This window comes from Pongo pygmaeus, chromosome 18 (genome assembly GCF_028885625.2).
Source record: "Pongo pygmaeus isolate AG05252 chromosome 18, NHGRI_mPonPyg2-v2.0_pri, whole genome shotgun sequence".
NCBI lineage: Eukaryota > Metazoa > Chordata > Mammalia > Primates > Hominidae > Pongo > Pongo pygmaeus.
In genome coordinates this window covers 69648265-69860642 of record NC_072391.2, presented here as the reverse complement: position 1 = coordinate 69860642, position 212378 = coordinate 69648265, and the positions used below count along the sequence as shown (strand labels likewise).

Genomic DNA, 212378 nt, shown 5'->3' with positions numbered 1-212378 from the left:
GATTTGGATTATGTCTGAAATATAAAGTCTCAGAAAAAGAGCTTCAGGCTCAGAAATGCCTAGCAAGTAATGAGGAAAATTTTGAAGTAAAAACCAAAAAAAAAAAAAAAAAAAAAAACCTAGCAAAGTAATCAAAGAAGTTATCTTTATGCTGAAGGAATAAAAAGTGAAGAAAATTAGTGCCTACAGCTCTTTAGTTTTTATTTATTTGACCTCTTCAGATTTATGTATACAAATTTTGTGAGGTTTTCTTTTTTATTGAGAAAAGATCTTGCTCTGTCACCAAGGCTGGAGTGCAGTGATGCAATCATGGCTCACTCAACCTTGACCCCTTGGGTTCAAGATCCTCCCACCTCGGACTCCAGAATAGCTGGGACCACAGGCACACACCATCATGCCCAGCTAATTTATTTTTATATTTTGTAGAAACGAAGTTTCCCCATGTTGCTGAGGCTGGTCTCAAACTCCTGGGCTCAAATGATTCTCTTGCCTCGGCATCCTAAAATGCTGAGATTATAGGTGTGAGCCCCCCTACCCACCCAAAGTTTTAATACTATTTTCTTTCTTTTTCTTTTTTTTTTTTTTTTTTGAGACAGAGTTTCACTCTTGTTGCCCAGGCTGGAGTACAATGATGCGATCTCGGCTCAATGCAACCTCCGCCTCCTGGATTCAAATGATTCTCCTGCCTCAGCCTCCCAAGTAGCTAGGATTACAGGTATGTGCCACCATGCCAGGCTAATTTTGTATTTTTAGTAGAGATGGGTTTCACCATGTTGACCAGGCTGGTCTTGAACTCCTGACCTCAGGTGATCCGCCCGCCTCCGCCTCCCAAAGTGCTGGGATTACAGGCGTGAGCCACTGCACCTGGACTTAATACTATTTTCAACATAAAAGTAAATTGTTTTCCATATTATATGAATTGAATATATCTAATCTAAAACGAGTCTAAATCACTGTACATTAAAGACTTTCAAATTTGTCCAGCTCATAAAAATGTTCTCTGCAGTCTGTACTGTTTTATTGTTAAGAGGTTGATGAGAGACTATAGCCTTGTTTTCTTATGATTTAAGCATAAAAATACATTGCATATCAGCTAAATGATTGCAAATATCCCTCCATCCTTAAAAACATTGCAAAGATCAGACCGGGTACAGTGCCTCATGCCTGTAATCCCAGCACTTCAGGAGGCTGAGGCAGGCGGATCACGATGTCAGGAGTTCAAGATCAGCCTGGCCAATATGGGGAAACCGTGTCTCTACTAAAAATACAAAAATTAGCTGGGCGTGCTGGCGCATGCCTGTAGTCTCAGCTACTCAGGAGGCTGAGGCAGGAGAATTTGTTGAACCCAGAAGGCAGAGGTTGCAGTGAGCAGAGATCGCGTCACTGCACTCTAGCCTGGGTGACAGAGTGAGACTCCATCTCAAAAAAAAAAAAAAAAAAAAAAGAAGAAAAAGAAATGTATTTTTGGCTGGGTACAGTGGCTCACACTTGTAATTTGTAATCCCAGCACTTTGAGAGGCTAAGGAGGGAGGATCACTTGAGCTCAGGAGTTCAGAGACCAGCCTGGGAAACATAATGAGACCTTATCTCTACAAAAAATTTTTTAAATTAGCTGGGCGTGGTAGTGTGCACCTGTGGTCCAAGTTACTCAGGAGACTGAGATGAGAGGATTGCTTGAGTCTGAAAGGCAGAGGTTACAGCAAGCCAAGAACACGCAACTGAACCCCAGCCTTGGGCAATAGAGTGAGACCCTGTCTCAAAAAAAAAAAAAAAAAAAGTGGCTGGGCGCAGTGGCTCATGCCTGTAATCCCAGAACTTTGGGAGGCTGAGGCGGACAGATCACTTGAGGTCAGGAGTTCAAGACCAGCCTGACCAATATGGTGAAACCCCATCTCTACAAAAAATACGAAAATCAGCTGGGCATGGTGGAGTGCACCTGTAATCCCAGCTACTTGGGTGGCTGAGGTGGGAGGATCACTTGAACCTGGGAGGCAGAGGTTGTAGTGAGCCGAGATCACACCACTGCACTCCAGCCTAGGCGACAGAGCAGGACTCGATCTCAAAACAACAACAACAACAACGAAAAACGTATTTTGGCACTACCCAAGTGTCCTTCCAGATTTTGTTTTCCTATCCATACTGATCTTTTAGGAGGAAGGACAGAGCAACAAAGGGCTGGAGATGACATGTAAGGGTCCTGGTGAAGATATTGTTGATACCCCCCAAGTTGATCACCAGTTCCTACTACAGTACCACCTCCTCTGCCACGGCCATCTTTCTTGACATCATCAGTAAATCCAATACTGACTAGGTCTGCTGGGGACTTCAGCCTTACAAGAGAGTAAGAATTCCACCAGGTTCTCAATCTTTTTTTTTTTTTTTAGACAGAGTTTTGCTCTTGTTGCCCAGGCTGGAATGCAATGGCGTGATCTTGGCTCACCACAACCTCTGCCTCCCGAGTTAAAGCAATTCTCCTGCCTCAGCCTCCCAAGTAGCTGGGATTACAGGCATGCACCACCACGCCTGGCTAATTTTGTATTTTTCGTAGAGATGGGGTTTCTCCATGTTGGTTAGGCTGGTCTCGAACTCCCGACCTCAGGTGATCCACCCGCCTCGGCCTCCCAAAGTGCTGGGATTACAGGTGTGAGCCACCGCGCCTGGCCAGGTTCTCAATCTTTTACACATTGGTTTATTACACGCTTACTACATGCCAAACATTCCTGGAATCCCTGGGGAAGAAATGGTGAGCAAAGAGACATGGTTCCTGCCCTCATGAAGCTTATAGTCTAGTCAATGAGAGTTAAAAGCAAACTTTGGGCCTTCCAGTCCACAGGCTTCTTCCTTCTCTCTCTTTCCATGCCTATGTTTTGAGTACCTATGAGGTTAGACACTAGCACACAAACAGTTAAGAGCTAACTGTAAATATGCATAGATAGGTCTACAAGAAAGTTTATTAAACTTTAGCAGTGGTAAACTCCAGATTTATTCATTCCTTTGACAAAATGAACAGACAGGAACAGGGCTGGGGATGCAACTGTGACAAAAGTCCCTGCCCTCATGGAGCTGACATTCTAGTGGGGGAGACAAATAATAAACACGATCACTAAGTGAACTATGAAGGATGTGAGCTAGAGGTAAGTGCTACAGAGGAAAAAAAAATAGCAGAGAAGAAGGAGGAGGCTGACATTTTAGAGAAGATAGCCAGGAAGGGCCTCACAGAGAAGAGAACATTTAGACTTCCAGGAAGTAAGGGAGGAACCAGGCAGATATCTAGAGAGCACAGAATACCGGAAGGAGATACAAAGGCCCTGACGTTGGAATGTTCTTGGGCATTTGAAGAAGCATAAAGTGGCCAGCGTGGCTAAGGCAGAGTAAGCAAGGAGGAAGGTTGGGAGGAATGAAGTCAGAGCAATGGGGAGGGAAGGCATGGGTTGTGGGAAAGACTTTGCCTATTATTCTAAGTGAAATGTGGCCAAGTGTGGTGGCTCACGTCTGTAATGCCAGCACTTTGGGAGGTGGAGGTGGGTGGATCACTTGAGGTCAGGAGTTCAAGACCAGCCTGGCCAACATGGTGAAACCCCATCTCTACCAAAAATATAAAAAATTAGCTGGGTGTGGTGGCAGTCGCCTGTAATCCCAGCTACTCAGGAGGCTGAGGCAGGAGAATTGCTTGAACCCAGGAGGCAGAGGTTGCAGTGAGCTGAAATTGAGCCACTGCACTCCAGCGTGGGCGACAGAGCGAGACTCTATCTCAAAGAAAAAAAAAAAAATAAAAAGGCACTGGAGGCCAGGTGCAGTGGCTCATGCCTGTAACCCCAGCACTTTGGGAAGCCGAGACAGGTGGATCACTTGAGGTCAGGAGTTGAAGACCGCCTGGCCAACATGGTGAAACCCTGTCTTTACTAAAAATAAAAAAATCAGCTGGGCGTGGTGGCGTATGCCTGTAATCCCTGCTATTTGGGAGGCTGAGGCACGAGAATCACTTGAACCCAGGAGGCAAAGGTTGCAGTGAGCCAAGATTGCACCACTGCAATCCAGCCTGGATGGGTAGGGGTTGAGAGAAAGGGAAGAGTCAAGGAAGATATCAGTATTTTTGTCGTAGCATAGAATTACCATTAACTGTAGAATAGGTAGATATTTTGGAAGGGGTGAGAGCACTTTGGGACGTGTTAAGTTGGAGGTGTCTATGAAACACTCAAGTGAAGATGTCAAGAAGGCAGGAGGATATATGAACCTGGAGCTCATATAAACTGAGAAGCCTTAGGTAATGCTATACATGTGGAAGCCCCCACCATAAAGAAGGTATTGAAAAACATGTGGTTGGATGAAGTCAGCTCAAGAGTTGGGAAGAGGTCCAAAGACTAAGCCCTTGAGCACATCTCTAGTGGCATTTCATATGTCTTTTACTGCTTTAAAGTCCCTTTCTGTATGGTTTAAATGTATACAATGTGTCATTTTTCAAAAAGCTATATAATTCTTTGGAAGAGAACAAGAGTAAAAGAATCCCTAACAGGAAACCATCATCAGCAAAGATAAATGTGGCCCATTCTCTGGAATCCAACATGATACATCCAGCAATCTGAAAGCAGAGCAGTGGGAACACAGGAGATGGAACAGACTTTTTGCTTCATGCCTGCACTAAGCAGAAGTTTGACCCCCAAGTATGAAGCCATCCTTTATAAAGAAGTCACCAGAGACAGTTTAATCAATTACTAAAACAAGTAGCTCCCCACATGAAATGATGTGAAATGCATTAGGGGAAAATCTGTCTTGTCCTAAGACAGTTCATGACCATCTTCTGGAAGCTTAATTCACCCCCCATGATAATGATTACAATGAAAAAAAGCAAAAGCAAAATTTGATTACATTTGTTATGTTCCAGGCATTGCATTTAAGTTCCTTATGTGTATTAGCTAATTGAGTCATCTCAACAAACTTATGAGTTAGGAAATACTATTATCCCTAGCCCAGAAAACTGAGTTGTTGACACTTGACCTGAGGTCTCACAGTTAATATATGGTGGAGCAAGGATTTGAACATGGATCGTTTCACTCCTGAACCCATACTCTTCTTTCTTTTTTCTTTTTCTTTTTTTTTTAGAAGGAGTTTTGCTCTTGTTGCCCAGGCTGGAGTGCAATGGCGTGATCTCAGCTCACCATAACCTCTGCCTCCTGGGTTCAAGTGATTCTCCTGCCTCAGCCTCCCAAGTAGCTGGAATTACAGGCATGCGCCACCATGCCCAGCTAATTTTTTTTTTTTTTTTTTTTTTTGTATTTTTAGTAGAGGACGGGGGAGAAAAGAATTAAAAATGTTTCACACACTTCTGGATGTAACACTTTTAGGTACCTTCATTTTTTTGTTTTCTACTCTATTGTAGAAACCTAACCACTTATAAGGGTCTGTTAGGAATAGTATGTGGGCAGAGAAAAAGTACAAATTTTACCTGCTTTACAATTCTTCCAGAGCTACTCTAGAAGCCACATCACTAAGTAGAAAAAAATCTTTCAGTGCACAATAAAAACCTCAGCTTTAAGTCAATTTTCCCATCTTAAAAGTACTTACCATGGGCCGGACATGGTGGCTCACGCCTGTAATCCCAGCACTTTGGGAGGCCAAGGAGGGCGGATCACAAGGTCAGGGGATCAAGACCATCCTGGCCAATATGGTGAAACCTCATCTCTACTAAAAATACAAATATTAGCTGGGCATGGTGGTGCATGCCTGTAATCCCAGCTACTCAGGAGGCTGAGGCAGGAAAATCGCTTGAACCCAGGAGGTGGAGGTTGCAGTGAGCCGAGATCATGCCATTGCACTCCAGCCTGGGGGACAAGAGCAAAACTCCGTCTCAAAAAAAAAAAAAAAAAAAAAGTGTAAGGATAGAAAAAAAATCACATGGTAAGGTTGCAAAGAGCAAAGATCTATGGGTAGCATGAATCTTCTTTTTGTTTTTTTTTTCTTTTTTTTGAGACAGGGTCTCGCTGTCACCCAGGCTGAAGTTCAGTGGCAGGATCTCGGCTTTCTGCAACCTCTGCCTCCCAGGCTTAAGGTATCCTCCCACCTCAGCCTCCTGAGTAGCTGAGACTACAGGCACGTGCCACCACAGCTGGCTAATATTTTAAAAATTATTTTTTGGTAGAGACAGGGTTTAGGTTTCACTGTGTTGCCCAGGCTGGCCTCTAACTCCTGGGCTCAAGCGATCCACCTGCCTGGCCTCCCAAAATGCTAGGGTTACAGGTGTCAGCCACCGTGCTCAGCCAAGAATGAATCTTCTATTTGTGAAATTGTGAAGAAGGAAAAAGAAATTCATGCTAGTTTGCCTGTCGCAGCTCAAACAAACTGCAAAACTTTTGGTCGTAGAGTGTGATAAATGCTTAGTTAGGATGGAAAAAGCCTTAATTTTGGGGGTGGGAAACATGTACAGAAACTTACTCAGGTTTGGTATTATCTGCAGTTTCAGGCATCCAATAGGGGTTTTGGTAGTGTTCCCCATGGATAAGCAGGGACTACTGTATAATTTTTTTAGATGATGTATAATTTAGCAACAAAAAGTGGCCTTGCTTGTGACTGTATAAGACAGCCCTATTCCGGAGTTAGAGAACTTCAAACCGAGCAGAATATGAGGAAGAAAGTGAACATAAGAAAAGGCCGGGTGTGGTGGCTCACGCCTGTAATCCCAGCACTTTGGGAGGCCGAGGTGGGTGGATCACCTAAGGCCAAGATTTCAAGATCAGTCTGGCCAACATGGCGAGAACCTGTTTCTACTAAAAATACAGCAGTGAGCTGAGATCGCACCACTGCACTCCAGCCTGGGCTACAGAGCAAGACTCTGTCTCAAAAAAAAATCCAAACTTTGAATCGATAGTTCGATTTTGTGATAAGTATTTGAATTATGTCAAGGGTGACAGTAAACATATTCAAGAACCAGTAAAACATGGCACTAACCGATCAGAATGGACACCCTGAATGACAAAAAATGTCCACCAGCCTGAAGCAACTGCTGTGGCCAGAACTCTGTGTTCCATTGAATGTCAGTTTTGAATTATGTAAATGTGGTCATGATGTCAGATGTTCAAAAGTTGAAACTTCTAAATTTCATTAGCTTCCTTTATATTACTAAGCCAGTTACATTTAGTAAAATGTGTACTTCACTTTTTTCTTTTTTTTTTTTTTTTTCCTGAGACGGAATCTCGCTCTGTCCTCCAGGCTGGAGTGCAGTGGTATGATCTCAGCTCACTGCAACCTCCACCTTCCAGGTTCAAGCAATTCTCCTGCCTCAGCCTCCTGAGTAGCTAGGATTACAGGCATGCGCCACCACGCCTGGCTAATTTTTGTAGTTTTAGTGGAGACGGGGTTTCACCATGTTGGCCAGGATGGTCTCTATCTCTTGACCTCGTGATCCACCCACCTCAGCCTCCCAAAGTTCTGGGATTACAGGCGTGAGCCACCGCACCCGGCCAATGTGTATTTTCTTAAAAAAGAAATCAGCTCAGTTTTCTTGGCTGTAGCTTTTTTTTTTTTTTTTTTTGAGACAGAGTCTCACTCTGTCGCCCAGGCTGGAGTGCAATGGCGCAATCTCAGCTCATTGCAACCTGCACCTCCCGGGTTCAAACAATTCTCCTGCCTCAGCCTCCTGAGTAGCTGGGATTACAGGCGCCTGCCACCACGTTCAGCTAATTTTTTGTATTTTTATTTTATTTATTTATTTATTTGTTTGTTTGTTTTTGAGATGGAGTCTCGCTCTGTTGCCCAGGCTGGAGTGCAGTGGCACGATCTCCACTCACTGCAAGCTCTGCCTCCCAGGTTCATGCCATTCTCCTGCCTCAGCCTTCCGAGTAGCTGAGACTACAGGCGCCCACCACCATGCCTGGCTAATTTTTTTGTGGTTTTAGTAGAGACGGGGTTTCACCATGTTCGCCAGGATGGTCTCAATCTCCTGACCTCATGATCTGCCTGCCTCGGCCTCCCAAAGTGCTGGAATTACAGGCATGAGCCACTGAGCCCGGCCCAATTTTTTGTATTTTTAATAGAGATGGGGTTTCATCATGTTGGCCAGGCTGGTCTTGAACTCCTGAGCTCAAGTGATCCTCCCACCTCAGTCTCCTAAAGTGCTGGCATTACAGGCGTGAGCCACCATGCCTGGTGGCATTAGCTTTTTTATAAAGTTCAATTCCCTAGTTTGAGACCTTTATCCAAGTTGCTTTGCCTCCAATGCAAAACTTATTTCTATACATCTTTCCGTCTGCACCAAATTATGTGTTCTAAGTTGCTCAGCTTTTCTCAGACTTCTTCATTTAGAAAAAGTATGTGTCACTGGGGTGGTAGTTCACACTTGCAATCCCAGCACTTTGGGAGGCTAAGGCAGGTGGGTCACTTGAGGTCAGGAGTTTGAGACCAGCATAGCCAACATGGTAAAACCCCGTCTCTACTAAAAATACAAAAAAATTTGCCAGGCGTGGTAGTGAGTGCCTGTAATCCCAGCTACTCTGGAGGCTGAGGCAGGAGAATCACTTGAACCCAGGAGGCAGAGGCTGCAGTGAGATGAGATCGTGCCATTGCACTCCAGCCTGGGCAACAGAGTGAGACTCTGTCTCCAGAAAAAAAAAAAAAAAAAGAAGAAGAAAAAGAAAAAGAAAAAAGAAAAGAAAAAATAAGTAAATAAGTGTCTCCAGAAATGGTACTACTTGAGAGCTGACAATTCCAATCTCATTGATTATATTCTTGGCTGTATTTGGCACACAGCTGATTAGATACCTGCAGCAAATCATCACCAAGAAAGAAAGAAAGGCAAGATTCATCAAGTTATGATGAATTCGTTTTAGACGAAGAACAACTGGGGCCAGGTGTGGTGGCTCACACCTATAATCCCAGAAGTTTGGGAGGCTGAGGTGGGTGGATCACTTGAGCCCAGGAGTTCAAGACCAGCCTGGGCAACATGGCAAAACCCCATCTCTACAAAAAATACAAAAAATTAGCCGTGTGGTGGTGTATACCTGTAGTCCCAGCTACTTTGGAGGCTGAGGTGGGAGGATCGCTTGAACCCAGGAGGTGGAAGTTGCAGTGACTCGAGATCATGCCACTGCACTCCAGCCTGGGCAACAGAGCAAGGCTTGTCAAAAAAACAAACAAACAAACAAAAATCTTTAATTCTAAACAAACTCACTTTTTAAGTTTTGTTTTGTTTTTAGTTAAAGCTTATTTAGTTTTTATACCATTGCCATAATAAAGTATTTATGTTTCACTTTTTAAAAGACTAATAAAAGGAAATATTTTTTGGTTATCCCTTAAGAGAAAAAAGGATTCCCCAAATAATCCTACAATTCCAAACAAGTAACACTAGGAATACCCTCATATACAATTACAGCACAGACACACCAGGCACGGTGGCTCACCCCTGCAATCCCAACTCTTTGGGAGGCCAAGGTGGGCAGATCGCTTGAGCTCAGGAGTTTGAGACAGCCTGGGCAACATGGAAAAACCCCGTCTCTACAAAAAATACAAAATTTGGCAGGGTTTGTTGGTGTGCACCTGTGGTTCTAGCTACTTGGGAGGCTGAGGTGGGAGGATCACTTGAGCCTGGGAGGCGGAGGCTGCAGTGAGCCGAACTGCACTCCAGCCTGGGTGACAGAGTGAGACTCTGCCTAAAAACAAACAAAAAACAATTATGGTGCGGAGAGTTAGAACTGGTCAAACTCAGTTCAACTCAGGCAACTCTACATGCAATTGACGACTGCCCAGATTAGTATAGATATTGATTCAGCCAGACAAGAATCTAGTTCCCTAAGGAAAGCACAATATTATGAAATTCAGGGCCTTGTTTCCCTCTTTTCCTTGCTTCAAGAGTAGTCCATGGACAATGCTCACAATATAATGTTAAATCAGTTTTAAAAACTAAAATTGAAACATAAACCTATATATTAATATACCTGTGTCTACACACTTGTGTATGTTACATATAGTTACATACATAGGGACTGAAAGGAGAGACGCTACAATTCTTATGTCTAGATCTGGAGATAAATGTGATTGCTTTGCCCTGGGAGATGGTAACCCTGCTGAACACATCTGTTGGCAGGGGACAAAGTATGTGATGGAGGTGCTGAAAGATCTCATATGCCCAATTTGTTACAGTCTGTTTGATGATCCTTGAATTTTGGCTTACTTGCACAACTTCTGGAAAAAAAAATGCTTAGAAGACATGTGATGATTAATACTGAGAATCAACTTGATTGAAGGATACAAAGTATTGATCCTGGGTGTGTCTGTGAGGGTGTTGCCAAAAGAGATTAACATCTGAGTCAGTGGGCTGGGGAAGGCAGACCCACCCTTGATCTGGTGGGCACAGTTTAATTAGCTGCCAGCGAATACAAAGCAGGCAGAAAAACGTGAAAAGGAGAGACGGGCCTAGCATGCCAGCCTACATCTTTCTCCCGAGCTGGATGCTTCCCGCCCTCAAACATCAGACTCCAAGTTCTTCAGTTTTGGGACTCGGACTGGCTCTCCTTGCTCCTCAGCTTGCAGACAGCCTATTGTGGGACCTTGTGATCATGTAAGTTAATACTTAATAAACTCCCATATATAAAAAACTATTAGTTCTGCCCCTCTAAGAGAACTCTAATACAAGGTAGCTTAAAGGAGAACGTGTAGAATTCACTGTGGAGACTATCTCCATTCAGTCAAGTGCCCTGGGGTGCTGTAAGGAAACTTTAGCAACTGCAGTCAACAGCCTGCAGGTTAATTACTCCCTGAAGGGTTTGAGGAAAACATAACAAGATCAAGATCTCTTCTAAAATGCCAGTGTTCAAAGGACATCTGGAGTACCTCTCAGCATTCTCCGGCTGACTGATACACAGCTACTCTGTGGAATCCGTGTTACTGGTGTTGACCACACCAAGCATTGTCTTCTGTTGTATTGAAGAAGTTCATGCTCAAAAAAGAAATGGCTATGCCTTTGAATCCCTCTTCTAGAGTTTTGAGAACTGGCGTTGGGGAGATGTTCTTTCTCGCTTGAATACCACGGAGACTAGCAAGTTACTGATTAAAATATTTAAGTAAAGTATTAAAGAATTGAAATAAAGCCCGGGTGCAGTGGCTCACACCTGTAATCCCAGCACTTTGGGAGGTCGAGGCGAGTGGGTCACTTGAGGTCAGGAGTTCAAGACCAGCCTGGCCAACATGGTGAAACCTCGTCTCCACTAAGAATACAAAAATTAGGCTGGGCGCAGTGGCTCACACCTGTAATCCCAGCACTTTGGGAGGCTGAGGTGGGTGGATCACAAGGTCAGGAGATTGAGACCATCCTGGCGAACACCGTGAAGCCCTGTCTCTACTAAAAATACAAAAAGAAAATTAGCCAGGTGCGGTGGTGGGCACCTGTAGTCCCAGCTACTCAGGAGGCTGAGGTGGGAGAATGACGTGAACCCAGGAGGCAAAGCTTGCAGTGAGCCGAGATGGTGCCACTGCACTCCAGCCTGGGCAACAGAGTGAGACTCCGTCTCAAAAAAAAAAAAAAAAAAAAATTAACCAGGCACGGTGGCATGCACCTGTAGTACCAGCTACTTGGGAGGCTGAGGCAGGAGGATCACCTGAAACCAGGAGGCGAAGGCTGCAGTGAGCCGAGATTGTGCCACTGCACTCCAGCCTGGGCGACAGAATGAGACTCTGTCAAAAAAAAAAAAAAAAAATTAAATCAAGTGAATTGGATCCAAAAAATAAAAAATTAAACTTTTTTTTTTTTTTTGAGATGGAGTTTTCCTCTTGTTGCCCAGTCTGGAATGCAATGGCACAGTCTCAGCTCACTGCAACCTCCACCTCCTAGGTTCAAGTGATTCTCCTGCCTCAGCCTCCCCTGACCTCAGATGACCCACTCACCTCCGCCTCCCAAAGTGCTGGAATTACAGGCATGAGCCACTGTACCCAGCCTCAAAAAATGAAACTTAAAGTTAGGCAAACCACTGATCCAGAGATCAACAAACTCAACACCGTCTTGCAGGAGCAATGAATGGCCTTAACATTGCTGAAGCTATCAAAGTCGTGTCAGAACCCGTAATGTGCTGCAACAGATGCAGGGATTCTGGGAGGTAATCAAGAAAACTCCTTTACCTCCCTCTAATTTGCCCACAAGTTCCCTAATGAAAAACTTTGATACCAGTCAGTGGGAGGACATAAAACTAGTAGTTGTGCATACATGTTCTTTGCCTCAACACATTGGCAAATTCATTAACAAGATTCCCTGGAGCTTTTTTTTTTTCTTCTTTTTTGAGACGGAGTCTTACTCTGTCGCCCAGGCTGGAGTGCAGTGGTGCAATCTCGGCTGCAGTACAACCTCCGCCTCCCAGGTTCAAGTGATTCTCCTGCCTCACCCTCCCGAATAGCTGAGATTACAGGCGTGTGCCACTGTGCCTGGCCTGTTTATTTTTTGAGCCTCACTCTCAAAATTTTGAGACTCTGCCTCCTGGGTTCAAGCATTTCTCCTGCCTTAGGCTCCCGAGTAGCTGCATCTACAGGTGTGTGCCACCACGCCCAGCTAGTTTTTGTATTTTTAGTAGAGATAGGGTTTTGCCATGTTGGCCAGGCTGGTCTTGAGCTCCTGGCCTCAAGCAATCTGCCTGTCTCGGCCTCCAAGAAAGTGCTGGGATTACAGGCGTGAACCACCATGTCCGGCTGTCTACAAATAATTTTAAAATTAGCCTGGCATGGTGGTACATACCTGTGGTCCCAGCTACTCATCAGACTGAGGAAGGAGGATCGTCTAAGCCCAGGAGGTCGAGGCTGCTGTGATCATGCCACTGCACTCCAGCCTGCACAACAAACCGAAACTCTGTCTCGAAAAAAAAAAGAAAAGAAAAAAATTATATTAAGAAGAAAATAAAAAAGAAAAACATGTTTGTGTATATATATACAGTTCCATTTGATCCCAGCAACACCTGTGTGTTTGTATTATTTGCATTTTATAGCTGAGAGAATTGAGGCTCTGGTGGATTAAATGGCTTGCCCATGGTCACATGATTAGGAGTAATTGGTTGAATTGGAACTTGAGGCCAAACTTTCCGGCTGCAAATTCCTATGATTTTTTTTTTTTTAACCACATTATGCCACAGAATGAACAAGTAGAATCATGTTGGAAGGGTAACAAATGTAACCTCTCCCAGGCCAATCCACTGAGACAAATAAAGTCGTTCTACTTTGTAGGCCTGGTGCGGTGTCTCACGCCTGTAATCCCAGCACTTTGGGAGGCTGAAGCGGGTGGATAACGAGGTCAGGAGATCGAGACCATCCTGGCTAACACGGTGAAACCCCATCTCCACTAAAAATACAAAAAATTAGCCGGTTGTGGTGGCGGCTGCCTGTAGTTCCAGCTACTTGGGAGGCTGAGGCAGGAGAATGGCGTGAACCCAGGAGGTGGAGCTTGCAGTGAGCCAGGATTGCGCCACTGCACTCCAGCCTGGGCGACAGAGCAAGACTCCATCTCAAAAAAAAAAAAACAAAAAAACAAAAAAACTTTGTGTTATCAGTTGATGACTGAGTCCTGAGGAAATGGTCTTTTCACAAGCCGGGAAAACCTGTGAGCCTCCAAATTACATATGCTGTCTGTCCACCATACCCTAACAAGTGATGTTTACCATCTAATCATGAATAGACAGAGTTACTCTGTTACTGCAAAACATGCTGACATGAGACTACATTTGGATCTGAGATAAACACAAGGCCCAGTGCTTGAAAGGGGGCATGACTAAGTCCAAAGTAGGAAAATGTTCTTTGCACTAGACAGCTCAGGGAAAAGAAATCATGGTAATACCAGACTTGTTTCAGATCAATGCTGAGCCACCGTTACACCAATACCAATATCAGCACACATTTATTGTGTGCCCAGGTAATAGAACTGTGTTACAAACAGAACTCTGGAGAAATAGAAGGTCAAGATTATTATCTCCTTTCAAAAAAACAGTAAACTTCAGTAAGACAGGGCTAATTTGTTTTATATCAAATCACTCAGGTGCTTCGTTTAAATTTCTTCATTTGTAAAAAGAGGGTAATATTTATCTGGATAATATGTGTCCCCAGATTGTCAGGATAAAATAAAAGAACATGTGGACATACAGTTTAAAATATATATGTATAGTTTTTTTTGAGAGAGTCTCACTCTGTCGTCCAGGCTGCAGTGGTGCAATCTTGCCTCCCGGATTCAAGTGATTCTCCTGCCTCAGCCTCCAGAGTAGCTGGGATTACGGGCATGCGCTACAACGCCTGACTAATTGTTTTTTTCCTATTTTTAGTAGAAACAGGATTTTGCCATGTTGGCCTGGCTGGTCTTGAACTCCTGACCTTAAATGATCTGCCTGCCTCAGCCTCCCAAAGTGCTGGGATTACAGGTGTGAGCCACCGCGCCCGGCCTACAGTTTAAAATTTACAAGGGCTGTTTATACCATCAATGTCATCCTCATTGTTCATGGTCGTAATAATGGATACCAATGGGTTTGCATAAATTTCATGTGTTTTGGATACTTTCCTTAGGTCTTTATTGTCTAAATAATGCACAAACATCTTCAAGACCTGGCTAAAGAAGCCCAAAAATCAATTTGAAAGTCTGAGCAACGGCTACCTTCCTACTAATAGATTATGATAAATCAACAGGGCTGTTAACTGTAGACTCAGGGAACTGCAGTTAATTAACATGCAATATTTATTTCACCTGAACCTTTCTCATAATCAGAGATCATCAGTTTTTTAGTTTATTGAGGGGTTAATGACTCATGTGACCCATAGGAATGAGGAAAGAGCAAAAGGCAACAGAAAACAAGCTGAACTTAAGAAAAATAACACTCAGCACTACCCCTGCTCATGGGTGTACTCTGACTTGAGCTGTCACCTGATGGAAGGAATAGCACTGTGTGTGCATGTTTGAAGAAAGGTAAAGGAGCCAGGCGCGGTGGCTCACGCCTGTAATCCCAGCACTTTGGGAGGCTGATGCTGGCGGATCACGAGGTCAGGAGATCGAGACCATCCTGGCTAACACAGTGAAATCCCGTCTCTACTAAAAATACAAAAAATTAGCCGGCTGTGGTGGCGGGCGCCTGTAGTCCCAGCTACTTGGGAGGCTGAGGCAGGAGAATGGAGTGAACCGGGGAGGTGGAACTTGCAGTGAGCCGAGATTGCGCCACTGCACTCCAACTTGGGCGACAGAGTGAGACTCCATCTCAAAAAAAAAAAAGAAAGAAAAAAGGTAAAGGAGCCCTTCCAGAGAAATTTGCCCAGAGCGCTCAAACTTAATAGCTATTGCACAATTTAAAAGACTGACTAGATAAAAGTTCTCTGCCTTTGTGGAGAGAAGTCCAGTAATCTGGACATCTGGACATTGTTTTTTTTTGAGACGGAGTCTCACTCTGTCAACCGGGCTGGAGTGCAGCGGTGAGATCTTGGCTCACTGCAACCTCCGCCTCCTGGGTTCAAGAGAGTCTCTTGCCTCAGCCTCCTGAGTAGCTGGGATTACCAGTGCGCACCACCACACCCGGCCAATTTTTGTATTTTTAGTAGGCATGGGGATTTGCCATATTGGTCAGGCTGGTCTTGAACTCCTGACCTCGTGATCCGCCGGCCTTGGCCTCCGAAAGTGCTAGGATTACAGGCGTGAGTCACCGTGTCGATCCTGGGCATTGTTTTACATTTAAACCTTCAGAAACTTTTTTAAATTTAAACTTTTTATTTTGAGATAATGGTAGATTCACATGTAATTCACACGTTGTAAGAATCAATACAGAGAAATCTGGAGTACCATATCCCCTACCTTTCCCCAAAGGTGTAGTTGAATATCACAACCAGGATCTCGATATTGATAGTCAAGATACAGAACAGACTTTGCAAACTTTTTTTTTTTTTTGAGATGGAGTCCCACGTTGTCACCCAGGCTGGAGTGCACTGGTGCAATCTCGGCTCACTGCAACCTCCACCTCCCAGGTTCAAGCAGTTCTCCTGCCTCAGCCTCCAGAGTAGCTGGGATTACAGGCTCTCGCCACCACGCCTGTCTAATTTTTTTTATTTTTTATTTTTTTGAGACGGAGTTTCACTCTTGTCGCCCAGGCTGGAGTGCAATGGCACGATGTCAGCGCACTGCAACCTCCGCCTCCTGGGTTCAAGCAATTCTCCTGCCTCAGCCACCCGAGTAGCTGAGATTACAGGCGCCCACCACCGCACCCAGCTAATTTTTGTATTTTTAGTAGAGATGGAGTTTCACCATGTTGGCCAGGCTGGTCTCAAACTCCTAACCTCAGGCGATGCCACCCACCTCAGCCTCCCAAAGCGCTCGGATTTCAGGCATGAGCCCCCGCGCCTGGCCAATTTTTGTATTTTTAGTTGAGACAGGGTTTCACCATGTTGGCCAGGCTGGTCTTGAACTCCTGGCCTCGAGTGATCCACCCGCCTCAGCCTTCCAAAGTGCTGGGATTACAGGCATGAGTCAACGTGCCCTTCCAGTCTTTGGAAACATTTAAAATGAGTTAATCACTATCATAATTATTACCACATTCTCACAAGTCAGAAACATTCCTTTAAATTCCAAAATTGCTAAGTGAGGTCTTAGGCGATGTATCGCCTTGAGGACTGTGCAGTGATCTGAGAGGCAGCTTGCCATGCTGCCTAGAATATTTACTCACATTTTTCCCAGGAGTTATAGGCGATTTATAACTAGTTGCAAATTAACTACAAAGTTAACTTTGCAGGTGGAGCTGAACATTTCATCACAGGACACAACAGCTCACAAGTTACCTTGCTGAGCAAGCTTCCCAGAGAAAGTTATTAGTATTACGAATGGCTCCAGTTTTTCCACACTCAATTTATTCATTCAACAAGCCTCCTGTAAGGAACTTCTGGCCACTCAGCAATGGCCTGAATGTACTTGCTTCTCTGTGGACCAGTTCCCCAGATATGACTCTTACAGTGCAAATAAGGGTTAGCTTTCCTTTAGTTTATTCCAATGGTCATTCTTTCTACTGTAACCTTTAAGAGTTCTGCAGGAAGTTTTTGACAAAAACTGGCAAGTGTCTGAGGAAATATACAAGAGATGGAGATCCCCCTCCCCAAAGGAAATAGTAGTCACTTACAGAGAAATTGTAAGACCTCCTTCTAAATAAAATATTAATGAATTTTCAAGGGAAATCCCTTTTGGAATCTGGCAAGGTCACATAACATTAAAAGCAGGTGGAAATGAGGACACAGAATTGTTCAGAGAAGTAGCTAAAACAGAAGCTTGAGAATTGCCTATCTCTACATTTGGATATCTAGAAAAGCTTTTGAAAAGTAACCTAAGGCCAGGCACAGTGGCTCATCCCTGTAATCCCAGCTCTTTTGGAGGCTGAGGCGGGGATCACCTGAGGTCAGGAGTTCTAGACCAGCCTGACTAACATGGCGAAACCCTGCCTCTATTAAAAATACAAAATTTAGCTGGGCATGGTGTCAGGCACCTGTAATCCCAGCTACTCGGGAGGCTGAGGCAGGAGAGTCAATTGAACCTGGGAGGTGGAGGTTGCAGTGAGCCAAGATTGGGCCACTGCACTCCAGCCTGGGAGACAGAGTAAGACTCCATCTCAAATAAAAAAGAAAAAAAATGTAATCTAGTACTAGGCACCGATACATTTCTAGAGTATCAGTATAATTTCTTTTCTTTTTTTTTTTTTGAGATGGAGTCTCGCTCTTTTGCCCAGGCTGGAGTGCAGTGGCGCGGTCTCGGCTCACTGCAACCTCCATCTCCTGAGTTCAAGCGATTCTCCTGCCTCAGCCTCCCGAGTAGCTAGGACTACAGGCGTGTACCACCACGTCCAGCTAATTTTTTGTATTTTTAGTAGAGATGGGGTTTCACCGTGTTAGCCAGGATGGTCTCGATGGTCTCGATCTCCTGACCTCGTGATCCATCTGCCTCAGCTAGAGTGCAGTGGTGCAATCTCAGCTCACTGCAACCTGTGCCTCCTGGGTTCAAGCCATTCTCCTGCCTCAGCCTCCCGAGTAGCCGGGATTCAGGCACCTGACACAATGCCTGGCTCATTTTTGTATTTTTAGTAGAGAGAGGGTTTCACCCTGTTGGCCAGGCTGGTCTCGAACTCCTGACCTCAAGTGATCTGCCTGCCTTGGCCTCACGAAGTGCTGGGATTACAGGCATGAGCCACCGCGCCTGGCTGGTTTGTTGTTGTTTCTGCCATTGGCATCCAAAGATAAAGTTCCTTTCCTAAAATGACACCTTGACATGCTCAAGTATACAAACAGGAAGACATGACAGTATGAAAGACACCACCTACTCCTCTTGTTATGACACGCATGGTTTCCCAAGTTACCAGTGCTTCTCTCTGGTTTGATCTGCATTGTCAAAAAGAGTTGGGGTAGTTTCCTGAGTTTCCTCTCCCTGTATTACAGGACAAGAAATATCACCAGTGAGAACTAGGTAACACAGAGAGCTAGTTTGCAACTCCTGACTGCTCAGGGAGAAAAATAACCAGCATTAACAGGGTTTTATTTTTGCTTTCCTTCCAACAGAGCAGCTCAAGCGCTCCCATCACAAAAATTCAATCTATACACAACAATGGAATTCAATAGGAATCCAGGGAAAGGGAAGAAGTGGACAAAACAGATTGAAGTTTAACTTTTCATTTTCCAAATACCCCAAATACCTAAAACACATCAAAAACAAAAAAAATTTACTTTATCAGTTTTTGTTTGTTTTTGTTTTTGAGACAGAGTCTCACTCTGTTGCCCAGGCTGGAGTGCAGTGCCGTGATCTTGGCTCACTGCAACCTTTGCCCCCTGGGTTCAAGTGATTATCCTACCTCAGCCTCTCAAGTAGCTGGGATTATAGGCACGGGCCACCATGCCCAACTAATTTTTGTATTTTTAGTAGAGATAGGGTTTCACCAAGCTGGCCAGGCTAGTCTTGAACTCCTGACCTCAGGTGATTCACCTGCTTTGGCCTCCCAAAATGCTGGGATTACAGGCGTGAGCCACCACACCCGGCCTGGTTTACTGAATATAAATAGCTTAAATAGGGGTGTTATCCAGATTCCAGAAAAATAATACAGATATTTTTTGGACAGATATAATTTGGACAAATTAGGTAACTTTTGGTTATTTTTGTGCCATAAATCTAAAAACTTTATTAGTTTACTTATCACTAATATGCCTGTCAAACTGTTGCTATGGAGCTTTCTACCATCCAGATATACAACCAAAGAAAAAAGGATTACTCAGAGTAGTAAAGAGTTCGGGAATGGGATATAGCGGACATATGAACCACCCTTTTGGGACTGCAGTGCCAAACCTGGAAATCACCTGTGTTTCACCAATCAGAACATCCTGTTTTTATTTTTTAATGGACATGCTTTTGTATCATGTACGTCATTATGTTAATGGTTGGTAGCCATAAAACTTTTTTTTGCTTACATCTACCTGTGTCTACTCTTTCAAATTTGTACAGAAAACCCAGCTCTGAGTGTATATCTTGATCTGGGAGAAACTAGCTATCCTTGAATATGCTTGGATAGTCCAAGGGTTCCTATCTTGACTATTTTAATGCCAGTTTAGTGAGCTAAGAAATGAACTAGAAACCAGAATGCCAGTTAGTGCTAAAACGGACACACTGAGTGACCACAGGACTTCCTTCTTGGCCAAACTGAGAGAGAAGGAGACTGTCATGAACAATATTAATATTAATGAAGCAAAACACTCAGATGATTTAGATGACAGCAGTAACTTCACTATGTTTTTTCCCATTTGTGCTGTGTGTATGTGTGCGTGTGTGTGTGTGGTGCTTGATAATTTTTTATGGCCCTATGTGTCCATCCAGGTGAGAAAATATAATTGGGGTCTAAGGCTTCCCTAGAAAGAATCTTAGAGATCATACATTGTATCTGTATCTCAACTTACTTTTTTTATTTCTAAGATAATATTCTCCTATTCAAACAATAATATAAGTTGTTTCTTTGCCTTTTGACCACCACCCAATTCCACTTTCCTTCCCAAAAATAACCAATGTTAATTAGTTATGTATTCTACTTCTTTTCTGTACAGATACACAGAAATACATACAACCGAGGCTGGGTGTGGTTGGCTCATGCCTGAAATTTCAGAACTTTGGGAGGCTGAGGAGGGAAGATCACTTGAGCACAGGAGTCTAAGACCAGCCTGGGCAACATAGCAAGACCTTGTCTCTGCAAGAAATTTTTAAAAATTAGCTGAGCATGGTGGTGCATGCCTATCATCACACCTACGCCGGAGGCTGAGGTGGGAGGACTGCTTGAGCACAGGAATTTGAGGCTGCAGTGAGCTAAGATGGCACCACTGCACTCTAACCTGGGCGACAGGGCTAAAAAAAAAAAAAAATTATGTGTACACACACACACACATACACGCAACACACATACACGCAACTGCAATGACATATCTTTTTTTTTTTTCTTTTCTTTTTGAGACGGAGTCTCACTCTATTGCCCAGGCTGGAGTGCAGTGGCACGATCTCGGCTAACTGCAAGCTCTGCCTCCCGGGTTCATGCCATTCTCCTGCCTCAGCCTCCCAAGTAGCTGGGACCACAGGCGCCCGCCACCGTGCCCGGCTAATTTTCTGTATTTTTAGTAGAGACGGGGTTTCACCGTGTCAGCCAGGATGGTCTGCGATCTCCTGACCTCATGATCCGCTGGCCTCGGCCTCCCAAAGTGCTGGGATTGCAGGCGTGAGCCACCGCGCCCGGCCCAATTGCTATTTATTGAACAGAGTTTGCAGAAACTGAAAGTCTCCATTTCGGTGGCCAAAACCGCAATTACTTTTGCACCAACCTAATACTTTAAAACAAACAACAACAACAAAAACACAGTTGTTATTCAAACATAAATTCAACTGGCGCTCACTTTTGTTTTCACTTAAGTTAATCAGATGTTCATGTTACTATGAAGTTGACTAGTTAATTTGTAATGAATAACTAGTTAATTTGTAATGAATAATATTTCACTGAGTAGTCAAGCCCTCTTTCCACTAAACCAAGCTGCTTCTCACTGTACTAAACCCCAGGCTCTCTCTAAACTTTCAGGTGTTCCACTCCTTGTCACCTTCCCCTAGATCCTGAGTGGGGTTCACTCTCTTAGCTCCCTCGGGGGCCACTTCTCAACACTTAAAGAGCTCCTATTGACCTGGCACGGTGGCTCACTCCTGTAATCCCAGCACTTTGGCAGGCCGAGGCGGGCGGATCACCTGAGGTCGGGAGTTCGAGACCAGCCTGACCAACATGGAGAAACCCTGTTTCTACTAAAAATACAAAAAATTAGCCAGGCGTGGTGACGCATGCCTGTAATCCCAGCTACTCGGGAGGCTGAGATAGGAGAATTGCTTGAACCCGGGAGGCGGAGGTTGGGTGAGCCGAGATCGCGCCACTGCACTCTAGCCTGGGCAACAAGAGCGAAACTCTATCTCCAAAAAAAAAAAAAAAAAAAGAAAAGAAAAAAAGACTTCCTATCTCCACCTGGGTCCCCAAGAGGTAAGACGCATCTCCTTTTCTCCTGAGCCTAGGTCACCTCGGAGTTCCCCGAAGTTCCCCAGAAGAGGCTGCACAAGTCAGGACAAGAAGTCCAGGAAATGGGGGGTCGCTGATGACCACGCCCCGGGGCTCTGTTTGGGAACCCCCAAAATTTACTGAGGTGGAAAGATTGCGGGGTCATTGTGGGGTCAGGCTGAGGGGGCCGGGCCCAGCCCTATTCACATGACCCGGTCCCAGGGAGAGGAGTTTGTTCACCCACCAGAGGGAACGCCCGACGCGAAGGGAGTGTGGCACCCTCCCTTCCCGGGGAGTCCTGGGCGTTGCTCTCCCACCCCGCCGTGACGCAATCTCTCCGCGCCGGGGGGGCGGGACGCGCTTGACGCCATCTCCGGGCGCCCGGTTGGGGGGGCGCTGGGTGTGGGGCGGCTCCGGGGCCGGGGATGGCGGCGGCCGCAGTTGCGGCGGCTCCGGGACGAGCGGGTGGATCCTGGGAAGCGCTTTGAAATGGGCTGGTGAGTGTCTCTGGAAGTGGTGGCCTCCGGGGCCAGGCAGGCCTGGCGTCGGTGCTCCGGAGGAAGTGGCCCTCAGGAGCCCGTTGCTCCGCCGGGCCGGGGCCCATGAACCGCGGACAGACGGAGGGGAGAGGCCGCACCTAGACCCCCTCGCGCTTCTCTCTGGCCTGGCCTGGATGGCGGCCTCAGGCCCCGGCGCCCCGGAGGCTGTGTGCCTGCGAGCCAAGGTGTCCGAGTCTGCGGGGCGGGAAGGGCCCCCAAACAAGGAAGCGTCGCCTGCAGGGCCTCGTCCCTGCCCCCTTGGTGAAGGGTGGACCCCCTACTCTCTAAACGCAGAATTCCCAATTTCGAGCCCTACCCTTGTTGGATCAAGGATTGCGGGACCACTGGGAGCCATAACCATAGTCTCTGACAAGCTTCTCCCTTTCTGTCGGGCGCACCTCTCGCCCGCAGAGAATTTGGGTCTCCAGCTGGGTTCAGCCCCTTGATTCCGACCCAAGCGTGATGAGGAGCTCGGTTCCGGGCTCTGCTAGCAGCGTTGGCAACTCTCCTGAACAGCCTGTTAGCTCGGTTGGGGTCACAAGCTGCGTTTTCCCTTTGAGATCCTCAGTGAGGTTCTCGAGGGGCGGAGGTTTCGGATTCTTAAGTGTGTTTTGCGTTGTGGGAACCTGGCGCACAGGCTTGGCTCTTTGTTGTCCTTTCTGCAGACCTTTTGCCTTTTTCGGTCCTTTTACTAGCCTGTGTTTGCTAACCTCTGGGTGACCTGGAGGCAGGTTTTCTTTAAAGTTTTCGTTACAGAAAGCAAGGATCATTTTGGGATTGAAGTGTGACCCCAGTTTCTGTTGGGAATGAAGAAGAAAGCAAACTGCTTTTCAGTTACTAAAGCTGCTGGTGGAGAAAAGAGGCATCATTTATGCCACTGTGTAATAATATGTGTTTGTGGAATTAGGAATTTGTCTTCCCACTGTGTTTTCCTATCCTTCCACCTTTTGTGTACACCTGCACCTTGCCAATCTTAAGAGAGAAATGTTGCATTCGGTTTGGGTTGAGGCTTAGAGTGTTCTATAGGACTTGGACAGGATAGTCAGTTTCTCAGAGCACTCACTCATCTGTACTACCTTCTCTGTTTTCAGAGGTTAAGGCTCCATTCTTTCTCGCTTTGCGTTTCTGGCAAGTGTAGATTCACATAGTGATGGTTTAGTGGTAGTTTTGTTTCACCAGTGTTAGCCAGCTGAGGACCAAAGCAATATTTTCAGTTTCTTTCGTACTTGATTCAGCACTTGGTATAAAGTTGTCACTCAGAAAATTTTACATACATATACACACACATACGCTCATTTTTTTTTTAACCCTGAAAATCTCTTAATAAGTCTTCTCCTTGAGTGACCCCCCCCGACCTCTTTTTCTGCCCCAGAAACATAAATAATTGTTCTTTTTCATCTAGTGCTGCTTTTTTTCATTTAAATAACTCCACATTTATGTTTTCATAGGCCCAGAATAAAGGGGAAATTCATAGAGTTGATTTTTCCTGCTTCCCATTGTTCGTATGGGAACAGTGTTAAAGCTTCCATTTTTATTTGTGCATTTATCTGAAATTTGGATTGGAGCAAATTTAACCTTTGGGGAACAGGCACAGGTAGATGTTAGGGAAATGATGTTGAGGAAAAGCGATGAAATTTGATACATGGAAATTTTTTTTCAGGGATGTCTTCTTACAAGTTGGAGCATTAGAGATGTTTTTCTCTCTGTTCAACTGCCGGGGCACTCTGGGTAAATGTACTGTTTACCTGTGGAGAAGACGACGAGGCAAGGACGTGTATACTCTAATGCTTTGGAATTACCTTTCATGGTGACCCTGGGGAGAATTAGAGGTCAGTTAGCCGCTTACTCCATTCCTGTTTCTATCTTCTAGGCTCCCGAGCCAGCCGGGAGGACACTTACTACAGCTACTCAGAAGCACCACTGGAAACTCAGGTAATACCGGCACTTTGAATTCCTTGTTTCAGGAAAATATCTGGGATGTCACAGTGGAAAAACAGAACAGAATATAATATAGAAAGCTCTTTTCAGATCCAAAGAACTGGAACCTGGTTGGAAGAAATAGGCAGCAAAGTTCATGTGCGCTGAAGTGTTCAGACCAAAAAGTTGCTTTATAACAATGGACAAAAGCATTTGTGAAAGGTGACAATAAGAGAAAAGGGGAAAAGAACTTTCTTATGAATCATACAGATACGGGGAAAAAAACAGGCATGTTTAGAGAAATGGAACCAAATTTCATGGAGTGGTGCCTGGAGCAGACCTACAGTGGAGAAGGAGCTATTGGTAAAAGAAAGCACAACGAAAAACGAAAGGGAATGAATAGAGAAGGCAAATTGAAGGCGATCATTGAGAAGAAAAGAAGCCTTTTGAGACTAGGGAACTGGAAGTGTACGAAGGTCAGAAGAATTTAGAATTTTGTTGTTCTTTGGTGAAGAGGAGAAACAAGTTGACAGCAAACTAGTTTAATCACTTTAACTATATAGAGGCTGAGTTAAAATGTATTATTTCATGGGTCAAAGATGTTAATTTTCATAACCTGGTTAGGGAGCAAAGTCTAAAAAAAAGAAAAACACACAAGCAGACCTGAGGGTTTTGGCACCTAGGTCCTTGAGGTACTGATGAGATGAGGCAAAGGACAAAGAGAGTTTTTAGCCAGGCTTGGGATAGTAGTAGATGAGATCATAACCCAAATTAGGCTACAGAAAGGAAGCAAGGATGAGGTCATATGTTCAGGAAAGAAGGTGGCACATTCATGTTTGGTACCAAAAGGAGAAACTTAAGAAAAAGAGCCAGCAGGAGGCTGGGCACTGTGGCTCACGCCCGTAATCCCAGCATTTTGGGAGGCTGAGGTGGGCGGATCACCCAAGAGCAGGAGTTCGAGACTAGCCTGGCCAACATGGTGAAACCCCATCTCTACTAAAAATACAAAGTTAGCCAGGTGTGGTGGTGCATGCCTGTAGTCCCAGCTACTTGGGAGGCTGAGGCAGGAGAATTGCTTGAACCCGGGAGGCGGAGATTGCAGTGAGCTGAGATTGCACCATTGTACTCTGGCCTGGGCAACAAGAGCAAAACTCCATGTGTTAAAAAAAAAAAAAAAAAAAAAAAAAGCAAAAGAGCCAGCAGGAAAGACCATGTGTTCAAAGCCCCCTTTGGGAAGAAGGCAGAAAAGAGACAAGGTGCTTATGAGACACATGACTAACTGTGAAGCTGTTGGTCTCTCTGGGCTTGTGGAGCCCACAGGTTATTTGTACATTGGTGAATGCTTGTCCCTGTAGCTCTTTGTGCCTTGTGATTTCCCCTACTGTTTCTCTCATGTCCCAGGCTGGATGAGTTGGGGGTAGCCTCCTTGTCTGCCTCTTTCTCTTTCCTCCTTATTTTCTAACAGTCCCCTTTGTTACATCTTCCTCCATGGCACAGTTCTATTTCCTTTGTCTTGGCTCATCCTTAGGTTACTTTTCTTTGCCTCTGATTTGTTCCCTAATAGATGGTGGGCGCCCCAGCCAGAAGCAGAGAGGGGTGCAGGGAAGCTACAGAGAAGCCCCTTCTGATGCCCCAGGGAGCAAGCCGACTCCTTCCAGGCTCCAGGAACACCACAAAGCAATATGAAACCTGTTCATGAAAGGAGTCAGGAATGCCTTCCACCAAAGAAACGAGACCTCCCCGTGACCAGCGAGGATATGGGGAGAACTACCAGCTGCTCCACTAACCACACACCCTCCAGTGATGCTTCTGAATGGTCCCGAGGGGTTGTGGTGGCTGGGCAGAGCCAGGCAGGAGCCAGAGTCAGCCTGGGGGGTGATGGAGCTGAGGCCATCACCGGTCTGACAGTGGACCAGTATGGCATGCTGTATAAGGTGGCTGTGCCGCCTGCCACCTTTTCACCAACTGGCCTCCCATCTGTGGTGAATATGAGTCCCTTGCCCCCAACGTTTAATGTAGCGTCTTCACTAATTCAACATCCAGGCATCCACTATCCTCCAATCCACTATGCTCAGCTCCCATCCACCTCGCTGCAGTTCATTGGGTCTCCTTATAGCCTTCCCTATGCTGTGCCACCTAATTTCCTGCCGAGTCCCCTCCTATCTCCTTCTGCCAACCTTGCCACCTCTCACCTTCCACACTTTGTGCCATATGCCTCACTTCTGGCTGAAGGAGCCACTCCTCCCCCACAAGCTCCCTCCCCGGCCCACTCATTTAACAAAGCTCCCTCTGCCACCTCCCCACCTGGGCAATTGCCACATCATTCAAGTACTCAGCCGCTGGACCTTGCTCCAGGTCGGATGCCCATTTATTATCAGATGTCCAGGCTACCTGCTGGGTATACTTTGCATGAAACCCCTCCAGCAGGTGCCAGCCCAGTTCTTACCCCTCAGGAGAGCCAGTCTGCTCTGGAAGCAGCTGCTGCAAATGGAGGACAGAGACCACGAGAGCGAAATTTAGTAAGACGGGAAAGTGAAGCCCTTGACTCCCCCAACAGCAAGGGTGAAGGCCAGGGACTGGTGCCAGTGGTAGAATGTGTGGTGGATGGACAGTTGTTTTCAGGTTCTCAGACTCCACGGGTGGAGGTAGCGGCACCAGCACACCGGGGGACCCCGGACACTGACCTTGAGGTCCAGCGGGTGGTTGGCGCTTTAGCTTCTCAGGACTATCGTGTGGTGGCAGCTCAGAGGAAGGAGGAACCCAGCCCCCTCAACCTATCCCATCATACCCCCGACCATCAGGGTGAGGGGCGAGGGTCAGCCAGGAACCCTGCAGAGCTGGCAGAGAAAAGTCAGGCCCGTGGGTTCTACCCTCAGTCCCATCAGGAACCAGTAAAACATAGACCTTTACCCAAAGCAATGGTTGTAGCCAATGGCAACCTGGTGCCCACTGGAACTGAATCAGGCCTGCTGCCTGTCGGCTCGGAGATCCTGGTAGCATCAAGTCTGGACGTGCAGGCCAGAGCCACCTTCCCAGACAAGGAGCCAACGCCGCCCCCCATTACCTCCTCCCACTTGCCTTCCCATTTCATGAAAGGCGCCATCATCCAGCTGGCTACGGGAGAGCTGAAGCGGGTGGAGGACCTCCAGACCCAGGATTTTGTGCGCAGTGCCGAAGTGAGCGGGGGGCTGAAGATTGACTCCAGCACAGTCGTGGACATTCAGGAGAGCCAGTGGCCTGGATTTGTCATGCTGCATTTTGTGGTTGGTGAGCAGCAGAGCAAAGTGAGCATCGAAGTGCCCCCCGAGCACCCCTTCTTTGTATATGGCCAGGGTTGGTCCTCTTGCAGCCCTGGGCGGACGACACAACTCTTCTCTCTGCCCTGCCATCGGCTACAGGTGGGAGATGTCTGCATCTCTATCAGTTTACAGAGCTTGAACAGTAACTCAGTTTCTCAGGCCAGCTGTGCTCCCCCAGGCCAGCTGGGTCCCCCCCGAGAAAGGCCTGAGAGGACGGTCTTGGGACCCAGAGAGCTATGTGACAGTGAGGGGAAGAGCCAGCCGGCAGGAGAGGGCTCCCGTGTGGTAGAGCCTTCCCAGCCTGAGTCCGGTGCTCAGGCCTGCTGGCCAGCCCCAAGCTTCCAAAGATACAGCATGCAAGGGGAGGAGGCACGGGCTGCGCTGCTCCGTCCCTCTTTCATTCCACAGGAGGTAAAGCTGTCCATTGAAGGGCGTTCCAATGCGGGAAAATGAACCTCTTCCCCAGACCAGGACTGGGGCTTTACCCCAGAGCCTCGCCTCGCCGCCGTGAGCAGGCAGAGGATTTGCACACGCCGAGCAGGGAATGGCTTTCTTGGCAGTGAGATTTGGGGGAAAGGGGAGGCATGAAGTCAGCCTCCCAAGGCAGGATCTGTTGCTCATTACCCCATGGCGTCCTTTCAGGACAACCCCAGAGGGTGTTGTGATGGGGAGCAGCAGGCCTGGGGCAAGGAAGGAAGGGGGTGCACACAGGAGAAGAAACATTCCAAAATCAGGGCCTCCCTGTTCTTTCCTCCCCATCCCTAGCTCCTGCAAGAGAAAGTCCAGGCTTTGGGAGCAGATGGCAGAGGGAGGGAGTAAAGAAAGAGCCAAAAATGATGATCCACAGCTTATAGTAGCAGTTAAACTGTCAGAAGTTTTTTTTCTTTTTTGTGGTGGAAGGGCAGGAGGCCCCAAGGTTGGAAATAAGAGGGTTCCCACCCAGAACCCTTCTTGTGAGAGATGCGCACTTTAAAGGGTGATTTTGTTCCAGATATCTATGGCTGGGTGTGTGGGGGAGGAGCACTCTCATCTGCAGGACTCTGCTTGATGCTCTGCTTCATAGCCCTTCCCCATCTCTCCTCACCATTCCGCCTACAAGGCTTCTAGCAGCACGGGGGCCCGCAGGGAGAGCCCCTTCAGGGTTCAGAGTGAAGTACTACCTTGTCAGGGACTCAGTCAGGGGACTTTGGGAGAAAGACTTGATAGCCAGGCTGACTGGGTTCTAGGCAGGCCCTCTGGAAAGGTAGCTCACCTAGCAAAGCTCCTCCAACTCAGCATGCCAGACCCACTTTGAAATCTCACAGAATCTTGCTGGTAATGGTGACTTTAGAAAGAACTAGTAGACCCTTTTTCCCAGGCACCGACCCCCCATCTTTGTCTGTGTTGTGCCTAAGTGCCTGCGCCACTCCCATCCTCCTGCTCCCCGACCTCTGCATGGTGTCGTGACCTGGGCCTCATTTGTAGCTGCACTGCCTTTCCTTGTCTGCAAAGTTGGTTTTGTCCACTCTGACCAAGACCTCTAGTTTTTGGTGGGTAGGGGTCTCTCTGGTTTCCCCTTCAGCTATAATCTCTATTTTTAAAATCTCAAAATCATGTCCCCTCCACTTCCACTGCCAAACAGCTTGGTGAAGAAACAAGAAGGGAACTATGCCCTGGGCCAGGGCGAATGCGTGGCTGGGCAGTGCCCATCATGGCATTTTCACACGTCCCATATGCCCCTCCCGTCTTATTCCACTGGCTCTCCCAGCATTCTGGTGCCTCCAAGCCATCCCCTCCCACCACCAGCTCTAAGATTCTAGGATAGTCTTGATAACATTTCAGTACCTGAATAGATGTCATTTTGTGGCGGTATATTCCTCTGCAAAAAGTATTTTCAATCTTAGTTGCATTTGCACCCACCCCCACCCCCAAACAATGTCTTAATCCCACATTTTCTTCACAACTTTTAGCATCAGCTCAGACCGTGGGGTTCCATTGGGTATTGGGAATTAGGCTCCCCCACTAGCTTTCAGGTGGGTGAGTTTTTTTGTTTGTTTTTTGGGGGTCTTTAGACTCTTGAAGGCAACTCAGGGTATTGTCCACGCAGCTCTCTGGTTAGACTTCTCCCAGGCTATGATCCTGGCATGTCCTTTATAAGGTATACTTGGATTGGCCGAGACCTGGCCTGGCATCAGGAGTCCAAACCTCTGAGGTCTGATCTCTGCTCTGTCAAGGACTTTCGGCAAGTCTCGTGACCTCTGGCTCTTTCACTTCCTCCCCACCTGCCAAATGGGGATAAATAATCTTACCTACCTCCTGGGGGGAGGGGAAGTTCTGAGAATGGAGTCATTCTTAGTGTTCAGGTGCTAAAGGTTGTTCTCCTGGGGGAACAGAGTGACTGAAACTGGCTTGTTTGCTACAAGCCCTACACTCCACTCTTTCATTCCTTGAAAGCAGTTGCCTGGTCAGTCAGCTTTTGGGGGTCCATCAAAGGAAGCTGCTGACCTGACCGCGAGTGCTTCAGTATCTGGTTTGTGTCAGAACCAGACACCAACTTTGTACTGCATTTGGGATCATATCTTTCCCCTTCTCTGTCCCCCATTCTCTGAATGCTGCTTTCTCTGGCTTGTTTCCTACAGTGGGGGCCTGTGGGGTTGAGTCTTGAGGAATCCCCTCAAATGAGAAGGCCTTGGGAGAAGGCCTCATCTCTGGCTGTTTCATGAGCAACTCATTCCTAGAGTTCATTGTTTGCACGGGTTTCTCACAAGCGTCCTTCCTCATAGGAAGGCTCATCAACTGAATTTAGTGACTTGTACACAGTAGATGCTCAAGCAGTGTCTGCAAGGACACAAGCTGAGCTTTCTCCTTATGGGGTAAACCTATGTCTAACCAGATACAGACCAATTAGTTTAGATCAAATCACCCTCCACTTGGGCTACTTGTGACTTTCCAGCCTGGTAACTTCCACTGAATTCTGGAAAGAGAAATTCTTGCGGACCCTGGCAAGTTGGACCCTGACCTTTCTGTTGCTGTCTCTTGCTGGTGAAGCAATACCAGCAGTTCCTGTAATATCACAATATCGTTCCATGCATATATAACATATTAATAGTTGATTTTGCTGAGCTGCAAAGGTATCTTTCATAAAATATGGTCCCCAGGAAAAGAAGCTCTGTGCTCTAAATCTCGGTCAGAGCTGTGGCCTCCCCCTTGCCTTTAACCTCTAGTTTAGTCTTTTCCTCCAGGCATGAAAAATATGACTAACCTGTGGTGTGTCCATTCTTCCTTATAAGAATTTCCTGAGTTTGCAGGAGACATGAGAGCAGTTTTTAGAGAGTATTTTAGTGGGAAGTTACCAACTTTTTAGGAATGAGCAGTTGACAAGGGCCAGAGCCTGTCCCTTGTCCAGCAGTAGGACGTTTCCAGCTGTTAGGAATAGAAAGGAGGACTGCTGACTGTCTGGCGCTGTATAAAAATGTGTATACCGTTTTGGGAATAGAGGAACCCAGTCATGGATGGATAATAAGCCAAGTCTTGAATCATTCCTATCAAGATTAGTGTACATGAGGAAGAGGTGGCATGGGGGAAAGGGACTCTGGGAGTTCAGAGCTGAGTACTTACTTGTACCTGAGGGGAGGGCCCCCAGCCGATCTGGGCTGATCCTTCTATATTCTTGGTCCCAGTTGGTCATAACACCAAGGGCTTTGCCCTGCGCTGCTTTGCCACTGCTGCTGTCCGCTCACTGTCCTGCCTGCTGCCCTCTACAGCTCCCTGTCCTTCCATGTCTTTGGCCATGTAGATAAGTCTAGGCATCCGGTTCATTCTTACCTGTGTTAGGCCATGTTATTTTATAGCAAAGTCATGTTCAATAGGGTTGGTATGAAATGCTGCTGGTGGGCTGGTAAATCCAAAGGGATAAGGCTTCAGTGCTGTTGGGAGCCCTTTGGCTCCAAATGTCTGACTATCTTGAGGGAGAAACAAGCAGGTTTCTACTAGTGGTGTCTTCTGTTGTTTTAACTTCTTTCCTTTGTGGTATCTTGTATCTTGTTTTAAAAACTAGATGAAGGGAACCACATTAGGGCCCATGCCAGCATCCCAGTGAAGTTCGTCCAGCTCCAGTTAGGTGGATTCTGGGGTTTGGAGAGGGTTTAAAGTTTGGCTAAAATAGCACCTCAAGTGGGGTTTAGTTTTATTTTTACCTGTGGGCATCATGGGCGATTTAGGGGGAAGCACAGGATGGTGATGTGGTTTAAACCTGCAGCAAGCAGGCATATTGAAGAGTTGAGTGATCACACTGGAGATGAAGGGTTGGACATGGATTGACTGGGAAAAGGCCTGGGTCCATTGGAGTAAAGATAACCTAGTTGACTGAATTGGCCATGGGAAGTTAGGTCACAGTCTTATAAACAAAGTAAATAGGACAGAGACTAAGTTTTAGGGAGACATCTTGGCCTCCTAGGCTAAGTTTACTAAACCACACTGAAGCTATAGTACCTTCCAGATGGGCAAAAGTGTACACTACAGTTGAGGAGCTGAACCTTATTAGGTTGGATGTTGATCAGGAACCTGTTTGCCCTTTGCTGGGAAGCCTTCACCCTCCAGCTTTCCTGGGGTAGGGAAGGTCTCCCACATTATGCAATAATAAAATAAGCATCTGGGTCTTTGCAGCTGTCAGTTGCTCTTTCAACTCTAGGATCCATCTTTGGACCAGAATCCTGGTCTGTGCCTCGGATGACACTGGCCCCAGAGATGCTAGAGTCGACTGCACTCTCTCCTTAGCTGCAGACTATGCACAGTGCCTGGGGTGGAAGGAGGAGAGGTGTTGCGGTTTGCCCTGCTGCCTCCCCAGCAGGAACAATAGTCATAAATGCACTTTTCACACTAAAGGTTTCTTTATTAGTTCTCCAGTTAAACCTAGATCCCTCCCTGGTAGATTGCGAACTCAAAGTTTTGTGATCCCAAAGCCATCCCACTGCAAATGCCCGGCAGTGAAGATGGCCTCAAATTGGGTTCCTGCCTGCAGTGTGTGTGGCAGCAGCCCATGTGCCTTTACCTATTGTCAAACTTGCAAGCATTTATTTGTCTTTGTGACTGTCATGGGGACTGAGGTTCTTCAGAGAGAGAGCGTGAGCTGATGACACAGTGGTTTTACACCCACCCCCTGGACAGGGAGTTTGCACGTAGTTGTGAGCTGTGAGTGGTTAGTGCATTGCTGGTATTGCTGAAGGCAGGGTTGATCCCTCACTTGACTGATACTTGCATTCAAGAGAATCTAGATTGTGTTGGGGGAGGGACTGACTGTACTCATGGCTAACTTAAAGTATTAAAATAAGGCTGTCCCCTACAACCTTCTTAGTCACACAGGATCCCTGTAGCCAAAACAGTATATGATCCAGCTGCAGAGCAGACTGCTCTCAGCTTGCACAGCACCTTAGGCGAGGGAGGAATATATGGATAGGGAATGGGGTGGAGAAAGGATGGGAATGTTGTCATCCAGGTGGCTTTAGGGTCCTAAGGAGTGGAGAAGGATGGCACTGGGGAGGTCTGGATGGATCTGTGTAGGAGTTCCCTGTAGATAAATTACTGATCCCCCATCTACTATCCCCAGTATGTAATGGCTGAATTAATATGTAATCAACTGCATTGTATCTAAAGCCTTAGAACTAGTCAGGTGCTCCCTCCACCCAATACCATTTCTTACCCTCTAATCCTACCTGATCTTTAACAAAGCATTAATAATTCTAAGGATAATCTCTATTTTGTTGTGCTTTTTTGTAACTGTTTTAAATAAATCAATTTGTACTGTATATTTGTACTTTTGTGAGATCCTTTTTGCTGTTTTACCATTTTAAGTCTCTGTACTTGGCTACACAGATTGTATTTTTATTGTTAATGCTCTTCTTATGGATACCTGCATTTAACTTGTGGACTATGTAAACACAATATCTATCAATATCTATATATCTATATATCTATCTATATAAACTACTAGCTTTTCCTTTTGGTGTTTGCGCCTTCTTCCTATCCCAGCCTTAGATGGTGGCCATGGGGTGGGGGATAGAAACCTTTGTGGGAGCAGTTGTAATGGAACACAAATGGTGCCTATATTTGTGCTGTGAGCTCAAGGGAGATGGCATGAGCTTGTCCTCAAGCATGGTCTTTCCTCTCTGTTGGTGTGGATTTCAGAGACCTGGAAGTCTACCTGAAGACTTAGATTCTAGTGAAATCACAAGGATCTGTAGGTGCCTTCGCTGCTGGCCTTCTCCCCAATTCTTTACTCAGGAATACTGCCAGAAATCGCTGGAATAAGTCAGCCCCAATCATAACTACTGCCTAAAACTTAGGAAGCTTGCCACTAGTAATGGCATTTATGGAACACTTATTATGGGCTACAAAATATCCTAAGTGCTTTGTATGTACAGACAAGCATTTGTTGCTAGTTATTATTTCCATTTTGTGGATGGGGAAGCCAAGACATAGAGGTTAAGTAACCTCCCCAAAGTCACACAGCTAGTAAGTGGCAGGGCACTTCTGAACCCAGAGATGCAACTCCTGAGTTTGTATGAATTCAGAGTTTCTTGTGAAGATTGAGATCATCTATGTAAAGTGCTCAGAATCATCTGTGGCACATAGTGAGGACTCAGTCATTTTAAAGCATCCCAACATCCCAAGTAGGACTCCAGTATGGAGCTCTGAGAGAAAGGCATTTGGGTCAATTAAGTAGTTTTTTTTTTTTTTTTTTTTTTTGGAGTCTCACTGTGTTGACAGGCTGGAGTGCAGTGGCACAATCTCAGCTCACTGCAACTTCCACCTCCCGGGTTCAAGTGATTCTCGTCCTCGGCCTCCCGAGTAGCTGGGATTGATTACAAGCACGCCAACTAAGTATTTTCTTTTAAATGTATTTTTCAAAACAAGTATTTTAGCCTGCTTGGTGAAAGTATCTTAGTTTGTTAGCTGGGCGTGGTGGTGCACACCTATAGTCCCAGCTACTTGGGAGGCTGAGGCAGGGGGATCACTTGAGTCCAGGAGTTAGAGGTTATGGTGAGCTATGATCTTGTCACTGTACTCCAGCCTAGGTGACAGAGTGATATCCTTTCTCAAAAAAACAAACCCCAGGCAGGGTGCAGTAGCTCACGCCTGTAATCCCAGCACTTTGGGAGGCCAAGGCAGAGGATCACCTGAGGTCAGGAGTTCAAGACCAGCCTGGCCAACATGGCGAAACCCTGTCTCTACTAAAAATACAAAAAGTAGCTGGGTGTGGTGGCACGTGTCTGTAATCCCAGCTACTCGGGAGGCTGAGGCAGGAGAATCACTTGAACTCGGGAGGCAGGGGTTGCAGTGAGCCAAGATCACGTCATTACACTCCAGCCTGGGCAACAGAGCGAGACTCCGTCTCAAAAAACAAACAAAAAACAAAAAAAACCCTAGTTTGGTGGGGGTCAATTGACACTGTTAAACAGCCGTGGACCTATGGAGGTCAGAGAGGAATCCAAGTTTCCCTGTTAAGATATTGGAAGAGGTCCACATTCCTGGCATAGTTATTTTTCTGGCTACAATTTAACTAGGGCACTTCCTTCTGGACCTCAAGATCTATAATTATCTAAACTGAACACAACCTTTGGTGCAGGCTAGGAAGGTTCTGTGCCTGTTCTGTACCATCACATACACTTTTTAGAAATGACCTCAGCTCTTGTCTCCTCCATGGTCTGGCAGTCATACAACCTGCCAGAGTAATCGTTTTGCCCTAGCCTTAACCACTATTGACCTGAGCTCTCTTACCACCTTAATTCTGGATTTTCTTCAGTGAGCTTATTTTCCTACCTTGCCTCTGGTGAACAAATAAAACACAAATAAAATGCAAACATGAGTTTCTTGGTGCTGTGGACCTTAATATTGCAGCTATTTCTATGAGCCTATTCCTAGATGCAGCTGACTACTGTCTAGAATTGTAAATGTTCGACAATATTGCTGGGAAAAGTTGCACACCTAGTTGAAGGTATTGCATAGTCTTTAGAAAACACCAGTTATGAGGAGAGACTTCGTCTGAGTTTGGAAAAGGTAAGCTAGGTTTAAATAGCCCTTGGGACCACAGGTATCTTCATTATGGTTGTGGGAATCATCATCACAGTCAACATCGGTTCTTTCTTCGGTGTCATGCTAATTCCTCGGCAACTTGTAAAGGCCCAAATAAGGACCTCTGCTTGGACAGCCTAAGCTGAGGAGCACCCTCCCTAAGAAAAGGGCAAGCCACCAGAAGCCACTGTCTGAAAATTTCCACCCAGGTTTCTCCTAGATCACTTCATTTGCTAGAATGACATTGAGAGAAAAGCAAGAAAGGGGCAGTAAAGATAAAATTAATTTATTTGACTTCACAACTTCATGGGCCACACAGGGGCCCCACAGTCCTAGAAGCACGGCCTGTGGCAGTGGGCTGGGGAGGCCAGTTCTCTGGACTGCCTGCTCCCTTGTCCAGAGCTGCCTTGAGCCAGGTCCCTCCTGACCCCATCATCCTGCTCCCATATGCAAGGGCTGCTCAGGTCCACCTGCAATAAACCCAGGCCTGCCCTCTGGCAGCAAGGACAAGGCCTCGTGGGTGGCAGCAGCACTGGTCCTCGTGGCTGTGGGTGTGGGTGGGTGGGTAGGTAGGTGGGGAGGAGGGCAGGCAGGAGGGTGTGGTTCAGTGCAGAGAGCTGCTGTTCTGCTCTTCAAAGGCCATCTTGCCCAGAAGCTGGCTGTCCAACTCTACCCCACTTACAGGCAGCTGGAAGAAGTTCATTTCAGCTGCTAAGGCTGCCATGGCAGAAGGGTCCTGGCCAAACTGAGCTCGCAACATCATGTCCATTTTCTCCAGCCTCCTCTTGAGCCGCTTGGCCTCTCGCTCTCGGATGAGCCGGGCCTGCCGCTTTTCCGGGGTTTCATTGGCCCGCTTCAGCCTCATGGCCTCCCGATCCCGCTGTAGCCGGCGTGCCCGCTGCTCGTCTGTCTCCTGCATGCGCTGCAAGCGCTTGGCTTCACGGTCCCTCATGCGCCTCACCTCCCGCTCCTCGGGGGTCTCATTGTCCCGCCGGCTCTTCTTGGCCGTGCGCTCTCGTTCCAGCCGCTGCAGCCGTACTTCCAAAGGCTCATTCTGTCGACGTAGGGCCCACTTGCGTACACTGGGAGTCTGGGCTTCCAGCAGTTTACGGTAGGCAGCACAGTTGTTGCACACAAGCAGAATTCCAGCAGGGTACACTGGAGGACTAAAGGCAATGTCCTTCCCCTCAGCACTGGAGGGGCCCTCATTGTGGACTGCGGGTAGGGATTCCATATTGAGTACTTCAGGAAGTTTCTCACTGGAAAGCAAACATTTTGGATGGTTAGTGTTTCCTTCTAGCAAGAGTCGAGACTCCAGCCCTGCCTTATTCTTTTCCTATGAGGCGGGTGGCTCCACGCTCACCCACAAGGGGTCAGTTTGAATGCTTGGTGGACCTCTTCTACTGCTCTGTCCCTTCTCTTCGCGCGAGAGTTGTCTACCAACTTTTTTTTTTTTTTTTTTTTTTTTTTGAGACAGAGTCTTGCTCTGTCGCCCAGGCTGGAGTGCAATGGCGCAATCTCGGCTCACTGCAACTTCCGCCTCCTAGGTTCAAGCCATTCTCCTGCCTCAGCCTCCTGAGTAGCTGGGATTACAGGCGCAAGCCATCACGCCCAGCTAATTTTTGTATTTTTAGTAGAGATGGGGTTTCACCACACTGGTCAGGCTGGTCTCAAACTCCTGACCTTGTGATCCACCCGCCTCGGCCTCCCAAAGTGCTGGGATTACAGGCGTGAGCCACTGCGCCCGGCCGGGTGTCTACCAACTCTAAAAGCCCATCTGGAGCTAATGACTGAGGCACCTGCCACAGCAATGCACCAGAAATCAGACAAACCCTTGGCGTTTTCACTCAAGCCAGAATAATGGTTTTGATAAGAGCTTTGCATGGGCAGTCCTGCTGTGGGAATGGAGGCTCCTGGAGGTGGAGACCTCCTTCAGGCAAGGTGCAGACCACCAACTCACCTCCTTCCCTCGCACTGCCTGCATGCAAAGGCAGACTCTGCACTGTACACTAGACAAACGGGACAAGGACACAACGTTCCAGTCTTCCTAGGACACGGTGGAGACTGCATCCTCATGCCAGGGTCCTCTCTACCCTATAACTTCTTTCTCCATGCTTTATCATGAGTGTTCTTGGAATTGCCTACATCTCTTTCTAGTTGAAGATGTTCTGATGGGAAAAGAAATGGGAATTCATTTTCCTTTGGGGCTATGTGATGGAATAGGCATATTTCCTAGCCTTCTTACTTGTACTTCCAAGGAGCATGCATCAGCTGCCTTTGCATTACCTATTTCTAGCCTTTGCTTTGACTTCAGAAAGCAGAACTCACACCCAGTAATTTGCTCCCAGCACAACAGGGATAAGTGCCCAGCTGACCTGTTAAAAGTGGCATGGCTGGTGAACCGGGCTCCACACACAGCACAGTTAGATCGCTGGTCCTCCGAGTGGATTAAGAGGTGGCGACCCAATGACCCCGGGGAGCTAAGGGCCCGGCCACAGACAGGACACATGTAGCTCTTGGCGCTCACCACTGCTGCAGTGTGCTGTAAAACAGAGCCTTGATCTGTCAGTCTTGCGCTACCTCCAGGACAATCTGCACCCATTTAGAAATGACTTTTGGGAAATGTCCCCTTTCTTTAGTCTCAGAATAAGCAACTTGCAAGTATTCTGTTTAGCCCCTAGAAAAGTCAGTCTCTTACATTAGAGGCCCTGGCCATTTAGACCACTGCTTAGATTTCATTAGCTTGAGCTCTGCCTACGTTCTGGAACATGCGGCTGACTTAAGGAACAGTGGGGGCCAGGCACAGTGGCTCATGCCTGTAATCCCAACACTTTGGGAGGCCGAGGCAGGTGGATCACGAGGTCAGGAGTTCAAGACCAGCCTGGCCAATATGGTGAAACCCCCTCTCTACTAAAAATACAAAAATTAGCCCAGTGTGGGGGCAGGCGCCTGTAGTCCCAGCTACTCGGGAGGCTGAGGCAGGAGAATCACTTGAACCTGAGAAGTGGAGTTCACAGTGAGCCAAGATCACACCACTGCACTCCAGCCTGGGTGATAGAGCAAAATTCTGTCTCAAAAACAAAACAAAACAAACAAACAAACAACAACAGTGCAACAGTGGGGCGCCGGAGCCCTCTTCAGAGCCTAAGAGGAATTCATGTCTCGGATAATTTCTCTCTGTCCCCCTGGCTCACACTGTGCAGGTACAAATACGTGTTAAGGGAACAGCAAAGGCCAAATCTAGAAGCTGGCCTGGAATACTGGTGTGCAATAGGTATTTATATCTTGCTTTCTCAATCTTTTCAAGATAGTCTTCTGAAGAAATACTTGTCCTCGTGAACCAACTATCTTTATGGTACAGCCCAGGCTGCCAGGTGTGCTGATGCCTTGTCAACACCAACCGGGAAGTACAGGTGCCCTGTGATTGGATCATGGTAAAAAGAACACAAAAGTCTGGTATTCGGATCCCCTGGTTCATGCTAATTTTTAACACACCATTTGTGTTAACTAATTTTTTTTTTTAAGACACGTCTCGTTTTGTCACCCAGGCTGGAGTGCAGTGGCATAATCTCAGCTCACTGCAGCCTCTGCCTCCCAGGTTCAAGCCATTCTCCTGCCTCAGCTTCCCGAGTAGCTGGGATTATAGGCACGTGCCACCACACCTGGCTAATTTTTTTGTATTTTATTAGAGACAGGGTTTCACCATGTTGGCCAGGCTGGTCTTGAACTACTGACCTCAAGGGATCCGCCCACCTTGGCCTCCCAAGGTGCTGGGATTACAGGCGTGAGCCACTGCGCCTGGCCCATGTTAACTAATTTTCTTTTCTTTAACACAAAGCCCTCATTATTAGTATACATTAGTTTCTATTTCACTATTTAAAATATGCATTAAATAATTTAGAAAAAAAATCACTTAATTTTCACAGTGTGTCTGCCCAGAAACCCAGAACGTGTTTATCTAATATATCTCATTTATTTTCTAAAATGTTGGAAGCTTGGAGCAGAATCTTTTTTTTTTTTTTTTTTTAAATACAGTCTCACTCTGTCACCCTAGCTGAAGCATGATCACTGCAGCCTCAACCTCCTAGGCTCAAGCTATCCTCCCACCTCAGTCTTCCAAGTAACTGGTACTACAGGTGCACGCCACCATGCCCAACTAATTTTTAAAAAAATTTTTGTAGAGCTGGGGTCTTGCTATGTTGCCTAGGCTGGTCTTAAACTCCTGAGGTTAAGCAATCCTCCCCACTTCAGCCTCTCAAAGTGCTGGAATTCTGGGTGTGAGCCACCATGCCTGGCTTTGGGCTGAATTTTTTTTTTTTTTTTCTTTGTGAGACAGAGTCTAACTCTGTCACCCAGGCTGGAGTGTAATTGTGTGATCTTGGCTCACTGCGACCTCTGCCTACTGGGTTCAAGCAATTCTCCTGCCACAGCACCCCGAGTAACTGGGACTACAGGTGCATGCCATCACACCTGGCTAATTTTTGTATTTTTGGTAGAGACAGGGTTTCGCCATGTTGGCCAGGATGGTCTCGAACTCCTGACTTCAAGTGATCCACCCGCCTTGGCTTCCCAAAGTGCTGGGATTACAGGCGTGAGCCACTGCGCCCAGCCTCCCTACGACGAATCTTAATAGAAGCGACAACCCAAGACTCCTTCAGGAGCCAGAGAGAGACAAAGGCCAAACCAGGATCTGGGCTACAGACAAGCTGCCCACACTTGTGTTCCAGAGCACACAGCTCCCCGATCCATACCTGGTACACATGAGCGATCAACTGCTCCCGGCTCCCGCAGTCTAGCTGGCAGAGGGGACACTGGCAGAGTTCAAGCAAAGGGTCAGAATTCAAATTCCCTGTGACCTGTGATTCAACAAATAGGCAACTCATTAGGACTCTACTCATCCCTTCCCTGCCCCAGGTTTTTAAACAGGGTATCCTGTTAAAAGGAACCCAGACTGATGGCACATGTTATTCTTAGCTTCCCTGTGTGGGCTGAAGGAAAAAGTCATAGTTGAAAGGGAATTATGGCTTTCAGCCATGAGGACACAGGATTGCCTCAGAGAGAGCCAATCGATTTTTTTCCCTGAAGATACTCTGCAGACAGGGGTAGCGTTTTTCCTGTCATGTTCCTTTCAGGAATCCTCAGGAAACAAGTTAGTGAGAAGCTGGCACTCCAGGTGACACCTTGACTTAGATTTGCAAGCACATTCAAGAGTTCACCTTGGGAAGTCAGCTTTCTCCTTCACCAAAGTTTCTCTCCTGTCCGGGAAGACGCGGGGAGCTGTAGGAAAGAGCTGTGCACGGGCGCAGTGATTCGTGGATGGAAAAGGAAAGCTGAGTGTGGCGAGAACTGAGAGTCTGAGGTGTGGGTTCTGGTGCCATGAAGGAAGAGGCCTCCTGTGCAGGCCCAGGAGACCATCAGAGGCAAGACTGTGCCACAGGGGTGAGCAGCATCAGGGCAGGCAGACGGGTAGGGCATTGCTGGACCTGGACCCAGGGGCCATTGTCACTTGCCTCGTGCTCTACCACTTCGTTCCCACCAACAGGCTGTTCTGTATTTTCTAACTCTTTCTCCACTTTGACCACCCCTCCATCTTCCTCTGATGTGTGGGAAGAGACTTCATCTTGTGTGGTCTCCTCTTCATCACCCTCACTGTCACCTGGAACACACAAACTGGTCACTTGTTCTGATTTTTGCATGAATACATCCTGAGCTGCTCTCCACCCTAGAGTTGGCAGTTATAATAGAAAACATTTTCAGATCTTCCATAATATAGTTTATATAGTTTTGTTGGGTACATATTATGTCAAGTGGAAACCAGCTATAGCTGTCATTTGTTATGCCATATACACGTAAAGGGAAGATATGAGGCAAAACTGCATTGGAAATGGTTATCGTGCCCTCTACATGATTATAAAAATAATCTTTCTGACTCATGGTTTTCAAATACCTCACACTTCAAATCACACCTCCCCAAGCACCTTACACTGAGCTCATTCCCACTGTACACCACCTGACTTACCAACACTTTCCACTGATTTCGCCATGAGCCCCCTGCACAACTTCTCCACGGTGTCACTATACTATTCTACTCTGAACCCAACTAATCTCTTCTTTCCCAGCAAACCCCAAGGCACACTTACAGAAACATCAAGTTTTTCTTCCCTCTTACCAGCAAAGGAAGCAACAGTAAATTAGTTTGAAACGATGTCACTTTATAGGGAAAGGGCTGCTCATTACAGTGGAAAAATTAGCACAGCAACCAACCTCAGGCACTTTGCAGTGGTATCCGACTCACTTGGTTCTTACTCTACTATTGTAACATGGCATTCTAAACTAAGTCCATTGTTTCGGTTGATTATTTGGATTATCTGATGGGTAACTGAATGCATTAAGTGGAAGGAACGGGCCATTCTTTAGGATGAAATGTAATTTCTTGTGACTAACACAGGAATTGAGTTTGTTTTAGTTTTAGGGGTAGGATGTGGCTATGGGGAGGTCTGCCTGTGGCTGGGGAGTCTGCAAGGTTTATGTGAGCTGATTTTTCTTCTCTATTACTTATAAAATAGAAAATGAAAACAGATCAGAAAAACAAATAACAAACGTAGTTCTTTCTGAAAGGGAAAAAATAAAGTGCTAGTACCTTGAAGATCACAAGAGGTAGCCAAGCCTAGGGAAGCTGTCACACTCCAGCCCTATCTTAACCCCACCTGGATCCTGGATTTCTGGGCCTGATGTGAGCAAGAGAGAAATATAGGGCAGAGTCTCACCAGGCTGTCCGCAAGAAACTCAGATTTCCTAGCTAACAGCGTGCCTGTCTTCTCTACTACCCTTGCATAATATCTAAATCCACCAGTATGTGAGCAACATATTTCCCTTCTTCCTGGGCAAAACTAGTTATACTCCCTTTCTTCTTGAGAAGGTCTAACCAAATCATCTGCTAGTAGTTACATGTGTCCTTACTAGATAGATACTCCAGGAAATTGGTGGACTGGATTTGGGGACTGGAAAGAGCTATGGTTTGTGTGTCTTATTCCCTAGCCCAAAGCGCCTTTCATTTGAATCCAACTCAATAATGAAGGATTGGCACAGATTACATCATACCACGTTTTCTCCCCAGCTTATTTGAAATACTTGTAAACTTTATAATATAAAGTGATATATCAAACTTATTTTTGTAATTTTGCAATAATCCAAATATATCTCACTGCTAGAAAAATTTTTTAAAAATGTGTACTGTCTAGAGGGATAGTACATCCTTCAGAATGGAAACCTATTAGACTTTTGCAGATATTGTAATTCCCACCTGCTACTCAAGAAAGTGGTGGCTTCCATAGGTTTTCCAGACATGTTTGGGTTCATTTTTCTGTGCCCGAGCAATTAATTGCTAAATTATTTTATGTTGTTGATGTTGCTTAATTATTAGCTTCAGTGGAAACAAGTTCCTAGAAGGTTGCAGAGTCCTCTCTCCATTTTCACCCAACCCAGACTCAGATGTGGTGAAAAACTGGAAAAGTCATTCTGAATTCATACTAATAATAACCAATATCAAATGGATGAGGTGGGGAAAGTGCTGAAATCTTCCTAGGAAAACACATCTCAAGACGTGTTTGTTCAGACAGGTCACAGGACAGACAGACAATCCATGAGGCTCAACTTGTAACAGCTACTGTCTTAACCACAGGGATCTTCTTAGGGAATTGGTATGGGAAGACCTTGACGTTAGCATTTTATACACTGCATAACCTCATTACTAAGCAAATCTTCTTGTTTAACATTAAAACTGGGCCTTCAAGCAAGGTTTAATTAATGCCACCCTTATATTTTATTGATTACAAATACATAGGTCCTAGGAGACAGGGATTTTTTTTCCTTTCATTTGACCTAACCCAGGGACTGCTTGAGCACTATTTATTCCTATATCCTTGCCTATCACAACCAACAAACCTATCTGTATGTGGCACTGTGCCAAACACTGTAGTCCGTAAGTTAAAAATATATATATCGGCCAGGCGCAGTGGCTCACGCCTGTAATCCCAGCACTTTGGGAGGCCGAGGCGAGTGGATCACCTGAGGTCGGGAGTTCGATACCAGCCTGACCAACATGGAGAAACCCCATCTCTACTAAAAATACAAAATTAGCTGGGCTTGGTGGTGCATGCCTGTAATCCCAGCTACTCAGGAGGCTGAGGCAGGAGAATCGCTTGAACCTGGGAGGTGGAGGTTGCAGTGAGCTGAGATCACGCCATTGCACTCCAGCCTGGGCAACACGAGCGAAACTCTGTCTCAAAAAAAAAAAAAAAAAAAAAATTATATATATATAAATAAAATGCCAAACCTGTCCTCTTTTTTGGATAAACATATGCCCACACACCTTAGACCACCTTTGGGGACACTGAGGATCCACATATCTCCTTTTTCATGTCTTTCTCCCAACCCCCATGCACAATCCCCAGAGCACACACACTCTGATAATTCTTCTCCCATTGCCCTGAGTCATTACCAGAAGGTGCAGAACTCACTGCTACTGGAGTCCTGATCTCTTAGTTGTTGGATAGCTTGTCGCTGACTGCCAAGGTCTCCAGGAAAATCAGTTTTCATCATCGCCTGGCGGGCTTGCTCCTCTAGCCCAGCAAATACTTGATCCCCTGGTGGTCACAAGGAAAAATAGTCAGGCCACCAGCTGGGCAGCATATCCCCAGGCAAGCTGGTTGGAAGGTCAGACCATTCAAAGGTAGGAGACAGGCAGGTACCCTGTGGTGGAGTAATTCATCTCCAAGTCAGCTTGCTGCCTCCAACAGCTTCTGGGTGCAGCTGCTCTTCCTGGGCAGTAAGCCAGATGCTCTAGAAAGCATCACTTGCTCCTCTTAAATCCTCCTAGTCTTGACTCCTTTCAAAAGGTGATCAATGTAACTGCAGACTCTCACAAATGTAACTGCAGATGCTCAAATCCATTTACAACCTTCCATCAGGATTGGGAAGATAGAGGCAAGAAGGGGCAAAGTGATGGGATGAAGACAGGGCAACAAATCCGGGCCAAGTCTCTGTACCTTAATGTACTAGCATTATGGTCTTGACTCAGTGTCTTATCTCTGACTATAAACAAGTGCTTCAAATCATCCTTCTAAGTAACAATCTCTCTAACCCCATCTTTCATCCACTCTTCTTCCAAAACGTACTCTGGAAGTTCTTCCTTGACTTTCTTTCTAATGTTTATCATAATTAGCCATGAGAAAATTAACAACTGGTTGAATAGTGGACTAGAAGAAGAATAGATATGAACTCACTTCTGCAGATGAACAAACTTCCTGAAACACACTGCTAATTTACAACAAATAATATTCATGTAGTCTTCTTGGTCCAGTTTATTTTTATTTTTATTTTTTTTGAGACAGAGTCTCACTCTGTCACCCAGGCTGGAGTACAGTGCCGGCACCCGCCTCCATGCCCAGCTAATTTTTTTGTATTTTTTAGTACAGACGGGGTTTCACCATGTTAGCCAGGATGGTCTCAATCTCCTGACCTCATGATCCGCCCGCCTCGGCCTCCCAAAGTGCTGGGATTACAGGCGTGAGCCACTGTGCCCAGCCGGTCCAGTTTTTTTTTAAGTGTAGTATCCCAAATCCCCAGACCTATCCTTGATTTTGCATTTACTTCTCATGAACTCTGCTTGGGATCCATGAGGCTACTGAAGAGTTAGTATAAGTGCCCTTTTATTTCCAGGAGACCAGGCATAAGGAGAAAAGAGAGTTGGGTTTCTTGAGGTTTCTATTATCTCAGTCAGAGTAGAAACTACAGTCCCCATTCACCAGCCAGCAAGAGGGAATAATAAAAAGCCCTAGTGAAATGTCTGACAATAGCCAGGTCCTTTCTTTCTGAAGATATAAAGGAAAGTACACAGGCATACAGGCTCAGGTTCTGAGATAGGATACAATGATGTGGGAGGAACTAAATGGTGAGCTGACCTGCACTCCTAGACCTTGAGCAGTGAAAGACTTGATGTGGAGTAGGCTTCATGTGATCCCCTTAGTCATTCATTCAGCAAACATTCATTGGGCATCTATTATATGCCAGCTACCGAACACTAATACTAGTTTGACACTTGCAAGCTCCAGGCTCTATGGTAAGTGTTTTGTAGTTATCACCTCACCTTAATTCTCTGCAAAACTCTCGGTGGTAGGTATTACTGTCTATATTTACTTAGGAGAAAACTAAGGTTAACGGTGGAACCAAGTATTCAAACCCAGATCTAACTCTAATGTCCTTTTTCTTTTTGAGATAGGGTCTCATTCTCTCCCCCAGGCTAGAGTGCAGTGGTGTGATCATGGCTTACTCCAGTCTCAACCTCGCAGTCTGAAGCAATCCTCCCACCTCAGCTTCCAGAGTAGCTGGGACTACAGGTGTGCACCATCATGCCTGGCAATATTTTTATTTTTTGTATAGACAGGGTCTCACTGTGTTGTCCAGGCTGATCTGCAACTCCTGCTCTCAACGGATCCCCCTACCTCAACCTCCTAAAGTGTTGGAATTACAGGTGTGAGTCACTGCGCCCAGCCTAATGTCTATATTCCTTAACCGCCTTCTAATAAAGATGTAATTAGAAGGTTAGAAGCTTCCTCAGATGGTTTTGCTGAAAACAAACTCTTATCTCTGTGTGAGAATGGCTCTGATCCTAGTGTTAGTGTTTCCTTCATACCATGAGAAACGGATACATACAACTCAAATAGCGAAATTATGTTATCAGGGCCAGTATATGATCAAAGGAAAAAATGATGGTTCTGATACCACATCATGAGTTATCATGCTTGGATTACAGTAACTAACATTATGGCTATTATGACTCATACTGTGATTGGGAATGGAGGTGGTTCATGTTAAAGTGTACTCTTAGCTACATATCCCTCAAGGAAAGGAAAAATAAGCTGTTTTAAGTCCATCTTCACAATATCCAAGATGACACATTGGATATAAATTACTGGGTAGAGAAAGCAAAAAAAATGAATTCGATGGGGGAGTACTTCCTTGTCCCTTTGCAGAAGTGAAATACTTAATTTCTCCGTGTTGGTTACACTCCAACAAGACCAGGGCCAATTGGTACTTTCCTTTTTTTTTTTATATGAGACAGAGTCTCAGGCTGGAGTGCAGTGGCGTGATCTTGGCTCACTGCAGCCTCTGCCTCCTGTGTTCAAGCGATTCTCCTGCCTTAGCCTCCTGAGTAGCAGGGATTACAAGTGCCCACTACCACGCCTGGCTAATTTTTGTATTTTTAGTAGAGATGGGGTTTCACCATGTTGGCCAGGCTGGTCTTGAACTCCTGACCTCAAGTGATACTCCCGCCTCAGCCTCCCAAAGTGCTGGGACTACAAGCATGAGCCACTATGCCTGGCCAAGGGCCAACTGGAATAGTTACTGAATTCTTTGGGGTAGGTGCATGTTTTCAGACCTAGGAGCTATGGGCAGACATAGCACTAAGGAACAAGTTACGTACTAACATATAATTATCCAGGGGAAGACCTTTCTCATCAGTGACACTTCTGGTCTCCAAAGAAACTCAGACAGAAACCAGCTAGATTTAGAACATACTAAGAATAAACATTCTATCCTCTTTCTTGGATTCACCATTGGATTAGTAAAAAGACATCTAAAAGGATATGTACCTTTCAAGATGAGTCAGTAATTCAGTTTCATCTCCAACTTGAGCTCAAAAGTTATTTTTTTCTATTGATGTTGTCTAAATATTGAGGCTTTCATGGAACAGCGAGGAGTCTGTTCAATACAACTTGCCTATCTAGGACTCTTAGGCAATCTCACCTGGTGTAACCGGGAGAAGTTAATTCTGTCATTCCTTTTTGGCAATTTGGAAAGAAGAGCTAGTGTTCTTATATTTTAGTCTATTCCTGACTTGGGAAAAAGAATAAAGGTGAACTTTATTCCTCAGGACTATTCCTATTTTAAACATCACCATAAAGCAAAATATATCAAAACCATAAAAAAGAAGCAATTTTAGCAGACCTCATAAGAAAAGATATGTGAATTATCTTCCAGTAGTTACTATTTACCTAATCTCCAAATAAAATTGTCCAGAATTATCCCTTCATAAGAAGGCAGTGAGACTTGCTAAAAGCATGTCATGTTAACTGCCGTATAATGTCTAATGTGATCTATGGAGATACTAGTGATTAAGAAGTGTTACAGAACTGCCTATTTTTATAATGTTAGAATTATTATTCCCTTCTGTCTTGAGACCTTTGGAGTAGGTTTAAAAAAATCCTCTGGTCCCTAGATATTAATGTAGGGCAGCCATCTTATTTAATATGCGTATTTATTTGTCTATTAATAGCTAAGAGTCAACTACACTCTCACAATAAAAACCAAGGTGTTCTCTCTCCTTTTTTTTTTTTGGATACAAAATCAAGAAAATACTGTTGTCTGAAATTTGGTTAAGGTTTTTTTTTTTTTTGAAACAGAGTTTTTCACTCTGTCACCCAGGCTGGAGTGCAATGGCGCAATCTCGGCTCACTGCAACCTCCGCCTCCTGAGTTCAAGCGATTCTCCTGCCTCAGCTTCCCAAGTAGTTGGGATTACAGGCAAGCACCACCACGCCCGGCTAATTTTGTATTTTTAGTAGAGATGGGGTTTCTCCATGTTGGTCAGGCTGGTCTCGAACTCCCAACCTCAGGTGATCCACCCACCTTGGCCTCCCAAAGTGGTCGGATTACAAGAGTGAGCCACTGCGCCCGGCCTGGTTAAGGTTTTTCAGACCAGATGAGAACAAGGCCATGTAAGCAAGTTTGGAGAACAGATGAGAGGAATGAGATGAAAGTTATTAGAAAGGTAAAGATTTTACAGTTCTCTCTTGGGTCCTTGGTGCAGTTAAACAAACATAATTTCAACCTTCTACAATTAAGTAAAGCAGCTGGAACATTCTTTAAGAGAGCAGATAGGCCGGGCACGGTGGCTCACGCCTGTAATCCCAGTACTTTGGGAGGCCAAGGTGGGTAGATCACGAGGTCAGGAGATCGAGATCATCCTGGCTAACACTGTGAAACTCCGTCTCTACTAAAAATACAAAAAAATTAGCCGGTGTGGTGGCGGGCGCCTGTAGTCCCAGCTACTCTGGAGGCTGAGGCAGGAGAATGGAGTGAACTCGGGAGGCGGAGCTTGCAGTGAGCCGAGATCACGCCACTGCACTCCAGCCTGGGCGACAGAGCGAGACTCCGTCTCAAAAAAAAAAAAAAAAAAAGAGAGAGCAGCTATCCAGTTCAGGAAAAATGAGCTAGTACTGGGAGTGAGGAGCTTAGGATTCCATTTCTAGCTGACAGTCTTTGTAATCCACGGTGCTATCGCAGGTGGGGAACATAGCCATTTACTTCATGAGGATGCTAACAGAATGAATCAAAACAAAGCAAGTTGTGCTTTTTATAAGAGAAAGGACTTCAAAGGCTTTTATTCCTCCTCTTTGTAAAGCTTTTAGTTGAAGTTGAAAGTTTTAAGTCACTCATGTGTTTTACAATCTAAAAGCAAAAGTCTCTCAAGTAAAAGAGGTTTTCATTTGCTTAGTGGTTTGGTTAGTTCAAACACACTAAATGAAAGTGTACAACGGACTGTATTTTCAACCTTTCTATGAATAGTTGACAGAAATGTGTACTCAGGGCTGGGTGAGGTGGCTCATGCCTGTAATCCCAGCACTTTGGGAGGCTGAGGCGGGCAGATCACTTGAGATCAGGAGTTTGAGACCACCCTGGCCAACATGGCGTAACCCTGTGTCCACTAAAAATACAAAAATTAGCCGGGCATGGTGACGAACGCAAGTAATCCCTGCTACTTGGGAGGCTGAGGCAGGAGAATTGCTTGAACCTGGGAGGCGGAGGTTGCAGTGAGCCGAGATCACGTCACTGCACTCTAGCCTGGGCGACTGAGCAGGATGCCGTCTCAAAAAAAAAAAAACTGTACTCAGAAGGGGTAAAATGGGGAAGGAGGTAGGGAGGAGGTCTAACACAGATTTCAGCCCATCAGCAGTTTTTCCATAACTAATAACAATTTTGGGCTTTTATTCCAAAAGCTCTGTAACAAGTCTATTAATGAAGTGAAGTGGGCAAAATACAAGAGTCTATCTAGATATTTCTGAGGAAAGGATCATGCCAGTGATTTAGACATAAAAAGAGTCCTGATAAAAACCCAGCGAGTGCCAAAGCAGTTGCCCACTGGCTTCTAATGTGGATCCATCAAATGTTGCTGGGTTATAGCAGTGGGATTCTTTTTTTAAAATATATATATATTTTTTGAGATAGGGTTTTGCTCTGTCACCCAGGCTGCAGTGCAGTGGTGCAATCATAGCTCTTTGCAGCCTTGGACTCCCAGGCTCAAACAATCCTCCCACCTCAACCTCCTAAAGTACTGGGATTACAGGCATGAGCACTGTGCCTGGCTAATTTTTAAATTTTTTATAGAAATCAGGTCCCGCTATGTTGCCCAGGCTGGTCTCGAACTCCTGGCCTCAAGCAATTCTCCTGTCTCACCTGTCTCAGACTCCCAAAGTGCTGAGATTACAGGTGTGAGCGACCATGCCCGGCTGGAATTCTTTTTTTTTTTTTTTTTTTTTTTTGAGATGGAGTTTTGCTCTTGTTGCCCAGGCTGGAGTGCAATGGCGTGACCTTGGCTCACTGCAACCTCCACCTCCCAGGTCAGAGCGATTCTCCTGCCTTAGCCTTCCGAGTAGCTAGGATTACAGGCACCCGCCACCATGCCCAGCTAATTTTTGTATTTTTTTAGTAGAGGCAGGGTTTCACCATGTTGGCCAGGCTGGTCTTGAACTCCTGACCTCAGGTGATCCACCCGCCTCGGCCTCCCAAAGTGCTGGGATTACAGGCATGAGCCACTGAGCCCGACCCAGGAAATCTTAATATATCCCTTTATGTGGCCTATTAGTTTCATGCCACACAATCTTCGTCTTCCCAGAAAGCAGATCTAATGAAGCTCAGCCATTACTCTGCTCAAGTGTCAATTAACTTTTATATTTAAGCAAAGCTTAATGCCGACTTTCCTGCCCCCCAGACCTTGAGTCCATTTCATTTACTTTATTTTGTGTATTTATTTTTTTTGAGACCAAGTCTTGCTCTGTCATCCAGGCTGGAGTCCAGTGGCGTGATCTCGGCTCACTGCAACCTTTGCCTCCTGGGTTCAAGCAATCCTGCCTCAGCCCCCCAAGTAGCTAGGATTACAGGCGTGTGTCACCATGCCCACCTATTTTTTTGGATTTTAGTGGAGACAGGGTTTGCCATGTTGGCCAGGCTGGTCTTGAATTCCTGACCTCAAGTGAGCTGCCTGCCTCGGCCTCCGAAAGTGCTGACGTGACAGGTATGAGCCACCACGCTAGGCCCCATTTCATTTACTTTTAATAGACAAGCAGCATTAAATTAAATATATTTACTTGGTTCTATTTCACCGCAAGGTGACAGGAGACTCACATGGTCAGAAAATAAAATTACCTATTTCTACTTACCACTATTGTCATGCGCAATGAAAAGATGATCTTTTGAAAAGGGTAGGGTCAGCTTCAGTTCCCAAATAACAAATAAATAGAAGGTCCTCTGAAACTAGCAAATCTCAGGGTCTTTTCTTCTTTAGTCAAGCTTAGTGTATCACCTGAGAAGCCTTCATGGCTCCCTGACCAAATGCGTCACTGAAAACAGCCCCTCCCTGGGGGTCTGCTCTTTAGTTGTAGCTGAACATCTGTGCTCACAGCCCCGCAGTAAAGGCCCTTGTAATGGCCACCTCTGAAGAGCCTGCAAAGTCCCACCTACTCCACCTCAAAACAATGTTCTTTCGCTTGACTCTGTAACTTCATTTCTGCAACTGTGGATGTGTGATATTCTCCCCACCTCCATGGCCTGTTTTTCCATCTGTTTTTCTTTTTTTCCTTTTTTTTGAGATGGAGTCTTACTCCGTCGCCCAGGCTGGAGTGCAGTGGTGTGATCTTGGCTCACTGCAACCTCCGCTTCTCAGGCTCAAGTGATTCTCCTGCGTCAGTCTCTCGAGTAGCTGGGATTATAGGCGTGCGCCACCATGCCCAGCTAATTGTTTTCTTTTTTGGTTTTTTGAGACAGGGTCTTGCTCTGTCACCCAGGCTGGAGCGCAGTGGTGCGATCTCGGCTCACTGCAAGCTCCGCCTCCCAGGTTCACACCATTCTCCTGCCTCAGCCTCCTGAGTAGCTGGGACTACAGGCACCCACCACCGCGCCCGGCTAATTTTTTGTTTGTTTGTTTTGTATTTTTGTAGAGACGGGGTTACACCGTGTTAGCCAGGATGGTCTCGATCTCCTGACCTTGTGATCCGCCGACCTTGGCCTCCCGAAGTGCTGGGATTACAGGAGTGAGCCACCGTGCCCAGCGCTAATTTATATATTTTTAGTAGAGACAGGGTTTCACCATGTTGTCCAGGGTGGTCTCAAACTCCTGACCTCATGTGATCCGCCCACCTTGGCCTCCCAAAGTGCTGGGATTACAAGCGTGAGCTATCACGCCTGGCCTCCATCTATTTTTCAACTCCATTACTAGCTCATCTTGGCTTTGACTATGGTGCAGGGAGATGGAGCTTATGGATATATGCTACATGGGCATAGACACTGGCCACACAAGCCTGAAGTGGCTCCCCTGGCCTTACTACAATCACGCCATCACCCCACCAGCTACTTTCCTCAAATCTAACCAGGCTCTTGGACAGATGGCTTTTGTAGGTGAACACCCAACTCCTATACTTGCCTTGTTTGTGAACCTATCATTTCTACTAAGAGTACCTTTTCAGATGCCTTCTTGGGGTCACACTTGTGTCTTTTTATTTATTTATTTATTTTTTTGAGATGGGGTCTTGCTCTGTTGCCCAGGCTAGAGTGCAGTGGCACTATCTCGGCTCACTGCAACCTCCGCCTCCCGAGTTAAAGTGATTCTCCTGCCTCAGCCTCCCGAGTAGCTGGGATTACAGGCACCCGCCACTGCACTCGGCTAATTTTTGTATTTTTAGTAGAGATGGGGTTTCAACATCTTGGCCAGGCTGGTCTCAAACTCCTGACCTCATGATCCACCTGCCTCGGCCTCCCAAAGTGCTGGGATTACAGGCGTGCACCACCTGTGCCTGGCCACTTGTGTCTTTTATCAACCAGAGAGGAGAAACAATCCTAAACCCCTGTGATGGATGGCCTATGCTAAAATACTTCATTTTTTTCTTTCTCTTTTTCTTTTTTTGTTTTTGGAGACAGGATCTCACTCCGACGCCCAGGCTGGAGTGCAGTGGCATGATCTCAGCTTTCTCAGCTCACTGCAGCCTTGACCTTTTGGGTTCAAGCGATCCTCCCACCTCTGTCTCCCAAGTAGCTGGCGCTACAGGTGTGTGCCACCTCGCCCAGCTAATTTTTGTATTTTTGGTACAGATGGAGTTTTGCCTTGTTGCCCAGGCTACACTCGAACTCCTGGCCTCATGTTATCCTGCACTGGCCTCCCAAAGTGTTGGGATTACAGGCATGAGCCACCGAGCTCGGCTAAAGATACTTCATTTTATCTTCCTTGACAATCCTCACATGCAAGCCCGCTGCATTTTGCTGTTTTAGCAGCAATTTCTAAATCTTCCCTAAACCACTCATCTGTGTATCAAGTAGCCTTTGCACATCCCCATTCCAGAATATACTCCTAGAAGCATCCAACTCGTTCCGTTTTACTCTTTTCCAGGACTTAAATAGAAGAAAGAATTGCATATGGAGGTTTGCTATTGTAATCTCATTAATGTATAAAATTTCAAAACCCTCGTAATTCCTCTGTTTATACTATTTTGTCTTCTACTCTTGAAGTAACCCAGTAAGATTCAGATAAAGTGCATAGTGCCTGGGATATAGTTTTTTGGTTTTTTGTTTGTTTGTTTGAGACGGGGTCTCACTCTGTCACCCAGACTGGAGTGCAGTGGCATAATCTTGGCTCACTGCAGCCTCAACCTCCCAGGCTCCCGCCATCCTCCCACCTCAGCCTCCTGAGTAGCTGGGACTATAGATGTATGCCCCCAGGCCTAGTTTTTTTGTATTTTTTTGTAAAAACACGGTTTTGCCATGTTGCTCAGGCTGGTCTTGAACTCTTGGGCTCATGCAATCCTCCTGCCTTGGCCTCCCAAAGTGTAGGGATTACAGTGGTGAGCCACCGCGCCCAGCCTATATAGTATGTTTTTAAGAAATTTTAGTTATCTTGTCAACTACTTGACTAATCTGTCCTCTCCAATGTAGGGTTTTAGCCAGCTGCAGTGGCTCATGCCTATAATCCCAGCACTTTGGGAGGCTGAGGTGGGTAGGTGACTTGAGCTCAGGAGTTCAAGACCAGCCTGGGCAACATGGTGAAACCCTGTCTCTACAAAAAATACAAATATTTAGCCGGGTGTGGTGGCATGCACCTGTAGTCCCAGCTACTCGGGAGGCTGAGGTGGGAGGATCACTTGAGCTCAGGAGGTCGAGGTTGCAGTGAGCTGAGATCACGCCACTGCACTCCAGCCTGGGCAACAGAGCAACACCCCATCTCAAAAAAAAATTATACAAAATATATATATATATATAATATATATATTTTTTGTATACATAACAATATATATTATGTATATATATTTTATATATATACACACACATATATATAGGTTTTTGTTTTTTACAAACTTTTCATCTGTTATACCTCTGAATTCTCTTCAAATGTTGCTGCACTTCACTCAATCAGTTCATAATAATAGGGAACTATTTGTCTTTTTTTTTTTTTTTTTTTTTTGATGGAGTCTATGTTTGCCCAGGCTGGAGTCAGTGACACGATCTCGGCTCACTGCAACCACCACCTCCCAGGTTCAAGTGATTCTCCTGCCTCAGCCTCCCGAGTAGAGTAGCTGGGATTATAGGCACCTGCCACCACGCCTGGTTAATTTTTTTTGTATTTTTAGTGGAGATGGGTTTTTTGCCACGTTGGCCAGACTGGTCTCCAACTCCTTACCCCAGGTAATACGGCCCACCTCGGCCTCCCAAAGTGCTGGGATTACAGGCGCGAGCCACCATGCCTGGCCACTATTTGTCTTTTTAAGGAACATTTGGGTGGGAATGATTATATCCTAGATAATAGGAAAATGGCTAATTATCTCAAATCTGCGTAGATATTAATGTCAATTTAAGAAGGCACTTTTTGAACACCTTCTATGAGCAGTGCTAGAAGTAGAGAGGATATATAAGGAAATACATATGGCACATAGTCTCTGCCTTCTAGAAGTTTACTATGCAATTACTGAAATAAAATATGCAACAGGTGCGGTGGCTCATGCCTGTAATCCCAGCACTTTAGGAGCCCGAGGTGGCCAGATCACCTGAGGTCAGGAGTTCAAGGCCAGCCTGGCCAACATGGTGAAACCCTGTCTGTACTAAAAATACAAAAAAATTAGCTGGGCATGGTGGCGAGCACCTTAATCCCAGCTACTCGGCAGGCTGCGGCAGGAGAATTGCTTGAACCCGGGAGGCGGATGTTGCAGAGATCACACTGCTACACTCCAGCCTGGGTGACAGAGTGAGACTGTCTCAAAAAAAAAAAACAGCAAAGGAAAACATGCATGTGACACTGTTGAAAACAACACAAGGTAATAGTGTATACCTGGCCTTCTGGTTTCTAGCCTCTCCCTCTTGTGATCCGTCCCACAAATTGTTTCATAGTACCAAAATGCTGTATTCTAAATGTCACTCCCCTCTCCCTGCTTAAGAACCTTCAGTAGTTCCCTACGGACTGTAGAATGAACTTTGAACTTGGCCTGGCATTCAGGCTTCCACAGTGTAGAGTTAAGCATCTCTGACCTCACATCTTCTGACTTTTGAACAAATGAAACCTCTGCTTCATATAAGGTCTCCTTGTCCTCTGAACATGTGGATTCCCGCTTCTGTCTTTGCTCACTTCATTTTCCCTACCTGATGTTCCCTCTCCCTGCCTCTTGCTTTTTAATTTTTTTTTTCAAATCCATTATCTACCCTCTAAGGCCCAGCTCAGGCGCATGGTTTAGAGGCTTTTCCATTAAGCATTCCCCTTGCTACTTCTGTCCACTGAGCTCTCTTAACTTCCTTCCTCCGAACTTCTCTAGTATATATAATCTGCAGCATCTGTTTAGCACTTAGCATATACTACCATTCATATTTATATATCTGAGGTTACAATACGGTCTTATAGATCTTATATTGTTTTACAGCCCTGACATCTAGCATAAGGATCTGCACAGAGTAGGTATCCTATAACTGTTTGTTAATGTGATATTAAAGATATATCAAGTGTACATACCCCTAAGATAGGTTTCCAACACCTCCCTCAGCAACCAGACACACTTTAAATCCATCATTTCCAACATCTTTAACCCTTTTTCTTTCTTTTTTTCTTTTTTCCTCTTCTGCTCAGCAAAGTGTGTTTTACATTTAAACTTTTCTTCTTCACAAATCAGTGTGAGCCTCTCCCCTAAATTCAGGTTACTCTTCCATTCCACCCCTCAGCATTCCCAGGTTCCAGAAGACAAAGCCCGATACTCACAGTGAACTTTATTTGGATTTGTCTGTTTCCGACGGGACATGTTTCCCTGATGCAACAGCTCTGGTCTTTCCCAGTTTCACGACTGGATATGTTACTACTTCCTTGCAAGATGCTAAGCTGCAATAACAAAGGTTATTGTTAGCACATGTCATTTTCCCCAGCAGTTATACCAAATTTAAAGATAAAATGTCTTTAAAAAACAGCTCCTGAGCATATAAAACTCACCAGTTATAAATAATTGAACTAATGAAAGAAAGAAAGAAAGAAATCTCTAGCCTAACGTCAAGGTCCCAGAAAGTTTAAGAGGGGACTCCCTCAGAGGATTTAGAGAATTATACTCTAAATCCATCTTTGGAATCCAGAATACTGTTAAGTGATCATGATCAAGGTCACAGGATAAAAGAGGAAGTAAAACTCAGGCAACCAGGGTTAGAAGTACTGTGGGCTCAAGGGGATAACCCCCATGAATTGCAAAAGGAAGCAAAAGGAAGCCAAAGAGGGTGGCAGCTCACATGTCACATGCCCACTGGAAGTCAAGCCCTGCAGTCTACACCAGCGGATTTCTCAGGATGTTATCTTGCCTAGAGGTAGCAAAGGCATCACATCCCTGCGAGACAGAAAATGTCTCAAATAGGCATCTGTAAATGAGAACAGCATGGGAAATAAAGCCTCTATCTGGTGATACAGGCGCAATGCTCTACTGCACTGTGAATGACATGGCACTAAGCAAATCAAACTTCTAATGTTGAAGATGGGCTCCCACCAGAAGAGACAGATGCCATCCACATTGATGAGTACTAATTCAACACCCCAGTGTGGAGTACCACCTGGCCCTCCTCACACATTCCAGAGAGGTGGTCAAAGTTAATAACTTTAGAGGCTCTTCTCAATCTAGCCTCTGGATAGCAAAGAGACCAGTGGGAGGAATAAAGAGAAAAGTTCCCCAAACGAAAAATGCTGCCAAGACATGCATCTGCTCCCCACCCCATATAGGAGGGGATATATATGTAAGCCTGAAGGTTCCTGATTACAGAAAGAGTGCCCCAGCCTTAAGCACTGTTAGAGAATCTGAGATGGATTAGTATCAATAGCTGTGTCATTTTCTTAGAAAGATAGAGTGAATAAAGACATAGAATAAAAAGGGATTGTCTTTCCTACCAAAGACAGGAATATGGATCTGGTCACACTCTAAGTTTTCTTTCAGTTCCTACCTTCTTGAGTTATACTCACATTGAATAAGCAAATATAAAATCATAGTTTATTGCCTTAAGAGGAGTTATGGGAGACTACTGCTAGCTATACTTTGTACTCCAGTTAATGAAGACTCACCTCCTGTTGTGTCAACTAACTCCTCTATGTAGCTAGAAGGACCTCAAACCTATAATCAGATCCTGCCTCCCCTTACCAAAAGAAGAAAGAAACCGCAAATGGCAAAGACAGGCCTCCACAGGAAGTGGCAAAGGAAGCAGCTTTCAGGCAGTCTTCTAGCATATCTGCATATCAAACACAGTTCTTTTTCAGACCTTTAATTAAAAACAAAACAAAACAAAACTCTAAATGTATACAATAAAAATCAATTTTAACTATTTAGAGGGCAATATACTGAGTGCTGATAGTGTATGTTCTCTAAGTTTTGTGTATGTCATTTTTTTCTCATCAAGTAGTTGTTTTATTCACGGAAGCAGTGAATGAATATCACACTTTGGATTTCCTATATGTGTGTGGAATCACCAAGTGGAAAGGTAATGAAATGCAGGCTTTATTAATATTTTAAAAAATATGGCCAGGCACCGTGGCTCACGCCTGTAATCCTAACACTTTGGGAGGCCAAGGTATGCAGATCACTTGAGGCCAGGAGTTTGAGACCAGCCTGGCCAATATGGTGAAACCTCTACTAAAAATACAAAAATTAGCTGGGCATGGTAGTGCACACCTGTAAATCCCAGTTACTCGGGAAGCTGAGGCATGAGAATCGCTTGAACCTGGGGAGAGGAGGTTGCAGTGAGCTGGGATAGAGGCACTACACTCCAGCTTGGGCGACAGAGTGAGACTCCATCTCAAAAAAAGATAAATAACTGCCAGGGGCGGTGGCTCTCGCCTGTAATCCCAGCACTTTGGGTGGCCGAGGCGGGTGGATCACCTGAGGTTGGGAGTTTGAGAACAGTCTGGCCAACATGGTGAAACTCCGTCTCTACTAAAAATACAAAAACTAGCTGGGCGTGGTGACACATGTCTGTAATCTCAGCTACTCAGGAGGTTGAGGCAGGAGAATTGCTTGAACCCGGGAGGGGGAGGTTGCAGGAAGCCAAGAACGCACCACTGCACTCCAGCCTGGGCGACAGAACGAGACTCTGTCTCAAAAAAAAAAAAGATAAATAAAAAATTTTAAAAATAAAATATACTTCTCTAATGTGATAATCTATTGAGGCTAAATATATATATACTCTATTATAGAAGAAAAAAACAGAATCTTGACTAATTTTTATATTTTCTCCCTTCAAGATCAGAAATTGAAACTGTAAGATAAAGGTAATAAAGTCCCTTCTGAAGGAAGGCCAAATAATTTGAACCAGGCAACATTTCAATATTAAAGCTCCAAGTCAAAAGACAGAGATGAGTATCTGCGTATTTAAATCAGCAGTGCCCGCTGCATCTTATAATCCTCCTAGTGGCCAAATGGGGAACTGACCAGATGGTACCCAATGGGACTTCACACCTGAGTGATCAAGAGAAAAATAAACAATTACTGTCCCCTCCCACACAACGAAACGAAAATAATAACAAAAACAGGCCTGTGGGGTCATGGGCTGTTGAAAATCAATAAGTAAATAAATAAATGGCGCTGAAAGGACACTCTTGACCACAAAGCAAGATCTCAGAGGCCAGATGACTGTTTTATAGCCAGTTAAAGCTAATAAAACCCAGAGACATACAGCCCTAAAGGTCACTCATTTTGTTTTACTTTTAACACTGCCTCAATTTCCAAGCCAAAATCTGAAACCAAACCAAAAATGTAAATAGATAGCTGCCTGAATATGGGCTGGGAAGATAGGTAAACGGTGAGATTCAGGTCTGAAGGGATTCCATTTTAAAAGGAAAGCAGTTCTGTCCGTCTTCAGAGCAAGGTTAAGAGTCCTTGGGAAGGTGCAACTTCTCCCCTGAACACTGTCTCTGCTCTCCCACAGGTATTAGGTTGCAGCGTCTAGGGCACACCACAGACTTCAGCAAGAAAAAAACGGGTGAAATCTCAGCTTGATGAAAAGAGAGTGCGTTCCCACCTCCAGCTCTGGTGCAGTTCCCACGGAGCAAAGCAAACTCGACTGAATCCAAGTGATCTGTATCTGCCAAAAAGGAGAGGACAAGAAAGCTGGTCACTTAGCCGCCTGGCTGTTCACCTGACCCCTGGGGTTGGGTCTGGGGCGTGTGTCTAATCAGCCCAGATGTCCCTCTGCTTCTTCAAGCACGAGCCCAGGTAAATTCCTAGGAATTACCAGACAAGAGCCTGACAAGAGCCGGAGGTCTTCCGAGGCGGCTCAGACAAACCCTTAGACAACACAATCTCCGAAATCTAAATTTAGAAGCTTTTCTGCTAGACCCAGACGCGGGGACTGATACCCCCCGGTCTGCACGCCCACGCCCATCCTCCCCTCCCCCAGCTCCACCCAAGGCTGTCAGACGCCGGGGCCGTCCCCGCCGGGGCCCGAGGAGGCGGGGTGCCCGCGGCCCGCGCAAAAACCCCCGGGCCCCGCACCCCGCGCCCCGCGCCCGAGAGCGCCGAGGGGCAGCAGGAGGAGCGGCCGGGGAGGAATTGGGGTTGGAAGCGGGGAGGGGGAGCCCGGGCTGCCCCCCCAGGGCCGGAGCTGGCCCCTGGCCCTCTCCCCAGAGCAGACAAAAGGACCGACAGCCGGCGGCCGCGAGGGGGCGAGGAGCCCGCATTCCCAGCCCGGACAGGGAGGGACGGCTCGAGGGTCTTTTTACCCGGCGCCTCCGCGCTGCGCTGCGCTCTGGGTCCCTGGGCCCCGCCTCCGGACAGACGGACCGCCGGACAATGGACCCGGGACCGCAGCCCAAGCCAGCCGGGCCGGGGCGCTCCGGGACTGGGCCCCGGCGAGCGGAAGGGGCTCCGGGCCGAGCCGGTGGCGGGGAGCCGAGGGGCGGCGCTGCAGACGGACAAAGCCAACAGCAGACAGACAGACGGAGGGGGAAAAAGATGGCGACGCGGACGGCGGGAGCGCGCGGCTCGCGCACCCGCAGCTAGTGAGGCGCGTGCACGAGCCTCCCTCTCCCCCTCCCCCGCGCCGGCCAAGTCCCTCTCCCCGCGGCCCGGCGCGCGCCCTGCGCTGTGGGCGGGGCCTGAGGAGAGGGGCTCCGGAGAGGAGGGGCTCCGGGGAGCGCCCAATCCCGGGCGCCCGAGAGGGGCTCGCCCGCGTTCCAGGGCTCCGGGACCCCCCCCCGCCTCGCTCATTCCCAGGTCTTTCTCTGGCTGTCTCAGCCGCTCAGCTCCCCCAGACCTTCCTGGACGTGTAAACGCCACCCTACCCAGCCCCGATCCTGGTTTCTTACCCCACCATCGAGTTCAGCCACAAAACCCACATCCCCCAACCACAGCTCCGCCGCAGGCACCCCCTCTCCTTAGCCCTACCTTAGCCCGGATCCCCACCACCGTCACAAACCCTCTTCGCCTCATTCCCCCACGCTTCGCGGTGGCTTCGGCTCCCGAGGCTTTGAATGTGACCACGGGCCTTGGTGGGAGGGGCCAAGTTCAGCTGTCAGAACCTCAGAGCTGGGAAATCTTGAGATTTCTTTTGAGCATTTAATTTTCTGACATGATTCTCAACTGATAAAATAACATTGGCTGCAGACCCAGGGGCAGGGAAACTTGTGGCACTGTTGTCACGTGAGGGATTTTGGGTGCAATGGAGAGCCGTTGGATCCTTTTTTTTGAGACAGAGTCTCGCTGTGTCACCCAGGCTGCAGTGCAATGGCGCGATCTTGGCTCTCTGCAACCTCCGCCTCCCAGGTTCAAGCGATTCTTCTGCTTCAGCCTCCCAAGTAGCTGGGACTACAGGCGTGCACCACTATGCCCAGCTAATTTTTGTATTTTTAGTAGGCGGGGTTTCACCATGTTGGCCAGGCTGGTCCTGAACTCCTGACCTCAGGTATCCGCCCGCCTCGGCCTCTCAAAGTGCTGGGATTACAGGCGTAAGCCACTGTGCCCGGCCTGGTTGGACGCACTTCTAGTCAAACACCTCCTCCTGTCCACGTCCTTCTCTCTCCTAGTTCCTGTTGCCTTCTTTTCTTCCTCTCTTCTAGAATGCCTGAGCCTGCCCTGACATCGCTTACCTGGAGAAGTAGGGAATGCAGAGGAAAGAAGATGAGATCTGGTATTAGAAGATCCGGCTTTGAGCCCTAGCTCTGCCACCCACCAGCCTGTTGACTTTGGGCAAGTCACTTCCCTGTTCTGAGCCTCTGTTTCCTAAGATGTCAAATGGATAATGATGCAATAATTCCTGGCCTTTATTCTCAGAGGGTTGTTGTGCCAGTTAAGTAAAACAAATGGCTAAAAGCGTCATGCAAATGTTTTTCGTGATTACTGGTCGCACAAAGGCAGGGCTAACGAGGATGCTGACATTTGCTGATAAAGTGACAAGTCCTGGTATTTGCATAGAACATTCTTGCAAATTGTCTTTTCCCCAAATCTTTTATGAGATGATCTCATTGTCTGCGTCTTGTGTTCAATGTAATAGAATGACTACACTGAAGGATCTTGGTCCTTCACAATTCCGTGATAAATAGCTCATTCATCATTCACTGATTTATTTATTGTGATTGGGCTACTTAGATAGCAATTATTATTGTTTAACTTCAGTCAAGGAAACATTTTAATTTCATTTAAAAACTTGGTTTCCAAGTAGACAGAAAATGGAATATTATCATCCAACCAGCAAGTTTTTGTACTATTTTGTGTAAGAATACAACCTAGAATACACATTGGCTTTTATATTTAACAGTAATTCTTGATCAGTTTGGACTGAGGGATACAAGTATGGCTTTATTATGTCACTTTAAAGCTGACTTAGTTGACATTTTCAACAGAAAAGTAGCAAACAGGTAAAGTTTGCCTCCAGTGAAATTTCTTGGATGCATTATTATTATGTAATGTTGGGCAGCTTGTTCCATCTCCTTGACTTCCAAATAAAATGAGATCATAATAATGCTATTCTTATAATTTTCCTGTGCTCTAAAAATTTCTCAGAGGTGTTGTGACTCAGGGTTACAACCAAATAATGAAAAAATTATTAAATAAATAATTAGTTTAAGTTAGGCATGGTGGCTGGCACCTATAGTCCCAGTTACTCAGGAGGCTGAGATGGTATGATGACTTGAGCCCAAGTGTTTGAGGCCAGCTTGGGCCACATAGTGAAACCCTTGTCTCTTTAAAACAGAAGAATTAATTTATTTTTCCTCTGCTTTCACCTAAACTTGTTCTACATCTAGAAGACCTTTTAATTAGCCATATATATTTTTTTAGCTTCACTTTTTTCTGCTTTCCCAATCTACTCACAGTTATGTCATCATTTTGCCACTTCAACTATTTAACTTTCCACTTGAAATATCTTCCTAATCCATTTTATATTTGTTGGCTTCTTCAATGACCTTGTTAGGGCTCTATATTCCAACAATAAAGGTAGGAGGATTTTAAGAACCTCATGTTAAATTTTTTTAAATTAAGGTATAATTCACATACCATGAAACTCATGCTTTTTTTTTTTTTCTTTTTTTTTTGAGATGGAGTTTCGCTCTTGTTGCCCAGGCTGGAGTGCAATGGCACAATCTCGGCTTACCGCAGCCTCCGCCTCCCAGGTTCAAGCGATTCTCCTGCTTCAGCCTCCCGAGTAGCTGGGATTACAGGCATGTACCACCAAGCCTGGCTAATTTTGTATTTTTAGTAGAGACGGGGTTTCTTCATTTGGTCAGGCTGGTCTCAAACTCCCGACCTCAGGTAATCCGCCCGCCTCGGCCTCCCAAAGTGCTGGGATTATAGGTGTGAGCCACCACGCCAGGCCGAAACTCATGCTTTTAAAGTGTACAATTCAGTGGGTTTTGGTACATTCACAAGGTTGACAACATCACTACTATCTAATTCCAGAATATTTTCATCACCCCAAAAAGAAATCCCATACCTAGTAGCAGTAACTCCCCATTCTTCCTTCCCCCAGCTCCTGGCACCCACAAATCTACTTTCTATCTATATGGATTTGCCTATTCTGGACATTTCATATAAATGTGATTGATTATACAATATGGGACCTCTCGTGTCTGGCTTTTGTCACTTAATCTGGCTTTTGTCACTTAATAGGTTTTCAAGGTTCATTCATGTTATAGCATATATCAGTACTTAATTCCTTTTTATGGCTGAATTATATTCTGTTGTATGGATATGCCACATTTTATTTATCCATTTATTAGTGGAATGATATTTGGCTTGGGCCTAGTTTTTGGCTATTATGAATAATGCTACTATGAACATTTGTGTACAGTTTTTGTATAAACATTATGTCTTTACATTATGTATGGACATGAGTACATACATATATCTAAGAGTGGAATTGCTTGATCAAATGGTAACTCTATGTTCAACTTTTTTTTTTTTTTTGAGACAGAGTCTTGCTCTGTCGCCCAGGCTGGAGTGCAGTGGCGTGATCTCGGCTCACTGCAAGCTCCACCTCCTGGGTTCATGCCATTCTCCTGCCTCAGCCTCCCAAGCAGCTGCGACTACAGGCGCCCGCCATCACGCATGGCTAATTTTTTTTTGTATTTTTAGTAGAGACGAGGTTTCACTGTGTTAGCCAGGATGGTCTCGATCTCCTGACCTCGTGATCCGCCCGCCTCGGCCTCCCAAAGTGCTGGGATTACAGGCGTGAGCCACCGCGCCCAGCCCCCTGTGTTCAACTTTTTGAGGAAGTGCTAAACTGTTTTCCTAAGTGGCTGCACCATTTTATATTCCTACCAGCAACATATGGTGTTTCCAATTTCTCCACAACCTGGTCAACATTTGTTATTGTTTGTCTTTGACATTAATGGCCACCCTAGTGGATATAAAGTCATATCTCATTGTGATTTTAATTTGCATTTCTCTAATGACTAAGGATGTTGAATATCTTTTCATGTGCTTATTATTGACCATTTGGAGAATATCTATTCCAATCCTTTGCCTATTTTTAAATTGGGTTGTCTTTTTTTTTTTTTTTGGAGTCAGGGTCTCACTCTGGTGCCCAGGCTGGAGTGCAGCACAGTAGTGTGATCACAGCTCACTGCAGCCTTGACCTCCCTGAGCTTAGGTGATCCTCCCACCTCAGCCTCCCAAGTAGCTGGGACTACAGGCATGCCCTTACAGGCACATGCCACCACACCCGACTATTTTTCGTATTTTTTGTAGAGACGGGGTTTCACCATGTTGCTCAGGCTGGTCTGGAACGCCTGCGCTCAAGCAATCTCCCTGCCTCAGCCTCCCAAAGTGCTGGGATTACAGGCATGAGGCACTGCGCCTGGCCTAAAATTTATTTTTATTTATTTAGTATCCCTGTCGCGGCACATAGTGTCCTTTGAAGCACAAAGTTTTTGATTTATATGAAGTCTAATTTATTTTTTCCTTCATTGCTTGTGGTTTGGATGCCATGTCTACGAACATATCACCGTCTAGTCATGAAAATTTACACCTATGTTTTCTCTTAGGAGTTTTATATTTTAGCTCCTACATTTAGGTCTTTGATCCATTTTGAGTTAGTTTTTGCATAGAGCGTGAGGCCGGGGTGGGGGGCAATTTTATTCTTTTGCATGTGGTTATCCAGTTTTCTTAGCACCATTTGTTGTAAAGACTGTTCTTTCCCCCTTTGAATTGTCTTGGTATCCTTGTTGAGAATCAATTGGTTATAAATGTATGGGTTTATTTCTGGACTCTCAGTTCTATTCCATTGACCTATATGCCTATCCTTATGCCACTATCATACAGTCTTGATAAAAATCTGACATTTTAAAGGATAATGTTTAAACTTTTGTGTTTATATTTAGAATCTAGAGTTACAAGTTTTCATGCCTTTGAGTTCATTTAAGGAAAAAGTAAGTTTTCTAGATGATTACAATGATGATAAATGTAAAAACAACCTGATTTGAAAACTTTGTTGATGTTATATATGAACCGAAATCACAGTAATAACTGTGATTTAATGCATTTTATTTTCACGTATTGATAAACTCCATATACACAAATTGAAAGTACAACAGGGATGGAAATTATTATGGAAACATGGATATACAGGAAGTATATAATCAGGCCAAGCGAGGTGGCTCATGCCTTTGGGAGGCTGAGGTGAGAGAATCACTTGAGGCCAGGAGTTTGAGACCAGTCTGGGCAACATAGTGAGACCCTGTCTCTACAAAAATGTTTTTTAAAAATTAGCCAGGCATGGTGGCATGTACCTGTAGTCTAAGCTACTGAGGCGGATGAGATGGGAACCCAGGAGTTTGAGGCTGCAGGGAGCTGTGATCGTACCCTTGCACTTCAGCCTGATGACAGAGTGAAACCATGTCTTAAAATAAAAAGTAAATAAATGAAAATATATGATGTTGAGTGTCAAAGTCTGGGTTCAAGATCTGATCCTGGCATTTATAGCTGTTGACCTTAGATTGGTCACTTCATAGCTTTAAGCTTCACTTTTCTCCTATAAAAACTGATAATGGCCGGGTGCGGTGGCTCACACTTGTTGTAATCCCAGCACTTTGGGAGGCTGAGGTGCATGGATCACTTGAGATCAGGAGTTCAAGACCAGCCTGGCCAACATGGTGAAACCCTTTCTCTACTAAAAATACAAAAATTAGCCGGATGTGGTGGCGCATGCCTGTAAATCCCAGCTACCAGGAAGGCTAAGGCAGGAAAGTCACTTGAACCTGGGAGGTGGAGGTTGCAGTGATCTGAGATCGTGCCATTGCACTCCAGCCTAGGAGACAGAGTGAGACTCTGTCTCAAAAAACAAAACAAAACAACAACAACAAAAAAAGAAAAACAAAAGAAAACCCGAAAAAACCTGACCTGATAATGCCAGACTGGGCAGCATGGCAAAAGCCCATCTCTACAAAAGAAATACAAGAAATTACCCAGGTATGGTGGCATGGCATGCACCTATAGTCCCAGCTACTCAGGAGGCTGATGTGGGAGGATCATCTGGGCCCGAGATCGTGGCTGCAGTGAGCCATGATTGCACCACTGCACTTCAGCCTGCACAACAGAGTGAGACCCTGTCTCAGGCAAAACCAAACAAAAACAAAAACAAAAAAATGATTTTTGACCTGCAGCTGCTTCACAGAAATGTCAGCCTGAAATTGAGATAATGTGTTTATAGGTACTTTGTAAACTGTAAAATGCCACAAAGATAAGTTAATATTTGTATAGAGCCCTAATTAGTGATATTAATAAGTTCTCTGAAGAGTTGTTTCATAGGTTAACAAGTGATCTTGATTTTTTTTCCTAGGCTTTAGGAAGATATCCAGAGCAGTTCCTATATCCTTGTATATTCTTTTTTTTATTGTTTTTTCTTTTTCTTATTTCATTGTATATTCTTTAGTCTAAATGTTAATAGTTAAAACAAAGGAAATAACTCTATGCCCATCATCTTTCCCTTCTTTCTCTTACACAATATGTAGTACTTTTATGCAGAAGTCAGCAAACTTTTCTTTTTTTTTTTCAGACAGGATCTCACTCTGTCTTCCAGCCTGGAGTGCAGTGGCACGATCTCAACTCACTGCAGCCTCCTCTGCCTCCCGGGTTCAAGCGATTCTCCTGCCTCAGCCTCCTGAGTAGCTGGGATTACAGTGCATCACCACACCTGGCTAATTTTTGTATTTTTAATAGAGACAGATTTTCACAATGTTGACCAGGCTGGTCTCGAACTCCTGACCTCAAGTGATCCCCCTGCCTTGCCCTCCCAAAGTGCTGGGATTACAGGTGAGCAAACTTTTTCTGTAAAGGACCACATAGTAAATATTTTGGGATTTGTGGGTAACATAAAGTCACTGTCACACATTCATGCTCCTCCCCTTCCTGCTTTTTTTTTTTTTTTTTTTGAGAGGGAGTCTTACTCTGTCACCCAGGCTGGAGTGCAGTGGCGCAACCTCGGCTCACTGCAAGCTCCGCCTCCCAGGTTCACGCCATTCTCCTGCCTCAGCCTCCTGAGTAGCTGGGAATACAGGCGCCAGCACCATGCCCGGCTAATTTTTTTTTGTATTTTTTAGTGGAGAGGGGGTTTCACCGTGTTAGCCAGGATGGTCTCAATCTCCTGACCTCGTGATCCGCCCGCCTTGGCCTCCCAAAGTGCTGGGATTACAGGCGTGAGCCACCGCGCCCAGCCCCTTCCTGCTTTTTAACCTTTTAACAATATAAAAATCATTCTTAGCTGGAGAGGCTGTACACGAAACAGGTTGGCTGATTAGGGCTTGCAGGCCTGTTATAGATTCTTATTTTATTGGGCTCAAACACTGTATCTGGTTTTAGTTACAGCTACTAGTTACAGTCATTTACCCAAAAAAAGTACCTGGTTAGTTACCAAAGAAATGTTATGTGTTAACATTTGTCCCAACAGCAAAACTGGACTTTCAAGGGAAACAGTGTTTATTTTTCAGTATGTTTAGCTTCTGAATGAAACTTGTCTGTTCAGGCAGGGACAGAGATAATGTTGTGTTTTTTAATTCCCTCAGAGATACTGTTTCGAATAATTGGCTTGTTGGGGTACAATTCACAGTTGATATATTACAGGATCTAAATAGACAGGTTTTGTTAAAGCCCAGGACACAGGTGATGATTGCTAAATCTTTACAACTCCCGAGTAGAAAGCAATTTTTCTAAACGAATAAATGAATCATGTCGGCTGGGCACGGTGGCTCATGCCTGTAATCCTAGTACCCTGGGAGGCTGAAGCTGGCAGATCACTTGAGGTCAGGAGTTCGAAACCAGCCTGGCCAACATGGTGAAACCTCATCACTACTAAAAATACAAAAAGTCAGCCGAGCGCGGTGGCTCACGCCTTTAATCCCAGCACTTTAGGAGTCTGAGGCGGGTGGATCACAAGGTCAGGGGTTTGAGACTAGCCTGACCAACACGGTGAAACATCTTTACTAAAAATAGCCAGGCATGGTGGTGCAGGCCTGTAGCAGGTACTCAGGAGGCTGAGGCAGCAGAATCGCTTGAACCCGGGAGGCGGAGGTTGCAGTGAGCCGAGATTGAGCCACTGCACTCCACCCTGGGCAACTGAGCGAGACTCCGTCTCAAAAAAAAAAAAAAAAAATTAGCTGGACGTGGTGGTGGATGCCTGTAATCCCGGCTACTTGGTACTTGGAAGGCTGAGACAGGAGAATCGCTTGAACCCGGGAGGTGGAGGTTGCAGTGAGCTGAGATAGCGCCATTGCACTCCAGCCTGGGCAACAAGAGTGATTACAGGTGTGAGCCACCGTGCCCGGCCAAATTTTTTTTTTTTTTTGAGAGGGAGTCTTGCTCTGTCGCCCAGGCTGGAATGCAGGGGCGTTATCTCGGCTCAGTGCAACCTCCGCCTCCCCAGTTCAAGTGATTCTCTTGCCTCTGCCTCCGAATTAGCTGGGATTATAGGCACGAGCCACAAATCCGCTTTTTTTTTTTTTTTTTTTTTTTGAGAGGGAGTCTTGCTCTGTCACCCAGGCTGGAGCGCAATGGCATGATCTCGGCTCACTGCAACCTCCGCCTCCCGGGTTCAAGCGATTCTCTTGCCTCTGCCTCCGAATTAGCTGGGATTACAGGCACGAGCCACAAAGCCTTTTTTTTTTTTTTTTTTTTTTTGAGAGGGAGTCTTGCTCTGTCACCCAGGCTGGAGTGCAATGGCATGATCTCGGCTCACTGCAACCTCCGCCTCCCGGGTTCAAGCGATTCTTCTGCCTCAGCCTCCAAGTAGCTGGGATTACAGGCGCCCGCCACCATGCCCTGCTAATTTTTTATATTTTTAGTAGAGACGGGGTTTCACCATGTTGGCCTGGTCGGTTTCGAACTCCTAACCTCAAGTGATCCACTCACCTCGGCCTCTCAAAGTGCTGGGATTACAGGCATGAGCCACCCTGCCTGGCCTTTTTTTTTTTGGGATAGAGTCTGGCTCTGTCACCCAGGTTGGAGTGCGGTGGCGCGATCTCGGCTCACTGCAATCTCTACCTCCTGGCGCCATTCTCCTGCCTCAGCCTCCCGAGTAGCTGGGACTACAGGCGCCCGCCACAACCCCCGGCTAATTTTTTTTTTTTTGTACTGTTGGTAGAGACGGGGTTTCACTGTGTTAGCCAGGGTGGTCTCGATCTCCTGACCTTGTGATCCCCGCCTCAGCCTCCCAAAGTGCTGGGATTACAGGCGTGAGCCACCGCGCCCGGTCAATTTTTTGTATTTTTAGTAGAGATGGGGTTTCACCACGTGGCCAGGCTGCTCTCCAACTCCTGACCTCAGGTGATCCACCTGCCTCAGCCTCCCAAAGTGCTAAGATTACAGGTGTAAGCCACCACGCTTGGCCCACTTTTTTTTTTGGGGGGGGGGACAGGGTCTCACTCTGCTGCCCAGGCTGGAGTGCAGTGGCACAGTCTCAGATCACTGCAACCTCTGCCTCCCAGGTTCAAGCGATTCTCCTGCCTCGGCCTCCCAAGTAGCTGGAATTACAGGTGTGTTGCCACCACATCCGGCTAATTTTTTTATTTTTAGTAGAGACGGTTTCACCATGTTGGCCAGGCTGGTCTAGAACTTCGCACCTCAGGTGAGCCACCCGCCTCGGCCTCCCAAAGTGCTGAGATTACAGGCATAAGCCACCATGCCCAGCCAAAAAAATCCGCACTTTTTTTTTTTTTAGATGGAGTCTTGCTCTATTGCCCAGGCTAGATTGCAATGGCGAGATCTCGGCTCACTGCAACCTCTGCCTCCTGGGTTCAAGCGATTCTCCTGCCTCAGCCTCCGGAGTAGCTGGGATTACAGGTATGTGTCAACACGCCTGGCTAATTTTTTTTCTTTTTTTTTTAGTAGAGACGAGATTTCATAATGTTGGCCAGGCTGGTCTTGAACTCCTGACCTCAGGTGATCCACCTGCCTCAGCCTCCCCAAGTGCTGGGATTACAGGCATGTGCCACCGCGCCTGGCATGGAACCTGGTTTTAGCTTGAAATGTTGCAAACGTTTATAAAGATACAGTATTTCTAAATTCACATCAACATCTTATGATAACGGCTAGCTCCTACTTGTCACATGACTGCCCCGGTACAAGCGTCAGATGCAGCCTCTACAGCAGGGAGCAGATGACTGCCTTCTGGAGGCCCCTTTTTTTTTCCCTTTTTTTTTTTTGAGATGGAGTTTCGCTCTTGTTGCCCAGGCTGAAGGGCAATCGCATGATCTCGGCTCACTGTAACTCGGGTTCAAGCGATTCTCCTTCCTCAGCCTACGGAGTAGCTGGTATTACAGGCATGCGCCACCATGCGTAATTTTATATCTTTAGTAGAGACAAGGTTCCTCCATGTTGGCCAGGCTGGTCTCGAACTCCCGACCTCAGGTGATACACCTGCCTCGGCCTCCCAAAATGTTGAGATTACAGGCGTGAGCCACCGCACCCGGCCCTTTTTCTTTTTTTCTGTAGCCCAGGCTGGAGTGCTGTGACGTGATCACGGTTTACTGCAGCAGCGACCTTCCGGGTTCAAGCGATCTTCCTGCCTCAGCCTCCCGAGTAGCTGAGACCACAAGTGCTCACTGCCGCTCCCCTAATTTTTAACTTTTTTTTTTTTTTGTAGCGATGCGGTCTCACTGTGGTGCCCAGGCTGGTGTGCAACTCCTGGCCTCAAGCGATCCTCCCGCCCCGCCTCTCAAAGTGCTGGGAAGGCCCCTTCCAAGCTTAAGCAGAGATAATGGTTTTCAAGTTAAAAACAAAGGTAACCAAGTTAAATGTTTTCTCTGAATACCGAGATAAATTAGGGAAATCGCCAGAGAATGTGTTGCTGAGGAACCACTACTGAATTACACCACACAGACCGGAGCGACGCTGGTCGAAAGGGCAACTGGACGGCTTAAAAAAGCGGGGCGGGGGAACGCGTAGAGCACGTAGAGGGACATGGAGGCGCTGGGTGAAGAGTCAGGGATACGGAGGCTTCGAAACCTGCTCGGCCGCTCCACCCAGGGGGAAAGTCCAGCGAAGGGCGGCAGCAAATCTCAGGGAGCAACTCCCGGCGTCAGAGAGGCGGTACTGGGAGCCGGTTGTGGAAGAATCCGGAACGAAGGCACTGGGCGCGGTGAGGCCGGCGCGGTGAGGCCGTGGGCGCAGAGTCCGAGAATCAACAGCTGTGGCTGGCCTCACCGCGCCCAGAGCGAAATTAAGGGCGCGCCCCCAGCAGCTGACTCAGCCGGCGCTGCGCTTCTCCCATCGTCTCCCGTGCCTCCGCCGCGGGAAGTAGTCCCCGGCCGCGCCGACTCCAAAGGAAACCGAGGGAGGATGCCCCGAGTCAGCGCGTGGGTCCCGGCAGCGGCGATCGCGCAGCCAATCCCTGGAAAGGGGGGCGTGGCTATGTCGCCCCGTGGATCCCTCCGCCCGTGCTTGCTGTGCTGAGGCCGAGGGAGCCGCCATTTTGGATGGTGAACCCTGAAGTCGGTGTCTGCTGTGTTCACGGCAGGATTCGGTTAGGTGAGTGTGGCATCCTCGGCGTCAGAGGTCTCTGTCTTCCTCTTCCTTCTGCGCTCCTGATTTGGCGGTTTCTAGCTAGCGCTAGAGCCCGGGATTCAAACGACTTCGGAGGGGGCAGCTGAGGAGAAAGGGAAGGATAGTGGAAGTGAGGATCAGACCGGAGGTCAGGCCCTCGAGGGCCCGCGGCGCAGGAGGCCGCCCAGGCCTGGGTGGGGGGCGTGGCAGGGCCGCGAGCGGCTCGGAGGCCGCTGGTCCTGGATACTCGAAGCCGCTTAACTTTCTCCTAGTCCTCCTGCCCCGAGGTGTGTCTTCCCTGGGGCGGAAACGCCGCGGCCTCGGCGAGGGCTCCTCGGCGACACCCCTACCCCGTCTTTTCTGGCCCGGAGAGACTTCGGGAAGGTCGGAGCCTCCAGTGCCGCGAGAGGCGGATGCCCCCGAGTCCGGGCCGTTTCCACTGGGCGGGGTGGCCTCCTGGGCTTGTTTCTGGGCTAGGGGAACGGACTTGGGTCCACTTTGGCCTGAGAAAATTACAATTTCTTTCGCTGAAGCGAGGAGCGGCCTCTGCCCGCTTTCTCGGATCCCTGCGTGTGTAGTGAGAGGTCTTGGAAGGATCCTTGCGCCTCTCCTCTTTGTTTTTCTCGATGCTCCTCTTCCGGGGTAATGGAGGTGAGCTCTTGGAACTCGACAGCATAAACTTTGAGGATGGTCGGGACCCAGGAGCTGTAGGTTAATTACAAAAGACACTGTCTGTCGTAGTAAACTTAAAGTCTGGTCTTAAACAGATCTTTACGGGAAACTTGAATTTTAAAATTATGTGTAATATTTTAACTTTTTATTATGGAAAATTTCAAGCAGACAGGAGTATAATGAATTCTCTCATCCATCTTCAAACACGATCAACTCATGTCTAATCTTGTTTTATCTATACCCCTCCTACGTCTGTATTTTTCTAATTTAATAATAGTTGAAATATATATGTATATATTTCCCTCTGCTTTCCCAGTAGAAGCCTTTTGGCTTTTGTACCTACAAGCCAATAGTTTGTGGGAAATTTGCTTCCTCAGAACTTTTGGGTTAGGGGGACTTGGTAATAGTCATTAGAAGATAAAACTGGCCAGATGTGGTGGCTCACCCCTGTAATCCCAGCACTTGGGGAGGGCTAGGTGGGATGATGACTTGAGCTTAGGAGTTGGAGAACAGCGTGGGCAACATAGCAAAACCCCGTTCTCTGCAAAAATAAAAACATAGCCAGGCGTGGAGGCCTGCATCTATAGTCCGGGAGGCTGAGGTAGAAGGATTGCTTGAGCCTGGGAGGTGGAGGCTACAGTGAGTCGGTAATCGTGCCACTGCATTCCAGTCTGGAGGACAGAGTGAGACCCTGTCTAAACAAAAAAAAAAAAAAAAAAAAGAAAACACTTCCTTTTTTTTTGTATTTGTTTTTGTTTTGCAGACGGGGGTCTCACTCTGTTTCCCAGGCTGGAGTGCTGTAGTGCACGCTGCCTGCAGCCTCGACCTTCAGGACTCAAGTGATCCTCCCGCCTCAGCCTCGGGAGTAGTAGCTGACACTACAGGCCCACGCCTGGCCTTTTTTTTTTTTTTTGGTCGGGGTCGGGAGGGGAGAGTTTCTTAATGTTGCCCAGACTGGTCTTGAACTCGTGGGCTCAAGTGATCCTCCCAAAATGCTGGGAGTAGAAGTATTTTGAATCCCCAGTGTTAGTGTTACATTTTAAAGTCATCCAGTTTCGTATATCTTATTTTAAAAATAGTATTATTATTTTGTCCAAATACTTTTTCATTCTCCCTCTTTGTTCTTAACGTCTCTGGTTTCTAAATTATCAGGAGCTCCAGAATCTCCATCTCTAGTTTGTTTGATTTAAGCTCTGGTTCTTGTAAGATAATCAGAATAAAATCCCAGGGTTTTACAATAAAACTAGAAAAAAGAAAGAGTAGTATAATTAGTCATTCCAAATACAGGAAAAGTAATATGCCTATGAATACTTATTTCAGCATTACTTATATGGTACAGATGGTCAAAAGTTTGGAGAATTGGTAAAAAAAAAAAATTCTTACTGAGTGGAGGCCAGGCACGGTGGCTCACGCCTGTAATCCCAGCACTTTGGGAGGCCGAGGCGGGTGGATCGCCTGAGGTCAGGAGTTTGAGACCAGCCAGGACAACGTGGTGAAACCCTGTCTCTACTAAAAATACAAAAATTAGCCTGGAGTGTTGGTGTGGCCTGTAGTCCCAGCTACTCCAAAGGCCGAGGTAGGAGAATTGCTTGCTCGACCCGAGAGGCGGAGGTTGCAGTGAAGTGAGATGGTGCCACTGCACTCTAGCCTGGGCGACAGAGTGAGAATCCGTCTCAAAAAAAAAAAAGAAAGAAAAAAATTATTACTGAGTGGAATATTAGCGTTTACTACAAGGTTTTAGACTGTAACAAGATACGATGAGAAGGATTCTATATTGCTCAGTCCATGAGTATAGCTTTGTAAAACTATGCCTTAAGAAACACTCTTGACCAGGCACCGTGGCTCACGCCTGTAATCCCAGCACTTTGGGAGGCTGAGGCAGGGAGATCACTTGAGATAAAGAGTTCGAGACCAGCCTGGCCAACATGGTAAAACCCCTTCTCTACTAAAAATACAAAAAAATTAGCCAGGTGTGGTGGTGGGCACCTGTAATCCCACCTACTTGGGAGGCCAAGGCAGGGGAATCATTTGAACCTGGGAGGTGGAGATTACAATGTGCCAAGATGGCGCCACCGCACTCCTGCCTGGGTGACAGAGATACTCTCTCTCTCTCAAAAAAAAAAAAAACAACACTCTTGGTGCAGGGCACTGTGGCTCATGCCTGTAATCCCAACATTTTGAGAGGCTGAGGTGAACGGATCATGTGAGGTTAGGAGTTCAAGACCAGCCTGGCCAACATGGTGAAACCCCCTCTCTACTATAAATACAAAAATTAGTTGGGCATGGTGGTGGGCACCTGTAATACTTGGGAGGCTGAGGCAGGAGAATTGCTTGAACCCAGGAGGTGGAGGTTGCAGTGAGCCAAAATCCAGCTTGGGCCACAGAGTGAGACTCTTGTCTTTAAAAAAAAAAAAAAAAGGAATAGGCCGGGAGTGGTGGCTCACGCTTGTAATCCCAGCACTTTGGGAGGCTGAGGTGGGCAGATCACGAGATCAGGCGTTCGAGACCAGCCTGGTCAACATGGCGAAACCTCATCGCTACTAAAAATACAAAAATTAGCAGGGTGCCTGTTCTCCCAGCTACTCGGGAGGCTGAGTCAGGAGAATCACTTGAACCTGGGAGGCGGAGATTGCAGTGAGCCGAGATGGCACCACTGCACTCCAGCCTGGGCAGCAGAGCAAGCCTCTGTCTCAAAAAAAAAAAAAAAAAAAAGGAAACACTCTTGGTAAAAGACCCAGTGAATTTTCCGTAATGTTTTTATCTCAATTTTATTGAGAACAAGATGAAGATACTTTGGTAATGCCTGTGCATTTCAGTATTTATAGCTCCTTCAAGAAAATTTTGATGGTCTCTGAATTCTGAAGCCTTATTTTCTTGTAAATAACAAACACATGATGCTGTTGATCTTACAGTCTTTTTTTTTTAATTAAATTTTCAGTCTTAATTAGTTTGGCCAGTGAAGATTTGATTATAGTGTGAAAATACACAGTAAACTTTGTGCCACTTGTACATGTAATGCTTCTAAAGGAATTGGACCACCAGGTGTGGCGGCTCATGCCTGTAATCCCAGCACTTTGGGAGGTTGAGGCAGGAGGATTGCTGAGCCCAAGAGTTGGGAGACCAGCCTGGTCAACATAGCAAGGCTCCATCTCTACTAATAAAAATTTTTAAAAAGATAAAGGAATTGGGCTGTATTATCTCGGAAATGTGTCCTAGCACCTCATTGTGTCTGTTTCTACTCTAACGTCACATCTTCGTAACTGCAATACAGTGGTCATACCTAAATTTGTTCGAATTACTTCTTTTATAAGAACAACAACAAAAAAAACTCAGGCTGGGAGCGGTGGCTCATACCTGTAATCCCAGCACTCTGGGAGGCCGAGGCGCGTGGATCACCTGAGGTCAGGAGTTTGAGACCAGCCTGGCCAGCATGGTGAAACCCTGTCTCTACTAAAAATAGAAAAAGTTAGCTGGGTGAACAGCCGGGCGCGGTGGCTCACACCTGTAATCCCAGCACTTTGGGAGGCCGAGGCAGGTGGATCACAAGGTCAGGAGATCGAGACCATCCTGGCTAACACGGTGAAACCCTGTCTCTACTAAAAATATAAAAAATTAGCCGGGCATGGTGGTGGGTGCCTGTAGTCCCAGCTGCTCAGGAGGCTGAGGCAGGAGAATGGCGTGAAGCCAGGAGGCAGAGGTTGCAGTGAGCCGAGATCGTACCACTGCACTCTAGCCTGGGTGACAGAACGAGACTGTGTCTCAAAGAAAAAAAAAATTAGCTGGGTGTGGTGGCAGACACCTGTAATCCTAGCTACTTGGGAGGTTGAGGCAGGAGAATCGCTTGGACCTGGGAGGCGGAGGTTGCAGTAGGCTGAAATCGCACCATTGCACTCCAGCCTGGGCAACCAGAGGGAAACTCAGTCTCAAAAAAAAAAAAAAAAAAAAAGATCAGAATAAATAAAATAATACATTTCAAAACCAAAAGCTTTTGTACGTATTGGAATGTCTGTAGCCAGTCTTGACCCTGCTCTCTCCCCTCCTCACTTCGTACTTTTAGAGCTACAAACACTGAAGTTACTCCCTTAGGAAGTCTTTTTTTTTTTTTTTGGCTACTTTTAGCTACTACTACTTTGAATAGAGCTTTCAGGATCATTACCTCTGGGCAGCTTCACTATTTTGGGCAGCAGTTCTGATTCTTTTCCTCGCCCAAATATCCTAAGAGGAAGGACTCAGTCCACGGTTTTACTTTGCTTATTCAGGATGGAGAGGCTATCTAGCTCCCGAAGTCTCAGCGAGCTGAGTGATAAAAGAGGAACTAGATGGGTTTGCTATGCCAGTGTTAAGAATTAGAGTAAAGTGAAGGATTGGGCTGCTGATCCATGTGTGACACTAATAAAAATAATGGTGTTACACTAATAAAGATAAGTATATTTATGTATATAAACAATACCGAGAACTAGGATTGTGGTCACTAGTTCATAACCATTTTTTAGAGTTTATGTTATAATTGCTTACTTGTCTTATAGTTGTTTTTATGTCCGCTATACCCATTTGATTGTGAGCCCCTTGAAGGCTAGGGAAGCTCTCATTTGGATGTCTGTTGTAGACAGTGGCTTAGCACAGTGCTTAATAGAATAGCACTCAATAAATACTTGGTGAGTGAGTGAATGACAGTAAAGATGTTGAAGCACAGAGTGATTTTAGAGTAACCTCTGAATCACAAAAAGAATTTTAGATTACTTACTGGACAGTGTTAGTATGTGATGTGTATATAATCACATATGTATAAAAATTTGTTTATTTGTTAATGTATATATGAATAGTAAATGTTGACTAGAATATTTTATTAACTTTTAGGTTATTATCTCCAAAATTAATGTTCCTAATCAAACAAGATAACAAAGTTTATGTTATGTTTAGCTTTGGAAACAGGTTCAAATTCTGAGATAGTAATTAAGTCAGTCTTTTGTTTTTTTTTCTTTTTTTTGGAGACGGAGTCTTGCTCTGTCGCCCAAGCTGGAGTGCAGTGGCACGATCTTGGCTCACTGCAAGCTCCACCTACCAGGTTCACGCCATTCTCCTGCCTCAGCCTGCCGAGTAGCTGGGACTACAGGCGCCATCACCACGCCCAGCTAATTTTTTGTATTTTCAGTAGAGACAGGGTTTCACTGCGTTAGCCAGAATGGTCTCGATCTCCTGACCTCATGATCTGCCCGCCTCGGCCTCCCAAAGTGCTGGGATTACAGGTGTGAGCCACTGCGCCCTGCCTAGTCTTTTGCTTTAAATTCGTTTTTAGTCTGATTTATTTAATGTACTGGTAATCATTTAGGATATATCCTTTAGTTACTACTTTTGTGGTTTACTGTCATTGTCTTTAATGATTAGTTTCTTCGTAAAATGGGGATCTGTTGAATAGGAGTTGAAAAATCCTCAGTACTTAACAAAATAGTTTAGCAAATTGCTTTTCTTTCCTTAATTCTAAAACAAAACTAGATTATATAAATTTGAAGAATTTTTTTAAAAGCATGTGGTTTTTAATTAAATTTTCTACTAATTAACATAATACATGAGCGACAGCTTTGTATAAAACACTGTGCTAGGCGGTGTGTGGGTGACATACTGTGCTAGGCAGTATGTAAGAAACAGTTGTCTTGCAGTGAGATTGAAACAGATTAATCAGAATTGTTAAACCGGGGGAAAAAGTTACAAAGCATGCCTTAAACATCTTATTTTAACATAAAACACACAAAAAAGGCTAGCTAATCTTTAGATGAAGAGCTAAGACTTTTTAAAATATGGGTCCATTGACTGGAATTTATTTAACAAATGTTTACATGGTGCTTACTGTGTACATATAACACAATGTGCTAATTTCTTCACAAATTTTCACTTAATTCTCATACCAGCCCAAGAGGTGTGAAGGTTCATGTAATATTGGTACTGATTTTCCTTAGATGTTTGATAGAATTTGCCAGAGAAGCCACCTGGGCCTGGATTTTCTTTGGGAATGGTTCTTAATTTTAGATTTAATTGTTTTTTTTTTTTTTTGAGACAAAGTCTGGCTGTGTCACCCAGGCTGGAATGCAGTGGTGTGATCTCGGCTCACTGCAACCTCCACCTCCTGGGTTCAAGTGATTTTCCTGCCTCAGCCTCCCAAGTAGCTGGGATTACAGATGCCTGCCACCACGCCTGGCTAATTTTTGTATTTTTAGTAGAGATGGGGTTTCACCACGTTGGCCAACCTGGTTTCGAACTCCTGACCTCAAGTAATCTGCCCGCCTCGGCTTCCCAAAGTGCTGGGATTATAGGCGTAAGCCACTGTGCCTGGCCTAGATTCAATTTTTGTAATAGATCTAGTGCAGTTATATTTTCTATTTCTTTGTGTCAAATTTAGTAAATTTGAGTTTCTGAGGGATTTGTTTATTTCATTTAATTGTTGAATTTATAGATATATGTTGGTTATAATATCACCTTTAAAAGTCTTTAGAATCTGTAGTGATATTCACCCTTTCATCGCTGATAGTGATAATTTATATGTTTATATGTTCTTTTTCTTTGTGAGTTTGTTATATAGGTATGTCAGTTTTTAAAAAATCGTTTTGAAGAAGCAGCATTTAGTTTCCTTGATTTTTTTTTTTTTCTATTTTTTCTTCTATTTCATTGATTTTTGCTTTCTTTTTGTTGTTTTTGCTTACTTTGGTTTGATTTTGCTCTTTTTCTGGTTCCTTAACGTGGAAGCTTAGATTAGTAATTTGAGACCTTTTTTCTGGAAAGACAGAGTCTTGCTCTGTTGTCCAGCCTAGAGTGCAGTGGCATGATCATAGCTCACTGCCTCCTCAAACTCTTGTGCTCACTGCCTCAGCCTTGCAAGTAGCTGGGACTCCAGGTGTGTGCCACCATGCCCTGCTAATGTTTTAATTTTTTTTGTAGAGAATGGGGTCTTGCTACGTTGTCCAAGCTGGTCTCAAACTCCTGGCCTCAAGTGATCCTCTCCCCTTGGCCTCCCAAAGTGCTGGAATTACAGGTGTGAACCACTGAGCCTGGCCTCTTTTTTTCTAATTAAAATCTTAATGATATAAATTTTTCTCTAAGCACTGCCTTAGCTACATCCCACAAATTTGTTACATATATATATATATATTTTTTTAGTATAAACCTTTAAAATTTTTTTTCACTTGAAGCTTTCTCTTTGACTTCCAAGCAGTTCATCTAGAAGTATATTGTTGAATTCCCAAATGTTAAGAGATTTTCTGTTGATTTCTAGTTTAATTCCATTACAGTTAAAGAACATTCTTGGTATGACTTCAATTCTATTTAATTTGGGTTTTGTTTTCTTCTTTTTAAAAAATTTAATAGAGACGAGGTCTTACTGTGTTACTCAGGCTGGTCCCTTGGCCTCAAACGATCCTTCTACCTCAGCCTCTCAAGTAGCTGAGGTTATAGGTGAGAGCTACCATGCCTGGTCCTATTTAATTTGTTAAGTTTGGTTTTAGAACCCCAGCTATGTCCTACATTCATGAATGTTCTAGTACACTGCTGTGTTGGGTGTAATGTTCTATAAATGTCAATGAGATGCCGTCAGTTGGTGATGGTGTTCAGTTCTCTGTCCTTGTTTGTGTTCTGTCTGCTAGGTTGATCAATTACGGTGGGGGAGGTATGTTGAAGCCTCTAACTATAATTAGATTTGTTTATTTCTCCTTTCCTCTGTGTTAGTTTTTGCTTTGTGTTTTTGAAGCTCTGTTGTTGGGTGCATTCACAATTAGGATTGTTGTATCTTCCTGGTGACTTCACCCTTTTATGCTTATGTAATGTCCTCCTGTATTCCTGGTTTTCCTTTCTCCGAAGTCTACTTTGTCTGATTTTAATGTAACCCCTCCAACGTTCTGTTTGTTTGGTGGTGGTGGTGGTGGTGGTTTTGAGACGGAGTTTCGCTGTTATTGCCCAGGCTGAGTGCAGTGGTGTGATCTCGGCTCACTGCAATCTCCGCCTCCCAGGTTCAAGCAGTTCTCCTGCCTCAGCCTCCCAAGTAGCTGGGATTACAGGCTTATGCCACCACGCCTGGCTAATTTTTTATTTTTAGTAGAGATGGGGTTTCGTCATGTTGACCAGGCTGATCTCGAACTCCTGACCTAAGTGATCCACCTGCCTCGGCCTGCCAAAGTTTTGGGATTACATGCATGAGCCACTGTGCCCGGCCTGTTGTTGTTTTGAGACAGGATCTTGCTCTGTTGCCCAGTCTGGAGTGCACTTGCACAAACATGGCTGTCTGCAGCCTTGACCTCCTGGGCTTAAGCAATTCTCCCACCTCAGTCCCCCCAAGTAGCTGGGACTACAGGCACATGCTACCATGTCCAGCTAATTTTTATTTTTAATTGTAGAGATGGGATCTTGCTCTTAGGCAGGTCTTGAACTCCTGAGCTCCAGTGATCCTCCCACATCAGCCTCCCAAAGTGCTGGGCTTATGGCATGAGCCACCATACCTGGCCTCCAACTTTCTTTTGATTAGTGTTTGCATATATACCTTTCCCATACTTTACTTTTAAACTACCTACATTATTATATTTGAAGTGAGTTTGTTGTTGACAGTATATAGTGGATCGTTTTTTGGTTCATTCTCACAATATCTGTCTTTTAATTGTGTTTATACCATTTTCATTTAATTATGTAATTTTTGAATGTTTGAGTTTAGGTCTACATTTTATTATTTGTTTTCTGTTCTCTCATTTTTGTTTCTGTTTCCTGCTTTTTGGGCTATTTGAACATATTTTTAAATTCCATTAAAATTTTTTTTTTGCATAGTGTTTTTGTTTATTTGTTTTTTGAGATGGAGTCTCACTGTGTCACCCAGGCTGGAGTGTAGTGGCATGGTCTCAGCTCACTGCAGCCTCCGCCTCCCGGGTTCAAGCGATTCTCCCGCCTCAGCCTCCCAAGTAGCTGGGACTGCAGGTGCGTGCCATCACACCGGGCTAATTTTTTATTTTTAGTAGAGATGGGGTTTTACTATGTTGGCCAGCCTGGTCTCGAACTCCTGACCTTGCGATCCACCCGCCTCGCCCTCCCAAAGTGCTGCGATTATGGGCATGAGCCACCATGCCCGGCCGTATAGTATTTTTTAGTGGTTGCTCTAGGGATTACAATGGATTAACTTAACTTTTCTTTTCTTTTTTTTTTTTTTTTTTTTTTTTTTTGAGACAGTTTCACTCTCGTTGCCCAGGCTGGAGTGCAATGGCACCATGTCAGCTTACCTCCGTCTGCTGGGTTCAAGTGATTCTCCTGCCTCAGCCTCCCTAGTAGCTGGGATTACAGGCGCCCACCACCATGCCCAGCTAATTTTTTGTATTTTTAGTAGAGACGGGGTTTCACCATGTTGGCCAGGCTGGTCTTGAACTCCTGACCTCAGGCGATCCACCTGCCTTGGCCTTACAGGCGTGAGCCACCGCACCCAGCCGAACTTGTTTTCATAGGCTACTTCCAGTCAATGTTTTTCCACTTCTCATGGAGTATGAAAACCTTACTATTCTATAGATGATCTCTTTACCCTTCTTCCCTTTATCCCATAATGTTTTGGTTATCTTATGTATCACATTTACCTACATTGAAAGCTCTATCAGACAGTACTGGTTTTGTTTTTAATTGTCAAACATATTTTAAGAGACTTGCAGAGCCATCTATAACAGATATTCGCCATTTCTGTAACTCTTGCTTTATAATGTTCTGGGTTTCCTTCTGGTTAACACTTCCGTTCTGCATTAAAAACTTCTTGAGCAATTTTTTTTTTTTTTTTTTGGAAATGGAGTCTCACTCTGTCACCCAGGCTGGAGTGCAGTGGTGCCATCTCTGCCTCCCGGGTTCAAGCGATTCTCCTGCCTCAGCCTCCCGAGTAGCTGAGACTACAGGCGAGCGCCACTGCGCCCAGCTGATTTTTTGTGTTTTTAGTAGAGACGGGGTTTCACTGTGTTAGCCAGGATGGTCTTAATCTCCTGACCTCGTGATCCGCCCACCTCAGCCCCCCAAAGTGCTGGGATTAGAGGTGCGAGCCACTGCGCCCAGCCTTTTTGTTTTGTTTTGTTTTGTTTTTTGAGACACAGTTTTGCGCTTGTTGCCCAGGCTGGAGTGCAGTGGCGGGATCTCGGCTCACTGCAGCCTCTACCTCCTGGGTTCAAGCGGTTCTCCTGCCTCAGCCTCCTGAGTAGCTAGGATTACAGGCACCCGCCACCACGCCCAGCTAATTTTTTGTATTTTTTTTTCGTAGGGACGGGGTTTCACCATGTTGGCCAGGCTGGTCTCAAACTCCTGACCCCAGGTGATCCACCTGACATGGCCTCCCAAAGTGCTGAGATTACCAGGTGTGAGCCACCAGACCTGGCCCGCAATTCTTTTAGATCAGGTCTACTGGTGACAAATTCTCTTACTAGTTTTCCCTCATCTGAGAATGACTTTATTTTTGAGGGATATTTTCCCTGGATATATAATTTTAAGTTGACAGTTCTTTTTTTTCAGCACTTTAAAAACGTTTTTTCGCTTCCTTTTGGTCTCCCTGGTTTCTGAAGTGAAATCTACAGTCATTTAATAGGTCCGTTGTAGGTAATGCATCGTTTTTCCCTGACTGCTTTCAATATTTTAAAAAATTTGTCGGCTGGGTGCGATGGCTCATGCCTGTAGTCCCAGCTACTCGGGAGGTTGAGGCAGGAGAATCGCTTGAACCTGGAAGGCAGAAGTTGCAGTGAGCCGAGATCGTGCCACTACACTCCAGCCTGGGTAACAGAGCGAGACTCCGTCTCAAAAAAAAAATTGTCTTTGGGTTTTAGCAGTTTGATTATGAATCTGGACATGTATTTCTTTGGATTTTGTCTGATTCAAGTTTGCTAAGCTTTTGGAGTCTGTAGAGTTAATGTATTTTGCTAAATTTGGGAAGTTTTCAGGCAGTATTTTTTCTTTTTTTTTTTTTAAATCAAGATCTGAGAAAGGCAATATTTTAAATAACGTTTTTAAAGAATAAAAATATTCTTTCTCCTATCCTTACGGGATTTTTTTTTTTTTTTTTTGAGACAGTCTCTTTCTCTCTGTTGCCCATGCTGGAGTGCAGTGGTGCGATCTCTGCTCACTGCAATCTCCGCCTCCTGGGTTCACGCCATTCTCCTGCCTCAGCCTCCCGAGTAGCTGGGACTACAGGCGCCCGCCCACCACGCCTGGCTAATTGTTTGCATTTTTAGTAGAGACGGGGTTTCACCTTGTTGGCCAGGGTGGTCTCGATCTCCTGACCTCGTGATCTGCCCACCTCGGCCTCCCAAAGTGCTGGGATTACAGGTGTGAGCCACCGCGTCCGGCCCTCTTATTGGATTTAGTGACCCAACTGTCATTAAGACCCCTTGCTTTTGTCCTACAGATCTGTAAGGCTTTGTTCACTTTTTTCAATTTTTTTCTCTCTTTTTTTTCAGATTAGATACTTTCTATTGACTTACCTACAAGTGTCCTGGCTCTTTTCTCTGTCATTTCCCATTCTGGTGTTTAGTCCATACAGTTTCTTTCTTTGGTTTGTATTTTTTTATTCTAAGATTTTTTGTTTTTATTTTTATTTTGAGACAGGATCTTACCATATTGCTCAGGCTAGTCAATTAAACTAGACTCAAGCAGTCCTCCTGCCTCAGCCCCCTGAGAAGCAAGGATTAATTCTAAGATTTGTTTCCTCTTTATGTCTTTACTTTTTTTTTTTTTTTTTTTGAGACGGAGTCTCGCTCTGTTGCCCAGCTGGAGTGCAGTGGCGTGATCTCAGCCACTGCAACCTCTGCCTCTCGGGTTCAAGCAATTCTCTGCCTCAGCCTCCTGAGAAGCTGGGACTACAGGCACGTGCCACCACACCAAGCTAATTTTTGTATTTTGAGTAGAGATGGGGTTTCACCACGTTAGCCAGGCTGGTCTTGAACTCGTGACCTCACGATCCACCCGCCTCGGCCTCCCAAAGTGCTGGGATTACAGGTGTGAGCCACTGCGCCCGGCCTGTCTTTACTTTTTAATCTTTCCATTCAAGAGAAATTTCTATTACTTGTTGCAGCTTTTTTTTTTTTTTTTGGAGACAGTCTTGCTCTGTCACCCAGGCTGGAGTGCAATGGCACGATCTCGGCTCACTGCAACCTCCGCCTCCCCAATTCAAGCGATTCTCCTGCCTCAGTCCCTTGAGTAGCTGGGACTACAGGCGTGTGCCACCATGCCCGGATAATTTTTGTATTTTTCGTAGAGGAGGGGTTTCACCATGTTGCCCAGGCTGGTCTCGAACACCACCCGCCTTGGCCTCCCACAGTGTTGGGATTACAGGCGTGAGCCACTGCACCCAGCCAGCATTTTTATAGTAGCTGCTTTAAAGTCTTTGTCAGTTAATTCCAACGTTGGTGTTGTCTCAGGTTGATGTGTGAGTTGAGATTTTCCCAGTGAGTATCACCCACTCTCTGTCTATACCAGGGGTCCCCTTTCTAGTTCCTCAAGCCAGGACTAGAGAGCTCTTGATGCTCTTTCTGTCTGCTGATGCTCATTTCCGGGTTTCAGCCTGCTGTGCATCCAGGCCGGGGAACATCAGAGGGAAAAATGATAAACTCGCTGCCAGTTTATTGGTACTTCAAATTGTGGTCTTCTTTGTCCATCTGCTGTTATTTTTCATAGTTCTCAGATAGCTGCTACATGCATTCTGTTCAGGTTTTACAGCTTCATTCAGTGAAAGAGACACTGAACCTAGAACCCTGTTCCTTACATCTTTAGTTTCTATTTTTAAGGACTACCCATGTTGCTTTAAGTACAGCTGTTTAATTAATTTTGTCTGCTGCATAGTATTCTGTCATGTTTTTGTCAAATTTTATTTGTTCTTTTTTTTTTGTATACGGGGTCTCACTCTGTCACCCAGGCTGGAGTGCAGTGTCATGAACATAGCTCTCTGTTGCCTCCTTGACTTGATCTCCTGGGCGCAAGTGAGCCTCCCACCTCACCCTTGCAAGTAGCTAGGACTAAAGGCGTGCACCCCCACACCCAGCTAATTTCTAAATATTCTGTAGAGGGGGTCTCGCCATGTTGCCCACACTGGTCTTGAGCTCCGGCCTCAAGCGATCCTCCTGCCCGGACCTCCCAAACTGCTGGGATTATAGGCATGGACCACCGTACTTGGCCTCATTTGTCCTCTTGAAATGGACACTTAGCATTCTTCTACTTCCTTACTACCACAAAATGCATACATGTGTCTTCATGGTGCTGTGTACAAATTTCTGTGGTGGTGTGTGTCCAGGAATGGAATTGCTGTGTCTTAAGGTATGTGGATACCTTTCATTAAAGCATACTTTTCATTACATACTGCCAAATTAGTGTCTAAAATGGTCATATCAATTTATACATTTATATTGGCCAATATTTGAAAGCCTACTTCTAATTTTTGCCAGTCTGGCAGGTATAATCTTATCTTTGTTAACATGTTCACTTCTAGGATTATACAAAATAGTAAATGAAAACTTGAGAATAACTCCTTAGGTTATCCTTCTTTTAGAAATGTCACTGTTTACTTGACAAGTTTGGTGTATCCGTGTTTAAGCTGGAGTAGTTGTCTACTAAGGGCAAGATCTTTGTAGGACCCATGATAGAGGCATACTCAGGAATATTTTTTGTACCTTTTTAAACCTAATTACCTTATTAATCATGAGTATATTGAGTAATTTAACAGCAAGTTGGATAATGTTCCTTAGGTTAATGTCTTCTAATTTCAGTCACTGCTGATAAATTGTGTGGGAGTTGATTTGTTATCTTGGTTACATAATAAAAGGTCTTGATGTACAGCAGTCCTCCCTTATCCATGTTTTCATTGTCTGGGGTTTCAGCTACTTTGGTCAAGTGTGGTCTAAAATTGCAGGAATAAACAGTTCATACATTTTAAATTGTGTGTCATTCCAAGTAGTTTGATGAAATCTCGTGCTATCTTGTTCATCCCACCTGGGATGTGAATTACCCCTTTGTCCAGCATATCCACGCTGTGTATGCTACCTGCCCATTAGTCACTTAGCCTTCTTGGATATCAGATTGAAAAACATGGTACTGGCCAGGCGTGGAGGCTCAAGCCTGTAATCCCAGCACTTTGGGAGGTCGAGGCAGGCGGATCACAAGGTCAGGAGATCAAGACCATCCTGGCTAACACGGTGAAACCCCGTCTCTACTAAAAATACAAAAAATTAGCTGGGTGTGGTGGCGGGTGCCTGTAGTCCCAGCTACTGGGGAGGCTGAGGCAGGAGAATGGCGTGAACCCGGGAGGCGGAGCTTGCAGTGGGCCGAGATTGCGCTGCTGCACTCCAGCCTGGGGGACACAGCAAGACTCTGTCTCAAAAAAAAAAAAAAAAAAAAAAAATTGGTACTATGTATAGGATTCGGTATGATCTGCAATTTCAGGCATCCACTGGGGTCTTGGAACGTAACTGTTGGATAAGGGGGTACTACTCTACTTCATAATGACAAGGGTGATTACATATTAATAGAAATATTCTTACTCAAATATATGTGAATACATTTTTGTAAATATTCATCAATTTGGAGTATATAAGAGAAAATACTGAGGCTCCCCTTCAGCTCTGCTTTCCAGAGTTAACACCATTAAAATGTTAATACCTGTTTTTATAGGCCCCTTCTCCATGCGTTTATGTATGTGTATAAAGTAGTAGTATAATGTGTATGCTACTTTTCAGCTTGATTTAAAAACAAACAAAAAAAACATTGGGAGGCTGAGGTTGGTGGATCACTTGAGGTCAGGAGTTCAAGACCAGCATGTCCAACATGGTGAAACCCCATCTCTACTAAAAATACAAAAAATTAGCTAGGTGTGGTGGCGGGTGCCTATAATCGCAATTACTTGGGAGGCTGAGGCAGGAGAATAGCTTGAACCCAGGAGGCAGAGGTTGCAGTGAGCCGTGATTGCGCCACTGCACTCCAGCCTGGGCGAGAGTGAGACTCTTATCAAAAACAAACAATAAAAGTAACACATTTTGGAGCTCCTCCCTTTCATTTGTTCGGCAGTTATTATCTGAGTGCTTGCTTTGTGCTAAAATGTTTTAGAATGCTACGTTACCTTTTTTTAAAAAAAAAACTATTGCTATACAAATATCAGCCAGGTGTGGTGGTTCACGCCTGTAATCCCAGACACTCCAGAGGCTGAGGCAAGAGAATTGCTTGAACTTGGGAGGCAGGGTTGCAGTGAGCTAAGATCACAGCACCGCACTCCAGCCTGGGCGACAAAGTGAAGACTGTCTCAAAAACAAACAAACAAAACACCAAAAAAAAAAAAACAACAAAACTACTGCCATGTATCCCATAAAATAGATGTGTCTTAATTTAATCAGTTTCTAATTGTTGGAATTTAGATGATTTTTTATCATTGTATGTTCCCCTCTGTATACATGGGAATGTGAACTGTTCTTCAGGATAGACATTTAAACTTCGAATTTTTTTTTTTTTTTTTTTTTTTTTTTGAGACAGGGTCTTGCTCTGTTGCCCAGGCTGGAGTGCGGTGGCACAGTCATGGCTCACCTTAGCCTCGACTTCCCACACTCCAGTGATCCTCCCACTCCTGCCTCCCGAGTAGCTGGAACTACAGGCTCGCACCACCATGCCTTGGCGAATTTTTGTAGTTTTGGTACAGTTGGACTTTCACCATGTTGCCCAGGCTGGTCTCACTCCTGAGCTCAAGTCTCTGCCTCCCAAAGTGTTGGGATTACAGGTGTGAGCCACTACTCCCGGCCAAACTTGGAAGTTTGAAAGAGTGATCTTGAGAGGTGGTGCCAATTTACATTTCCAGTAGGAGTTTGAGAATGCACCAGTTTTCTCACTCATCATCATGATCAAGTTTAGAATAATCTCCATTGCAGATTTCCCCCCAAATATTGCTTACCTTTTAATTTTTTTATAGTTTAAGTAATTTTTCCATACAAAATAATTTTATGTCTCTTCTTAAAAAGGCCTGTTCTGTCTCCATTATAAATTTTTTTTTTTTTTGAGACGGAATCTTGCTCTGTCGCCCAGGCTGGAGTGCAGTGGTGCGGTCTCAGCTTACTGCAAGCTCCGCCTCCTGGGTTCACGCCATTCTCCTGCCTCAGCTTCCCGAGTAGCTGGGACTACAGGCGCCCACCACCACGCCCAGCTAATTTTTTGTATTTTTAGTAGAGACAGGGTTTCACCGTGTTAGCCAGGATGGTCTCGATCTCCTGACTTCGTGATCTGCCCACCTCGGCCTCCCAAAGTACTGGGATTACAGGCGTGAGCCACTGCACCCGGCCTAAATTATTCTTTTATGTTTATCCTATGTTAATAGTTTTATTTTAGCTTTTGAGAATTAAAAATTTAACTGTGGTGAAGAACACATGGCAACATGACAGAATTTACCAACTTACCCGTTTTTAAGTGTAGAGTTAAGTAGTGTGTACTCACATCGTTGTGCAACAGATCTCCATAAACTTTTCATCTTTCAAAACTGAAACTCTGTACTCATTAAACAATTCCCTATTTCCCCCACTCCCGGACCCTGGTAACCACCATTCTACTTTCTGTTCCTCTGAATTGTAGATACCTCACAAAAGTAGAATCTTACAGTATTTGTTTTTCATGACTGGCTTATTTCACTTACCATGATGTCCTCAAAGTTCATCCATGTTGTAGCATGTGATGGGTAGGATTTCCTTTCTAAGGCTGATTAGTACTCTGTTGTATGTGTAGACCACATTTTGTTTATCCGTGCATCCCTCAGTGGCCATTTGGGTTGCCTCCACCTCTTGGCCATTGTGAATAATGCTGCTGGGAACATAGGTACGCAAATAGCTCTTTAAAGTTCTGCTTTCAGTTCTTTTGGATATATACCAGAAGTGGGATTTCTAGATTATGTGGTAGTTCCATTTTTAATTTTAATTTTTTGAGGAACTGCCATACTGTCTTTCCATAATGGTTATACCATTTTGCAATCCCACCAACAGTGCACAAGGGTTCCATTTTCTCCACAGCCTCATCAGTACTTGAAATTTTCTTTTTTTTTTTTTTTTGATAGTAGCCATCCTAATGGGTGTGAGGTGGTATCTCATTGTGATTTCATTTTGCCTTTCTCTAGAGATTAATGATATTGGCACTTTTGATATGCTTGTTGACCATTTGTATATAATTTTTGGAGAAATATCTTCAAGTGTTTTGCCCAGTTTTTAATCACATTGTTGTTATTGAGTTATAGGAGTCATTTACATGCAATTAGCTCTTGGTTTTATACTGTGGTGTGATCTCGGCTCACCACAGCCTCTGCTTCTGGGACTCCAGCAATCCTCCCGGCTCAGCCTCCCGAGTAGCTGGGACCACAGGTGCATGCCACCACGCCCGGCTAATTTTTGTATTTTTTGTAAAGATGGGGTTTCTCCATGTTGCCTAGGCTGGTCTTGAACTCATGGGCTCAAGCAATCTTCCCACGTTGGCCTCCCAGAGCGCTGGGATTACAGACATGAGCCACCACACTCACACCCTACTATTTAGCTTTTTATTTTTGGATACGGAGTTTCACTCTTGTTGCCCAGGCTGGAGTGCAATGGTGTGATCTCAGCTCACTGCAAACTCCGCCTCCTGGGTTAAAGCAATTCTCCTGCCTCAGCCTCCCGAATAGCTGGGATTACAGGCACGCGCCACCACGCCTGGCTAATTTTGTATTTTTAGTAGAGATGGGGTTTCTCCGTGTTGGTCAGGCTGATCTCGAAGTCCTGACCTCAGGTGATCTGCCCACCTAGGCCTCCCAAAGTGCTGGGATAACAGGCGTGAGCCACTGTGCCCGGCCGGTTTTTGTTGTTTGTTTGTTGTTTTTCCAGTAGAATACAGGTTCTTTTGAGGACAGGGGTTGTACCGTTTTTTGGTTTTTGTTTTTTTGTTTTTTTTTTTGAGACAGTCTTGCTCCTTCCCCAGGCTGGAGTGCACGATCTTGGCTCACTGCAACCTCCACCTCCTGGGTTCAAGCGATTCTCCTGTCTCAGCCTCCCGAGTAGCTGGGACTACAGGTGTGCGTCACCACGCCCAGCTAATTTTTTTTGTATTTTTAGTAGAGATGGGGTTTCACCATGTTGGCCAGGATGGTCTCCATCTCCTGACTTCATGATCTGCCCACCTCGGCCTCCCAAAGTGCTAGGATTACAGATGTGAGCCACTGCACCCAGCCAGGACTGTACCTTAATTTATGCTTTTTATCTCCATCAAGCCAGTGTCTCACATACGTGTAATCAGTAAATACTTATTGCATGGATTGAACATAATTTAATTACTGGATTCCAGATACTTGATGACATAAAAGCCCCATTTTAACCTGGGACTTAGGTTAATTCTTAAATGTAGGGTAAAGGCTTTTGGGGGCAATTTTACAAAAGGAAAACACATCTGATGTTTTTTATTAGTGGTTAATTCACTAGTAGACAAGTACTATTCCTACTGCTCTTTCTTTCTTGGGTGCTCTTTTGATTTGTCTGTTCTTCAGTTACTTTGTTTGACCTATCTTTTGTTTGGGTATTACATGTTTTTAAGTTTGAGTCCAGAATTTAAATTTAGAGAAATAGAAATTGTGCTGTTTTGAAATAGAATGCACAGTGGTCAGTGCACAGTGGTATACCCTAAAGTCTTGCGGGTAGAGGAGGGGTGGTTTTGTTGACTGTAATTGCTATTCAGTGAAATTCCTGGTAAAGAGCCTTCTGTTGTAGAATTTTGTAGAGCAGTTTTTTTCTTGGACTTTTCACCCCTTTGTGTAACTCTGTACGTGAGTAGATGTCAATGATATTTCTGTACTCTTGGGTACTAGCTTTTCCCCAAAAACTGAGACTTGTTGGCAGGATTTGGGGAGTTAAGATGAAATAGTTTCAATTATGGGTCTAAATTTGATCATCTTTCCCCATTGCCATCCCTGTTGAGATTTTTTTGGGAGAAGCAGGGAGCCCTTCTGCTTTAATCTTTTTATCACACCACCCCCATGCCAATATCTAGGTATTAATTTCATCTGTCACCAAATTCTTTCAGCTGTGCCTTTAAAGTAGATTTCAAATCCAGTTGCTGACACTGCTAACCACCCTAATCTGAGCTATTACCATCTCTTGTCTGGATGATAATAGCCTTCCCATTGGTCTTCCTGCTTCCGGTATTATCCTTCCCCAGTCAGTTTTCTTTACAACAGCCAAAACAATCTGTAAAAAATGTGAATTAGATCATGTCATTTTCCTGTATTAGAAAAACACTCTGTTTTTGTTTCACATGATTCACCCCTAAGAGGTGTTAGTTCCTGAACTAATGTTGACTTGAAAATAGTCATTGTGTTTCTTCTGTTTCTAGGAGGAACAGCACAGCATGCTGGGCTCTGGATTTAAAGCTGAGCGCTTAAGAGTGAATTTGAGATTAGTCATAAATCGCCTTAAACTATTGGAGAAAAAGAAAAGTGAGTAGTGTACTTTTTTTCCCCAAAAATAAATCACTGGATACTAGCACCCCAGTAATGGGTCTTTCAGGCCAGTACTATGAAGTCTTAGGAATCATATCTTTTTTTTTGTTGTTTTTGTTGAGACAGGGTCTCATTCTGTCGCCCAGGATGGAGTGCAGTGCTGTGATCTCTGCTCACTGCAACCTCCACCTCCTGGGTTCAAGCAATTCTTGTGCCTCAGTCTCCCGAGTAGCTGGGATTAACAGGTGTGTGCCACCACACCTGGCTAATTTTCTTTTTTTTTTTTTTTTTTTTTTTTTTTTTTTTTATTTCTGAAGTATTTATTGATCATTCTTGGGTGTTTCTCGGAGAGGGGGATATGGCAGGGTCATAGGATAATAGTGGAGAGAAGGTCAGGAGATAAACACATGAACAAAGGTCTCTGGTTTTCCTAGGCAGAGGACCCTGCGGCCTTCTGCAGTGTTTGTGCCCCTGAGTACTTGAGATTAGGGAGTGGTGATGACTCTTAAAGAGCATGCTGCCTTCAAGCATCTGTTTAACAAAGCACATCTTGCACCACCCTTAATCCATTTAACCCTGAGTTGACACAGCACATGTTTCAGAGAGCAGGGGGCTGGGGGAAAGGCCATAGATCAACAGCATCCCAAGGCAGAAGAATTTCTCCTAGTCAGAACAAAATGGAGTCTCCTATGCCCACCCCTTTCTACACAGACACAGCAACAATCTGATCTCTCCTTCCTTTCCCCACACTTCCTCCCCTTCTCTTCAACAAAACCGCCATCGTCCTCATGGCCCACTCCCGATGGTCGCTGTCTCTTCGGAGCTGTTGGGTACACCTCCCAGACAGGGCAGCCGGGCAGAGGCGCTCCTCACCTCCCAGACAGGGCGGCTGGGCAGAGGCGCCCCTCGCTTCCCAGACGGGGCCGCCCGGGCAGAGGCGCTCCTCAGTTCCTCCCAGACCGGGTGGCAGCCGGGCAGAGGCGCTCCTCACCTCCCAGACGGGGCGGCCGGGCAGAGGCGCTCCTCACTTCCCCGACGGGGCGGCCGAGCAGAGGCGCTCCTCACTTCCCAGAGGGGGCGGCCGAGCAGAGGCGCTCCTCACTTCCCAGAGGGGGCGGCCGGGCAGAGGCGCTCCTCACTTCCCAGACGGGGCGGCCGGGCAGAGACGCTCCTCACTTCCTCCCAGATGGGGTGGCGGCCAGGCAGAGGCGCTCCTCACCTCCCAGACAGGGCGGCCGGGCAGAGGCGCTCCTCACTTCCCAGACTGGGCGGCCGGGCAGAGGCGCTCCTCACCTCCTAGACGGGGCGACCAGGCAGAGGCGCTCCTCACTTCCCAGACGGTGTGGCGGCCGGGCAGAGGTGCTCCTCCCTTCCCAGATGGGGCAGCCAGGCAGAGGCGCTCCTCACTTCCCAGACGGTGTGGCGGCCGGGCAGAGGTGCTCCTCCCTTCCCAGATGGGGCAGCCAGGCAGAGGCGCTCCTCACTTCCCAGACGGTGTGGCGGCCGGGCAGAGGTGCTCCTCCCTTCCCAGATGGGGCACACCTGGCTAATTTTCATGTTTTTAGTAGAGACGGGATTTCACCACGTTGGCCAGGCTGGTCTTGCACTCATGACCTCAAACTCATCCGCCTGCCTTGGCCTCCCAAAGTGCTAGGATTACAGGCGTGAGCTACCATGCCCGCCCTGGGATCATATCTTTTAAGCTTTGGATGCATTTCTGCCCTTTGTGACTTTTAGACTGAGTACCTTTTTTGCAGAGAAAGGGACATACTCTGTTGTTGTGGCATTAGGTCACCTGACTCGAGTTGGAAATGTCAAGCCACATGAGCTATGTTTTCTCACCTAGACAGAGTAGCATATTCTACAGTAGAGGGGATGGGATTAGATTTGCTAAAGGAGAGGAGCTAGGATATAGTAGAAACACCCAGTTCTTCCTGTTGTGGGGAGATTGGCCTGTAGGCCAGATGCAAGTGCTCTATGGCCGTGAGATTGGAGTGGGATTTGTGTCTTAGCGGAACTGGCCCAGAAAGCAAGGAAGGAGATTGCTGACTATCTGGCTGCTGGGAAAGATGAACGAGCTCGGATCCGTGTGGAGCACATTATCCGGGAAGACTACCTTGTGGAGGCCATGGAGATCCTGGAGCTGTACTGTGACCTGCTGCTGGCTCGGTTTGGCCTTATCCAGTCTATGAAGTAAGATATTTTGATTCAGAGACCTAAATCACTTCTGGAATTTGAGAAAGGAGTAATATGATCTCTTTCTGCATTAAGGGACTGTTTCACTTGCCCAAGGATCTGCTTCCCAACAGGTGCTGAAAGTCCTGTTAAAAAGGAAATACAGAATCTGAAACTGAGAAGCCTAAGTTTGAATCTTGGCTCGACCATTTTCTGACTTCATGGCTTTGGGCTTGTTCCGTAGTTTTGAGTTCCTCCAAAAGTAAAATAAGATCATGAAAATGGCTAGAAGCCTAGAGTTATTGTGAGAATCTAGTGAGATTCACAGAATAGCTTCGGAGGCTATAAAGTGTATGAAACAAAAGCTAGGATTTTGTTGGTTTGTTTTAAAGAATGTTATATTAATTTTTTTCCTTGATTAGGGAACTAGATTCTGGTCTGGCTGAATCTGTGTCTACATTGATCTGGGCTGCTCCTCGACTCCAGTCAGAAGTGGCTGAGTTGAAAATAGTGAGTACAAGTAGTTTCAGTGATGTCTGTAGCTTTTCATATTGTTAGAAATGTTGGTTAATATGTTACTTCTGCTGATTTGACCAGATATTTTGTACCATTCTTATGTTGCTTTTGAAATAGGTTTTATAAATTTGTTTCTCCTTTTCAGCCTTATATCCTAGAATAGAACAGCATTTTGCAAACTTGAGCAGTTTTTTTAAGGAGCAAAGTTTTGTGTATCTCCAGTTTTGTCTTAATGTTATTTAACTCTATGCAAATAGAAAAGTTCTTATACAACTGTAAACCAGTAAAGTTAAAATAACATTAAGGTGACAGATGTTTTTGCTTTTATTAATTCCACAAATATTTATTAAATTAATTGTATGAGCTATGTAAGTGCTGGGGGTAACAGTGGTGAACAAAATATGGCACCAGCCATACTCCTGTAGCTGAGAGTCCAGCAGAAGAGACAGACATTAACTAGAAAATTGCACATCACAACGTGGATATGGTACTGACTCCTAGGATACAAATTCAGTTGTGTTGTTTTCTATTTTCTACATCTTTGCCTTTCTGTTTTATTTCCTAGGAGACTGTCTCATTCTTCTCTCTCAACCCATCTACTGAGATTTCCTTGTTTTCTAGGTTTTTTCAAGAGCTCTTTTTAATTCTCTGAATATTTTTTATGGTTTGTTTCATGGTTACAATGTTTTCTAAGTCTCTGAGGATATTAATTATAGTTTATTTTTAAACTTCTGTCATGTTTGTTTCTCTCAAGTTCATTTTTCCTATTTCTTAGTTTTATAGTAGAGGCTTTTCCAAAGATTTAGTGGTCCTTGGCTGTCGGTTTACATTTAAGAGTGAGGCACTAAAAAGGAGATTGGAACCTCGTGTGCGTGGGTGGGTTTTTACTGCCAGATGCCTGCATTGCTGAGTGATCTGGCTAAGCTCTTATTTGGAGGAATTCCAGACTGTGAGGAACTAGTCATCTTTCCTTGGGTTGGTCGTTTTCTCCAGAATCCTCCTATCTTCTGTCGAGTGTATAAGCTGGCTGCCAGCATTTCTGAGAGCCCAGTGGAGAAGGAAGCCAAAAATGTATTTGATATATAGAAGACTTACACTTAATTCTTCTGTTGTAAGTATCACTGTTGTCTCCTGTGTGTAGACTCGAGTCCCTTTAGTTTACTCCCCCCAGAGTAAACCTCCGATAGTCCAATAGGGTACCAGGGATAGTAATTGAGTTTTGTGGGCAGAGAAGAGGGACAGTAGAGGCAACTGATTCTTATGTAGACTTTTTTTTCTTTTTTGAGATGGAGTCTTGCACTGTCGCCTGGGCTGGAGTGCAGTGGTACAATTTTGGCTCACTGCAACCTCTGCCTCCTGGGTTCAAGCGATTCTTCTGCCTCATCATCCTGAGTAGCTGGAATTACAGGCGCCCGCCACCACGCCCAGCTAATTTTTTGTATTTTTAGTAGAGACGGGGTTTCATCATGTTGACCAGGCAGGCTGGTCTTGAACTCCTGACCTTGTGATCCACCCACCTCGGCCTCCCAGAGTGTTGGGATTACAGGCGTGAGCCACCACGTTCAGCCGTTTTTGGTCTCTTCTATACTCTTTTAAAATTAATTTTGGAAAAGGCTTAAATATGTTACAAAACTCAAAAGCCATAAACAGAGTGATAAATTAATGTGAATAAAAAAATCTCTGTGTAGTATAAACCAGCCAAAACAAAAACCATAAAAGACAAATGCCATTTATATCATAGGTGTCAGTTACCCCTGAAAGTCTTCATAATGAACAGTGAGAACTCTCCTACTGGGCTTCTGGAATGTTGGGACCACTCTGGTCCAATGCTACTATCGTTTCCTGTCTGGAAAAGAGAGTAGCTTCTTGAATATTCTTCCTATTCCTACTTTGGCTTCTTTAATCTATTCACCATGCCATCAGAACCACCTGAGGGTTTTGTCCAAAATACAGCTCTGATCCTGTCACGACCTCTTGCTTTAAAGCCCATTAGTAGCTTTCTGTTGCTCTTGTGATAGAAACAAAACTCCCTGATACGGCCTACATGGTCCTGCATTGTCTGGCTCCCACCTGCCTTTTTCATTTCCCACCACGCTCCTTGGCCTCTGCACTAGAGTGAGCTCACTGGCTGATAGCAGGCTTGAGAACTGACCATGTTTGTTTCTACCAGAGGCCTTTGCACTGCTGTTTTCTTTTCCTGGAATGCGCTTCCTTCCCTATTTAGTTAACTCCTAGTCATCCTTTAATTTATTATTTGAGACAGGGTCTTGATCTGTCACCCAGGCTGGAGTGCAGTGCACGATCTTGCCTCACTGCAGCCTCGGCTTCCTGGGCTCAACTGATCATCCTCCCACCTCAGCCCCCTGAGTAGCTGAGACAAGAGGTGCGTGCCACCATGCCCAGCTAATTTTTGTATCTTTTAAAAATAGAGACTAGGGTTTTGTTATGTTGCCCAGGCTGGTCTTGAACACCTGAACTCAAGTGATCAGCCTGCCTCAGCCTCACAAAGTGTTGGGATTACAGGCATGAGCCACGATGCCTGGCCTTAGTCATCCTTTAAATCTCAGCAAAGCATCACTTCCTTCAGGAAGCCTTACTTGACTCTTCTGATCAGATTTGATTCTGCTGTTAGAAGCTGGTGATAGCATGGTGCACCTTCCCTTGGTATCACTTATTGTAGCTTCAGTTGTACCTTTATCTGTGTGATTATTTTGTTAGAAATGCTTGTTCCCCAGTGCCACAAAGAAATAGCACTCCAATATAAATTTATTTCAGCAAGGCAATTTTTTACCTTCTGCAGAAAGAGTGCTCCTCGCAGATGGAACAATGGCGAAAGCACACTGAACAAAGGGGGTAAAAATATTTATATCCTACACATCTGGACCCTACTGCTGTGTCCTGATTCCATTGGCTGGAACTGGACCTCACAGACTGGGCTACACCCGTTTGGCTAAAGGTTTTAAAACTTTTTAAAATAGATGTATGCAAGGGAGAACAAAGGAAAAGAGGAAGTTGCTTATGAGAAGACTTAGAAAAGCCACTAACATTCCCAAATAAGGAAGGGGCATAGGCTGCGAGCTGGGACATGCCTGTGAGCACGTCTAGCACAGATATCTTGGTTAAAGTACAAGGACATAGAATGTATTTCTTGTATTTAACAGCTACATAGGATACAGCTTAACAAAGAGTTATTAGCACAAAGCAAGGAGGCTTGAAGGAAGTTAGTCTTTTAAAAGAAACTTATTTCTAACACTTATGATTTATTCTTTAACAAGGGAAATTTTGAAGAGGAAACTTTACAATTTGATTAATGTAAGACTCTATAAGAGTAGGAACAGTATCTGTTTTGTTCATTTTATTTGTATCGTATAATACTCATGATAGTGTTTGGCACTTGAGTGCTGCTCATTGGATGGATGGATGGATGGATGGATGAACAAATAGTGGATTAATGTGTACCCCTTAATGTTTTGCAGACTCCAGTCCAGTGTTTTGGAAATCTTGTAATAGACGCGTGTTTGCTGTTGCCAGCAAGAAGCTTAAAGCAGTCTGTTGAAGTGGTCTCTATTTTTATTTGCTGTCCTTTTTCTTTTTAGGTTGCTGATCAGCTGTGTGCCAAGTATAGCAAGGAATATGGCAAGCTATGTAGGACCAACCAGATTGGAACTGTGAATGACAGGGTAATGAACATACTTGGTAAACATGAAGGCAGTGTGTGGGAGCAGTTCATTGTACTGCCTGTGGCAATTCTAGTGGGTACCACTGTATGGCTCAGTATGGGGTTTCATCTTTCATAGTGGGGCGAGGAGGACAGCTGTGTGGCTGGCAGTGTGGTCCAATCCTTACACCTGTCCAGTTCCTCTGGTTACTGTCATTCCTGACTCCACTTCCCCACTTTGTATGCCTCGTGTCATTTGTGAAGGTTGGAAGTGAGGTGGGGAGAAGGGTGGATGAATTGAACTGTGGAAGGCAGCAGTATCGTCTTTTGCCAGCATCTGGGTCATGTGTAATGAGAATGTGAGAGACTTGGGTCCTCTGATGTGTCTTGTGACTCTTGAAAAAAATCATTTAACTGCTCTGAACCTTTTTTTCCCTCAATATTACCTGTAAAATGAGAGGAGCTAACTTCACATAGTGAGGTGAGGATTAGGCTGGTTGGTATAGATCCATCTTAGCCCTGGGTCTTTTTACTTACAGCTAATGCACAAGCTGAGTGTGGAAGCCCCACCCAAAATCCTGGTGGAGAGATACCTGATTGAAATTGCGAAGAATTACAATGTACCCTATGAACCTGACTCTGTGGTCATGGTAAGTTTATCCCAGAATACAAAGAAAAATGAGATGTAGGTATGACCTTCTTTGGAAAAAACAACAAAAAAAACATATTCTTTGCACTAACTTAAATTTGTGTGAGTTTAAGCCTTTGTCCAGTTAGTACCTTTTTGACAATAAATGTGCCTGCATATCTCACAAGGTACTTAAGGAATTAGATGAATGACAACACTTTGAGAAGGTCGAAACCTTGATACAAATGTAAAATGGCAGTATTATTGCTACTTTTTGGTGAACTTCAGTAATTGAGAAACCTCCTGTTGATAGCAAGAAATGCCCCAAGACCCAAACAGTTCCTGAAACATTTATTGGGTACCCACCATGTGTCTGATAGTGCACAGAAAGCTGAGGATACAGGGATAAAAAATCATCCACCAGTTGGCCAGGTGCGGTGGCTCATGCCTGTAATCCCAGCACTTTGGGAGGCCAAGGCGGGCGGATCACGAGGTCTGGAGATCGAGACAATCCTGGCTAACACAGTGAAACCCCATCTCTACTAAAAATACAAAAAATTAGCCGGGTGTGGTGGTGGGCACCTGTAATCCCAGCTACTCGGGAGGCTGAGGCAGGAGAATGGTGTGAACCCAGGAGGTGGAAGAGCTTGCAGTGAGCCAAGATTGCGCCACTGCACTCCAGCCTGGGCGACAGTGAGACTCCGTCTCAAAAAAAAAAAATCATCCACCAGTTAAGGTCAGTGGGGTGTGGTGGATGCTTTGGTGTGTACTGCTCAGACATCCCTATTACCCACAGTTGGAAACACCATCAGGTCCATTCCAGCTACAGAAGTCATTGGGGAATTGGCTGAGGCCTTTGTTGTGACAGTGTTGCAGCCCAACTTCTCCTTCCACCTAACTCTACCTTTTTTCCCCCCCCACAGGTGTTGATCTCAGAAGCACTCCAGTAAACTTGCTTTATGCTAATCTCCATCTCAGACTCCGCTTTCTGGGGAACCTGGCCTTGGACATGGGTTAATGACCTGGGTTTCTCTTTTTTTCTCAGGCAGAAGCTCCTCCTGGGGTAGAGACAGATCTTATTGATGTTGGATTCACAGATGATGTGAAGAAAGGAGGCCCTGGAAGAGGAGGGGGTGGTGGCTTCACAGCACCAGTTGGTGGACCTGAGGGAACGGTGCCAATGCCCATGCCCATGCCTATGCCATCTGCAAATACGCCTTTCTCATATCCACTGCCAAAGGGACCAGTAAGTATACATAAATGTGGATGTAAGCTTTAGAAAATGTTATAGATGACAAGTTGGCTCTGTGAACACACTCAGGAATCATAGGTTGTCAGGAGCCGTTAGCAGTAAGAACATTTGGTATTAGCTGGCAGTCATCTTGTGGGGAAAAAAATCATTGGATTCAGAGAAGGTCTTTTAGTTCAGCTGTAGGAAAATCTGTAGAGTTGGTGCTAGAAAAACACTTTTCATATAGGTTTACTGAATATCTTTGGGATCTGTTACAGTCATACTAGTAGCTTTTTCCACAAATGAATAAACCACCAATTATTACCAGGCAGAAAAACCTTTGTAGATAAGATGGTCATTGCTAGTAAGAAAGTCTCATTAGAGTTTTCCCTTGTAAACACTGAAGCACTTGATTAAATTAAAGAATAGCCTTTGGCTATAGATCTTTAAAAATCTGGAATCCTGACCACATGTGGTCCTTTTGGGCATTTTTAAGGATCTTGAATATTTATATGTATTTAGTATGAGAATATAAATGTATTTCTTTCTCCCTTTCCATACCCAAACCTTCGAGATTGCAAACTGGAGGCAGTGTCTCTGATGTTGCCTTTCTCCTCTTACAGTCAGATTTCAATGGACTGCCAATGGGGACTTATCAGGCCTTTCCCATTATTCATCCACCTCAGATACCAGCAACTCCCCCATCGTATGAATCTGTAAGTGCCTGAGCCTCTTTTATAAGCAACAGGAGAGTGAATGCCATGAAGAGCGAGCAAAATAATGACCACAGGGAAGGCAGAGTTTTGATCAACTCCTAGTACCGTCATCATTTTTGCTTTGGGATTCTTGTGTTGCTTTATAACACTACCCTGGAAATGGGGAGTGGGTGGTGATGGCAGTATCATTGGTGGCAATGCTTTGTCTGCAATTAAGCCAGGAATCAGGAAGGAACTGCAGATTTCTTAGAAAGTTGTAGTGCTCTATGAGGGCACTTAACCAGTTGTTTTGACTGACTAGGCAGATAATCACACTGAGCTGATACAGTTGTGGTGCTAAAGTATCATAATTATTAAAATATTAGTCCTATATGTTCTCAACACATGTAAAGGAAGAGTGACCAGATGGATCTTAATCAGAAATGTCCAGTTACATGTCGGCCGATAGCATCGATTTCACATTTTAGTATTCTAGTTAAAACTTGCTAATGAATAGCTAATATGATAATACCTCGAACTGTAGGTGGTTCAGGTTGTTTTTGACCAGCCTTGTTTCTTCAGTTACCGTAGGCCTTTTGAGACCTGTCTCCATCTAGTATTTTACTGAGAAACAAATTGGTGTGGCATTTGCTATGTAAATTACTCATCTAGGAAGATCTTCCTGTTCCTGAGCTTGTTTTCTGTTCTTTCCTTTGGTTCCCATATGTAGCTGATGTGTTCTACCTTGGGCCTGAGTTTTTCTTATGCTTTGGTTTTGCATGCGTCACATAACCCACAGCTGTTGGTAGGAACGAGGTCGAAAATCTTCATCAGTATTTGAGGACTTGGTTCCTACAGATATATTCAAGAATGCTTTCCCTTTGCCCAAAGGTGAAAGTATCATTAAAATTGTCTTAGTATGGTAAGGATTTTTTTTCTCTGCTTGGCAGTTAAGAGTTCAACATGGGTCTGGGCGTGGTGGCTCACGCCTGTAATCCCAGCACTTTGGGAGGCTTAGGCAGGCGTTCGAGACCAGCCTGGGCAACATGGCGAAACCCTGTCTCTACCCAAAATACAAAAATTGGCCAGGCATAGTGCTTCATGCCTGTGGTCCCAGCTATGCAGGAGGCTGAGGCGGGGCAATGGCTGGAGCCCAGGAAGTGGAGGCTGTGGTGAGCCGTGATTGTATCACTGCATTCCAGCCTGGGTGACAGAAGGAGACCCTGTCTCAATTAAAATCAAAGGAGTTCAACATAGTATCTACCTGATTGGAAAAAATGCAGGGGCAGTTTCTTTGGAACAGGCTCTGTTGCATTTGGTGAGCACCTTAGCTTTTGGAAACACAGGGGGCTAACACCAGTACTTTCTCCAGTGACGCTATTGCTGTCTCCTCTGGTAACAATCTTTGTGTTTCAGGTAGATGACATTAATGCTGATAAGAATATCTCTTCTGCACAGATTGTTGGTGAGTAGTATCAATCAGAAACCTTCAGAGCTCAGTGCTGAACCCTCTGCTGTTTTCTCATTATTGTTCCTCCCTTAGAGACTGTTTCCATGTCCATGGAATTTTATCTACATGCCCTGTTCTCTTCCCAAATGCTAAAATAGAACTCAGGATATCCTGCTTCCAAAGATAAAAGATTTTCCCTAGCCCAAAAGAAGCTTCCAGGTTCCCTCTTTGTCAGTGGTGTCACTATTCTTTTTCATCCTTCTGGTTTTTTCAGTCATGCTTGACTTCTTTATATTGTTGCTGCTTCAACTTCCATTGTGCCTCAAAATACCAAATTTTAAGTTGGGGCCTTAAAGAGATGTTGAGGAGAAAGTAAGTACAAATCCTAAGTGATAGCTCAGTGATTTTTTTTTTTTTTGAGATGGAGTCTTGCTCTGTTGTCCAGGCTGGAGTGCAGTGGTGTGATCTTGGCTCACTGCAAGCTCCGCCTCCCGGGTTCACGCCATTCTCCTGCCTCAGCCTCCTGAGTAGCTGGGACTACAGGCACCTGCCACCATGCCTGGCTAATTTTTTTGTTTTTTTAGTAGAGACGGGGTTTCACTGTGTTAGCCAGGATGGTCTCGATCCCCTGACCTTGTGACCTGCCCGCCTTGACCTCCCAAAGTGCTTGGATTACAGGCGTGAGCCACCGTGCCCAGCCGATTTTTTTTTTTGAGACAGAGTCTTGCTCTGTTGCCCAGGCTGGAGTGCGGTGGCACAGTCTTGGCTCACTGCAACCTCCGCCTCCCGGGTTCAAGCTATTCTCCTGCCTCAGCCTCCTGAGTAGCTGGGATTATAGGCACACACCACCACACCCAGCTAATTTGTGTATTTTTAGTAGAGACAGGGTTTCACCATGTTGGTCAGACTGATCTTGAACTCCTGACCTCGTGATCCGCCCGCCTCAGCCTCCCAAAGTGCTGAGATTACAGGCATGAGCCACCGTGCCCGGCCAGCTCAGTGAATTTTACAAAGCAAACATGTTCATGTAGCTATCCACTCAATTAAAAAAGTACTGGCCAGGTGTGGTGATTCACCTTTGTAATCCAAGCACTTTGAGAAGCTGAGGCAGGAGGATCACTTGAGGCCAGGAGTTTGAGACCAGCCTGGGCAAGATCCTTGTTTCCACAAAAAATTAAAAAAAACCCATCTGGGCTTGGTGGTGTGGACCTGTGGTCACAGCTACTCAAGAGGCGTTCTTAGCCCAGGAGTTCAAGGTTACAGTGAGCTATCATTGTACTCCAGCCTGGGGGACAAAAGTGAGACCCTGTCTTAAAAAACAAAAATTAAGATACTACCTACCAGCAAAAACCAGAGGGAAGAATACTTTTAAAATTAGAGGCCGGGTGCGGTGGCTTATGCCTGTAATCCCAGCACCTTGGGAGGCCGAGGTGTGTGGATCACCTGAGGTCAGGTGTTCAAGACCAGGCTGGTCAACATGGTGAAACCCTGTCTCTACTAAAAATACACAAATTAGCTGGGCGTGGTGGCAGGCGCCTGTAATCCCAGCTACTCGGGAAGCTGAGGCAGAAGAATCTCTTGAACCCGGGAGGTGGAAGTTGCAGTGAACCGAGATTATGCCACTGCGCTCCAGCTTGGGCGACAGAGTGAGACTCTGTCTAAAAAGAATATAAATAATATTAGACAGTTGTCTTATGGAGATAAAATTTACATTTAAAAAAAAACTCAAGTTTTTTTTTTCAGGCAGAGTCTTGCTCTGTCACCCAGGCTGAAATGCAGTGGCGTGATCTCGGCTCATTGCAAGCTCCGCCTCCCAGGTTCACGCCATTCTCCTGCCTCAACCTCCCAAGTAGCTGGGACTACAGGCGTCTCCTACCATGCCTAATTTTTTTTTGTATTTTTAGTAGAGACGGGGTTTCACCGTGTTAGCCAGGATTGTTTTGATTTCCTGACCTTGTGATCCGCCCACCTCGGCCTCCCAAAGTGCTGGGATTACAGGTGTGAGCCACCACGCCCGGCAAACCCATACATTTTAAGTGTATACACACACAATTCCACTCTCTGATCAAGGTATACAACGTTACTCTTACCTCAAAGTTCCCTTATTGCCAGTCAACTCTGCCTTTTCCTCCAGAGTCGGAGCACTATTTTGATTTTTTTGTAATTTAGTTTTCCTGAATCTAGAAACACAGTAGGTGTGTGTGTGTGGGGGGCGTGATCTTAATATAAAATACTAGATGGAAGACTAGAAATACAGATGAGACTATTATAACAAATAACTTGGACATTATATTCCTTTAAAAAAACTTTGCCCCCAATCCCTAAAGAATGTTGGTTCTTAAGGAAGCAATGTTTGTTCTATCAGAATCCTATTATCACTCCTTGGACTTAGTTGGTAAAGGAGCAGATCTTATGGAAAGGGAACAGTCGATTGCTCTGTGGATGTGGCCCCACGTATCCCACTTTGATTTCCCTTAAATTTTTTCTTACCACAGGAAAGTAAAACACATAGGATTCAACCCTAATTAGAAAATATAGATGTTAACTGTCATTCAAGTGTTTATTAGCCTCCAGAATTAACATATTTTTAGCCAGGTGCGGTGGCTCACACCTGTAATCCAGCACTTTGGGAGGCTGAGGTGTGTGGATCACTTGAGATCAGGAGTTCAAGACCAGCCTGGCCAACCTGGTGAAACCCTGTCTCTACTAAAAATACAAAAATTAGCCAGGTGTGGTGGTGTGCGCCTGTAATCCCAGCTACTCAGGAGTCTGAGGCAGGAGAATTGCTTGAACCCAGGAGGCAGAGGTGCAGTGAGCCAAGATCATGCCACTGCACTCCAGCCTGAGTGACAGAGCGAGACTCAGTCTCAAAAAAAAAAAAAAGTTCGTGAACTAAGGTTTTCTCCTGTATTTTGATCATTTTATTTTTACTGCCAAAGGGGATCTGAATCATTTCTCTGATGTTTGTAACGTTGTGCTCCTTGCCCTAATTAGGTCCTGGACCCAAGCCAGAAGCCTCTGCAAAGCTTCCTTCCAGACCTGCGGATAACTATGACAACTTTGTCCTACCAGAGTTGCCATCTGTGCCAGACACACTACCAACTGCATCTGCTGGTGCCAGCACCTCAGCATCTGAAGACATTGACTTTGATGATCTTTCCCGGAGATTTGAAGAGCTGAAAAAGAAAACATAGGTCTCTTAAACCAGGCAACTTTCATGTTCTGGGAGTTGAGACTGAGCAATTTCTCCTTGTAACAAAGAATCTCCATGAAATTCTGTTTCATCTGTTAACCGTCACTCAGCACAACACTCCTCCTCTGGGCTCTCTTCCTGCTCCTCCAGATTCTGCTGCTTTCTAGTTCTCTGTTGATCCTAACAACTGGAGACTGAGGCCGGAGCATCTGGCTCCTGGCAGCTGTGCTTGTCCGTTTCCTGTCAGTGATCCCAGGTTTCCTCCTGGCCTGTCCCATGGTCCCTCCACAGGAGTGTGGGAGGATGGGGAAGCACTGTGGGGAGACCACCAAAGATGGCTGGACAGTGGGAGAAAGCACGTCGTGAAGCATCCCAGCCTCGTGTTGAGGTTCCAGACTTAGAAACAAACACCTCTGTACAGGGGGATTGTGGTGAGTGAGAATCAAGGCCACGGTGTGTGTTTTCTCACTCGAGAGAAAATGACTCAGGACACCATTGTAACAGTTCCTGGAAGCTGGGCCTTCTCATTGGCATATACAGTACTCCTCGCTGCAGGGCACTGTCCCACCAGGATCCAGTTGCAAAGTTTGTCTCGACAGTTGAAGGCCTCGCTTAGTTGTACTGGATTCTCAGGGAGCCCTCTGTGGCCTTTTGCTTTGAGTGCTGTTTCCCTTGTACCAGGGGGCGGCACCGTGGAAATTCTGTTTTCCCTGTAGCATATTGTGTTGGATTGCATTACTGGCAGAGAAAGGACAAGTTGCCATTCAAGTCTAGGGTGGGCTTCCAGCTGCCTTAATAGAAGTACTCAAGTCTTTTGGGTAGTGAGCTGGAAAGCCTACAGGAAAAGAGGGGTACCTGTTTTCATTTGAAAACTTTGATTCATGGAACCTTTAAAACTAATCTCAGATAAATTTTTCGTGCCCATGCGGCTGTTCACTGCTTTCCTGGATGGATGGGACTCTTATATCGTAACTTCTGTTACTCCTTTGCCCCATAGCTGAGGTCATCCTTCCCCACAGGGGTGGCTTTGGGATTGGATGATACAGCTTTTGCTTCTGTGTAGTATACCTGTACATACTTGTTTCAGGCAGCCTTTCTTTAATGTTTTCAGTTGGTTTGTATTCTGTAGCTGAGTAGCTGCTAATAAAGTTAAAGATCCTGTGTCCTGCTTTCTCTACTGTTTGGTCAGATGATGAAGTATAAATCTGGATTTTAGTGGAGAATATTTTAACCAAGTGATCCATGTAAACCAGCCCTTACCTTCAGGATTCCTGGAGCAGTGCAGAGCTCATTTTGATCTCTGTATTTAGATAGCCCAGATAACATCTGTGAATTTGCTTGGTCGTCCTCAGTGGCAGGGGTCTGCATCTGCCATGTCTCATCCTTGGATGTTTATTTTTAGTAAGTTGCAGTGAGCTCACTTCTGACTCCTTCATTTCCCGCAGCCATCCTGGGCCATGGGTGGTGAGTGTTCTGTTACTTGCTGCTTTGGCAGCAGAGGTAGTTTGTCTCGTAGTATTCTTGCATTGTTAATCCTGTCTTGACAGTGCCAAGATCCATAAGAACTTAGGAATCAAAATCCCCTTGGTCCCAACTTACAGAATTAAAAACAAAGTATATTATAATTTTAAAGCTATGCCATGCAAAGATAAGTAGTAATATGCCAAGAAATGCTAAGAAATACTAAGCCAAGTAGGAGATAACAGGATTAAGGTAGTTCATCTAAAGCTTCAGTGTCACTGCTCATTGCTGTTGCAGCTGCTTGCTCAGATGAGGTTTTTTGGGGCCGACTGATTCCTAAGAAATTTGAGAGCTTCTGTAGCAGCATATCTATCAGTGCAGCTTCTTTCTGAGTATTGAAGACAAAAAGAGAAAAGTGAGAAAATTGAAATTACTGCTAATACTGGAGTAAAAAAAGTACCAAAGATTTTTTAAAAATTAGTAAATGTAAAGATAACTATTTCTTTAATAATTTGCAGTCAGGCATTGGAGTGTTTCCACTAACTAATGGTTGAGAGCCAACTATTAATAGGACAGTGGCTATAGAATATTATGTAGTCTTATAAATTGGGTTTCCTAGGAAGATAGCTGGCAGAGCTTTTGAAACTAATAAAGGGAATATGATACTGTGCATTATAAATTATGTCAGCCCGTAATCTTAGGGGCAGTTACAGTGGAGCTTTCCCAGTGATATAACAGCATGCTAGTTTATCTTTTAGTTACCTACCTTAAGCGACTTTCTTTCTTTTCCAAAGGCCGTGAGAATGGCCGAAACGAAAAGATTAATTACCACAAGTACCATCAAGATGACACTGGTGAGGATCAGAAAGGTGCCCAGGACTGGGTCTAAAGCGAAAACCTGGGAAAACAATAAGAACACTTGGAGTGACTGACAATTTAGTTTATACTTTACAAACATAAGCTATATGCTAACATTTGGGATCTTATCAGAAGAAAAGCTTATCTGAAGGAAACAGAGAGACAAAAGATATTAAGAAGGAAAATACTTTTAAATGGACAGAAGAGCAGGAATGACTGATTTTAAGGAGGTTAAGATAATTGTGACTGCAGGGCTTTCACAAGAAAACAGGTGAGTTGCAGTGGAATTGGAAATGATTCAAATGTCACATGAGTTTTGGCAAAAAATACATCTAATCATGGAAGCTAAAAGGGGGGTAAGCAAACATTGAAAGAATAAATGCATACCAGAAATGAGAATGCAAACTGTCTCTGCCATATCAAGAAACTACAACCCTAAACACAGGAGCATTCCCATAAAAGTTAACGTGTTGACCACAGAAAACTGGCTTTTTAGTATTTTTTTTTCCATTGTCATTTTTAAAGGTATAAGCATTGAGTTCTGCCATTCTTTACTTTTCTGCATAAATAAAAAGTTCTGGGCTTATTGGAATGGTTCCCATAACAAAAATTGTTTAAAATTTAGATGTTCTTTTTCAACAAATGGTATTTATTTTCCCTTGGTATTGGCCCATTCATTGTTGCCACTAGGGCACTGTTTAAAAATATCCCAACCGAGGGGATGATTACAATCAATGCCACCCTGATGGAAATCTCCTATATGGCAAAATATTTTCAAGCACCAAACTGTTACCTACTTAAAAATGCTTATTATAACAATTTCAGGTCAACCAGATAATGTGGGCAATCTCTGAGTTTGTGATACAAGAGTTATTTCCAATAAGTTTATTTTTATGTACAATTTTACTATTTATTTTTTGTTTACTCTGTTTTTTAATGTTTTTTACTTTTTTATGTTTATGTTTACTGTATTTTTATGTACAATTACATCCAAAGCAGAAAAGTTCCTTTTTTATCCCCAAAAGGAGGTGTCGGCAAAAGTTTGTTATTCTGATTGCTTCCTTCACAGCTTTAGGATACAAAGTGCTCCAGTGGCAAAGGCTCATCCCCTAGTTATTGGAGCTAGGACCACAACAGAACACAGCCTAGTCAGCCAAAATAGCAGTTACAGTTGTCCCTCAGTATTTGAGAGAGATTGGCTCCAGGGCCCCCACAGGTACCAAAATCTGAGGATGCTTAAGTCCCTTATTTTTATTTTTTTAGTTGCAAGCTTCCCTAAAGGTTAAAGTGTCTTCTCCCCCACTTTTTTTTTTTTTTTTTTTTTTGTGGGGGATGATCTTGCTCTCACCCAGGCTGGAGTGCAGTGGCATGATCTTGGCTCACTGCAACCTCCACCTCCCAGGTTCAAGCGATTCTCCTGAGTCAGCCTCCTGAGTGGCTGGGATTACAGGTTCCCACCACCATGCCTGGCTAATTTTTGTATTTTAGTAGAGACAGGATTTCACCATGTTGGCCAGACTGGTCTTGAACTCCTGACCTCAAGTGATCAGCCCCACCTTGGCCTCCCAGAGTGCTAGGATTACAGGCGTGAGCCACTGTGCCCGGCTCAGAAAGTCCCTTTTTAAAAATGGCAGAGTATTTGCATAAAGCCTATATACATCTTTCTTACGCTTGAAATAATCTTTAGATTACCTCTAGTACTTTATAGTGTAACTGCTACGTAAAATAGTTGTTATACCGGTTTGTGGTTTTTTTGTGGGAGACAGTCTCGCTCAGAGGACAGTGGCATGATCATAGCTCATTGCATCCTCACTCCTGAGCTCAAGCAATCTTTCACTTTGGCCTCCTAAGTAACTGGAACTACAGATACATGCTACCATGCCTGACTCTTCTACTGTATTTTAAGATGTGTGTTATTTTTTATTGTTACCTTTCAAATATTTTCATTCTGGGATTGGTTGAATCTGTGGAAGCGGACCCTGCAGATACAACATTAGAAACTGAACCTACCTATTTTAATTAGTAACTTTGGAATTCTAGATCATCAGAATGATCAACCGTGATCAAAATCTTGCCAGTTTCACTGCTTAAATGGCAGGTTTTTCCTTGCTTGATCATATCTACCCTTTACATACTAGGGTTTGGAGTCCAGTGCCTCATTTGGGTTTCCTACTTTATATGTTGAGGAGGAAGGCAGGGATTTCTGTTGGTAGTTCCTGGGAGGAAATAATAGGCTCTCTGAAGTGAGTATTTATTAACTGAACAGAAATAACGCAGTTTCTCTTAGAACTGTACCTTCCTAATTCTTTGTCACTTCCATTATGTCACCTTTTTTTTTTTTTTGAGACACAGTCTCACTCTCTTGCCCAGGCTGGAGTGCAGTGGCACAATCTCAGCTCACTGCAACCTCCGCCTCCCAGGTTAAGGCGATTCTCCTGCATCAGCTTCCTGAGCAGCTGGGATTACAGGTGTGCACCACCACGCCTGGCTAATTTTTGTATTTTTATTAGACACGGGGTTTCACCATGTTGGCCAGGCTGGTCTCGAACTCCTGACCTCAAAAGTGATCTGCTGGCCTCGGCTTCCCAAAGTGTTGGGATTACAGGCGTGAGCCACCGCACCTGGCTTTTCTTTTTTTTTTTTTTTTTTTTTTTTTTTTTAAATAGACATAGGGTCTGGAGTGCAGTGGCATGATCATGGCTCACTGCAGCCTCCAACTCCTGGGGTCACAAGATTCTCTCCTCAGCCTCCTGAGTGGCTAGGACTACAGATGCATGCCACCACCTGGCTAATTTTTATTTTTTATTTTTAGTAGAGACAAAGTCTCACTATGTTGCCCAGGCTGGTCTCAAATTCTTGGCCTCAAGCAGTCCTCCCCTTCTTGGCCTTTCATGGGTTGAACCAACTTACCCTACCCTGTTAATGCACTTTCAAGGGGCCATTGAGAAGCAGAGAATCTTGTTAATCTGGCCAAGCACAAGAGCACAAGCTTCGGCCCAGTGTCCTTTGCCAATAAGATGAAGGACACAAGAAGTGAGGAAGGAGGGACTGAGTGCGTAGGAAAGGGCAGATTTCTGAAAGCAACAGCCATGTAAATGCTGTATGCACAGGCAGTACCATAAAGCAGAAGAGCAAAGGACTGAAATTTTCCCCCTTTTCCAGTGTGCAGTGTACAGTAGGGGGCTGTTTTCATAAGGACCCCCCCTAATTTTCCTTGTTCAATATATTAAATAGAATTCTGTGAGGAAACAAATTATTATTTTTACCTCCTCTTGGTGAGAAATTCCCATTAGGAGACCAACAACAGTCACTGCTGAGCTGAAAAATGTCCGGTAGTCAGAGATGCTGCATCCAAACAGCAGGTTAAACTGAACAGAAGGAGAAAGGCCAGTTAGTGCAAGCCGAGCGCACATCTTTTGTCCTGAGGTGCTTGGCGATGTGGCCAACATAGAAGCAATGGAACGGAAAGAAATTCCTTGTGGCCAAATTATGCCCAAAGAATACATAAAGTTCCTTTGTAATAACATAGTGTTTTCATAGAAATTTATTTGACATTTATATTACCTTGTGAGCTAGGTTTTATCCCCATTTTAGAGACAAATGTGTGGGTTTAAATCATACCAGTTAAGTATGGAACTAGAACTAAACCCGGCTTTCCTACTCTACCACCTCGGGTTTCTGTGTTGTGACCATTTCTATGGGAAGCAATGCGATTCCAAGACCACAGCACACGGAGGAGAGACAGCAACGTGGGGGCTTACGGCAATGGCATAGCCTGTCAGCAGGATTAGGATGATCAGCAGAAAGCCCACCACCTCGTCCCAGGCTCGGCTCAATGTGCTGCTGATGACCCGCAGCCTGGGGCTATGATGCAGCAGGTTCCATAACTGAACAGTTGCCAGGAGAACCAGGAAGCCCACAAGGTGAGTCGCAGCAGAGTTCACTTTTACTGCCTCATAGAAGTTGATGAACCTGCACCAAGGAAAGCTGACAGTTACTGAGCAAGAAGTACGCGCCTATGCTGCAGTTTCCCCAGTGCCCCTGCTGCTGATCGTGGCAGCCCTGATTCCTGTGAGGTCAAATGCTTGTTGATGTGAGAACTGCTTTCTAGTGTGGCCTCCTGTGAGTTGTGGATATGGGAGTAACAGAAGGCCACATATTATTCAAGTGGTCTACCTGCTGCAGATTGCACTGGAACCTGTGCCGAAGAAGCCTTAAAATGTGACCTCTAGCTGATTTCTTTATTCCAAATTCATCCTGGGAAGCAAAACCAGCCTCCTGCACTGCTCTGAGCCAAATCTCTCCTCTCAAAAGGAGATTAACTCAGCCCAGAGAGAGAGGAGTCATGCTGCTGGTCTGTTTTCTGTGGCACACTAATCCTGTGTTCTCCGGCAGTACAGAGAATAATAGGTGCAATAATTATTGCAATAATTATTGCACCTATAATAATTATAATAATAGGTGCAATAATAGGTGCAATAAAGCTTAGAACAAAATGATGGATGGTAGACTAGAGGTGAGGAGTGTTGCTTAGCAATTAGGTTTTGTTTTGTGAGAGATACATTCATAATTTTAGGTTGCAGCAACCAGGTTACTTGGAAGGAGCCCCACAGACACTAGCAAGTAGTGCTCTGCACAGATCGCTGTCCCTGCATAAACTGCTCTCCATAAGGCCTAATTGAAACAATGCCTCAGGAAAAGTTACACAGATCACTGCCCAGGCTGTTGGCCACTGATGCAAAGGTTAGCAAAGCACCACTTGGCAACACTTGGCATGGGAAACAGATAGATGTTCCTCTCCATGGGAAAAACCAAAGAAGGTGCCCAAAGAGGCACCAAACATCTCTTAGTATGGATGAGTGAATGGATGAACATCCCTATCCAGAAAGCAGCTCCCTTTGCATTTAAAGGATGGACTATGTGTTGTAGTTTTATTTAAAGGATTATTTGTCATGCGTTAGGCTTTATGCCTTCGCCAGAGGGCAAAATAATGACCAATTCCAGGCCCTTCTGAAATTTAAATGCATTATCCTTAAGCACATACCTAAGCACTAAGGAAGGCAGAAGAGCTCTTCAATGTGACTAGCAGTTAAATGGCTTCTAGTTCACTGTCTTCTCTGCTGTGGACATGAGTCCCAAGTTCTCTTTTAACTCTAATGTTATGCAAATACAGATCTGGTAGGGCAGTGAAGGAAGGGGAGTTTGAAAGAATACTTGTGTATAACCAGGAAACTAGACATGAGGTAGGAATATGCTGTGTCCCTCAGGCTTCCTCTCACCTGTCCTGGTCATCGCGGTATCGTGCCATGTTTTTCTTATGTAGAGAAATACTCTTCATGTCAAGCCCCAGGAGGATGAAGCTAATGAGGATTATACTTGTGTCCAGAATGTTTCTTTTCCCAGTGAAGAACCTCCACTTCTGCTGTTTCAGCCGACAACCCTAAACATAGCACAGTCACTGTTGCTTGTCTGAGAGATTAGCTAGGTCTCTCCCTGCTCAAGTGTGATGAATGCAGCTGATGTCTATGGGCAAAGCACACTGCCAGGCATTATCAGATCTCACTTGGACAAATGGGTTATGGTCTTAGTTCAGCTCTGTAGTCTTCAGAAATGCTGCTTACACAAAAGTTATCTTCAAATACAACTTCCATTGGATACATTTATTCTTTTTCTTGGAGATCATAAACTGTCACTTAAAAATAAATAATACAAAAGTTTCTTTCTTTGAGACAGGGTCATGCTCCGTTGCCCAGGCTGGAGTGCAGTGGTGCGATCATAGCTCACTGCAGCCTCAACCGCCCAGGCTCAGGCTCAAGCAGTCCTCCTACCTCAGCCTCCCAAGTAGCAGGGACCATGAGCACATGCCACCATGCCCAGCTAAGTTTTGTATTTTTTGTAGAGACAGGGTTTTGACGTTTTGCCCAGGCTAGTCTCGAACTCCTGGCTTCAAGTGATCTGCCCACCTCAGCCTCCCAAGGTGCTGGGATTACAGGCGTCAGCCACCATGCCCAGCAAAAGTTTCTAAATTAGTTATCAAGCCTGAGAATGAAAAAAAAAAAATACTGTGTTTGGCTTAAGATATAAATATATTTTCTTCTGAGTGTAATCATCTGTATTTTTTTTTCTTTTTCTTTTTTTTTTTTTTTTTGAGAGAGTTTCACTCTTGTCACCCAGGCTGGAGTGCAGTGGTGCCATCTCAGCTCACTGCAACCTCTGCCTCCCGGGTTCAAGCAATTCTCCTGCCCCAGTCTCCCGAGTAGCTGGGACTATAGGAGCCCGCCACCATACCCAGCTGATTTTTGTATTTTTAGTAGAGACAGGGTTTCGCCATGTTGGCCAGGCTGGTCTTGAACTCCTGACCTCAGGTGATGCACCCACCTCAGCCTCCCAAAGGGTTGGGATTACAGGCATGAGCCACTGTGCCTGGCCAATCACTTTTTTTTTTTTTTTTGGAGATGGAGTTTCGCTCTTGTTGCCCAGGCTGAAGTGCAATGGTGCGATCTCAGCTCACTGCAACCTCCGCCTCCCAGGTTCAAGCGATTCTCCTGCCTCAGCTTCCCGAGTAGCCGGGACTACAGGCATATGCTACCACGCCTGGCTAAATTTGTATTTTTAGTAGAGACGGCATTTCTCCATGTTGGCCAGGCTCGTCTTGAACTCCCGACCTCAGGTAATCCACCTACCTCGGCCTCCTAAAGTGCTGGAACTACAGGCATGAGCCAATCATTTGTATTTTTGAGTGCTTGCTCTTTGTTCATCATACTTGCTTGGTATTACTTCATATAGGGCTAATAAAACTACAAAAGTACTATTTCTATAGACTTAATTATTTAGCTCCTGAAAAATTGAAAGAGCCAATCTATTTGGTGGAAAACCAGTCAGCCTTTAACTGAATTCAGGTTTCTGAAACGGACCAAAATTATAGCCATAATTCTAGTAACATCATTGTAGAGCTTCACAAATAAAATGTGGCAACCTTTATTTCTCACATCTAACACCATCATCATCATCATCATTTTTGAGACAGGGTCTTGCTCTGTCGCCCAGGATCTTGCTCTGAAGTGCAGTGGCATGATCTTAGCTCACTGCAACCTCTGCCTCCCAGGCTCAAGCAATTCTCCCATCTCAGCCTCCCAAGTAGCTGGGACCACAGGTGCATGCCAACACACCTGGGTAATTTTTGTAGTCTGGTAAAGATGAGGTTTTGCCATGTTGCCCAGGCTGACATCTAACATTATTGACTCACCTGTATGAAGGCATAGTAACAGACCAGTAGATAATAGATGACTTGTGAGATGATAGACCAGACAAAGCCCTTCTTTGACATCTGAAGGGAAGTGAAGCTTTCCAGTCTCACAGAGGTGAAGAAAGCACCTGAGAATAACAAAGAACACCTGGAGTCAAGAGGCTAAAACTTTTGCCCTCCTCTCGTTAAACTTTGAATAACCCCAACTCTTCCTGTATCATCAAATGTTTGAGTCTCAGTGCTCCACTTAGTATTTCCTTTAGAGCTGTCATGAACATTAAAGGAGATCATGTATGCAAAGCTATTGGAGAAATACTGGTTTTACAAAAGTCAGTAGTGGGAAAGGATATGCTGTTGACCCTACCTTGAAGGGAGGTGTCAGTGACTTAACAGTTATTATAGATGTTACCCTATCCATGTCAGAATGGCTGCAGAGAGAAGTCTAAAGCACTGATACACCATGAGTACTAATGGTATCCCATGGATACTCAGTCATTTACATAAGGATGGACTAAAGGTCTTCAGCCTCCACCTGGAAGGACATTGAAAATGTTGATGTTTACAAAATCATGAAAGGTCTTGTGAATACAAACCTTTCAAAAAGCTTCAAAATATTAGTGATGGCAGCAGCACCCTGTCTGGAGTGGCTGCTGCCGTGACATCGGCTGCAGTGGGGGAGGCATAGCCAGGGCTTTGGGCTCTGTTGAGCTGTGGGAGCCAGTAACAGGTGGGAGCCCTGCCCCCTTCTGAGTTGGAGGGTTGGGAGCCCCACCCTCCTGGGCGCAGCTGCAGCTGCCCAGCCACAGCTGCAGACCCGGGCATCCCTGCACTCTCGGGGGCTCAGGAAATCCCCCTGCCCCTGCAGGTACAGAAGTGCCTGCTCCCGCTGCATGGCCTCTCCCCACTCCCAGCACCTGCTCTGATTTTGGAGCAAAGTTTTGGCCAAGCCTGGGCTCCATCATGACCCAGCTGGGTGTGTGTGCGCTTGGGGCAGTGCTGACAAACAGCCCCTACTGCCTCGGCCCTCTCCAAACTTTGGACACGGACAAGCATGGGAGGCAGGGAGGGTGAGGGGGCGCTGAGGGTGGCTTGGCATGGGTCCACAGGTGCCCCTTGGCATAAACAGCCTGGGCACCATGGGTGACATGGATGGTGGCAGGAGGCAGACAGGCTCCTGGGCAGAAAAGCCCCACCTTTAAGCCAGGGATGGTCTGAAGCCTGGGAGCTGGGCTGCCAGTTCTGGAACCTGCCAGTTTCACTAACTCAAGTGAGAACTTATGGCACTTTTTCTGGGCCCACCCATGGCTGCCCATGGACCAATCAGCACACACTTACTCCCCCCTCTGAAGCCCATAAAAACACCAGACTCAGCCAGACTTGGGCAGATGGCAGGATGACCTGCCTGCAGATAGGAGCTACCCACTCCAGGTCTCTCTGCTGAGGGCTACACAAACAATGGGACAACCTGCCTGCAGATAGGAGCTACCAACTCCAGGTCTCCTGAAAACTGTCTTGTCACTCAATGAAGCTCCTCTCCACCTCTCTCACCCTCCAGTTGTTGGTGTACCTCATTCTTCCTGGATGCAGGACAAGAACTCGGGACCCGCCGAGTGGTGGGACTAAAAGAGCTGTAACACCAACAGGGCTGAAACACACCCCCTTGCTTGCCACACTGCAAGCAATGAGAAGGACAGAATAGCTGTGGCCCTTTGGGGGAGCCCAGACCTACAGGCTCCCTGAGCCAGGGCTGTGACACCCTCTTTGGGGCTCTGTGCTTCCTGGCATCTCCAAGATTCTAGGCACCATGGCATTCCTCTCAGACGCAGTTACCCACAGCGGAAACCACATGCAGTACATCTGGTTCAGCTTCAGCCTTTCAGGGAGCTGGAACCTGTGCCAGCACATAGAGCTGCCCACCTCACTGCAGCAGCCAGCACGCCTGGCTGTGTGCAGTGGCTGGACCCCGTGCTTGCTCATCCATACATCCCTCACTGCTCCATACCTGGCTCTCTCTTGGCAGGTGTGGGATGAAGGCCAGTAGCAGGAGCTGAGTGCAGGCTACCAGGCCAAGTGGGCAGAACGAGCCCAGCGGGTGCAAGTAATACTCAGGCAGAAGGTGCTGCCGGCCACAGAGGTTTCTGGCTGGCAAAGCAACACACTAAGGATGCTGTGACATTAGAACTAAGATGTACGTACCCCTTGTAGGTAAAAAAGGCATTTAAGAACAAAAGGAATTTCTATTGCACCTAGCTAACTCTCAAGACTGGAACTTTTCCCATGTTTATTTTAATCCCTGTCTATATTTTGTTAGTAACTAAAAACCCCGTGAAGACCCTCAGGAAGCCTTTATGCTTCATTAGAAACAAGCATAAGAGAAGTGGTCTACTCTGCAGGTCTGAGAGGAGAAGAATTCCTGATTAGGAGAAAGATGTGATGGAAAATGGAAGGATACTTGTGAGCCAATTCTGGGAGAAAGAAGAAAGAGAAGAAGTTGGATTAGGACAGACGTCCCGTGAAAGGTGGGGGAACTGAATGGACCAGTTTAATTCCAATCCCTTACAAAATGCCACTATAATGAAAGTGAAAGGATAAAGTAAAAACTTCAATAGATGAAGAAAAGGAGGGCAGATGAGAGCAACAAACTGCTGGAAGCTGAAAAGTAGAGGAATCACATTGACTTAGCAAGTTCAAGAAAGCTGAAATCTAAGGCAGCTGTACAGGAAACCCGGAAGCAAGCTAATTCTAACCAAGAAACCTTGGAAAGCCTCAGAAATTGCAGGCATCAGGTACTTCTGAAGGTAGAAGTTCAGGTGGAACTGAAAATAGCATCAGTTGAAAGTCAATATATGTATAAACAACTAGATTCCAAATTTCCTCCCTCACCATTCACAGCCAGGTATTTGCTACCCATCTTGCCTTTTACCACCCCACGACTAAAGGTTTCCTAGTGATGCTGAATGAGAGAATCTGGACTTGGGGGCACCAGCTACATCTGAGAGCGATGGTTTACTGGAAAAGGGGATTAAGGGAAAGTTTACATGCTGCATGGTGAGACACTTCCCAGATCCCTTCCCTCAACTTGCTCTGATAAGTATAATAGGCTCATATCCTCAAGGTAGGAGTTTGGAGGGTCTCTAAAAACTGACTGCCCAAAAAGAGAGACTTAGATACCAGTTGTAAGCTCTATGCATGGGCACAGAGCTTTTTGTTTGTTTGTTTGTTTTTGGGACGGAGTCTTACTCTGTCCCCCAGGCTGGAGTGCAGTAGCATGATCTCAGCTCATTGCAACCTCCTGGGTTCAAGCAATTCTCCTGTCTCAGCCTCCTGAGTAGCTGGGATTACAGGCATGTGCCACCATGCCTGGCTGATTTTTGTATTTTTAGTAGATATGGGGTTTTGCCATGTTAGCCAGGCTAGTCTCAAACTCCTGACTTCAGGTGATCTGCCTGCCTCGGCCTCCCGAAGTGCTGGGATTACAGGTGTGAGCCACCGTGCCCAGCCAGGCACAGAGCTTATAATTAGCATTCATGTGCTTTTTATTGCTTTTTTTTTGATACAGGGTCTGGCTCTCACCCAGGCTGGAGTGCACTGGTATGATCTCAGCTCACTACAACCTCTGACTCCCAGGATCAAACCATTCTGCCACCTCAGCCTCCCAAGTAGCTGAGACAACAGGTACACACCACCATGCCAGGCTAATTTTTGTATTTTTGGTAGAGACGAGGTTTCACCACGTTGCCCAGGCTGGTCTCGAACTCCTGGGCTCAAGTGATCTTCCTGCCTTGGTCTCCCAAAGTGCTGGGATTATAGGCTTGAGCCACCACGCCCAGCCTGCCTTTCTTTAAAAGAACAGCCAAGCACTTGAACCTCTAACATTGAAAACTGTAGATCAAAACAAACAACAAATCAAAAAACTAGAGACAGTAAAGGATCAGAAGGAAAAAATCCCACCATAATATCCTCAGAGTTAAGAGGATATTGCATCCATAAAAGAACAATGAGAGACTATTAAAAAAACATTTTGGAAATTAAATATTATAGAAAGAAAAAATAATTTAGAAGATAAAAATTAAATACTGCAGATATTAGATGAAAAAGATGGAAAACAGAAGCAAAAATATAAGAAAATCAGAACTCCAGGAGTTACAATGTCAAAATGCTAGAAAATCAGAAAAAGTGAACAGAGAAAATGGAGAAGAAATTAACAAAAAAAAAATGCACGAAAATTTCTCAGAACTTAAGGACACGTTTCCAGATAATAGAACATTTTATGACATTCTTTTTTTTTTTTTTTTTTTTGAGATGGAGTCTTGCTCTGTCACCCAGGCTGGAGAGCAGTGGCACCATCCCAGCTCACTGCAACCTCCACCTCCTGGGTTCAAGTGATTCTTCTGCTTCAGCCTCCTGAGTAGCTGGGACTACAGGCACCCGCTACCGTGCCAGGCTAATTTTTTTGTATTTTTAGTAGAGATGGGATGTCACCATATTGGCCAGGCTGGTCTCGAACTCCTAGACCTTGTGATCCGCCTGCTTCGGCCTCTCAAAGTGCTGGGATTACAGGCATGAGCCACCGTGCCTGACCTCTATGACATTCTTTCATAACCCAGAGGGCAAAGAAAAAAACCCAAAAATTTTGGGGTTGGGGACTGGGAATCAGAATGCCAGCATAATACTTTTTAACACTAACATGAAAAGCTAGAAAGCAATGGAGCTAACTTTTCAAAATTCTGGCTGGGCACAGTGGCTCATACCTGTAATGCCAGCACTTTGGGAGGCCAAGGTGGGCAGATCACCTGAGGTCAGGAGTTCAAGACCAGCCTGGCCAACATGGCAAAACCCCATAAAATATGTAAATACATAAATTGTAAAAATAAAAAAATTAGCCAGGCGTGGTGGCGGGCACCTGTAATCCCAGTTACTTGGGAGGCTCAGGCAGGGAGAATTGCCTGAACCCAGGAAGCAGAGGGTACAGTGAGCCAAGATGGTGCCACTGCACTCCAGCCTGGGCGACACAGCGAGACTCCATCTCAAAACAAACAAACAAACGAACCAAAATCCTGCAAGAAAAAAATTATATACAGATAAATTAGAATCTAATGTGATGGGAGAATAAAAACACTTTTGGAGATGTAAGTCTCCAACAAATTTACCTCTCTTGTACTCTTCCAGGAAGTTACTGGAGCATGTGCTCTAGCAAAATGAGCAAGTAAGCCAAGAAAGGAAGACATGGAATCCAGAAGAAAGGGGATCCAGTAGAGGAGAGAGGTAAAGATAATCCCAGGGGATGGTGAAAGGAGTGTCCTGGATGACAGCTGTACAGCAGCCTAGAGAATAATCAATCCAGACTGTACCCAAGATGGAGGGCTCCAGGGAAGGTGTTTCCAAGAAGATAAAATGATAGTTTACATGATACTCTAAGAGAATGAGAGGTTTCTACTTTTAGGAAGAATTTGGAGATTAATCAATGACAGATACATAGAAAACCAAGCAGATTTTTTAAAAAGTAATATTCTAGAGAAAACAAAAGGATGTATAAGAAAGGAAATCTAATTATAATATACTAATGTCTCATCTTTGAAAAACAACGGAAATGCTCAATATTAAACTAAATAAATTTTATTACTATATTGGGAGAATGAGGAAAGATAAAAGACGTGTATGTGTTTGAGATACATGTGGGTGTAAGAAAGCTACCTCCAGCTGGGTGAGGTGGCTCACGCCTGTAATCCCAGCATTTTGGGAAGCTGAGGCAGTTGGATCACCTGAGGCCAGGAGTTCAAGACCAACCTGGCCAACATGGTGAAACCCCATCTCTACTGAAAATACAAAAATTAGCTGGGTGTGGTGGTGGGCGCCTGTAATCCCAGCTACTAGGGAAGCTGAGGCAGGAGAATGGCTTGAGCCCCAGAGGCAGAGGTTGCAGTGAGCTGAGATCGTGCCACTGCACTCCAGCCTGGGAGACTGAGTGACACTCTGCCTCAAAAAAAAAAAAAAAAAAAAGCTAAATTTTCATCCTAACAGAAATAGATAACACCTAAAACTGAAAATTTGTGAAATAGACGATAACCATATTATTTATTTATTTATTTTTTTTTGAGACAGAGTTTATCTCTTGTTGCCCAGGCTGGAGTGCAATGGCGTGATCTCAGCTCACTGCAACCTCTGCCTCCCGGCTTCAAGTGATTCTCCTGCCTCAGCCTCCCAAGTAGCTGGGATTATAGGCACCTGCCACTACTCCCGGCTAATTTTTTTGTATTTTTAGTAGAGATGGGGTTTCGCCATGTTGGCCAGGCTGGTCTTGAGCTCCTGATCTCAGGTGATCCACCCACCTTGGCCTCCTAAAGTGCTGAGATTGCAGGCATAAGCCACTGTGTCTGGCCCATGTTAATAATTTTTAAATTCTGAAAGATCTAGTTTAAAAAAATGGAAAGTAGCCTCTGGGGAGTAGGAATGAGGTAGGGATGAACTGAGGACTCCTGTTTTTCCCTTGAACTATTTGACTTTTAGAGTTATGTTTAAATATAATAACTTTAATTAAAATAATATATTTAAATTAATGGTATAAGACAGAGAAAGAAACTGGGCCTTCTTTTGAACTACCCAGGTGTCTTAGTCCATTTTGTGTTGCTATAAAGGAGTATCCAAGGCTTGGGTAATTTATAAAGAAAAAAGGTTTCTTTGGCTCACAATTCTGATGGCTGGGAAATTCAAAATTGGGCATGTGCATCTAGTGAGGGCCTCAGGCTGCTGCCACTCATGGCAAAGGTGAAGGGAAGACAGCCTGTGCAGAGATCGCATGGAACAAGAGGAAGCAAGAGAGGGGTGGGGGAGATTCCAGGCTCTTTTTAAACAACCAGCTTTCTTGGGAACTAATAGAATGAGAACTCACTTACTCCTAAGGGAGGGCATCAATCTATCCATGAAGGATCTGCCTCCTAGGACCCAAACACCTCCCATCAGGCTCCACTTCCAATGCTGGGGATTGAATTTCAACATGAGGTTTAGAGGGGACAAACATCCAACCCATAGTACAACATCACAGAGAGAGGAGAGAAGAGGCCTTCATACCCACATCGCTGGACTCCAACATCAGGATCACAACACAGAAGAGGTTCACATTAGCATTGAAGACCACAAATTCCACAAAGAGGCCTTTTGTGCGTTGGTCTAGCCAATGCCTCTGTTCAAGATGCTGTAGAACTCTGGGTAAACAGAGGACAGGGTCAGCCCATTTTCTTTAATACTGCAAAGGAGGAAAATATCCCGATGTTTCCAATATCACTCTCATATACTAGGTAAGATGCTACATTTCCCAATCTACTTTTCCTATGAAATATTTTATGATTACTAATGCCCAAACTTTCACTGGCATTAAATTTAGTAGACCATAAAAATGAAAGTTTTTACAATAGTATTCACAACAAGGTTAAATATTCAGGAAAATATACTTGGCATTTCAGGTCTGAAGTAGAATTTCATATACTATGACAACTATTTCTATTTCAAGTATTAAATGCTACTCTTTACTAACAGCTGTTCAGTTTTGGGAGGCAGGAGGAGTAGAAATGTCATTATTTAGTTGGCATTGTGGTTTGTGAATAATGAATTCCTTGCATTTAAATGAAGAGATAATTATTTTTATTTAGGCTTTTTCTCATGTAATGACAAAGACTCTCAGAATACTAAACCACTCTCTAAGTCTCAGGAAATTTAATTTTGGCATTGGACTTTTGGGTTCCTGTATTTTGGCTCATGAACGGCAATGTTTCCTTTATATGTGAAGATTACAGTTTGTCCAAGCTATGGTTACTTGAATTAAACTTCAGCTAAGATTAAAAATGATAGGTATTTTTCCAGCTACAAAATGAATTTTGGCAAATTGCCAAACCAAAACATACCTGTAATTTGAAGCTGAGCAAGGAATTTTTAAACTAAAGGGTATATTTCCTTAGAAGTCTAAAATAAAAGTGTCCATAAGAGTTACAGACAGTATAGCAGCTGTCAAAACTACTCAAATGGGTCTGAAATTCCTATTTGTCCTGTGACTGTCCAAAAGCAAATATTTTGGTCCTCTTGTTCAGGGCCCAGGCTTACTCACCGGGTTGCAGTACTGGAGTTTCTTCCAAGTTTCACAGCGTATCCTCCTCCTGAGTAAGTGGCAAATTCCCCTTGAATAGGATAGCCACCCAGGGTCTCCTGATTCTGATAATGCCAAATGCTATCTGATTTGGTGATGTTTGTATCAAGGGGGCCCCAATTAACCCCATAGTTCTCTGTATCCTCCTGATGTTGGTGAGATGGCTTCACTTGCTCCTGGGGAGACACTCCAGCTGGGAAGAGTCTGGTATCAGGAATGCGAATCTGACGAAGCAGAACATTGCCCAAAAGAAAAGAGTTCCCATCGGCAATAAATCCTAATGAGAAAGTAAAAGAAACAGTTTTGTTTATATATTTTTAAAATCTTTCTTTCCAGCACATCCAGAATGCAGAAAAAAGAAACGATGTAAAAAGTGCCACATTAGGTTAGTAATGAGAAAAAATGCATACTTTCACCATTAGGTTTGAAAACATTTTTGGAGGTTCTAGATAATGCTATTAGGTAAGAAAAAGAAATAAGGCTGGATATGGTACCTCACACCTGTAATCCCAGCACTTTAGGAGGCAAGGCAGGAGGATGGCTTGAGGCCAGGAGTTCAAGACCAGCCTGGGCAACACAGGGGTACCCGGTTTTTATATAAAAAAAAGTTTAAGTAATAATAAAAATGAGACCTATAAAAATAAAAAAGTGAAATTATCACAATTTGTAAATGATATGTCTAATCTAGATGAATTAAGAGAATTGACTGGTGGCCGGGTGCAGTGGCTCACGCCTGTAATCCCAGCACTTTGGGAGGCCAAGGCAGGTGGATCACGAGGTCAGGAGATCAAGACCATCCTGGCTAACACGGTGAAACCCCGTCTCTACTAAAAATACAAAATACTAGCTGGACATGGCAGCGGGCGCCTGTGGTCCCAGCTACTGGGGAGGCTGAGGCAGGAGAATGGCATGAACCTGGGAGGCAGAGCTTGCAGTGAGCCAAGATTCTTATAAGTAGATTTTCTTCCACCTCTGCCACCCCTGAGACACCAAGAGTAACCCCTCTGCTTCTTCCTCAGCCTACTCAATGTGAAGATGATGAGGATGAAGACCTTTATGATGATCCACTTCCACTTAATGAACAGCAGATTATCTTATGATTTTCTTGATATTATCTAGCTTATTTTAAGAATACAATATATAATACATGTAACATATAAAATATGTGTTAATCAACTGTTATCAGTAAGGCTTCTAGTCAATAGTAGGCTATTAGTAGTTAAGTTTTTGAGGAGTCAAAAGTTATACATGAATTTTCAGCTGTATCAGGGGCCAGCACCCCAAGCCCTGTATTGTTCAAGGGTCAATTGTATTTATAAAAAGAATTCAGCAAGGTGGCTGGATACTAAATAAACATAAAGAAATCAACAGTGTTCATATGGCCACATAATGTTTACTTAGATGGTATACAGAATTAAAACATTTATTTATTTTGAGACAGACTCTCACTTTGTTGCCCAGGCTGGTGTGCAGTGGTGCAATCTTTGCTCACTGTAACCTCTGCCTCCCAGGTTCAAGCAATTCTCCTGCCTCAGGCTCCTGAGCAGCAGGAACTACAGGTGCCCATCACCACAGCCAGCTAATTTTTTTGATTTTTTAGTAGAGACAAGGTTTCACCATGTTGGCCAGGCTAGTCTTGAACTTCTGACCTCAGGTGATATGCCTGCCTTGGCCTCCCAAAGTGCTGGGATTACAGGCATGAGGTATCATACCTGTCCTAAAACATCTTATTTATAATAGTAACACAAAAGGTAAAATAAATCTAACAGATGTGCAAAAACTCTATGGGGAACAATTCTGAATCTTACCGAGAGCTACAGATGAAGATGAAAACAAACAGAAAAGTATACCATGCTCTCAGGGACGAAGAGAATGTAATAAAAATCTTAATTCCCTAAATTAATCTTTATAGGTTCTTAGTCTGTATCTCTATAAAGATCTAGATCTATAACTATATACATTCTTAATATATAAAAAACTCCTACAAATCAAAACGGGTAAGCAAAACCACACAGCCTGATGAAAAATAGCCAAAGAATATGGGCGGACGCGTATTCATTCATTCTTTTAATCAGTACGTATTGAGTGCTCAAAGGCACCAGGTCCCACCAGGTACCCAGAATATAGCAGTGGAAGTAAGAGAGCCCAGGCCACAGAGAGCCCATATTTGAGGAGCAAGACAGACAGCCAATAACCAAATAATATTCAGGTAATGATAAGGGCTATGAAGAAAAATTAAGCAGAGTAAAGGGATCAATAGTGATTTGGAGAGGGAGCAATGCTGTTCCCTTAGGATCATTAGAGCTTTCTTTGGGAAGATGGCATAGGAGAGGCCCTAACGCAGTCAGACATCAGCCACCAGGAGAACAGCAAGTTCCAAGGCCCTGAGTGAGAGCATGCTTGACATATTTAAGGAAAGCACAGAAGCTTGAGTCGCTGAAGTCGCGTAAACGAGGGTCAGGGGAGTAAGAGATGAAGTAACAGAAGCAACCAGGGGCCAAACCGGGCAGGCCCTTGTAAGCTTTGGAAAGGACTTGGGACTTTTAAGTTTGATGGGAATCCACAGGGCGGTTTTCAACAGTGAAGCAACACAGATTTATGTCTTAAAAATAGAATATGGGGAGGATTGAATGAAAAAAGGCAAAAGCATACAGGCAAGTTTTGCCCCTATGAGAAGGGAAAAAGGGTATCTTAGTTTCAACTTGCATTTCTCTAGGTGCAGTTGCAAAGTCTTTCATATATTTCAGGGACACTTGAATTGTTTGAAAACACCAATTTTCACCAGGCTGTCTTTTGGGAATGTGGGCAGGTGCTCTCATATATTGCTTCTTGTTTTTGTTTTTTGAGATGGAGTTTTGCTCTGTCTCCCAGGCTGGAGTGCAGTGGCACGATCTTGACTCACTGCAACCTCCGCCTCCCAGGTTCAAGCAATTCTCCTGCCTCAACCTCCTGAGTAGCTAGAACTACAGGCATGCATCACCAGGCCAAGTTTTTTTTTTTTTTTTTTTTTTTTTTTAGCAGAGATGGAGTTTCACTATGTTGACCAGGCTGGTCTCGAACTCCTGACCTCAAGTGATCTGCCTACCTTGGCCTCCCAAAGTGCTGGGATTACAGATGTGACCCACCACACCCAGTCATATATTGCTAATAGGAGTGTTTATTGGTACACCAGGACAATTTGGCAATATCTTTCTAAATTAAAAATGTATATATACTTTGACCTAGCAAGTCTTCTCCAAGGTATTTATCTTTCGATATATTTGCACCTTTGTGGAATTAAGTACATACAAGGATATTAATGATAGTCTTGCTAACAAGACTGGAAATGATCTAAATACCTATCAGTAGGGAGCTGAGTATATAAATTATGGTACGTCCATGCAATGGGATACTATACAGTAAGTGAATAAAACATAATAGGAGCAGCTTCATATATGCTGATAGAACAAGCCCCAGATAAACTGTTCAGGGAAAAAAGCAAAATGCATGATTTTTTTTTTTTTTTTTTTTTTTCTGAGACGGAGTCTCACTCTGTTGCCCTGGCTGGAGCGTAGTGTGGTGCGATCTCGGCTCACTGCAAACTCCACCTTTCTGGTTCAAGTGAGTTTCCTGCCTCAGCCTCCCAAGTAGTTGGGATTAAAGGTGCCCGCCACCACGGATGGCTAATTTTTGTATTTTTAGTAGAGACGGGGTTTCACCATGTTGGCCAGGCTGGTCTCAAACTCCTGACCTCATGATTCGCCTGCCTCCATCTCCCAAAGTGCTGGGACTACAGGCAGGAGCCACTGCACCTGGCCATTACCTTTGAAAGAATATATAATAAATTGGGAATGTAGCTGCCTCTTGAGAGAAGAGAAGGGGGACTAGGCACAAGGAAGAGTTGCACAATATACCCTTTTGATGTACATTTGGATTTTCTTTTTTTTTTTTTGATGCAGGGTCACTCTGTCGCCCAGGCTGGAGTGCAGTGATGCGATCTTGGCTCACAGCAACCTCTGCCTCCCAGGCTCAAGCAATTCTCCCACCACAGCCTCCCAAGTAGCTGGGACCACAGGTGTGTGTTACCATGCCCAGCTAATCTGTGTATTTTTTGTAGAGATGGGGTTGCACCACATTGCCTAGGCTGGTCTTGAACCCCTGGGCTCAAGTGATCCTCCTGCCTTGGCCTCCCAAAGTGCTGTGATTATAGGCATTAGCCACCGTGCCTGGCTGGATTTTCTTCATATTCATGTTTTACTGATTTGCAAAATTATTTTTAAAATTTTTATATTTTTAAGAAATAGATACGAAGCCTATGTTGTCTAGGCTAGTCTTGATCCTGGGCTCAAGCAATCTACTCACCTCAGCCTCCCAAAGTACTGGGATTACAGGCATGAGCCACTGTGCCCAGCCAAGACACTACATACTTCAGCAGCCAAACAGTGCAAGAGAGACCATGCCTGCTGTGATGGTGCAGACCTCAGCCAGATATCCAGTCACTATTTTTGTTTTTGAGATGGGGTCTTGGCTCTGCTCAGACTAGAGTGTAATGGTGAAATCATGGCTCACTGCAGCCTTGAACTCCTGGGCTCAAATGATCCTCCTGCCTCAGGCTCCCAAGCAGCTGGTACTATAGTCATGTACAACCATGCCTGGCTAGTTTTTTATATTTTGTAGAGATGGGATCTTGCCGTGTTGCTCAGGCTGGTCTTGAACTACTGGCTTCAAATGATCCACCTGCTGCTACAGCCTCCCAAAGTGCTAGCATCACAGGCGTAAGCCACTGTGACTGGCCAAGTCACTTTGATTTAGTACTTTGTTCAGGACAAGTTACAGTTACAGATTGCAAGTAGAATGTTCCCTGGGCCAGGCACGGTGGCTCACGCCCATAATTCTAGCACTTTGGGAGGCCAAGGCAGGTGGATCACCTGAGGTCAGGAGTTCGAGACCAGCCTGGCCAACATGGCAAAACCCCGTCTCTACTAAAAATACAAAAATCAGCTGGGTGTGGTGGCGGGCGCCTATAATTCCAGCTACTCAGGAGGCTGAGGGAGGAGAATTGCTTGAACCTGGGGGTGGAGGTTGCAGTGAGACGAGATCGTGCCACTTCGCTCTAACCTGGGCGAAAGAGCGAAACTCCGTCTCGGGAAAAAAAAAAAAAAAAAAAAAAAGAATGTGCCCTGAACCCAGAACTGTCACCACCTAAAACTGAACTAAGGACACCAGACTGGACAACATAGTGAGACCCTGTTTCTAAAAAAAATAATAATAACTGGGCATAGTGGCGCACGCCTGTAGTCCCAGCTACTCAGGACGCTGAGGTGGGAGAACTGCTTGAGCCCAGAAGTTCAAGGCTGCAGTGAGATGAGATTATGTCACCGCATTCTAGCCTGAGTGGGAGACTGAGACCCTGACTCTAAAAGTAAAATTTTAAAAAATTGAACTTGTCGTGGGGTGGGGGGAGGGGGGAGGGATAGCATTAGGAGATACACCTAACGTAAATGACGAGTTAATGGGTGCAGCACACCAACATGGCACATGTATACATATGTAACAAACCTGCACATTGTGCACATGTAACCTAGAACTTAAATAAAAAAAAATTGAACTAAATAGATTCAACATGCAATAAATAGGAGTTGTCATCTATAAAAACTCACCCAAACACACACTAACCACACCTTTAAGAAAAGACTGTAAATGTTTGCTGAGATAAAAATGTATTTTAGATTCTTTTTCAGGAACCTAGGAGATGATCCAAATCTCATCAGGAAGCCACCAATCCTGAGATAAATGAATGTAACAATTTCCAGAATGCAGCTTACTTAACAAGATGTAAAGTTAAATAATGACGGTGTTGGTAACTGGTGGAAAAATATTGAACACAAAATGTTCCTGGCGGGTGCGGTGGCTCACACCTGTAATCCCAGCACTTTGGGAGGCTGAGGCAGGTGGATCACTTCAGGTCAGGAGTTTGACACCAGCCTGACCAACACGGTGAAACCCCATCTGTACTAAAGGTGGCTGAGACAGGAGAATCACTGGAACCCGGGAGGCAGAGGTTGCAGTGAGCCAAGATCGTGCCACTGCACTCCAGCCTGGGCGACGAGAGCAAAATTCCGTCTCAAAAAAAAAAAAAAAAAGCCAGGTGTGGTGGTGCATACCTATAATCCCAGCTACTAGAGAGGCTGAGGCAGGAGAATTGCTTCAACCTGGGAGGTGGAGGTTGCAGTGAGCCTAGGTTGCACCACTGCACTCCAGGCTGCGTGACAGAGTGAGACTGTCTCAAAATAAAATAAAATAACATAAAAAAGATGCATTCCTTAAGAAAGTCATTCTTTAGCATTTCTTCATCACTGTCCACAGCAAACCATACTAACTCGTCTGCATGGTGGCGTTCCTTGAAGACACAAACCACATCGTGTCCATCTTTTCATTGTTAGCTCCTAGGACAGTTCCGAGCATATTATAGAAGTTCAATGCATGTTTGTGGGGCTGAACTGGATACCCATGCAAGCAAAGTCACACAGACACACTCATAGACCTGGGAAAGACGGCTCAGGCCAAAATAACATTTTGTGTGGAGATCCTTCAATGAAACCACATTCCTGGTTTTGCACTTATTGAACAGCCTTCTTTGCTACCTGTGGTTGAGTCCCAGGGGTCACTTCCAGTTACTTCTCATGATGTAACTGAATCCATTCTCATTCTTGCTTGTCAGACTTTTGTGAAGCCCATCAGTGGGAATCAGCGCCATGGGCCTGGGTGAACAGATGTAACTGAACCTCCTTAGATGAAGGCCAGGGAACAGGCTCTTGGGATGCCCACAGGTATGGCCGTATCAGAAAACGCCAGCTGACCTTCCTCCACTTTCTCATAGGTCTTGGTATGGGGTATTTGGAAAATTAATTGTACCCCACATTTGCAATGACTGGGCTCCAGGACTGCATTCTTACCTCTGTAATCCCCATACAGGCTAGGAAGGAGGATGTGATTGGCCCAGGGGTAGAAATCCTGAAGAAGTTTGATTTCTGAGAATTGGTGTGAAAAGGTCTTCCAGATAGCTTGGTGGAGGTAAAATCGATTGGAGTTCTTTGCAGAGTAGATTGCAGTCATCAACAGGGTAAGGAAGAGGATTTGTACTAGTTTAGAAGAGGAAAAAAAATGCCATAGTTGAGTGGTTAACTTAGAAATCCTCTATGTCTTTTTCATTTTTCCTAAGTCTATAGACTTATGCAGGTCAAAACCAGTCAAAAACTGGCAGTTTCATATAGTTCAATCTAATAATTATAAATACACACATACACATTTCCTTCCCAAAATCATTCTGCCACTAATCATACATTTTACTTAAAACAAGATACAATGGCTGTGGCTGGGCACAGTGGCTCACACCTGTAATCCTAGCACTTTGGGAAGCTGAGACGGGCAGATCACCTGAGGTCAGGAGTTCGAGACCAGCCTGACCAACATAGTGAAACCCCCCATCTACTAGAAATACAAAAATTAGCTGGGCGTGGTGGTGTGTGCCTGTAATCCCGGCTAACCAGGAGGCCGAGGTAGGAGAATCGCTAGAACCCAGGAGGCACGGGATGCAGTGAGCTGACATTGCACCACTGCACTCTAGCCTGGGCAACAAAGTGAGACTCCATCTCAAAAAACAAAACAAAACAAAACAAAACATAAAATCCCGCACAAGAAATATGGTGTTTAGCTGTAAGGACTAAGCGTGCACTCTATCTCACTCATGTGATTGTGTTTACAAGAAGTGAAGTCATGATAAAAACAGAATTTGTCTTCTTTGGACTAGGGAATCCAATAATGAACTAGATGTGTTGAAGCCAGTCAACTGGCACCTACAGAAGAGCTGTCTGCCAAAGCATTTTCATTTTCCCTCCATAGATCAAGTGTTATTACATTTTGCAGGTGGAGAAAGTGACTTACTCAAGCACACAATAAAACCTCTAGACTCCAAGGTCAGGGGTCTGTCCAGTTAACATCCCACCTGCTTTACTGGAATCCTAAACCTCACAAGGTGAAGATTTTAAAAGACAGCTTTTTAACTCTTCTTTATTTTCCATTTTATTCTCTCTCTTCCTTTCCCTTCTGGAAAAGGTGTTGTGTTATCAGTATGTTGCCATTTCCTTTCCATACCCAAAATATCTCCAGTCAGCTTGAAGAGTTTCTTCTTTTTCAAGGTTCTTTCTGGGCGCTTAGTTGGACTATTCATAGCTGGGGCTACATAGACGGGGTTGTTCTTATCTCTTGAACCTGGTACTGACGAAGAACATTTTGCTGTCAAAAATTCAAATATAGACCAAAGAAATGTTATATTTCATTGAGCAGTCACTCACCATTCATTGAGCATCTACTGTGAGCACCTCCTTTTAAATGTTAAACAAGGAATAAAACTACCTATGCAGTGCTTCTTAAACTCTCGAAAGGACCTGTTTTTTAAAACATTCCCGTCAATTAGAGACTGATACTTTTGTACAATACAGTAAAAATGAGTTACTAGGCTGAACACAGTGGGAGGCCAAGGCAGCAGGATTGCTTGATGCCAGGAGTTGACCAGCCTGGTCAACATAGTGAGACGTTGTCTCTACAAAAAAATAAAAAATTAGCCAGGCATAGTGGCACATGCCTGTGGTCCTGGCTACTAGGGAGACTGAGGTGAGAGGACTGATTAAGCCGAGGAGTTTGATGTTGCAGTGAGACTAGCAGATCATTTGAGCTCAGGAGTTTGAGACCAGCCTGGGCAACGTAGCAAGACCATGTCTTTTTTTTTTTTTTTTTTTTTTTTTTTGAGACAGAGTCTCCTTTTGTTGCCCAGGCTGGAGTGCAATGCATGATCTTGGCTCACTGCAGTCTCCACCTCCAAGATTCAAGCGATTCTCCTGCCTCAGCCTCCTGAGTAGCTGGGATTACAGGCACATGCCACCATACCTGGCTAATTTTTGTGTTTTCAGTAGAGACGGGGTTTTGCCATATTGCCCAGGCTGATCTCGAACTCCTACCTCAGGCAATCAACCCGAGACCCTGTCTCTTAAAAAAAAAATTAAAACATATATTAAAAAAAGAAAAAAATAAAGCAGAAGTATGTAAAATACAAGCCCTGCTTTTGAAAATTAGATTTAGTAGATATAAAGTTAATCTGCCAAATTGTTAAAGTTTTTAAATGCTTAGTCTTGATTCCTGTACTTAGACTAGAAACAAACAGTTCTAGTCAGTGGACCACACTTTGGGAGCACTGTTCTATAGTGGTATTTCTCAAATTTTAATGATAGGACTCATCTGAGAATTTTATTAAAATATGGATTAAAATATGGATTCTGGAGTGAGGCCTAAGATTCTGCATTTCTTAACTATATATGTATATATACATACATACGCATATATATACGTATATATACATGTATATATATACGTGTATATATATGTATATATGGGGAGGGGGAGGGGAAGAGGGGGAGGGGGGAGGGGGGAGAAGGTGGGAGGGGGGGAGAAGGGGGGAGAGGGAGAGGGGGAGGGGGAGGGGGGGAGAAGGGGGGAGAGGGAGAGGGGAGGGGGAGGGGGGAGGGGGGGAGAAGGGGAGAAAAGGAGAGGGGGAGAAGGGGAGAAAAGGAGAGGGGGAGAGGGGGAGAGGAGGAGAGGGGGAGAGGGGGAGAGGGGGAGGGGAGAGGGGGAGAGGGGGAGGGGGGAGAGGGAGAGGGGGAGAGGGAGAGGGGGAGAGGGGGAGGGGGGAGAGGGGGAGAGGGGGAGGGGGGAGAGGGGGAGGGGAGAGGGGGAGGGGGGAGAGGAGGAGGGGGGAGAGGAGGAGGGGGGGAGGAGAGAGGGGGAGAGGGGAGAGGGGGAGAGGGGGAGAGGAGGGAGAGGGGGAGAGGAGGGAGGAGGAGGGGGAGAGGGGAGAGGAGGAGAGGGGGAGAGGGGGGAGGAGGAGGGGAGAGGGGGAGAGGAGGGGGGAGAGGGGGGAGAGGGGAGGGGAGAGGGGGGAGAGGAGGGGAGAGGGGGAGAGGGGGAGGAGGGAGAGGGGGAGAGGAGGGGGGAGAGGAGGGAGAGGGAGAGGGGGAGAGGAGAGGAGGGAGAGGAGGGAGAGGAGGGGGAGAGGAGGGAGAGGGGGAGAGGAGGGAGGAGGGGGGAGAGGGGGAGAGGAGGGGAGGGGGAGAGGGGGAGAGGAGGGGAGGGGGGGAGAGGGGGAGAGGAGGGGAGAGACGGGAGGGGGAGAGAGGAGAGAGAGAGGGAGGGGGAGAGGAGAGAGAGGAGGGAGAGGGGAGAGGAGGAGAGAGAGGGGAGGGGGGAGAGAGGAGAGAGAGGGAGAGGGGGGAGAAGAGGAGAGAGAGGGGAGGGGGGAGAGAGAGGGGAGACGGGGAGAGAGAGAGGAGGGAGAGGAGGGAGAGGGGAGAGAGAGAGGGGGGAGAGGGGAGAGGAGGGAGAGGAGGGGAGGGGGAGAGGGGGAGAGGAGGGGAGGGGGGAGAGGAGGGAGAGGAGGGAGAGGGGGGAGAGGGGAGAGAGGAGGGAGAGAGGGGGAGAGGGGAGGGAGAGGAGAGAGGAGAGGAGAGGAGAGAGGAGGAGACGGGAGAGAGGAGGAGAGAGGAGAGGGAGAGGGGAGAGAGGAGGAAGGGAGAGGGGAGGGAGAGGGGAGAGAGAGAGAGGGAGAGAGAGAGAGAGAGGGTGGGAGAGAGAGAGAGAGGGAGGGGGAGAGAGAGAGAGAGGGTGGGGGAGAGAGAGAGAGAGAGGGTGGGTGAGAGAGAGAGAGAGGGAGGGGAGAGAGAGAGAGAGGGGGGGAGAGAGAGAGAGAGAGAGGGGGGGGAGAGAGAGAGAGAGAGGGGGGAGTGAGAGAGAGAGGGAGAGGGGGAGGAGAGAGGGAGGGAGAGAGAGAGGAGGGGAGGGAGAGGGAGAGAGAGAGGGAGGGAGAGGGGGAGAGAGAGAGGGAGGGAGAGGGGGAGAGAGAGAGGAGAGGGAGGAGAGGAGAGAGAGAGGGAGGGAGAGGGGAGAGAGAGAGGGAGGGAGAGGGGAGAGAGAGAGGGAGGGAGGGGGGAGAGAGAGAGAGAGGGGGAGGGAGAGAGAGAGAGGGAGGGGAGGGGGAGAGAGAGAGAGGGAGAGGGAGGGAGGGGGGGAGAGAGAGAGGGAGGAGAGGGGGGAGAGAGAGAGGGAGGGAGGGGGAGAGAGAGAGAGGGAGGGGGAGAGAGAGAGGGAGGGAGAGGGGGAGAGAGAGAGGGAGGAGAGGGGGAGAGAGAGAGGGAGGGAGGGGGGAGAGAGAGAGGGAGGGAGGGGGGAGAGAGGGAGGGAGGAGGGGGGAGAGAGAGAGGGAGGGAGGGGGGAGAGAGAGAGGGAGGAGGGAGAGAGGGCAGGGGGGAGAGAGAGAGGGAGAGGGGAGAGAGAGAGGGGAGGGGAGAGGCAGAGAGAGGGAGGGAGAGGGGGAGAGAGAGAGGGAGGGAGAGGGGAGAGAGAGAGGGATAGAGGGGTTGTAGGAGTAGAGAGGGGGGGAGTGAGGAGGGAGGGAAGGAGAGGTAAGCCTGACAGGGGAAAGAGAGGGGAGGGGGTCAGAGACAGGGGGAGGGGGGGGGGAATGGAGGAGAGGGTTTCAGTGGAAGGTTGGTCTTGGAGGAGAGTGAGGGAGGGGCCTCCCAAAGTGCTAGGTTACAGGCATGGCCATGCGCCCAGCCACTATGGATTTTCTTGAGATGGATCCTTAGATGTGAAACCTCTATAGCAAAAGGATGCAGAAGTTGCAGGTTGTCACTACATATTGCCAGATTTTCCTTAACGAGCACGGCTGTTCATTTCCTTGGCATTACTGTGTACTATTATTTTTCTTTGCCATTATTAAAACAAAAATGCAATATTATCGTTTTATTGGACTAGTGAAGCTGAATTTCCTACATGTGTTTTGGCCACTGCAATTACACGTTTTGCTTTAAAAAAATTATATCTTAACTTACATATATTAAAAAAAAAAAAAAAGTCACTTTTTGGTGCATAATTCCATGAGTGTTGATTAATACTTAGAGTTATATATCCACCACTATAGTCAAGATACCAAGTAGTTTCATCACCCCCAAAATTCCCTCAGGCTGTCCCTTTGTATTTATATTTATGTTCCGTATCTAAAAGATACAGAACAGTCCGTATCTTTTAGAAATATAAAGTCTGAAGTACATGAAATGGATAAAATGATATGAAGTCTGATATTGTTCCCCCAAAATAATAGATGAAACAAATTGGCCATGAGCTGGTTATTGTTGAAGCTGGTTGGTAGGACTTTAGAATGCATTATACTAGTCTCTACACTTTTGTGTGGGTTTGACATTTTTCTTAATTAAAAACATTTTAAGTTTTTTGTTATTTTTTTCAAAGTGGTTTGGGTTGTTGATTTGTTACTGTCCTCTTCACTCCTCAATCCTTTTCTGCCATACTTCTTATTTTTTCTGTCATGAATTACACTTATCCCTAACAAATGTCAGTTAAATGTCAGTTTGCCTTTTTTTTAGTTTTGAGACAGGGTCTCGCTCTGTCACCTAGGCTGGAGTGCAGTGGCACAACCACGGCTTACTGCAGCCTCGACCTCCTGGGCCAAGCAATCCTCCCACCTTAGACTCCCAAGTAGCTGGAACTATAGGAGCACACCACCATGCCTGGCTAATTTTTTCTAATTTTTGTAGACATGGAGTTTCATCATGTTGCCCAGGCTGGTCTCGAACACCTGGACTCAAGCAATCTGACTGCCTTGGCCTCCCAAAGTGCTGGGATTACATGCGTGAGCCACTACACCCAGCCTGGTTTGCCTATTTGTTTTTTGTTGTTTATGTTACATTGTCAAAACCACTAGGCACCTTGGATTGACACCCAGGGACCTCAGTTTCCCTAACTTCTGCAACTCCAATGGTTCTTCCCATCCCTCACATACCTTTACTGGCTGGCTGATGAAGACATTTTGAAGCACTGATAAAATAATTGAAATCATCCAGCTGGTGGCTTGGTCTTTGCTCAATTCCAAGCTATAAAGGGCTGTAAAAAAGGCTGAAGCCAGGCTAGTGAGACCTAACAGGAGCCAGCAGACTGAAGTCAACCATTTGGACAGGCCATTAGACATGGGCTTTTTTCCTTCTTCTGAGCTCAGGATGGCAAAACTGGTGACTTCCCTGAAGCACAAAAGTTGAAGGAATAATCTTGTACGCATCAGCTGAGAGAGAGGATGAGGAAGATTACAGGGGATAAAGAAGGCTTGGTGTGGTGCATTACCTGGATGGCTCTTGCTCCGTGGGAAGAATATGTGTTTCCAAGAGTTCCTGGAGTTTTTGAAGTTGGCTGGCTGCATCTAGGAAGTCACAGGACTGGTGACCCTGGGTGAGACCCAGCGTGCCTAAGTGAGGTTTCAGCCTCTGCAGAACTCTACGCAGGTAACAGCAGAAATGATGGTGGTTTTCAGGAACAACTGAAAATATATTTCAAGTTGACACTTTCACAAGTGGATTTCAATAAGAAGCAATTAGTGGTAGAGATTAACAATTCATTAATTGATGATGAGGCTATATTTTCCCACTACTAGCAGAGATTGGACCGTACCCCACACTTGCAGTACTACCATCTTCTCTGAGGATGCTGGTGAATTTGTAACAATTGTAAAATTCTAAGATTTGATCTAAAGACTTTTAAAACCTTATTGAGTTCTTCACTAGAATGGCAGTACATGTGACCTATACTAGTAAGTGCCCAGGAGACACAAACCGTATTTGAGAATCCATAAATTCCATAATCTCACCATCTCATAAAAGAAAAAGGATGACAAGTTTCAACAGCCTTCGACAAAGCAGAAAGGATATGTGGGTCTAATACAGAAAACATTTTTATTTATTTATTTATGTTTTTTGAGATGGAGTCTTGCTCTGTCATCCAGGCTGAGTGTAGTGGCACGATCTTGGCTCACTGCAACCTCCGCCTCCCGGGTTCAAGTGATCCTCCTGCCTCAGCCTCTCTAGTAGCTAAGATTACAGGCACCTGCCACCATGCCCAGCTAATTTTTTTTTTTTTGTATTTTTAGTAAAGACAGGGTCTCGTCACATTGGCCAGGCTGGTTTTGAACTTCTGACCTCAGGTGATCTGCACGTCTTGGCCTCCCAAAATGCTGGGATTACAGGTGTGAGCCACCCTGCCCGACCTGTGTTTTTTTCTTTTTCTTTTTTTTTCAAGACAGAGTCTGACTATGTTGCCCAAGCTGGAGTGTAGTGGCGTGATCTCAGCTCACTGCAACCTCTGCCTCCTGAGTTCAAGCAATTTTCCTGCCTCAGCCTCCCCAGTAGCTGGGATTACAGGCGCCCGCCACCACGCCCGGCTAATTTTTGTATTTTTAGTAGAGACAGGGTTTCGCCATGTTGGCTAGGCTGGCCCTGATCTCCTGACCTCAGGTAATCCACCCACCTCGGCCTCTCAAAGTGCCGGGATTACAGGCATGAGCCGCCACGTCTGGCTTGTGTTTTTTTCCTTAATCCTGTACTTTGTATCACCAGATAGAGATAGATTGTCTAGAAGTCATCAAGGGGAACAAAGCTATCAACTCTGTATTAGAAGCTTAAGGAAATTAAAACAACCAGATGGTTGTATCAGGCCATCGGTTATGAATGAGTAAGAAAGTAAGAGACATGCAAGGGAGTGGGAGGCAAACAGAAGATTCATTACTGAAATCTACTGAAGTTTACCACGTGCCCAGTGGCGCTCTCCCTGCTGATGACAGCCTTGACCCTCCAAGTGAGACGATATGAGGTTGGATAAAAGTTTCACCAGCTTAGTAATGTCACGAGAACTCCATGGCGGCTGCTCACACTTGGAGAGTAGGTATGTATTTCTCCTGAGTAGGAATCTCACAGTTTCCTTTAATTCCTGAATGTAGGACCAGATGAAAAAAATCAGCCTGTTTTTCATTAACCCAGGATTTGTACCAATTACAGGTGGTAAGGCCGTTCCCTTTAGTCAGAAGGGGATATGCTTAGCACAAAGAACCTCAATTTTTCATGCTCCTCTAATTTTTCAGAAAGCAGTCACCTCACAGCTCAAGGTAGCTTCAATACCAGTTTTATGAGACAATACAGAATGAAAAAAGAGACAATTTGATCAAACATCAAAGACTAAAGCAAGGCCAGAGTGGTGCCTAAACACTCCCATTTAGTTCTCAGAATACTTATTCAAGAGTAAAAGCTAAGTGTGTGGTTGATCACGGCTCAGGGGACAGGAATTGGGAAAAATATATTACAGGTAACAGGACTGTGACAGCCTCCCATGAGATTCTTCCCACTGCTCTCTTCCACTGAGTGGGGAAGGGGTGCATGTAATTTTTTTTTTTTTTTTGAGATGGAGTCTTGCTCTGTCTCTGTCAACCAGGCTGGAGTGCAGTGGCACGATCTTGGCTCACTGCAACCTCCGCCTCCCGGGTTCAAGCCATTCTCCTGGCTCAGACTCCTGAGTAGCTGGGACTACAGATGCATGCCACCACGCCCAGATATTTTTTTTTTGTCTTTTTAGTAGAGATGGGATTTCACCATGTTAGCCAGGATGGTCTCAATCTCCTGACCTCGTGATCCGCCCGCCTCAGCCTCCCAAAGTGCTGGGATTACAGGCGTGAGCCACTGTGTCCAGCCGGGAGCATGTAATTTATCTGTAAACTTTGATACTGGCTGGGTACAGTGGCTCGCGCCTGTAATCCCAGCACTTTGGGAGGCCAAGGTGGGAGGACGGCTTGAGCCCAAGGGTTTGAGACCAGCCTGGACAACATGGTGAAACCCTGTCTCTACAAAAATTAGCCAGACATGATGTCACATGCCTGTAGTCCCAGCTACTTGGGAGGCTGAGGTGGGAGGATCGCTTGAGCCCAGGAGTTTGAGGCTGCCACAGTGAGCCGAGGTTGCACCACTACACTCCAGTCTGTGCAACAGAGCCAGACCCTATCTCAAAACAAACAAGCAAGCAATAAAATAAAATAAAATAAAATTGGATACCAATCTTACCTCAACTACCATTGTGGCAGAGAGAGGCTCAACAGAAGCATCGGAGAGGCAGGAGGCCTGGATGGGAGGAAAGAGGGGCAGAGTCTCCTGTGGCTCAATCAACGGGAAGAGCCGCCCTATGACAAGATTGATTGGGAAGAGGATGACAGCAGTGTGGATGCTGATCAGCAGTTCAGACCAGGCCACAGCAAATGGACCCACTGAAAGAAAAGCATGACATCAACTTTTATCTTCAACAATTAAAATAATTGCAAAGTCATTCCTCTCCTAGGTTTAACTATTTACTGAGGAAGTTAACTACGTTTATCTAGGGATAAAATTATCATGGCAGTAAAGACCATGTTGTGTTCCTAATACTGCTTCATTTGTTAATAAATGAGAACACTGAGAAACTTTGTTAGAGTATTCTAACGTTAGGGCAGTGGAAGAAAAATGAAGGCACAATGTATTAGTCTGTTTTCACACTGCTATAAAGAACTACCTGAGACTGGGTAATTTATAAAGAAAAGAGATTTAATTGACTCACAGTTCTGCATGGCTGGGGAGGCCTCAGGAAACTCACTATCATGGCAGAAGGTGAAGAGGAAGCAAGAAACTTTACATGGCATTACAAAGCATTACAAAGCACTACAAAGCACCTTTCCTGGCATTACACTTTACATGCCTTACAAAGCAAGGCATCTTACATGGTGGCAGAAGAGTGACGGGGGAACTACCACACACGTTTTTTATCCCCGAGATGGAATTTTGCTCTGTCACCCAGGCTGGAGTGCAGTGGCGCAATCTCGGCTCACTGCAACCTCCGCCTCCTGGGTTCAAGCAATTCAACCATCAGATCTAATGAGAACTCACTCACTATCATGGGAAAAGCATGGGAGAAACTGCCCCCATGATCCAGTCACCTCCCAGCAAGTCCCTCCCCCAACACAGGGGGATTACAGTTGGACGTGAGATTTGGGTGGGGACACAGAGCCAAACCATATCACACAACATGATTCTGTTTCTTTCTAATCCTGAAAGTAAGGATAGTGGAGTTTAGTAAAAGTGTTGCATAGTAGGCTGGGCATGGTGACTCATGCCTGTAATCCTAGCACTTCAGGAGGCTGAGGCAGGAGGATCACTTGAGGCCAGGAGTTCTAGACCAGCCTGGGTAACAGAGCAAGACCCTGTCTCAAAAAAAAAAAAAAAAAAGATTGCTTACTACAAACAACACACATCAGGGCTCATCCATACTTTGCTCATCTCTCTTGGCAGTGGTGCTGTTTCTCTTCCAGAACATAACATTGATGACCATGTTGCAGAGTAGCAGTGTCATGCAGCAAGACAGCCGTTGGACCCTTGTAAACTGGTTCCAGGGATGCCGAGTTGCAACTGAAAGCCACAGATAATCCTGGGTGAACTTTTCTACAATCATGGAGGAAAACAGATGTCTGAAAAGAGAAATCACAAGAGGAAATACATGAGATTTTATTCTGAAAGTGCACCAGTTTAAGATGTGATTTGCCCAGCAACAAGCGACATAGCAACTCCCAAGCCTCTATTCAAAACCTCTGTGAATAAGCTTTCAGATATTGTAATTCCTTTTTATTTTAAATGCTTTTACCATCACACAAATGTGTCCATGTAAGATTCTTTTGTTATTTTAGGATAAAAGGTTGTTGAGGATAATTTATATGCTATGCAAGTTTAAAATTAAAAATGGTTTTAGCTTTATAAGAGTTTTGATGAATCTTTTACTCTTCAAAAGTTTACATTAAACTTCTGCTCAAAATAGTTTGGTAAATTCATACTCTGAGCACTTTCTCTACTCCAAATATGGAGGAACTATAAATAATATATAAAAAGAAAGAACCAAAAAGACTTTGCTGGGCTTAAACACAAAATAAACCTTTTCTGAGGAAGAGAAGCAGAATGAGAAAACAAGGTGGTGAAAGTCAGGTAGAAGCTATAGGATGACTGAGCTCCAGATCTGGAGGAAGGTAGTACAAAAGTGGGAGTTTGACTTTTGTACAGTAACTGAAACTAAAAAGGATTCATTGGGTGCGGGAAAGGGAGGGACAAAGCCAATTCCACTGCTAGAAGCCAGGGTTGAGCCTGGAGCTCATGAAAGGATACTTGAGAACAAAAAAACCTCTGTAGGGCTACACATTTATAGTAAGGAGGTGAGAAAAAAGGGACAGCTTCATGACCGGGAACTGAGTCAAGCTATCCAAGCCTCATGACAAGATCTGCAATACTCCTAGTTTCATTAATTTCATTGAAAAATAGGCGCTCCAAGGTCCCATATAATAAGGCCCAGTTCTAGACTAGAGATGTGAAGGGTTGGAATGAAAACAGTAGCAAAACCAGTCAGGGGTGGTGTTTGTGGTGGAAGGGGTGGGAGGGATGGTATGTGTGTGTGTGTGGAGGTGCAGTGGGAGGGAGAGGAGTGAGAGGGAGAGAAAAAATAATAATCCAGCCCAAAATAAATTAATTTAATGGGACCCAGGAGGCAGAGGTTGCAGTGAGCTGAGATCGCACCACTGCACTCCAGCCTGGGCTACACAGAAACACTCCATCTAAAAAACAAACAGAAAAAGTGGTGTATATAAACACACACACATAACAGAATATCATTTAGTTTAGTTTTTTGAGACAGGGTCTTGCTGTGTCACCCAGGTTGGAGTGGAGTGCAGTGGTGAGATCTCAGCTCACTGCAACCTCCCTCCCCCTGGCTCAAGTGATCCTCCCACCTCAGCCTCCCGAGTAGCTGGGACTACAGGTGCACACCACTACACCTAATAGGGGTTAGCTGTAACCCCACCCAAATCTCATCTTGAATTGTAGTTTCCATAATCCTCTCCTCTGTCATGGGAGGAACCAGGTGGAGATAACTGAATCATGGGATCGGTTTCCCCCATCCTGTTCTTGTGATAGTGAGCGAGTTCTCACAAGACCTGATGGTTTTATAAGGTGCTCCCCACTTCACTGGGCACTCATTCTCCTTGCTGCTGCCACGTGAAGAAGGATGTGTTTGCTTCCCCTTCTGCCATGATTGTAAGTTTCCTGAGGCCTCCCAAGCCATGCTTAACTGTGAGTCAATTAAACGTCTTTCCTTTACAAATTACTCAGTCTTAGGTATGTCTCCACAGCAGCATGAGAATGGACTAAATATAACACCTGGCTAATTTTTGTATTTTTTGTAGACATGGAGTTTTGCCATGTTGCCCAGGCTGGTCTCGAACTCCTGAGCTCAAGTGACCCACTTGTCTCAGCTCCCCAAAGCGATGGGATTCCAGGTGTGAGCCACTGCACCTGGCCCATCATTTAGCTTTAAAAAGGAATTTTTTTTTTTTTTTTTTTTTTTTGAGATGGCGCTTCCCTCTTGTCACCTAGGCTGGAGTGCAATGGCGTGATCTTGGCTCACTGCAACCTTCACCTCCCAAGTTCAAGCAATCCTCCTGTGTCAGCCTCCCAAGTAGCTGGGATTACAGGCACCCAAAACCATGCCTGGCTAATTTTTGTATTTTTAGTAGAGATAGGGTTTCACCATGTCGGCCAAACTGGTCTTGAACTCCTGACCTCTGGTGATCCACCCGCCCTGGCCTCCCAAAGTGCTGAGATTACAGGTGTGAGCCACTGCACCCGGCCCAAAAAGGAAGGAAATTCTTGCACATGCTACAACATGAGTGAACCTTGAGGACATTGTGATAAATGAAATAAGCCAGTCACCAAGAGACAAATACTGTATGGTTCTGCTTACATGAGGAATGTGAAGTAATGAAATTTATAGAAATAGAAAGAATAGTTGCCAAGGGTTGGAAGGGGGAGGAAACAGGAAGTTGTTCAATGGGTGTAGAGTTTCAGTTTTGCAAAGTGAAAAAGTTCTGGAGCTATGTTGCACAACAATGAGAATGTATGTAGTACTACTGAACTGAACACCTAAAAATGGTTAAGATGGTAAATGTTATGTGTTTTTACCGTAATTTTAAAAGTTGTAAAAATAGTGTAAACATATACATAAATAAATATATAGCTTGCAACTTTTCTGCCTTAAAAAATATCTACATGCAGCAGTGATTAAGAATCTATGTGATGGACACACAATGCATGAAGATGTAATTTGTATGACAACAATAGCACAAAGGAGTGGGAAAGGAATTGAGCTATAGGAGTGAAGTATTTGTATACTATTGAAATTAAGTTGATAATAATCCAGCTAGGTTGTCATAAATTAGAATTTTAATTATAATCCCCAGGGGAGGCATAAACAAAATAATTTAAAAATATATAGTAAAAGATATGACAAAAGAATATGGTAGACTAGAAAATATCCATTTAACACAGAGAAGGCAGTGATGTCCTCTGGGAGATTCTATGCCAGTAGGTGTGGGTAACCGTTGAACCCCATTTGTGATGGTGATTTAAAAAAAAGGCAGTGATAAAGAAATAGAGAAACAAAAAAGATACAATACATATAGAAAACAAATAGCAAAATGGCAGATATAAACCTCACCTTATTAGTAATTGTATCAAATGTAAATAGGTTAAACTTACAAATTAAAAGATAGAGATTGGCAGAATGGACCAAAAAAATGCCTAATCCAACTGTATTGTGTCTACAAGAGACATAATTTAGATATGAAGACACAAATGAATTGAAATTAAAAGGATGGGCCAGTAGTGGTAGCTCACGCCTGTAATCCCAGCACTTTGGGAGGCCAAAGTGGGAGGATCATTTGAGGTCAGGAGTTCGAGACCAGCCTGGCCAACATGGTGAAACCCCATCTCTAAAAAAAAAATTAGCCAGGCATGGTGGCACGTGCCTGTAGTTCTAGCTATTCGGGAGGCTAAGGCAGGAGAATTGCTTGAACCCAGGAGGTTGCAGTGAGCCAAGATCACGCCATTGGACTAAAAAGATGGAAAAAGGTATTCCATGTAAACAGCAGTCAAAAAAGGGCTGGAGTGGCTATACTAATATAAGACAAAATATACTTCAAGACAAAAATGATTACTAGAGACAAAGGACCTTTTATTAAAGGGTCAATCTATTAAGAAGATAAATTCATCTGTGCTGTCTTCTTACAAGCCAAATGGAAGTGTTGCTAGCCAGCCATATAGCTGTCGCAGTGTTTCTGCTTAGGAACTGCTCCACAGGCAGAAGACAATGTATTAAAATCTTCAAAGTGTTAAGGGAAAAATAAAAAATTTCTATCCAGTTAAATAGCTAACTATGAGTCAAGAGTAAAGATGGACACACACACACTTCTCATTAGAACTATTAAAAGAGCTACTTCAACAAGAAGAAAAAAGCCCAAAGTAATGATAAGAAATATAGAAAACTGGCTGGGCATGGTAGTTCACGCCTGTAATCCCAGCATTTTGGGAGGCCCAGGTGAGCGGATCACCCTGAGGTCAGGAGTTTGAGACCAGCCTGGCCAACATGGTGAAACCCCATCTCTACTAAAAATACAAAAATTAGCCAGGTGTGGTGGTGGGCGCTTGTAATCCCAGCTACTCAGGAGGCTTAGGCAGGAGAATCACTTGAATCCAGGAGGCAGAGGTTGCAGTAAGCCGAGATCACGTCATTGCACTCCAGCCTAGGCGACAGAGCAAGACTCTATCTCCCCCCAACCCCCCCCAAAAAAAAAGCCGGGCACGGTGGCTCACACCTGTAATCTTAGCACTTTGGGAGGGTGAGGTGGGTGGACTGCTTGAGTGCAGGAGTTTGAGACCAGCCTGGGCAAGAGAGTGAAACCCCATCTCTACTAAAATACAAAAAATTAGCCAGGCGTGGCAGCGTATGCCTGTAATCTCAGCTACTCCGTAGGCTGAGAAAGGAGAATTGCTTGAACCCGGGAGGCAGAGGTTGTAGTAAGCCGAGATTGCATCACTGCACTCCAGCCTGGGTGACAGAGCAAGACTTCCGTCTCAATAAAAAAAAAAAAAAAGCCACGAAAAGAATACAGAAAACTAGGCTGGGCGCGGTGGCCCTCACCTGTAATCTCAGCACTTTGGGAGGCCAAGGTGGGCAGATCACCTGAGGTCAGGAGTTTGAGACCAGCCTGACCAACATGGAGAAACCCCGTCTCTACTAAAAATACAAAATTAGCCAGGCATGGTGGAGCATGTCTGTAATCCCAGCTGCTCGGGAGGCTGAGGCAGGAGAATCACATGAACCTGGGAGGCGGAGGTTGTGGTGAGCCGAGATCGTGCCATTGTACTCCGGCCTGGGCAACAAGAGCAAAACTCCGTCTCAAAAACCAACCAACTAAACAAACAAAAAACAAAGAATATAGAAAACGAGAATAAACAGAGAAATTGATAATATATTATTAATATATTTAACTGTGAAATATGAAAGGAAAAACCTTTTTTGTGCATCTAAAAACAAAATGGTAAAACCATAACACTAGAGAGTAATTTAAAACATGGGAATTGGGAGAGAGGTTACTCAAGAATGGTTAAAGCATTGCTAATTCTTTCTCATGTTCAGGCAGAAGAAACATTCTTAGAAAATTAATATGGAGAAAAGTGTGTTAAAAATTAAAAGTAACCAATAAAAAGAATTAGAAGAGGAAGAGGAGGAACAGAAGCAGGAAGTGGAAAAAGAAGCGGAGAAAGAGGAAAAAATATAGTTTCTAAACCAGCAAAGATTAAAAATACAAGCAGTGGTCAGGCCTGGTGGCTCACACCTGTAATCCTAGCACTTTGGGAGACCAAGACATACAGATCACTTGAGCCCAGGAGTTCAAGACTAGCCTGGGCAAAATGGTGAGACCCTATTTCTACAAAAATAGTTTTAAAATTAGCCAGGCATGGTGGCACACACCTGTAGTCCCAGCTACTCAGGAAGCTGAGGTGGGAGGATCACCTAAGACCGGTGAGGTTGAGGCTACAGTGAGCTGTGATCATGCCACAGCACTCCAGCTTGGGTGACAGAGCAAGACCCCTTCTCAAAAAACAACCAACCAACCAAGAGGCAGAGAACCCTAAAAAAAAAACACACACACACACAGAAAAATCCTGTCAATTTGACAATGTGGAAAGTAGATAAAGAGAATGGTTTATAACAAATAATGCAAAATAATACGGTAAAGTAAATCCAAATGGATTGGTAATCATAATTAATGTAAACATATTAAACTCATGTATTAAAAGATAGAGATTATTAGATCTGGTTTTTTAAACATCCAGTTATATGTTGCTTGCAAAACATAACTCTAAGCAAAACCATAAAAAGGGCTGAAAGTAAAAAGATAAGAACAAACAATAGAAATAATATCAGTATGTCAACTTTCTTTAGTTAATATAAAATGGAATTTAAGATACAAAGTGTCAACAGGATCAAAGGGAGACCTACATAATAAAAAAAAATGTATCCAGAAGAAATAACAAACATGCACTTAAATGCTCCTAGTAAACATCCAATAGACATATAAAATATGTCTATATGGTAAAAACTTACATAACTGAAGGAGAATTAAATTCACAGTTACTCCTCTATTGGAAACACAGAGATTAAACAGATAAAAAATCACATTTCAGCAACAAAAATGAGTATGTTTGAATAAATATACCTATATATGTTTTAAAAATACTAGAACTTTGGATGCAATTGTGTATTCCTGTAACCCTAGCTACTCGGGAAGCTGAGGTGGGAGGACTGCTTGAACTTAGGTGTTTGGGACCAGCTTGGGCAACACAGTGAGACCCTATCTCAAAAATCAAAACAAAACAAACCTAGAACTGTATCAGGTCTAGGGAGGGGAAATAGTATTCACTACTCCTTAAGTTTTGGTAAAGGAGAGAAAATTTCTACCAGTTTATTCCTATACACAAGCAACACACAATTTAAAATATATATTTTTGGTTTGTTTTTTAGAGACAGGATCTCATTCTGGTTTTTTTTCCCCCCACTTCTTGCTTGCTGAGAGTCCATGATTTTTAGTTTCAAGACTTATTTGTTTTCTTTGTTTTGTTTTGAGATGGAGTCTTCACTCCTTCGCACAGGCTGGAGTGCAGTGGCATGATCTCAGCTCACTGCAGCCTCGGCCTCCCGGGTTCAACCTCCCTGCCTTAGCCTCCCCAGTAGCTGGGACTACAGGCATGCACCACTGCGCATGGCTAATTTTTGTATTTTTGGTAGAGAAGAGGTTTCACCATGTTGGCCAGGCTGGTCTCGAACTCCTGACCTCAGGTGATCTGCCCACCTCAGCCTCCCAAAGTGTTGAGATTACAGGAGCGAGACACCGTATCTTGGCCCTTCCCCTTGAATCTGATTTTCAAAGTTAGGACATAAAAGGCTAAAGCCCCTACTTAGTTCTGTTGAACTGCCCATTCTGGAGGGAGACAGCCACCCCTATGAAAAATGCCACTCTCCTGAGGTTGCCACGCAGAAGCCATACATAGGTGCTTTGTTGACAGCCACAGATGAGCTCTCAGTTGACAGCCAGCGCCCCCTGCTGATTTTATGAGCGAATCATTTTTGGAAATCTAACACAGAGGAGCTTACAAATGAGTAAAAGACCCAGCCAGGATGAAAGACCCCAAGGGAAAACTCCCCAGCCATGGCCTCACTGAATTTCTGACCCACAAAACCAGGAGAAAAGTAACATGGTTGTTTTAATCCACTCTCAGTTTTGGGAGTAATTTCTTATGCAGCAATTGTAATTGGAGCAGATCTTAATAGAGAAATACACATTTCTTGCTGTTCTGGACATCTAGGGAGGAGAAACAAGAAATACACATTTCTTGTTTGTTCTGGGAGTCAAGTCCCAGAAGAAACAGTCCCATGTTTTTTGCCTTTAGGCATTTTAATGTAAGGACGTGGTGTCTGGTTGGTTGGTTTTGTTGTTGTTGTTTTGAAACAGGGTCTCTCTCTGTCGCTGAGGCTGGAGCGCAGTGGCTCTATCTCGGCTCACTGCAACTTCCGCTTCCTGGGTTCAAGTCACTCTTCTGACTCAGCTTCCCAAGTAGCTGGGACTACAGTCTCATGCTACCACGTCTGGCTAATTTTTGTACTTTTGGTAGAGATGGGGTTTTGCTATGTTGGCCAGGCTGGTCTCAAACTCCTGGCCTCAAGTGATTTGCCCAGCTTGGCCTCCCAAAGTGCTGGGATTACAGGCATGAGCCACCATGCCCGGCTGGGACATGGTGTTTGGGCCTCTTGCAATCATCTTGTTCCCTTGAGGAAAAAGCTGAGAGCCCTAATATTGAACCAGAAAGCTGAAGTTAAGAAGAAGGTCAGATAGCAGAGGTATATTCTCATCTTTAGCATTCAGGAGACATAGTAAGATACACGGATACCTAGAAAGATACAGAAGTCGATATGTACATTATACCGTCCTCCTGGTCTGTGACTTCACCAGTACCACGTGGCTTTAATTATTTTGGTTTACTAGCATCTTTCCATTTTTTGAGATGGAGTTTCGCTCCGTTGCCCAGGCTGGAGTGCAGTGGCAATCTTGGCTCACTGCAACCTCTGCCTCCCAGGTTCAAGCAGTTCTCCTGCCTCAGCCTCCCGAGTAGCTGGGATTGCAGGTGTGCACCACCACGCCTGGCTAATTTTTGTATTTTTAATAGGTCTTGCCATGTTGGCTAGGCTGGTCTTGAACTCCTGACCTCAAGTGATCTGCATGCCTCACCCTCCCTGCAGGGATGGCAAGCGTGAGTCACGGTGGCTGGCCAGTTTACTAGTGTCTTTGAAAGTCAGTTGAAGGCCCTCTCATACTTTCCTTTATTTTTATATTTTGTTCTCATAAATATTTGCATCATAGAATTAGTGGTATCCTTTTTATACTCCATCGATCTGAGTGATTGTTTTATTCCTAGTTATCTTAGTAAATTTATAAATGATTCTCTAGGTAAACAGTTTCAGAAAATAAGAGCAATATTTATAATTTTTATACTGCAAATCTTTTTGTCTTCCTTCTGATTTTTAAGGTAATGGTTACACCATTTACAACCACAACAGTAATGCTTATGTATGTTTGAAATAATACATTAATGTTAATTTGCATTAAAAACAATTCAACAGTGAACAATTCAATTAATAGTGAACATCAATATTCACTGTTAATAGTAATTTTCCAACAGTACCTAAAGGAAAAGAGCTCTCTCTTTGAAACTGGGATGAAGACCCTGTCAAGCTCACAGTCTCCGAGGTCCACAGCCAGCCAGCAATTGCACAGGAAATGCCACTTCCTCTTAACTGCCATGTCACAGACAATTACCTGGCTGACATACCTATAGTAAAATGAAGATAATCACGTTAGGGAGGTGGGCTCGAATCAGTTGTTTGTAGTAAGATGTAATCTCAGACCATTGGTAAGCTGTCCAAGTAAATGAACTGTTTCATTGCAAGGCAAGAACTAAGGAAAGGAAGGAAAGTTGAGGCCAGACATGGTGGCATATACCTATAATCCCAGCACTTTGTGAGGCTGAGGCAGGCGCATTGCTTGAGCTCAGGCATTTGAGCACGGCTTGGGCAACATGGCAAAATCCCAACTCCACAAAATATATAAAAATTAGCTGGGTGTGGTGGTGTGCACCTGTAGTCCTGAGCTACTTGGGAGGCTGAGGTGGAAGGATTGTTTGAGCCCAGGAGGTCAAGCCTGCAGTGAGTTGAAATTGCACCACTGCATTCTAGCTTGGGTGACAGAATGAGACTCTGTCTCAAAAAAACAAAAAGAAATGAGAGTAGATCTTTCCCTTCCCAACTTCTAAGGGAGTTCATGTACCAGACACCAGACTGCAAACCTTTCTCACCTATGAATAGATCGGTATGTATCTATACTTTTTATAACCTTTCTCTGTCCCATATGTGACAGTGGCTTGCCACCTTTTCAAATATCCCGTCTGCCTTTCATCATCAGGGGGCATAAATGGGGTGTAGTCTTTAATGTTTACATTAATGACTTCTCACTCTACTTAGTCTCATCTCCGTTTCATAGGCCTCATCTCCACTTCACAGAGCCATAGGCCCTGAGAGTTCATCGTTTTCCCAACCAGTGTTTTATCACTAATGTCTGTGCTAACTTCAGCCGTTCACACCCCTGTCCTCTGGGACACCTGATTATTCAACCTATTTGATTTCACCTCACAACTAATCGGCAAACCTCCTCCTTTACTGTAATGATGCTATTTTCCCCAAGGGTCTGTGTTTGTCACACAGGTCAAATTTCTCTGGTCAAAATCTTTTTTTTTTTTTTTTGAGACGGAGTCTCACTCTCTCACACAGGCTGGAGTGCAGTGGCGCGATCTCGGCTCACTGCAACCTCCACCTCCTGGGTTCAAGCGATTCTCCTGCCTCAGCCTCCAAAGTAGCTGGGACTACAGGCAGGAGCCACCACACCCGGCTAGTTTTTGTATTTTTAGTAGAGATGGGGTTTCACTGTGTTATAGCCAGGATGGTCTCGATTTCCTGATCTCATGATCCACCCGCCCTGGCCTCCCAAAGTGCTGGGATTACAGGCATGAGCCACCACGCCTGGCCAGTTCAATGTATTTTGACAAACGTTTATACAGCAGCACCATCAAAATATCACCCCCAAAAGCTCCCTATCCCTCCTTCCAGTCACCTCCTGCCCCCTCACTCCTGGCCCTAGGAGAACAATGATCTGCTGTCCTCTGTCTTTATGGAATAGTTAGCCTTTTATGGAATTTCATATGTGTGGAATCATATGCTAAATATATATAAATATATATTTATATTTATATATATTTATATATATATATTATTTTTTTGAGACAGGGTCTCGCTCTGTTGCCCAGGCTGGAGTGCAGCGGTGCAATCTTGGCTCACTGCAACCTTCACCTCTTGGGCTCAAGTGATTCTCCCGCCTCAGCCCCCCAAGTAGCTGGGAGTACAGACATGAGCCATTAGGCCCAGCTAATTTTTATATTTTTTTTGTAGAGACAGAATTTCATCATGTTGCCCAGGCTGGTCTCAAACTCCTGACCTCAAGTGATCTAACCACCTTGGCCTCCCAAAGTGCTGAGATTAGAGGTGTGAGCCACCGTGTCTGGCCTATACATCCTTTATGTATATCTTCTTTCACTAAGCATAATTTAAAAAAATTCATCCATGTTGTCATATGTAACAATTGTTTCCTTTTCATTGAGTAGTATTGCATTGAATGAATATACTAACATTTGTTTATTCATTCGATAGACATCTGTGATGTTTTCTGTTTTGGGCTATTAATAAAGCTGCTATGAATATATGTGTACAGGTCTCGCAGTGGACACGTTTTTGTTTATCTTGGGTAAATACCTATGAGTGTGATTTCTGGGTCACGTGGTCAGTGTATGTTTAACTTCACAAGAAACTGGCAAGCTGTTCTCTGAAGTGGCCATACCATTTTACACTCTCACTAGGGGTGTGTGAGTGTTTCAGTTGCTCCCCATCCTCCCCTAAACTTGGTTTTGTGACAATTTTTTTTTCTTTGGAGATGGTCTCACTCTGTTGCCAGGCTGGAGTGCAGTGGCACCATCTCTGCTCACCGCAATCTCTGCCTCCCAGGTTCAAGCAATTCTCCTGCTTCAGCCTCCTGAGTAGCTGGGATTACAGGCATTTGCCACCACGCCCAGCTAATTTTTGTATTTTTAGTAGAGACAGGGTTTCACCATTTTGGCCAGGCTGGTCTCGAACTCCTGACCTCAAGTGATCCGCCGCCTCTGCCTCCCAAAGTGCTGGGATTACAGGTGTGAGCCACCGTTTCTGGCCTTTTGTGAGAATTTTTAATTTAAGCCATTCTGATGGACGGCTAGTGCTGTCATTTTCATTTACTGATGACTAACCACGTTGAACTTCTTTTCAAGTGCTTACTATACATTATTCACCTTTTTAAATAAAACTGGAAGGATGGTTTACAAGCTGATTTGTGCATACTGGAATAGAATGAAAGCAGCAAGGAAGTTATTAGGCTCCACCAGCCCAGTGGCTGGTACATCTAGCCTAAGGGGAAAAACATATTTTGCTAACAAGTTTAGGCAGACTGCATGCTCTTTGTGGGTGGGCAACATGTGGCAACAGATTGACTGCCTGAGCCTTAAGACTTCCACTTCATTTTTCTCTTTTTTCTCCAAGGAATCAGTAATCTTCATTCTTAATTAATTGTATCATCTACTTTCTCTAGCACCTCTCCTAATTCTGGATGCTGCTGAAGGAAGATACTGAATCATTCGAACCTAACACGTTAGGTTCAAGGACTTTATCATCGTCTAGTTATTTCTCTAACTCTTCAGGCACATCTCATACAGTAATTCTTTCTCCTTCCTTAAGATCTTGACTTTTTTTTTTTCCTTCCCCCCAAGACAGGGTCTTGCTGTTGCCCAGGCTGGTGTGCAGTGGTGCAGAAATGCTCACTGCAGCTTCAACCTCCGAGGCTCAAGTTATCCTCCCACTTCAGTCTCCTTAGTAGCTGGGATTATAGTTGCACACAACGATGCCTGGCGATTTTTTCTGAATTTTTTTTGTAGAGGTGGGGTCTTCCTATGTTGCTCAGGCTGTTCTCAAACTCCTGGCTCAAGTGATCTTCCTGCCTTGGCCTCCCAAAGTATTGGGATTATAGGCGTGAGCTGCTGCGCCCTGCCCTTAAGCTCTTAAATTTGACCCAAAGTTTGACTGTTAGTGGATAGTTGTTTACTAAAGTTAGTCTTTAAGGATATTTTTTCATATTTAGAAATACTTTTAATTTGTGGCACTTTCAGGCAATGTTTCATTGGTGTTATTTGCTGTTCACAATCATGACAATGAAAATGAAATTAGAGAAAACAAAGCATCTATTATTCTACTATCCAAAAAAAAATCACATTGTTAATCTCTCACACTTCTTTCCAGGGCTTATTCTTTGTAGACAGCTTTAAAATTGAAATCTAATAGTCATTTGTTACTATTTGGCTCAAAGCTTTACTGTGATTTATGGTGGTGATCTGCTTTCTTCTCTCTTGGATCCACAAAGCAGCAGCAACAGCCAACAGGATGTAAGTACTCACCAGGAGGGACTGACACCAGAATTGTCATGCCAGAGCCGAAGGCTGTGCAGGTCCCCTAGAGAGGACCAAGTGGTGAGAAGGAAGACATCCAGGCCCCCTCGTTCAAAGACTGCCTTCTGGGGGTCACAGAGGTGATGGGGCTCACTCCGTCCCTCTGATCCATAGAGGGTGATAACAACCTACAATGAGACAGGGAAAGATAAAATATAAGGAATTTTAACACAATTCTTTGGGTTTATCCTTAAGGAGAAAGACGAAGACATAGAAAACTATTTAAACGAAGTCTTTCAGATCTTAGACAAGCATAGATAATTCTTCATATATGCAGTATATATATATTTTTTCTGACATGAAGTCTAGCTCTGTCACCCAGGCTGGAGTGCAGTGGTGTGATCTTGGCTCACTGCAACCTCTGCCTCCCAAGTTGAAGCAATTTTCGTGCCTCAACCTCCTGAGCAGCTGTGATTACAGGTATGGGCCATCACGCTCAGCTAATTTCTGCATTTTTAGTAGAGAAGGGGTTTCACCTTGTTGGCCAGGCTGGTCTCAAACTCCTGACCTTAGGTGACCTCCCCACCTTGGCCTCCCAAAGTGTTGGGATTACAGGTGTGAGCCCCCATGTGTGGCCCACATGTACAGTTTAGAACTAGAAAATACCAATCTCTGATCTCTTTTAAAGTGCTATTGGTTGCCAGGATATCACCAACTCAGAGTGTGTCTCATATGGCAGAAGACACAAGGCAATGTGAAGAACATTTATTTCATTAACCTTAGCTGTTGTAGCAGCCCTTCTTCGATATCCGGTGTAGACCTGAATAAGGTAGTGAAATTGAGCGCTGGGGTCATTATCAGCCAGGACAGTGACCTTCACCTGCAAGAAAAGCAGAACCATGCAACTTACTAGGCCTCCCCTTGGTATAGCTCCTGCCTCCTCCAGCTGAGGAGCAGGAGGATGCACTCTGGCAGGTGTGGCAGCCCTGCAGAAAGCAGACAGACACATGAGCAGACCTAAGCCACTAAAGTGGGGATGAGGCCTGAACCTCCAGGGCCTGTGCCTCTCAAGTGAAATAGTCATAGAATCACCCGATCAGGTCTTGGGCCTCTAAATCCTTCCACCTCCCTCCCACTTAGGTACAGTCACCAGATAACAGAGAATACCCAGCTAAATTTGCATTTCAGATAAACTATGAATAATTTGGGGCACGCTTACACTAACAATGCACTATTTATTTAAAATGCAAATTTAACTAGGTAGCCTGTATTTTTGCTTACTAATGCTGACAACCCTACACCCAGGGCAACAAGAAATGAACACTTGGCGTATTCTAGAATTTCCAAGTGTAAGAAAACATACGAAGAACACACACATGGAAAGAGGCGGCTGTCAAAAGATTTTTGTTTCAAAAAACATGCCATATAAATTTCTTGTATATTATAGTTATATTTATATTTTTATTTTTTGAGACGGAGTCTGGCTATGTTGCCCAGGGTGGAGTGCAGTGGTGCATTCTCGGCTCACTGCAACCTCCACCTCCCAGGTTCAAGTGATCCTCCCACCTCAGCCTCCTGAATAGTTGGGACTACAGACATGCGCCACCACAGCCAGCTAATTTTTGTATTTTTAGTAGAAACAGGGTTTCACCATGTTGGCCAGGCTGGTCTTGAACTCTTGACCTCAAGTGATTCACCTGCCTTGGCCTCCCAATGTGCTGGGATTATAGGCGTGAGCCACCTCACCTGATCGGTTACATTAAGTTATAATTTGATTTACATATAACTTTCTTTTTTTTTTTTTTTAGACGGAGTCTCACTCTGTTGGCCAGGCTGGAGTGCAGTGGCATGATCTCGGCTCACCGAAACCTCTGTCTCCTGGGCTCAAGCAATTCTCCTGCCTCAGCCTCCTGAGTAGCTGGGATTACAGGCGTGTGCCACCACACCTGGCTAATTTTTGTATTTTTGTAGAGACAGGGTTTCACCATGTTGGCCAGGCTGGTCTCAAACTCCTGACCTCAGACCTCAGGTGATCCACCTGCCTCAGCCTCCCAAAGTGCTGGGATTACAGGTGTGAGCCACTGCACCCTGCCAACTTACATATAACTTTCATATCCAATGTATAAAGTAAGATAAACTTGCATTTGACTTTAGTTAAGCTCTCTAGGTCTTTTCTTTTTCTTTTTGGAGACTGGGTCTCTGTTGCCCAGGCTGGAGTAAAGTGGCACAATAGCTCACTGCGCCTCAAGGCTCCTGGGCTCAAGTGATCTTCCCACCTCAGCTGCCCAAGTAGCTGGGACTACAAGCATGCACCACTATACCAGACTCATTTTTTTTTTTTTTTTTAATTTTTAGTAGAGACAAGGTCTTGCTATGGTGCCCAGGCTGGCCTTGAACTCCTGAGCTCAAGTCATCCTCCTGCCCTGGCCTCCCAAAGTGTTGGAATTACAGGCATGAGCCACCACTGTACCTGGCTAGTGTTTTCTTTTGGCTCATTCATGTCCTAAAAGGAGTCCTACAAGGGTCCAATCTTGGAACCAAAGGAAAAAAAATGGAGAGAAAAAGTTCTCAGGTCTTGAGACAGTAGATATGAAGATAAATTTAAGAAAAGTTTCACTTGAATTTCTATGCCTTCCAGTAACAGGCTTCCTGCTTCTTTTGACAAAGGTGTTTTTTTCCCTCATCTTAATTACTCAAGACATCATGGCAAATCTGTTGAAATCAAAATCTCATTACCTTCTGCATATCTGCTTGATCCTTTTTCCAAGCCCACACAACTGTGATCACATAAAATCCTAAAAGGCTGGCCAGCAGTGACACCCCAACAGGATTGTTGGTCACGCGAAGGAACAGTTCGATCGTGTCTTCAACATTCACAGTCCTGGGCACGACAAAGAAGTCGCTGGCAAAGAAGGTCAGGTGGTTACAGAGACACTGTGTCCTCAGAATTGTGCTCTGTGGCCCAACCTGGAATTAGAATCAAGACGTTGATTCTAGTCAGACAGAGTGCTAAGGAGGGGACAGACATAAAACAAACACCAGCAATTTAGAGATGGAAAGAGGTAGCTGGTTCTCTCATTCACAGCTGGTGATGGCGTAAATTGGTATAACCAATGTGGAAAGCAATTTAGCAACATCTAGGACAGCTGAAGCAGCACAAACTCTTTGAATCCTGCAATTTCAGTTCTGAGTGTATGTATGCTAGGGGAACGGTGCACATGTGTATAAAGATATACGAAAAGGAATGTTTTGTCACCTTTGTTTATAATTATCAAAAATAGGAAACAACTTACATGTTCAATAGCAGAACATACAAATTAACAAGTACGCAAGTAAGCAGAGGCAAACTGATGGAATTCTATACAGCAGTTAAAAATGAATGAATTAGCCGGGTGTGGTGGCTCACATCTGTAATTCTAGCACTTTGGGAGGCTGAGGCAGGTGGATCACCTGAGGCTGGGAGTTTGAGACCAACCTGGACAACATGGTAAAACCCCATCTCTACTAAAAATATAAAAATTAGCCAGGCATGGAGGCACATGCCTGTAGTCCCAGCTACTTGGGAGGCTGAGGCAGGAGAATTGCTTGAATCTGAGAGGCAGAGGTTGCAATGAGCTGAGATCACACCACTGCATTCCACCCTGGGCGACAGGGCAAGACTCTCTCCAAAATGAATAAATAATAAATAAATATAAAAATTTAAAAAAATGGACGCATTAGAGGTACATGCATCAACATGGATAAATGCTAAGTGAATAAAACAAGAGATATGTACAGTATAATGCCATTTGCACAAAGCCTAAGAAGCATGCAAAATACTTATTTATCTATTCATTGTCAATTTCCCTCTCCAGAATGTCAGTTCATGAGGATATTGTCTTGTTCATTGCTGTGTCTCTATAGTTCCTAGACTTGGGCATGGCACGTAGAAGACACTCAATAAATATTTGGTGAAAGAATGAATTTCCCCCTCAAATTCAGGCCAGTAGTTACCCTTTGGTGGAAGGGAAGGAAGGAGAGAGACTAGAGAGGGATACACAGAGGGCTTCAATTATTCATGAGTGTTTTATTATTTAAGAAAATCTGAAGCAGAGCAAAATACTAACTTTGATAAAGCTGAATGTGCATTCAATGTTTTCTATTATTCTTTAGGACTTTCCATATGTTGGAACATTTCTGCATAATATTTAAAAATATGTCAGTAGGTGATTACATGGAAGCTACCAGTTCTGTGTTTGGTTTCGTGGGTGAAAAGCCTCCAGTACTGTCATTACGACTACTTCTTTCCATGGCACAGAGTTAAGTCCTGGAGGCCCAATCTAGTCTGCCTTTGGAAGAACTCTTGTGCTGTATTTCAGGCAGCTCAATTCCTTTCACATAGTCCAAGCACTTCAAAGTGCTTCAGGGAGGTGGGAAGTATCCGATGCCTTCTGCAATCAACGGGTCTGTGCTGTGAGAAGAGAAAAGCTCTCAAGCTTCTCTATTCAAAGTATGGTTTCCCTAACAAGCAGCATTGGGATCAGCTGGGCGCTTGTTAGAAAGGCCTGACCAGAGCCACTGCTTCAGAATCTACATTTTAACAAGCTGATTGTAGATTTGCTTGATAGCCATTGTCCAGCTATGACTGCCTGAGGCTATGAATGGTGCAGATGCCTTCCTAAGAATCCTCTCTCTGTCATGCCTGTAATTCCAGCACTTTGGGAGGCCAAGGCGGGCAGATCACCTGAGGTCGGGAGTTTGAGATCAGCCTGACCAACATGGAGAAACCCCGTCTCTACTAAAAATACTATAATTAGGCTGGGCGCAGTGGCTCACGCTTGTAATCCCAGCACTTTGGGAGGCCGAGGCGGGCAGATCACATGAGGCCAGGAGATCGAGACCATCCTGGCTAACACGGTGAAACCCCGTCTCTACTAAACATACAAAAAATTAGCCGGGCGCGGTGGTGGGCGCCTGTAGTCCCAGCTACCTGAGAGGCTGAGGTAGGAGAATGGCGTGAACCCGGGAAGTGGAGTTTGCAGTGAGCCAAGATTGCACCACTGCACCCCAGCCTGGCCAATAGAGAGAGACTCCGTCTCAAAAAAAAAAAAACAAAAAAAACAAAAAAAACAATAATTAGCTGGGCGTGGTGGTGCATGCCTGTAATCTCAGCTACTGGGGAGGCTGAGGCAGGAGAATCGCTTGAGCCCAGCAGGGCGGAGGTTGCAGTGAACCGAGATCGTGCCATTGCACTCCAGCCTGGGCAACAAGAGCGAAACTCCGTCTAAAAGTCATCATCATCATCATCCTCTTTCTGGCCTCCCAAAGTGCAGGTGGGAGGATTACTTGAGCTCAGAAGTCCAAGACCAGCATGGGCAACATGGCGAGACTCTGTCTAAAAATCTAAAACATTAGCCAGGCATGGTGGCACCTGCCTGTGGTCCCCACTACTTGAAAGGCTGAGGCAGGAGGATCTTTTCAGCCCAGGAGGTTGAGGCTGCAGTAAGCCGTGATCATGCCACTGCACTCCAGCCTGAGGGACAGAATGAGATCCCACCTCAAAAAAAAAAAAAATTATCTTTCCTTCTCTTCCCAATCTAGATGGCACTTTCTCAGCTCCTTTTAGGACAGCTTCCTGATTTGCAAGACCTTATACCACATTCTTTGAGCAACCAAACCAGGACTTTCATCAGGCAGGATCTCACAGAATCACGAGTGTGCAAATATAATAGTGCTGGTTTAAAGCAGTTGGACACCAGGAACAAGGTGATAATGACAAAAGTGACAACCTGTCCTCACCTGGCTTGGAATGTACAAGAATCTGAGAATGTATTTCTTGAGCTACGAAAGTTCTCTTTCGTTTAGCAAGAGGTTTCATTTTACCCACCCACAACATATTTAATACTGTAGAATTTTATGGCTTCCACACGCTATTTTATTCTCAATTGTCAGATCCACCCTGGACTGTGTTTGAGAAAGAAATCACAAAGATAAAGCACAAAGCTGCTCCTGCTTCAAAGAGGCACACCCTCCCTGCCCACCACACACAACCCTCCTCCCTCCTTTTGCCCAGGCAGAGTTATTTCAAACCTCCTGATTATTTTTCTTTCTGGGCTGCCCCAAATGAGATAATGGATGCTTTGGGCTTAAAGGTGGCTACAGCGGAAGAGAGGCCCAAGAAGCGGCTCAGTTTCTTACTTGGCATCCGGTGCTGCTCCATGTCTGGTTGTGGATCTCCCAGTAATAACACTGAGTGACGGCCGTGATGACCGAGACCAAGCTGGGTGTCTGCTGAGCACCCTCCTGCCTCTCACTCAGCACAGCTGTGATATAGTAGGTGCCAATCCCATGCTGTAGATGCTCTGGAGTCAGCACCCACGTGTACTCCTCATCTTAGAACAAAGAAAAGTGCTTACTTGTATATCAAATGGAACAAAAACACCATTGAACCTCTCTTCTAAACGATCTATTATTAATATTTTACAAATGAGACCACGATAAAACTAGAGTCACAAATGATTTGAAAGAAAATGACCAGTGATACAATCCCGGGCTCTGGATTACTGCTGTTCCAGTAAAGAACTATAGTCTTTTGGCCAGGTGTGGTGGCTCACGCCTATAATCCCAGTACTTTGGGAAGCTGAGGCGGGCGGATCACTTGAGGTCAAGAGTTCAAGACCAGCCTGGTGAACATGGTGAAATCCCATCTCTACTAAAAATACAAAAATTAGTGGGGTGTGGTGATGTGAGCCTGTAATCCCAGCTACTCAGGAGGTCGAGGCAGGAAAATTGCTTGAACCTGGGAGGTGGAAGTTGCAGTGAACTGAAATCGCACCACTATACCCTAGCCTGGGCAACAGAGTGAGATTTTGTCTCAAAAAAAAAAAAAAAAGAATTATATTCTTTTGGCATGCGGACATTTAGGTTTAATGATTTAGAATGTATTACGAGGTTTAGAAAAATGAAATGATCACACACCTAAGTTAGCAGATAGAAGACTAAGGTAACAAAAGAAACACCAGGGTGAAGCAAAGATAGGGATAGGGTGGCTTCAGGAACAAAGCCCAGGACTGCACGCCAGGGACTGGAGGTCGGGCCTGGCTCTGTCACCAGCTGGCTGGTAGGGGCTACGGCGAGTCACCCAGTCTCTCTGGCCTCAGCTTTCTCATCTTTCGAATAGTCCTGTCTCTCAAAAAAAGGTTCCCGAAGGCCCCTTCCAGCTCTGAATGACATATCATTGCCAAGATCAGCAAGAAAAACTGAGTGCATGGCCAGGTGCAGTGGCTCAGGCCTATAATCCAAGCACTTTGGGAGGTTAAGGCAGGAGGATTATTTGAGCCCAGGAGTTTGAGACCTAGCTTGGCGAACATGGCAAAACCCTGTCTCTACTAAAAATACAAAAAATTAGCCAGGCGTGGTGGTATACGCACCTGCAGTCCCAGCTGCTTGGGAGGCTGAGGCAAGAGAATCGCTTGAGCCCAGGAGGCGGAGGCTGCAGTGAGCCGTGATCGCACCACTGCGTTCCACCCTGGGCGACACAGTGAGACTCTGTCTCAAAACAGAAACAAAACCAAAACTGAGTACACCTTTGGAATTGGGAAGGGCCCGTTGATAATTCACACAAACTCTATAGTGGGCAGCCTGGTAGTGAGCATTGCTGCCTCAGGGACTTTGCCTAAAAGCAAGAACTTAAAAGTGATTGTTCCTGTGTGAGCGGGGCCCATGCGAGAGCCAGAGAAAGTTCTTTTCAATATGGAAGGTGGTCATGACGAGACACTGTAGCATGCTTTCTCCAGATTTTTCCCAGCGTAAAAATAAATACAAAAGTGTAGCTCTTATTAAGACTTTTCGGTACTAAAGTTGATACTCACAGAGCATGTTTTTGATCAAGTATATCTGGGTACTATTTATATATATCAGGAATTTTTATTTTTTAGAGACGGTGTCTTGCTCTGTCACCCAGGCTGGAGTGCAGTGGTATCATCAAAACTCATTGCAGCTTTGAACTCCTTGGCTCAAGCGATTCTCTTGCCTCAGCCTCCCAAGTAGCTAGGACTACAGGTGCACGCCACCACGCCCAGCTAAATTTTTTTTTTTTTTTTTTTTTTTTTTTGTGGAGGCAGAGTCTCACTCTGTTGCCCAGGCTGGTCTCAAACTCCTGGGCTTAAGTGATCCTCCTGCCTGGGCCTCTCAAAGTGCTGGCGTTACAGGGGTGAGCGACTACACCAGGTCAGACATTTTTAACTTTAATGTTATGTCTCAGAAATTCTTAACTTTTCTAAACTACAATACAGTCATTCTGATCTTATACCAAGACTTACTGAGATATCATCAGGCCTTTCTTCCTCAAATCTAAGATTAGAAATAAAGTTGAAATACATAGGACATATTTCATATATAGTCATCTACAATATATAAATGTGAAGTATATGTAACTCATGGTGCTGTGAGCCTTACTTCTGCTGTGGGTCTCAACATGTTATGAAAATCTTCAACCATACAAAGAGAATTTTACAGGGAATAACCATATAACCATTAACCAGATTCTACAATTAACATCCTACTAAATCTGCTTCCTTACGTACATATCCTTACCCATCCTATAATCAATCTTTTAAAAAAATGCATTTCATGGTCACATGTGTCTACACATGTGGTAAAGTCACACGAGACTCAATACACACACATATAGAAATGTACTTGTAAACCTGGTGAAATCGGAATAAAATCAGCAATTGTATTAATGTTATTTTCTGGTTGTGGTATACTCTAGTTATGCAAGATGCTGCCATTCAGAGAAACTGGATGAGAGGTATACAAGTTGTTTCTGTTCTTTTTTTTTTTTTTTTGAGGCAGGGTCTTTCACCCAGGCTGGACTACAGTGGCACAATCTCAGCTCACTGCAACCTCTGCCTCCTGGGTTCAAGCGATTCTCATGCCTCAGCCTCCCGAGTACCTGGGATTACAGGTGTGCACCACCATGACCAGCTAATTTTTATAGTTTTAGTAGAGATGGGGTTTCACCGTGTGGGCAAGCGTAGTCTCAAACTCCTGACCTCAGTTGATCCACCTGCCTCTGCCTCCCAAAGTGCTAGGATTACAGTGGGATTTCAGGCATGAGCCACTGAGTGCCCAACCTGTCTTTTTTTTTTTTTTTTAAGACAGAGTGTTGCTCTGTAGCCTGGAGCGCAATGGTGCGATCTTGGCTCACTGCAACCTCTGCCTCCCGGGTTTAAGCAATTCTTCTGCCTCAGCCTCCCAAGTAGCTGGGATTACAGGTGCCCGCCACCACGCCCAGCTAATTTTTTGTATTTTTAGCAGAGATGGGGTTTCATCATGTTGGCCAGGCTGGTCTCCAACTCCTGACCTCAGGTGATCCACCTGCCTCGGCCTCCCAAAGTGCTGGGATTACAGGTATGAGACACCGCACCTGGCCTGTCTCTGTTATTTCTTATAACTGCAAGCAAATCTACAATTATCTCAAGATGAAAATTTTTTTAAAAAAGAAAAAAAACATGGCCACATGCAGTAGCTCATGTCTGTAATCCCAGTACTTCAGGAGGCTGAGACAGGAAGATCGCTTGAAGCCAGGAGTTCAAGACCAGCCTGGGCAACATGGCAAGACCCTGTCTCCACAAATTTTTTTTTTTTTTTTTGAGACAGAGTCTGGCTCTGTCACCCAGGCTTGAGTGCAGCGGCGCAATGTCGGCTCACTGCAAGCTCTGCCTCCCGGGTTTACGCCATTTTCCTGCCTCAGCCTCCTAAATAGCTGGGACTACAGGCGCCTGCCACCTCACCCGGCTAATTTTTTTTTGTATTTTTAGTAGAGACAGGGTTTCACTGTGTTGGCCAGGGTGGTCTCGATCTCCTGACCTCGTGATCTACCTGCCTCGGCCTCCCAAAGTGCTGGGATTATAAGCATGAGCCACCGCGCCCGGCCCACAACATTTTTTTTAAGAAATTAGCCAGACATGGTGGTGTGCACTTGTAGTCCCAGCTACTTAAGAGGCTAACGCAGGAGGATCCCTCGAGCCTGACAGTTTGAGGCTGCAGTCAACAATGATGGTGCCACTGCACTCCATCCTAGGCAAAAAGAAATCAAAGTAAGTTTCTGACAGCTGATTGGGTTTTACCTTTTTGCCACACCTTATCCTTCGGAAGGGTGATGTTCAGGTGGAAGTGAGTGCAGTTAGGCTGATACTGGAACCCCAGGTAGAGCGTCATTAAAAGGGGACTGTCAGGATCTATGCTCACTATCAGGGATTTCTCCAAGGAAGTGAGGTTCACTGTGATTGTAAGCTGACGTGTGCTCATGTTGAGGCTGGTGGGATGGGTTTCCACGCTAACATTTCTCCAGAGCATGATCTAGAATAAGAGACAGTTAATCAATATAATGGTCCATCCGTTGATGTCTTTCAAAATCCTTTATATTGATAAGGTAAGGAAACGTCCTAGGTCTTCCTCTTTTTTTTGAGACGGGGTCTTGCTATGTTGGCCAGGTTGGTCTTGAACTCCTGGTCTCAAGCAATCCTCCCGCTTCAATCTCCCAAAATCCTAGGATTATAGGCATGAGCCACTGTGCCCAGCCAGGTCTTCCTCATTGGATGTTAGTAGCTAATACTGCTGGGGTTAAGGATAAGTACATAGTCCAAGACCTAAAACGCTTCTTATTCTTCTTCTTATTTTTGAGACCAAGTGTTACTCTGTCACCCAGGCTGGTGTGCAGCAGCGCGATCTCAGCTCACTGCAAACTCCACCTCCTGGATTCAAGCTATTCTCCTGCCTTAGCCTCCAGAATAGCTGGGATAACAGCCGCCCACCACCATGCCAGTTAATTTTTGTATTTTTAGCAGAGATGAGGTTTCACCATGTTGGCCAGGCTGGTCTCGAACTCCTGACCTCAAGTGATCTGCCTGCCTCAGCCTCCCAAAGTGCTGGGATTACAGGCATGAGCCACTGCGCCCGGCCTTCTAAAACACTTTTTCTAAGGATAAGGTGTATCTCTTTGTAAAAGTTCCTAAGATGTTAATAACAAAATAATGCCACTGCCATCAGTCTAACATAATTCCCTTTAAGTTGTTGCATCCTTCCATCCTGTTCCAGAATAGCCATTCTCTTCTATTTTATTCCCTAAGGATCAGTTCCTACCTCAATGTCCTCCATTAAATCATGGACTTGGAGCAATTTTCGATCAGCGCTTAGTAACACACTTCCAATGCTTCCAACAATGTTTCTGTTGTCCAAATCCTTGAAGGGATTGAAAGCTAGTCCTGTTATCTAAAGACAAAGAAAAGTCCAGTTTTATCCATTGCTGAAATATTTTTAAATCATCCCAAGAGAAAGATATATCTCATATATATGTATATACACGTGTGTGTGTGTATATATATTTATTTTTATTTTTATTTATTTATTTTTTTTGAGAAAGAGGCACGCTCTGTCAACCAGGCTGGAGTGCAGTGGCGTGACCTCGGCTCACTGCAGTCACCACCTCCCAGGTTCAAGCAATTCTCCTGCCTCAGCCTCCCAAGTAGCTGGGACTAAAGATGCACACCACCATGCCTGGCTAATTTTTGTATTTTTAGTAGAGACGGAGTTTCGCTATGTTGGCCAGGCTGGTCTTGAACTCCTGGCTTCAAGTAATCTGCCTGCCTCAGCCTCCCAAAGTGTTGAGATTATAGGCTTGAGCTACCACGCCCAGCTGGATATCATATATTAAAGTAAATGTTGGGATGTGCCCCCTACTAATACCGCAAATGATAGAACATTCCCCATTATAACCTCTATGAGAAATAGTAAATTAAAGATGAATTATACTTAGGACCCCCAGAATTATTATTTTCAATCTTTACATCTAGAGGATTCTATTTTACTAGGAAGTAACTATTCTGCTCTTCAGGGTAAGGCGACAATGCTACTTATATCTGTCAGGTAACTGCTGAAAGAAATACAATATATTGATATGACTGGGTTGGTATACTGAGTCAACAATTATTTAGATAGTCCCATCTTTTTGTAAATAGTGCAGAGGCCGGGCATGGTGGCTCACACCTGTAATGCCAGCACTACGGGAGGCTCAGGCGGGTGAATCACTTGAGGTCCGTAGTTCGAGACCAGTCTGGCCAACATGGCAAAACCCCGCCTCTACTAAAAATACAAAAATTAGCCAGGTGTGGTGGCCCATGCCTGTAATCCCAGCTACTTGGGAGGCTGAGGCAGGGGAATCGCTTGAACCTGGGAGGCAGAGGTTGCAGTGAGCGGAGATCGTGCCACTGCACTCCAGCCTGGGTGACAGATTGAGACTCCATCTCAAAAAAACAAAACAAAACAAAACACACAACAAAAGAAAAAATGCAGAGTTGAAATCAATTCAACTTACAACACAGAAATTTAGTTAAATCCAGAAATCTGTTTAATGTTCCTAACTTCTACAATGGATCATTTTGAAGAGGCCTCTATCCCTGCCAGTGTAAAATAAAAACGAATGCTACATAAACTCTCTCATCTGATCTGGTCTGTTCAGCTTACATTTCATGGTACATGACTTTCACCCAAATGCCTATATGGCCATCAGATCCCATTTTCATTCTGATCACAGTCAATTTCACACTTACTTGGACATTAACTCCTGGGTGTTTATTCAAGAGCTCCTTCAAAGCTGAAACTGATGGAAAGCCTAGCCTCACAGGGGCTGGGTGACCCAGAGTGTAAGAGCTCATCGGTAAAGTTGATATGTTTTGTCTAATGAGAAAAGTTAAAATGGAAGTCAATTTTTGTATGTCTGAAAGTGAAAAACACAGTGAAACTCTCCCCATTCCTTCCTCCCATTAACCTGCTCAGCAGCAGAGTAGCAATGGAAGAGGTCAAAGTCACTGAAGACTCGGGAGACTGGTTCTGCTCTAGAAATGCTTCCCCGATATTCCCAAACTCCACCAAGGACATTTCCAGGATGTCTTCTACCTGCATGGAGAGGAAAACAGTGTATGACTTATAAAACCTCAGTGTCTTATGTTAGTAAAATAATGTTTTGGAGAAGATTGGAAGAGAATTTTCACAGTGTTGTAACGAAGGGTGGTATTCCTTAGAGAGGGCCTTGGAATCTCACAGAAAGTACTTGCAATCTGGCTAAAGACTTACCATCCTTTGAACCAAACTGAGAGAGCCAGCCAAGGAAATATGCCTTTGCCTCATCATATAATTGCCCTAGACCTGCTCATGATAGAGTTTTTAAATGACAGTTTTATTGAGATAACTTTCACATAAACAATTCATCCACTTAGAGTATATAATTTAATATTGTTAGTATATTCACAGGGTTGTGCAACCATCACCACAATCTAATTTTAGGATTCATCCTCCCTAAAATAAACCTGGTGGCCGGGTGTGGTGGCTCACACCTGTAATCCCAGCACTTTGGGAGGCTGAGACAGGTGGATCACTTGAGGTCAGAAGTTTGAGACCTACCTGGCCAACATTGTGAAACCCTGTCTCTACTAAAAGTACAAAAAATTAGACAGGCATGGTGGTATGCGCCTGTAGTCTCAGCTACTTGGGAGGCTGAGGTGGAAGAATAGCTTAAACCCGGGAGGCAGAGGTTGCAGAGAGCCCAGATCACGCCACTGCACTCCAGCCTGGGCAACAGAGCGAGACTCTGTCTCATAAAATAAAATAAACCTGGTACCCATTAGCAGTCACTCTCCATTCCCCCATCCCTAGTCCCTCTAGCTCTAGGCAACCATGAATCTACTTTCTGTGTCTACAGATTTGCCTCTTTGGGACATTTCATATAAATGAATCACAACATACAGTCTTTTGTGATGGGCTTCTTTCACCTGGCATAATGTTTTCAAAGCTCATATTGGAGCATGTACCAGGACTTCATTCCTTTTTGTTGCTGAATAATATTCCACTGTATGAATAGACCAAATTCTACTTAGCCATCCATTAGATCATAGATGTGTGGGTTATCTCCACTTTTTGGTTATTTAGCTATTAAACCATGCTGCTACAAACATGAGTGTACAAGTTTCTGTATGGACACGTTTTCAACTCTCTTGGGTAGACACCAGGAGTAGAATTGCTAGGTTACATGGCAGTTCTATTTTTTACATTTTAAGCAACTGACAAATTGTTTTCCAAAGTGGCTGCATCATTTTACAATTGAACAATGGATAGGGTGGCAAGTTCTCTGCATCCTTGCCGGTACTTGTTATTTTCTTTCTTTTTGGGTGTTAAGTGGTATCTCATTTTAGTTTTGATTTGCATCTCCCTAATGACCAATGATGTTGAGCATCTTTTCATGTGAATAGCAAACATAATCTATTGAGTGTTTGCTTTGTGCCAACACTTTCCTAAATTATTATTATTTTTTTTTGATGGAGTCTGGCTCTGTTGTCTGGGCTGGTGTGCAGTGGCATGATCTCGATTCACTGCAACCTCTGCCTCCTGTGTTCAAGTGATTCTCCTGCTTCAGCCTCCTGAGTAGCTGGGATTACAGGCACGTGCCACCATGCCTGGCTCATTTTTGTATTTTTAGTAGAGATGCAGTTTCGCCATGTTGGCCAGGCTGGTCTCGAACTCCTGACCTCAGGTGATCTGCCTGCCTTGGCCTCCCAAAGTGCTGGGATTACAGGTGTGAGCCACCGGGTCCAGCCCCTAAGTCCTTTTCACTTGATTACAGCACTAGGGAGTCTTGGCTCACTGGTGGGGTGGGGAGGGAGACCCTGGGGAAGGCTTGGCAGAGGAGTTTCTTCTGCAGCAGAAACTTCAGCAAGATTATCTTTAAAGGTCTGGGGAGAGGCTGTGACACCTGGACCTGTCAAGATTAAAATGCTTCTAAGCAGATCTGGCCACCTGCATATCTGGCACCTACCTGCTCAGTATCACGCTTGGATTCCAGCCAACTTCCTTCTCCAGCTTTGGTGACATTGTTGAAGGAATGAAAGGGGCAGACAGTCGCAGGAACTTTGAAGCCCAGACTGTCGTTGTTCTGAAATGGGATCCTGAATAACTCCTCACTCAGGTAAACAAGGGAATTGATGAGATTAACCTGGGAGGATTAGAAAGCAAACATACACCCTTGAATTGTTTGATTGCTTTTTTTTTTGGTGTGTGTGTGTGTGACAGAGTTTCACTCTTGTTGCCCAGGCTGGAGTGCAATGGCGTGATATTGACTCACTGCAACTTCTGCCTCCCGAGTTCAAGCAATTGTCCTGCCTCAGCCTCCTGAGGTGCTGGGATTACAGGCATGTGCCACCATGCTCAGCTACTTTTGTATTTTTAGTAGAGATGGGGTTTCTCCATGTTGGTCAGGCTGGTCTTGAACGCCCGACCTCAGGTGATCTTCCTGCCTTGGCCTCCCAAAGTGCTGGGATTACAGGTGTGAGCCACCACGCCCGGCCTATGATTGCTTTTTAAAATTTTACTTTTAAGAGATGGGGTCTTGCTCTGTTGCCGAGGCTGGAGTGCAGTGGTACAATCATGGCTCACTGCAGACTCGAACTTCTGTACTCAAGCAATCCTCCTTCCTCAGACTCCCCAGTAGCGTGGGCACCACCACACCTAATTTTTAAAAATTTTTTGTAGAGGCAGGGGTTCACTATGTTGCCCAGGCTGGTCTCAAACACCTGGCCCCAAGAGATCCTCCTGTCTTGGCCTCCCAAAGTGTTTAGATTACAGGCATGAGCCACACACCTAGCACATGATTGTTTTAAATTTGCATACTTCTTATTAGCAGCTTAATATTCTTTATGCATTTCAAATGCATTTTATAAAAAAAGTTACAGTTTGACAGGGAAGGAGAATATATTATTTCATATAACCTATAAGGGAGGATTCATATTTCATGTTATTCTGACGAACTGACAATTCTTTTTGAGTGGTAAGTAGACCAAATATCCAGTTAATACCACCAGACTAAAAAAAGGAATGAAGAAAAGACCAGTGCTGAGTTTTTTGTTTGTCTTTTTAAATTGAGACAGAGCGTGGCTCTGTCACCTAGGCTGGAGTGCAGTGGCAGAGTCTTGGCTCACTGCAACGTCCACCTTCCGGGCTCAAACCATCCTCCCATCTCAGCCTCCCAGGTAGCTGCAACTACAGGGGTGCACCACCACATCCAGTTAAGTTTTGTATTTTTGGTAGAGACAGGGTTTCACCATGTTGCCCAGGCTGGTCTCGAACTCTTGGGCTCAAGCTATCCGCCTGCTTCGGCCTCCCAAAGTGCTGGGATTACAGGTGGAAGCCAATGTGTCCCACTGAATGCCGACAGACTTCTAACAAATGCATCAACAAGGCAGTAAAAGCTGATTAATCAACAAACGAACATAAACACAGTATATCCAAGAATGTCACTACTGATCAATTTAATTCATAACTTTCCAGATTTAAAGGTAAAAAAAAATGCTTGCTAAAATTTAAATACAGTCTTTATAATACTAAGCTTGGCATAAGGCACAATCTCCAGATTCTCTCTTTTTTTTTTTTTGGGAGACACAGTCTCTCAGCCACCCAGGCTGGAGTGGAGTGGTGGGATCTCGGCTCACTGCCTCCGCCTCCTGGGTTCAAGCGATTATTGTGCCTCAGCCTCCCAAGTAGCTGAGATTACAGGTGCCCGCCACCGAGCCCAGCTAATTTTTGTTTTTTCAGCAGAGACGGGTTTTTGCCATGTTGCCCAGTCGGGTCTCGAACTCCTGGCCTCATGTGATCCGCCTGCCTCGGCCTTCTAAAGTGCTGGGATTACAGGCGTGAGCCACCGCACCCAGCCTCAGATTCTCTTTTTCTGTTTTCCACTTTTCCCTCTCTCCTACCTTCTTCCCTCCCAGTCACCCTCCACTTACCTGAGCTGGCTTAGAAAATCTTGGAGTTAAGGCTATTAGTTTCTGGAGGAACTCACAAGCTTCCTGTAGTTTGTTATGAGCTTGCAAACCATGAACTGCTCTGCTGAAGTTCCCTGCTATCTCATCTATGACCTATTGGGAACAAAGAAGTTGTCAAAATTACTTATACAAAATTACTGTACTGTAGTAGTCAGGGAGATTATTTTAATCCAAGCTGACCTTGGGTAACATAAACCCTATGAACCACAGCTCTCTGAAACAGTGATTACTTTCAGAAGCTTTTCTGCGAGTGGACAGAATTTATTCCTACTTCTTCCATATGATAGAGAAAATGAATAACAAGATTATACAATGATTGCTCCAAGGGCAAATGAGTCTGGAAATAAGATTTATAGCAGTAACTTTAAGTCTTAAGGCCAGGAAGATGAGGGAAACTTGGGAATCAAAAAGCCAAAACCAAACTTTTCTATTCAGAAGTATGTTTTCCTCTCAGGCTTCCCACTGTGCGTGTTTCCCTCCATTCAAGTGTTCGTATTTAAGGCTGGGTGCGATGGCTCACGCCTGTAATCCCAGCACTTTGGGAGGCTAAGGCAGGCAGATCACTTGAGGTCAGGAGTTCAAGAGCAGCCCGGCCTACATAGCAAAACCCTGTCTCTACTAAAAATACAAAAATTAACCAGGCTTGGTGGTGTACACCTGTAGTCCCAGCTACTCGGGAGGCTGAGGCAGGAGAGTCTCTTGAACCCGGGAGGCAGAGGTTGCAGCGAGCCGAGATTGCACCACTGCACTCCAGCCTGGGCGACAGATTGAGAATCTGTCTCAAAAAGAGAGTTCATATTCAAGAGGTAATGACTTAAAATGACTCATAGCAAGAGGTGGGAAGTAGAAAACCTCCCTGCCCTAAGAAACAAACTGAGCAAATGGCCGTGGTCCCAAAGCTTAGGCAGCTACTGCGCTTGAACTCGAAGTCCAACCCTGAGGCGATTACCATTAATGCCAACTACATGGTCGATTTCTGGAGAATAGCTCACTCACAGGTTAATTCAATCACATATTCAAGAAATCTTGATTAAATGCTGAACATTGCTAAATCCTCTTAATATTTCTAATAATTTATTATAGATTCTTTTAGATATTCTATACTTCAGGATTTCTAAGAAAAAAAAACAATAAAACAACCTCTTTGTTTAAACTCTTGTAGGTCAGTTTCTCCCCCAAATAGAACACCAAATTCCCATTACCATTGCAGGCAGATCCAGAGTGAACAGGATTATGTTTTAGCAGGGAAATATTCAACTGCATATAAACAGGGCTCGTTTGAGTTTAGGAAAAAAAAAGCATGAGGGAAGCAGGATTATTTTCTTCAGTCAACACTGTCAAAGGGGCTTTGCCTCTTTTTTGAGAGAGTTTTGCTCTGTTGCCCAGCCTACAGTACAGTGGCACAATCATGGCTCACTGCAGTCTGGACCTCCCAGGCTCAAGCAACCCTCCCACCTCAGCTCCGGCCCCCACCCCCACCCCACCCCCGAGTAGCTGGGACTACAGGCGCACGCCACCACACCTGGCTAATTTATTTTTGAATTTTAGTAGAGAAAAGGTCTCATAACGTTGCCTAAGCTGGTCTCAAACTCCTGGGCTTAAGTGATCCTCCACCTCGGCCTCCCAAAGTGCTGGAATTACAGGCGTGAGCCACTGTGCCTGGCTAAATTTTTTGAACTTTAGTAGAGAAGGGTCTTGCTATGTTGCCCAGTCTGGTCTCAAACTCCTGGGCTCAAGTGATCCTCTCACCTTGGCCTCCCAAATGCTGGGATTATAGGCGTGACTCAGTGAGCCTGGCTGCCTCGTCTATGTTTTTGGGAGGAAGGAAACAAGGCGGAGAGAGGGGACAGTGAGTAGGAGGAGGAATTGTCTAGAGGTTTGCTGCTGCTGAAAAAGCAGGGTAGGTGAACAAAACTTCTTCCCCATCTGAAGCATTAAATACAATAGCATTAAATAGTGTCATTAATGAAACATTGGGCTGTATATGTACTGTCAAATTGGCTGTTTCCATGGACTTGTTTAGTTTTTGTTTTGGATTGGCATATATGCTGGTCTGTCAGGCATTCTTAGGTGTAGTTCTGCAGGGAGGCAAATGGATGAACCAAGTACTTTTTGGGGGTCACAAAGCTACCTAGCTGTTACTTGAATTTCCCATGTTTACCTGACCAGATGCATTCTGCAATGACACTTGTAGATAAGAGGTGAAGGTATTTGGATGAGCTTCTTCCTTTGGGCTTGAAGTTGTTTCTGCCAGAGATTGCCCAGCATGTGTGACAGACATGGGCGTGGTGAGCTGTGTTATCACAGGGAGAGGCTGGCTGCTGGGTTCAGATGTGGCTGATGTTACCTGTGATGTGATACTTGGTAGTACTGAAGGAAATGGGCTGATGGGATGACACAGGGTTTTGGACTAAAAGATAAAAATATGTAAAAGAAAAGGCTGAATCTGATTTTACCATTTAATAATTAAGGCAGCGTTTCCCCAAATGCTCTGAAACTGTTTCCTATGAGATACTAATAGGCATTTCTGTTCAAAAATTCTGTGTTCAAACAGAATTTTGAAATTTTAAGAAAGCTGCATATTACTTGAGATTCATGATTTATATTAGTGTATTTATTGTCAATCATTCAATAAATTGTTAAACATTTATAAGTTGCTAAGAATGTTCTGGAAAACTGAATATGGCAATGAGCAAAAGGAGCCAAGTTCCTGCACTTGTCGAGCCTCTGTGTTAGTGGTAGAGGCAGAAAGATAAATTATATCATGTATTAAATAAGTGCTATGAAGAAAACAATAATGCTAAGCAGAGAGAAAGTGGATATCATGGAGGGTGTTCAGTGGTAAGAAGAGGATTTCTTTTTTTTTTTTTTTTTTTGAGACAGAGTCTCACTCTGTCGCCCAGGCTGGAGTGCAGTGGCACGATCTCGGCTCACTGCAGCCTCCGCCTCCTGGGTTCAAGTGATTCTCCTGCCTCAGCCTCCTGAGTAGCTGGGATTACAGGCGTGCACCACCATGCCTGGCTAATTTTTGTATTTTTAGTAGAGACAGGGTTTCACCATCTTGGCCAGGATGGTCTCGATCTCCTGATCTTGTGATCTGCCCACCTCGGCCTCCCAAAGTGTTAGGATTACAGGCGTGAGCCACTGCGCCCGGCCGAGGAGAGGATTTCTTGAGACTGGTTGTCACTCTGTCGCCTGGGCTGGAGTACAGTGGCACAATCATGGCTCCCTGCAGCCTTGACCTCCTGGGTTCAAGTGATCCTCCTGCCTCAGCCGCCCAAGTAGCTGGGACTATAGGCACACACCACCATGCCTGGCTACTTTTGAGATGGAGTCTCGCTCTGTTACCCAGGCTGGAGAGCAGTAGCACCATCTCAGCTCACTGCAGCCTCCTCCTCCCAGTTCAAGCAATTTTCCTGGCTCAGCCTCCTGAGTGGCTGGGAGTACAGGACCACATCACCACAACTGGCTAATTTTTGTATTTTTTAGTAGAGACAGGGTTTCACTACCATGTTGCCCAGGCTGGTCTCAAACTCCTGACCTCAAATGATCCGCCGCCTCGGCCTCCCAAAGTGCCGGGATTACAGGTGTGAGCCACTGCACCCGGCCTTTTTTCACTTTTTTATAGACAGGATTTCACTATGTTGCCCAGGCTAGTCTTGAACTCCTTGCTTAAGCGATCCTCCTGCCTCGGCGTCCCAGAGTGCTGGGATTACAGGCATGAGGCACTGTGTCTAATGGAGGGACATTTTTGCTGAGAGTTGAATAAAGGGAGAGAGAGCTCTGCCCATGTGTTAGTGATGGCATGTGAGGAGTGCAAAGGCCCCCAAGCCCACAGCCGGCTAGCTCTGAGGAAGACCAAGGAAGCTAGAGGAGCGATGGTGGCAGGAGGGGGATCAATAAGATCCCAGGGCCAGGGGAGTGTCATATATCGGGCAGTTAAGGGAATGCAGATGTTATTTTTAATGAGGCAGGAAGACAAAGGGCTTTGCAGAAGAGTGGCATGATTTCACTTCTGTTTTAACGGATCCTTCTGTGTTTTAAATGATCAACCATTCTGTTGAAAAGGGTCAGAAAAAGGGGCGAGAATAGAAGCAGATCAGTAGGAGGCAAATGAAGAAGTTCATTTTTTAGTTTTTGTTTTGTTTTGTTTTTTTGAGACGGTGTCTCCTTCTGTCACCCAGGCTGGAGTTCAGTGGTGCGATCTTGGCTCACCGCAACCTCCACCTCCCAGGTTCAAGCAATTCTTCTGCTTCAGCCTCCTGAGTAGCTGGGATTATGGGGACGCACCATCACACCCGGCTAATTTTCATATTTTTAGTAGAGACGGGGTTTCGCCATGTTGGCCTGGCTGGCCTCGAAATCCTGGCCTCAAGTGATCCACCCACCTTGGCCTCTCAAAGTACAGGGACTGGAGGCATAAGCCACCGCACTCAGCCGACAAATGTGTAAGTTCCGATGGGAGATGGTGACTTGGACCGTGTGGTGATCGTGGTGATGACGGTGAGAAGGGGTTAGATTTGGGACCTGTGAAAGACTGCAAAGTCCTATAGTCAAAAGCCTTTGTTTTCTTCTGGCAACATATTATAGGGGTGGCAAAACTCCACCTCCATTCTCTTAGGGCTCCAGCTGGGCCTGAGAATTAAACTGACATAAGATAAACAGGAGAAAATACACATATTTATTGAGTCCAAGTTTTATGTGGCACAGGAGCCCTCATAAGAAAATGAAGACCTGAAGCAGCAGTGAGAGTCCATCTCTCCTATGCTGAATTGGACAAAGAATAGTTATGAAGAAGTGAAATTATGTGGGGAGGCTTAAAAGATAAGCGTTATCTTAACAAGGCCTGTGCAGAATTCTCCAGGTCTTGACTTCTCCTCCTGAAGGACAAGAATGTTGCATATTTCACAAGAGAATTTTACCTCCTGTTTTCAAGAAACAGTACCAAGGTCAGAGTGCTGTTTTTGCACCTGCCATTTTTCAAATGCCTTTAATTGAAATCATCAATATACCAGAGTGGCATATTTTTATCTCTTTCAATTTCAAGGGCTAGTGGTTGTTGCTCTGCGGAACACAGCATGGGAAATACTGATTTGAGGGTTTTTTTTTTTTTTTTTTTTTTACTTCATCCCAGTTTTTTTTTTTTTTTTTTTTGGAGATGGAGTCTCACTCTGTCGCCCAAGCTGGAGTGCAATGGTACAATCTTGGCCCACTGCAAACTCTGCCTCCTGGGTTCAAGCGATTCTCCTGCCTCAGCCTCCCAAGTAGCTGGGATTACAGGCGTGCCACCATGCCTGGCTAATTTTTGTACTTTTAGTAGAGACGAGGTTTCACCATGTTGGCCAGGCTGGTCTTGAACTCCCAACCTCAGGTGATCTGCCCGCCTTGGCTTCCCAAAGTGTTGGGATTATGGGCGTGAGCCACCGTGCCCAGCCTCTGTTCTTTTATACTGTTATAAACACTTATTTCTGCAGCGAGCATTGAGTCAAACAAATGCATATCTGTGTTTAGGCATCAACTAAAGGGTTTCTATATAGGACACAAGGGCAAGAATGCTGAGAGATTTCTTGAAGGTGAAATTTTATAGATTATGTGGACAGTTTCTACCTTTACTTTCCTTTCCCTTTCTGTTAGATGTTTACATTTTATTGCATTGTATTTTTGTAAGATGCCACAAGTCCTTTTTGGAATGAAGCAGGGAATAAATACCCAACCAACAAACACTTGATAATTACACATCAGCATGAAAGCCAGAAAGAGATTCTTTAAAAATTCCAAGTTTGGAGGTGTTGGCTCACACCTGTAATCCCAGCAGTTTGGGAGGCTGAGGCAGGTGAATTGCTTGAGGTCAGGAGTTTGAGACCAGCCTGGCCAACATAGCAAAACTCCATCTCTACTAAAAATACAAAAATTAGCTGGGTGTGGTGGCGCAGGCCTGTAATCCCAGCTACTTGGGAGGCTGAGGCAGGAGAATCACTTGAACCTGGGAGGTAGAGGTTGCAGTGAGCCAAGATGGATTGCACCACTGCACTCCAGCCTGGGTGACAAAGTGAGACCCTGTCTCAAAAAAAAAAAAAAAAAAAAAAAATCCTTGAATGAAGTACCTATTAAAGCCAATTTTTTTCTTGCATGTAAGTACTTTATTTTCCTTATTAGAAAACTATATTCAGAACACTCTAGAAGATAGAGCTCTGACCAGATCTACTAGGTATGACAAAGAGATCAACATTTCACAATGTATGTTGTCAAGGGAAGTACTTACAAGATGAGCAGGAAGAGGATAGTGACATGTGGTTGGAGGATGACCAGGTTCTATAGAAAAAAGAAAGCAGACTAAATTCAAGTAAAAGTCTAAGACAGAAATATTTGTTTTACTTGAGGACTTCTTATTCATGGCTAAAAATAATGCAAATTGTTTTACATAGAAAACCAAGGCCGGACACGGTAGCTCATGTCTGTAATCCCAGCACTTTGGGAGGCTGAGGCAGGCAGATCACTTGAGGTCAGGAGTTTGAGACCAGCCTGGCCAGTGTGGTGAAACCCCTATCTCTACTAAAAACATAATAATTAGCTGGGCGTGGTGGCGGGCGCATATAATCCCAGCTACTCGGGAGGCTGAGGCAGGAGAATTGTTTGAACCTGGGAGGCAGAGGTTGCAGTGAGCCGAGATCGTGCCACTGCACTCTAGCCTGGGTGACAGAGCTAGATTCCACCCCCAACCCCCCAAAAAAATAAAGATAAGGAAGGAAAAGACAAAAGGAAACCTATGATGATCACTCAAGGACCTGGGAATGGAATCCAGAGGACTCCAAGGATAGCACAGCCCTGAAAATTATCAACAGCAAAATCCAGAAAAAAAGTTCAGAAAGCTGTTAATACATCCTTAATAAGAACATCCTTAATAGAACGAAAAAGGTTATTTCCCCAAATAAAAGGTCTCACATATTTATTACTGCATCAGCTTATGAGTGAAGAGCATAGAAACAAAGAGAAAAACCATTTTCCCATAAAACATGCCTGAAAATATGGGACATTTTCAGCTTGAAAAGGTGAGATGACAGTGATTGATACAGGGATGACCTTGATTGATACAGCATAAGTACATGTGCCATCTTAACGTGCAGTTCCTTACAGACCCAGCATGCCTCTTCTCCAATGTCTCCTCTTGGAGTTGTACCTGATTTTATCACTGGTTTCATCCGAATCCACTGGGGAATAAGATGATTTTGCTTTTATTTCTTGGCCAGGAATCACATGATCCTGAAAGTCTTGTGAGAAGACATGGCAAGAAACTGAGTCAACCACACCCACCATGATGATGGAGAAAGGTAGAGGTAAGCAAACAAAATAGTAAGGATAAACCACTTGAAGCTAACATACACCAGAATGAGGTACATTAAAAGAAAAATAAATGATATCAAAACGATTTCAAGATGACAAAAAAAAATACTGCAGAAAAATTAAAATCCACATGGGAGGGAATACTGAGCAGATGTGGAAAAATTAGTCCCTGATATGGAAGATAAATGTAAGGTGCTCTCCTAACAACAAAAAGGGTGATAAATACGAAACCATTCTTTTTCATTTAAAGAGAGTACAGGAAAGACACAGAGGATAGGAAGCAGCAATATGGCACGTAGATACCTGGTATTTCCTAAGGACAAAACCAGAACAAATGAAATAGAAGTGATACATACGTAGGATATTCTTGATTCAAGAAAGATGTGTATATGTAGCATCATGTTCTAGGCACAATCAGTGAAAAGTAACCTAGATACACACTAAGAAAATTTCTGAATTACAAAAAACTTTTACAAGCAATCTGATAGAGATTTTAAAAGGCTGCCTGGAGTGCGGTGGCTTGATTATGGCTCTAACAGCCTCTAACTCCTGGATTTAAACTATCCTCCTTCCTCAGCCTCCTGAGTAGCTGAGACTACAGGCATGGACCACCACACCTGCCTAATTTTTTTAATTTTTATTTTTAAAAGTTTTTTTGTAGAGACAGAGACCCAGTATGTTGCCCAGGTTGGACTGGAACTCCTGGCCTCAAGCAGTCCTTCCAACTCAGCCTCCCAAGGTGCTGGGATTACAGGTGTGAGCCACTGTATTACACACAAGCCACACCTAGGATTACAGGTGTGAGCCAACGTCTGCTGAGGGGAGATCCAGCCTGCAAACTTTTTAAAGGACCCTGCGTACATAAATATTAGGCATATTGCTTGTTAGGTAAATTGCCCCACAATAAGGCAGTCTACATTTTTCCCAATGAGGAGATTTTAAAAAGTATTCCTGGGGCAAGCTTGACAATATAAACTTAAATTATATAGGTGAAATAGTCAAATGTCTATTTAATTCAGTAATTTAGTTTTACTATGACATTTAAAGCCACATGTTATGTAAAGTAATATTGGAAGCATTGCTCTCACGAAACTCACATTTCAGGACACAGCTTAAACATTTCAAATGCGTCTTTAACATCATTGCATTAATTATCATCGGAACAACTTTTGGATTTAACTCTTTTCCAAAATATGTCATCTTTACTTCCACCTAATGCTATCACTAAACATTTTCCTACAACTCACAAGTCCCCATTTACAAAGGATTGAGAAAAGTTGGATTTTACATTTGTTCTTTAAATATATATTCATGTCTCTAAATAAAACTTTCTAAATTGCTAAGTGATATTTAAAGAGTTTGTTGATCAGGACATCTAACACTTGCAGCTGTGAGGTCATACCCCGAGGAGTGATCACGAGATCCTCTTTAAATTGATCTATTTTACTCCTTTCTTTCAGCTGATCTCTATAACCACCCATCCACTGATATTGATTGCCATCATTTCAGGCTAATGCATCCTTCCCAAATAGTACTTGTTTTTCAAAATTAAATAAACAAATGATAACACCATAATTTGAAAGACTTTGCAAGAACTTTAAGATGACTTTCTCTTTGTTGATGAAAAATTTTGTGGGAATAAAACCTTGTCTTTTATTTGGGAATATATGAAAAGACGGCGGCCAAGGGCATATCAAGAAAACACATATATAAAATGAAGGCAAAGATTGCCATATTAAGATCAGATAGAATAGAATGCAACGAATACTGGGCACATGTTATAACACATTTCAGCATTAATTCAGTCTTGTGCATTCTTTTAGCAAAAATTGATTCCACGGATTTTTAAGGTTACTAGAGGAATAACACATTACCTGGGGGCATTTTGTCTCTTGCTATTGCAACTCCTTTTTTTGTCTTCTTGTGTCTCGGGTACAAATGAGAATTATTTCCATTTCTTTCATAATGGGCATCTCCGTCCAAAAAGTCACCTATTTGAAAGCCAATACACAAATTAATTTATAGGTTATAGCTATGGCTACAAGTCTATAAAACCATCATTACATGCACATATGTGATAATCAGGAAAACACAAATTAAAAATTCCTATCCAGTTTTTTAAGGACACTAAGAATTCTGCAGTAGCCCTTTTGCTCTGGAGCCTGCTTACATCACATTATGGTGTCCCACGTTTCAAATTAAGTTCACTAGTTGGGTCAACACTGAGAAGTTCATTAACCCATTTATGCCTAGTGTTCCATTATTGGAACACTAAGCATGTGGAGTTATTTACATCCTACTGCTTAAGGTCATCGCCAGGGTCTGATTTTTCACCAAAAAAGTTTGCAACCTCCAGCATAAATGGAAAATTCCATACTAAGCGTAATATTCTCCTTTGTGTTCTGTAACTCTCATTGGTAGAGATAAAAGAGTTCAGAAGGTGGATGATAACATTCTTTTTTTGAGACAATTTTTGCTCTGTTGCCCAGGCTGGAATGCAATGGTGCGATCTTGGCTCACTGCAATCTCCACCTCCTGGGTTCAAGTGATTCTCCTGCCTCAGCCTCCCGAGTAGCTGGGATTACAGGCACGTGCCACCATGCCTAATTTTTTATTTTTAGTAGAAACGAGGTTTCACCATGTTGGCCAGGCTGGTCTTGAACTCCCAACCTCAGGTAATCTGCCCACCTTGGCCTCCCAAAGTGCTGGGATTACAGGTGTGAGCCACCACGCCCGGCTGGCAATCACATTCTTGAACGTGCCTCCTTGCATACATGAGCAAGAGTTTCTCACACACGCCATTGGACGTGGCTAGAGAAAATCATATAACCATGATGACTACGGCTCAGCTTAAATTCGCGATCATGAAGCTCCAGCAGCCTGCCTTCATACTGCCTGGCAGTCATACTGTTTCCACTCTCCCAGGTGACTCCCACTTTCCTGTCTCTACTCAACCTCCAATACCTGGGAGCCTCCCTCAGTCTCATTCTCAGGTCAGGTGATAACCTTGCTTTCTAACTCAAGGAGAATATCAAAGCAATTTAGAGTCCTTCCACGACTCTGACCATCATATCTAGCTGCCTACTAGCACCTGTACCTGTAGCGAGACTGCCTTCTCTCATGCTGCTACAAATCTTCCTACTCCTACCCAAAGTGAATCCCTCTAGTTGTTTGGTAGCTCAGATTAAGTACATCAGTCGTGCATGCTATTTTTTCTGTCTTCAAAAAAACCCAACAACTTATATTGGCCTCATGAACTATTGCTCCAGCTGTTTCCTGCTCTTGAGCAAAATTACCTTAAAAATTGTACAAACTTATTAGCTCCAATTCTTCTCCTCCCCTCTCTTTCTTTACTTTTAGGGATTGCTTTTTAAAATGTTGACAGGCCAGGTGCCTGTAATCCCAGCACTTTGGGAGGCCAAGGAGACTTATCACCTGAGGTCAGGAGTTCGAGACCAGCCTGGCCAGGATGGTGAAACCCCCGTCTCTACTAAAAATACAAAAATTAGCCAGATGCCTGTAATCCCAGCTACCTAGGAGGCTAAGGCAGGGGAATCACTTGAACCCGGGAGGTGGAGGTTGCATTGAGCCAAGATCACACCCTTGCACTCCAGCCTGGGCAACAAGAGTAAAACTACATCTCAAAAAAAAAAAAAAAAAGTTGACATAAATTTGTTTTATAATTGCTTTAGTCTGTTTTGCGCTGCTATAATAGACTACCACAAACAGGGTAATTTATAAAGAACAGAAATCTAATTCTCACAGTTCTGGAGGCTGGACGTCCAAGGCACTGGCACTTGGAGTTGAGAGAGTTATCCTCACAAGGTGGAAGGGCAAAAGAAACCCTCCCTCTGCCAAGTCCTTTTATAAGGGCCCCAATCCCATTCACAAGGGAGGAGCCCCGTAGGCCAACCCACCTCTTAGAGCCCCAAGTCTTAATGCAATCACATTGGCAACACCTGTTTTGGAAGGAGCACATTCAAACCATAGCAATAATTATGGAAAACATTTAAAGAGTTCCAATGCCAAACTATAAAACCAGGTACATTTCGAAAGGTCTCATTTCCATCTTCATCCTTTCTGCCCTATTTTCTCTCTCCCTCATAGATAACCATTTTCATTAGTTTTTGTTTCTCCTTCTGTTATATTTTTATGTACATGTATGTATATAGGCAAATATATATGTTCTGTACCTTTATTTTTCACTAAAAAAATACATCATAGAGATAACCCCACTGCAGTACATGGAGATTGTTGTTATTTGCTTTTTACAACCAGTTCCCTCTTGATGGGCATGTGGATTATTCCTACTGTTTTGCTATCACAGAGAGCTACAATGAATAGCCTTATGTGTGCATCTTTTTGTACTTTTGCTGGTTTGACTTTGGGATAGATTCCTAGCAGTGGACACTGGGTCAAGGGTAGATGTATATCTAATTTTGCTAGATATTGCTGAATTCCCCTTTATTTATAAATGTATAGAGATTATATCTTACTGCATTCTCACTAGCAACTTATGAGAGTACCTATTTTCTTACGGCCTTGCCAACGGAATATGTTGCTAAGTTTGTGGATTTATGCCAATCTGATAGATGGGAAAGAGTATCTCAGTTTATTTTTAATTTGCATTACTCTATTTTTTTTGGCAAGAATACTGTGTAAGTGATGTGTATACTTACATCAGGGCATTTTTCTTTTTTTTAAAAATGTAACTTATTATTTTGAGATAATTGTATATTCACATGCAGATGTAAGAGAAAATGCAGAGAGATGCCTGTATCTAGTTTCCAAGGGTAACATCTTGCAAGGGTAACAACAGGATATGGACACTGATACAGTCATGTCAAAAATTTTTTTTCAATTGCTATAAGAATCCCTCACATTGACCACCCCCTCTTTTTTTTTTTTTTTTTTTTGAGACTGAGTCTTGCTCTGTCACCAGGCTGGAGTGCGGTGGCGCAATCTTGGCTTACTGCAACCTCCGCCTCCCAGTTCAAGCCATTCTCCTGCCTCAGCCTACTGAGTACCTGGGACTACAGGTGCGCACCACCACGCCCGGCTAATTTTTGTATTTTTAGTAGAGACTGGGGTTTCACCATGTTGGCCAGGATGGTCTCAATCTCTTGACCTCATGATCCACCCGCCTTGGCCTCCCAAAGTGCTGGGATTACAGGCGTGAGCCACTGTGCCTGGCCCACATTGCCCTTTTATAGCCATGCCTACTTCCTTCCTGCCCCCATGCCCTTCTTAGACCCCGATAACCACTAATCTGTTCTCCTTTTCTATCATGTTATCATTTCAAGAATGCTCAATAAATGGCACCATACAGTACATAACATTTTGAGATTGGCTTTGTTCACTTGGCATAATTCTCTGGAGATTGCTGTGTGTATCAATAGTTTGCTTCTTTTTATTACTGAATTGGACTCCATGGAATCCAATTCAACAACCAGAGGGATTCACTTTGGGTAGGAGTATGAAGGTTTGTAGCAGCATGAGAGAAGGCACTATCTCTCTGCAGGTACAGGTGCTGGTAGGTGGGTAGATTTGGCGGTCTGAGCCTTGGACGGACTCCAAATTGCTTTGATTTTTCTCCTTTAGTTAGAAAGCAAGGTGATCACCTGACCTAAGAATGAGACTGAGGGAGGCTCCCAATTGTTGGAGGTTGAGTAGAGAGAGGAAATTGGGAAAGAGTCACCCGGGAGAGTGGAAACAGTATGACTGCCATGGCTGGACCACAGTGGTTTAACCATTCACCTGTTGACAGACATCTGAATTGTTTCCAGTTTTGCTCTATTATGAATAAAGCTGCTATAAGCATCCATATACATATTTTTACCTGAGCACAGGTTTTCTCTTTCTGCGATAAATGCCCAGCAATTGCTCGGTTGTATGGTAGTTGTTTTTTTTAAGAAATCACCAAGGCCGGGCACAGTGGCTCATTCCTGTAATCCCAGCACTTTGAGAGGCCGAGGTGGGAGGATTGCTTGAGTCCAGGAGTTCGAGACCAGGCTGGGCAACATAACAAGACCCCCCCCCGCCCCCCCACCATCTCCACACAAAAAAATAAATAGGCTGGGCGCAGTGGCTCACGCCTGTAATCCCAACACTTTGGGAGGCCAAGGCAGGCAGATCATCTGAGGTTGGGAGTTTGAGACTGGCCTGACCAACATGGAGAAACCCCATCTCTACTAAAAATACAAAATTAGCCGGGCATGGTGGCACATGCCTGTAATCCCAGCTACTCGGGAGGCTGAGGCAGGAGAATCACTGGAACCCGGGAGGCGGAGGTTACGGTGAGCCGAGATTGCGCCATTGCACTCCAGCCTGGGCAACAAGAGCAAAAATCAGTCTTGGAAAAATAAATAAACAAATAAATAAATAAATACAACAACAACACACACACAAATGCATACATACATACATAGCTTAATCCTGATCTACTTCTGCAGAAGCGAACCTTGGAAAACAGCCCTCTCACCCTTCGTCTTCTCATCTTCCTCTGCCTTATTCTCTTCTCCTCCTTCTCTTTGCCATCCTTCCCTCTGAAGCCCAAATGCTGACTGAATTATGAGTGTGCATGTGGAAAATGGTGTCACCAATACAACTTCTCCCACACTCTGCCCAAGTCAAAACACGAGGAGAACATCAAGGCACAACTCTTCCAACTCCTAGTGGGGATGGATCCAAGGAAGTCACTCCAGATAAGTTTCTCACGCTAATCAGTATCATGAAAATCAAAAGCCCTGTATCACCCCATGGTCTACTGCTCACAGACTATTTAACCAATACTCTCACATGCACTCCTTATTTAGAATCAGTTTCTAAAATTTGGGTCTTTGGCAGCATGTAGCTTTATCACTTACCAGTCTGGCAAATGAAATAGTATTTCAGTAAGCACTTGTCCTCTTTGGATGAGATCCGAATGAAGTTTCTGGACAGGTAGGTGCAGCTGGGGGGCTTTGGGGGCCCGTGGGCTGCAACGTCTGCTGAGGGGAGATCAGACCCAGATGAGCCTCATACTCGAAAGCCAGGCTTTTAGATTTATTTTTTATTATTGTTTTTGAGACAGTCTCACTCAGTTGCCCAAGCTGGAGTGTAGTGGTGTGATCTCCGCTCACTGCAATCCCTGCCTCCCGGGTTCCAGTAATTCTCCTGCCTCAGCCTCCCAAGTAGCTGGGATTACAGGCACCCGCCACCATGCCCAGCTAATTTTTGTATTTTTAGTAGAGATGGGGTTTCACTTTGTTGGCCAGGCTGGTCTCGAACTCCTGATCTCAGGTGATCCATCCACCTCCACCTTCCAAAGTGCTCAGATTACAGGCGTGAGCCACCACCCCCACCCCGCCAGGCATTTTTAAAAAGTAAATATGAAAGCCAAATTTGGCTGACTTCCAATAGATAAAAATGTAGAATTTCCTCCCATACATTATAGTTTATTTTTTCATATGTGTTCCTTACCACAAGGCTTAGTATTACTTTACCTACATGTTAATGAAGATGGTGAGAGTGATAAAATAATGGCTTGGATTTGTCTCTCAAACTTCAAGATTATGGTGCATAACTCTGAAAACACTTTGTAAGGGCCAGGCGCGGTGGCTCACGCCTGTAATCCCAGCACTTTGGGAGGGCGAGGCGGGAGGATCACAAGGTCAGGAGATCAAGATCATCCTGGCTAACACAGTGAAACCCTGTCTCTACTAAAAAAAAAAAAAAAAAAAGAAAACGCTTCGTAAGAAAGACAATAGGTAGATAATGTTCCTCTTAGTTTTGTGTTAGGAAACTTAGAGATCAGAATAATGAAGAGATGTTTATTAGGAAAAAAATGACCATCAAAGGTTTCTGTCTTTCGAACCTAGCATAATTCTTTTAGTGAAAGGTTAGGTAAGTTAACTTTAGATGGGTTCTAGGAAAAATTGCATCATTTTTGCTAGACAGACAAATCAAAGGCTGTAGCACAAAATGGAAATATTTCAGAGGAAAGATGGTAATGAAGTAAAGTGACTGGTTTTTCTGTATACAAAAGCAGAAAGATTAAGATTTTCTTTTTTTTTTCTGTCCCAGAATAAAATATAAGGAAGTTTCCTTCATAAACACTAAACCCCAGAGTCTTACCTGGGTATTTGTTGTCTTGATGCTTTTTCAATGGCATTACATTTTGCCCAATCCACCACTTCTTTCCTTCTTCCAGATAGTCCCGGATGAGATCTTGAACTTCCTTGTTCCCAATATGAGCTAGGAATCCTCTCTGCACATGACAGTAACGCTCTGCTTCCTCAAAGCTGCATTGAAATCTGTTAAGCTGGTAACAATTATTTTGCCCATGTGGCGAGGGGCTGTTTAGCTCACTTCCTAGAATAATACTTGTTCTGATGTATAACCAAAGCCAGCTTCCTCCTTTGAAGAACATTTTCTCTGAATTGTAGCAAGAAAAAGTGTGGGAGTTTAGCAGCTGCCTGGTCCTTTAAATATATATATTGGTGGGCTTGTCTTATTAGTATTATTCTTTTACGAATTGGGAATAATTTACCAAGGATACAAAAGGTTTTGTTTTGAGGACCCAGGTGCAGGTCCTACAAGCTGAAAACAAATAGCAGAGATCAATAAAACAATGGCCCTTTTTATCTGGGGCCCCACCATCTGTGTCTACCTACCGAATATGCCTTTAGCAAATAGAGATCGATTATAAAGCTGAGTCTAAGCTGCACTGGGTAGAGGATGATGAATATCTAACATCTAAGTTAGTGCTGCTAAAAATTAATAAGTGTAGCTTTTTCTTTTCTGAGGCAGGGTCTCATTCTGTTGGCCAGGCTGGAGTGCAGTGGCATGATCTCAGCTCACTGCAGCCTCAGCCTCCCACCTCAGCCTCCCGAGTAGCTGGGACTACAGGAGTGCACCACCATGCCCACCTTTTTTTTTTTTTTGAGATAGGGTCTTGCTATGTTGCCCAGGGCGGTCTTGAATTGCTGGGCTCAAGCCATCTGCTCACCTCGGCCTCCCAAAGTTCTGGAATTAGAGGTGTGAGCCACCACACTCAGCCACATTTTTTTTTTTTTTTTAAAAGAAAGTTATTCTTGCAGACCCTCTAGGATTGATTTTTTTTTTTCTTTGAGATAGAGTTTTGCTCTTGCTGCCCAGGCTGGAGTGCAATGGTGTCATCTCAGCAACTTCTGCCTCCTGGGTTCAAGCGATTCTCCTGCCTCAGCCTCCCAAGTAGCTGAGGCATGTGCCACCACACCTGGCTAATTTTGTATTTTTAGCAGAGATGGAGTTTTGCCATGTTGGTCAGACTGGTCTCAAACTCCTAACCTTAGGTGATCCACCCACCTCAGCCTCCCAAAGTGCTGGGATTACAGACGTGAGCTATTGCACCTGGCCTGACTTTTTAAAAAAATAAATGTTACTGTGTATATTTAAGGCACACAGCACGATGTCATGGGATACATACAGATATTAAGAAGGTTACTATAGTAAAACAAACATATCCATCATCTCACGTTAGTTACCAACTTTTTTTTGTTTTTGTAGCAAGAGCAGCTAAAATCTCATCTAGCATGAATCTTGTCTACTGCATGGTTTTATTACCTGTAGTCCTCAGTTTGTACATTAAATCTCTCGACTTGTTCATCCTACATCTCTGCTACCCTCAGGACTGATTTAAATTACTATATTCTGTCTCTTAAGTACATGCAAACAGAACTAGGCATAAACTCTATGTTTTTTTGTTTGCTTTTTATGGGGTCTCTCTATGCCACACAGGCTGGAGGGCAGTAGCATGATCATAGCTCAGTGCAGCCTTGAACTCCTGGGCTCAAACGATTCGCTCACCTTGGCCTCCCAAACTGCAGGTGTGAGCCACCGTCCCTGGTCCATGAACTTTATCTTAAAACTCTTACACAGTCATAAAAACAAAACAATATTAAACGGAAGAATGAATACAAATTAAGTACAAACAAAACTGAAAACCAATGAGATCCAAGTTTTGCCAAGCTAAATGGCAGATAAACAGGGTTCTGGCCTACGACTACACAGGTTCTTTTGAATCTGGCATGCATGCTATTTTATGATATAGGGAGGATTCAGTTCTGATACCACGTTTCTTTATTTGACTCACTAAAAACAAAACAAAACAAACAAAGAAAAACCTTTGTTCACACAGCAGGTCATTTGGTCTCCACCTGTTGCATACCCACCCATCACATGTATTACGACTGGTTCTTTCTTGGTGCCAAAAAGTGATCATAAACTCAAACAAGTGTGGGCACTGAACCGCTTGGTAGGTTTCAGGGTTAAGATGGTTATCCAGATAGTCCAAATGATGCTTATGTTACTCTAAAAATCAGTACAGAAGTGGTCACCAAAATTATGAAATTCTCTAAAACACAGACTGCAAGAATACACCCTGTTTGAAAAACCCTGCAGTAATCAGCCAGGCATGGTGGCTCACGCCTGTAAACCCAGCGCTTTGGGAGGCCGAGGTGGGCGGATCACTTGAGATCAGGAGCTCAAGACCAGCCTGGCCAATATGGTGAAACCCCGTCTCTACTAAAAATACAAAAATTAGCCAGGTGTGGTGGTGCATGCCTGTAATCCCAGCTACTCAGGAGGCTGAGGCAATAGGATCACTTGAACCGGTTGGTGGAGGTTGCAGTGAACTGAGATTGCACCACTGCACTCCAGCCTGGGCGACAGAGCAAGACTCTGTCTCAAAAAAAAAAAAAACAAAAAAACAAAAAAACAAAAAAAAACCCCAAAACAAAAACACCAAAAACACTGCAGTAATCAAATGAAAGATAAATACAGTATGATCCTCCCTTTCAAAAAGTCCAATTAGGGAAGAAAAGGCATAATAATTGCAATTAATATAGGCAGTGAAAAGTGCTAGCCTAGAGGGACAGCTTAGGTGCTGCTGTGAAGGTTCAGATAAGGAAGAAATTACTTCCAGGTTTTGGAATGAACATATAAAAATGGCAATATTTAGACAGATGGAATGGACATCTCGGCAGAGGAGTCGATGTGAATAAATACACAGAGGTGGGAAAGTGGAAGGTATTGATAAAGAGAAAGAAATACTTGCGTGTGTGTGTGTGTACATGTAGGGGGTACTTGGTGGAACAGTAGTGGGAACTGTAATCAGAAAATGGGAGTGTTTCAAATGCCAGGATAAAGGGTTTACAGTTTATTTGGAAGGTTTCTGAGCAGAGTAGTCCACCCTTACAAGAGTTTGTGGCAATGGAATCATCTGGATGTGGGATGCTTTTGTTTTCAAAGTTCACAGAGCCTCAACTTCTAAACATCTTCATACACATACATAAACAAATGCATGATACAGCCACACATATGTTTCAAGCTTTTTTTCCAGATTAAAAAAATGATACTTTATTATAACTTTTAAAATTGCAGAACGTCAGGCTGAATATCATCAGACAGATACACAAAACCACTCATCTCTAAAGTCATCTTCTATACCCTCTCAAAATTTGGCCAATGAAATATGCCTCAGGGAATTTTCCAGTTCAACCCCATACATAAATGGAAACACTAGACTTTTGGTTTTGCCCACAGTTCCAAAGTGCTATTACAGGTGGAGTATCTGCTGCAGGAGGTCATTCTTGCTGCTGTGGGTGTGAGTAAAATGTCTATCTGTATGCCTCTGGTCCTGCAGGCTTTGTTCTCTTTCTCCTCGTTTTGTCTCCTTCTACAGGGGTTATCTTACATTCTGCAATCAAAAGACATCTTCTGCTTGGAATCACAACAGATAGTGAGAGGTTCAAGTGAGAAGTAATGTTACATAGCAAGTTACTGAATCTCCAATGAGAAATTGAACTCTGGGGTTACAACTCAAATATGATTTCAAGGTAAAGAAAATAATTACTTGGCTGGCTGGTGAAATGCTTAGTTCCTTCTAAAATCATAATTGCAATATGGACTCCTGCTTCATGCTGCATCCCAAGGCACCAATCAGGTAACCTACATCTCCCAAATGATCAACAGGGCATTCCTTCCTATTTTACCCTCAGTGCTGAGAAATTACTCCTGAGCCCAGAAGTTGTTGCATAGGTGACTTGGGTGACTTGGTGCTCAGGCAACAATTGCCACAGGTCCCACCTTGATGAACACCATCGATTTCTTTAAATATGATGATACTAAGATGGAGGCCCCTGCTCGGAGGAAGCAAGGATGTAAAAGCCAGGACAGGCTGTGCTGAGGGTCACTACACTGACAGACCCAGATGACACGAATTCAAGGAACATGAATACTGAAGCCAACAATCTTCTGGAACTCTCTTTTCCAAAACTCATATGCTGTTTTTTCTAATTGGGAAATCAGGGACAGGGAAACATTTGCATAATTACCCACCAACATGTTCTTCTTAACAGAAGTGAAGACTATTATTATTATTTTTTTTGAGACGGAGTCTTGCTCTGTTGCCCAGGCTGGAGTTCAGTGGCGCAATCTCAGCTCACTGCAAGCTCTGCCTCCTGGGTTCATGCCATTCTCCTGCCTCAGCCTCCCGAGTAGCTGGGACTACAGGTGGCCGCCACCACGCCCGGCTAGTTTTTTGTATTTTTAGTAGAGATGGGGTTTCACTGTGTTAGTCAGGATGGTCTCGATCTCCTGACCTTGTGATCCGCCTGCCTTGGCCTCCCAAAGTGCTGGGATTACAGGTGTGAGCCACCGTACCTGGCCTATTTTAAGAATATGAAAAGAGTTTCAAGACACCTGTTTTCAGGGATAGACAACAGCAACAGAAGCACTTTTCAGAGCTGGTTCATTTTAAAGTCCATCTCAAGAACAAGGGCCAGCTGGCTTTCACAAGGTACCAAGACATGTTCTGGCAAAAACATTTTCACTTTAAGTTATATGCTGTCAAGTTCAACTATCTTATACATATCTGATCCTTTTCTGTCAGCAAAAAAGGTAAAAATTTTTAAAACTCCAAAATCAATCATTTCTGGGTAGGATGAAGGTAGAATTTTGGTTGTATTTTATACTTCAGAACACAGATGAAACCAAAAGTTCTGCAATTGTCTCTACATTCACATCTTTCAAAGGTCCTTTTCTCCTTTTACATGAATTCATCTGAATCATTGCCATCCTGATTTGAAGACATATTTTCAACTTTCATTAGTGATGAATAGCTCCTAAGTTCATCCATTTCTCTCTTCTTCATTTCTTTTTCTCTCTTTCTCATTTCCTGAATTTGGGCTTTTTCTCATTCCTCTCTTCACAATCTCTGCATTCTTTCTCTGCTGCTAGGTCTGGGAACCACTCCACTTCGATTTTTTCTTTTTCTTTTCTTCTTTTTTTTTTTTTTTGAGATGGAGTCTCGCTTTGTCGCCCAGGCTGGAGTGCAGTGGCGCGATCTCAGCTCACTGCAAGCTCTGCCTCCCGGGTTCACGCCATTCTCCCGCCTCAGCCTCCTGAGTAGCTGGGACTACAGGCACCTGCCACCATGCCCGGCTAATTTTTTGTATTTTTAGTAGAGACGGGGTTTCACCGTGCTAGCCAGGGTGGTCTCGATCTCCTGACCTCGTGATCTACCCGCCTCGGCAACCCAAAGTGCTGGGATTACAGACATGAGCCACCGCGCCTGGCTCCACTTTGGTTTTTTCTAATCGGTTCAGGATCTCATTTACTTTCTTCTCCATTGTCACAATTTTTACATCCTTCTGCCTGTGAAAGCCTATCTGGCTCACATCCACGTCAGCTGTTTTCTTCAGGTCAGACCATGGCGTATTTACCACATTAACGTTGTTCTTGCAGCCTTGAATGCTATTGGCCTTCACAAGGTGGGTGCAGTCTGTCAGCACTTCCTTTGGAATGTCTTCTATATTCTTTTCCTTATGCAATTGAAGGTATACATGAGCCGAAGAGAGTCTGTCCGCACGAAACCAGATATCTTCAGGCCAGCTGTGCTTGATCAGATCTTCATGATGATTTATGGGTTAGTAGGAGAGATATAAAACTCAAGGGCTGGGCGCAGTGGCTCACGCCGGTAATCCCAGCACTTTGGGAGGCTGAGATGGGCGGATCACAAGGTCAGGAGATCGAGACCATTCTGGCCAAAATGGTGAAACCCTGTCTCTATTTCATATTTATCCTTTCCCATGTAAATAGTGTAGGCAGATGAATTAACGCTGCTGCTGGTGAAGTAGAACACCACGATGCTGGTGGCGGTGCAGTGACTCCACCGTGGAGCAGCAGTGTTCAACTGTGGCAGCTGCCTGGTCTCTGGAATTCTCCTCTTTTTTTTTTTGTTATGCATTATGGAAACTTTTTAATGTGATTTTTGTACAAAAGAAGTATGAGAGTAACCCTTTTACAAATGAAAATAATTTACTAGAGCAAACAATGACAAAACTGAACTGACATTTGATGTGAATCCATAGGAGTTTAAGCTTCAAATCCAGCCAATAAGTTTGTTACAATCTCCGTCAGCTTTGCATCTGAGTCTTCTGAGATCTTTCCATCAGCCCTGATAGTGCCCAACAGAGCTTAGTGCTGGCTGACAACATGAGACAAGAAACCATTCTCAAACTTTGTAATCTTGCTGGGCTCCAGTTTATCAAGATACCCCCTTACACCCGCATAGATAACAGCCACTTGTTCTTCAATAACCATGGGAGAATACCGTCCTTGCTTCAGCAACTCAGTTAGATGCACACCACGACTCAAAAGTTTTGAGTGCGAGCATCGAGGTCAAAACCAAACTGGGCAAAAGCAGCAACCTCACGATACTGAGCCAATTCCAGCTTATGGTACCTGCCACCTGCTTCATAGTCCTGGTTTGGGCAGCAGATCCAACACGAGACACAGACAGACCAATGTTAATGGCAGAGCGGATATCTTTGTAGAACAATTCTGTTTCCAAGAAGATCTGTCTGTCAGTGATGGAAATGACATTCGTTGGAATGTAAGCAGACACGTCACCAGCCTGTGTTTCTACGACTAGCAAAGCAGTCAAGGAGCCACCAACAAAAGCATCATTCATTTTGGCTGCTCTCTCCAGCAACTGGGAGTGTAGGTAAAACACATCACCAGGACAGGCCTTACGACCAGGGGGTTGGTGGAACAACAGAGACATCTGACGGTAAGCGACAGCCTGTTTGGATAAGTCGTCATAGATGATCAAAGTATATTTGCCATCGTCTCTAAAATACTCTCCCATGGAACAGTCAGAGTAAGGAGCCAGGTACTGAAGTAGGGCAGCATCTGAGGCCATAGCTGACACCACAGTGGTGTACTTCACGGCATCTACATCTGTAAGTCTCCACCAACTGAGCAACAGTGGATCTCTTTCGACCAATAGCAACATAGATACAGTACAGCTTCTTCTTTTCTTCAGATCTATCATTGAAACGTTTCTGGTTAATGATTGTGTCAATAGCAATTGAGGTTTTCCCAGTCCTTCGGTCACCAATAATTAGCTCATGCTGACCACGACCAATTGGCACCAAGCTATCCACAGCCTTAATGCCAGTCGGCATTGGTTCCTGCACTGAAGTTCGAGGAATGATTCTGGGGGCTTTCAGACCGACTCAGTTATGGGTCTTGGAACCAACTGGACCCTTTCCAACAATAGCATTACCAAGGGCATCAACTACACGACCCAATAGCTCCTCACCGACTGGAACGTCCACAATGGTTCCCATCCTCTTCACTATGCCTCCTTCCTTAGTTTATTATTTTCAAACACTACAACGCCAACATTGTCAGGTTCCACGTTCAAGGACATATCCTTTAAGCCTGAAGAAAACTACCATTTCTTCTGCTTGGAACATTCCTCAGCCCACGTACATGGACAATACCATCACCAATACTTAAGACATGCCCAGTTTCTGCAAGGTCAGCAGAGGTATCAGCTCCAAGAACACGCTCTTTAAGAGTAGAGGACATCTCAGCAGTCCCAGTCTTCTGAAGATGAGTGTTAGAGGCATGGAGGTTCCTTGCAGCAATGAAAGAAGAACCCAAAGCATTTCTGGAGACCAGTCCCGCCCACCGAGTGAGGTCAGGGGCCACGGCCGCAGAGACGCACACAGACAGCATCTTTGCAGTTTCTCCACAGGTGGTACCTCCACAACCGCAGCTTCTGGACTGACTGGGACCGTTTCAAGCATTTTTAAATGAAACCTGATGTTGATGAAATCTCTGAAAGTCAAGTCAGGTATCTTACGCAGTGCTGTAATTTCATTTCAATCTTTTTCATAAAGGGTAAAGTCCTTGTATATACTCTTTCAATACATGCTTTATCTAAGACACAAGCACTCTATCAATAAAAGTTTTAATTTAAACGACCAAAAAATTGGTGAGAGAGTGCTCAGAACTGAGGATCAACATGTAAGTAGTTTTTTTGTCCCGGATGAGTAATGATTTATGTTGACTAAGGTATGCTGAATTAACTTATTCCATTAAAGTGTAAAGGGAAGACATGTTGATAAGCATAACTTTTACCTTGATAAATGTTTTCAATGATTTCTATTGCATGTAGACTGAAACATCTAGCATGTAAATTATCGCAGTAGAATCTGTCTCTAAGTCTCAGCTGGGTCTGTGAATTTGTTCTAATTTGATAGCTTCATACGATTGATGAAGCTCAAAAATGGCTTGACTCAAGATTTTTCATACACCTTTCTTTTGCTCTAATTTCTGTTACGACAATAACCCAGCTATTTCAGCTGATGGCGGGAACACTGCAATTGGACAAAAATGACACGGATGGGTGTAGAGCCTCCAAACAATAAGTATCTGATTAATATTGTTGACACCTAAGTCTACAGAGGCTATTCTTCAACAGCCAGGACATCATTAGGTAAGACATTTCAAAATTCTTCGTGAGGGCACCATTGCTTCAGAGGACTACAAAGTGACACATTAGGTCGTCATAAATCACCGCAGTACCATCCTGGCTAACACGGTGAAACCCCATCTCTAACAAAAATACAAAAAAATGAGCCGGTCATGGTTGCCGGCGCCTGTAGTCCCAGCTACTTGGAAGGCTGAGGCAGGAGAACGGCGTGAACCCGGGAGGCGGAGCTTGTAGTGAGCCGAGATCGCACCACTGCACACCAGCCTGGGCAACAGAGCAAGACTCTGTCAAAAAAAAAAAAAAAAAAAATCACCGCAGTAAACCACACTCCAACGGGCCTGCACACTCAGGGTCTTGATTAGAAACAGTATTTAAAAAAATACCTCCACATCTGTTGCACCAGAATGCCAAGGTATAACCAGGGCCACTTTCTCCAGGAGGCATAACAGGCGCAGGGCCAGGGAAGGGCCTCTGACACTTTTAGGATCTCAAGAAATTTTTTTTTTGGTTATTTTTCTTTGTTTGTTTTTGAGACAGAGTCTTGCTTTGTCACCCAGGCTGGAGTGCAGTGGTGCTATCTCGGCTCACTGCAACCTCCACCTCCTGGGTTCAAGCGATTCTCCTGCCTCAGCCTCCCGAGTAGCTGGGATTACAAGCGCCCGCCACTATGCCCGGCTAATTTTTTGTATTTTATTTTATTTTTTAGTAGAGACGGGGTTTTGGGTGTGGACCAGGTCTCGAACTCCTGACCTCAAGTGATCTGCCTGCCTCAGCCTCCCAAAGTGCCGGGATTACAGGCTTGAGCCACCATGCCCGGCCTCAAGAAAATGTTTTAATTTCCTTAAAAAACCTTAAGAAAAATCAACTTTTAAGTTGAAAAAGTTTATATATTAACATTCATCTTTATATCAACACAGCAGTAAAATTTATTTTTTAAAGTGACAAAAACTACAAATATTTCTGGTGTGAAACACAGTGTTTTGATGTCTACACTAAAATAACTTTAGGAAGGGGCCCACAAAAGTCACAACGCGGCCCCGGCAGAAAGGCAGCGGTGTGTGGCACGACCTCAACACCTGTCTTCCTCACAGAGCCCCCTTGCGGACTCTCGGATTCGAGGCTGCGGTAGTACGGACAAACACCGTGCAGCAGCATCTCATCTCCGCCAACAGCCGGCGACCAAGCGGGCAGGCCGGGAGGAGGGCGGGCGGAAGAGGCGTGGCCGCCGCTACTGCGCACGTGCACCCAACCAGAACCTGGGGGTGGTGCCGGGCCTTCCCCGCTGCGCGGGGCCGTCCGCTCAACCCTTCTGCCCGGCGATTGGTGGGCTGGAGGCTAAGGGGCGGAGATAGGAGGGGCCGCCGCCATCTCCCCCAATGGAAGGGAGACAGGGGCGGGCTTAATGACGGAAGGAGCATGGCGTGGAGACACCTGAAAGTGAGTCCCGCGAGTGAGCAGTGTGGATCGGGGATCAGGGACCGGGGCGGGCGAGAACGGAGAGTCAGGCCGGGCGAGGCATGGACCGAAGGCGGCTCCGGGAGTGTGGGCCCCCCTGGGACGTGTGCGTGTTTCCGGGGGCGTCTGCAAATGCTCGTGCGTGTGCATTTGCACGTGGACTCGGTCAGGCGTGTGCAGACAGCGCCTGCAGGTCTGGGTGGGTGCTGATCTGAGTGTCTGCGCCTGGGCCATGTTTTTGAGCCTGACACAGGGGTGCTTAGTGAACACATGACCGCCTAGCGTTGTATGCAGGATCCAACGGGGAATGAAACTAGAGTAGGACATGCTTCCAACCCTTTTAGGTAAAGTTTTGTTAGGGCGGGGGGCTCTGTGAAAAGTTCTTAGTTGTATCCCCGTATGTAATAGGTGTTCAGATATTTGTTGATTGACATGGCGGGGGTGGGAGTACAGTCTCCAAGGGAGGCTATGAATACCTTGACTCTCTTTTTATTTATTTATTTATTTGAGACGGAGTCTTGCCCTGTCGCCCAGGCTGGAGTGCAGTGGCGCGATCTTGGCTCACTGCTACTTCCGCCTCCCGGGTTCAAGCGATTTTCCTGCATCGGCCTCCTGCGTAGCTGAGATTACAGGCGCGCGCCACCACGCCTGGCTAATTTTGGTATTTTTAGTAGAGACTGGAGTTTCACCATGTTGGTCAGGCTGGTCTCGAACTCCTGACCTCGTGAGCCTCCCAAAGTGCTGGGATTACTGGCGTGAGCCACCGCGCTCGGCCTGAGTCTCTTTTTAAAATAAATAAATGGAGAGAGATGGGATCTCACTGTGTTGCCCAGGCTGGTCTAGAACTATTGGCCTCAAGGGATCTTCCCGACTCAGCCTCCCAAAGTGGTGGGATTACAGGCGTGGGCTACCGCGCCCAGCCAATGAATACTTGATCTACATGTCTTTAGCAGTTTGGAAGGATCCTTAAAAGCAAATCTGATCATGTCATTTCCTGGCTTAAGGAACAAAACCCAAATCTTTATTTTGGCCAAGACTCCTGCTCCTTTCTCCTGTCTCGTCTTAAGCCTTACTTTCCCTCACTCCTCTGTTCCAAACTTTCTCCCTTTCTCATTCTCTTCTGCTACTGAGAGAGCCTTTACGCTTTTTCCTCTCCCTACTGCCTTCTGGTTAACTATTTTTTTTAAATAATTGAACCAGAATAGGTTCAGAGAGACCCCCATCAACTCGTTTATCCCTTGAGTATCAGCTTTAAGTCATTTCCTTAAGGAAGCCTTTCCTTACCTCTAAGATTAGGTTGAATACTTTCATTACCTTATACTTTTTATCCTTCATCACAGTTGCTATGTCTACATATTTGCATGATCATTGGTTTCTGTCTGTCACTTCATAAGATCACACTCTCCATGAGGGTAGGGGCAAGATCTGTTTTGCCATCTTTGCTCAATCAGTATTTGATGAGTGACTGAACTAATGAATGAATAACTCAGCATCTGGCAGTGATAGAGAAAAGCATTGTGAACCACTTTTGATCCTATAAGACCTGAAGCTTCTGTTTTATATTTTACACCCCCGTTATCTTGAAATGGAATATGTGTATGTCTTTGTATGTATACATTTTTGAGAGAGTCTGACTCTGCCGCCCAGGTGGAGTGCAGTGGTGTGATCCCGGCTCACTGCAGCTTGGACCTCCTGGGCTCACTTCTGCCTCCCAAGTAGCTGAGACCACAGGCGCACCACCATGCCTGGCTAATTTTTTATATTTTGTAGAGACAGGGTCTCACTATGTTGCCCAGGCTGGTCTCAAACTCCTGAGCTCAAGCAGTCCTTCCACTTCAGCTTCCCAAAGTGCCGGGATTACAAGCATGAGCCACCAAGTCCAGCTATGTGCAATTTTTAAAAGCCAGCATAATTAATACCCTAACTGGAATATAAAGGAGAAAAATGTAAAAGTAGTTTATATTAATAATAAAATTACATGTATTTCAGTATGTAAATATTGCTATGACTCCCCTAGTGAGATAGTTGTGTTTAAGTCTCTACTTAGAAATGCAACTGCACAGGTGTGTTACATTATCAGACACCGCAGCAAAGCACTGTACCATTCCCGATGAGATTTTCTGAAATGGTGAACAATTCTTGGGAATGTTCTACGCGAAACTGTACAGTTGTCCCTCAATTTACAAGATACTTGTACTGTATGTGAAAACCATGTGGAGGCTGGGCACAGTGGCTCATGCCTGTAATCCCAGCACTTTGGAAGGCCAAGACAGGAGTACTGCTTGAGCCTAAGGGTTCAAGACCAGCCTGGGCAACATAAAGAGGCTCCATCTCTTCAAAAAATTGGCTGGGCTTGGTGGCACGTACCTGTAGTCCCAGTTACCTGGGGAGGCTGAGGGGGGAGGATTGCTTGAGACCAGGAGGTCAAGAAAGACAGTTTGTGTTTATGTAGTAAAATATAGTTTGGTTTAGATAATATGAACAGATAATTTTTACCCACACGAATGTCAGAATGTTCAAAAGTCACACAGGAAATGGGGCAGTTCATGTCAGATAGTCTCAAGCCGAGAAGGATGTCTGACTTTATGGATTCCTGCCCACCACATCTATTAGCATTACCCTGTCACTGTAACCAGTAGCAGTGTCCACCACGATCCCCCTAGGGGACAGTACTGTCCCTCTTTAAATTTCTGGCCTGGAGTCCCAGGACAGCCTTTAGGGCCTGAAGAGGGTGTGTAGGCAGAAGTGTAGATACAGCCTCTGACTGTAGAGACCAGTGTCAGCGGAGGGCTAAGGGCGTCTGTTTCATGTGACCTGCTGTTATGCCCTCTGTGTGCCTGGGTGTGAAGGGCTCAGGAAGGGTGCTGCAGCCTGGCCTGGGGGACCCCCCTAATATGCTCTTTTTTGCAGAAGCGGGCCCAGGATGCTGTGGTCATCCTGGGGGGTGGAGGACTTCTCTTCGCCTCCTACCTGATGGCCACGGGAGATGAGCGTTTCTATGCTGAACACCTGATGCCGACTCTGCAGGGGCTGCTGGACCCGGAGTCAGCCCACAGACTGGCTGTTCGCTTCACCTCCCTGGGGCTCCTTCCACGGGCCAGATTTCAAGACTCTGACATGCTGGTAGGTGCTCCCAGACACCCCGCACATTAAATACAAAGGCGAAGGCTGCAGTCCCCTAAACTTCTCAGCTGGGACTGATCTTTTTGAAAACCAGAACCCCAAGTGAGCAGTGGGGATCTGGAATTCAGTCTGAGCATTATTATTTTATGTCACGTAATTAGCAACGATGATTATCTATTACGTATATGGGATTGTGTTAGGCGGTGTTCTTGTTTGATCCTCCCAGCTGCTCCATGAGCTGGATCCTGTTACCATCCCCAGCCATGGATCAGGAAACCGAGGAACAGATTAGCAACATAAAGGAACTCAAGTCACACAACTAGGAGGTAGCAGGACCAGGATTCAAACCCACGGAGTCTGACGCTGGCTTCCCGCCCCTTGGCCACTGTCCTGCCTTGCTGAGGTAGTGGGTAGCTCAGTCTTCCCCTCGGCTAAATGGGGAAGCTGCCAGAGTCATTAAGCACTGGTGCGAGGCAGGAGCATCGGGTCCCAGCCTCACTCAGTCGCATGTTCAGCACACGGGCCCTCTCCACATGCTTGAAATCTTTGGCCTAGAGTCCCAGAAAAGCCTTTAGGGCCGGAAGAGGGTGTGTAGGCAGAAGTGTAGATACAGCCTCTGACTGCAGAGGCCAGTGTCAGCGGAAGGCTAAGGGCCTCTGTTTGATGTGACCTTCCGGGCTTAGTGCAGCAAACCGAATACAAGAGTCCCCATCCTCATGGAAGCTGCTTCCTCATGGAAGCCTTGGCAGTTTCCTTTCGAGAGGCTTCTTACCAAATGGGAGGACATCAGAATGATTTGAGTGTGAAAACGCAAACAAGAAGCCCTCAGAACTCTGGTGGGAAGGGTCACTGTTATAAATTAAAGGGGCCTTCACCGCATTTTCCCTTCCTACCTTAGACTCCTCTTCACTCTCTGATTATGTGGTGTTGAGCAGACGTGTCATTTCCCCTGACTTGCCATGCTCACACACTAACAGGCACTGTAGGCTCAGAAAGAGCACTCCGTTAAGCCGTCCTCACCCCAGACTGCTAGTTTGAGAGCCCTGGAACCAGTGTAAACTGGGAGTGAATCATGAGTGGGGTGCAGAGATGGGGTGAATTTAGAAGGAAGTGCGGGGTGCCTGAGGGCGCAAGCTGTGTCGGTATAAACACAGATGACAGAGATAGGCAAACCTGACCTCTGAGGTGTCGTCCTAAACACCGCTGTGTGGGCCCACACTTGAAGCAGCTCATTTAGAATGTGACTCAGACTTTTTAACTGGTAGCCAGGACTCTTGATTTCACAACTTTCCTGGTTTGGCTCTCCACCCTTCACCTATGTCAGGCATGTTAGAATCCCCCGGGGGTGCACTTGAAATATTCAGATGCCCTGGCCTGGTGCCAGACCAGTTTCACCGCCACATCTGAGGGCAGGACCTGAAAGCTGCCAGGGGCCTTTGTGGTGCAGCTGGAGCTGAGAACCGCAGTCCTGGAGGAAGGCCCCTAGTCCTAGGAAGGCACACATCTTGCCTACCAGTCTCCTGAGGTGCTGTGAGCATTCTCACCTTCATTTGTTGTTCTTCCTTCTTGGAGCATCTCTCTTAACCGCCTGCTTCTAGGATCCGACGGTGTTCACCCTGGGAGGCCTTTGCTAGTCTCCTGAAAGGTCGCTGGAGCCCATCAGTCAGTTCTGCCCAGCTGAACACCTTCCTTCCTCTGGTTCCCCGTGGGAGGCTGGGGGACGTGGCTGGGGTTTCTTGCCAGCCTGGATGAGGAGGGACACAGCTGGAGCTGATGTTTATTAAGCTGATTAAAGGGTTTTGCTGCTTGACACGCCTTGGTTTCAGGGAAGCACTATCTAGGGCCTGACACCAGTGAGCTGCTCTCTCCCAGCAAGGCTAGTTGATAAGAAGGTATGAACCTTAACCACAATTGGAAAAGACAGTGCTTGTCTCCTGTTCAACCCACGGTGGAAACACCATTTCTCCCCGCAGCCTTGCTAATAATAAAGCCCTGTGGTTTTCAAACTCTAGCAGGCGTCACAGTCCCCTGGAGAGCCAGCACTGTTAAAAATAGGTTCCCCCAGTGCTCCATTCCACCCCCAAAGATTTTGACCTTGGGGGTGGGCCCTGAGATCTGAGGTTTCACAAGCTTCCCAGGTCATTCTGATGTAGCCGTGCCAGGAACCATGCTTTGAGAAATACCAGGATAGCCTTGCATGCCTCTGACTTTGTCTTCCTCTTCCCAGGAAGTGAGAGTTCTGGGCCATAAATTCCGAAATCCAGTAGGAATTGCTGCAGGATTTGACAAGCATGGAGAAGCCGTGGACGGACTTTATAAGATGGGCTTTGGTTTTGTTGAGATAGGAAGTGTGACTCCAAAACCTCAGGAAGGAAACCCCAGACCCAGAGTCTTCCGCCTCCCCGAGGACCAAGCTGTCATTAACAGGTAGGTGAGCGGCCCAGAGTTAACGGGGGATGCCCTCTTTCCAGTTGGGCTTTCAGAGATGTAAGATCTGCCTCTGTTTTTTTCTCTCATACAATGTGGACATTCTTCTGTCATTTGGAATGTTCAGGAACCCTGTTCAGCATCTACTACGTGCCCCAGGCATCTATCTTGAAAAGCAGGCTTTGTTATGGCCATTTAACAGTTGTGTAGATGGAGGCTCATAGAGCTAAATAACTCCGCTTCAGTCACGGAGATAATAAGCAGGAGAGCTGGGGCATGGCCTGGGCTTATTGGACTTGAGAGTTTGTGCTCTGTCCATGTTGTTTTTCCAATGCTCTTACTCAACACTGTCCAGGAGAAATGTAACGTGAGCCCCATATGTAATTGAAAGTACTCTAGTGACCACATTAACACAGTAAACAGAAATGAGTGAAGTTAATACTTAAAATTATAATTTATATTTAATATGTTACAAGTATTTAAAAAAACATATATTTAAAACACCATAAAAAGTATTAATTTGCTGTTTTTACCTTCTTTTGCCTGTACCAAGTCTTCAAGAGCCAGTGTGCATTTTACTTCCAGCACCTCTCCCTTTGGACCAGCCGCATTCCCAGCAGCCAGTAGCCACATGTGGCCAGCAGGCTTGTATTGGCTAGCACAGCCCCAGCCTTTAGCAAACAGGAAAATGTAATATTCAACATGCACAGCTGCTCTTAGTAAGAGAAATCGTTCTAGACTGTATAAAGCCCTTCCCTTTGTCATCCCTGGGCAATTTTTACTGCAGCAAACCCAAAAGGTGAAGAAGTGCCTACTTTTTGGTAAGAGGATTTTGAAGAGCCTCCTTGGGGAGATTTCGATGGGCCTTTCGATGGGCATCTTTGGGGCCACTGGTGGCCTCCTGGGAGACAGACCTGTAGGACATTTACTTGGCCGTGCTTCCTGCTTTCTTGTGCTTGTTTCAGGGAAATTCTCCAGCATTAGAGATCAAGTTATTGATCTTTCTGCTGCATTGCAGGTGGGGATCAATATCTTCAGAATTGGCCGGGCAAAATATATTTGCTTATCATTCAGCTGCTACAGATAACTGCAGGTGCTGGGATGAGGGTACTTGGTGAATCCTATAGGTGAGCAGGGGTGTGAGATCGTGCTCTGAGCACTGTGTGTGCGGCCTCCTGGTTGTGTGGCATGTGGTGAGTGTGCAGTAAACAATGAATGGGTGAAGTTATTAAGTCATCAAATATGTGTGCCAGTGTGTCTGTTATTATAGATTCTTTTGGCTCTAACAAAGTGGCTTAAACAACAGGCACATTTGATATTATTTTCTTCTCATAACAGGTGCAATGGGCAGGTCCAGGGTTGGTTGAGCACCAGGGCAGTGTTGAGACTGGTCCAACTTCTCTGGGCCTTCTCTTTTTGCTTGTCAGAGAGCGACCTCGGCTGCAAGTATTATGTTCTTACACGGACGCCCAAGAGCAGAAAGGAAAAAGGGCAGGGATGTTCTCAGAGGCTCCCAGTAGGCCTCACTTGTGTCTCAGTGCCTACACTTGGGCATACACTTATGCTTCCCTTGCCAGCAAGGCTGGGAAAGGAGTCATTAGCATTTTTACCCTGTATCAGGGCAGGTGGGTTTCACTGGCAAGGAGGAAGAGGAAGGGGACTGGCCACTAGGTCAACACCCACAGTGGGGCTGGGGATACAGGGATGAAAGAGAGATGAGGCCCCTGCCTTCGGGGAGTGTCTAGTGACAGTGACAGAGGGATGAGAGAAGTATGAGATGTTGCTCACCCTCAAGAAGATTGTAACCTAGGGACCTTAAGCATATATGTATGTATCTATCCCGAGCCAGGAGAAAGGTGGGGCCAAAGCTCTGTATGAAGGCCAGGGGGATGAGGGATCCTTTGCAGCTGGGAGCTCTGCGCAGGAGGAGAGGGAGCGTTTGAGCTAGGAAGAGAGGTGATTTCACAGGCAGAAAGCATAGGGAGATGGAGTGGCTGCGGGGGCTTCAGGAGGCTGTTGGGGAGCCCAGGCAGGAGGTGGCAAGTGAGCGTGCAATTCTCAGAGAGTGGCTGGGTAAGGCGTGGGGATCCAGCAGGTCTGGGGCAGCTGCTGCTGAGTCTGGGCTGTTTCCAATGCTAGTTGGTTGAGCATTTGCAAATTTTAATCTTTCCCTGGGTATTGGATGGTGTTCTGGCAAGTTCTCTAGGAGCTCCAGGGGTGTTTAGACCCTGGAAGTGTAAGAACTGACTGTGATTTTTTTTTCCTCTTGTTTGAAAAAGTCCTAAGTGTACGGGAAGTGGCTATGGAGACCTCTCACTCTGTCCCTCCCATCTGCTTGTGCTCTGCAGGTATGGATTTAACAGTCACGGGCTTTCAGTGGTGGAACACAGGTTACGGGCCAGACAGCAGAAGCAGGCCAAGCTCACGGAAGGTAAAGTGGGGTTGTGTCAGAGGGCCTTTCTTAATTATTAGGAGGAAATGTGGGAGAAATGCTGGGAACATTTCTAGTGAAATAAACATGATTGAGCAATAGCAAAAACCACTGAGGACCTCAGGGCACCTCTCCTAGAGCAATTTTCCTGGTCCCACACAGCTTCCAAGAGTTTAACTGGATTTCACAATTTAGCAAATACTCACTTTGCCTCTGCCTCGTTATGTAACCTGTTACCGTAACTAGGGAGGCCTGAAAGCAAGCGAAGCAAAGCGGCTGGGCTGTGATCACACAGGCAGTGAGGGCAGGAGCAGGACTTGAATGTCATCCTCTTGTGGCCCACTCTGTCCTCCCTTTTTTGTCATCCATTGTGTAAATAATGTTCATTAATTATAGAAGACTTAGTAAATACAGAGAAGCGTAAAGAAAGAATATTCAAGAAACAGATACTCCTCCCTACTCAAGGATAACTAATATTAGCATTTGGGAAAATATTCTTCATGAGTTGTTTTGGAAACTCATTTTTGGCTCAGGACAGTTCACACCTGTAATCTCAATACTTTGGGTGCCCAAGTTGGGAGGATCACTTGAACTCAGGAGTTTAAGACCAGCCTGGGCAACATGGTGAGATCTCATTTCTCTAAAAAAACCAAAAACAACATGCATTTTTTTTTTTTTTGAGACGGAGTCTCGCTCTGTCTCCCCAGGCTAGAGTGCAGTGGCGGGATCTCTGCTCACTGCAAGCTCCACCTCCCGGGTTCACACCATTCTCCTGCCTCAGCCTCCCGAGTAGCTGGGACTTCAGGCACCCACCGCCACACCCAGCTAATTTCTTTTTGTATTTTTAGTAGAGACGGGGTTTCACCGTGTTAGCCAGGATGGTCTCGATTTCCTGAGCTTGTGATCCGCCCGCCTCGGCCTCCCAAAGTGGTGGGATTACAGGCGTGAGCCACTGCGCCCGGCCACAACATGCATTTTTGAAGACGCCTCCGGCGATGCGGGTGTTCTCTGTGGCCTCTGCCTCACTCGCTCTCAGGATGCACTTAGTGGTCGCAGCCCTCTGTTGTCCTGACCCTAATGCCCCTGGGGCCCTCTGGGATTGTGTGGGGCTCAGTAGCGACCATTTTCTTCTTTGGGTCCCTCTGAAACTCTTTCCAGGATGTCTTAGTCTCAGATAGTCCTGGTAGCAGGATGAAGTAACCAATGGATATGGGATTCATTTCAGGAAGTGAGGTGGAAAGGGCTGAGGCACTCAGCAGTGTCAGATTTGGGGAATAGGAAATTATCTTTTGGAAACCCCTGGCTTGGGTGGAACCAGACCCCGCTGTACTGCACAGCCGCCCACCTGGGGAGCTTTGGAGGTCATCACAGGACTTGCATGGTTTGTGATGCTTGCCCGCCTTCGTGCTTGCTTTTTCTTCTCCTCGGTGTCTGCAGTGCAGTGTCCTGGCTTTATCCCCTGTTCTTCCTCACCCAGCCCTCCCTCCCTGTGACCCTCCTGGTTGGCAGAGTGAAGCGGAGCCTGCAGCAGTGCTCTGCACAGATGTGTCTGCCAGCAGCTTAGGGGCCTTCATGGCAGCTTCTTGTTAGCACCATGCCAAGGAACACTCATTGACAAAAGCTTTGGTGCCGTCTGGGGACAGAGTAATCCAGCAATTTCTGTCTAACTCCCAAATCTTGTCAGTTTGGGCAGATGACTCCTAATCCATTAGCTACATGAAAGTGATATTCTCCTTCAAGCCAGTTTACTTGTGTGGAAAAGAATTCAAGCTTACAAATGATCTTGGCTTGGTGGGTGCTAGACTGGGAAGCTTGGAGACCTTATGATAAACCTTTTGTCTAATTGGATTCTTTGTTTTTTTGAGACAGAGTCTCGCACTGTTGCCCAGACAACAGTGGTGCAATCTTAGCTCACAGTAGCCTCCGCCTCCTGGGTTCAAGCGATTCTCCTTTCTCAGCCTCCCAAGTAGCTGAGATTATAGGCACCCACCACCATGCCCGACTAATTTTTATATTTTTAGTAGAGACAGGGTTTCACCATGTTGGCCATGCTGGTCTTGAACTCCTGACCTCAACTAATCCACCCACCTCAGCCTCCCAAAGTGCTGGGATTACAGGCGTGAGCCACTGCGCCCGGCTTCTAATTGGGTTCTGATCCCCTCCTCCAGTCCCCACCTTGGAAAGTAGCTACACTCATCTCATTTGCTGATGATGCGAGAGTGTGATTAGGGTGTGGGAAGGTGGTGAGCAGTACAATAGATGTTGTTTGATCTTCTCTGGCCTGACAACACATTTTGTGAGCTGCTTGATGTTCTAAGTCTTTCCGTAACTCTCAGATCGAAAATACAGCCTGTACCATTGATGTACCACTCCCCGTGCAGATAAGATAGCATCTTAGAAGAAGTCAAGTAGAGACAACCCGTTTCTTTTACACATAGTGTGTTTCTGGAGGTCCAAAATGCAAGTCCATTGATAGTCTCGTGGATTTTTAAGTAAGCTGACCTCCTTGCTTACATGTAAACCGAGACCCTCTTGAGAGTAAAAAGGGGCAGGTGTTAACAATGATAACCAGGCTAGGGGAGTAATCAGGTTGTCCGGGGAGCACTGAAGATACAGGGTACCCTCAGTTATTATATGAGGTAGAGACCCTTTCCTCAGAGAAATAAAATTATAAGTTAGAAAACAATTACATCTCTACATTTTAGGCATGAAAACATTTGGCCGGGCATGGTGGCTCATGCCTGTAATCCTAGCACTCTGGGAGGCCAAGGCAAGCGGATTACTTGAGGTCGGGGGTTTGAGACCAGCCTGGCCAACATGGTGAAACCCCTTCTCTACTAAAAATACAAAAATTAGGTCAGGTGCAGTGGCTCATGCCTGTAAACCCAGCACTTTGGGAGGCTGAGGCGGGCGGATCATGAGGTCAGGAGATGGAGACCATCCTGGCCAACATGGTGAAACCCCATCTCTACTAAAAATAAAAAATTAGCTGGGCGTGGGTGGCACACACCTGTAATCCCAGCTACTCAGGAGGCTGAGACAGGAGAATTGCTTGAATTCAGGGGGCGGAGGTTGCAGTGAGCCAAGATTGTGCCACCACATTCCAGCCTGGGCAACAGTGAGACTCCGTCTCAAAAAAAAAAAAAAAAAAAAAGAAAACATTTTCCAGTATATATATATGTATGTGTGTGTATATATATATAAATGTATGTATATATATGTGTATATATATAAAAATGTGTGTGTGTGTATATATATAATTTATTTATTTATTTTATTTTATTTTATTTTGAGACAGAGTCTTGCTCTGCTGCTCAGGCTGGAGTGCAGTGGCACGATCACGGTTCACTGGGGCCTCAATCCTACTTCAGCCTCCCGAGTAGCTAGGACTACAGGTGTGCACCACCGCACCCAGCTGAGTTTTCAATTGTAGAGACGGGGTTTCACCATGTTGCCCAGACTGGTTTTCAGTTCCTGGGCTCAAGCAATCCTCAGCCCTTGACCACCCAAAGTGCTGGGATTATAGGCTTAAGCCACCGCACCTGGTCTGTTTTTCAGTATTTTATACATATTCTTTCATTTTGTTTTTTCTCCGCAACTGTACATCTAGTCAACTGAGCCAAGGCCAACAAGCATCCCTGGAGGTGAGCGTTGTGGGCCTGACGTGCCTACTGAGTTCTGTCTGTTCTCAGTTTTATTCAATTTATGAGGCCCATCTTTTGCTCCACAAGTATTTGCACTAATTTGTCCATTTTCCATGAAAATTTTAAAAATAAAAAGGACAAAATGCAGCAAAACATCCTCGTACCTGCCCAGACTTTGCTAGACAAAGCCAGTGAGTGGTTTTGGTCAGCAGGCGGGCCCAGGCCGCAGTTGAGCACCTGTCAGCCGGTGTCGGGCAGGTCAGGTTTGGAGGGAAGACCTGCGCGGCTGTCCACGGGTGGTTTGGTCAAGGACAGCCTCAGAAGGTGGCACAGGAAATGGTGTGCGGGGTGCGGGCCTGACCAGCGATGTTTGCAGATGGACTGCCGCTGGGGGTCAACCTGGGGAAGAACAAGACCTCAGTGGACGCCGCGGAGGACTACGCAGAAGGAGTGCGCGTGCTGGGCCCGCTAGCCGACTACCTGGTGGTGAATGTGTCCAGCCCCAACACCGCCGGGCTGCGGAACCTTCAGGGAAAGGCCGAGCTGCGCCGCCTGCTGACCAAGGTAGGCAACTGCACCCCTTCTCCAGGCCCCGTCCCACCAGCCTGTCCCACCCGCTCCGCTTCATTCTCCAGGGCGAAGCTTCAGCATCACCCTCAGAAGCTGTCCTTAGCACCTGGACCAGTAGGACCCCTGGCTATGCCTTCCCAGAGCCCCCTCTGATCCCCTCTCATGACACTGATTATACGCGACGGTGACAAATTGTTATCTGACCCTGCTGCTGTAAACCACGGGGTCTGTAAGAGCAGAGACCACGTCTCTCTCATTTGTCACTCTGACTCTAGTGCCCAGAACTCTGAGTGAACTGAAGGACTTCATCACCCAGTACCTGTGGTAATATTTCCTGGTTATCTTTTAGGAATAAAAGTCTAAAAAAGGTGGGGCACGGTGGCTCATGCCTGTAATACCAGCACTATGGGAGGCCAAGGCGGGTGGATCACTTATAGCCCAGGAGTTTGAGACCAGCCTGGGCAAAAGAGCAAGACCCTATCTCTACAAAAAATTTAAAAATTAGCCAGGCACAGTGGCTCAAGCCTATAACCCCAGCTACTTGGAGGCCGAGGCAGGCAGATCACTTGAGCTCAGAAGTTGACCAGCCTGGGCAACTTGGCAAAACCCCATCTTACAAGAAACACAGAAATTAGCTGGGCATGATGGTGCACACCTGTAGTCCCTGATACTCTGGAGGCTGAAGTGGAAGGATCGCCTGAGCCCAGGGAGGTGCAGGCTACAGTGAGCCGTGATCATGCTGCTACACTCCAGTATGGGTGACAGAGTGCGACCTTGTCTCAAAAAAGAAAAAAAAAAAAGAAAAGTCTAAAACACCCTTGAGCTATTAGCCAATGCCCACGGGATCCCTTGGCCTAAAGAATGGAATCGGATCCATCTCAACGGTGCTCCTCACATGTCTGAGGGCTGGCTTTCCTGAAAAGGAGAAATTGTTCCTGCTTTAGTCTGATCGCTATTGTGGAAAGCCACTGACCTGCAGCGTAGGTCACAGCTGCACTGCGGGGCTGTGGTCTGCGGGGTCCCCAGCTCTGGCCATGTGTCACCCTAGGTGCTGCAGGAGAGGGATGGCTTGCGGGGAGTGCACAGGCCGGCAGTCCTGGTGAAGATCGCTCCTGACCTCACCAGCCAGGACAAGGAGGACATTGCCAGTGTGGTCAAAGAGGTTTGAGTCGGGGCCTGGGCCCAGGGCGTGCCTCCCATGGTCTGCAGAGGCCGTTTGGCCAGCTGGGCTAGCCCCGAATGGCATTCTTTGTGATTTCCTCTCCTTGGTATTCAAAGCTGGTTTGGTGTCTGTCATGGCGTAACTCACCCTGTGGTCAAAAGCGAATGTTGGAATAAATGCTTGAAGGAGTTTTTCTCATGCCTCTTCCTCTCTCTCCTCAACTGCATCCAGCAAGGTTAAGGCTTGAGCTTGGCTCGTTGGCCAGTCTTGACTGGGACTGAAAATTCTTTCTCTCACTCCTCTCTCCAGCCTGTCTGGACAGCGGGTCTCTGTGGCATAGGAGAGTAGTGGAAACAGACTGAGCCCGGCCATCGTGGGTTCAAATCCTGGTTCCACGACTTACTACCTGGGGGCCTCAGACAAGACACTATAACTGGGTTGTTGTAAGGACTGGACCCTGTCCTAGGGGAATGTTGTGGGTGGTCAGCATGTGATGGCTGCTGTTGTCATGTTATGGCTCGTTCTCAAACTTGTTGAGGAAAAGATGAGTAGTGAGGTCTGGTGTAGCTCTTGCTTTGGGGGCTGTAGTGTGGGTACCTGGCCCAGCTGCTGCCTTCGACCTCCAGAGAAGCGCCTCTGGGTCCTTCGGTGCCATGACTCATGGCTTTTTCTCTATCTCGCACTGCAGTTGGGCATCGATGGGCTGATTGTTACGAACACCACTGTGAGTCGTCCTGCTGGCCTCCAGGGTGCCCTGCGCTCTGAAACAGGAGGGCTGAGTGGGAAGCCCCTCCGGGATTTATCAACTGAAACCATTCGGGAGATGTATGCACTCACCCAAGGCAAGGCTTCCGGTGTTTGTGTCTTCAGATCTGCGTGTGGCTTGGGCTCCTGGGTCGTGATGGGAATCATCATTCCCTAATTCTGCCTTGATTGCGGGGGACTCTGGGGCTGAAGCCACATCCTTCTTTACAGTGTCGCCATGTGCTTCTCTGTAGGCCGAGTTCCCATAATTGGGGTTGGTGGTGTGAGCAGCGGGCAGGATGCGCTGGAGAAGATCCGGGCAGGGGCCTCCCTGGTGCAGCTGTACACGGCCCTCACCTTCTGGGGGCCACCCGTTGTGGGCAAAGTCAAGCGGGAACTGGAGGCCCTTCTGAAGTGAGTGAGGTCATGTGTGGCTTGAAACAGAAGTTAGGCAGAGGTTCATTCAGATCACTCAAGTCAACGAGATACTGTTGATCTGTTTCTTATTCATTCAAAAAGGAGTTGAGGGGTACACTCTGAAGGGGAGAGAAATTCTGGATTACTCTTTTGATGAAGGACAAACAGTGCCAAGGAGAACTGAGGATTAACCTCCAAGGCAATGGTGTTTCTAAGGTGGAGTTGTCCATTTGCTCGAGGGAGGGGAGCCTGAGGAATCCCGTCAGCATTCCCATTAATTAAGCAACACTGGTTCAATGTTGGGAGCTGTCAATACTTAAAAGCAATTTCCTTCCCACTCTGTTCCTACCTGGGTAGAAATATCCCTAGGTCTCTGGGTGAAGAGTGTAGAGGAAACCAGATGTGCCTGGGCCGGGATGATGCGTTTCTGGGTGAACGTGGGCTTCCTGTAAGAGCAGGGCCTGTCCTCCACTGTTTGCTGAAATTGCGTTGTTTGCTTTTTTTCCAGAGAGCAGGGCTTTTGCAGAGTCACAGATGCCATTGGAGCAGATCATCGGAGGTGAGGACAGCGTCTGTCGGGAAGCCTGATCTGGAACCTTCCCAAGGACTCAGGCAAGCCTTTGTGGCTGGATCATGAGAGGAGGGACTCCATCTTGAGCCATGTCCCCCAGCCATGGCATGGCTGCACTCTAAACGCCAATCGGGGGGTCACCAGGATCAACCGCAGGCTTTCTTCAGTCCCTTGGCCAGACCATAAACTGCATTTGTGATTCTTTGTGGATTCAAACCCTAGGATCCATCAGTCTTGCAAGGACATTGAATATTAGGAGGAAAAAGTCATGGAAAAGATAAAGCCATTTAGAACCTGGGTTTCAACGCTAGCCCTTTCTGGTTTGCCATAGGCCCTGCCAAGATACTGCAGGTCCATCCAGGCCTCTGCTATCTGCATCTGCAGTGGGCTTCCCAGGAACTTGACTGTCTTTCATTTGATCTTTATTTTTGTTTAATATTTTAAACTGTATTTTAAAAATATTTCAAACATAAGGGCAGGGTGTGGTGGCTCATGCCTGTAATCCCAGCACTTTGGGAGGCTGAGGCGGGCGGATCACCTGAGGCCAGGAGTTGGAGACCAGCCAGGCCACCATGGTGAAACCCTGTCTCTACCAGAAATACAAAAAATTAGCCAGGTATTGTGGCAGGCACTTTTAATTCCAGCTACTCGGGAGGCTGAGGCAGGAGAATTGCTTGAACCTGGGAGGCGGAGGTTGCAGTGGGCCAAGATTGCACCAGTGCACTCCAGCTTGGGTGACAGAGCAAGACTCTGTCACACACAAAACAAACAAATTTTCCCATTCCTCTCCGTCGCTCTCTCTATAACATGAATAAAATATTCACATGTATTATGTATTTATTATTGCTGAGTCATTGGTGCCTTATTCTTAAGTGTTTCAGTCTGTATCTCCTAGCATCCTGATGTTAGTTTTTTGATTATAAAATTGACCTGCATTCTTTACTAGCAATTCAAACGGTACAGCACTCTTGAAGTGTAAACATTCCTGTTCCTCCTCACCCCACTCTGCAGACATGCCTTTCTGTCTCTCCTCCCGGACTTTTCCCCCTGCATAAAGATGTTCATTTTGTACATACACTCAGACATACATGTGGCTGTATTTTTTGTATACCGATTTCTGGATGGAATGCACACTGTTTTCTGTTTAATTACTTTACATTTTCATACAAATGACATATCCCACAAATACAATTCTGCCGTTGACTTTCTTCACTATTCTTATGTGGGCATGGTTCGTGCTGGGCCTCGGTCTTTTGAGTGGGGTCTGTTTAGCCAGTCCCCTGTTAGTGATCACATCGCTAACTTCCGGCGTTTTCCTATCACCATCAGTGCCTCCGTGAACACCTTGTGAATGTGCCTGTGCCTTTGTTCTGGTGTCAGTGCAGAACAGGGTCCCAGGGGCGTGACAGCTGGGCTGAGGGGCTGGCATGTTTCACATTCTGATAGATGGAGCCAAGTTGCTCCTATCAGGTTTTCAAGCTGCCCATTTCCCACCGTGGAGACAGCCACAGAGGGGACATCCCCAGCTCCTCTAGCTTTGCCTGTTCAAAGCTACCCTGTGAGGCCTGAAGACAGAGCTGCCCTGAAGGCAGCTCATGTCCACCGAACACTGACTGTGGGCTGGACGCTGTGCCAAGGGCTTCACGTTTCCTCTTTAAGGATGAGGAAATGGGGGTAGAGAGGTGGCTGATTGTCCAGTCCCCCTGTGTGGAGGCTGCTTGGCTGGGCTCGAGCCCGGCGGTGTGGTCACAGAGCATGTTGTGCCGAATGGCTCTGCCATGGACTAAGCCTTGGCTGCTCTAAAAGCCGGCTCATTGCCTTCTGCTTCTCCGGATTCGTTCCTTACTCCAGGAAGAGCAGTGCACTGAAGGGAGAAATAGGAATGGGCAAAAGGAACCACGTGCTGG

General features: G+C 45.2%; 6 protein-coding genes and 2 pseudogenes across 30 annotated transcripts; 4 read left to right on the top strand and 4 right to left on the bottom strand.

The window, feature by feature from the left end:
• The first annotated feature begins 10087 nt into the window (after positions 1-10087).
• Positions 10088-11429, top strand: LOC129015378 (E3 ubiquitin-protein ligase TRIM13-like; annotated as a pseudogene).
• Positions 11430-21884: 10455 nt separating this feature from the next.
• On the top strand, positions 21885-33244 carry ATXN1L (ataxin 1 like). Of its 2 annotated transcripts, XM_054453251.2 has the most exons (4): positions 21895-22012; positions 23715-23818; positions 23925-23986; positions 25536-33244. In XM_054453251.2, the coding sequence occupies exon 4, from the start codon at positions 25654-25656 to the stop codon at positions 27721-27723; it is 2070 nt and encodes a 689-aa protein (XP_054309226.1). In that variant the 5' UTR covers positions 21895-22012; positions 23715-23818; positions 23925-23986; positions 25536-25653; the 3' UTR covers positions 27724-33244. The 2 variants fall into 2 exon arrangements, with proteins under 2 accessions (XP_054309225.1, XP_054309226.1); XM_054453250.2 differs by lacking the exon at positions 23715-23818 and having other exon boundaries at positions 21885-22012.
• Positions 33245-35589: 2345 nt separating this feature from the next.
• Positions 35590-61339, bottom strand: ZNF821 (zinc finger protein 821). 20 transcript variants are annotated; one of them, XM_063653957.1, is made up of 10 exons: positions 59860-59999; positions 59160-59222; positions 57211-57404; positions 56394-56488; positions 55882-55998; positions 43839-43964; positions 40830-40975; positions 40071-40175; positions 37695-37861; positions 35590-36578 (listed from the first exon to the last, which is right to left on the bottom strand). In XM_063653957.1, exons 5-10 carry the CDS (start codon positions 55919-55921, stop codon positions 35924-35926), a joined length of 1239 nt encoding a protein of 412 aa, XP_063510027.1. In that variant the 5' UTR covers positions 55922-55998; positions 56394-56488; positions 57211-57404; positions 59160-59222; positions 59860-59999; the 3' UTR covers positions 35590-35923. The 20 variants fall into 20 exon arrangements, with proteins under 20 accessions (XP_063510027.1, XP_054309209.1, XP_054309211.1 ...); XM_054453234.2 differs by lacking the exons at positions 56394-56488; positions 59860-59999 and adding an exon at positions 60524-60614 and having other exon boundaries at positions 57287-57404; XM_054453236.2 differs by lacking the exons at positions 56394-56488; positions 59860-59999 and adding an exon at positions 60524-60614 and having other exon boundaries at positions 57287-57374.
• A 10182-nt stretch (positions 61340-71521) lies between these two features.
• IST1 (IST1 factor associated with ESCRT-III) lies at positions 71522-106434 on the top strand. Of its 4 annotated transcripts, XM_063653962.1 has the most exons (11): positions 71536-71590; positions 79208-79301; positions 91622-91724; positions 93740-93920; positions 94325-94412; positions 98015-98098; positions 98616-98726; positions 99750-99950; positions 100559-100651; positions 102047-102095; positions 105075-106434. In XM_063653962.1, exons 3-11 carry the CDS (start codon positions 91637-91639, stop codon positions 105272-105274), a joined length of 1095 nt encoding a protein of 364 aa, XP_063510032.1. In that variant the 5' UTR covers positions 71536-71590; positions 79208-79301; positions 91622-91636; the 3' UTR covers positions 105275-106434. The 4 variants fall into 4 exon arrangements, with proteins under 4 accessions (XP_063510033.1, XP_063510034.1, XP_063510032.1 ...); XM_063653963.1 differs by lacking the exon at positions 79208-79301 and having other exon boundaries at positions 71522-71590; positions 91598-91724; XM_054453244.2 differs by lacking the exon at positions 79208-79301 and having other exon boundaries at positions 71569-71590.
• Positions 106201-185527, bottom strand: PKD1L3 (polycystin 1 like 3, transient receptor potential channel interacting). Its single transcript, XM_063654293.1, is given in 30 exon segments — positions 106201-107122; positions 107501-107632; positions 110859-110960; positions 111354-111564; positions 112872-113032; positions 114839-114966; positions 129633-129794; positions 129797-130096; positions 131109-131249; positions 135858-136096; positions 136197-136389; positions 137651-137831; positions 138953-139152; positions 140186-140382; positions 149033-149179; positions 152933-153111; positions 153702-153803; positions 155660-155890; positions 159101-159294; positions 163036-163267; positions 164051-164179; positions 165517-165643; positions 165735-165862; positions 167775-167951; positions 169738-169869; positions 171938-172186; positions 176039-176088; positions 178992-179108; positions 183984-184106; positions 185233-185527. Coding segments are annotated over 30 exon segments (5100 nt in total). The 3' UTR covers positions 106201-106981.
• Positions 185528-190308: 4781 nt separating this feature from the next.
• Positions 190309-191230, bottom strand: LOC129015375 (coiled-coil domain-containing protein 25-like). Its single transcript, XM_054453249.1, has 3 exons — positions 191209-191230; positions 190715-191053; positions 190309-190388 (listed from the first exon to the last, which is right to left on the bottom strand). Exons 1-3 carry the CDS (start codon positions 191228-191230, stop codon positions 190309-190311), a joined length of 441 nt encoding a protein of 146 aa, XP_054309224.1.
• A 284-nt stretch (positions 191231-191514) lies between these two features.
• On the bottom strand, positions 191515-193167 carry LOC129015370 (ATP synthase subunit alpha, mitochondrial-like; annotated as a pseudogene).
• A 2135-nt stretch (positions 193168-195302) lies between these two features.
• DHODH (dihydroorotate dehydrogenase (quinone)) lies at positions 195303-211300 on the top strand. 2 transcript variants are annotated; one of them, XM_054453222.2, is made up of 9 exons: positions 195303-195364; positions 198293-198505; positions 200733-200932; positions 203281-203363; positions 207384-207571; positions 208626-208739; positions 209428-209581; positions 209738-209897; positions 210409-211300. In XM_054453222.2, exons 1-9 carry the CDS (start codon positions 195344-195346, stop codon positions 210461-210463), a joined length of 1188 nt encoding a protein of 395 aa, XP_054309197.2. In that variant the 5' UTR covers positions 195303-195343; the 3' UTR covers positions 210464-211300. The 2 variants fall into 2 exon arrangements, with proteins under 2 accessions (XP_054309197.2, XP_054309198.2); XM_054453223.2 differs by lacking the exon at positions 208626-208739.
• Positions 211301-212378: the final 1078 nt, after the last annotated feature.

Excerpts from the sequence above, each read along its gene's own strand:
- LOC129015375 (XM_054453249.1), bottom strand. The coding sequence starts at position 191,230 with ATGGGAAAGGATAAATATGAAA. Across the intron at positions 191,054-191,208 it reads GGGAAAGGATAAATATGAAA|ATGAAGATCTGATCAAGCAC; the intron begins TAGAGACAGGGT and ends CCATAAATCATC. Across the intron at positions 190,389-190,714 it reads AGAAAAAACCAAAGTGGAGC|GGTTCCCAGACCTAGCAGCA; the intron begins CAGGCGCGGTGG and ends TCGAAGTGGAGT.
- IST1 (XM_063653963.1), top strand. The coding sequence starts at position 91,637 with ATGCTGGGCTCTGGATTTAAAGCTGAGCGCTTAAGAGTGAATTTGAGA. Across the intron at positions 98,099-98,615 it reads TTGGAACTGTGAATGACAGG|CTAATGCACAAGCTGAGTGT; the intron begins GTAATGAACATA and ends TTTTACTTACAG. Across the intron at positions 99,951-100,558 it reads ATCCACTGCCAAAGGGACCA|TCAGATTTCAATGGACTGCC; the intron begins GTAAGTATACAT and ends CTCCTCTTACAG.
- ATXN1L (XM_054453250.2), top strand. The coding sequence starts at position 25,654 with ATGAAACCTGTTCATGAAAGGAGTCAGGAATGCCTTCCACCAAAGAAA.
- DHODH (XM_054453222.2), top strand. The coding sequence starts at position 195,344 with ATGGCGTGGAGACACCTGAAA. Across the intron at positions 208,740-209,427 it reads TTGCCAGTGTGGTCAAAGAG|TTGGGCATCGATGGGCTGAT; the intron begins GTTTGAGTCGGG and ends CTCGCACTGCAG. Across the intron at positions 209,898-210,408 it reads GAACTGGAGGCCCTTCTGAA|AGAGCAGGGCTTTTGCAGAG; the intron begins GTGAGTGAGGTC and ends CTTTTTTTCCAG.
- ZNF821 (XM_054453231.2), bottom strand. The coding sequence starts at position 55,921 with ATGTCCCGTCGGAAACAGACAAATCCAAATAAAGTTCACT. Across the intron at positions 43,965-55,881 it reads AAATCCAAATAAAGTTCACT|GGGATCAAGTATTTGCTGGG; the intron begins GTGAGTATCGGG and ends TGTGACCACCAG. Across the intron at positions 40,976-43,838 it reads AGATCAGGACTCCAGTAGCA|GTGACAGTGAGGGTGATGAA; the intron begins GTGAGTTCTGCA and ends TGTGTGTTCCAG.